The 288358-nt window shown below is 35.8% G+C and overlaps 1 protein-coding gene and 2 long non-coding RNA genes across 4 annotated transcripts; 2 read left to right on the top strand and 1 right to left on the bottom strand.

Moving 5' to 3' along the window:
- Positions 1-106044: 106044 nt before the first annotated feature.
- Positions 106045-110729, bottom strand: LOC306803348. The gene is made up of 2 exons (XR_013774607.1): positions 108189-110729; positions 106045-107166 (listed from the first exon to the last, which is right to left on the bottom strand). It is a non-coding gene; the product is annotated as an uncharacterized lncRNA (long non-coding RNA).
- Positions 110730-111980: 1251 nt separating this feature from the next.
- PRKD1 (protein kinase D1) lies at positions 111981-226341 on the top strand. 2 transcript variants are annotated; one of them, XM_079308690.1, is made up of 19 exons: positions 111986-112443; positions 170236-170374; positions 185001-185132; positions 185822-185982; positions 188705-188728; positions 197266-197476; positions 199095-199172; positions 201820-202024; positions 204402-204525; positions 205263-205340; positions 205916-206195; positions 208480-208532; positions 209588-209660; positions 210691-210797; positions 211214-211375; positions 212697-212795; positions 213844-214111; positions 223129-223214; positions 225379-226341. In XM_079308690.1, exons 1-19 carry the CDS (start codon positions 112255-112257, stop codon positions 225595-225597), a joined length of 2688 nt encoding a protein of 895 aa, XP_079164816.1. In that variant the 5' UTR covers positions 111986-112254; the 3' UTR covers positions 225598-226341. The 2 variants fall into 2 exon arrangements, with proteins under 2 accessions (XP_079164817.1, XP_079164816.1); XM_079308691.1 differs by lacking the exon at positions 188705-188728 and having other exon boundaries at positions 111981-112443.
- Positions 226342-234316: 7975 nt separating this feature from the next.
- Positions 234317-242817, top strand: LOC306803347. Its single transcript, XR_013774606.1, has 3 exons — positions 234317-234446; positions 237507-237634; positions 241479-242817. It is a non-coding gene; the product is annotated as an uncharacterized lncRNA (long non-coding RNA).
- The last annotated feature ends 45541 nt before the right edge of the window (positions 242818-288358 follow it).

Genomic DNA, 288358 nt, shown 5'->3' with positions numbered 1-288358 from the left:
AACAGGGTAGGAATTATTGCACACTAATTCACAACTAATATGCTGCTGCGAATGAAGCTAAAGGCTGAGTGCAATCAACTCAGTTCCATCAGTACAACATTAATTCACACACTAGAAGATCTGACTGCACTTATAAAAATATTATTCCAAAAGGTCATAGAATCTAAAAATAAATTGCAATGTAACCAGGGTCAAGTTCCAAGAATTATTATCAAGCACCAGTTTGATCTCTATATTTTTAAAATAATCACATGCATCACAGAGAACTTTTGTACACATTAACCAAACTCTAAGCACATTCCTGATTTCAGCAATACAGTTGCATGTAAAATCATTGAATATGGAGTTCATGGCTATACATGGAAAATAAACTATGTGTGCTGCGTCTGTTCAGACAAACAGGTATAAATCAAATGGATACAACACAACATTTTATTCAGATGTGGTATTTGTAGACACATCTGGATGTACTTCCAAGTGTTATGGACAACCCAACTTCTACATGTCCAGGCCTAAGGAAAATCCTGGTTTTGTTTGGTATTCCAGCTACAGTTTTGGAGTTTAAATACCTGGGGACTTTTCTGGGGAAGTGTTTTGTTTTATTTTATATATATGTATGTATTTGATGTATTTTTTGTTTATACTGTATTAATTAGGCTTCACAACCTAAATATTTTATGGGGATTAAGTGTGGTTTTAGGGAACCTAATGCAACTTTCTTCTAATGTTTAAATATAAAGTATGCATTGATTATGGCATCATCTAGTGTTTACATATTTTGAAATAGATTTGAAGAATATTTTCAGGTTTTTAATTTAGCGATGTAATGGTTTCCTTTATGGAGCAGATCATTAATAGGTTAAAAACAAGCTATGAGAAACCTTTACTGAAGGTTCTTTACCAAAGGATAGCTGGATTTCCTGTGGCTGGAGAGGCTGTCTTGTCTTTCTTCTTTTATTGGGACTGACAAGAAACAGAGCCACAGAGAAGGGCTGTGCATGCATTCCATTTGGAGGTCTGTCCTAAGAAACAGTAGCACTAAAGAATAGTCTATAGGGAGAGAAAAGTTTTGAATAAGCTTAGGGTCTTCAGCTTAGTGCTGAAGAAAACAAAGATTTGAAAAAGTACAATTCAGCAATTGAAAGGAGATTTCAGATCCTGGAATTTAGCTTTGCCTGGGAAAGAAAGTTAGTTACTCCAGAGCTCATGTTAATATTTCTATACATTCCACTTCAATATGTTTTACATTGTACTTCAGTATGTTTCCAATATGCATGAACATAGATCTCAATATTAATCCAAAAACTAATCCAATTTTTAATATTTCATTCTAAGCCCAAATGCCTCACAATGATAATTTAATTTTCATGAATAAAACTATACCTGCTGAGAAGTATTTGAAAAATTTTGTGTGTGCTAGAATTTCATTAAGAATATTGGGATATATACTGATTGAAAATTAATTATACTGATTGAAAATTAATCAGATTTATTCTATCAGAGGAAAATTTTAAATTTTAAGCAGTTCTTAAAAGGAATTTTAATTTATCAAAATAAAATTTATACACTGCATCCCCACCACCAAGATTCACACAAGAAGGAAAAATACTTTATCATGAACAGTGGATTTACATTGAGATTAATATACACAAATTTGGAATTATTTAATTACATTTCTTTAATAAGATTAAACAAATTAATGCCAAACAATAATTTAAGAAATATATATATTCTTTTAAGAGTGAGATGTAGTATTAGGAAATAACATAATGTTCTTGTGGTAACTTAGCTACTGTACAAATATTTGTAAAAGGTTCCTTAAGAGTAATTTAAGTGATAAAGAAACCAATTTATCTACTCAGTTAAAACATATCTCTCAGGTAGCAACTAACTGTATCTGTTCTCCATTAAAACTGTTTCGTGCACTACCAAATAGGTAGGAAATTCCTAAATACAAAATATAGACAGAATATTATTGGTATTACACTAAAGAAAATTCTTGTGTTCCTGAGAAGAGAAAGATATGTCAGAAGATGGCAGAGCTGTGCCACGTGAGTCAAAGGGCTGAAATGTTGTCTAGGGCCCTCGGGGAGCTAATATCAGGTCTCTTCAAAGATGAAAAATAATAATTAAACACTGCTTATCAATTAATGCCAACTTATAGGAAGGTCCTACACTTAGATTAAGTGAGGAGATTGGGTTGCTTGAAAACAGCAAGAAAGGAGAAAGAAAAGGACTATGGAATAATGAAAGATGCAAGGAAAAAGCAAAAATAATTAAACAGACATGCACTTACACAGAGTTGGAGTACTCATATTTCTAATTAGAATTTCAGTGCAGGAGCCCAATTTAACCTTAGGGAGCCTTATAGTGATGCATGGCACACAATCTAATACTGATATACCAGATTGAATTTTCATATTACATTTAGCAGGTTGCTCTTATTTATACACATAATATATTTCAATTTCAGGGGCTTTGTATGGGCTGTCTATATCATCTGCTTGTGAGAAGGATTTTTTATTGAAAGCCTGAAAACTGACAGTTAATTGTATTTTTCTCATTCTTACATCATTATGAATGCATGTGTTTAGTTCCCTTATCACTTGAATTTATAAAGATCTCATATTTTTGAGATATTATACAGTATTGTCATTATTTCAGAGGCAAGTTTTTTTCAGTATACATCATATCCAGAGAAAGCACAAAACCACTTAAAGCATTTAACAGATGAAGAATGCCCCAGTGAAATGGCCATAATGATACTAGAAAACCTGCATCCTCCACCGGTTTCCAACCTCTGATGAAGCCTGTAAACTAAAGAAAGCCATTTTATTTATTTTGAATCTAATCTCCCACCTAAAAAGATGTGTCTCAGATTGAGAGAGCACTCAGTAGATCAGGAAACTAATTAGACAAACTACAAAGTTCTGGAAAATATTCTATTCCACAGAATATTTCCTTAGAAATTGCAGCTAAAAACTTAATTTATTAACAGTTTTCAGCTCTGTCAAAAAGCTATTTCTCATTGTTAAAATCTGGGTTTTTTAAAAACACTTGACAGGAGCTGAAACATTTTAAATATAGCTGAAAATTTTGAAAACAATATTTGGGTTTTATCTCAATTTATATTGATGACACCTTTACTTCTCTCGTTTAATCTATCGTGTACATATCATTCCCTTTGAGACAAATTCCTCCTAGTTATTTCACTACTTAGACAAATTTTAGTAAAGTTTCATGGATGGCAAGTAGGGTTGTGCTGGAAGGGTTAATTTTCCATTTCCCCACCAACAATGCTCAATGGGGCATATGTGCTGCTGGTCATGTGATGCAATTACAGCTGACAGCCTGTCCTGTCCCCTGAACAGCTGGGTCTGATCCTCAGATTAACGTATTTAAAGCCGTAAAATCTTTCTAAGTTGTAATGATCAAGAATGACAACACTTTTTAGAGTATATCCCATATTCCTGCTGACCAATACTTTTCATGGGAAATTACTGGCTTATGCTCAAAAAAACCAGGGAAAAGTAACTAATGAAATACTTTTTACCTGTGATTTTTATATAATTATTTGGTTTGCAATTTCATGTGTCTTTACTCCTATTGATGAATTTTTAAAATTACCCTTCTTTAAGCCCCCAGAATGTTTACACGGTCCTTGCACACTAACATCTGCTAAGCTTTTTTTTTGTTCAAGAGGAATAATTCATGCCTCTTGAGTTTGCACACGTTTCCCATATGTCTAGAAAATCATATGCTATCACTCCTTTCTTGTCAAAGGTTTTAATTCTCCATACATTTATCAAGGAAGAAAAACTGCAAACGCACTTTATTTTCACAAGTTTTTAACCAACCACTTTACATTTTGAATCCCTATACATTTACAAAATTGTTCCCATGGAAACCAGAAGGAAATTATCTCTACAATATTCTTGATGGAAGAAATGCAAGTAAAAGTGTGTTTAATGATTTTAGCAAAAACTTTCAGTGTTTCAGTTCTAGCTCAGATTATTAACAATATATATTGAGTATGGTGTTGGAATTAATAGCAGGGACCTCTTTCAACGTCCAGGAAAAGACTCAGATGCTAGCATACTTCTGTGGGCTCAACACAGCCCCACCCTGACTTTTCTGCCAGTGGTATGGTGGTGACAATAAAACTTCAGAAGTTCTGACTTGGACCACAGACCTTAAGTTTTTGAAACAAGATTTGCCTTATACATTACTAGCTTGGATTAGATAAAAATTAATCATAGTTTGCTTTACAGTGACCTAGTGACCTCATGTAGGCCCTTACTGATGAGAAAGAAATGGCATCCTATCTCTTTTGATTTTTTCAGCTTTCAAGTTCCATGAACTCAAGAAGTTACATAATGACTACTGAGGTAGGTGAGGTGAGAGCACTAGATGCTTTACAGAACCTTCAGTAATACCTTCAGCACTATCTCCCACAAGATTCTCCTAGAGACACTGGTGAAGTATGGGCTGGACAAGCAGACAGTGAAGTGGATTAAAAACTGACTGGATGGGTTCAGAGACACTATGTCTCGTGTGAGGCCAGTATCTAGTGGTGTACCTCATAGGTCTCTACTAGGCCTGATTCTTTTCAGCATCTTTGTCAATGAGCTGGATGTTGGGGTAGAGTCTACCCTCAGAAAGTGTGCTGGTGATACAGAATTGGGAAGAGTGGCTGATACACCAGGATTGGGCTGCTGTTCAGAGGGACCTTCACAGGCTGGAGAAATAGGCTAGTAGCTTTGTGGAAAACAACATCCAGGACCCAGTGAACACAACACTGAATGTGAGGCAGCAATGCACCCTTGAGGCAAAGAGGGTTAATGGTATCATGGGCCACATGAGGACAACTGTTGCCACCAGGGTAAGGCAGGTAATCTTTCCCCTTTATACAACACTGTTGAGGCCTTCTCTGAAGTATTGTATTCATTTCTGAGCTACTCAGTACAACAGAGACCTGGAGCTACTTGAGAAAGGTAACTGCAGGGCCACTAAGATGGTTAAGGCACTGGAGAATAGTTCTCCTAAGAGGAGAGGTTGAGCAAGATGAGACTTTTTAGCCTGGAGAAGAAATGGCTGGGGAGGATCTTATCAATGTATTTAAATACTTGAGGGGAAGGTTCAAAGAAGACAGATCCAGGCTCTCTTCAGTAGTGCCTGGTGACAGGAAAAAGTGAGCACAAACTGAAACACAGGATGTTCCATATGAATACAATCACTTTTGTTTGCTGGTTTGTTTATTTTTTACTATGGGCATGACTGAACAATGGGACAGGTTGCCCTTGGACACTGTGGAATCTCCATTCCTGAAGTCCAAAAAAAAAAAAAAAAAGCATGGAAGCATGGAATCCTGCTCTTGTTGGTCCTTCTCTAGCAGGGCAGCCAGACCAGACAACCTCCAGAGCTCCCTTCCAAAATCAACTTTCCTCTGATTCCGAAACTGTGATCTGTCAACTGGTATGACATTATACGTGGTCATATAGTCAAGAGATGATGTTCATTTTATATGTATTTTATATTTATAAAGTATAACTAAGTCTGATCTCCATGTAGATTTTTTTACTCATTTATAAGAGAAAAAATGCAATGTCAGTAACATATTCTATCAAGGAGGCTTTTGAAAAGCTTCATCCTCTATAGTAACATTTCTTTTTTCCCAACAAATCTATGATTTCTCAGGTTGCAATGAGTCATGTCATGTAACTGAATGTGTCACATCCAACTGCGATATGATGAGAAACAACATAACAAAAAGTGACAAGATTTAATATGACAAGTAAGAATGAAATGCTACAGTGGTAAACACCAGTTTTCAGCAATTTGGTATGTCATGTTTTTTAAAAAGGACACCTAACAGTATGGTTCTCAAATAATAATCACAGCTCCTGACAAACAGAATTACTTAGTTTTCAATGATTCATGTTTTCAGCCACTCCAATGGTGATTATATTTTGATACACAGTTAAAAGATGGATTTTTAGCTCAATTAACACTGATATACCCGAGACAATTAACCATCATTGTGAGTTCAACACAAAGGTGTTTACTGTAATCAGCTGAAATGGGACAAACTTGTTTAACCAATAACTGCAACTTATATTAGTGATAAGGAGAACTGCTTAGAAGAATAATGTCACTACTCATTTCACAGTAGCTTGTAAAGGCATATGATTTCTTAGTGCTATCAGGCACAAGCTATCATCTGCTAGGCAAATTTCCTAGGTAAAGAAAGAATAAAAATTATTTCAAATTCATCAGTGCACAGAAATTGAAAATTTTAATTCAGACTGCAAACAAAAAGACAAAACCACTAAATCTTGGAGGCAAAAAGGCATAAAACAAATTGGGAAGAATCAACAAACCTATGGGAAAGAAGAAGCGAAGTCTCATCATATAAATTTTTATTTTGAAAAGTTTCAAAGTACTGGTTTAAAATTAATATTTCTTATTTTGCAGCATAAAAAGTATAAAAAATATAGGTTACATAGTAAACAACAGTATCACTGCTGATACATCAAATAGTAGTAAAAATAAAGAATGAAGTTTGTTAGTGCTCTGAATTAAACCTTTTCTGGATCACAGTGTCCTTGTTTTACTAAGATAATTTTCTTTTATGACATTTAAAGTACAAAACAAAGACTTTGTTATTAGAAACAGAGATCTAAGTAGTTCCCTCAAAATTGTTATTAATATTTGCAGTCATCTAGTTAATGATACAGAAATCTATTCAAACACTGTCTGTCCTATATTTGTTCTACAATTTTATTTTCGTTATTAAGAGCTTGGTATTCTAAAGCTATAATTTTCACTAAAGGGTACTTTGTAGATTATAAGAAGCAAATAGATCTTAAAACTTGGTCTAGTTCTCCATTGTTGCAAGATCAAGTTTTCAATGTCTCTGGTGTTTAGCAAAGTTTGTCATAAATAGAAGAAGGAAGTTCAAGTATCTCTGATTTTAAAAATCCTAAAAGAATATTCTTTCTTTCTTGATTTTGAAATTTTATTTAACAGGAAACTCACTTGAAACCACCAAAACTCTTGTATTCTGTAAAACTTTTTGCTACCATTTCACTGCTAAAGACAAAAGCTGGGAAAATACCCAAGAATCACTACTGCAACTGAACTGCATCCTTGGTGCCTCTGAGGATGATGCATGTATCACCCTCAGTGAACAATCATCTGTCTGGACTTTTTTTTCTATTTTCAATTACCATCAATGATATTAAAAAAAAAAGTTCTTATTGCAGTGGAATAACTTACTTGTGCATGGTCATTGGTGAAATGTGCAAAAACAAATTCACAAATGTAAAATGAATTGGTTCAAACTTCAGATCACAATAATGAAGTTTACATTCACTATCAGAAAGGAGATAATGAAGCCTTTAAACAACAAGAATTATCAAGACACAAACAATTTTTACTTAGATCCTAACTATTATTTTTCCCTCAGATGATCACAGAATACTGCAACTGTGTGCCTAATTTACACAATTAAAACACAAAACATTACACCAGCCATAGGGCTAGGAACCTGGCCCAAGTGCCTAACTGCCAGTCTCAGTACAGAAATGTGAGCAGGTGTCTCCTGGGAATCTAATCAGTAGTAAATTGAGACAATAATTTCCATTATGTGTGGCATTTAAAGTTCTGGCATTACCCCCTTTGTCTGGAAAGAAAATAAATGCATACCAGAAGTTTGCCAGACTTAGAAGTAAATATAAACCACTACTCCTTCCTTCTATTACACATTTAGATTGCAGAAGCTCCCTTAGGCTTTTTGAAGGTAAATTGTTTCAGAATTATCAACAAGAGCTCTCACATTTTGAGAAATGCCTGTGTTTTACAGCTAGGCAGTCCCACTTGCAAGCAACACTATTACTGCTGTGATTACAATGCACTGCAGTGTTACAGGTCACTGAGCCAAAAGGTATTCAAGCTTTTCCCCCTTCAGTTTGATTGTATGCATCTAGGAGAGACACATGCTAGAATTAAAATCTAGCTCTGATCCACCAGTCTGTGAGCAATGTTTAGGTCTAAAAAAGATGTTCCATTTAGGTGACATAATTGTCAAGTACTGATAGCGCCTACCACAGATGGGGAAGTGCTATGGCCACAGCTCCTATCAGCTGCAGCTTTCAGTGCTGCTTCCTCATACTCATTGCCAGGATTGCCTCTGCTGACACACCACAGTTGTGTTGTTACTGCTGCTTTTCAGACTCTGAGTTTGGAGCAAGAGCTCACATCGGAGCACTTAACTGGTTCTCTTCTTCAGAAAAGGTCTAGCATGTGTTGTCAGTATCTGTTCATTTCTTAGAGGTTTTCCAAAGAATTATGGTTAAGTTTCTCTATCTATCCATAATTTCCTTGAGCTGCCAGAAAGTTTTTGGCACTCCCCCAGAAATATACTTCCACAAGTTCTGCTAAGATTCTCAGAGCAGATTTGCCTACCTACAGCAGAATATCAGAAGATGAGCTGAAGCTCATCCACAGCTAATGTGGAAACAGGGTACCACTGGCTCCTAAATGTGAAAGTACACCAATGTTAGAGGCTCTGCAACACAAGTCCATGACAGCTTAGCTTTTTCCTAAAGCCATGCTGCCATACAGGAAAGAGATAAAAAATTCAGTGTATCTAGAAGAACATGAAAATAGGAATGGGGTTCTCTGCCCCAGCAATTTGCTTGAGTGGGAAGAAGGACTTTTGGAATCTGACATCAATAGTTAGGATTCTGTATTTTCTATGGATTTGCCATTAATTAAAATGCACAAAGGAAAGAGGAGGTAGCAGACTATTTAAATTAATTTTAAAATGTGAATTGAAGTTTCAACATTAGTGTGCTCACCATGAACAAAATTGTTTTGATACTCAGTAGCAAATGAATAACAGTTAAAAAATTCAACTGTTAACTTCTGCTAAAAGCATCTCCAGACATGTTCTACTGTCTTGGAATTTGAAATTTGATGTAGACTACAGAAATATAAGGCCATGAAAAGGTCAGTTCTTTGATGGAATTTTTGGATGAAGTTTTAGCAGAGTCTTAAGAGTTCTGAAAAAAAAAAAAAAAAATAAAAAAGCACTTTCAAGGGGCTTAGAAGGACACCATAGAAGGCTTAGTTTACCATTATCCTTTTCTGTCTTGTACTTTCCATGCAGACAGGAATATAATACAGAATGAAGATGAGATAATTTTACTAAGTTATATTACAGTGTTGCACGAAAACACTTTATTCCCTGTATTTGCTCAATTCAGACAATAAAAGTAAAGCAGTGATCAATAGAATTTCTAAGTTTAACCCGCCATATGAGATTCAGAAAGAGTTCCTTAGGCAAGTCTGTTCTAAATGAAAATTCTGCGCAGACAAGGGTAGCATAATTAGCATGCTGCAGATGTACCTAAAAAAATAATTTAATATTTAGGATTGATGAATTAGAATTCTTAATCATAAATTTCTCAGCAATATGTAGTATTTTATTAGAAAAAGATATGTTGACCTTTTTTTTTGTGATGTGAGTATTAATTTGGAATTGAAATTCTGTAAAACATGAAAATGGTGATCTCAGAAGGATTATTGAAAGAGTGCCAATTCAAAACACTCCCAAATAACTGAAAAAAATGAAAGTGAACCTTGTCATTAACTGTGCACACTTTTGATCCCTTTACTTATCCTTCAGCAAGAAATATGCAAAATGAGGGTTAGAATATTCCTATTTCTATGTAGGCTGATTTTGAGATCCGTATCTCTAAGCCCACTGTCACAGCAAAAGGAAAAACAATTTTAATGACTCAAATTCAATACTGATTTTTTAAAATGCCAATTATAATGCATAAAACATGGGCATAACTTCTACTTGTGTGAGTAGTATTTTGAGTTCTTCTAGATCACTAATCCTACTGTCCTATATACTTAGTGTTTAGAAAAATAAGAATCTATGAGGATTTATCTTTATTTTTTCATTTATAACCCACACTGACAAGAATGCTTTCAAATTTAAAAAAAACTCCACAAAATTCTTAATTTCTTTTCTTTTGATATCTCATAAAGTGATTTAAACAATTGGGGTATTTTCAAATAAATGTTTGAAGTGGCTAAAGCTCTACAACATGCAATACATTTTTTCTGCAAGATGTTTTCTTCTCATCTCTATTTCATGAGGGTCTTTTTTTAAGTTTTATACTGGCAATCTGAACACATTCAGACAGTTGTTGGGTAACTTGTGTCTGATTCGTGGGCAGGGAGTAAACTAGAAAATTCAGAGTCAAAGTCATAATTCGGTTTAAAACAGTTACAATTTTTTTCCTTTTATATATAAAATAACTACTAAACTGTATTTTATATTTTGTAATAAACTTTATTGTTTATATATCAAGTCTGTAGACCTGTTTCCATATACTTAAAAAGAAAGAATATAAATCTAATTTTGTTCAGTCCTTTAATTACGACAACACTTTCATATTTTGTGTCTCAACTGGACTGCCTAAGCATTTTTTATGATTATTTAAAACTTGAACTTTTCTTTTTGAGTCACGCACATAATTTTTAATCACTAACTGTAGCTCATGCAAAAAAAGTAACAGCTTGCTACTTGTATGAGTCAGAATCTAAACAGAGCTATTTAAAAATCATTTGGAAAATGTGTTATTAGCTAATTAGCATAATGTAGTTATAGAGAAGATATACAATCTAACATGTTTCTCTGAATCAGTTCATAAACAAAAACTGCAATTAGCTACTATTTCCTTTGCATTATTATTTTCCTTAAGATCTTATCATATGGCCAAGCCAACCTAACAGTGTTGTCAAACAGATTTCAGATCTGAAATGCCATGCTGCAGTTGGAGCACACCTTTCATTTTTTATGTATTACATTCCAACACTCTCTACTGAAACATTTGCACCACATTTATGTTTCATGTCTTAATAACTTTATAATTGCTTATATGCATAAGAAAAGATATGTTATTCCACTTAGTCTTACTACTTCCACTTAAATTGCCTAGGTTTAAAATCTGAAACAGTAAAACTGAGCAAGAAAGAATAATTTGTTTTTTCTAGACTCAGTGTTGAATTTGTGTTTATTTAAAAACACAGACTTGAACAGGAAAATCAACTGACTTTTTATGGCTATTTTAATTAGTTGTTAGAATCTTGCTCCAAAACTGATTAATCGCAACCATTTGATCATCATATGGATTCCTTGTGAAGTAATAAAAGACAACAGTTCATAACTCAGGCCTGATTTGCCTCTGAAATTTTAATTAGTCTGTTAACATTAGCATATCTTACAAAGCTTGGTCACATTTTCCTCCAAGTCAGCAGAAATTGCAAGGTATGTTCCTTCCTCTAGAATGCCTAAGCTCACCAGTAAAATAGTAAGGCCTGAGAGATTTCAGGGATCATTTCTTGACATTCATAGACTATTTCTACATCCTGGTTACACTATGTTTCCTAGGCCTCTAGAGAAAAAGCATGAAAGTAATCTAAAATTCCATCTAAAATTCCCTGATCTACACAGACATCTGATATAGTCACACAAGAACCAGCACAGAAACCAGGATAGGGGAGGAAAATGAAAGAAAAGATAGCTACATTATAAATGTAAAATAATCTTGGATTTTGAAAAGAAAGTTCGTAACAGTGTAAAAAAAGTGATACCATCTGCATTCAGGGTGAATATCGCATTTATTTCCAAGAAAAAGGACAAATTCATATGTAAAAAAATCTCGAGGGCACACTGACTGATATTTTAGTGATACTTAATATGCTACTGGTGAGGCCAAAGTTTAAGTGATTTTAGACTACACAAGCATCAGGAACATCAAACAACATTTGTCTGAAGCTTTGTAAAGCAAAAAGCAGTATTTTTCAAAAAAATGTAGTCTAATTGTAAAGATATTTTAGAGGAGAATATTACCTGTCACTGGGCATCTGTGGTTATTAAACTGTTCCCAACATGTCATCTTTTGCAACTCTGGCTTATGAAGACAGAAAATAATTAGGTTTTTTTTTAATCAGAGTTCCCAAGTATTTCATCTTGCAAATATCTAGATTTCCTGGTCTTGTGCCTTGTGTTCAGTGACAGTGCTACAGATGGTTTGGGTAACCTCACAGACAATCTTCTAACTGAGATCTTATCCTGATTCTTCAGATTCCTTCCCAAGGCACATGCTAATTGTTTTTTATGACTGCCTTTCAATATTTTCTAGCAGACAGACAACATCCTGCATTGATTGCAGTAAAAATGAAAATGAAGAGCCATTTTCCTTGTTTTTTAGGTTAAGTTTTAAGACGAAATTATGAAAACTCAGACATTAGTAGAAATGGACATTTGTAAACAAGAAGAAAAATGCCAAATGTACATCCAATTAGAATAAACAAATGCATTTAATTAAAAAAAATTGAAAAAAACTAACAAGGCAAATAGGCAAAGGAAAATACCAACAGCTGTTGAGGAGGACTCGTAATTGTAAACTGAACTGAGAGGAAAGGATTTAAGAAATATTAAGGTAAACCCCAAGACTAGTGTTTAATGCTTATCATCATCATCAGTGATTTACTTCCTTTTGCAATACTGAAATAAATTAACTTCATTGTGAAGATGGAAGATCTCATTTGACCGTGGATATTCTAATCCTGGCAGTACCTGACCTTCAAATTTCTTCTGCGTGGTCATGCACTAGCTCAGACAGTTGCACAGGATTTTGGTTTGCTGAAATGAATTCCTTGGCAAAATCATGGATATTATTATGCTGCTACAAACAGTACTCCCTAAAGGAGGGCTACAGAACACATACTGATAAAGAACTGGTACTGTCAAAACCATCCTTAAACTTACTGTCATCCAAAAGGCCATCTTCCTCTGAGAGAAAAAAGACTGGATCTGAGGAGATGACTATGTAAATCACATTAGTGACATACCAGTTATAGTGAACGTCCCCAAACTATATATAAGTAGTTCACAACAATGTTATTATAGTTTTTTGGGGGTATTTCAGAGTTTCAGCTTGGACATACCATCAGTTTTACATCTTTCATAGCACAGAAACTTTATCTCCAACAGGAATCATCTTCTACGTTTAGTCTGCCAACCTAGCCACACAACGTATTTTTTCAAAGTCTCTTTTTGAGGAACAGATTTTTAATGACTTAATGAGTAAGCCTAAATGGAGACATAGATTCCATCAGCAATTTCCACGAAAACCCAAAGAATCACTGCTTTCTCACCCAATTCCTGTAAAATTACCACTTCATTTGGCATCATTGTAATAATTATCATAGTAATTAAAAAATTGGAATTTGTATGGTGGCCACAAATCTATGTACTAAATCCTATGCAATTATCAACAATCCAAATGAAACATACCAGACAAACTAGTTTTCAGGTGAAACTGTTTTGAAGATTCTCATGATACCATAACAATATAAATACATTCCCCAAGAGTAGGAGACATGGCTTTTAAAAATACCACTTGAATACAATGTAAAAATTTATATGAAAGAAACGTCAAACTCTCCTTGGTGTCTAGAAACTCTTCCTTATGTCCTAGAAGATCATTAAAATTATTAATTCTATTCTGAAAGAAGAACAGAAGGTCATACTTTGCACTTCAAGTCCTTAAAATTAGGAAGCCAGTCTCCACCAATTTCCTTGTATAGCAATGGAGAGAGCTTGTCCCCTGTAAGAATTCCCAACAGTTCTCTGAGATATACTCTGAAAGACTCTCTCCTACATTTACAGTGCACAGAACATATGGAAACTGTCCTACTAAAGCAGGAACTATAAGTAGTAATTTTGTCATCAGATAGAATAGCCCACTTGCCTGTTTCCAGATAAGTAAATCCCTCAGCAGTATGTTATGGAGAAATCTCTGGTAGTGATGATTTTTAATTATTGGCTTATTTCACTTTTATCTGCAGCCATGTTGCACAATTATATTTCCCTGAGAAGATGTAGATGGGACAGTGCTACTACTACTACTAATGTAACTGCTCTTCAGGAACTCATTACTTCCAGATGCAAGGAAAACCAGTCTCAAAGCCCAGTTTGTGACCCATGCCAGACCTGGACCCACGGCTTCAGCAAAAGTTAATTTCAATGTGATCGCTCCAGGCCTTCAGATCCTGTGTTCCAGTTGGCTTGAGAATCAGGACTTTTATATAAAACTGAGGATGCATTTGAAGAGGTGTTGGGGTTTTGGTACTTTTGTTTCTTTCTCTAAGGGAATTTTCTCCTATATATGTTGCCAGAAGACAAAAACAACAGGTTACTTAAGAGAGACAAAAGAAGTTGCCAAGCTCAGGGGAGAAGGGCACTTAGCTGCACTCCTCTTACCTGAGGGCTTCTCTCTGAGGGTGGAGATACTGCAAGAATTAGGCTGGGGGAAAAGGGGTTGGGACAGCTGCTAGCTCCTTCTTGCTCACTCGGCATTTGGAAGGGAAGGAGGCTGTAGTCACTGTGGGAAGAATTCACCACCACTGCGGGGCTCTCTCTCCTGCTGCCACCCACTGCAAGTGGAGCTCTGCTTACAACAGCAGCCATGGCGCTGGGACCTTATTAACGCCCTACCTCACCAAACAAAGGACTCTTCACCCTCTGCTACAGCTGCGGAGCTTCTGCTACCTCTTGCTTGCCGCCCTGGGTGAGCCCGCCCTGCCATTCCAGCTGCTGCTCAAGGTTCTGCTCAGCGCATTTCCGCCATTCAGCCCGGCCGCCATCACCGGTGCTCCCTGAGCCCGCGCCACAGCGCCCCCTGCAGGCGCGGGGGAGCCACCGCACCCGCCCGGCCCGCCCGGAGCCCGCAGCGCCCCTGCTGGCCGCGCCCGGAACTGCAGCCGCGGGAAATGCCCCGAGCCGAGGCTGGGACTGGGCTCCTGCTCTGCTCAATGGTGTGCTTGTTGTTTGTGTCTTTGCTTTATTATACATCTATTATACATATATTATACATAATTATGCATATAATTAATATACTACTCTTCTAGTGAAGAGCTGTTATTCCTTTTCCCATATCTGAGGCCTGAAAGCCCCTTAATTTCAAAGTAATAATACCTCAGAGGGAAAGGGGTCGTGCTTTCCATTCCAAGGGAGGATCCTGCTTTCCTTTGCAGACATCTGTCTTTCAAAGCAAGACAATCTAGGAAACCAAAGTAATAAATGTTCATTCTTTGCAAATATTTAAAAGTAATTCAGACATAAATGACTTTCTGGGGCAAGTTATTTTGCACAGAAGCTCTCTAGCTCCACATGGGTAATGCTTTTCAAATACAGCTGCTTTAGAATCTCAATTGACTATGACTGGATATGTTCTTTTTCCAAGTTAAAAATTTCTAATGCTTCATTTTTTTCTTAGATAAGGAAATAAAAAAGAGTTAGAGCAATAAAAATAATTACTGGAATATTTCAAATATCCATAACCTAGAAAAGATGAAGCCATTTTGAAATTAGGCAAGTATGAGACCTGACAAGATAATGGGAATAGATGATTCTCACCACCTACACAACAGGAGACGAGGATGGAGAAGCTGATAACAGAAATGCTGAAGTATATTTTGTAGCATATTTGCTTTCCTTCTAAGTTTGTAAAATCATCACAGAAATACCAGAATACTTATTAGATATGTAAGCAAGACTGAAGGATAACAGTGATATGAAAAAGTAATTAGGTTCAGACTGCCCTTTACGGAGCAGAAATAGTTAGGTAACCTGATTAGGAGTTTGTTTCTTTAGCCTGTATTTATTCATTGCATATATATTGACTTCTCTGATCATGTTGAAGGGCTGTAAAGAAGAAGCAAACAATAAAAATATAAACTGGTAGTTCTTTGGAAGATATTTGTTGGGTGGATGCTGTGCAGGGGCTCACAGTCTTAGCGATTCAGGAAAAAAAGTTGCACTTTGGAAGAAGAGTTAATTAGCTTCTACTATAACTCACCTGAGATCATTCTGCCTAACTCACTAAGTATATATTTCCTTGCTTACAATCTACAAAGCCTCATTCCTGTATCTAGTACATTAATTTCTGTTAAGAATTGGGAGGTTTTTTTTTTCCCATTAACTACATGAGGGGTCCCAAATCTGTTACCCAGGTTTTTCAGGTGGAAAAGCTACATTCCTAAGTCAACATTGCCACACACACTAACTCAGGCCTGAGTGGGTTACTGGGAGAAGTCTGTCTGCTCTTTTCTAAATCATTCAAGAACATCTTAGTTTTGTTTCTGCCAGATATGTAGGGGGTGACCCCTTCATACCCCTGGCCTGCAGCATTAGCAAGTACAAAGGAAGAAGGAAGCTTAAAGGAGCATTTTTAAATTTTGGTGAAAGACCACTAAACCCTGATGGAAGAGGCAATGAAGAACTTAACTGTAGGATTTCTATCTCAAAATAGGGTAAAAAAAAGGGTGTTTTAAAATAGATAATGTTATTGTCCAGTAATAAAATCTTAAAAACACTGTTCCATACACCAGAAAAAAAATAAATATTGTTGCATAAAATCCTCTAGAGATGGAAAATAATTATTTAAGAGATGACTTTGATGGCAAGGATTGTACACACTTCAGTAAGGTCTTTGACTACTCTTTTTTGTCTGGAAAATAAACTCTGTTTTTCTTTTCTTAGCAACACATTTAATTTGTTTATTTACCTTTTTGCTCTTTCACACCTAGAGGTTTTTTTCTTGGATATTTTTTCAAATTAAACTAATATTTTGCAAAAGAATTTCCCAGTTTCCTAAGGATTTTTTGTTTCTTGATGAAGTCAGTTATGCTGGATATGTTACATAATAAATGGCAATGCTGTGACAAGAAGATGTAATCAGGGTCAAACAATCATGTCTAAATTCATACATGCAGATAAATATATGCATTAATAATATTACTTGCATACATAAACAAAGCATTTGTAAAGCAATGTGCTTATTGAATTGCACATTGAATGTGAACTTGCAAGTGCAATGCAAGCAGTGGATCAAAACTCTGCTTGAAAATATACAATAGAGGGGGAAAAATAAGCCCAGCCTACAGAAAAAAAATCCTGCTATTTAAATTATTATATAAGACATAAATTGGGATTTAGATTATGCTCTACACATTGAATAAAGGTAGCCTGAAATGAAAGTTTTTAAGATTTAATTTTCTGTTGCTATTAATGAATATTACAACAGTAGCTGCCCCCTGTGGCTTGGTACAAAAAGCAGTGTATATACCTAGCACAACATTTGCAGACCTCCTCAGTTTTGTGTTTTTAATGTGATGAAAAATTGTACAAGTAACAAAGGAAAATGTCATGGTAACTAAAACATTTCCTATACGTGTATTTTAGAGGGAAGCAAAATCAAAGGTCTTCAAAGAATTACTAGGGTTCTTTCTAGGAGGTTATTGACAAATATGTAGTTTGTCTTCTGAGTTTGTGCCTCTTTCACAGATTGGTGTATTTGTGATCCCACAGGCAGGAATAAGTGTCTGTAATTCATTTCTCCTTGTTAACTAGTGTGCTTTTGTGTGTAGGATGATTGACAGCAAACTCGGCTTAGTCCCAACGGATGAGCTTGTTAGCAAAACCCTAGCATCCTATCTCTAATAAAGCATATCAGCAGTACATTTTGTCCTATCTATTAGCCTCTCTGTTTCTTTTTTGTGAAAAGCTGAGTGTCCCTTTGAAGCAATGACAAATAAACCCCTGAACTGAAGTGCTAGGCTGCCTTATGGACAGCTGGATAGTAAATGTCACACCGTGTATAGAATGCCTATTATCAGAGTGAGCCATTTGTTCCATTCCTTTCAGTATCTTAATGTAATACAAAATTGCTAAATCAAGCCCCATGTCTGTGACAGAACATAATTAATGAGAAAGCAGGAGCCAATTCAACACTCTTTATTGGGACCTAATTGGCTCAGGCAACAGAGTTGTCACTCAACAAGAGACTTCCTTTAAAGCAATTTTGTTCTTGGTTGTATTACAGAGCCTATTAAATTGTCCCCTCCTTGATCACACAAAGAAGTATCTGCATGCAATAATTAGCTTTTCCAAGGGGATTTTTTTTAACTCTTTCAATAATAGCACATTTTCAAGCACTGCTGGAGGAAACAGCACAGGGATATGTGCAGCCTCTGGACTGAATAATTGTAACACATGCATTTTGGGAAAGCCTGTGAGGATTGCATCAAAGCTCTGGCCAGGACATAATGGGGTGGCCCTATTTCAGAGAAGGTTGCAGGTCAAGCTGGGCACCTGATATTGCACTTTGTGCAAACTGTTCAGCTAAAGGAGCAAGTGAAAATGTAAAGGTATGGATTGTTTAACTGAGTGCTTGCTTTCTGACAAAATATTAAGCCACCCTGAGGAATGAGAGGTCCTACTTCCAAGTGCCAGCATCTACAGATTCTAATACCACCATGAGCAGCCACTTATTTCAAGTAAGAATCTAAGCCTGGGAGTTTTTTTCAGTAATTATCTATCAGAATTTCCTGGACTTTTTGTTGTAATTAGTAGATTAGGAGAGAGTAAACTGAGAAGTCTGTTAATTTTAAGAGAGATTTTTTTTTTTGCTATCCAAAGAACAAATGTCACACTTTGGAGATAAGCAATACATAAATTGTATGTGAGGAAGGAGGAATTCTAGAACCTGGTTCTGTAACTCCCAAAAGCACAGATTTCTGCAACAAAAGACAACTTATTCAAACACAAAATACATCACCAATTGAAGTTCAGTGATTTAACCACCATCAAAAATGTTCACAAATGTTGACTATGTCTGTAGCTAGAAAAATTTAACATATTTTCCACAAAATTTCAGCTGCAGCTACTAAGCCTCATAAGAACTTATTTGAAAGCCAGACAACAAAAAGGGAGGGTCCTGAACCAGTTGAATATTTCTGTGTTTAGAAAGGCTTGTCGTAAGTTGAACATCACATTTTCTGTTCAGTTTGGAGTTTAAGATAATATTGAAGGATGTGACCCATACTTTTTCTCAAAAGTGTCACATAACATCCTGAATAACATATGGATATGGAAATTGCTGTATTAGTTGTTAGTCTTGGAGAAAGCTGTGTAAGAAATCAGTATATTTGGGGTTTAGCAATCACTGCATTTTAGTTCTTCCTCCTTATGTCTCTAAAAGACTAGAATGATGTAAGTAATCATGAAAATAACAGTGTATTATCACTTATTTTCTTCAAGGTAAAAACTCCAGGGATTTCAAAGGGAATTAGAGAAACAAAATTAAAATAATGCAGGATGCTATTTTCCCCCAAATAAATGTGCGCTTTGTGTTTAATGTTTTATCTACAATTACATTAACCAATTATTATGAACATGTTGTGATTTGCATACTTTATGTAGCTTTTTTAGTGGTAAGAGTTCATTGACATCTGCTCTAATATGCAAACTACAGCATAGCCACTGCTTTGAAGGCTCAGTTAGAAGACAATATATAAATATATTATGAAACCATTTTTTCTGAATTTAATAAAGTGCAAGATAAAATCCTAAATGCAAATGTTACTCAACAATGGCCTTTCACAGGTGATTCATGAAGTTTCTGAAAACATATATTTATTAGCTTATTATAGTAGCAAATACAAATGATTACAAAGACTTCCATAATCTAATTTTTTTTAATTAGTCACATTCAATCAATATTATAAAAATAACATTGTATGTTATGATCAATTATAAATGGTTTAGAATACTAATGGGCACTGAAAAATTTAAAATATTACATCATGGGCATCTACTGAGAAGAACTTGACAAGTCAAATTGGAATGTTAAAAAATAAATATTTAAATGAAATATTTTGCCAAACAAATATTATGTGGAGAAATAGTAATGGAAAATATATTCAAAAATATATTCAAAACAGCACTGATTGAAATATTTTATCTAATGAAACAGTTCTCTGGTGCTTAATTTTCCTTCAAAAAGTACTTCCTAAAGCAATTCCTAAGTGAATTGCCAAGCTTCTGTAGTTTTGGGCATCATAACTGTATAACATGAGTTGGATGCCATGCTGTTTGAATATAACACAAGACCAAAAGGCTGTTTCTCATTTCAGAAAACCTTGGGATCCAGATATTAGTAGCAGTCTCCTGACAACACATAGGCTGAAGTTAGATATCTCCACATGTCTGTGCTTGAAAGGTCATTGTCACTGATGACATAAAAATGAGGACTAATCAAGAGAGTAATATGACATCATTTGGTTGTCAGTGCAAACAGAACTAGAATGTGTGATTCCAGGACTGGTGGTTATTAATACTTCAGCAACTGAAAAAAGACAATCCATATTAGTATTGTGTCTCTAATGCATAAAGACAGCATCTTGCATCTACATTAGCTGACAGTGGCTAAGAATAGGCAGGAATTAGATGTGTGTTTTTGTGAATTATATAAACAAAGTTATTGTGATGCATAAAAAACCATTGTTTAGGTCTGTAAGTTTTTCCTCCTTACATATGCGAGGACCTCACAACAGATGTCTCAGTAAGGACTGGTTTACATAGAGGCTTTGAACTGTTTCCTTGTTTTGATAAACAAAGCATTGTTGCAATTAGTAAATTGGGCAAAAAAAGTCTGAGTCAGGACAGAAATCCTTCCATCATTTTTTGTGTCTAGTATTATCCTGTAATACTCCACAATGTTACCCTAGCAAAATGATTATAAATTCCTTAGAATAAAATTTTCCAGAATATTATGAAAATGTCATCTTTTTTTATGCTGTCTTCTTTCTTTATCTCATGCAAAAATATAGTAATACTTGTCCTAGTATCTTGGTCCTGAGTTGCATAATTTTACATAGGTCATTTTTATTTCAGAAAGAAAAATATTGAACACTCTTAAGCAGTCTTGGATTTCCAGGCACTAACTGAGGGAGTCTGCAACCTCTGAATCTGTCATGTAACCAGACTTTTCTTCAGCACAAAGTATGATTAAAAGTAATAACACATGTCATACCACTGTGGCAATGCCAACACAGAGGATGCGTTTCTACAGAACAGATGGTACTTGCAATGCTAAGAAGTCTATTCTCTTCATTTTACCTCATTGTTGCTTGGCTTCTGTGCCTTCTCACACACGTCACACATTTGAAAGTGTGCACAATGTCCTCTTTCTAAAGGGCATGAGCATATGAACTCGTATAAACAAGATCAGAATGCAGATTAATTTATCTAGAGCATAATTCAATATAGATTTTAAAACAATATTAGTATTTTAGTAGCAGAAGTCTACAGCTATTATTTTAGCATCTAAGGAATTTATAATTTTGAAAAACTGGGAAAGGTAGTACTCATTAAAAAAACCTAGCAGGAATGAGTTCACCTACTATGTTACAGATACTAGTGTGAAATATAGCAGTTTCAAGAAGTGCTGAGTAAACTATATTACAATTTAAGACTGATCATTATGAAGAATAATTTAAAAAACAAAAAGGATGTGAGGTATGCAGAATTCTGTCTGACCTTCATCCAAAATTGATGCTCTTGTGAAAAAGTAATGGGACAAAATGATCGTAAGAGTTTTTAAAATATCATTCACAAATTGACATATCTGGTATTTCAGTAACTGATTGTAAGATACCAAGGCAAGAAGTTACACCTATAAGGAACCTAGGAAAAGAGCATTATGCATTATATAAGCAGGAAAATATCTTCAAGGTCTTAAATTTCCATTAGAGATATGTAAAACCTCCAAATTCATGCTAATGCAGATTTTGCAGATCACAAACTGAGGAAGAAAGGCTTCGATGTGTACAGAAGGAAGATACTGTTCTGGGTAATGACTCAGTAAGTCTGTGTCCTGCTCCAGCAGTTGTTCTGCTTGTTTATTTCTCAGCACAAGAAGTGACATTCAGTTCATGAATATAATACTCTCAGATATCTTATGGAGAATCAGGAAGAGTTAGAACTACTTCAGTGAGCAAGCAGGAATGATCTGCTGTGTATGCACCAAAACTAGTCTATTAAGGAATGAGTCTGTATATGGTGTAATAATAAAATGTAGTTTCTTTCTTGATCAGCAAGGGTGTGAATAATGGCCTTGAAAGCCAGTTTATGCATACTTTTGGCAGCCTGAAAATTACACAAATGACCTGAAAATAGGGCAAAATTACCTGCCATGATCTATCCGTGTGCTATCTGAAAAATACTGACAGCCTGCTTAATCCTCCTCTGTGGTTGCCTGTGGGGTCCCCTGTACCAAGAGATGTGATATTTCGCCTGAAGTTACAAATGCTAGCATATGTAACATCTATATTTTAATGTCATCTGCAACATTCTCCATAATTTTTTCTGCAATCAGCGTTTTCTGCAATCAGTCTAGTCTAAAAAGACGTGTTATAATAAATTGGTCAGCCTGTTACATCTGCTTATCTTGATGGCTAGACAGAGAATATTGTTAATTGTATGGTGCATGGTTTTCACAATGGATGGTACAGCATAGTGACTCACAAATTATACAAATATTTTCCTTAATTTTTTCCCTGTTATTTGACTTTGTTTTCTTTCTCTTTGATTCATATTGTAAATCACTGGTCTTTACTGTATTATGTCTGAAATTCAGGTAGGACACATAAAGTAGATAAAATAAATTATTCTGCTTTTTTTTATCGACTCACTTCAGGGATCTCGACTTTTTTGAACTTTGCTTCTGTAGACAAGTCTTGCTAAAAGAATAAGTAGTAATTTGTATGAATATTTCAGGGGAAAAGATTATCTTCCCCTTGTTAGTCTCAAGCCCTTGGATCATTCAAAGTTAAAGCACCAGAAATCTTTGAGGCTCACTACAGTCTATCTCAGTGTTGAACCTGTGCATTGCAAGTTATGATCACTGTGAACAGAAGGCACTTTGTCATGTTCCCCCCCATTGTCTTTCTTACTGTGACACTCTAAACAGACTCCTGGGGTCTCTTGGCAAGTTCAATGCATTATTGGTGAACCCTTTCTGGTAGACACTTCCTGTCAGCCCAGGGAACAAAAAAACAACCGTGAGGAACATCAATAAAACTCCTTCAAAAGCTGACATAGGCATTGACTATGCGTTAAAGTTCTTCAAACAGCTCATCAGTGGGGGAAGAAAATGACGTAAGCATTGTACTTCTTCTGACCTTTGGGTACGTTTTTCATTTTGGCTAGGAATTCTATGTGAAAAGTATTTTATCATCTCAACAGTTTTTAAAATAACTATAAAAACAGTTCACCCTCAGACAACACATAAGGCTTTATTTGGGAGAGAGAATTAGTACGATAAAACTGACAGTCACTCTTTATTCAGGAGAGATTCAGCAAGCTGTTACTACTTCTGTTTTGAACAAGAAACATTAAAAAATTGTTATTTCACTGAAATACAAGGTTGCTTAGACACTGAAGAGTAAGGAGTTTCTGTGGTGCTAAAAGGTGCATGTGAGCATATCTGTGTGCAAATCACCTAGGAAAAGACAAATAAAGTCAGAGAAACAATCAAAATGCCATAGAGATAAGAAAAGCAAAATAACCATGTAGAAAGACTGGAAATGCTCTGAGAAGAGGAATCCTGGGAAAATGCTGAGAAATGTGAGAAGACAAATTGTCTCCAGCTATTTGATTCATGCTGTGTTCTTAGAAAGAAGATTTTGTGTATTCTTTGTAAATGAACATGGTCTATCAAATAATTTCTCTCCTCTGATGGAAATAGTTCAAAGCATTTCAGTGGTTATGTGTTAATATCAAAGGGATACAATTGCTATTAGAGTCGGTATTGCTCTTCCAGAAAAGCCACGGGTGAAACTGTTTCATGAAAACAGCTTGGGGGGTAGAGCCTCAGCAAATCCCAATTTTTGTATATATTTGAAAAGGGATTTACATTATAAAACTCTGAAGGTTTCGATGCTCTCTATATGATATTTGTGTGTGAAGATTTAATAAAGAGTGTGTACATTTCCAGGCCAAACCCTCGAACAGTTGTGGATTGAGGAGCCATTGTGATAATAATTCATAAGACACAAATTAAAATGTTAGAAAATTGTATTTCCTATAATTTCAGATTATTTTATAGGAAAAACTGATTATATATTTTTAAAAGGTTTAATCTGCCTTAGAATTTCCACTAAGTTTTATCACTTCTCTAGAGAAAGAAATAAATTGATTTGTAGAAAACACATTTAAAAAATATCAATCATAACAATAATTTGAACTATATGAGAATGCTATCCCCAAACAGCCATCATGCTATATACAGATATGTATCTTATCATTCTGTATACATTATGGAGATTTTTTGAGGTGGCATATTTTTTGTATTTATTTTTTTAAATGATGTTTTTTGATTAAAATTAATTAGATCTACTGTGCTATTAGATATGGAATATAGACTATAATATAATGCCATATAGCCAGAGTATTTTAGGTTATCAGTATTTTAGGTTACAGCAGATTGAATTTGTGAAATAGCAAGGTTGAGCCCTATGATTTGTAACAGGATCTTGTCTACCAGCTTCTCATCCCATGCTCTCTGTTGACTGTTGAAGAAAGGAAATTGTCTTCAACATTTTGTAAAATCCAGGCTCTTTATTAAATGCTATTACATATGTGTGTGAATGAACTTGCTTTTGAATATTGAAAATTCTTAAAATCAAGAATCCTAAGCTACAGAGGAAAACTGAAGAACCTTAGTTTAGGACTTGAAACTGCTATAATAAAAGCACCAAGAATTCCAAATGCTGTTATGTTCATTAGAGAGGGATTGAGAGATGTTTATAGTTTAGATAAAATGAGATCATATAATTAGTAGACTAATGAATCTAATGTAGATATGACACACGTTATCAATGTCAAATGCATAATGTCTTACAAATAATTAAGCACTTTTAGTAGTCCATTTTGCTAATGCAAGGCTAAAACATTTCCAAGTTTATTCAAGAAGCAGCCAAAACAATTAAATATTTTTTCAAATGTTGTGTCCTTCACATTTTTTCTGTCCTAGCATTTGTGATAACTGGAACTGAAACCTGCAGTTTTCTTGGTATTTTAGAGTATTAGTACAAAGGAGAACATGACTGTATGATGACTAAGAAAATTTGTCATTTGATCAAACAAAACTTTATGTAAAGGAGAGAAATACCAAATGTTTTGTGATTATACTGGATAGCCTATTCTTAAGTGTCTTAGTATAAATCAGAGTATTAAAAATACTTATAAAATGTTATTGTGAAGTTATATTGACAATTATTATTTAAGCAGGCATTAGAACAAAAAAAATCAGAAAATTAACAAGAAATATGAAATATGTTACTCTGTTTCCCTCGAATAGTGCTTCTCTTATTTTACATTGGTCACTCATTTTATACACCACAGTGTCTTTATCTTCAAACTAAATTAAGTTTAGGATTTTAAAAATCTCACAGACATGTAAAATCATTACAAAAATGGACTTCCAAATACTGTTTAGGGACCCTTATGGCCAGCATGGTGATCCAAATAACTATTATGGTATTACAGCATTTGCCATTCCAAACAAACTGCATCAAGGCACATAGTTTCCCATCTTTATTTGTATGTATTAGTATTAATATTAGTATTATTAATCTCAAAGACTTGGGGTTTGCTGTATTTTTTTATATTTCTAGACTTTAAATTAGACTTTTCAAAGTACTTTTTTTTGTATTTTTTGTGTACTTTGTGCACTTTCTCATTTGAATGCATTACATTCACAGACATTTGAAAAAGGACACAAGCTCTTTCCAACAACTTATGCCAGAACCACACATGACTGTATAAAAACCATATAAACAGTATATGGCCAAGTAACTTTCAAATGAACCCTAGAACGACTCATTTGTCAATGGCACCTCCTGAGATATTAGTTTAGTCTTTCTCATACCACTAATTTACACAGCCATTATGACTTGAGACATGCAAATTAGCAGTCAAGAAAGAATGGAGATGAACTGCTGAGATTGCAAGTAATATCCCCTTAAAATTAATTAGTATATTGGCTTAACTTTATTTTCAGGTTCAAAAAAGTCAAAATCAAAAGGTTTAGTATCTTTTTTCAAGTGGAAGTTCTTACTTGACAGAATCAGCCAAATTTTCAGAAAAGTTTGATTTACTCTGAAAATCAGACCCCCTTGTTGTAATGCATCTTTATTGGGTCCTGATTTAATGGCAAATGAGCCATTTGAGCCATGACCTTTTTGCCTCTTCCATTTTCCCTTCATGTTAGGATTGCTTTTTTCCTTTCCTTATTGTGGACTTGTGTCTATTGTCCTATTGTCTCTACCAGTATCTATTACACTAATTATTTTTATGCATTTCCTACAATGAAGCAGAGTGGTATTTTAGAATTTTTCTAAAATAAGAATTAAGTAATACATATCATCTTTCAATTTTTACATTATGGGATAAATAAGACTTCAAAATTAAAAATCTGAAAAATCCAATGTTATGTTCTAATTTTTAAAAATATTCCATATATGTGAGTAAAAAATATGCAGTTCATGACCATCAGTGCACACATATGGAACAATTTTCTTAAATAAAAATGCCAAGAACACTTTTATGCGAACATGTGGATTTTCAATGGATATCAATGGTTATCTGTTATAATGATATAATAAGGGAAGTACTTCCATTGTTATTTTCACAGTGCAAGACAGAGTGCACTGTGAAACTCTACCCTTTCTTCTAGAGAGTTTCTCATGGAAAAAGAGACTCAAAAATACGATATCCATACTACCTGAACTTTGAGAAAAATATTTAATACATTTCTGCCAGTGTGTAATAGCAATATCACTTTCTAGAAAACCTGCTGTAGGACTGAAAATGTGCTGGTTTTTATCTGGTCTAGTCACCAGTATAGTCTTACATACATAATCACCTTCATCTTAAGATCTTCCTAAGAGCTTTTCTATAGTTAAACTAATTTCTGAAGTTCCATTATTTCCTGAAGCTATTTTGTCTTTGAATCAGTCAAGTGCCTTATTCACATCTAATTCAGACTTTGCTAAACTGTACATCAAGAGCTACAATTTATGTTTACTTTTAAGAGATATTATACAGGCTTTTAAGCAAATTGCCAGGTGTAAAAAATGAAAGCAAAGACATAATACACAGATTGATCACAAAGACTGTTTTAAACTTGATGAAAAAAGAAAAAGCATAGATCTGGAACTGGAACAATTATGTTAGATGCTTGCTCTTACAGTATTAACATCATGTTGTGTGATGAGATCTTACCACTGAATATTCAATGGTTACTGCAGTTCAGTTTACAAAACAGTAACACAACTGCCTAATCTGCTGTAAGACTTAGATCCTTGTGTAATTTTAATTTCTTTGAGGAAAACACTATGTAAACATAGGTGAAATGGCATCAATAAAGTCTTCTGTGAAGTACTTAGTGCCTACAGAATTAACAGAAAGTTAGTTAATGATATTGAAAGCAGAAGTCAGTGAAGAATCATAAAGTATCAGAATAAAACTAGTATTAGAGTCTGATAACTATTTTATTCCTATATTTATGTATTATGAGATATTTTTATTTGAGATATAACACATGTTAAACTTTAAATATGGTTATAGTATTTTATATATATAAATATATATGCTCTTTCCATGTAGCAGAGTGTAAGTGGAGGTAATAAATTTTACCTTGTTTCTTCTTTCTGATTGGCTTGGAATGGGTGGCATTAAACATCTTTTACTTATCAGATGACACTGCTTAAAAATCACATCATTGATTGTGTGCCATCACTAAGAAGAACAGAAAAAATCATATGGATGAGTCAAAAAAGAAAAAGCATATATAAAAATACTTCAATCAGCCATCAACCATCATACTTTAGCAGCATATTTTTCTGTGTGTTATCTGGAAATGACTGAAGAAAAAAACCCCATGAAGTAAACTGGCCACCACTTGACAAGAACATTTTTCACCTTTTAATTGTGGAGGTTAGTCAAAACTGCAAGAATGAATTGGTGTGTGTGATTTATGCATGTGATAAAGCACTATTTTGTAACATGAAAAATGATACATCATTCAGATTTTCCAAGCATAATTCTCTGCAGCATTAAGCAGAATTACTGGACACTCCCAAAACCTGATGGTAACTTTCATGGAGAAACTTTCAAATTAGTTGATATTTATTCTTTTCACTTTCTCTTTTCTGCTGCTTTTACAGACCATGAAATTATTTGTTGAGTGGTTTCTTTAAACACATGATTAGTCCTCTTTTCTGATTTTATATGAGCATTATCAATGAATTCTGGAACAGTCCCATAACAACAAATTTACTGGATCTGCATGATGAATAGTAATAATTCACTGCAGAAAATGTCAGACCTTATACAGACTTCCTCTAAGTGGACAAAAACATTACAATTACAGCAGCTTTCATAAACTCAGCCATTTCAGCAAATAAGATTTAACAAAATAGAATCTAGATGCTTCCCAAACTAGTTCCTACTACAACTCCACCTGAAAGGCACTGATCTCTTCTCTTTGGAGACTAGTGATGGCCCAAGGGATGGCATGAAACTGTTTAAGAGGAGATTTAGTTTGGATACCAGCATAAGATTCTTCCCCCAGAGGGTTGTTGGGCAGTGGAACAGGATCCCCAGGGAGTGGTCACAGCACTGAACCTGGCAGAGCTCAAGAAGTGTTTGGACAGTGCTCTCAGGCACTGGGTGTCACTCTTGGGGTGTCCTGTCCAGGGCCAGGAGTGATCCTTGGTGATCCTTTTGGATTCCTTCCAACTCAGAGTATTTTATGATTCAGTGATTCTATGAAAGTTGCTACACTGAAATTCAGAGGCAAAAATAAATGAAATTGGATGATTTACTAAAATAGATTGTAGAAGAGTCCTTCCCTTTCCTGGCAATTTCAGGTTCTGAGACCTGTCATGTTTTGCAATATAGCACCTCAGTTTTAAAAGGAAAAAAAGCAACAAAAAAAAAATCCTTTCTGAAAACTGATTTGTAGAAAACACTGACACACTAAGTTGAAAAATTCTTTCAACATTAAAAACTGAATATTGTGCAATTAAGTGAGCTGTATTTTCAAAGCATTCATTTTTGTTGAAAAGATTCATACCATGCAGTTAGAGAAGAAGGTTAAAATAAAAATATGGTAAATTTCAAAGCGGCTGTTCTGGAGTAGAAGACAGATCTTTCTCTGCCAAGAAAAATGTGCAGTAATCTATGCATCAGCTTTCACAGACCTTCCATCTCCATAAGAAAAGTTCTGCAGACACCAGTTCAAACTCTGACCTAAATTTTGAGGGAGTTGTACTGAAATCCATCACGGATTAATCCACAGATTCTAAATGTTTTGAAGAACACTGTATGGCCACAATGTACAGTATACAAATAGACTCCAGTTTCTGGATCTGTATTCTGAGCTATTGAAAAATTAGTCATATTGCTCAAGAAAAATAGAATCCATCCTCTCACAGTTTGAGAGGATGTCAGTAACAGCTTGTCTTGAATTTCAGTGCTGTTTGGACAAAGCCTTAAGCACTTTTCTGAAGAAAACAAAAAAAAATTAGTATACTTTATAAAATTTTCTGTAAAATTCAAGCTGTCACTTGACCAGTCACAGTGATCCTAGCTGTCATTTGTCACAGTGACCCCAATCTTGATTTAGCAATGTAAGTGTCTTACAGGGAAGTGTCAGCTAAAAAGAGATAAATGTTCCAGTATAACAGAGCTATTTCTAACTCCTCTGCCCTGATAAAATGTCATCTTTGTGATAACCAGTCATCAATATTACATCTACTATCAAGAGCTAGATATAACATCTTGCTGCTAATATTAAAGCAAGTCTTCACTGACACAAAGGGAATAAGCAGATCACACATGCTTGATAAGATTTACCCACATTTAAGCATGAAGTTGGTTTATCTCTATTTACTTTCTTATTGGGCATATTTTATGTGAATATGTAGGTATTCCAGATACACTGTGTAAAACCTTCTTGGCTCAGTTTATATCTGAAAGGAACCTTATCATAAAGCCATTTTACAATCAACTAAACAAGATTCAGAAATGGGGCAAGAACTTTTATCTTCCTGTTATTGAGCTACAAGATTATAAAATCTTAAACTTGGTCATAAGGTAGGAAAAAATGTTGCTGAAAATTAAGTGTACTGTAATGCTGACATGACATATTAATCACAACTCAAGAAGATTGTATTTATTACTGAGTGTTATGCATTATACAGGTATTGACATCCAAATTTGTGTGCAGAACTAGAGTCAGAAAATTTGAACGAGAAATTTGAGAATTTTTTGAGATTATTTTGTCCAAAGGTGTCTCCTTCCCAAACATGGACATGTCACAACTTCTCTGCCAACTTTAAATAAAGTAGCATTTAGTGATCTTGCAAGAGTTCACCTCCTCAGCTCAGCAAGTAGAAAGAAAAAAGAAAGACTTCCCTGACAATGGACAGCTCTCTGTTGACATAAAATTATTTTTCTTACAAGTTACTGTTTTGGAATCTCCTCTGACACAGGAAATACACCTTTAGCAGTTATTGAATATTCAAAATAGAAATGATGATTAAAAATGGGTTATAGCTGCTGCTGTGTCATATCAGAAATAGTTGTCCTTTGGTAAATTTCTGTAAAAGGGGTTGGAAATTAGATTATAGACTCTTTGAAATGCACAGAATTTAATAGTCTAAATCGTGTCTTTTTTTCTTTTTCCAATTCTATATTCTTTAGGCTGCAGATGACTTACTACATGAAAATCAACCTCATATCAGCATCAAATAGGCCCTTTATCCCTTCAATGTTCCCACTGCAAAGTGAACCATAGGAACTCATCCCCTTGGGTAAAACTGATTTAACATATGTGCTTCCATAATGAGCACATCTTCTCATCAGTTAAAAAACTGAAAATTATTCAATATAAACACTTTGAAAAAGTCCACAGAAATTATGGTTTTTATATCTTACTTTCTTCAAATTTTATGCAAATGTAACTGTGGAAGACTCTTTACCTTCTTACTGAAAATGAACTCTGTAAATTAAATTAATTCCTAAATAAATACCCAAATTTTCCTCTCCAGCCTCATGTGACTGTTTCAAACTGCTTTTTTAGATCACACCTGTGTTCCAGTAATATATGTATTGTATATATAATTTAAAATGGAATCTGTAATAAATACATTTAAATATCTGCCTTTGCACTTTCCCTGCACTGTTCTACTGCATCTCTTTACAAGCACTTTACAGAAAACATTAAAAATCACACAGTACAAGTATTGTCAATCATGTAAATTATCCTTGGTTTTAATTTGAAAAATGCTGGTGATGGACTCTGAGTCATTTTCTGTATCATCAGTAGAGATAAAATTAAAAGGAATGAAGCAGAGTCACGAACAAAATTTAGCAAGAGCTATAAAGAAATAACGGAACTGCTCTTAGATATTCTTCAATATTAGAATGCAAAATATCCTGTTATTTCACAGGTAATTGAGTCACACAAAACTGTAACCTTATAACTACAGTCAAAACTTAGAATCATGTGGATACATATCAAAGACTGAATGTGTGGTTACTATTAAAGTCCAAAGGAGTTAGAGACTCCATTATATTTCTGATTATAATTTTTGAAATGAAAAATTGCAAAAAAGCAACTCCAAACAAATCAATTGGAGAAAAAGAAGAAAAACAAAGGTTGTTACTAATAAAAATTTCCAGCTGAAAGCTTGAGCAAAATTTCCCTCTATGCATAGCTTTCAGAAATATGCGAACATAATTAATCCAAAGTAGGTTTGACACATGAAGAAAATGATAAATCTCCAACATATCTGTGTAGATTTGCTCTAGATTGGACACAGTCTGTACAGATGAAGAAAAATTAGGATGATCATCAAGCAGCAGCTGGAAACCCAACAGTGTTCTAACTTTTATTTTCAACATATGTTTGTAAAATGCCAGTAAATTTTAGAGGAAAAGACAAAACATGCTTTGCAAAACATGATTCTTTATCCTGTATAAAAATCAAAATGATTTAATAAACATGTGTTGCGTCGAGAACGGGATCTAAAAATAAAATATATTGACACGCTACTCAAGAATAAACTTTAAAAATGGTACCCTAGATTATTGGTGGTGATATCAGTAATCCTGTCAATATTTTTCCCTGCAAATGGCAGGCTAAAACCCCAAACATTTTTGCATTAATTTAAAGATTTTGTAGCACTTGAAAATTGACAGACTACAACTCATCCTGAATTTTGGTGATTACAAATCAAGGCAATGCACTGTTGTATTGGCTAAGCTGATACAAGAAGGGGGAGAATCACAGAAATTTAACTTCAGATTCTGTGAACCATTGCTAGACAGTTGCTGAGTACAGTGCCTGTGTGGCACTATATTAAAGACTGAGGCTGGCTGTTACATAAGCCAAGAAATGGAAAGAAAGTATTAAAGGGAATCTGGCTACCAAAATTATTCCATCTAGTACCTTTGAGAAAGGCACAACTTGGAAAAGGGTGTACTTGGAGAAAAGTCATCTTCAGAGAGAAAAGGCTAAGCAATATTAGGGACAAATGTAGTGGAGGAGCTTAAAGTGAAATCCAATTCAATAACAGTAGAGTTTCAATGCTCAAATATCTGTGGAAAGGTGTATCTTCATTAAAAGGATTAAATGGTTAAATGGTTAAATGGTTTGGATTGAGAAGCCTAGTAACAAATCCTTGGCTTTCTGGAGTACTACCAAGAAAATGCATTTCATAGAATGATCACCAGGCTTGTCCTAGAACAATGTGTTTATTAGAGGATCAATAATTGAAATTTTAAAAGTATGCATAAGCAGTAATTCCAAAATTGATAAGATTACTACAGAAATAATGGTAGCTGCTGTTTCTCCTGAAGAGTATTGGGATTAAGAAATGCAATTGCACCTCAATGATGGTGTCTGTTCAGGAATGAGTCTGATGCATTAAATCAAGGAATGCAACTGGGGTTTCAGAAATGCCCTTGCCTTTAACTTCAGACCATAGTATAACTTCTAAGATATTTTCATTGTCTGTCATTTATATTGCTACTAAAAATTTTTGGTGAAGTCAAGCCTTTAATTTAAATTTAATGACTCTATGATTAACATACTTGTAATGATCTTACTCTTGTGCCAATAAAAGTAGAGTAGCACATAATACTGGGAAGAATGAAGGTCATGGTTGAAGAACCTGGCATTCTTCCACAACAGGGGAAAAATGATAATGTAGTTACTAACATCATACTTTGAAACTGGATTCAAATTATTTCTAAGGTGAAAATGATCTCATACTAATTTCCAAAAGTTCTTATCACAAACCCACTACTAAGCTGGCATGAGTTCTTATTGACAAACCTGGGACTGGCTAAAAGGGATAGTGCAACTATCCTAGCAAAACTAGTATTGAGAAGTATTGGCAGGACGAGGAAGCCTGCCTACAACTACACTTCATTTTAATATCACAATATCCTAGCCTGATTATCTAACCTAAAGAAAATCCCATATAACTTTGTAGTAGCACAACCCAAATGAGTAAAACTGAAAATATGCCAACCTGCTATTAATAACTGACAGACTTGGATAGCAACTGCTGTTAATAGTTTCTCAGATTGTTTTGGGAAGAAGACAGCATGTCACCAAGCTTCTAGGTAAGGCTAGTTTACAAGACAAGCTAAACAGAAGGCTTGTTCTGTAGAAGCAATACACAACACTGTCATTACAAAAGCTTCATGTTTGGCAGAACAATCATTCTCCCTTTTGATCCTGGGATCTGCAAGACCCTGCAATTTTCAGCTAGCAATGGCACAAGATCAAGGTCAATCGTATTTTTTTTTAAGATAACATTTTTTAACAAAAGGATAGAAGCACAGAAACAGCCAGGCAGCAGTTGCACATGTGGCATTCATGTTTTGTAATAATTTCAGTTTGAATCCTGCCAATATCACTTCATCTCAAGCCACTTGCTGGGACACTGAGCACATCCATCCTCTCCTGTAGGCGTTATTTCTACCCAACAAAGAGACTGTGCTTGGCTCCAGAGAATGTTAGTCTTCAGTTTCACAGGCACAGAAACAATTCAAAATGTACTATGAATAGTGAATAGGAAAAAACAAACCCTTAGCTGTCAGTAGCAGGCAAAGCATCATGGAGGGCCTCTCCATTAGTAGATAGCTGTCTTGTAAAAATAATCCTTGGCAGAAACAGGACTCGGAGCATGTACAAAGAAGGAAATTTTCTAGAAAGATTTCATTATTTTCTCGAGATTATTATAAGATTTTTTGACTAATCTCCAATTGGTTTTGGTATGCTCACTTACATCTCACAAAATTTCATAGACTTTCTACCAGAAGCTTTGGTAGTACAATAACTATCATCATAAACATCTATAAAACACAAGATAGTATTTCTGAATAGGAAAGCACACTAGAGAAACCTAGCTTCTATTCTTAAAGAAAAAAAAATGCATAAAGAAACAGATTTAAAAAAAAAGTCCACAATAAAAATGCAGTTACTTAAATAAGAGTGGGAAAATATTTTGGAAGATATCTTAACTACACTTTTTTCTTCACATTTGTGTGTCACAGAGTTCATGCCTAATACTGCTGTGACTGATATTGCTGTAATACAACTGCAGAGGTTGCAGAACATTGTGTGTCATGGAAGATGTGGGGTTTAATGTACACAGAGCACTCAAATGTGCACAGTGTGCATTAGATATTCTATTTTCTTTTTTTGAGATCATGTGTAATTTAGGAATTGTTTTTAGCCTCAAGACAGCAGTCTGCATGTTCCCCATGCCTAGGGGCCAGCAAGTGGCATTATACCCTTCTAAGAGCTCACCCAGCACAGGTAGGAGGTTTCAGCAATTTGGGGATTTTTTGATTTTCAAGAACCACCATAGCACCTGCTCCTTCTAGCATGTCTAATGAGCTGGAGCAGCAGGTTGTACTTCCCAGAGACAAAATATTCCTTTGTCTGATGTGAAGCTCAACAGAAATTCTGAAGAAAGATTTCTCTTCCTCTAAAAAACAGCATGGAGGGGGCAATGCTCTTCAATTTTAACAGAAGCTTGTCTTCAGCCTTATTACATGCATTTCACTGTATTCCTGGGAAGAACAGACAGAAGAAAAACACCTGAAAAGAAGCCATGTAGTGGCACGTGGCAGGCTGTGTCTCCAGAACACATGATGAGTGTCAGTTTGGGGGCAGGCTGTGCACTGAGGCATTAATAAAAACCCCATCACTTCAAGACTTATCATTGCACCTTTGCTTGTACTCAACATTTGATAAATTGAGAGACAAACATGGCATCCCAAGAACTACTGCAGCAACAGATGTGCTAAGCATGGCACTCTAAGTACAATCTGAATACAAAGGACTGAGATAGCTTTCTGCACTGTAGAAAAAAAAAAGGTTATGTTTGCTTAAGTTTATTCTCATGTCCAAAACCAATATATTGTCAGCATACATTTCAGCAGTATGCATGTCATTCTACAGAAGAAATCCTTCCAGGGACACTTGGACAATATTTATCTCGGTGAAGGATTATTCAGTCAAAAACCTGATATTACTTTTCTGCTCAGTGATATAGTGCAGTATGCTCAATACAATAATGGGCCATTATCCCTTGTTTTCTAAAAGGTGCCTTGAACTGCAGATAGAAACTTACATCTCATTATGGCCTTTGCAATGTTAATGCAAACATTCAGAACACTGCTGCCTCTGCTGGAAGGTGGGTTTTTCATTTTAGGTTTTTGGACTTTGCAAAGTACTCCTAAAATCCAAATATTTTTTTTTGTTTAAAGGAGCTCCACTGACATGGCTGACAGATTACACCTAAACTCTTACCAATGAAAACGTGCAAATCATATATCCAATTACCATGGACTTGTGTCCCAGTTTCACTGAATTTGCTTCTAGATTTTAAGTTTCTTCCCATGCCTCTCTCTGATTACCCAAATTGTTGAGTAGTTAACAGTGATCTGAACCGTTCCAGCAATAATTGTACACTTCTTGTCTGAGATAAAACTTATGAACAAGAGGATCTTTAAATGAAGGGGTTAACGAGGAACATATGTCAAATCCAAAATCACTTGGCCAATAATTTTGTGACATTGGTTTGGGTATTTATTCTATTGTGTTTAGTCAATTCCTTTGGCATGAAAACCAGGAAATCAAAATGACACATCTACATAGACTATTAAAGTGCTGCTCATGAAGATCTGGCTTTTGACAGCACATAGGAAGTGAACTTTCTTCTCCTGCAGGTATCATCATTGAATGATGAGAACCTTTCTTACTCCATTCTTGTTAGAAATTAGGTGTAGTTATCAGATGGTGATTACACAGAAAAATCTTTAATATATTAGCCCTTTCAAATTGGCATAAGCCTTTGCTCTGGGTTAAGCTGGCATAATGGTGCATAAATTATAAGGAAGAGGAATTATATATAGCCAATCCTATCAGTGAGTACTGAATTTTATTCCTCTGTTAAGAATATCTGAGTGACTCAAGTAGACGTATTTGATGGGCATGTGATCTAATTGTGTTACTGCTAAACCTCAAACAGTTGCTATTAGAAGCAAATTAGCAAGAGACCTTTGGATAATTCTACCACTCAAATCAAAGCCTCAGTCAATTAGCCATCTTAATAAATAACAGTTCCCTAAAATGAGACCGGAAAAGGAGACTAAATAAATATGCAAAAACCCTAGAAGGTGAAAAATTTAACAGTTTTCCAAAGGTCAGGAAGGAAGCTAGGATTCCAATTAGATTGCAGGTTTGATTTTTCTACTCTTTTATCTTTATTCAGGCATATTAAAACCAAAATTAATTTTTTTCATTGTGGTCACAGGCCATATCTTTGTAAAGAATTCAGTTCTGCTGCATGTCATGAGAATCAGGAGGGTAGCTTAGAGCAAACAGTTTCATCAGAAGTAATTCCCAGGTAACTGGAGGCTTTGGGCTCTTTGTGGCCCTTTAACTATCTTGACTGCCATGAAATGGGAATTGGTGCTCTAAACAGGAATATTTTCCTACTCCACAGCATTAGTCCTTCTCTATGCAGAGAATGCACATTATCACATCCATGCATATATACTAGTTCTCTCTGTCCCTTGCTCTGATTTTGCCCATGTTGTTCCAGCAATTTGCATCATGTAATTTGCTGTAGGTCTTGAATTCAGCCCAGCCAACAGGTTGTTAATGGGGCAAGCTAACTATATATTCCATTGCTCTAGAGTGTGTCTAAGCAAGACTCACATCTAAGCATGATTCTAAGCAAGTCTTTTGAGAGATATGATGCTGCATATAAATATTCTTATACTGTTTTTTAGGGGAAGGTATGTAGAATAATTTGAAGAATAACTTGAAATAACATAGCAGCCTGTTAAAAAAATAAATTAGAGATGAGATAAAATATGACTTGCAATTGTGCAAGTGATAGAATTGATGATACTTATAGTACAGGTTCTCATGATTTGGAATTGAATCCATATGAAGCTCCCTCACATGCAGAGAAGAAACAACACTTAGCCCAGTGTTGCTGCTGAATAATGCATTTCATACTTGCATTTAAAAATCTACATTTAAAATACTGACTTGGCTGACAAAAAATGCCCAGCACAGAGCGACTCCATTTCAGCAAGAGAGCTCTGTAAATGCAGACTAAATAGGGAGATCATGTCATAAATCATTGCACATATGGTTACTGGCACTTGCAATTTATAGGAATTAACTCACCTGATAACCTAATTCTGCTTCTGTTAAAGACAACGGTAAACTCCTTCTGTCTAACATAAAACAGAACTGAACTTGTAACATGCTGAAGAATTGATAGCTCTATACTCTACAAATTATAATGCTGCACCTCATTTCTCCTTAGCTGAACATACTTTAGCACTTTGATTAAATAGATTGAAATAAATAAAAATATTTTTAACAAAATAGTCACAAAATTAGTGGTCTTTTCACCTGAATATATATTTGTGTACCCTCATTTCTCACACATAAATGCTCAGTCTTTATTCATAACAGTTTATCTGCATATGTAGAATATTATTCATAATGTATGTTTCATTCATATTACAACATAAACAAGATATATAAAAAAGAATTAAATTAAAGTTCCAGTTTCATATACTTTTATCACAGGTGATTTAAATCTATAAAGAGCTACCTATTAAAAAGTCTTGAGTAGGTTCTATAAAAAGAAGTTAAATTTATGATATTTAGTATTACACATTATACAGTTCCTTTATTTTTTTGCTCACTTGATCATGCTGTGAAAAATTCATGAATATTTAGCTATTAAATGAAATGCAAAATTTTCATTACCATTTTATTGAAAACTTGACATCTTAAAATACCATACATACCATTAGTATTCTAGTGCATTGTCACCTTATTGAAAAATGCTGCTAAAAAACAATACCACCATTCAGAGAAAAAAAAATTGTCCGCCCAAGGCTATTAACTATAGTTCTACACATACATTAGTGACAAATAAGTGAAGCAGCCAATGCTCACAAAAGATGTCACTAAAATGCTAGGAAACAACTGTAACCATAGAAACCATCTCACACTGCAATCTGAACATCTTTTGTCAGTGTTTGACTAGAAATGAGATGCTTAAAATCATTAGGCTATCAAAAAATCTGAAGTCTCTTCATCGAAATTTACATATTTAAATATTTTGAAACCTGCAAAAACTTCAACATGATACTTTCATAAAATATTGTTTCAGCTCTTAGTCCTCAACTATCACTTTTGATATAATAACAAGGATTAGAGAGAAAATTACTCCCTCCCCCAAAGTCTCCCCCACCAGACCCTATCTTTACTGCATATACCATAGAAGAAGACATCCTAGGCATGTAAGAAACCCCAAAACAACCCACCATGAACAACTGAGATGAGAAGTAAGGACAATTTACCCAATTCTCCTTAATCAAAAATATTCATAGGCATGGCATTTGCTATCTCTGCCTATTGCTTTGATATTTTAAAAAATAACTTCATAGACACAATCTCCCTCCCCCCAACTAGCAGGGTTAGAGATATGAAACAACCTTCATGACATTATGCACAAAATTTTCTACATTCAACAAAGTATTTGAATAAGACATTTTTTTCATCTGACTTTCAAAAGTCTGAGAACTTTTGAAGATTAAGTATCTCGCAATTATGCTAATGGCTTATTATTAACTAATGAAAATGGCCTATACAAACTGGCCTACAGAAAAATAAAAATGGCCTATACTTCTGGGCTATAGAACAATAGTACAGCCTAGCCTTTCTGTACAGTGACTGATCCTGTTATGCTGGGCTGAGGGAGATGTAGGAAGGCAGCCTTAGTCCATTTTGCAATTGAAATTGGTGTTGCAGTAGATCTGTGAAAGTCTGAAAATCCACTATGAAGAAACAAAACAGGGCAAAAATGGTGATTAGACCTTTAATACAACAAATTTCAGTGGTACAAAGGATAACTCATAATGGATGTTACTGTTCGCAAGGAAGTCGTGTGGATATTTAAGAGAAAAAAAAATCCAATTGTGTATGTTCATTAATTTAGCATTTATGAAAATGAAATTTTGGAGATTTCAGAGTGAAAATATTTAATGGAAATCAGAGGACTGAAATAACTGTTACAGTTTCCTTCCATTATCTTTTCAACAGGTCTTTAGCTTTCAGTAGGTGTGTATAGGCAATACTACTTAACCAAGTCTCTGTTATGTAACGTGTTGCTCAGTTTCTGTGTTTTTCATGGCTTTAAGCCAAGTTCAATGGCCTTATTAAAAGGCTTTGAGCTGGTCCTTTAAAGCACTATTTGCCAATGTATTGTGATTTAACTCTTGTAAAGGAATGTGGAGAATTTCAAATTCCGCCTCTTCTCACCACCCCCATCCTTTGGAGGCAGAAAAGGTCGGATTTCAAGGTCATCAATCTCATACTTTCAAAAGTACTACAAGACACATTAGAACTGGCAAGAATGTCTTTCTTCTAGCTGGCAAACAAAAGTAGTACCACTTAAAAACTAGGAATCTACTATTTTTATCAGCAAACTAGATAGCATGAAAAAAGGCAAGACGAAGAAGTCAAGAAATGCATTTATGCAATTCTTTACAAAGTGTTTTTATTATGTGTGTTTTACCAATTAGCTTCACAGAATCAAACAGATAAGAACTGATAAATCTTAAATGCCATCTAACTAATTCTGTAATTAGTAATTGATTACTTAACATATACCTCAGGTGGTTGTATAGATATTATGCTACAGAAGTTAAAAGAAATAACAGCAATAGAAAATGCAAGATGATATTTTCTAGAGGTAGTATAATATACGTAAGTACAAAGGTAAAAACATTCTTAATAGGCTTTCTGCAAAAGAATGTCTCATACTTTAATGATGATGAAAGAATCCTTTTGGGATGAAGTACTGTATGCATCTACCCAATCAATTTCATCTAAAGTTATGAGTTTTAATTTCTGAACCTATACTTGTCCATCATGTCCACGTGTATATTTAAATTGTATGTTAATACTACTCCATTTCTTGCAGGTCATTGTCTTACCACACAAAGATGTTCTAACATTAATGCCTTGCAGAAGAAAGAGGAAAAATTATGATCAAATATCAGAACTGTTCTTATAGTTCTAGTACTCTTTACTGGTTCTGGTACTCTGATGGTGAAATAGCAAGTATCTTGATTTTACCAAATCACATTCAAAATTGCTTCTTTGCATGCCTGATTCATTTGTCAAACGTTTTTCTACTTAATATATTTTACTGGAAGATTGTATAAGTAGGAAACATTTGACTTATCCTCACTAGAAAGTCTTGGTTTAGTTTTATCAATATATAAGCACACACCATAAGAAAATAACACATATCACTATATAAATATATAAATAACATAAATAGATATTATCAACGAAGTCATCGACTTCTGCAATGCTGACAAAATTTGACAATTTATCAACTTCAAAACCCTTGGCATTATAGGAGTATCAACACTTCCAACACTGGAAGTTAGTTCTACATCCAGTGTTTGGGGCATCTGTATTAATTCTTCTGTTTTTAACTAACTCAAAAGTTTTTCTGTCCTGAAAAATGTTGACACAAAATTATGGAAGATCAGCTCTGTTCCAACAGCAGAAGAGGGTCTTTGTCTGATTCACAGACATATGTTGTTACTTACAGTCATATCTGATAGGAATCCCAAGAAAAATAAAATCATATTTAAACAATCTCTATATTTATCAGGACATTTCTGTGGCTAACTGGAAAGTATTTATTGATTATAGTGATTTGTTTTACTAAGGAGAACAATTTTAAAAACTGGAACTGTGAGTTGTGAAATAAGCAAATTGTGCCTCTTGCCATTTTGATCTACCTTGGATCATACTTTGTCACCTATACTAATATTTTTCATCAAACTGAATTCTATGGTCAGTCAATCACTCAAGAAGTAGGTACTAGTTGAGGGCTTTTTGTTCTTAGATATCTGTGTGTCAACACTCAAGTATTTTTCCGTGGTTATTTAGTATAAGGTTGTAATAATCTTCAGTGTTGCTGGGCCCCTACAACTCCCTTTTTTGACTGCAAAGTGCAACAGCATACCATCCTCTCACAAGTCTGGATTATTACACACTTTTGATTTAATAATATAGAAGATACACCTTGCCTGATGTGATAAGTGCAGTGGTTTCCTATTTGATTTCAGGTAGAATCTAATGATTCATTTGCTGAGTTACTTAATAATTATTATTCAATGACAAGGTACTCAACCACTGACTTGGGTTAGATGATTTTTGTTTGGGTGGAAATTGAAATCTGCTGAGTAAATGTGAAGCAGTTCAATGTTGTGGGTTGACCAGATGCTCACCAAACCTCTCTACCACTCCACTTTCTCAGCTGTACAGGGGAAGTAAAGGTGGAAGACAGTCATAGATTGAGACAATCACTTTACTAAAGCAAAAACTAAAGGCTGCATTTTACAAAGAGAAAAAAATTATCTACTTTCCATTGACAAGTCCTGTTTGGCCACTTCCCAGGAAGCAGGACCTCAGTCCTTCATGCCCTGGAATGTTAACACTGTAAATAGCAAATGCTCCTTGCTTCCTCCTTCTCTTCTCAGCTTTTATATCTGAGTTGGTGTCGTGTGGTTTGGAGCATCCCTTTGGTTAACTTGGTCAGCTGTCCTGGTTGTGCTCTCTCCAAGGATCTTGCCCAGCCTTCTGCTGAGGGGCAGTATTGATGGTGTGCCAGGGATCCTCACCAGTAGCTAAAACACTGTTTTATTATCAACTCCTTTTTTGCTACCAATTCAAAGTACAGCACTGTAAGGGTTGCTGTGGGGAAAGTTAATTGGAGTCTAGGACATGTCCAAGCTCACTTACTTTCAGTAAAGATCATCTCTATTGTTGTCAGAGGCAGAATACTGTTCCAGATGGTCAAACTTACTAGTCCAGCCCCAGCAGGGCATGTCTTGGTTATGCCTTGATGAAATGGAAGCCTCCTGTCTTGGCTCATAACGCTCATTTTAAAGTCCGTTTACTTATTTATTTATTTATTCATTCACTCACTCAATTTTGGCTAAAACAGATTGAACATTAGCAAGAATGTCATGGGCTTATTGGATTCAGTTATGCATTTGTAATGTATTATTTACTTCATTTATGCACTTGAATATTCAGTAATCTAAATGATAATTCAGTTCTTTCAGCAACTGATCAATGACATTGTCTCATAATAGTAAATTCTGTATATCCATGACTGTCAAATAATATGTGGATTTCTATTCATATAAATATTTCATATTTCAAGATCTTCCAGTACAATGTAACAATAGATTTTTTCAGTAAAATTGATGCAAGCATACCTAATATTTTAATATAAAGAGGTAATATTCACACATCACTTACTTAATTTAATTTCTTTATTCATAACTTTGGTTTGAAAAAATAAATTAAATCATAAATTCATACTATCTTATTAATTCTATGTCTTTATTTGCAATAAATAGGTATTTCACATATTTCTGTATTCATATGAAATGAAACATTTTACATAAAGGTAAATGCTATCTTGATAGATTATGTATACAGGAACAGTTCAGATCTGTGCATACTCATAATTGTTTGATGTTCTGGACTTCAGACTTCATATGCACTTGTATAATTAAATGACAACATCATCATACACCTGACAACTACATGAACCTGAAACAGTGTTTTCCAGCCTTTGTGGGTGGGCCAGTCTTGACATTCACAATCATGAGATGCGTTTGTTAGTAAACCAGAAGAACACATATATGCCTCATTTTCTGTGATAGAAAACTTGCAGGAATGCTGTCTGATGTACAGTAAAGGTTGCTGAATTTCTCTGCCTGTCAATCTTTTTAATTGCTGTTGCTCTTCTGCTCCATTCCACCACACTCACTCTTCAGATTTTTTTATTTAGGATAGAGTGTCATTATCCAGATACCAAATATTTCAGACATGTACCGTTATTTCCAAAGTAAGAAGAGAAGACTTTTGGTAAAATTTCAATCCAATCAAGATTAGTATTAAAATACCCCACTTTCCTTTATCAGACATATCTGTTCATATCAATCAGTTGAATCTATACTTCTTGTATCTGTTAAAGAGACTTTTGGTACTGGAATTATTAACTGTATTTCTACCTCATGCTTAGGTTTCATAAATGCTTAAGCCAAAATAATTGTTACAGGATGTAACAATGATATCTCTGCCAAGGCAAACCTGGTCTTTAGAAAAGAAACCCAAGCCCAAGCTTTAATAACACATGATGAATGAATGCAGCTAAAGATGCATATCAAATCATGCACATAGCTAGACATTAGACTGTGGAGAATTAACCTATATTGCAAGTAAACAGACTCCACACAGTTCATGAAAGAAGAAAATTTCCATTTTTACCAAGCAGTCCTTGAAACATACCCATCAACCACAAGTTGCAGAAAGGCAACTGATTGTAGTAGGTGATGAAGGAGGGAGCTTGGCTACACTGAATATCCATCTTTCAAGCCTTCTCATATTTAATATTTTTTATTGTTGACACCCAACAGTTGAGTTAAGCAAACATCAAAACCATACTCTTACCCTTTATTTACAAAACTAATCTAGTTTTTAGGGTGAAGTAAAATAGAAGATTTAATTTTTTTTCAAGTTTTCATATGCCACCACTAGTGCAGTATCTTCACTCACAATTAAAAACAATAGCTATGCCTAATGACTTCATATAACCACAGGCATACCCTTACTATCTTAATAGTGGCAATTTCTGATTTGAAACCCAAAGTGTTTGTAAATATCTATTATTTATACCTTCACAGTCTATCAAGTGAATTTACACCCAGCACTTGTGCTCCTTGACTACATGTACACGTGCTTATGCTAAATAGGTTAAAATATTTATATAATACTTCATTATTAAAAGTCTTTTTTCAAGGCAATTACATCAGCAAATTTTGTTACTCATGCTTGTATAGTGACTGAACTTTCACAGTGAATCCCTAGACAGCCTGCCAGGTTATCTTGGTGGCTAACATGATGGAATCAACTAGAAAATAATGAAATGGCATTCCAGGGCTGAGCAATATAACATATTCCTTACATATAGAAAATGTTTATAATTTCATTGTTAATTACTTAGGACTGCATTCTAATATAGGTATCACATTCACTACACCACTGGGTAGACAAAGATATTTAATAGAATTTATAAGTAATAATCTTATTTCAGTTTCAGATGTTGTTTATTATTTATCCCCAATAATGGATTCAAAGCTCAACTACAAGCATAAGGAAAAATATTGAAACACAAGGGTATTATCTGAGATTTTCTCTGAAAAGCATTTTCACTGAATTTTTTTTTTTTTTTTGCTTACATGCAATGAGCTAAACAAATTTGATTTAGAAGGAATTTGATATTTCAGTGGCAGATTGCAATCTCTTCCAAACATCATAAAGAGCAACCTGTTTCACATTAGATATCAATATGCTTTCACTTCTGTAGTAAATCAGCATCAGGCCTAGGTATAATCTCTAATGTAAGTGTGCTGATTGTGGCTAGAGCAGAGTTAATTTTCTTTGCAGTGGTTAGTGTGGAGCTAGGTTTTGGATGAACACAGACCTGATAATATAAACATGTTTTTATTCTTGCTGAATTTGCACAGAGCCAAGGCCTTTTCTGCTTTCTATGGCCATGCTGCAGGGAAACTTGGGGCTACATGGGAGGCTGGGAGGAGATGCAGCAGGGACAGGTGATCCCATGTGACCAAAGGGTTATTCCAGACCATGTGGCATCATGCTCAGGATATAAAGCAGTAGAAATAGCAGGAAGAGGGGGATGTTTGGAGTGATGGTGTTTGTCTTCCCAAGTCACTGTTACATCTGATGGGGCCCTGTTCTCCCAGAGATGGCTGAACACCTGCCTGCCCATGGGAACTGGGGAATTAATTCCTTGTTCTGCTTTTGCTAATCGGTCTTTATCTCTGCCCAAGAGTTTTCTAGGCTTAACCCTTCTGATTTTCTCCCCAGTCCCACTGGTGAGTGGGCAACTGCCCAGGGTTTCGTTCCTGGCTGAAGTGAAACCACCAGCTCAGGACTTGAGTCTGGCACTCTCATGTGATAATCCATATTGTCTAACAGTTGTGGTTTTGGCCTGGATCAGCTGGCATTCTGTTTGCCAAGCAGGCATGGAGTATGTTCCGGGCTGGGAACAGTTGGTGAAGATTTAGCCAGTGGCCTAGATAGAAAAGTGCTGTCTTTGGTGTGGCATGTGCTGAGCAGGTAAAAAAAGTCCCTGTGTTACAAACCAAACCAAATTAAACCAAATGAGATTAAACTAAACCAAATCAATCCAACTGATTAATCTGTTTGCAAAGGCTGAAGTGTTTCAGTGATTGGGGACCTCAAGATGGGAATGATCCTTTGTGTTTCCGGGTTCAGCAGAATATTTGGAATTTAGATTATTTGAGGTTTATGAAGTAATGAGTGGAGATGAAGAAATGAGTGGGAGATGAAGCAAAGTTCTTAAATGTTGGAGCTGCTGTTTAAATATATTTGGGGAATCTCATCCTAAATGTTTTTACTATAAGCATAATCTGAAGGACCCCATGGCTGAATGCCAAGAGGTTCTTGGAATGGTATTTTCAGAAACAGTGAGACATAATGACAAATAGACCACTGCAAATGTAGTTTCAGCATCAGACAGAGACCTTCAAATTACACCACAAGTATACTTGAATTATTTTTTTTTTCTTTTATGAGTGCTCTGGATCCAGCCCTCCTGCTACCAGTTTAAAAAGCAGTTTCTCAAAGTGAAATCGAATTCCATCATTAGGGGACAGATTGTTCTAACAAGCTGGATTAGAGCAGCATCAGCATGAATTTCAAAAACTTGCATGGAGCTATAAATATAATGTGCAATATTTTTGCAATATCTAATGTGTTTTGGTCTAATGTTGAACATGCCCCATTGTTAAAGCCAGCTGTGTTCTTTCACTTTTCATTCCTATAAAGCTATGATAAAGGCTGTCAAAGCAAACCCTGCAGCACCAGCCTTTCTTGATAAAAGTTCTGTGTACACAGTACACAGTAATCTCAAGATGGAACTTTGTTTCAAACCAGAACAAAATCTTCAGCTAATTATAAGTGAACTATATTAAGCACAAAAGGCAATGAACAAAGTTGCATTTTACTCTTTCAAAATGTATTTGTCGAGGTTTCTGGAATTAATTGAAAATTCATTTTGCTTAATTTTCTAAGGTTATTTCTTTTATTGCTTTAAAGAAGACTGTGTAATACTGTAACATCTAAATCTCCCCCAAAGAAGATTAGTGGGGCTTTTTCTTTGTGTTAATTTGTATTTAAAGCTTTAGAATAAGAAATGAATCATTCTTTTCATTCCTTACATCACATTAGTGCAGCAATCACTAAACTAACGGTCTTATTATGAACACATTCAAAGCACTTGGAGGAAAATTGCCAACAGAAGTTTTACACAAAAATAGGTCTGCTGTTTAAACAGAAGAGGATTAAAAAAAAATTTAGTTTATAGGTGACTGGTTTAAGTAAAAAAAAAAAATTCGTGCACTTCCATTTGTTTTGACTTTGCTGTATATGGTATAAAGAAAACGTGATTTTTTTTTTTTTTTAATTCTCTTAGCAATTTTTTGGGTAGGATTTCATTGAAATACCATAGAATTTGTTCTTCTCCTTTTCCTGAAAGATTTATGATCAGTGGGTAATTCTCACATCCCTTTGTAATACAGGATTTGGCTGGACCAAGGCAAAGACATAAGAGTTAAAATGTCCTACATATATAGCCTTGGCTCTGCATCGTCAAATAACCTTTGCTTGGATATTTTTTTTGCCTCAGAGATGTCAACAGTAAAGTCTATGAGCCAGAATTCAATTCACATTTTTGGTAGGAACGATCATGTCAACAAGAAGGACATTGTTAAGTCCTTACAGAACCAGTAGAGTGGCATGTGGCTTTCTCCTTGAACTAATTTGCCAGTCACCCAGCACTGCATGAAGTGGCATCAACCCAGGATCTGAGCAGGGTTTTCTGCGAGCCTATTGAGACTAGGACTGAGTTCTTTATATTCCCTGGTGGGTTTACTGTGGGTAGGAGCTGTTTCGATCCAACAGCAAGCTTCCTGATACCCAGGTACACGAGGCAATGTTGATGAGCAATTCAAAGTTCCAGACATTTCGTCTTGCCTTTCTAATCAAAGGAAAATTTGGGAAGGAACATTTTGAAACTAAGTTAGGAAAAAAGCAAAAAGACTGGAGGAGCAAAGGAAATTTATTTTAAATGCATCACATCATCATTGCAGTTTCATCTGCCTACTCTGGGGTCTGCAATGCTTCTAAAAAAACAGGCTTACTTTCAGTAAGGAACTGCTGAACAGAATTCTGAGGCTGGCAGAAGTGACTCAGACTGCTCAAGTCTTCTCAACAGTGGTAACTGATTTTAGTTCCCTAATGCTAAAGATAAAACTATCTCTGAGGCTATAAGATAGGATAAGAGGCATAAAGAATAGTGATTTGTCTTTTTGTTATTAAAGAACTAAAAGAGATGTTTAGTTTTGATGATTACTTCATATTCAGGAGCAAATGAACAGCCATATTGGCATCATCTGAATATACATCTGGGAGACAGAGATCAATAGGCTGGTTTGGTACTTTTGGCAAATGTGAAGCAGAATGTGAAAACTGTTACTTGAGCCAATGTGGCATCTTAGACAAATCTGAAATACCTAAACCTACCTCTGATTTGGCATTTCCTGTATATTATTAAAAGGAGAGCTACCAATTGTGAGAGAAAAGAGAGGAATAAGAATCAGGTAGAACCCAGGGCATGCAGGGACCAGCTGCTACCCTGTAAATGGTTATCAGTCTTCATGTTGCTTAGCAGTTATTAGGCTTTTCAAAAAATTCATATGTTGTATATAGCTAGAAGATGGACAAAAAAAAATATAATTGTCATCAAGGTATACTAAGAGAAAACTCTAGATCTGAGATGCATGGAACTCAGACCCAGAAAGAAAATGAAATGTATGAACCTGTGTTAACCTTATCATGGTGTACTGCAGACTTGCTGTGTGCCTGGTGGGTTGTGTAGGAATCAATGCCCTGCCTGACAGGACTTTCACTGTAAAGCCATCAGGTGTTAGGAGCCCTCCCTGTTACAGATTAGGACCACAGGAAGGTTCTTGCTGTGTTCAGAAGTTACCAACCCAAGATGCATGAGTCTTCTCCATTGGTTTGATGACTAAAAAGGCCAGAGGAATATAGGCTGATTTTTGTCCCTGTAGTATTTTATACTTGGTAAATGTTGCACACCAATGGTATGCTACTAATTCTACTTGGTCATGACCAAGGTCTGGACAGGTGTGTCTCATAAAGTGTCATATTTAGTCCTCTTCCTTCAGTTTCAGTGTGTAAAGTTACAGGTTTATGGGTCAGTGCTTTTCTGATCAGGTTGTCATTTTCCATTTTTATTTTAATATTTCAATGGCATAGCACAGTGTTGAAAGAGGCTGAATTTGGCAAGCTGGTAGTCACAGGTAATTCATGACCTTGACAAACACCGTCTTGTAGGCAAGCCTGAGACCAGCAAGTATGATATTTATCAGCTGTATTTCTGGCTATCAGAGGTATATAAAGAAAAAAAGGATTTTTAACCTTCCTCCAGAATAAGGAAAAAAGTAAAGAAAGACTAGCTTGGGTGAATCCTATCTTTTCTAGAATAAGATATAATCTTAGACCCATGACCTTGGAAGCAGAATTAGATAGAAAAACATTAATTAGGATTTTAAAGGTTCTTCTGCAACCTTGTACCTGGCAAGGGTACTTTCTAGGGCATTTTGTGACAGATGGTTTTGGCATCTTTATTACATCAGCATGATGAAGGTGCTGAGAATGAGCCTGAACAATAGAACTACTTTCTGTATTAATTTTAAGGGTTTTTATTTTGTCATTTAGGTTTAAGCAAGCAGAAAAAATGGAAAGTGCTGTCATATACACCAGAAGGGGCATTTTTAATTTCTATGAGAATTTCCGAGTAGAACAGTGTGTCCAAAGTTTCTCAAGGCAATAGCAAGCATGGACATTGCTGAGCAGGAAGATTTACTAAAAGCTAGATTCAATTTTCTATGTGACAACAACCAGAGAACCTTGTTGGTCCTTCAGTCAGCTAGAGCTTTTGTGGTTCTCATCTTGCACATTCTTTTCTTGTATAACATGACAGCACAGCAGGGACTCTGTCCCACTTATAGGATGATGGATTCAGTAAAGTCTCACACAGACGGTGAAGATGCATTTAGGGAGGTAAGAGTTAATGAAAGAGAACTAGCATTCTTGTCAAAGATGTTGAAGGTATGTAAGTCTCATCTTTAGGTGTTCCAGACTGTGTCCAGGTAGATGTCTGCACTCTTAGGGATGGCATGCCATGTTACATCCCTCTAGGGGATTCTGCATCCACCTTGTCCAGCAAATTAATTCATCTAAACTTTGGTTGCATTGAACAGGAATTTTGGATATGTACCAGGACAATAAAGGAAAAAATTAGTTGAAACTGTCAAACTGGGAGGAAATATACTGGTAGATTTTTAAAGATCTTTGATATTTAATTCAACTCTGCTGGCATTTATAGGTGTCTAAAAATCAACTGAAAGAAAAATATTTTTGTTGCATTCTTCACATTCTCTGATGCTGAAAGAAGGGTTAATACTTTGGTTCTATTGAGAGAATGTTACAGTCTTTTCCTAATCGGTACAATAATAAATTTAAAACAAAAAGTAGCTGTGCTGATATCAATTTAACTATTCACATACTCGATTTCATGCAGGTATAAAGGCAGTTTGGGTTACAGTTTGCAACAAAGAGTTGGTCTTTAAAACCCAGCTCTGTAAACCCCATGATTCTACGAGTATATAATATATTAAAACTCCAACTCACATGATATTCATCACCTGGTCCCTTCTCCCCTCCTTCTACCTCCCAAATCCCCCATTTCCCCTCAGGATTAATTTAAATAACAAAACATGCATGATAACCTTTCAGTTTTCTTAATGCAAAGAAAATTTTAGGCCCTAAATTCTTTGCCTTTCATTTTTGACAGATTCTCCCATAGTACATGGATAGTAGACATGGAGTTGTGCAATTGTATTTTGAAGGCACTCTGTGGAGTTTGTTCTCATTTAAAAGATGGTGAAGGAAACATAGAACTGCATATTAATTTTATTTGTGGTTGATTTCTTAGGGAGATTGATTTCTTTGACACCTTAATGTGTTTAATGCAAAATTGACATATGTTCCTTCAATCTTTATATGCAACACCTAAAATGGACAAAATAATTTTCTGCACTTATCTAATAACATTTATCTGTATTGTCATCATATATTTGTTAACTGTATGCTGCTTTGTGATTAACTTATTTTATGTCTTTTAAGTAATTTTTTTTATTTGCTTAATTTTAAAAATAAATTCAATTATTATTTTCAAAGAAAAAGAGGAGACAGTTTAATAAAACACATAACGTAAAACTTGTGAAATCTCTGGATGCCCTTTCTCTTTCCTTGGGTTCTGAGAAGAAAAGTTGTCTCCCTGCAATTGCACAGAAAAGGGCAAAAAGTTGGAATACCATAGCAAAACCCTAATGGAAATGAGAGAGGGCACATCCACACCCACACCCACTCTTACACAAATGAAATTACTCTTGTGGTCATCTTAACAGTGAAATTGTTATGCCTTCAAATTTATCATTGTTCCAAAGTGCACATTAAGATCAACAATATTACTCCTCAATATGGAACTGGTGAATTTTTCTGAGTCCTAAATCAAAAAGAAAGCTGAATTCCATGTGGCCATAGATGCTATTGAAAATGAACTGGAAAAGATTTGGAATAGATGTCCTTCTTTGGATGCTGCATTTTTAAAATATTTGGGGATACATTTGGTTATAGGTTGAGATCCACAACTCATTGGTATATGCTTAATTTTAAGCACATGGATAATTTCACTCATTGTAGTGGGCTAATTAAATATTTATTAAAATTATTTTGCTGAAACGGCAAAATTAATAAATTTAACTATACATGTGAGATAAAAGAACCTTTGCCAATTTTTTCTTTTTCTGCTTTAGCTCTACCTCTCATCTCAAGGTGTTCCAAACTCAAGGTATTTTTCATGATTTCTTAAGCTTCTTAAAGCTCTTAAGGTCTACTGGAAATGGGATACTATATTCCAAGTCCTTTACCTATTAAAAAAAAAACCAACTAAAACTAATTATATGAAGTTTTACTTCCTAAAGAAATTCTGTCTATGAGGTTGAAAATATATTCCTTTCTCCCAGGAAATAAGCATCCTCTTTATCTCTGAAGGCACTAGTATTGCCATCTTCTTTCACTTATATATTCCTTCACTTGAGAGAAAATACACATTTCATTTTTCTCTCCAGCTGTTTCACTTCTGTTCGTGTTTTCTTTGAATGTATAAGGAAAATATCACAACCGTAGCTTCCCATTGCATGTAATCTAATTTGAGCCTGATGACACATTTTATTAAGACTTCTAGATGATTGCTTAGATCTCAAAAGACATTTATATTTTTATTTAATCTGCAGAAGTCATAAATGCTAATCATCAATTTGTACACCTAATCTTTAGCCTTGCTATGTAAAAAAATGTGTTCTGTAGTTAAATTTTCTTCAAATATTCCGTTACATCTTTCCAAAAGGTTATAAAAGGAGTGGTATGCAAAGGAATGAAGCAAATAAATTTTATCTATAATATATTTAAAACACTTGGGTCAATTGTACCAGTTTTAAATATGGAAGGTAAAAATCACTGAGGGAGTAAGTATAGTAAGTAGTATAGCAAGATAAATAAGTAATAGCAAAATTATGGTTCATGATTCAGTATGATACAGCTTAAAAGTGGAGATGCAATTGTCCATCCAGGTGAGAAAGCTCATGTTAAGAGTCACTTCATGGAACAAATGTGCACATACAAATCTTTGACAAGAGAAGAAGCACACAAAACCAATCAGGTCCATGAAGAGCAAATGAAAAACAAGGAAAAACAATCTGCCAGTCATACCACTTTGACAACAGACTTCTTTTAGCCTTTCATTTTTCCCACTTAGATGGAGATCTACTGTATTTCCAGGACTTGCTATTTCCACTGTGAGTCAAATATATAATGAACAGATATAATCTATAGCATGTGAAGTAAGTTCCACTATGGTTGTGATGAAATTTTCCCAAAATACCTCAAATACACAGTTCATTCACACAGCAAGTTCACCTATGTGCATCTCTATATCTCCAGAGTTGGGGTTTGGAGAGCAGACTTATAGTTTGGGCAGTCTGGTACCCAGGCCTGAGTATGAATGTGATGCATGGTGTTATCTCACAGTCCCAACACAGCTGAGCCCTGTCTCCTCAGAGTGTGAAATGAATTCCTCCACAGGAGAATGGAGCTTCCCTCTGCCCTTTCCTCACTTCAATCCCACAACTTTAATACTTGGCACATCAACTTCCTTGTAACTTGAGGCCCTGTATGGTGGGATGCAGCTCCTCCCAAGCATTCCAGGCAGAGCAGGAAAACCTGGAGAGGTTGTGGCACCATACACTCAACATTCCCCTCTCCTTTCATCCTAGCATTCTCAGACAGTTTTCTACCAAGCAAATGGGACAGGCTCTCTTTCTTCAAATACAGGGCATGGTACCTTACTAGTGAGAAACAGGAAAATTCAGAAGTTTATGCTTCTCAAAAATGGTAACTTTGGAAAGTTGAAGATGCAAATGATTTTCTTGGCTAATCTTTGTCATGATCTGACACTCTCATGTCAGTCTAGAGAAATATAATAATTCAAACAGCCCTAATGCATAAGGCCACAATGCTGCTAGCTGAGTGACAAAATCCATGGGAAGGTGGCGAAGGCTAATCAGCCAAATGAAAAAAGAAAATAAGTAGGTTAATCATAAGAAAAGTTCCCTGTCAAAATGATGCACTCTTTAGTGGAGTGGTTTCCTGAGGGAAATGATGGAAATGCCATCACAAGGGAATTTTTAAACTGAAGTTGACAAAAAAATGTGCTTCAGGAAAAATCCTGTATGTATCCTATGCCAAAGAAATTTGTTGAGTATATTTCTATTTCTTAGATTTCTCTGATTCCACATAAGTTTATGCTATGTAATAGAAAAAAGGTTTGCTTTAAAGATATAGACTGACTATGCAAACCCAAACAAAATTATTATTCTTGATAATCTTTCCATATCATCCTTAATGAAAGAGAAAAGCAGGGAATCTTTTCAAAATAATGGCAAGTATTTTCTAGTGTTTTTTTTCTTAATGATATAGATTTAATACATGCACTTGACTCTTAAATTAAGCTTATTTTCTATTATTTTCCAAATAAGAGTCCTGGCTTTCTTACTTTAACTTACTTTTTTAAACCTTAAAAACCTTTATTTCCACAAGATGCATTATAACATGATTCCAATACTTTGGAATCTTTTATAATCAATAATGTGGTGCAAAGTTCATTTTCTCAGACAAATTCAGAGCCAAATAAAAGGCAGATCAAAGATACCACAGCCCATGTCCCAGCACATGAGGGTGAATTTTCTTTTAGACTGTGTTGAAAGACCTCACCCCAGAAAAGCTGAACCAAAATTATTGAGGAGTGATTACCTTGCTTCTCACCATCTTGTTGATGTTTTCTATATATTTTCTTTTTCATTTGTTATTTAAAAATAATCTGTGCTCTAAAGGAAATAAAATCTCACCTGTCAACTTCATGGGAGATTTCTGAAACTACTTAATTCTCCACAATTCATTGCTATTCTGTGAAGTGGAATAACACTTCAAGATCTTTGGGGGTGAAGGTAATTTGAGTTTTAAGAAAATTCCCACAGTTTCCCATGGTGGACACTGGAAAAGATCAATGTAATCCTAGACGATTTTTCCAGGTATGTTATAAATCTCTGCTCAATCAGTTCTGCTGCAGTGTCAGGAGGATGTCTGTCACAGAAAAATATCTGCTGCAGAACAGTTCATAAAAATGAAAGCCTTTTCATTTTGCAATGCAGTATTACAGAAACAAAATGGCAATTTCTTCATATTTAACAGACACTGTTTTACAAGTATGCTGAATAACAAACAAATCTCCAGAGAGCCAAGTACAGCATTCAGGAATACATTTGAGAAGAGGCCAAGATATGTATTTTTAGAAAATTGCTATGTAGGTAACCAGCTACAATAGTTTTTACAGACAGAATGATGCCTGACACTAAAAGGCTTAATTTTGTTAAGCAGAGGAAAGGCTTATTTGTTCACATTCCTATCAACCTGTTCTGCATTACAGTAGTTTGTGTGTTTTAAGGAGATTTTCTCCAGGGAATTGCCTTACTCTGTAAAGAGGGGAAAGAGGGTGGAAGGAAAATGGAGCAAAATAAAGGCTCTTCCTCACATGAATAATCTGCCTAGTGTGAAGTGGAATTGTGTTTATTCTGTGAGTTCTAGAAGCCTGTATATTTTACATCTTCTTCTGGGAGGTAGCAAAGTATGAGACCCAAATTCAGAATCATACTTTATGAACAAAACACCAAATGCGAGCAACAACCTGCTCTGAGTTGCTGGTTAAAAATAAAAATTAATTAAATCTGATTTAATGTAGACTGCAGAGATTTTTGTTGTTGTTGTTAGAGTCAGACCTGAACACTGCTTATATAAAGTGCCATCTATAAACAACTTTGAAAAATAGTTATTTATTGGTAGAATAGGGCAGCGGGAAGAGCAGCCCCCACTAGATGTCAGTGCAGGCTGAGGTGACAGAGCTGCTGCCTCGGGAAAGGAGCGAAATCTCAGCGAGTTAAATCAATACTAAAGCAGTTTACAGCCCTGCTCTGAACGCACTGCCCACCCCTGCCCAGGGCTCAGAGCACCCGGCCAAGCACAGCAGCATTTACCACCCTGCAGCCCACTAGATGCCTTTTATTTAGAACTGGGAAAATAACACTTTGCAAGTGCTAAGCATTAGGAAAGTTCACACCATTCTTTATTTGGGATGTTAGGAGGTGTGTTGGTAACCAATGGTAGAAGAAATATAAGTTTCTTCTTGATGAAAAAAAAAATTGTTTTTACAATTTGATTACAAATTAATGAAGAACTGAATAAATGGAGGATGATATATATTGGAAAATATTTAATTTTTTTGGTGTGCAAGCTTCCAAACTGGACATTTAAATCGCAAAGTTTATCTCGATGGTCTACAAGTATAATTAAAATAGTTTTGTAGGCATGTTGTTCACATTAATTATTTAACCTTCTCTAATGTTGTTTCAAAAGTTGTTTAAATTATTATTTGGGCAGCATTCTGCACTTTTTTTACAAATGCAACATTTATTGGATAGTGTTTTCATGAAAGCAATCAAATTTAGAATTTTTCATGCTGAGAGTTAATTCTGTTTTATTCTTCCTCCAAGCTATGGTACATTTGTGGAATGTATCTATGTACAGGAAAAGGCTGCACTAGGGGTAAGCAAACACAACACTCCATATGTGTAAAGAGAGGAACCAAAGAGAAGACAGTGATGACTCATGGCATAGAGAGAAAAGTGGAAGATTTTTTTGCCTTCTGAACACATTGAGAACACTTAAACTTACACATTCATGTGTGCTTAAACATGTCTGGACTAAATGTAGCCAATAAGTGTAAGGGACATGTGTACTCATGAGAGCAGATATGAAAATGTACTAACAGCATGACAGCAAAATGTGTGTGCATATATCAAAGATGTACTGGAATAAGGGAAGACAAAGCTACTAAGAACTATTGTAGGGACACCTGAAAAAAAGTAACTCAGACAAGTGTATCTGGGAAGATTAATAGAATTCTAGAAGGATTTGGGTTTGAAAAGACCCTTAGGTCATTGAGTCCAACCATTAATGTGCATTAAGGTACAATAAGTCATGCCCCTAAACACAACATCCACGTGTCTCTTAAATATTTCCAGGTAAAGTGGCTCCACCCCTTCCTTGGACAGCCTGTTCCAACGCTTGACAACCCTCTAGGTGATGATAGACTTCCAATTGGTATCCAATCAAAACTTCCTCTGGTGCAACTCAACACCATTTTCTCTTGTTCTTTGGCTTGTTAGTTGGGATTCCAAGACTCCTCTCACTACATCTCCTTTCAGGTAGTTGTAAAGAGCAATAAGGTCCCTCCTGAGCTTTCTTTTCTCCAGACCAGACAACTCCTTTTTCTTCAAGTGCTCCTCATAAGACTTTTTACTTCAGCTTTTCATGGCTGGAATGTCATGTCTGGTTTGAGTTCTTTGAATAAAAGCAGTACTTAAGATATAGTACAACGGACAGATTTCTGTTCCAGAACTTTATGGAAATTGTAGCAAATGGTTTGCCATGCAAAATAATACAAAAAAATGTTGGTTTAAATTATTACTGTGTCAGCATGGTCATGTGTTTGGGGTTACATCACAGTAATATGAAATGTGCAATTCTTTAATATGACTTCTTCTAGGTATTTATTTTATTTTACTTTAATAAATAGGTGTAGTCAAATTTAAATATTATCAAATTTGGCTTATTTTGGAGACAAGTAGCAGACATTTGGTGATATGCCATACCAAATGTCATTCAATGGTAATTGCCATCACTTTGTCCCCTCACCCATTATATAATTTTTTACTAAAGTCTGTTTAGAGACAATGCCAGCCTAAATTAAAATTATCATTTATAAGAAATCCAGGACTATGTGTCCTGTGTAAATACAAGCAAATGCTTAGGGGTATTGCTAAGAAATATTAATTATCAAATATTCTATCCATAACAACTGTACATAGTATCTATTACAATTAATAGGAGTTGCACATGCACACCAAAGAGTAATAAAATAACAAGTATTTAAATAATTTAACTTGGTTCCTTACAGGAATCCTCTAAGTATGGAGAAGAATATTAAACAGGGAGAACATGGAATCATAGAATCACAGAATCAATCAACTTTGGAAGAGACCTTAAAGATAATCAAGTCCAAAACTCAACCCTGCACTACCAACACTACCACTGTAAGCCTTAAACCACTAAACCACCACCCAGTACCAAATCCAGATTCCTAATAAATACCTCTAGGGATGGTGACTCCACCACCTCCCTGGGTGACCTGTTCCAATGTCTGATCACCCTAATGAATTTTTTTTTTCCCAATATCTAATCTGAATCTTGTCTGTCCTCTCAAGGTCATTTCCTCTGGTTCTCTCACTGCAGACATGGCAGGAGAGACCAGCCCCACCTCACCACAGACTCCTTTCAATTGTAAAAAGTGATGGGATTCCCCTGAGCCTCCTTAGAATCAAAAAGCCATTCCTCATAAGACATAATCTCTAGTCCTTTCACAAGCCTTGTTGCCTTTTAATTTCAGTTGGTTTTAGTAAGGTTTTCTAGCAGTTGGGACAGTGCATCTTGAATAAATGTGCAGCTATGCTAAAGTTAATGTGTTGAAAAAGAATTGCAAAGTGAGCCCTGGAGGAGACATGAAAATGTTTCCAGTACCTCTAAAACATGCATGTTGTTTACATTTAGCAGCAGCAAAATACACTACAAGATGCAAAGGTTTCAGTGGCATGGGACCTCCCACAATGGGAGCTGTTCTCCAGCTCTAGGATTGCTAACAACCATCTGAAAGGCAAGATGACACTGTGGGTATACGGACAAGCCAACCTGCTACTTGGCATCTAAGCTTTCATTTTTAGCAAGTCTTTAGAAAAAAACAGTTGTGAAGGAAACTGAGAAAGCATGCCTCAGTATAAATCACAGAACAATGCCTTTCTGAGTTAGCACAGAGGTGAAGCAATAGCTGTGATATGTGAAGAGCCCATATTTATTTAGTAAAGAAAACAAGCTCTGAAATTATTGTAAATGACACTGACTCTCAGAGATGAGCTGTTATTGTTCAGACTCCTGCAGCTGTTCCATCTAACAGTTTCCAATTAGAATGAAATTACTCATAATCAAAACATGGGCCAAAGTAAACTGAAATCCCTAACTTCCAATATAACATGAAAAGAGAGTAAAGAAAACAGAAATACATTAAAAAACCCTACCATAGAAAACTGTAGAAAGCAACTCACTCCAGCTCACAAAACAAGGCAATCTATCTTTCCTGCAAGGAAGACTGAGTTCAATTATGGCATTCTCATAGACTGAGGACTTTCAATACAACTAGTTCTGCCACTATTTCCTTGGCCATACATGGCCAATGTCAGAAGTATTCATTTAGCTATTCATTTGCTATTTTGAGCTTTTCCTTCATATCTCAGACTAAAAGGTAATAGATGGATGGAGTCATCCTGTAGGCTACATTTAGTGAACTGCTCCCTGCCCCTGTTATAAGAAGGAGAATGAACTCCACAATCAGATATAACTAGAGAGTACATATGGCAATTCATGTCATTCCTTTCCTTTTAATTACTATTATTACTATTTATGAATAATAATTTCCAGGTTAATGAAACTTTGCATGTTGCAGATGGAAGCAAATTCATCTTGAATCTATGAGAGCAAAAGGCTATTGGAATAATTTGATTGCTTCAGACTGCTGAAGAGATTGCGCTTCTTCAGCCTTGCTGGAATACTGACATTCCCAATAAAACCACAAAAAATATGTACCAGAACATGTAAAAAATTCTTTGCCCATTCTCTTCTTTTTACACTTGTCAGTAGCAGGATTCAATATCCTGAGTTACTGCGTGTTATTTCATTACAAAAGCAGAATGCAAAAATTGAAGTGGATCAGCAGAGTCAGAGTTGAGAGGGCTTGACAGGTGCATAGGTAAAGTCTCTCAGGGAGAGCTTTAGGAAGACAGAGAATAGACAGAGTACTGAGGTGGTGTTTTGCTTAAATCCCTAGTTATTTCATACTTCCTAACAGCTGAGAAGATAGGCTTACCTTTTTTTTTTTTTTTTTTAATTTATGTGTCATTTCACTTTAAAATTACACCTTGCAATATTAGAAGAAGTAATATTAAATATAATGCCTGCTTTCTAGCATTGTTAGAGAAACTAGAATTAGAGATAGCTCTGGAGTCTATTGAATTTACACTCAGCTTGACAAACAGAAGCGTTTCCAAGGTTATGTCCGGTTAAAAAAAGTGTGAGCCATGTTCCCTGGGAGATTTGTCCAATATGTAATTACCATAACTGAGGGCTTAAATCAAGAGAAAGTGACTACATTACTATGCTGTATGGGTATGCCAGAATTTTTTTCCTACTTTAGGCAGGTTCTAATTAACAATGTTAGAATTTGTAAGTAATACTAACTGCTGTGGGTTAAAATTGTATTTCTCCCCTCAGATATCAAAACAACCTAATAATAAGGGAGAATTTTAAATGTAATTCAAGACTTTAAGACCATATTTACCCGTTCTCAGTAGAAAGGAGGGAAGTCGTCTTTAAAAACTGGCAAAATACTACAGAGCTCACCTAGGAAAAAAGTGTTTAATCAAAGAGAAGAAAACCTTCCTATAGCATTGTATATACTCTCTGAAATAAACCCTGGAGCAACCACTCAATTCAGGCTTGACAGGTGATATGATTTGTGGGAAAGGCTACATGATGGCTGTGTGCTTTACGTTTTGCAGTGCAGGTACAGCACATTTGTCTAACAAGAGAGTAAACATGGGAATTCCATAACTACTAAGTAGGCAGGAAAAATATCCCAAAGTGAAAAAGACATTTTTGCAAAGGATATTGACTGCCTTTTTTACTGTTTTGTTTTGTCTTCTGTCTGCCTGAGAAAAAGGGGGAGGTGGGAGTCTGTTGAATTTTTTGAGCTTGTGTCAATAGGTATGAACAATAAAATTCTTGGAAAATGGAACCTATATGTGCATTTTGATGTAAGCAGTAATACATCATCTGTTCTCCTGGCTTTGCTATAGCAAGATGTTTCCATTGGGGCTGGTGTTCTAAACAACTCTCCAAGAGGGCAATAGTAATAATAAGCAACCAAGCAAAACATTATCAAACTTATCAGTAAGTAAATGAAGAAGATTTATGTTTCTTGTTACAAAAAAGAATCTCATCTGGGAAGACATTTTACTGATTTTCTCAGTCATCATTTCTTCCATGGGTTGATGTATGCAATATCAACTGATCTTAAAGAGTCTTTATGAATGGCATTATACAATGTTATATTAAAACCTGCTTTAATTCTTACTTTCTCTGGAAGCAGCATAAACTCAAAATAAGTTTCTTTCATCAGTGACAGGACAATGAGTTCATGTTACAGTATTATCCACCTTTTATCAAGTTTTGATGATGTGAATTGTGTTGACATCCAGAAGAGATGCATTTGACAATGTGACAAGATATTTTTTATTGTAGTTTAATATAACCTACATTTGAAATAATGAAGGTATCCTTCTTAGGAAAATGCCCAGCATTCAACTAGATAAACACATCATGAAATGTGTGACCAGCTGGATCACAGGTTGGGCACAAAGGATTTCAGTGAATAGGGTGGCATCAGACTGATGACCTGTCACTAAGGGGGTTCTGCAGGGCTCTTTCCTCAGCCCTGTGCTCTTCAACATCTTCATAAGTGATTTGGCACAGGACTAGAAAGGATACTGAACAAGTCTGCCAATAATACAAAACTGGGAGGGGCTGTTGACTGCCTTGAAGGCAGGGAGGCCTGCAGAGAGACCTGGACAAGGGCAAGAGAGCTGGGCAATCACCAATCATACAAAGTTCAAGAAGGGAAATTGTTGGATTCTGCACCTGGGACAGGGTAATCCTGGATGCACAAACACAATGGGGAATGGGGAGCAGTGCCATGGAAAGGGAGCTGGGGATCCTGGTTGACTGAATCTGAGCCATCAATGCCCTGGAGCCAGGAGGACCAACCCTGTCCTGGGGGATTCATCAGGCACAGCATCACCAGCCAGGCAGGAGGGGATTGTCCTGCTCTGCCTCCAGTGCTGGGGACAATTTTGGTGCTGCAAAGTAAGAAGGATGCAAAGCTGTTAGAGAGTGTCCAAAAGAGGGCAACAGAGATGAAGAAAGACCTTGAGGAAAAGCTATATGAAGAATAACTGAGGTCACTTGGTCTGTTAATCCTAAGAAAAGGAGACTGACCTCATTGCAGTTACAGCTTTCTCATGAGGGGAAGAGGAGGCACTGATCTCTGCGTAGTGACCAATGATAGGACCTGAGGGAATGGTGAGGTTGTGCCAGGGGAGGTTTAGGTTGGATATTAGGGAAAGCTTGTTCACCCAGAGGGTGGTTGGGCACTGGAACAGGTTCTCCAGGGCAGTGGTCACAGAACCAGCCTGACAGAGCTCAAGATGCATTTGGACAATACTCTCAAGCACATGGTGTGGCTGTGCTGTTGGGTAGGGCTGGGAGTCAGGCTTCATGATCCTTGTGGGTCCTTTTCAACTCAGCATATTCTGTGATTCTGTAATTAAAAACCTGTATTGTTCTACTTGTTTCACCATATAATTATTTAAGTTATTCTGAATCCATTTTCTTATAAATCCTCGGTTAGTGTAAGAATGTTCAGAGAAACTTCATTAAAATTCCAGGACATGTACTGGCGGAGTAGCAATTGCTTCCTGTCTAATACCAGTTGCTTTTTGCTGATTTTTACTGAAATCAGAAAATATCTACGTCAAGCATCAGCAGTCAGCAGAAAATTAATGTCTGTCATATTCTGATAATTTTCCTTTCTTGGCAAACCAACTTTTATGCTCGCATAATACTCATATAATGCTCAAATAACACAGTCTACACTCTCTCTTGAATGGGTCTGTGTCATTTAAATGAAAGACATGGAGTAGTTCAAAATATGACTTCAGAAGTAAGTCTTAAAAACAGGGGCATTTGTGTTCTTTTTTTCCAAAGATGCTGAATATACTGAAGCATTATTTCATGAACTGTATATGGTAGTGACATAGAATCAGACTTCCAGAAAAGACTAAAAAAAGGAATTGAAACTTGCAATTCAGATCAACCTATGAAAAAGGAAGGAATAAATCAAGAATCTACCTGTCAAGAGGCCTTTTTTCAGAAGGTAAGTGGGAATTGAGGATGAGATGATGGGAGGCCAGAGGCAGAGGTACAAGAGGCACTTGAATCAGAGCTATTCCAGACCTTGTAAGTGCATGTTGAGCAACTGAAGGGCTTCACTTATACTGCTAATGGATGGTCCATTACCAGTTAGACTTACAGTCAGTTGCAGATAAACTGCTCTTAACTTCTGAAGAGATTCAGTGTAATCAGTTTCCCAGTCAGCCTTCTCCAGGTGGCCTATTCATTCCTTACTTGGTGACACAAATTTGTTTGAGCATATCAGATTATGTCACATGGACTGTGGTCTTTGCAGGTAACTAAATAGAAAGCATTTACTGAAATTTTCTCACAATCTAATCAATGTAATCTTTCTCTGGACAAACTGAAGGGAGGGTGGCACATGAGTGATGCATCCTTGTCCATACAAGACTTAAATTAAGACATGAGAAGTGGTGGCAATGTGGTGTAGTTACTGTGTAAATTGGTGCAAGCTTTCACTAGGACAACTGGTGCATCCAAAGTATCCCTTCTCCAGGCAAGGAGGGACAAGGGGATAGCTCAATTCAGTGGGTACTTTCTAGGTTCACTAGGTAGTTTCACTATTATAGTCTAACCTGTACCAAAACTCTCTGAGCACATGAAGGACAAGAAGATAATAGAAAAAAGACATTTCTGAGAACACAAAAGAGCCTCTGTAGTTTTTTGCCTGCTTGACAAGTGTTGTGAGAGAATGGATTTGGCTAGTTGAAAAAATCAAACCATTCGATACAGTATCTCACAAAATTTATAAAGTTTACATTATGATGGGACTTGAACCGGAGCTCTGTTTGGAAAATGGTGCACATTTCTTAACTAGCTACATTCTCAAATTTAAATTCTACTATATGCTCTTCAAAGGAAAATGTTTAGGTAGAAAAAGGGAAGGGAAGGGAAGGGAAGGGAAGGGAAGGGAAGGGAAGGGAAGGGAAGGGAAGGGAAGGGAAGGGAAGGGAAGGGAAGGGAAGGGAAGGGAAGGGAAGGGAAGGGAAGGGAAGGGAAGGGAAGGGAAGGGAAGGGAAGGGAAGGGAAGGGAAGGGAAGGGAAGGGAAGGGAAGGGAAGGGAAGGGAAGGGAAGGGAAGGGAAGGGAAGGGAAGGGAAGGGAAGGGAAGGGAAGGGAAGGGAAGGGAAGGGAAGGGAAGGGAAGGGAAGGGAAGGGAAGGGAAGGGAAGGGAAGGGAAGGGAAGGGAAGGGAAGGGAAGGGAAGGGAAGGGAAGGGAAGGGAAGGGAAGGGAAGGGAAGGGAAGGGAAGTTAATGAGATTGAAGAGTTCTTGGTAAGGATTCACCTCTCCTGTTACCCTGCTGAGAGTCATGACAGGAAAAAAATCACAATTTTTGCAGAGATAATATATTCTTTCAAAAATTTTAGTAGAATGAAATTGTTCTTGCTTATGTACCTTTTGCATTACTCTTTGCACAAATATCTATATTTTTAATGGATATTTAAGAAGCTGTTTGTACTTTGTACAAATGTCCTAAAGCTTCTTAATATTCATGTTGTTCTTCCTATCCTATTTGGCTGCTACCATTTAGATGTTGGTGCATTTTAATGTTTCTGGTCCTGTTCAGCTTGCAAACATTTTGAAGAAAGCAGTCCTGATGAGAGAAGCTATACACTAGTAAATGTCAAGTATTTATAAAAAAGCAGCTCTCCAACTTTAATTATATTTCAGAATTAGATGCTAGTGTGTAAGATCTCTGAAAAAAGCAAAACTTTTTTTCACTGGTATACTTTAGGATGCTGTTTTTGTGCCACAGGAGTAGTTTTGAGCCAGCTCTCATAGTCTCATCTATCTAAACTGACCTACTTGTATTTCATGTGAGCAGAAATAAATACCTGATCTTCTCAATTAACCAACACTTTCTCATTTCCCCAGCAATACTGCTGCCACTAGGCAGTGGCTTTGTTATTCTACTAAGTTTATTTTTAATTTTTTTTTCAGAAGATCAAGGGTAGATATTTTGTGTATATATTTATACATTAAATATGTTCAAGTGTGCTATCAACATGGTGCATGGATTTTCTGTAGAAATGCAATGTAGATGCAAGTGCCATTTCTTATCCCTCTCAGACCTCACAATGCATCAGACCATTAAGTTAAGGAGAGGATTCCTTTCTGTTCTAACCACACTTACTGATTTCACATGAAAAATAAAAATTGTTTTGGAGGATTGTAAAGATGATGATTAAACTTTTAAAAATTAAAATGTCTGTGCAGCACTTCTTATTACTCTCAAAATGACTTATAGTCCTATTCTCATCTAGAGGAATTGTTTCACAGATGAATGTCATTAAAAGGCTATGCTCTATACTATTTTAAACTAAGTGCCTCCTTTTCTAGCTTTTTTCCCATGACAGGTAGTGTTTTGATGTGGAAAGTAGTCCAAATTTATGTCATTCCTTGTCCCATTAATTTTTTCAAGTACAAATATCCTACCAAGATGAAAAATTAATTAGTCTTACCTAGAGCATTTAGACAGAAGTAAAATAAAAATCAGGACTAAAAATATCAGTAGTGAGTATTACACTCCTATAAAATCTCTGTGGCAGCAGCTCCCAAAGTAGGTATATAACACACCAGCCATTTTTCTCAATGCAGAAGTAAAAGCTGTTCATGGTGATGGTTATTACTACAACTATGGTTATAACTACAACTATTAATGGTGGCTGCTGTACATGAAAAAGCTACAGAGTTTTTCTTCACCGTCTCTTCTTAGCATGAAGGAAATATTTTTAACTATATGATTGTAGAGACTATTTCTTTCTTACAAAATGTTTAGAACTATTACAGGTTTCTTTAAATAAATTACTTGAAAATAATTTATACCTGGTGCAGCTTTCATTTAGTAATCTGAGAGATTCACTACTACATAACTAGAAAAGTTACACTTTAACAAAATCATTTACTTATGCATCTAAAATGCCATATTAGTAGTAGATCATTATTGGGAAGCTATCTGGTAATCTAGCACACTTCAGTGATTTTTTACAAATCTGCTAAATGCAAAAGAAATTTCCCAAAGTTTCCTAAGAAGATCTCCTACACCATTCAAATGAAAATATTTTTGTTTTTACCTCTAAGGAAGTCATGGAAGAAACTCTAAATTAGGTGCTAAAACTAGAAGAGAGAATGTCACTGAGTGATATACACAAAGAGAAAAAACAATGGACTGGTTTTTTTAATCGAACACTTGTGAGGTTTCATTAGAAACGTACTAACAAAACCTTAAAATAGTGGGTTAGCTCCATACCTTTAGTGTCCCTGAAGATGTCTGTGAAATAACTAGTGGGTTCAAAGACACCAGTAGTACTGCATACCTAAAATGCAGTAGAGGGAAAAGAGACCATGTAAATTTGATCCAAATTACTAAATTTAACTTCTTTGTGAGCAAATCAAGATGACAAGGTAATGTCACTTCATTAAAAAAGGTCACTGTTTCATTGTTTTGACGAGGTTTAATTCAACCTACAGTAATCTGATCAGATTTCAGAGTGCAGAAAATCTGAAGCTGACTTGGCTTTATCTGTTTTGGCACTTAAGCTGTTTATTAATTAATGATGTGAACTTTGAACATTTAAGGCAGTTTTCATCATATGCTAACAAGCAATCTCATAGTGTCTTCTTGTCAATACTAGCTTCATATTCTACTTCCACAACTTTTCCAAGTATTTTAAAATTACACCCTAGGTTCTTAATCCTTCTCCAAATGAATGTTTTTGTCCCACTAGGACTTGCAATGAATGAAAAAATTTAATAATTAACAGTTTTTGTCATTGTTGATAAATTAGTAATGTTTAATGTAGAGGCTTCTAGCAGTAAGGTAAATCCATTAATTTTCAAAATCAATACAATTCAAAGGAACTGAAAAGTCACACATAATGCATTGTCTCAAAATCCTCTTGTATTAAGTTTATAATGAACCTACATTGTGGTTCACATTTTTTCCCATTTACATATTGCATCCTAAATGCCAAATCCCATCCTGTCCTTTAGCTCTGCACAGAAGTAAAACTGTGAGAATGTAACTGCCTTCTAAGAGGGTTCCTATTGCTGTAACATATTGATGGGTTTAGATGATTGCATCCATGTAGACAGGCTATCCCATCTTTCATATCTGTTGTGTAAGCAGAAACATGAAAAACTCAGAGCTCATCCTCAGCTCTCTGAAATATACCAAATTAACAGAAAATGTAAAAGAATTTGTTCTTTTAATAGAAAAATGAAGATTTTTGTTAAGTGGCTGACAGAATACAGAACAGCAATGAAGGTCTGTTGAAGTAAGGTTTGTCCAGGTTATGGCCAAGAAATCTCTTTTACATTGTTCAATCTTATGACAGCCACACTCCATAGAACAGCCAGTCACTGTGATTACAGTTGTGTCCTGACACTGACAAGGTTTTGGTAACAGATATGCAGCTCAGACTACTTTTAAAAAATTTAGTTGGACTAGCCACCTCCTTTAAAGTATTTAAGCCAAATGTAAAAGCCATTCCTCTGACATCACTTTTCCGTGTCTGAAAAACACAATTTATGATGTTACCTTTAAAATGGTTTCAAACTTACATGTTTAAAGTCTTTCAGAAATGCCAAGACTTAAACAACAGAGTGCTGCCTGTATTCCCTTGACCTCCATCACATTAGCATCACTGATTATCTTACTGAAGAGAAGAAACTAGAAAGATGAGCCAAGACACTCTTCTGAATAAAAATAATACTGCCTACCTCCTTGAATTCCAATATCCTTTGTTCAGAGTTCTTATTTGATTACACAAAGAACTTAGAAAAAAATGATTTATTATTTTCAAATAGTAAAAAGTTTCTTAAGATCTACCTTCTGTTCCATTTTTCAGATAAGACTAGGATAAAACCCAAGGTTCCACCAGAACAAGTCTTTCCCAGACAAATAGAACCACCCCTTTTAAGAACTGACTGAAGTGGTTCCATCTGCATTGAGAGCTGCACCTGAAGCCTGTGTTGGAGGTTTTATCCTGCCAACATTTTTATGCTGATTACTTCTTTAAAACTTGAGAGTCATTTCCCCAGCAGCACCTGGAATAATTGCAGAGTGACTGGCAAATGAGTCATGAAGGCACTGTTAAGTGTGCCAGTCGCTGTTCAGCTAATAATTCTCCAGAATCAACATGAAACCTCAGCCATGACCTTTTGCTTCACTGCTACCCTGATTCTGTATCCCTCTTACTTGATTTGTTTGTTGATGCTTGTAACAATGACAACAAAAGAAAGACCTATCCAAACTAGATTATTTTTTCATGAGAAGGAACTATGTTCATTAAAACAAAGAATGAGAGAAAATGCTGCTAAATCCAAAAGGGTTTTATTGAAATAGATGACTACTTATTGGCTGAAAATACCTTTTACATGGATTTGCACCAACTGTGCTTTAGATCTTCTGCTGAACAGCCAGTAAGTTAAAGGTGTAACTTACTCTTAAACAGGGAAAATAAACAGTGTAATAATATTTAACAAGTTCAGGACAATCACTTGATACAAAGGAGCCCTAACCAGTGGTGCACTGGAATAATTTGGAAACAGGTTTATCATCAGAGAAAATGTGTGTCAGTGAAAGAAGCTTCAAATTAAAAAAAGATTATTTTTAATATACATTAAAATATATAATATATAATATTAAATTATTAATTAATGCATATATAATTTCTATAAAATTAAGTATTATATTTTCCATAAGGATTCCCATACCTAGATAGAGGTCCTAAGTTCTGGTATTCTCTTTTCTTTTCATTATACCTCTTTAGTTAGATCACATTTTTGATGCTGTTTCTGGAAGGGTTTTGTTTCTCTCTAATGCAGAATGAAATAGTTTTACAAACCTCAGATGTATCTGAAAGATAAAAGTTTGATTTTCTTTTAGGTCTAGATTTACAACAGTATTACAGAAACTGCCAAAAAAAACAACTTGTGATGACCACAGGAAAATGATGATAGCTATTGGTCCCCAGCCTATAGGTCTAGCTGTATTTTAATGGAAATAAGGACAGAGAGTTTGGGGATCAGGATAATATAACCAATATTAGATCAAGATATAATTGAATGCTATCCAAGGGAATGGTTCCCTCCTCTTATTTGTAATGGGACTCGATGGTTTCAGAATATGTATAGCATACAATTCTATTGCAAGTGCAGGATAATTCAATTAGGAAAATGCAAATTTTGTAGAGTGTTTGAGGGTTTTGTTCACCTTGTTAGTCCTAATTTAAAATTATGTTTCAGAGTAGTACAGTTACCACAACCATAATTAAGTGATCTTTCTTTGGTTTATCTGACTGCCCAAATGTATAGAAAACAATAAATACTCTGCTAAACCATGAATCCTGGGAACCTCAGAAGTCTTGTATTTCCATCACTACAGTTCAAAATACCTTCTCGCTCCTTTATTTTTTTGAAATGACCACTTCCTGACGTTATTCCATTTTCTCTTTACTCACCATAAGGTCATCTGGAAGAATCCGGTCCCAGGCTGCACCTGAAGTATTCCTGATGCTCAACATGCCTGACTGATAAACAGCCATGGTGGTACAGGCAGCCACTGCCAGGCAGGTCCTCCTTTCCAGGTAGGGAAAGGTGTCACTCACTGTGTCACCACAAAGGCACCTCAGGCACACACACCACAATCCTGGAGCTAGTTGTGAACATATGTAAATGTGATTATCCAAAGAGTACTCATGGAAGTCTCCACTTTAATGCTCTATGTTATTGCTTCTGGCTTCCCAAGCCTTGGACCAGTAGGATTAAGCCCAGAAATAAGAGGAAAGAGATATTTGTGTGTGACAGTTGAGTTGAATGAATGTTTTTTGTATTGTTTGAAGCTGTACACAGAAACTCTCACATATTAAGAGACAGATACTTTCACATCTTCATATGTTCTTACAGAAACATCTTGGAAAGTACAGCTATTATTTTTTATCCTACTGCTATGGCACTATTTAAATCAAGTTACAAGGTCCATGAAGTATGCTGTAGTTTAGGAACTGCTGCTCTAGTGCTTGCCTTTTTAGCTTTCTGAGAGACAAGTCAGATCTTTCAGATCAATACTTGTTTTCTCTTTGAATGCTTTCTCTCTCAGCAACACCAAAAACTGTCCCATGTGAAAAATGCTTCTAATTATGTGTTGTGGCAAAACTCTTCTTAACCAGAGAGGCAGTAAAGGGAAGTCTGAACTTCATTGATAAAAGTGGGGAGAGCAAATGGGCAGCCTTTTGACCAACATGAACAGACTCAGTATAAATTCCAAAGTAAGTCAGAAAACAGAAGAAAATATATTCAGAACAACAGGGGACAAATGTTTACAGCTTAGTGTATATATATGAGACTGGAGGTAAGAAAAGGGAAGCTCATACCCCCTACCTATCCCCCTGAGCCTAAAGCACAGCTTCCCATCTGGAAACTCATCTGAAAGCCACTTGGATGGGACATACAGACTGTGTTTGGCATACAGGTTGTGTTCTTAAAAATCTCCCCATACAATAAGTTCATATTTTCTCTTTTTCCTAATGCACCATATACACCTCTAAAAACTCTCATGTAACTGATTTATCACACTGCTACCAAGGCCACAAAGCTTCTCCTTCCTAATTAAATGTTTTAAATCTACTATATAAATAAGGTTTACTGTTAGAAGAAAACTGAGGATGAATAGCAAGGTGTGCATTTTCTTTCTTAGTGCATCAAGTACAATATTTATATATTCATGTAGTTGCCTGATTTAAGAGGCTGTCATAAATGGGCTGAAGATACTTATGAGAGGCAGTCATTGAAGGAAGTTATAGAAGCTCCTCCATCTTCCAAGAACAACCTCCCAATTAACTGCTTCAACATGAAATTGTGAAATTCTTAACGTGATAATACCAAGAAGCACAACATTTGGTGAAGATATTTTGATATGAACAGAGCTGGTAGCAGTAATACAGCAATAATTGCTAGCTCATTTACGGCCTATTTAGCTCGTGCAGTGAACCAGATGAGAACAGCTAATGAGCACAGCTTCTTGCTGTAATTAGTAGAACAGTAGTGGCTCGCAGATGATTTACAGTTTGCAAAAGTCAGTGTATTTACTGAAAAGCTTGTGTTCTCTGTGAAGCTGTGCCATATGATGAACTGAGGATGCCTTGCTTTACTTTCTAATAAGCCTTAAGATTTGGTTTATAAAAACCTCAGAATTCATCTAAATCTAACAGAAGCACAACACTGAAGACTTCTGTGTGCTGTGTCTTAGTCTGCAGTCTAGTCTATCAGAACTTATTTTGCCAGTTGAAGAATTTTCATTCATTTCTTTTGTTGCAGAAATAAACTTTTAAAAATTGTACAATTCCCACCCTACTGGCAGAGTAAAGACCATTTTATGTTGTGGTAAATCACAGACATATATGCTGTGCAAAGCTAAAATTCAAATAGGCTAAAAAAGGGACAATAAAATATGGGAGGAAAATGTTTGCAAAACATCAGTACTGATGATATTTTTAGACTCCAAATTAAAAAAAATAGGTATTTTTAAGAAAGAAAATTCTCTTCCTTTCTTTGACTGTTGAATGGAGTGCTTATAGACAAGAATGCAAGTAGAAATGTCAGACAACTATACCCAAATGATATTTACTAAATCTATGAAGAAATATTAAATATTCTTATGAAATGTCTAGCTCAGTGTTTCAGATTCACAGAACTCAACCAGAACCAAGACCAATCTTGGGTTTCTGGAGTTTTATCTTCACTATTATTTTTAACACTGTAAATGCTTGAGTGCTACTTTTATTCTTGAAGGATAGCAACTGAAACTGTGAAACTACTAAGGCCTAGTAAAACCATAGCAGAGGCTTTCCTTTAGCCAAGATCTGTACACTTCAAAATCATACCTCCAAGAGCAACCAAAAAATAATGCAGGTGAGAAGTAGTAATACCTTATGATGGTGCATAATTTAACACATGAATAAATTTTTTAATTAAAAAATGACAGAACTTTTAAGTAAAATGTACTTTTATTTCAAAACACAATCAAGGTAATGATATTATTCAGCAAATTCAATTCAAAATTACTGGTCAAGTTGAAAGGAAACAGAAGTAACCCTGTTTTGAATTTCAAACACAAGTAAATGATTTTTTAAGCATCTCATATTCAGATTGTCATAAGCAGTTTATAATAGTATGCTTTACTGATGATAGTTTGTCATTCATTTAAGTGTCCAATTAATGTATGTTATATACAACGTGAAAACATCAAGTCCTTCCTGAGGGTTTCTAAGTCTTCATCAATATGTTCTGTCCACTCTATTGCACTGTAAGGACTGCTTGTCACGTTTCTCATGCTGACCTATTTGCTTTATCTTGCAGCACTACTTAATTATTTAATTATTTAGAGTAAAGGAATTAAAATGAAGACATTTAACATACTAGGAACATACCAGGTTCACCACCTTAATCAATTATACTTAATAGCTCAACAAAATTTTAACAGTGGTGAAAAGATCACTCTACCCATAAGACACTGCTAATATCCCTAAGTTAAATCCAGATGCTCTTGTAAGACAGTGAAATGGGTTTGAATACCTTTATGAAGGGAGAGCAAAATATACTTCCAGACTTCTGCCTGAATGGGGAGAATGGGGAGGTCGGGCAAGATGATCTCCAGAGATCTCTTTCAACCTCAACCATTCTGTGGTTCTCAGGTTAAATATTGTTGGGTTTTACTATTATTATTATTTTTTTAAAATTTTATTATTTTATTTTTAGCATGTTGCAAAACAAGAAAAATTACTCATTTGTAAAGCTCTGACATGCAATGGATAAATTTTTCACTTGCTGGCTGGACAATTAAAAGTCAGCTATTCAAGAAAATGCCCAAAATAGACTAAGCAAAATTAAGAAGTGTATATTCTCATATTCTCTTCACACTTCCTGCTCTCCCTGTTTCACTACCTCTTTCATGTTTTCATTGTATTGCATACTGGATGGGAATTCTGAAACATGATAAAAAGTCCTTAAAATGTTTAGCAGCAACCCTTCAGCAAAATGGTAAGTAGAAAGTAATGCAAGGTCCACACAGGATAGAGAGGCATTATCAGTCCCCATTTGTATGCTAATACCAATTGACTTCTTATAACATGGCACCTTTCCATTTCTAGTTGGAAAGAGTTTTCAGCAAATTTAGCAATATTTGATGCAGAGATGTTGAATACTTTGGCCAGTGAAACAGCCATAGAATCACAGAGATTCATCCTGCTTTTAAATACTGTTTGATCGTACAAAAGTTTAATTTTCTTGTCTATACTCTTTAATTACTATGGTTGCTTTCTTACTTTTGTGTAATTTGAGAATAGGAACAGATTATGTTTTTGCACATTTATTTCCTATTCCTATTTGGAATCTTGGTTTCCTTTGTGACTCTATAATGAAAAAAAGCTGTCATGGTCAAAATGTAGAAATCTCCCTTTTAGCTGCTGCAAACAACCCTCTCAGTCCCAAACACTACTAAAAATTTTGGCCACAGAGTGTGACTAGTCTGTCTTGTTTGACTTAGTGCACCCAGAAGCATTGATTATGTGCTTAAAGGTAAACAAGGGAGAACAGTAATTTTGTAGGAAACCTGCAAAAAGGCAGTTTCCTGTTTACCAGCAAACTCCCTAGGTCTTCTCTGGGTTTGTTTTGTCAGTTTTTCTTTTTCTGTCATGTCTTTAAATTTATCCTGAGGAGTGTCATAAAATGGTCCACTAGAAAGTGAATAAAAATGTTCTCCTTGTACATACAAACTTCAAGGACTTTTCTCTGTGGGGTTATTTGAACAGAGATTTTTTACAGATATAGCTACTGCCTGGATTCAAGTGTAATTATATGTGCTTGGTGCAAGTCACTTGGCTTTTACCACCCTGCCCTTTACCACAAAACTATAAGTAAATGCAGCAAAACTCAGGAACTAGGCTTTCTCAGGAAATGATGTTCAAGGGATTAACAAAATTATTTTCTCTGTTTTTTCCCCCCAACCTTATGAAGGGTTACTGTTCAGGAAATTCAGAAAAAAGAGTCACAGTCTGGCATTTATTGGAAAAGTAAACACTATCACATGTCCATCCTATATTTCTATTGTATTTTTTTTTAATATATAGTTATTTAGAGATAAAAGACTTTAAGTTGATGCTGATATACTATGTCTTAAATTACTTCTACTCTGACATACATAGGTGAACCTTGCATTTAGTTTACCCAGAGGACAATCTAGATTACACTGTATAATATCATATTTAAGATTTTATTTAACTATAAGTTAATACAAACCTATGGGAATAGGATGCAAAATAAAATGCAATCAAGTAAAAATGAAGTTTTTTTCCTAGGAACTTCCAGATTTGTAAACACAAAAATAAGCTTTCTCTTTATGCACTGTTTGCAGAGCTCTTTGTTCCAACAACACTGTCACAGACACACAAACTTTCTGTTATCAGTATGTTCATACCTCTGTAAATAACAAACCACACCACAGTGACATCATGCTCAGGGAACCCAGCAGGATTTCAGCCTGGGACACTGTGAGAAGAGAGTTATGAGGATGAATGCCTGGCTGTGTTTATTCTGCAAACACCCCTTCAGCCAGACCTCTTTTCCCCTTCAGACCAATGAACACAACAGGTACCTTTGGTCTACAGACTCCAAACCCACTCCTGGTCTGAGCCAAGCAGCTCAGACTCTTCCCATTGCTGCTATTGACTGTTCAGAGCTGTTGATAAGTGATGGAGAACTCTCAGACTGGCCTGGACTCAGCAGCAGGCTCTGCCTGGCACCCCAGTGCTGTGCAGGTCCAGGCAGAAGCAAGCAAAGAGCACTAGAAAGTTTGGTCTGAAGTGGTATGACTGGTCTGCCAACATTGTTATGAACCATCCCATTTAGTTTTCTGCATTTAAAAAAAAACCTCTTATGCCTGAAAAATTATATGAGAGATAAAAACCAATCACCTAATACATCAGGGTATTATATCACAAATGACATTTCACATGGAGTTTTCATTTATGTTGGGATACAATTTTGAATTGTGGAATATTAAAGAATAATATTTTCAAATACTTTCAAATAATTGTAGGATTGTTTTCCAATTCACCACTGAAATGTAAGTACATTGCCAAAAAGTATAACTTAGTGTCAAAATAAAAATGATTGCCTATTCAAATTATTATTTTTTCTGAACATTTAAGTGATGTGTAATGCTTCTGATATTGTCAGACTGTTATATATGCTAAAATGTAAGGCTAGTATTGAATGCAATTCTTATATCTCTTTAAAGACATAGGTCACCAGTATGTCTATTATTTGGACTATTTTAAACTAAATTATACATGAAAAAGTTTATGCAATCCATAATTAGAGGTGTACAATCAGAATTCAATTATATACATTGAATACAAAATTTCAAAGAATTACCCTTTTAAAGTCTTGATATAATTGCTGAATATGAAATGACAACTAAATGACTATAACATTTTTGCATATATACATACAGTATTTTCAATACCATATCTTTTCTTTAAATTAAAAATTCATTTTAAAGATATTTCTGCAAGGAAACAGCAGGGCTTTAGAGGCAAGAAAATATTTTCTTCACACTTTGGAAGCTGAATAGAATTTGAATATTATAGAACTTATGTTTTTCAGATGTTATTTAAGCAATGGTTTTTAGTGCTGGGAAGGGACAATTAAAGATTATGTATATGGAAGTATCACTATCAACTCTTAAAATTCAGACTTTCATCCATCTAATAAAAGTAGGCAAGAAGAGTACTTGGTTTTTACAAAAAGTTCTTTTCAGAGGACAAGAGTCTCTCACAGAGGAGTTCCCATAAACTCCTTCGTCTTTCTATCATAATCACTGAAATATATCCTGTAGAGTTAAGTATGTGTACTTAAAGACTTAATTGACCCATTTTTTGAGAATTAAAAAGAAATCTGTGCAATTCAAAATATATTTTTTTTTAAATAGTGGAAGCTAGTAGTCAATGTGATGCACTGCTAGTGAAGGACCATAGTCTACCTGTGAGACATAAAATCAGAAAAGTCTGCTACTAGACTTTTTTACTGCTTTTCTACATATTTTATATATAATGTTTATAATGTATCACATTGGAAAATTATTTTTTATAGCATTAGAAAAAAGGCTTAAATATATTATGCAAATGTTAAATTTCATGTCTGCATACTATTCTTCTTGGTCATGATCAAGAAAGTTTCCACTATGAATGCTATGTCCTGTTTGGACTTTCTTAGATCACTATTTTATTTGGGCAATATTACTCTTAAGATATTGCAATTTGGCCATTTTCAGAGAGATGAATTAGTTATGGCTTGAAAAAGAATATTTTTTCTAAGTTGTGTCAAAAGATGCACTTGCTCAGATGGAAGTATTTTCCTCCTAGAAATGTTCTTCCTAACACCTGGATTTCAAATCTAAATAGAGATACCGAAACCCTAAAATTGGTACCTTTGGTATTTCTTACTTGAGTTGGAAACAAAAGCTAAGAAAGAAGCTGGCAGAACTTTAAGAAAAAGCTTTCATGCCTGGAGTTGCAGAATAATGTACATAATGATTTCTCCAGTGTTGCACAGTGTGCATCTTTGAGAATTCATGAGTCCACCCAACTTAAAGTCACACACGCACCGCAAAACAAGTAATGAATAATGAGATGGTGAAACTGAACTGTCACTGAGGTTGTAATTCTCTGTGTCTCATTTTTGCTTCAGTGACTCTTTTCTTTTAGCCTGAGACACAAGCAGAACAAACAATTAGTGCAATAATTGATGATCTGTGCCTTCAAAGCTTGTGGTGGCCATGCTCATGTTTTATAAGTCTACTAATGCAAACAGCTCTTCCTTGTGATTAGCATGCTGCCTGTTGTTCAGTGATAGATAGTACTTGGGAGGTACCCCTGTGTCAGACAAAAGATTTTTATCTGCACTTTTTGGTCAGTGAAAAAACTATCTTTTGTTCCTTTCTGGTTTTAGATTCCAATAACACTTATATCTACAATTGGTGAAATTATTACATATGTAGCTCATCTTCTAGAACCTCAACTTGCCTTCTGATTGGGCTGATTTTTACTTGAAATATTGTAAAATTAGGTTGTAATGAAAAGCCCCTCTAAGTTTATAGATCTGGTTTTGATTTCCTTGATTATTCAAACATTGATATTTCTTGGGTCTGATTTTATCCACAGTAGTTTAATAAACTTTTATTTATTATTAAAGAAAAATTCCTAGCTTCTTTAAAAGCCAGCAAAAATCAAAGATCTGTAATCTTGCTCTTCATCATTAAATTCTAGGGTAGGATAAAATGAAATTATATGAAAGACGAATAATTAAACAGCATGTCATCTTTACAAGAGAATATCTTTCACAGTAAATTCAATTCCTTGATTTAGAGATTAGGATCAGATAGGAATAAGTTTGGGAAAAGTTTCGTAATGGTCTGAAACCATTCCACAACAAATAGAAATGTAATGGATGGCATGCACAGGACTACTCACCATTGATTTTAAGTCTCTTTAGCACATGCACATTTCTCTAAGACTACTTGTCAATACTTCTATACTTACTTGCTTTCCTGTTTTACCTAATAGATAAAATAAATCTTAATTATGGTCCACATTGTCAATTAACGAAATGGAATCGCCCTTAGAATCTTATTAAAAATCTTCTGAAATCTATAAAATAATGATACTCACAGGAACCTGTTTCACATGGATCAGTTTTGATCTTTTTGTGTATGATTAATCTAAAAGAAAAGTAAAGAAGAAAAAAACCCGGTCCATTTGCAATAATGGGGAAATCCCCCAACTTAAGTAAATTCTTTAAAATGATTGATTTATTTATTTGCAGATATTTAATTTTTTTCATACTTCTGTATGTGTAGAAAGACAGCAAGAAGTTTAAAGGACCAACAACTGAGATTCTGTAGTATCCCATTTTCAATTCTGCAAGATTTCATTCTTATAGAAAGTGCCACAGATTTGAATATTCTATGTTAATGGTGTTAACACAGGCAATTCATATATTTAGAGCTCTCAACACTTGTGTCAAAACACAACACGCAGTGCTAACAAAGCACTCTGCAGTTCCTGGGTAGACAACACTAAGTACAGTTACCCACTATAGGTACAGTGACTTCAGATCTGTGACTTTGATAGCAAGGGATCCTTACTAGTGGTTAATTTTCTTCCCTCTGTCATCTACCATTCAGAACATCATCTTCCTTTGTCAACTTGCACACCATAAATTCCAATTCTTAACACATTTGGTGTTCTTATTTAGCATCACTTAAAAGATTATTCTAAAGGTATGCTCCTATGTATTCAAAGCTAAAATATTCTAAAAATCATCAGATTACTGATTCATGAAATGACAGCTAATCTGAGATAAGATTTATAGCCACATTAAGGCCAACTCTGACAAGAAATCCACCCACACAAAAGTAGATGTGTCATGAGTGGGAAACAGCATAAAAATGTTACTTGTAACATTTCGATGGTCTTTCTATTGATAGGTAAAATCTTATGCAGCATCATATTAAAATAAAGGGAAAAGTTGAGAGGAAATTTAGGAAACAGAAAACTAGATGTCTGAACTAAATCTGAACTTATCTTTCAAATGCTGTTAGAAATTTTACTATTTATACATGAAACAAGAACATTATACAAGATAAGGTTTACACAGCAATGTCTATCATGATACCCAAGATCTTGCTGAGTGCTTACAGTTTCTTCAGAACTCCATGAAACACTTGAACTTCTATGCTTTTATTCCTTTCAGTGTTGTTTCTTTTCAGTGAATTTATCTATTACCACCTTCAGAACATTTTGTATTCTTTTTTTCACATAGATAAATATTTTTCTATATAAATTGATGTAGAAAAATTCTTATTGTTCAGTTTAACCTGAAAATCAGATCATTTATGCTCTGATGCATTTCCAACTCAAGTTGGTCTCATTTTTAATCTGATTTACATCCCTATTAAAAAGAAGTCTTTGTGATTCAGAACTGTAAATTAAGTTTCATTAGATTGACTCTGGTCAAAAAATCTCAAAAGATATTTGGCTATAGATGGTCAGTCAGATAAACAATTCTCATGCTCCTACTCAGAAAGACAAACAATAGTTAATTTTAAAAATTTTTTTAAAAGTCTGTGCAGAATTCAAATGCAAATCCAGCATATTACTACATACAACTATGTATGATCATACTGGGTTGATATTGGCTGTGATATGAAGGACAGTTGGTAAACAATAGATTAACAAATGTGTCAGCTTAATGCAATGTCAGAGGTCCTGCTGTTATCCATGAAACAGTCTATACAGCTTCAGAGAATTCACAGTGATTATTCATAACAACATATACTCATTACCAAGCTTGCAGTGCATTTAGTTTGGTCCCAAAGCTTTTGTTTTGGAGGATTCACTTTAGTTTCATCACTTTGAAATCCTAGCTCAATTTTTTCTCGAATTCCAACTATTGTTCCCATTGTGTATGCCTTGAAGAGCAAAAAACGTAGGTGACAAAAACAAAGGAATATTGAAAAGATCTCAAGATGTGACATTTTGAATTCAGAGAACTTTTTCAAGCACAAAGTTTTTAAAAAACTTTCTAATGTTGTTTTAAGGCCAAGGTGAGATTCATATCTTTCTGTTGACAAACGGAAAGGATCCTTGAAATCCATTGGACCTAAAGTTTCTTACACTGATTGAATTTGAACCTCTCTATTAATATTTGACAGAATATTCTGTAATTATTTTTATGACAAGGGTGGTGAAACACTGGCACAAGTTGCCCAGAGATGAGGCAGATGGCCCATTCCAGGGAGAATCCAAGGCCAGGTTTCACAAAGCTCTGAGCAATCTGATCTAGTTGAATATGTTCATTGCTGGTCATTGCTGGTGGGTTGGACTACATGATCTTTAGAGGTTCATTTCAAGCTAAATTATTATATGATTCTATGATTCTAATACTGGGGATCTTTTAATGGTGCTGAGCTAAGAGAGTTTCCTGTCTTACCTGAAATGCCACAGAAAATCTCAAAAAATTCAAGTTTTTGGCTCATCTGTCAGATTAAAATTTTGTAGAATAATCGGAAATAAAGTAAAAGGACAGCGAGTGGAAACTAGAATAATTTGTATTGTAACTTCTATTCCTTACTTTTTAATGAAAGGCAACCCCATGTCTTCTGTGGTGGTTAGCAATTTTTAATAGAGGGGTACCTTTAATTTTTACATTTCAGATTGATTTATCAGCGAGAGATAATGTCGCCTATTTGACAGAAGTTTCCTGACTACAAACCAAGAAATTTAAACTGCAAAGAGAGCATAGACCCACAACATGAATCACAAGGAGGAAGAGAAATATATCTTTTCCTGAGGGACAGTGCATGTGCTGAATGCCTAATTCCACCAGTGAACATCCCTTTAAACCCTGCCGAGCAAGAATGATTCATTTTCTGGACTGGTACCTGCTGCTCCTTGTCAGCCCTGCCCTTGTGCTGCAGCAGCCACAGCTGGGGCAGCATGGGCACAAGGAAGGTAAGCCAGGCACACAGGGCAGGATTTGTGTCACGCTCTGCTTTGGTTTTGAGTTTCTTACAGCTCCCACCTAGCAGGTATGAGTCCTCTCTGTGTCAAAACTAGTTCTAGCAATCCAATAAAACGTGGTTTTATAAAGCTGAGCATCCCAGTGGACTGAAGGGTTTAAAGTAAATGCATGACAGAATATCCAGAACAGAGTCTGTTTAGGGTCCCGTCACAAGTTGCACAGTTGAAGCTGTAAAAGCAAACAATGAGCAGGCAAGGTGTCACTTTTGTCCCAAGTAACAATTTCTAAGAGATACTAAATCTTCACAGAATGTTTAGCACATATTGCAGTTTCCTGATTTAAATGTCTTTTTCAAGCAGTCAATTTAGATATGGATATTTATATAATTATATCTATTTAGTAAGTTCAAGGGCATCTTGATTGGCTGAAGAGGAAGGAAGGGAGAAGGGGAGACAAGTGAGGAAGGGTTTAATGATATCTGATCCTGCTTTTCTTTTTTTCCAATAATTGTTAGTGTGACAGTGTCACGTTAGAGACTTTCCACTTAGCTGCTGAAATGCACAGGCACTGGAAACAACACATAAAGTACATCTCAATACAAATTATTAAAAGAACAGGATCTTACAATTATAGTCAATTAAATCAGTTCAGTGAGAGGGTGTTAGAAAAATGTAATTTATCTGATCGTGTACCCTTGTTCCTACAGTACTTTGAAAGCAGACATCTTTGTTGACAAATTATCCACTAGAATTTGGAATCAAAAAGTATTCAAAGAGGTATTTGAAGTAAGGACTCAGATTTCTTGATTACACCTTTATTACCGTTTACCTTCTCCAATTTTGCTTTCCTGCTTTACATGTAATGTAAAAAGAAGCTGTGGTGCTAGTCAATAAAATTAAAAATATTCCCTATCTTTTGTAAAAAATCTGTCCAATAAAAAGTGTGCAATGAAAATTGATCACTTAATCACTGTGTGATCAAAGCATTGTGTATCCTTGGTCATAATTGCAGCTGATACACCTGAAAATGGATGGATATTCATTATTTATGTTCCCATCTGGGCATATCCATTTCAGTGGTATGGCCAAATCTGAATTTAGGAATTGTAGCAGTCATTACAAAGAAAATAGGAAATGTCTCAGAAAATAAAAGGAAAATCCCAGAACCCCCCAAAATAAGATAGAATAGACTATTGCAGTTGGAAGAGCTCTACAGCATCATCCAGCCCACATCCTGACCAGATCAGGACTCACCAACAGTTAAAGCACATCATTAAGGACATTGCCCAAAGGTCTCTTAAACACTGACAGTCTTGGGGCATCAACCACCTGTCTGGGAAGCCTCTTTCAGTGTCTGACTACTCTCTTGATAAAGTAACAATTGCTGCTATCCAATTCAAACCTCCCTTGGCTCAGCTTTGAGCCATTCTCACATTTCCTGTCACTGGATCTTAGGGAGAAGAGATCAGTGCCTCACTCTCCACTTCCCCTCCTGAGGAAGCTGCAGAGAGCTAAAAGGAGGCACTTTCCCCTCACTTCCTAAGCTTTCTTCAGTGCCTTTCTCTAATATTTTTGCTCAGGTGGGTGGAATTCTAAGAGTGAATAACAGGTCTCTCCTGCATGGAAAAAACCATTTGATAAATATATCTTCTGCATCTTTCACCATATAAGCATTTAATAGTGCTAGAACATAACTAATCAAAATCAGAGCTCACAGAGTACCACGTTAATTTATATAGGGGAAACCTAAGACTTCTTGCAGTGCTGTTGTTTCAGATAGACTAGGACAAGAATGTAAAATGTTCTCTAAGGGGATAGTTGAGTTTCCTGTGATCTACAGATGTATTCAGGTTTTTTCTCAATTCCTAGTGAAACACTTCATGATATCAGCAACAAGCCTAGTGATTAAGGAAAATACCAGACTGATTTTTTGTTATTACCTTTGAGCAGTGCCTTTTTGTGACATGCAAGATCCCTTTGAGAAAAGGGTTAATTTTAAAAGTTACAATTTTATTTATTTTTTTTCCTGCTATTATATTTTCTCAATTACTTAGTATTTGTTTCTGTCCTAATTCATTCCTTCTCTCTATATTTTATTCAATGAAAAAGTCTTCATATCTCCCAACAGTTTTGCCTCCTTTCCTTCTGTGGTATGTACACTAAAATAATCACTCCTAAGACAGTGAATATGGTTGCTAACAGAACATCATCAGGCTTTAGAGCTAAATATCACAATGAGGTTAATGACAGATGGGAAATGCTCATACATTGCAGTCATGGATTCAGTCTGTCTGCAAACACAGTTTGCATTACTTTATGTTTTGCTTTGAAAGAACCTCAACAGCTTGGGTTTCTTTTTAAGGTTAAGGTTAAAACCTATGAAATCTGAATGCACCATTGCGTCAATACTGAAGCAAAGCAAAGCACGTATGTCCTGTTGTATGGGTGTCTGATTTTCCTCAGCTGAAAGTTCAAGCCAGAGATGTAGATTTTTGGTTTTGTTATTAATTTTTGAGGGTTTTTTTTTTTTTTCACAGTCAGTAATAGTCAAAAATTCTTGGTTTACCACTTTCATGTCAGATATATAACACTCCTATTTTTCAGAAAAATTGTCATCAGAGAGAGACCTGCCCTCCATTAAAATATTTAATATATTAATGACTAGGGGGAGATGTCAGGTGTCCTGCCTGGCAGCAGGAGGGCAGGTCCTCAGGGATGGCTTTGGCACTCCTACATGCAAAGTCATCTGTATCACCTTTTGCCACGAACTTTATGCCATGCATGGAAGAATAATCACACTGCCTTCCAGGCCACATCCACATAGGTAATATTTTTTTCTGTGCTCTCTGCAGGTACCCCTCTACCTCTGTCTCTGTAGTCCCAGACCTTCCTAGCCTGGGTGAGAAAGATTTCTCTTGCACTTTCCTTGTTCTGTCAGCAGGTCTTAAGTAGGCAGCCTACTAATGCCAAATCCTGCACTTTACTATAATAGCTAGTCTTAAACCATTCAGAGCTCAAGCTTTTTCACTATCACTAAGTGGAGTTAAAAAAAACCCAAACTAGTACACCAATGTTGGAAGTGTTTGATGACATGATATGCCTGTTAACACATGATGTACTGCACTGCTGTTCAGAAAGTGATGCGTGACACGCAACAGATGCCCCACAGCCAACCCTGAGTAAACTTTGCAAATGTCTGAGTGACTGCCTAAGCCCAGTTATATCTATTGCTTTGCAGCCCCAGAGAAGAATTAGTGAAAGAGGTCCAAGATGACATAGCAGCTACTGGCAAGTATGCATGGGCTTAAGTCAGAAGGCAGAGCCTTGATATCATTGTTTCTGTTCCTGTAGAGCTCTAATAAACTGCAGGGAAATAGAGTTCTAGTGAGTACTGATGAGATGAAGAGGAAAAGAAGCCAATCTCCCTCCTTTAGTAAGTTGTTAAAAGTTCTTCTTTGCTGGGCCTGATGGAGAGTTATTCCTATATTACACAGGGAATGGGCATACGGGTTTAATACTCTTAGAAATATAATAAGGTCTCTCCAAATCCATACAATGAGGTCCTTTAAGGGTAGCTGGCATGTCTTACATTCTTGGTGCACATAGAGGGGTTAAAAAATCAGTATACTGTATGGCCAGAGGGACCACATGGGTAGGATTTCCCTCAAGAGAAATATTTAGTTCATCCCAGAAGGGAGCTTGCATGCACATTAACATCTCTGCAGCATGAACAATAGCAGATTAGGACCCTGGCAATAAACAGGGAGTGGGCCAATGCGACAGTGTAAACATATCTTTTGCATCTGCAACGTTCAGCAACATTCCACAATTCTTCTTTTCCATCTTGTCCAAATGAGCTTCTTTTGGCTTTAAGCCATTTCTCCGTGATAATGTCAATGGCTTTAGCAATGCTAAACAGGCTGTGCCTGTTATTTTCACATCTTTTTTTTTTTTTTTTATTGCATTTTTGCATTGTTACAGCTGCTCAGCCAAACCATCAACAATTTATTTCCCACAAACTAAATTGAGCCAATAACATTGTAATCCAGTGTAAACAGAGAAGCAGTTCATTCCAATTAGGCAAAAGTTTTAGTGTTTCCAGGCTTGCAGCCAGTTTGTGGTTTATGAAATTTAACTAAGTTACAGCTTAATCAGTTTGCTACAAAAAAAACCAAAAAACCAAAAAAAACACAAAAACCCCAAAACAAAAAAACCAACCACCCCCCAAAACTCCCCCAAACCCCCAAATTTCTAGCCAACAATATCTTGATGATAAAGGATGTCATGAGAAATGGAAAAAAAGAGCCTGGTGACGATTTTTTGCAATAGCCGTACCCAACCACTGACAGTAGCGAATAGCAAAAACAAGAACTTTACCATTCTACAGGTGAACCAAGTCACATAACAGCAAGCAGCAGGAACAAAGTAAAAAAATGTCTGTCTTGCTGTTACTTTGCTGTTACCACAATGTGGAAAAGAAAGCAGCCAGGTAAACAGTTCTCACACAAATATGCTCTAAAGCTGGTGCTGTAGTTAAGGGAATGAATACACTTAGAAAGCTATGGCAATCATTCTAGTCCTGAAAGACAGGATTAGAGCTGGAAAATCTAGGATAAAAATATAATAGTCTAAGTGGCTTAGAATCAACATACAAACATGTAAATGAAGGTTTAATGTTAATGAAGTTAGGAAAGACTGAATAACTCCTGATGATACTCTTGAAGGATTACACTGTATACTCTAATGTTCATACGATTACAGAATACCAACGTTTTTCAGACTGTAATATGGAGAATACTGTTGGCATAACAGCTGGATAACAATTAAAAAGTGTGGGGTTTATACTCATACAAAATTCATCACTATAATGCTGCTAATAAAGTCAAGTCCAAATGAAAGTCCTCTTCCTTCATAACTATTTTTTTTCTACCACTATTCTGACAATTATAAAAACATGCACTGAATCTGCTGTGCAAAGTTTGGAAGGACTGCTCTAACAACCAGTACAATATGGAGAATTTGAGAGTAGTTTAGTGCAGTCAACCTATCTTTCTTAATTTTTTTTTCCTAGCTGTGCATTTGGAACATAATGCCTAGAGAGACTATGGAGTCTCCCTCACTGGAGTTATTCAAGAACTGTCTGGAGGCAATCCTGTGTCATGTGCACTAGGATGACCCTGCTTGTGGACCCATAGAAATAGGAGTGGACCCACTCTGATTGTGTGGTTTGTCCAGAGCTTAATATTTCTGTCTTTCTATTCAAGGTGATCTCTGAGAGACACAGAGAGGTTGGACCCAAAGAACTTGACACTAAAAGTGATATGTAGGGAGATTTGCAAAATGCAGACACAAAATGAGACCTTAAAGCCAAAGACAAGATTTGTGACAGCAATAAGGTTGTCCTGCATTACTCAGTGGATGGTCAGGGATTTCACTTATCAGAGAGACCTGTGAGATCAGAATTTGTATTTAAGCATCTCACTTTCACTTGTGTTATTCTGTGCACATTCAGAACATCTACTGAGATTACAAGACATTTTGGGTCAAGGTTTCATAGTTTTCCCTGTGCTGCAATCTCATTATATTGAAGTAGCTATAGAAAGGTTATTGTACAGCAGTGACCCACTCTGCTTTTAAGTAAATTTCCTCCAGATCTCCAGATTCAATGTGAAAGAACAGGGAAGAAAACAGCTTAAACTTATAGGAAATGCTGGCATGAATGCTTATTGTTTTAATCTCATTCAGAGACCCCGTTGAGAAAGGTTGCCACATTCAGCAAGAACATCTACACAGAAGTCCCTTTTTCAACCACTATAATGTAATATCTAATTTATCTAGCTGCAGTGCCTGAGGTGAGGGTTAATTTAGGGCTTCCTGATTCTTCCATAAAAGATGTTATGAAAGTAAAGTGCTATAAATGAAAACCTGTATCTGTACTTTAATTTAAAGTTTGTGTCTGGGTAATTGCTTCAACAGTGCACCAACAAATCTGTAAATGCAGTTTGAGTAAGTGTTGTAAACCTAAACACAGCAGCTGTTAAATCTCTTAACATCTGTAAAGCTTCATCTAAACTCTGGGAAACCTGCTCTCTCTCATGATTAACTCCTTGTTGGGTAGGGTAAGATAGCATGGATGCACCAACTGATGGGATGTTTTTGATTTCAGGAGTTATTTTCCCATGTTATTTGGAAAAATGTTTTTCCCCTTTGTGAGGCCATAGACTAGCAGAAGTAGTGTACACATTTCATTTTCTGAAGAGAAGTTAAAACCATCCTTCTAATCTATGTTTTGCCTTATTTAATATTATATATAATCACAATTGCTCTAAGTGTTCAAAAAGATCTAGGGAAGCAGGGAATATATGGAAATAATAAACAGGATGATACCAGTTTATTAATATTATTTTTACTAAAGCTTTAGATAAAATTACTGTTTATTTCCAAACAAAAATCTGTGTACCTTGAGAAACAGAAAATCAGAATCCTTTTTGGCACAGTAAGTCAACACCGGAGTCAATAGCTTTGTTCTTCATTTACAGAGATCTACCTCTCAACAGTGAATTATGAGACAACATAATAAATCTACATCAAACTGTCTTTACTTTTATACAAACTGAGTCTTACTGTGTCAGTCTTGTCAACACTGCTGAATATTAATGGGAATAAAGTTAATTGCTGGGTGTATAAAGGTCTGATGCAGTCAAAGTGAAAGAAAGCACCTAACAGAAATCTGTCAATTTTGACAAGCTGTAATTTATTTCTACTTCATGATATGTGCTGACACGTTTCAAACCTTACTCTAGTCTTTACCATAAATTGCAATTATTATAATTCACAGTGACACTTGACACAGAGGTTGGGACCTAGTTTACCATATATAAAAGAGTTTACATTTCAGGGAATTCACTTGCAAACTCCAGCATGTATTTCTCATTGTAAATCCAATTGTTTCCATTCACAATGAACATGCACAGTAAATTTTTTGACTTGCATGGCTTAAGAAAAGAAATAGCACATTGCTTTAGCTGAAATATAAAGTGTTTATGACAAAATATTTACAGATATTTAAAAACTAAGATTTAATTTCACTGTGACTGTACAGTTATTAGTAAGTTTTATAATATTAGACAATGGTGACATACAAGCCTGATGGATTTTTTTTGAGTATTTTTATAACTAATCAACATTGATTATAATAAATGCTGTTAGCATAATGGAAGTTAACTCAGTTTAGTCCCTGAACTTTTGCTCCTCTGTTACTCAGTCTAGTTTATAAGATAGATGTTGATGAGTACTCTGTTCTTGGACAGAAGAAAAATTCCCAAGATGACTGAGTTTATGGCGAATGTCTCTAGATCTATAACCCTCGTTTTGAAATCTGGGTTTATTATGAACCTTGTAATTTCTAATATTTAATAACTGTAAATTTCAAATACAAATATCTCTGTTTAAAATTATAGCAATTTAGAAAAGATCAAAAAGATTGTAAAAGTCATCAGATGATGCAGGCTATAAGAAGAAATGTGTTACCTCTAAAACATCAGTTTTTTCAAAAGATTTAAAATTATTCAGAAGAAACTGTAATTTTAATAGCAGCACCTGTGAGTTATGATCACTGCACACACTTAATTAACTACACAGCTTTATTTATCTGGACTGTACCCTTGCCTTCTCAGGCCAATAGTTTGTCACCAAGCAACTATCAATGTTCTTCCTGCCATAAAAGTACCTTTTAAGAGAAACACAATCTGCATTTTCGCAAAAGCTCCAAATTACAATTTAATTCACTGGGATCAGAGTCAGTATTTTCTTTCTGCTTCTCAAGACAATTGCACTAACAGCCTAGAGACATTTAGAGAACCATAAACAGACAAAACAACAACAAGGAAAGTAATAATAATTGTGATAATAATAATTATTTCACAAGGAATAACAGAAAGATACCTATGTAAGATACCCACTTATCTTCTCTCAACAGGACATGTTTTCATCTGCTTCTAAACCATCAACTGGCCTTACTGAGAAACTGCTAGAGACATCCACGGCATCATACCAGGGAAATCATACATGGAGGACTAGATTAAGTTGAAAATATATATATATATATATATATATATATATATATATGTTTTTTTTTTTTTAATTTTTTTTTTGGGGGGGCTTTGGGCTTTGGGCTTTCTATGGATTCTTATCATGGCAGAGCACAGAATAGCAAACTGAAACCCTCACTAACATGAGTCTATTTACATAGACAGTGTTTATTTGCACAGAAAAATGATAGGCATCAAGGAATGGTGTTAGAAGAGAGAGGAGTAGGAATGTTTTCTTTTAACCACATGGACTAACTCTAGAAAAGTTTAGGGTCACCAGAGGAAGGGAGAAATACAGAATAGTTTACAATATTTTAGATATAATTTACTGACATGATTTTTTTCAGTAAAAACTGTGAAGGGGAGATTTATGAATCTAGTATTGTTTGAGTCTTATACATGCTTGTTAGCCAGACCCCTTTTTGTCTTCCATTCCTTTTGTAGCCATTTGTTCTTCATCAATACAAGAAAACATAAAAAATAATTTTTTTTAAGTACTGTAATTCTCTACAAACATATAATTATATACAGGAAGAGGGTCTTGATTTGTTTCCATGATAAAGGATACTAGTTTTTGACGGAAATATAATGGAGTAACACTGTGGTGAAATCATGTTGCCTTAGTGGCCATCTCTATTGTGCATATCTCTGTGAATTTTATTTGAAATACTGAAATTGTCTTACAATGAAGGCTTTTTAATGGTTTTTCCCCCCACATCTTTTTCTAAGTGGTGCTAGAACTAATAAGATTTAAGAGCTGCATTTCGAAGAGGTTCATGGTTTACATAATTATTTTTAGACATAGATAACATAATAACATAGATAACAATAAGAGGAAAGAAATACTGTAAAAAAGACATCAGAAGAAAACCATATCTGAAAATTCTGATTAATATATGAGTTTTTAAAAATGATTAGGTATTCCAGGGAGAATTCTCCATTTTGTTATTTGCTGTACTACACAAGAACATCAATTTTACCAAAGCTGTGACTGGGGTTAGTATGTAAGAACAGTAATATCTAAGTTTTTCTTTTTTGTTTTTACACAGTAATAAACATTAAAACATGGAAAATATTAACCTTGCAATTTAGAACTGTAGCAAATCTTTAGTGCAATTTACATTATTACCTCTCCACAATGATGATGTCATTCTGAGTATCCACTGTGCCAAGATCCCATTTAACTGTGTGACCAGGCCAAGGTTTTTTCTGCAGCCATTACCAAAGTTATTTCTGAAACCATTGCCCTAAGGCAAACAAGAAAAAGCATTACATTCCAGGATTAATACATTTCACATGGCCTCCCTTTCTGAATTGTTTCACTTGAACATGCATATACTTACTGATATCCAGATTGCTTAGAATGGAAGTCCCTGAAGTATTGTTCTTCTTAGCTAAAAGGATCTGGATGAAACATTTAGAAGTGATTCTGGTTTAATTGCCATGATCTAAAATCATTTCAGCAGACACTTGTAATAAATCCCTGCATATAACAAAGGTAGTTACAGCAGCTACTTCTCTGGAATTCATCATCTTATCCCACTGCCTACTGAGCATATGTCAGAACAAAAAATAATGATAAATTATATTTGCTAGAGCAATAGTGTGTCAAAATTTGGACTGATGTAGCACATAACACTTCTTTTCCTCACTGGCTGGCCCTTCTAGCTGTGGTTTTGAAACATGCTTATTGTAATAAGGTAAAAGCTCCACCTTTTTTGATCCTGAAAAGCATTGTTACTGAGAATTCAATCTTATTATTACCAAGAACTTCTTTTAGTCATAATTTCTTAACACTTAGGGAATTAAGCAAAGAATTTATCATTTGTCCATGGGATCAAATCTACTGTACATAAACTCCCTGTAAATCTGCCAAAAGACATACATCTGAGCAGCAAGGTTTTTTTTTGCTAGACATGCTAGGAAATGTTATGCTTTTAATAAGGACCTGGCTTATTTTCAGGCTCATCTTTTTGTTAAGGCAGAACTGAAAGCAAAAGCCTTGCAAGTAGTTAGAAAAACAGTGTAATCACCAAGATACCATTATCCTGTCTCTTGCAGCTTTTATATTTGTGCTTCTCAAAGCTATGGACAGCAAATTACTCATGTGATACCTGAGCTGCATAAAGAAGATTGAGTCTGGGCTGTTAACTATCTTTTCACTCTGTTTAGGTGTTTCTCTGTAAGAGCTCACATGGAGCTCAGATGCTGGGTCTCTGTATTATTCCTAGGTACCCAACAAAATACAGAGGTGGAAAGAGTCCTTCATCTTAGATGCACTACTGATGAAAGAAATCTTATTTCTGTATGAAATGGGGGTTTTTTGAAGAAGGAATTGGTTTTCTAGGATACCAGATACAACTTGCAGAAAAACATTAGGTTCCACTCTATTTTTTGATTGTGACACTCACTTAATACCTTAAATGAATGATAACTTAAATGAAACAGAAATTTTGGCTAGCAATTAAGGTGATGAAAATAAGAGTATAGACAGGTAAATTATTTATTCAAAGCATAGTTATCCAGGTAGTATTTTTATGCTTAATTTTTAAAAAATACTTTAGACAAATTAAATATATACGATAAAAGATCACTACTTATTTGGCTAAAGACACAAAGTGTTTTTTAAATTTTTGTTTGTAATTTCCATATAGAACTTTTTACCACAAACTTCCCTCAGAAACTCCCAAGAGATAGTAAAAATATCATTATCATTGATAATACAAAGCTGGAGCTTACAAAAGATTAAGTGGTATGCTCAAAGTCACACTTATGGGTGGACTGGAAGACCAGTTTGGGCATACAGGCTTCATCTTGTGATCAACCATAACCATCTGACCTCTTCTCACTTCTCTTCCTATGCCCTTTTATTAACCAGGTAAATGCAGCTGATCCAGGATGACATTGCTAATTCCAAAACTTACTTAGCAATCATTAATTTTCTTTGATCCTTTATCAGCTACTCCAGCTGGTGATGTGTGCATGGAATCAATATGAATTTTCCCTTTTATCATCTTATAGAGAGCACATACCAGACAGAAGTGCATCTGGTTTTGAATGGCCTCAACAGGGGGAAGTCCAAGACAAGGCTGATTATGTTCTACTGGGTACCTCAAGAAAAATCTTTTCTGTAGAGGCACTCCAGAATGCTTATTCTACAGGCATAACTGTGAGGCCAAAATCTGACTTAATCTACTATAGTATCCTCCAATCTGTTTATCACGTCTGTTACATACAAATTTCTCACCAATTTATGACTTTGGAATGCTTGCAGAATTCTTTAGGGAATATTTTAAAGTAGCATTTCTATTTTGTTGGAGTTTTGTTGGTTTTTGTTTTCTTTTTATTTTTAACTTGACCAATCTCTATTTTAAGTATCTTTTTGCATTTTCTTAAATTTCAGAGGAGTTTTCAGATCTTCAGTCAAGGATGAGGAAGGAAGTCATGCAGGGCAGGTAGCAGACTGCTCAGCAGTGTGCTCTTAAGGCTTCTCCAGGCATTTCAATTTATGAAATAGTATGATCATACATTCCAGCAAGTACAGAGGTCATTCTAGTAGAACACCTTGATGAATAAATCAATTTTCCTTTTTTAACTTCCTCTATTAAAAAATATACCAATAATCTCTTATTTCTATCCTGCAAGGGTTTAACACAGAAAACCTCTGCAAAAAGGAAGAAAAAGAGGTAGATTATCACAAACTGAAATGGTTATAGGAAATCCTGTCACACTGCCCCAAATTCTTTCTCAAGAAAACAAGATTAACATTGAAGATCTTAAAGCTGTTTTGATAGTTACATTAAGTAATAACAATATTTATTTAGGAAATATTTTTAGAGAACTCCTTGAAATAAAAAAAATAAAAAAAAAAAAGAAGAAGAAGAATTCACTTATGATAACCTCAAAAAATCGATTTTTTTTTTTTTTAATAAATAGGCTAAGTAACTTAGCAAAACCTATTGAGAATTACAGTGTTATAGGTAGACAGCATAAAACCAAAACTGTACTTTTTTCTACTGATTTTTTTCCTGGAATCCAACCCCAAAGGACCCCCTAGAATACTGAAAGAAAAGGAAAAAACTATTCATTCCATGAAATGACACACAGTTTAACTTAGTTCAGTTAATTTTAGGTCAGAAGAAATAAAAATTTCTTCATGCATGAAGTTAATGGAAGCATTTTGTTTTGCTTCTGCTCTGATTTCAATAAATCCAACAGGTAAGATGCTTGCATGCTTGGAAACATCTCACACAGTAGGTTCCATGATGAAAAAGTGACTTCAGACATTTATAGAACAAGTGATTACAGAACCTTTACAGAGTATTTGTGGGGAATCACTTGAATAGATAGTGGTGAGCCCTTTTTCTAGTAGGTGGCAGAAGATGCACATCTGTGAGGAAGCCAATAGCACAGAAATTTGCCTGGCACAAAGTAAAAGAGTAGCTCTGATTGGGAAATGTAGAACAACCATATGTCTACTCCACTTGGATATTAAACTTGGGATGAAATTTTCCTTAAAAAAGAAAACTGTATTTTAATATTTTCTCTTTTGCTGTGTCCTATACACATCATTGCTTGCAATAATGTGTGAAAAATCCCTCAAGCACCATTTAAATGCAGGAAGAAGAATTTGGAATACTATCAAAGCACATATAGAATAAAGGAACCATTCTGTTTCAGCAGCAGCATGAGAGACCTGTTTTTCATTATGCATGTGAAGTGTTTAATTTAAACTGGTAATGGTTAACCAAGCCTGGCCTCAAGCTATGTAGATCTGGGCCAAACATCCATAAACAAAATCCCTTCTATTGCCCTTCAATGTTTTCTTCTCCAAAGTCAAAGAGAGAAAGAAAAAGTATTTCTGGAAAATATGAAGACTGCTTACATGATTTATCTTCTCCCAGAATGTGCAGATGAAAAAGGTAAAAAGGTACAGCTCACACTGAGAAGCCAAACAGCCTTAGGGTTACCTGTACCAAAATTGTAAGGAATACTTTACAGTGGGGTTTGGAGTTAGAGGTCATCAGGGGAGCATGCACAAAGCATTCATGAAATAGGTATCTTAGATGTCTATGATTTACAGATGTTTAGCTTTGTACACAGGAATCCCAGCCTCAGCATGGGGCCTAACTGCATCTCTCAGATTAAGGGAATTTGCCACTATTCAAAAGGGGGTTTGCATATTTTATTAATAAATGACACTATTAAAATGAATTTATAACTCACGAGTGAGTTTATTTTAATAAACAAATAAATATTACTTCAATAAGAAAATAAACAATATAGAATCTAGGCCCTGTGTATGATTCCAAAATTAAACTAGCATATATACAGTTCAAATAGAAGGCAAAAGTTCAAGATCTTCCTTGCCTAAAGCATATATATTTTCCAGTGAGAGTAAAAACATTTCAAATGTTTTTTATCTCAGTGAGAAAAAGAAGGAATTTAATTTTCAAGAGACTGAAAATTAATTTTACTGCTTATTCATTCTATCTCTAGTAAAGTGACAAACTACACTGATATAGGTAATTAAACTAAAAGAAAGCAAACATAGAAGAATAAACATATATAATTTCTTCCTTAGCAACAGTTCTAGAAAAGCAAGGCAATTTTAGTAATAAATTATTCAGAATGTAATTCTCTCAGAGTACCTTAATAATGGACAATAAAAACAAGTATTACCCAAAATTAAATGGCATTCAGTATTATAGTCTTATAAAAGAACCTTCCCAGGGCTGAAAAGGTTTAGTTCCATAAAATCTTTTAGGAATTCAGCAAAACTTCCTCAATGACAACTGGTGACCTTCTTGTTTTCCTTTCAGGCCTGTCATGGTTTGTTTAACTATAGAGTTAAAAAATGTAAATAGACAATTATTTCTCTTCCTTTTTGCAGTTTGATCTGATGGAAACTCAGCTTACCAAACAATTGATATTAGACTTTGTTGTTAATATGCAGGCAAAATACTGTTTCTCATATCAAAATGGATCTTGGGAAGTCTTATTTCTTGGAAGCAGTAGCTAATCTTTTTTCTTTGTGGTCCAAGTACTTTGGAATTAGTAAACCAAATCAAACATCTAAAATGATGTTTTAGACTGTCCCAAATCCAATGACAACAAAAGACTAATACACATCTTCACATTTTAATGACTTCTTCTGATTTTTTAGTAGCCCAATTGACCATGCTGGAAAGAAATTACTGTGATTTATGGGACAAGAACTGAAAGTCAAGAAGAAATGAAAATTAATCTGATGTAATTTACCAGCCTCCTAAAAGTGAAACCTGCATCAGAATAAAATCACTTTCATAACAACAAAACCACCTGCTTATGTAAATGTAATTTTTAATTACTGTAACTATAACTTTTCTAAAGCAGTTTAAAAATAAATATCTGAAAATTATTTGCCTGCATTCAGTTGTACACATACCATGAAATGTATGATGATGTGGAATGGGTCAGGAAAGATGGCAAAGGTTTTCTTACACTTGATTCTTAGTACTTGTTTAGATTAATTAAAAATTAACTAATTGACAATCTGTAAATTTGAGGAGTTGCAAACCTGGGTTACATTTAAGACTTCTACTTCTAAATAAAGCAATAAATGAAATAATGCATGTTTAGGTTAATTTAAATTTTTTTCTGTAAAAGAAGTTAAGTAATAGAGTAGCAGAATGATTCATGTATTGGTTGAACAGTTAGCATGATACAACTTAAATGCATTGTCCTTGTACTTCCAGTAGATGGCAGGTATAGTACTTCAAACTTTTAAAAAGTCATAAAACTAACTTCTAAAAACAATTAGATGGTATTATCTCAGAAATTTTACTTATAATACAACCCTTTCCATATGTGTGTATTTTTACATTTAATATCATTATGGAAGATATGCCAAGATGATAATAAATGTTTAATACAAATGCATTAAATACTGAAAACAAATTATAGATTAATAAAAATAGAACACACTGAACAACATTCATAGAGAACTGGAATGCTCAGAATAATATTGATAATATAGTAAAAGCCACAAATGGCAATCTGAAATATGAACTTAAAAAACTTGGTATTTATTTTTCTTTTTCATAAATCTGCCTCTTTCTAAAGCAATGGTTGTATCTTTTTCCATAACGAAACTTTAGATTTTCTGTTATGTGTCATTGCAAAACTAAGAACCATATGATGACAGTCAAACATTTATAAATTCAGAGATTAAAGCAGTAATGTTGTTGGTTAAACCAAGATAAGCATACACATTAAATGATGACTCTTACTGCAAGATTGAGTTATAAAATCCTGCTTGAAGCAGAGGAGAGCACAGAACAGCTAAATATTCACTTACAGGTTAGGGATCCTTAATTTTCTTTCCATTGTTCAGTGTATGACTCTAGGCCTTGTTTGCACATTGCTACAACTTCAAACTACTCTGAAGCCTGTCTTATTAAGCAAGTGCTTTTTTGCATGTAATTCAGCTTAATAGTGTCATCAATGTCAGTTTTTCTTGACCCAGTTTTGGTTAGTTGGCTTTCTGATATCATCTCTGTTTTACAAACAGATGCTTTGAAATTAAAGTTAAAAGTATTTGGAAATTAGATTCATTGGATTGTCTGATGTTTTTTGGTAGTGGTGGTACATGTTATAAATTGTAATAGTACAAATATGACAAAAAATATTTTATTAATTTCTTTTCAGACATGAATGCAAACCAAGATAATAGCACACCTAGGGAGAATTTCTGAGATGGATGGTTTAAAGGAAAAGACTAATATAACACACAAACTGCCATTAAAATCTTAATCTAAACAGAATTTTCCATGCAGATTTCCCCATAGTGACACCGTATCTTATGTTCTTTCCATTCCATGCCTCATTCCATCTTCTACACAAAAGAGAACAGCACCTACTTTTTAGTAATTCTCTGTAATTGTCCACTGTTTGGTCACACAGCACTGAAAGGAGGAGTACAGCAATGCCAGCAGCATGTTTACTGCCCTTGGTTTCTCATCTCAGACTCACTATGTGAATATTTATTACACTGTTTATTTCCTGCCTTGGACCTCATGTCCCCCAGCCACCTCTCATGAAATTTCAGACAGTTTATCTCTGTACTTAGTAAACTCTTCTGTCCTCTAATCAATATTGACATTCATTACTTTTCCTATTCAACCTTATCTCTGGCTTCTTATGTCCAACTATCTGCCAGACTGTTTCACTTTTTCCTCCACATTCCAAGACAAGCCAAATCATCTGTAGTTCTTATCCCTCCTCCAACCTTCCCAGAAAACAATGCACTGGTATCATGTTTCAACATACCCATTTAATCCAATTTGACTTTATTTTTGTTTCAGTAAGTCATTGCTCATCTTCAACATCCCACAGTTTAGACACCCGTGTCCTTTCTCCTGCCTTTACTGGAGTTTCTTCTAGACTCAGAAGCTCGGAGTCCCTTCAGTTCTAATGCACCAGACTAGAACGAGATGCTTTCCTTATTTCTGAGGCCTGAAAATCACAAAACAAGGCATTACACCATATAATGAAATAAACCAGTAACAAATGATCATGAATACATCAATACCTGTTATGGTCTTCAGTCCAGAGTCCAATATTGACTCTCTAAATGATGAAGCTCATACAAGGAAACCTTGATTTCGTCAGGTACTCTGATTTTGCCTGCTCAGTTCCATAGTGAAGATGGCAAAAGCCCAATCTTGTCAGTAATAAGAGGTGAGAGAGCATATATATAAGCAATGATGGAATCAATAATTATGAAACATCTAGTGAGCATGTACTAAGTGACATTCCCTAAAATTCTGTTACTTTAACAATTTTCCTATTTAAGATATGGGAAGATCTTTTTATGAGTAAAATGCTGCCAAATCTCCTCTTCTGCTTAAAAATATGTGTGTTGCAAAGTTTTTCAAGGAAAAGATCAGGAAAGTTTTTTCCCTCAGCTTCATTCTTGGAAACCATGCAATTAGTTTTGGCTGAATTATGAAATAAAACAAATTCTCATGCAGGTACCAAACATGAAAGACTTCAGTGAAATGAGCAAATTAAAGTTGTTTCACACAGACAACAGAGAAGTAACCTTAGTAAAAAGTAGAAAAACTTGATGACAACCAGGTCTGCATTTAATTTGTGTTTATAGAAAGTACAAGGTAGCCACAACTTACAAAAACATCCCCACTTCTCATACCTTTCCCAGTGTTTCATCTGCACTCTGCCTATTTCCTGCCTTGGCCATTGCACTGAGGTCATAACTTGGATCACAAGAGTTGTTTTGATTTGAGTAGGAAAGTGACTTCTAGTGAAGACAATTATGACTTTAATGAAACCTTATTTATTTATCAAGAGTACAGAAATTTTTCCTTTGTACTTAGGAGTTACAATCTGAGTCTGGGCTGCCATGCCCCAGTTAACAATCAGAACAAAAAGCTGCTTTCAAGCTTGGAATTCTGTAGCATCTTATTTTTTGTGATACATTTTACTGTCCCCTCATACACATAGACATAACATGCAATATAATCACTTAATTTATCCACCTTCAGATAATTTCTTTTTAAACATTGAGATGTTTCCTCTAATTATAAATACATTAAAAAATATAGGTGCCAATTACATATCTACTGCAACTGCTTAAGTTCTCAGATAGTAGCCACTTCTACAAGAATGTGAAACCAATACTAGCTTTTTAAAAGTGGAACTTCTTTAGATAAAAAAAGTGAGTTTTCACATATCATAAAAAAATTCTAGCTAATCAGTTTTTCTTTCAATGGGTTACTGCATATACATATTACATACACACTAGGCAAAATACCAAAACCACACCATTCAAATGTGAAAAGAATTGTTTATTTTTGGACAATAAAGATGCTCAATGATGATGAAAGGACATGATTTTTCATTAGAACTAAGAAGCAGTATTAACCTCAGCCATCTTCCATATTTTTGGTCACTTGACTTCACTTGGGAAAAATAATCTGCCCCTGCCAATGTAGAAAAAAAGGTGAGATATAAAAGAACAAAAGACTTCAGGAAGTAGGCCAAAATAATGTTCACTGCCTAATAATATTGCAAGACTTTGTCAGCCTGATTCAGTCCAGAGCCTTGAATCTATTCCCTGTGAACATATTACTGTTAAAAAAAGAGAGAATGGAGCTTTAACATGGCACTCTGTAGTCAGTTTATTTCACAAGTGTTGAAGGCTAGTTGAGAAAGTGGAAAATTTTTGAAGATCTTGTCACATGCTCTAAATATGTCAAACAGAGCTAGAACTAAAGCTTCGAATACGTATTTGGGGATAACACTGTACAACAATAACTTTTTTTTTACACTCCTCTTGCAGCCTGGTAGCAGTGAACGTACCCTGAATGCTTTTTCCTTTGTTTGATTATCAACTGCAAAGTATTTCTGAGGAATTAATTTCCATCACATTTTTTATTCTTTTTCATATTACCATACAGCAGGACCAAAACACAGAAAACTGCAAAATTCTCCTGTAATGCAAATCTTCAATATGTCACTAGCATATAAAGCAGTAAGCCCCACAGAAGATACACAGTAACATATGACAAAGACAAAAGCGAAAGAGAACAGGAATATCTGAAGCCAAACTAATTTATGCAATATCCTCTGTAAATATACTGCCATGTAAATTTTCAGTAAATACTATGAGATGCTAAAATTCATGAAAATTGAAAAAAACCTCTCCACCTAACAATGAAAAAACACAGAAATCACCTTGTTTTAGTAGTTTCAATAAGCTGCAATGGGATACTGTTTAGTGTTACAAGCAATCTAGGGATTAAAAAACCCCCAAATAACCACAAGTTCTACAAAAACAGATGCAAAAGCCAAACCCTAAGTAACCCACAAATCGTGGTAGTCAGTATTTGAGTCCTTTTACTAAAAAAAATGCACAGTTTTACTACCTTCTTTCCCCTGAAATATTGACTTCAGTCTTTTGTCACCTGCTCTGTCAGCACAGCATAATAAAGGTATTTTTTCCCCTCAAACAAAGCTCTTAAATTGAAATGTTCCAGGCTGCTACACACGTGTGGTGGAAATGGGCCTGGCCTGATCATTTTTCCTCCCTGTTCTGTGACAAATGCAGGAGAGAGTATCACCACCTCTAGAAGCTCTGCCCAGACAGAGCTGTAAGCAGCCCAGGGCTTCTTGTTTACATGTAGATGTCAAAAACAAGTTTCCTGTTCTCTAGAGGTTTAGGCCAAAAATCTAATCACAAACACATGCGTGGAAGTGGTAGCCATCAGTCTTAGGAAATTAGGTCATTGAATTATAAGGAAAAAAGAAGTAGACATTTACTGGAATCTTCAAAATCATTATTTGAAAAACAGCAGCTAGCTTTCTCTGAAACTGAGAGTGTGACCAGACTAACAAGGCCATTTTGAAAACACTAATTTTTTTTAAAAAAAAGCATGAATGAATGCCGGCAGAAATTCCCAAAACAATGATAGCAGAATACAGGACTGGAGAACGTGTTTATTCAATGTGCCTGAATAGACAATGGAGAGAGACAAGAAGTCCCAGAGGCTGAGTTAGTTCATAAAACAGAGAATGTGCCTCTCTCACCACTGACTATATAAGCTAAATCTAAAACCTAAATATTCACTTATAGGAGCCTTTTCTAAGTGCATTGAAGAACATGGTATTTATATGAACTAATGGACAAATGGATCTCTAATTTGATGAATTCAGAAAGTTAAAAGGGAAGGATGTAAAGTTGTTCAGTAGTAGTGTGGACCAGACACAGAATTTTGGATAACTTTTCAATAGCACTGAAACAAAGGCGCACTGAAAGGAAAAATCAGACACAAACCAACTTAGTGTGTGTGGCCTTAGATATCTGGGATCTTATTAATTCAATAGTTTCTGAAGTCACTGTCAAACTTTCCCAAAACAGAGATGCTTTTAAGAGGGAGTAGAGAGAAATAATAATTTTCTTGATATTACAAAGGCTGAAATTTTATACATGAGCAACAAATAGGACAAATATTTTCAATCCTGAAGGGGTTCAATTATCTTTTTCATATTAAAAAAAGGGGCATGTGAAGGGTGTGGTGAGCTGACCCTACCTAGACACCAGATGCCCACCAAAGCTTCTCTATCACTTCCCTCCTCAGCTGCACAGAAAAGAGAGAATATAAGGGAAGGCTTGTGGGTCAAGATAAGGACAGTCAGAGACAGTTACTATCCGAGGCAAAACAGATTTGACTTGGGGAAATCAACACTTAGTTTGGCCACATCCACCTGTTTCAGAGTGGGATCCTCCATGACCAACAGGTGGATTTCTACTCACTGAGGATCCCATGGGGTGCAGAGGCACAGCCTCACTCACCATGGTCCTCACCATGGGCTGCAGGGGAGTCTCTGTTTTGGCACTTGGGGCACCTTCTCCCTCTCCTTCACTCATCTAGGTGTCTGCAGTGTTGTTCCTCTCACATATTCTCACTCCTCTCTTCTGACTTCCATTGGTTCTGTGCAGGTTTTTCTCCCCCTTATTAACTATATTTTAACAGAGGTGCTTCCACCATCACTGCTGGGCTCAGCCTTGGCCAGCTGTGGGTCTCTCCTGGAGCTGCCATCCTTCCTCTACGAGCTCCCCACAGCAGCAATGCCTGTAGACCCCTCACTACCAAAACCTTGCCACACAAACCCCATACAAAGGCATGAGCTTACAATCACCACAGATGATTCTGGCCATGCATTTATTCTTTGAGAATAGAAAGCCTATTCTCCTTAATCATCACATCACCATGGATTTTGTGAAACACACATTGGCATAACTGTCTCCTCAGTACTGAGTAGCACTCCTCTAACTTAGGGAAGTGATTATGTTAAAAAGGCTTGGAGCAAATGAAAGAGAAAATAATTATCTTAATTTTGAATGAATTGCTTGCAAACTAAAGTCAAGGAAACTATTTCTCTTCTTATATTGAAGAGCAGGTAATTGTCTGTAGGTCATAGTACTCTGACATAAACCTGGAATCTGCAGGTTTTGCACATAAACTAACCTATTAATTTTGTCTTCACCTCACTGTAACTAATTGAATTTTCAAATTTTCCAGGATAACTATATCCAGCTGCCATTACATTAAGGCAATTCTTGCTGTGAGCCATGCTAACAAATTTTCCTATGTCTGTTATAGAGTCTCAAGTGTCACAGATGGAATGTGACAGTTGAATATTTCTATTACAATGATTTTTCAGCTCACACGTTTCAATGCTGGTTTTTTAATTATGCTTCAGACCTGGTGCAGATCACAATTTGTATCTTCTCTTTTGGTCAGGGGGTAGACAAGAAAAATCAAATATATCTCTACTCTTTTAGTTAAGAACTGCATGTAAGAATATGAGTGAGCATTGCCAAACAGATGATTGATATGCCTTCATTATAATTTCTTATTTCTAACCACCATTTCCCTCAAGGCAGAACAATACCAGTATTATGGAGATTTCTGATGCAAAGAAACACAAGTACTAACCTTTGATCAGGAAATATGGTGGTTTTTAATTTTATTGTGTATCTCTGCAGTTTAATTCACTGCAAGTAAAGTGCTGAATTTATAGAACAAACTGCCAGACAAATGCTACCCTGAGTAGGCTGTTCTTTGCAATATTTATATTTGAATTAGAAAGGTTAACTGCATCCAGAAATAATGCTTAAAACTTTTGAAGTCTTTAGTATCAAAATTGTACAATGTACATGAACACCAGAATCTCATATGAGAAGTATCATGTTGGTATAAAACCTAGAGTTTTCAAGTGCAGAATATTTACAAGATCTCAAAGAAGTATGAAATTACTTTTTTTCCTCTGCAGATTTTGTCTGTGGAAATATCTTTAAGCAGACCACAGAAAGTCCAATCTATTCTTTAGCCAAGAGCACCTAATGGCTTTTTTCAAACTACTTTTTAAACATCTGTTTATCATGAACAGACATTAAAATTTGCTATCTATTCTTGCTTAAGTGTGATACCCAAGATAAACCCAAACTGAAGTTTTATTTCGTTCACATGACTGTGATTGTTGAAGATTATTGATTGTCTGTGAATATTTTTGTCATTAAAAATACGTAGTTCTGTGGAAAAAAGAATAGAATAAATATGCATATCAATGAAAAATTATTTAAAGTTTAAAATAAATTTAAGAAATACTTTTGAAATGCCTGTCTAATATTTATGTAGAGCTCTCAATTTAGTGAGACTTAAAAAGAAAATATAATTCTACAGATCCAGCTAAAACTTTGAAACTACATTTTCAAAATGGTAATAAAACCCTGTCTCTCTTCTGCAAATAACAATCTGTTGGATAATGTTCATGAACATCACGTGATTCCTATCCCTCCAAACATTTATTATTGTATCCCTGAAAGGAATAAGGGAAGTGTTCTCAGACCTTTACAATGAAACACTTCTGTGACAACAGCTGAACTTTATCCCAGGCAGAATAAACTTTTGACGAAGAGTTCTGGCGGAAATGTTGAACATCTATCTTCATGAACAGTATACAGAATAAATAATCCAAGTGATATTATTACAAGAAGCACTTTGTGAGTGTTAACTAGAGAATTCAGAGCTTAATCCAGTTTCTTACCATATATTCAACATAAAGATTTAATTTAATCTAGTGTTATAGATGAAAATTTAAATATGCCAGACTCAGGAAGTATAAAATTGAGGTTCTCACAGCCATTGGCATTGAGTCCCTTTGCAGAGGCAATGAATTTTATTAGATCAATGCTGTAAGGATATGCTGCTGGCTACAATGCAGTTAAGTGACAGGTGCTGTGAAAAACATAACGTTCAACCCAGCTTCCCCACACTTTTCATATCCTCTTGAATTAACATAAATATTTGTAATGAATATAATATATGGCATTCCACACTGAATTATTTTGGCTTTTGGAAAAACAGATAATTTTTCATTGGAAAGTACCTCTGTAATCGACCAACTACTGACTCAATTTAACGAGGTGCTATATACTAAATGTACTTCAAATCTTCTTATTAATAGCTGATATTTTCAGTTCCTGGTTTGCATGGGTTGCCTATTGCAAAATGCCTAAAAAGGTAATGTATTCTAAACTTTAATTGAAACCCATGAGGAGGGGGGATTTGGGTTGATTGAAATCAGGAAATTTTTTTTTCTGATAATTTGCTTCTCTCTTTTTCCTTCAAGGTCCCTAGAATTTCCAGGACAGCTTGGTACCTGTATGCTTTATATTTGCTTACTTTGAGATACCATGTTGCTGGTTGAGGATTCACATAATTTATGAAACATAAATGAATGTATTTAAGTGTTGTGGTGAATACAGAGATGAAAAACAGCTGCAAGGGTCTACAGTGCACAAAGATCAATTACCCTTATATTAAAGATGTGAGTCACTGAAAAAATATAATTAACTATTTCCTACCCATATCACCTGAGATTAAGTCAAAGTAATAGAGACCAGCTGTTTCATGATCCCCTGACCCCAAATGTCATTGCTGCAATTAATATGGACCAGCCAAACAGGACCACCTAGAATCCTGATGAACCAAGCTTTAGACAAATGCCTGATCTTTGCTACATCTGTGAGGACTCACATCTCAGATTCTTGAAGAAGGAAGACACAGAATCATCTAAAACTATTATTGCATCAAATTCCTTAAATCAGATTTCTTGTAAAACACCAACTTGTAACACATATATGCAGACATTTATAAAGAGCTGTCTTCAGTGCTGTGCACTCAAGGCTGAATAAAATGCAGCAGCTGAAGTTTTGCCCAAACATACACACGTGCATGCACAGTCTCCTCCTCAGAGGAGAACATCTTTCTTTCTAGGCAGGAGGCAGGTAGAGGGGGGCAAGTGGTTATTGAGTTAATTTGATGCTGGTCATACCTAAATTCAATTCCCTGCTCTATTACAGAACAATGGGGTCCAAAATTTATGAGAAATTTTATCAGCTGTAAAGCTCAGAGAACTGGTATGAGATTCAACTTTAAATAAATTAGTTTGCATCTCTGTAGCTGGCTAACTGCAAAAGTACAGCTCTTACATGTATACTATGTCTTAATCAAGAGTGCATACCTTTGTTTTCACAAAGTATCACAAATTAAAAATATGCCTTGTTCCATAGCACCCAATATGGAAATAATAGTCTTGCTCTGCTTTGCAAAGATGCTGTAAAAATATGCTTCAGAAGCAGTGAGATACTTCAGAATATCACTTCATACTTCAGTGATATATTTCAGAAACATGGCATAGGTGAACATACAGAACTCATGTTTGGAAGGTATCCACATACAGATTTGTCCACTTTCTTTGTGAAACTCAATGAGGAAAAATGAAAAAATATGACTTATTTCTAGGTTTGATTTCCACATGCAGTTTTTAAAAAATATATTATTTTCCAAAAAAAATCCTTTACTCTGGATAATATAAACCATGATCAAGATCAAAATTATGTATTTTTTTTATAATTCTTCTGTTTGTCTACTTTTACTTCTAATTTCACATTGCTACATTCTTTTGTATCCCCAAAAAACATTATTCTAAGACTTAAAACATTGTTTTAAGACTCTCTTCACATGCTTCATCGTGTCAAGATCCACTAAATTTAAGCATAATCAAACACAGTTAGAAATCTGTTTGAAATGCCTTTCTGCTCTATCTTATGATTTCCTTATTTATTTAACCCAGGGTGATAATGCTGCAGTATTGTGTAGAGCTTCATGTTGAGATATTTGTCTAGTATAACAAGGAAAAAATACACTTTTTTCTCCCTGTGATTAAGCCTAAACTATGATTTAAATGAAAGGGCCTTTTCATACTTGAGAAAGCTCACCAACTAAGTCTTTTTATTGTTTAGTTACTTTCTTTATGTTGGAGTAAGATATGAGAACAGAGGTTTTGTTTTCTGCATGTATTTAGTTTCGTGAAGTTATCCTAAATAAACATGTGATGCAATTGGTGTAAGACTGAACTTTCATTACTTACAAGACTTGTATGGAACAACTTTTAGCATTTATGCAGTATGTAGTGTGTTTACAAGTCTTTTATTAGTTGATGATTAAAATGAAATGAAATGTTTCTTAATTTGAACCCTAAATTGAAAAGCTACAATAAGGTAAAGTTAACACTGCAAGGTAATGACTGTAAATTAAAGAAAAATATAGTTTTAGTCATCATAAAACAGAGTCTGCTCAACTATTAGGGTCAAATTTTTAAATCTAAACATTTTAAAGTAAGAAATTATGATGTACAACTGCAGTACTCCTTGCAATTTTTTTTTTCCTGTGAATATTCTCTCTTTCCATTTTTACCTTCCTCTCTTCTGCAGTTCCCTTGTGATTCCCTGCATCATTCCATTCCTTCATCTTCTCTCCTCTGGTGTAAAATACTAGGTTCCCCCATAATGTTATTCTTAGCTCTGGCTTTTCAGTCTCATGCAGTGAAGCCAGAGCAGCAGCAGCAACCAACATCAATAAATATTAAAAGATCAATGATAATTTAGGTAAGAAATCCATTGATTCTCTGTTCCTATACACAGTCTCTCAACTCATTAGATCACCAGAAGTGAGGAAACTTGCACTTGAGAACACAGGAGCAGTAGTTATCTATTCTCTTATATCTTTGTCTCAACAATCCCACCTGTTCTACCTGGACCTGTGTGTGGTCCTATTATTCATGCAACAATTATTATATAATTTAGGTTAACCACAATTTAATTTATTCAAATTATATTGGACAAAAACATTGCTGTTATAAATATTAAAATATAAAAATATCAAACCAAATAAAAGTACATTAAAACTACTCATAGACTACCCAACCTGACAAGCTCAGTTAGCATCTTTTAAAGTATTAGAGCAGAAAGCAATCATTATCAGATATATTTAGCAGCTAGATAAATTTCTAGCTAAATTTTAAAACTGCTTGTAAACCTGTGTTCTTTCTTTGCTGTCAGGCATTGCTTATCTCACAAAAAAGACTGCTATCTTTACTTTCTCTTGGCCACTCTGCTTGTTCTCCAGTTTGGCTCCATAAGCTTTGGACACAGCTGTTAATGGATAGTTAATAGACTCCTTCCAGGCTGCGTCCACTCACAGAAAAACTATGACGATGACATCTATTCCTACAGGTCAAAATCATGCATCAATTTCAGCACATATATCTGATTCTGCAGTGGCAGTATTTTCATTCCTAGGACCTGATTAAGATCTCTTTTGAACTGATGAAGAACTTCAATGTCAATACAAGAAGACCTGGACAGTAGCCACAAAAATATTAGTGTTGAGTAACAGTTTAATACCCTCCTGATGTGTAAAAGAACAAAGTTTGTAAATTGGTTATGTTTATATGTACAAATTAGAGAATAGTACTTAAAGAAATTTGCTACAATAATAAAAAATAACTAAAATATTGCATAATTGTTTTCAATAGCATACATATTTTACTAATGGGATTATCAATCTAGTTTCAAGAAAATTACCAAAATGCAGCAAACCCACTAGCTGCTTATTGAAAATTATGCCCAGCTAAAAAGTGAAAATCATGCAACCATTTCTGAAGAGGAAATACATATTATATACTATTAGAAAGTATATAGCTCTTGGACCCAGAGATTTCAGGTCACTGTAGAATTGTAAAATGGTAGAATTCAGGACTGTTTAGTGAAATGTAAAATATTTCACTAAACATGTGAATTAACTTGTGCTGTGTCTTCCTTTAAGCACAATGACTACTTCACTTCAGTGTCCCCAGAAAGGGAAGGGTGCCTCAGCAGTTTCAAGCAGCAATGACCATCTTGTTCCAGGCATACTGTGCTCCTAAGAACCAGACAGCCAGTGAGGACAATTTGTACAAATATGCACAAACAATGCCAAGATGTTCATTCTTATCTGAATGCATCAGTATTCTATTATCAAGCTATAACAAACATCCTCAGTTCACACTTTGGGATAAACAGAGCCTGCCCTATGCCAGAAGTTTTCAAGTATCATGAGGTCAGTTTGGAGTACAGAGAATAAAGAAAACCAAAGAAACTTTTTCCCTCTCAAAGCAGCATACTTCTTGCTCAAAAAAAACCAGAATATGCAGATACTTGACATAAAAATGCTTTATCCTGCAATATTTCAGATTCGGTTTTAATGTTGTCTACCTTTTATGTCTATGATCACTTTGGTTCAGACTGGCAAATCCATTTGCTGACCATGGAAGCCTGCCACTGAGCAAAGTTTAACTTCAATTTCCAAGACACAAAAAGAGAAAAAAATCAGAACGTTTTGTGAGCCATTTATAAAAAATACTACATTGAGTTGCACCACATCTTTAAACTCAAATTTTAAATTATTAAGCTCAGTGTTTTTAAATGTTTTGTCCCAATATCTAGGAAAAAGTCATGTCCCAATATCTAGGAAAAAGTCATGGAAGTTAACACTACTTTCCTTTTAGAAATGATGAAGCATTTTCAACAATTGGAAGCATTCTTTTTTAAAAAACCAACAGAACCAAAACAACAAAGAAATCATTTGGGAGACTTACTGTATTCACAATAACCATTTAGATCTTGAAATATTATCATTTTCTCATGGACATAAGCAGCTTATTGGGAAATCCCTGAGCAGTTGTACAGCTAACATCTGCTTCTCCTCTCCAAATAAATACCCAGGAGCTTATCTGTGAAGCTATGCTGTCACTATTTCAGATATCACTCCATTTTACTTACCAGTTCAGCCCTAACATGATACCATCCCAGATTCAGTGACATTTGCATTTCCAAACCTAGTATCCTTTTACTTTGCATCACAGACTACACATAGCTTCAAAAATTTTATTCCATTGTGTTTACCAGTTAGTTTCTCTTTTTTCCTTGGTTAATTAGTTTTCAGTGCTTTGCTTTTGTTCCAGGAGAGAAATTACAAGTGCATGCAGTCTACTTTAAACATAATTTCAGCATCTGAAAACAGCAGAAAAAAAAATGTTTACACTTATGCAGACCTGTTTTTAATATAGCACATTTTGCTGCTTACTAATAATGCAAATAACACAGCCTGTATTCAACTGTAGAAACAGGATATGTTCACTTAATAGCAACAGATTTGGCTTATTCAATGTTAAAATCCAAGTCTACATAAAGAATATGTAAACTACCTCTAGACATGAGAGCTACACCTCATAAAATTTGAAGTTTAGCTCTAGCACAGAGGTGAATGAGTAGATTGGGAATGTGTAAGCTGTGGGAAACTGAAAAATTTTAGGGTCAGAATGCAAAAATGGGTATTGGCCTGATTCAGCAACAAAGTGTTTTTGCCTACAAAAAACCACTTTGTTGCACGCTGAAGAGATAAATTTTCAAGTATGAAAAATTGTTATCTTCAGAAGAGGTGTGGAAAGTAAACTCTTCCACAGGCTTCTGCTCTATGTTGAACTGCTTATGGAGTCCAGCAGAAGTGCACATGTGAAAGTGACCTAAGGCACAAAAGGATTTTTGTCAAATCACTATCTTCCTAGACAGATATGATGCTTTCCTTCTGAGAAAATATTTCATACAAGGGAGAAAGAAAAATTACTATCTTTACATCCTTGAATTCATGTGGTCTGTCTTTTCTGGATCCCATTAGGAACATAACAAACAGCTACAGGCAGATATCTTCCTCTCTGACCTTGGGATACCAAAGAAGTTACCATATACTGAGCTCCAAAAGCTTGTGAGTAAACACTCAGTCGAAACTTGCAAATATCAGAAAAGTTTCCTTGTCACTTTCAGTGCTTATTTACTCTAATGACTCCTTGTTTTCACAGTGAAAATTTGAACTTTATTTTCAGTTACGCTTTCTATCCAGTTTCCAGTGACTACTTCTTTTTATTAGTTTTTTTTTTTTCTATTATTTTCTCCTTGCTAAGATACACTATACTACATGTTGCCAAGCAATGTATTTTTCAAAATACTGATCACAGAATGAGATAAGATATTCCATTATCTGCCTCCCAAAACCAGCAGTAAACATCTCACTGTAACCACCTGTGTTCTACTTTCTTCATAAACATACAGGAGCTAAATTTTAGGTCAACAACTTTAACCTAGAAACTACCACCACGTAGGTCAAACAAACTGACTTACAGAATATTCTCCATTGCTTAGGCATATTTTGCATTAATCTTTGCTGGCTGTTCTACTTTTTTTTTTTTTTTTTTTTAATTAAAACCTATGTGCCATAAAATTGCCTCCATTGAAAAGACTGAAGATAAATAACTTTTCAAAAAAGGACCAGTTACATCATGGATAGAGAAAAGCAGAAAAGAATAAAAACTTTATGAAAAGGATATTACTCACTCCCGATGAACAGAACAGAAAACCATCTATGCAATGCAGAAAGTTGAAAAAGAGAAGATCACAGGTTCAGAAACACATTGGAGGGTCACCTATATAGTGCATGAGAAAATACAAAGATCACTATTCACCCTTCATAGTCTGGCAATGTAGAGCAATTAGAAGTAACATTACAGTAAATGTACCTTCAGGGCAGCCTGGAAATGCTTTCATAATGTGATGTTATAGTACCATCCTCTGCTGACTGCCCTGCTCCTGTACATAGCCAGATACATAAAGCCATTTGTGGCAAATTCATTTTTCTCCTGCAAACTCGAGGTGGCAGCTCATGTACTGCTAAATTGATCTGTACAGGTGCAGTAAAATCTAACCTTCCAGAGATTTTTCCACCCGTGCATGTACAGATTAGCAACCAGGCATGCACTCTCTATGAGGTCAGATACTGCTGTGAGTGATTTTTTCCCTTTCCTGGCATCAGTACAACAATTCCCTGATCTGGAAGAATCATGAAATACATGACATTTCAGTAAGTACAACAGGCCAGGCTGTACCCAGGATCATATCATGTGGTTCCACGGAATCCTTTTATAAATGGCATTTGTATGACTGGCTGACACAGCACCAAAGAAGTCCTGCCCTCATCTATTTTGATTACAAAGGTGAATTCAACACAGCTGACCCATGAAACAACTCAGTAACCTGCAACTTTTAAAAAATACTGTAATGTTTCTTTCTGGAAAAAAAAAAGTTGTATCTGTACAGAGGATGTGGAGCTACAGGTAAGTCGTGACATGAGCTCTATCACCTAATTTCACACAGATGAGAAAACCAAGGGCAGGTAGTTCTCAATATTGTTACTGCTACCTCTGCTCTGGTTATCTGAGGAATTGCAAAAGAGCTGTGTCACGGATGAGTGGTTTGGGTTGTTCAAAGAATCACCACCAAACACATCAGCAAAAGTAGGTTTGATATGAATTTATAAAAGCACTACTTTAAGTCTGATGGCAAGGTTTGCTATATTACTTACTGTAGGGATGAAATGTACAAAAGGAAATTGATTTAGAATTGAGCTTATGCAGAAGAAACAAAAGTGTAAGGGATTGCTTTGGGTATTCTTTCCTATCCTTTAAGAGCTGTTGACTGTCTGAATTGAAAATTCTAACCAGCCATACCTAAGCTCTCATTGGGAGTTTAGGAAGTGGGGGGGCCCACTCTGAACCTCAGATTCAACAATGAAGCAGGGCTGCAGGATCTTCTAGTGTGTATCTCCCACGTTGACTCCTGTATAGAAAAGCTGGCTAGGCCATGGGGTCATGGGAAGCTTGCAGTACTTCCCAGGCTGGAAACAAGCGTACAACAGTAAAATGAGTCCTGCAAAGACAGGATCAAAATAAAACAATTTTTTGCTGTAGATGCAAATTTTGGTCAAAAAAAGCAATTTGAAAAAAAAAAAAAAATAAAGTTGTAAGTCAGATTAACAATGGAATTTTTGAACATACATGTAGTATTTTCGAGCACAGTACCTACAGCAGCTCAAACAAACCTATAGGCACCACATATATCTAGTTTAAGAGTCTTTCCGTTGGTATTTAAAACATTTACAGCTCACATTTCCACTGTCTTTGCACATCTTCAAGAGGAGTTTTTTTACACTAAATGTTGCCCTGCATGGATACTGCTTGTGCAAACGGGTGGGGCTCGCACCGATCCCAAGAGCTGGGAAGACTAACTCATCCTGGTTTTGAGTGGCAGGGTGCTCCTACTTAACACAGACTACTGCACCTGAAACTGGAAGCTGGTTTAGAGAAGAGGTAGGTGCAACCTGTCCCTTGCTTCTTCCCAAAACCAGCGAGGACTGCTGGAAGCGGCGGCACGATGCTGAGAGAGCCGGAGAGGCCAGGCAGGAGAGCCGGAGTCAGAGGGCAGCTCCCGCTTTCCTGGCACTGCTTCCCGTCCTCGGGGGCAGCTGCCGCCCTGCCGGGAGAGGCCACCGCGCTACCTGCAGCGAGGGAAACCGCCCACTGTCCTGGGCTCTCCACCTGCCTCCAGCGGGGACCACAGGGGGAAAGGAGGCTCTCAGCCCCACTGGCACCGCAGCCCACCGGCTGGGCCAGGTGGGGAGACCAGCGCCGGCTTAGCCAAGCTCCGCCGCAGGAACCAGCCGACGCCGCTGCGCCCGCTCCGGCCCGGGCTGCCCCAGGACGCGGCCGCCGTGTGGCGGCGGAGCGGCGCGGCTCGGCCCGGCCCGGCCCAGCGGGGAGCGGGCCCGTCCCGGCCGAGGGCGCGGCCCGTCCCGCCCCCGCGCCGCGCACGGCGCCAACAGCCCGAGCGGCGGCACCACCTCGGCGGCGCTGGGCTGGGCTCCCCCCGCGCGTCTTTCTCGCCGCCTTTTCCTGTCTGCATCCTCCCCGGTCCTCCCCCCCATCCCCCTCGCCATTTTCACCCGGGAGGAGCTCGGCGGGACTTTCCTGAAACTTCGCGGGGAAACTCTCCCGGCGCCTCCGGGGCTGCCGCAAACTTTTCGCGGCGGCGCCCGACTCTGCCTCTCCGTCCCTGACTCCTCGGCTCCGGCGCGAAGTTTCCGATGAGCGCCCCTCCGCTGATCCGGCCGCCCAGCCCGCTGCCGCCGCCGGGGGCTGCTGCCGGCGGCGGCGTCGCCTTCCACCTCCAGATCGGGCTGAGCCGGGAGCCGGTGCTGCTGCTGCAGGACTCCTCGGGGGACTTCAGCCTCGCCCACGTCCGGGAAATGGCTTGCTCCATCGTGGACCAGAAGGTAATAAGGCCCCGAAGCGAGCCCCCTCCCGCCACCCCGGACCCGCTGCCCCCGGGCGCTGTTGTTGGCTGTGAACTTTCCTTTCCCGACGGCTCTTCTCCAGGGATAAACGATCCCAACTTCCCTGCCGCCGGCCCTGCTTCCTTCCTTCCCCCCGGCGCCCCGCTTGTCTCTCTGCCGTGCCCCCCCACGACCCCGCTGCGGAGGAGGTTCTGTGCGGGATGCTCGCCTGGGAGCTTGACTTTTATTTTGCTGGCAGGGGATGTAAGTGGCCGTGCGTACTAAGAGCCGTTATTAAAAACAAACTCCGGCCGGATCTATCCGCTGCTTTTTAATGCTGCGGAAGGGGGGGCGCGGGGGGCAGAAAGCTGTCAGCTGTGATGGCAGCGCGGCGCCCCGGGGCAGTTCGCGCTGTCCCGGCCTCTGCTGGGAAAGGAAAGTTTCCACTAAAAAAAAAAAAAAAAAAAAGGCAAACAGTAACAAGGAAAAGCCAGCCCCGACAGCCCAGGATTCAAAGCGGCGCGCTGCGCTTCGCACGCCTTTCCTTGTGCCGGCAGAGCCGCCGGCCGGGCTGGGGCCCCGCGGTGCCGGCCGGAGCCGCCGTGGGACGGGAGCCGCGCCGGGCGCGGGGGAGGCGCTGGGGCCAGCCCCGAGAGCTGGCAGTGGCCGCGGCTCGGGGGAGCTGAGCCGGCCCGGGCGGGGGTCCCCGGGCGGAGGGGGAGCCCCGCTGCCCGCGGGGGCGGCGCTCACCGCGGCCGCTCCGCGGCGGCACCGGCGCCAGGGACGGGCCACCTGCGCTGGAACCCGCGCCCTACGCGGAAATCCACCCGGCTCTGCCTCCGCCGCCGCTGCCTTTGCCTTTCCTGATCGCTCTGTTCCAACAGCCGTGCTGTATAATAAAGTTTTGCTTTATCCATATTCCTTGTGTGAAAGGCCCGGGGAAACATCATAGTGTTTGCGAAGGAGAAAAAAGCCATCCTGAATATTTAGGATAATTATAATGGGAAAAACATTGTCTTCCTCTTTCCCTTGTTTTTAGTGATGTAAAGTAATTTCAGGCAGGGATTTTTGTTTGGTTGGGTTTTTTTTTTTGTTATTGTTGTTTTTGAGTTGATAGCTTTCCCTTACATCAACCTGAACTTCACTGAGTAGTGGAACTTATTTTTTGTTGAAGGGCAACTAATTGAAGATGAACTAATTGTTGAAGTGTTTTCAAAAAAGTGTAAAATATGCATCCTTATTTCAAAATGTTGCATTCTTTGTAGTTTAAGAAATGGCTATCTGCTTTTTAAAATTAAATTTTGGAGAAAGATGTACCCTTTCACATTACTGTACTTGGTTTTAAAGCTAGGCCAACACTTGTCACTTGGTCACATATATGTCTGAAACAGCTTAAATGCTTTCTGTGTTTCACCATTCAGAAGTTATTGTGCTAGCAGTAATGGAAAAGCTAAGATTGCTGTATTTGTTGTTTCTATTTACTCTTCTTGAGTAGTTTATTAATTAATGGGCTTACCGTAAGCTTGATTTTAAACCTCATTTCCTAACAATGTACCATTGTGTAAAGAAAATAAGTGTGTTGGCCTGTGCTCAAACAGTCAAATTTGAGTGAGTACTGACATAAAAATCTTGAACACTAGTTTGTTGCAGTTTCTTAATTGCATAGAAGAAAGCATCATGTAGCTGATTCTCTGCAGGGCACACTTGAATGAGGAACTTTCTTCTAGTCAGTTTCTCAGAGTTGAAATATCTGCTTTCCTAAGGCTGTCCAGAGGGAAGTGGCTTAAAGAAAGGGAAAACTGGAAGAAAGATAGGCTTTGTTTTGTTTGTTTTTCTTTTCTTTTTCTTGTTGAATGGTGGCCTCTATCACCTCCACCCTGCAGAGCAGTTTGTATATTATTTAGTCCTTAGAGTCTCCATTTTCAGCTTAAGGCTGCAACTGTGTCTATATACATGATTTTACTAGCATGCATTGTTTCACTAAACCTGATGGGATTGTTTGCATATTCAAAGGTACTTGGCTTACTGGCAGAGACTTAAAAAAAAAAAAAAAAAAAAAAGCGATATCTCAAACTGTTACAAGGTAACTATTTGTGTGTTGTATGTTCGTGATTTTATCTTTTCCTGAAATGATTTGCAATGGTGTCTACTCTTGATTTTATTACAAAGACGTATTTGCTTATCACAGTCAAGCAGGAGGCTACACTGTGAAGGATTTTATATTAAGATTTCATGCTATTTTTGAAGCTTCTCTGGGTGTGTAGATCAGTGGTCAACCAGGTAACAGTTTCCTTCCAAACTTCCTATTTGCCCTGGACTGTTGAAGCAGTATATAAGGATGAGAAATTGTGGTTTGTCATCTTAGTGGTTGTCATCTTAGACTGCTAAAATCAACACTATGTCTGTGGTGTGCTGTTAAATATTTAAGCAGTCCTCTTGCACACAGCTTTATTTTTAGGATTGTGCTGACTTTTCTTCAGTATCAGAGGCAGATGATCTGTTTATAGGGAGCCTGTTCAGTGGTAATGTGGGCATACCTGATTTGAGATGATTATGACCCTTACTCTGCACAGATTTATACACCCACTTAATTTGCTCCTGCTCAAAATTTATGTTAAGTTGAAATAAACTTCTCAAAGTGTGTGGAGTGGAGCATATGTAGGCCTGTATTAGGATACTAATGCAGTGTCTCTATCTATCTATCTATCTATAGATATATATGTGTGCATATTTGTATACATTCCCTATTTCTATATCTTTATATGGTGGTTTTGCATATAGATAATATACATGTGGGTTCACGTATATAAAATGTAATACTATGTATGATTTAGAAGTTTATATTTCCTTATATACATGTATTTGCATTTGCTTACATTAGAGTACTTTAACTTTTGCACTTCAGGTGCTGTTTAGGTTTTTAATTTTGGTGGAGAGTATAATTATATTGATGATCTAAGGTAAATAATGTGAATGATGAGCAAAGTGTGTGTTTTTTTCTCGATTTTCCACGAGAGGCATTCTTTCAGAAATTTGATCCTGGGATAACTGTAAAGACGCTTCCTTTATGACTCTGAAGACGAAATGGTGCAGACAATTTTCTAGCATAAATGCAAACACATTTAAATCTGTTATGAACTGTTCTGACAACAACAAAACTTGATTCGAGTTTGTGTGTTTAGTTTGTCTTGCTTAGAACCAGTGACATGAAAACCTTGAGACTTGAATCAATGTGGGGTTATTTTTTCTTCAGATAAAACGGATCTTTAGCATTTAAATTGTGATATAGTTGACAGGAAATCAGGATCAACTTCAAAATATGTGCCAGTGTTTGACTTCTAGGCTGACTCCCCCATAAGAACAGTGTGAAAATATTGTAAAATATGATTTTTGTTTTCTGGAGACAAATAGTGTGAATTATTGTCCTTTTTGAGTTAGCTCTATGTGATAAAACCACTTCTCCAAGACAAAAGTGTAATCCAAAGTGCACTTTAATTATATGGAATTTCCATGTTGCCAAAGACTTTTTATATTAAAAAGACAAAATAATCTTTATAAAACTTTTTAATGCAATTTCATGCAAGTTTAACTTAAAGGGGATATTATTATTTGTATTTTGTGTTTATTGAAATTCCTTGTCATTGTTATAGCTCACCTATGATGAATTGGGGTACTGTAGTGGCATGGCCAAGTTTTGGAAACTTTGAGTTCTCAAGTAAATACATAAGGCAGTGTTGTTTGACTTGAGAATTTTATAAATGTTTTATAAAATTGCTCTGAGGTCAGCAATTAAGATCATATGCTGTCTAGGCCTTCAGCACTTAAAGACTTAGAAGTTGTGAGGAATACAAAAATCACAAATACGAGGGAAAAATTTGATCAGAAACCGAGGAAATAAGATTTGAGCTGTATAGGCTGTGTAGTTCAGACTGATTTATAAAAGTAGTGTTGTAGATGATTCAGTGGTTTGAATAATTGTGAAATTTTACAGTAGGAAAAAATAGTAATAAAGGGAGAGGCCATTTTGGGAAAGGGAAAGGACAATAAGAAAAGTTCTTGGTTCAAGTAGCATACTGCAACTGGAATACTGTGCCCAGATTCATCTTGATGTAAGGTTATCTGGTGTTATATTAGGAAAATTGCTACAAATCAAATCAAGAGATGTTTTAAGAGTATTCCTGAGAATTGAACCAAGCACATTCAGGAACAGGTATGCATCCACTTTTTCTTCTAGTTGTCATTATAAGGAAAAATCTAACTTAAATAAATAAAAAAAGGATTCAGTTTTGTTTTCTCAGGCTGGAATCTTGTGGTATGAGCAAAGAAAGGAGTAAAATACATTTTCACATCAACCTTTGAAAAAACTAATGTTCTTCTGTAATTCTATTAAACAGTCATGGAAAACGTGGGGTTTGTTTGTTAGTGGGTGGTTTTTTTTGTTTGGGTGGGTTTTTTGTTTGTTTTTCCCCTCCAAATCTACACATTCTTCTAAAATAAACAAGAGCCTGATGGTAATGAATTCAATGCCTTTAGAGTTGGATAGGGACTCAGTGTACATGAGGTACTATAGAGATTTTTAGCTTCAGGATAAACAGAGAAACTGACAGGTTTTTAGCATGCTGACCCAGAGTCATATATCTTCAAACATAAAAACGCAACTATTTCATGTATTCACAACACTGTTGTCTGTAGCCACAGTCTTCATATGTTCTGGGAAATTATTACAGATGTGGTGTTTGTTTCTGGTAGTTGAGTTCTCATGGTGTCGTTTACTGGGGTACATTGGTAACAAAGAGTTATTTTTTTTTTTTTCCATGAAGTGAGTTTTTCTTAGCACTGGAATGCTTTCCTCTGCCTGTGTTGTGGAAGTACCAAGTTGTTAAATTGAATTTGAGAAATGCAAGATGCCTTGTTATTATGTGCATAAACATTTTCTAAATTCAGGAGACTTCTGATGTATACAGTTTAATCTTTTATTGACTTTGCATTTATTGTTCCCCACTCTGGAAACTGTAAGTCGCTGTATGTAACATTAGTTTGTAGCTTAGTTACTTTTGGACCATATCTGGGAAGACACTCGAACTTCAGTGAAAGGGAGTCAGTCTGAATTAGTTTAAAGAAACTGGGGTTTTTAAGAAATGTTAACTCTATGCATCCAGATAAGGAAAATAAGTCTGATACCACAAACCTGTGTAGAGCATTTGAGAATTTTCTAGCTAATGATTAAAGACTATTGAATGCATTGTCATAGAATAAAAAAGAAGATGGAGCTCTAGATAGAGGACAGACTTGTAACCAAAGCAATTCCCATCTTAATTTTTAAAGGAATTACCGAAGGAATGTGTTGTTCTTGTGTTATTTCCACTAATGCTTTCCCCAGGAAATATGTAATTTCCATAATGATTTAAAGAAAGTAGAAGATGAATAGGCATATGAAATGCTTCTCTCAGTGCTGATGAGATTCAGCTCTGTTGCCAGAGAAAGGATGGAATTTATTGAATGAAGTTGCAACACTTCTCAGACAGAGGTGCCATGTGGAAATAGTATGGCATGTGCTCAGTGAATTTGAAATACCCAAGGTCTGACTGTCCCGTAGAAGACTTACTGAGTGTAAACCACATGATGACCTGAGAATGCACAGCAAGCCCAGTGTGTCCTGGAAGTGTGCTGGGTTTATGAGATCTCTGCTGTGGGTTGTGTGAAACAGCCTGGCATGTGCCAAATCTCTGTGATTTCTGGAAATCTCTCACAAACATCTGAAACTAACTTGTTCTTCTTACCTAGGTTTCCTTTTGCCTCCTCTGTGTTGGGAGAAATCTGCTGGTATGGTTACCATATGGTTATACTGTGGTTAATTGCAAGTAAACAAACATGTTTAGGGAAGTCTGCATGTTGTTATTTTTGGTTTCTTATTTTTACTGTATTTTGTATATGAAACTATTTCAGTTAAAAACTTCTGCCAAATGTGTGTTTGCTATTTTTTTAGTGATTATGCTAGCAATTAATTTAAGGACATCTATGGAATTTTTAAGATAAAAAATGTAGAATTAAAAATTATTATAGGGACAGCTCTTGGTTTTAGTGTACTCAGTGAATATCTCAAGCAACCTGTGATAAGCACAGGTTGTATTGGTTGTATATGTATGTATTGTATGCATTGTTTGTAATTTTTTTAAAATTACAGTTGTTTAGGTCATGTCTGGCTTCTTGACATCATACCTGTTTATGTTGATGTTATGTAATATGGTTGCAGTTACATAGTTGCAATCAAGTATATAATTAAAATGTCTCTTTCAAGTGTTTATCCAATGTGTAGGTGAACTGCCCTCTAAAATACTTGATTAATCTTCCCTGTAGAACAGTGTGGCTGTTTATACAGTACATCTTTAAGTATATCTTTAGTCAGTGCTAGCAGTTGACTTGAAAATGTCTCTTGCTGCTTGGAGGAGGACTTCCCTTTCTTCTGGAGCTACTAAATGCCTTTTGCATACTGTCAATTTGTCATTTGTAAAGTCTTCCAGTAAAGTGCATTCTGGTAAAATGATTAATGGTTGGAAGGCACCTTAATGATCACAGAATCACAGAATGGGTAAGGGTGCTCAGAGTTGGCTTCTGGGCTGCAGGTGTACATTGGCAGCTCATGTTGAGCTTTTTGGTCCACAAATATCCTGAAGCCTTTCTCTCCAGGGCTGGTCTTGATCCCTTCTCCTCTCAGGCTGTATTTGTGCTGGGACAGGTGCAGGATCTTGCCCTTGGCCTCGTTGACCTTCCTGAGGTTTGCACAAGCCCCCATCTAAAGGCTGTCAGGGACTCTCTGGATGGCATCCCTTCCCTCCAGCTTGTCAACTGCACCACACAGCTTAGTGTCAGCAGCAGCTTGCTGAGGGTGCTCTCAGTCCCACTGTCCATGTCGCCAACAAAGATGCTGAAAATGCTCATCTCAGTACCACCCTCTAAGGAACATCCACTCCTCACTGCTTTCTGTTGGATACTGCGCTGGTCACTGCAACTCTCCATCCTGCCAAATTTTGTCTACTGAGAGGTCTGTCCATTAAATCCACATCTCTCCACCTTGCAGAAGGGAATGTAATGCAGGACAGTGTCAACTACTTTGCACAAGTCCATGGTTATAATGTCCCCTGCTCTCCCCATCCACTGCTGCTGTAACCCCATTGTAGAAGGTCACCAGATTTCTCAGGTATGATTTGCCTTTAGTGTCACCAATTATTTTCCATGTGCCTTAGCATAGTGTCCAAGAGGAACTGCTCCATGATTTTGCCAGGCACTGAGGTGAGGTTGTTTCATTTTGCTATATCAGACTCAACTTTTGCAAGATCGACTGTAGAGGTTCTGCTAAAAAGGCTACCTAAATTTTGTTATGGTGTCTCACTTGCTACACAAGATCCTGCTTAGCTCTGACATCCTCTTTGTTTGTTTACATTTTCCTGGCTTGTGGTTTTGGTATGAACGTCCAGAATTTTGCAGACTAAAACAGATTTCAACATTTTTCTTCTTCATACACTTTTAGTACTGCTAAATGAGCTCTTGCTTTTTTGAGACACTTCTTTCTTTCTAAATATTTCTATCCAGGAAATAGTCTAAAATGATGGCAGACTTGTTTTCACTCAAAAACCATGTTTATGATTAAAACAAATTGTGCATATCAGCTTTTGATCTTCTAAAGTATAAAATATTGACATATGCAATTCAAGTCAACTACTTAATGAAGCAAATTTTTGCTTTCTAAATACTCTTCTATTTTTATCTGCTGAAAGACCTGTAATGTTGGAAGTGTAGTGTATCATGCTATGTTGAGATAGTACTGTGGATATACTACAGTGATTTATACATAGACATAAAGTTAGGCATAAATTCCAGTGTATATCTCTCTTGTCTACTTTCTCTTCCTCCACCTATTTGTGGCTTCCTTTTTCTTGTTCCTTTTATGTGTTTTCATCTTCAGCTGAGGAAGGCTCAGAAATAAGCTTTCACTTCTCCAGCTATACAGTGTATATATTCCTGTTGTGATTGTATCAGTATTGTGTGTGTCCCTTCTGCAGTGAGAACCACATCAGTGTTATGATGTTGAAGATAAAGCGTAGGTAATTATTTCAATAAAAATAATCTTTTTATTTTTTTTTAATTTAGAAACATCAATGTACATAATCTAATCTGGTTCTTGGCTGTTTCCTAAGAGAAGAAAAGAGATGTTTAGAGACTTTTATTACTGGTGGCCATAAAATGGTCCTCCCAATGTGCAGGGCAAGGTGTATACACCTTTAGGCACAAGGTGTGTACTAAGATCTACTAAGAGAAGTTGCAAGCCATGACCACAGTTGCCAGCTCTTGTTCAGATGCAGATCTTTTAAAATGCATATGTCCTGTGTAGTCTGAAAGCATGTTCTATTTCTTCTTTCTTCAAATTATTTTTTAAAAAGTCAACCTTGAGAAATAATTTTTTCCCAAGTGTTAGAAATAGTTTTTGTCAACAGCTTGTCAGATGAAAAGCACAGGCAAGACACAGCTGGGTCTGAGAGACACATTCTGGCTATGAGGTAATTTGCCTGAAAGATGCTTGTCCTTAAAAGTGCCAACTTTACCTATTGCCTGATCTTTCTTCCTGAGAAATCCCTTTACATAAAAATAGAAATTACTAATATATATGGGCCATAGTGGTCAAGCGTATCCTGCTCTCCCTCTTGGCAGCACTGTAGGTTGTTATGTAATTTATGGGTGCTAGGCTAGGGATTGTATTCAGACTGAAACTTTTCTGTAAGCGCCATAGAAGCTTGAGCCACAAAGGGTTAAACTTCTTAAATTGTGTTATTGATCCGTGGTGTGAGGGTCTGTGCCATGAAGTAAACCTCAGAGAAGGAGATGGCAGTAAGAGTTGATGTTTTCAGTTGAGCTGTAGTAATTTTCCTGTTTTGCTCTGGAGTTCAGCCCCCTTCTGTATCAGCTTTTAAGGGCTGGGTTACAGGTTTGCTGTCTGTTTATGTGACAGGACTCCAGATGTGTTGACCATGCTGCCTAATGTTGTAAGTGCTGCTCTTACCTCTCTGAGGATTACATGTTGCCACCCAAAGTCATCTACATACAGGTAAATGTGAAAATGGCATACCAGAATAATAATAACACACACACTGTAGATATCTGAAAGGTTGAATTCATGCCTTTGTTCTCCTATTTTTATTATACTTACCTCTAAATAAAAGGCATGCAGCAAAATATGTAGAATATGAGTAGGAGTCTTTTCAATTCCAATCCCACACAGTTTTCACTGCATTTTTTCCTAAAGAGTTGGCTGTCCTACAGTTAAAAAAAAAATAAGTTGAGTGAAAATTGAAACAATCTGGTCAAAGTCTGTGTGTTCTTGTGTAGGGATGGAGGGAATTAAGGTAGGGGAAAAGATCTCTTGATTTTAGGCTATATGGTTTCCTGATTTCTGGAGGAAAATTAAACATTGCTGTCTGTATGTTATCCTTCTCATGTAACAACAGTATGTCTGCAGACCATTTTGTCCCAAGGTAAATTGTCATAGCAGCAAGAGTTCAGGTAACTGTAACAGATTGTGAGGCAGAAAATGCAGTAAAATCAAAGAGTTTGGAAAATAAAAATAATTGTCCTCTACATCTAGAAATCTCTCTCTAGTATATATTTAATCTATGTCTGTGATTATGTATCATGCCATGTAGGCTTGACCCAGAGATTGACATGTTTTTCAGACCTTACAAAGAAATATCAGTGTCCTGACCTCCAATTCTGAAATCAGCTTAAATGGTCATTCAATGTAAACCTCCTCTTTCTTTCATTTGATTTATTTTATTTACTTTTAGCAACTCTCACAAAACTGTGGGTGGGTTCTGAGATGTGTTCTGGTGCTGTATAGAATTGGTTCTTGATGTGAACTCAAAAGAAGAGTTTACAAAGCTGTTGGAGCTAAACTCTTCCAGCTGTGACAGAGGCTGAAACTAAGAACTGAGAGCTATCGTTTGAAAGAGATTCAGACTGGATAGATAAAAAATTTTTTGGTAGGAGAGTAGTGCAGTATTGCAACAGGTACCCAGAGAGATGGTGGAGACTTCATCCTTTGTTCTTGGACTTGGGTAAACAAAACATTGTGTCAATGATAGTTCAGCTATAAGAGAGAAGCCAGACTGGATAACTTTCAGAGGTTCTGATGTTTCTGTAATTCTCAGAGTATGCAGTGAATCTTTGGTTCTACTTGTCCATTTGTGACATTAATGCCTAATAAATGTTAGGTGGCCTGTAGTAGAATAGAATCTTATTATATATTGCTATATTTTTGTGTACGGGAAGAAGTCCCTTCCTTCAGTACTTTGCAGTCAAGGTGTTTTGGACAGCTGGTGATTACACCTCATCTTAAACTGCATTGAATGATATCTCAGCATATAAACCCAGCAGTTTATTTGCTGTATATTTGAAAAAAAACTCCTATGAGAAGTCCATCTTAGGGGGTGGGAAAAGCACACACACACAGTAATTCCTTAGGGAAAATTGTTAATGAAAACCACACCAACTCTTTCCATATGAAATAAAGCCCTCGAATCTTACAGATTAGGCATAAAAAAATAGAGGAATGGCCTGCTGAGTTATCCATTGTTATGGAATGGTGATGGGTTGGTCTGTGCCGAGATTAAAGGAAGGAGTGATACAATGAACTAGCACACCCATATGCTGCAAAATTTGTTTCGAATGGAACAATGTCCAATTTTTCAAGGAAGGAAGATGATACAGTGCTTGAGAAGTGAACTGATGAGTACACGTGTATCTGTCTTTGCAGGGAGGATGGTGCATGTTAGAGATGTTTTGCAGGGCAAAAGATGCATTATTTAGACCTCAGCTTGCTGTTAGTGCTTAGTAGGAAGACCAAGGTAACAGCCAAGCTGAAATTGATGTTTGTTGTATTGCTTCTTGTTTTAGCTCCTCTTTCACTTGTGCCCATTTTCCCTGTGTTTCTTAACAGGCTTTTGTTGACTGGTGATGTTATGTAATTTAAACATCTAAAGTTAATATCCTGGACTGGTAGACAGTTGAGTAAACTAAGGGCATGCAGTCCAAGCTAAAATTTGGATGCAAATTTTTCAACATATTTTAATGTGCTGTGCACTTGCAGTTAGCACATATATGCAATTGTATGTTTAAATTAAAGAACATTAATAATGCTTGGTAACCTTCAGAGCACTGTTTCATACTGCAGTCACATAATTTTGTTAAACACCTTGGTTTATCCAGAAGTAAATGATTTATGTTATTAAAAAAAGGAAAAAATAAATCTGTGTCAGTTTTACTAACAGTTGAGCAAGTCTCATTTTTTGGGTATAATACAGTGATGAGAGTAAAAATCCTTTGAAGATTGATGTATGAAACAAGAATTTCTAAACTTTTTTAAAGCTACAGAAAATCACACCTGTTTGTTCAAAGGTGGCCTAAGAAGAAAAAACTTCATCTCAATTCATCAATTAAAAAGGTCAGCAAATACCTGCTTCCTTATTCAAGAGGTAAATAATCAATATGTAGAAACTTGGTAGAATATACGTGGAGATGACTCAGGAAAAGATGTGAAGGGTAAAAAACTTGTTTGTTAGTCTCACTGATATACAGAGTATATCTCCATCAATTGCTGGTGAGTGAAGCTACATTGTTTATTTAAGAAAGCATATTTTTATTCTGTTAATTGAGTTTTTGAGTAATAATGCCACCATTTCCTCTATTTAGCAGTACAAGAGAGAGGTTCTGAAAACAACAAAAAATTCATTATATAACAAGAGGAGCTTTCCAAAGAGCAAGTCAAATCTTAATTTCCATCTTTTCAATAGGAAAGCATAAAAATCTTTCTCTAGTATCCCCTATCAGTATCACTATTGATTGTTATCCCCTTCTTTTCCTTATGTGTTTCAAGCAAAAATGAGTGGTGAATGTCACTTGGCATGTTGAGAACATACTTAAATGAGTACAGGTAAACAATAGGATGAGTTTAAAAAAATATTGAAACTGTATCTTACAATAACTACATTTAAAAATATTAACTATTTCCTTTTAATCCAAGGAAGATGGTATTTTTTGATTTCAAAGTTTGCTTTCAGATTCTTATTAAATGATGATCAACCAGCCTTGTGACAATTTGAAAATACAAGAAGCTTCAAATTAGGATGATCTGTATTTTTGTTCTTTCTCTGGATGTCAGTGGGGGAATGGGTACGTATGACAGGTGATTTGAGTGGACAGTATTGAAAGAACTCATATTTGATAAAAAACTAGTAATAGCAAAGAAAACTTGGTTCTGTTTTTTTCAAAGAGGTCAGCATCTAGATAGAACAAGGGGCCAAGTAACCTTACTGAAGGTAGGCTGCCTTAGACTTCAGGCTTTTAATTTTGGGAGAATTCATATGGGATTCAAACATTCCAGCAGGCTTAGGCATAGAAAAATTTGTGTCAGAATTCACAGACTATTGTGAGACAAATTCTTTGGAAATCAAACTTTATTATTACCAGGTTAAATGGATGCAAATCATTGGACATCCTTAGATTTAGTTTTGCGTTCTAATTTGCCTCAGTGGATAATGCTAAAGAAGCTTGTTAGTAGGTTCTCTAGTTCTATGTAAATTCTTAAATACTGATAAAGTATTAATATGCTATCCTAAATTAGTTGTTTATTATAAAGGCCTTTCATCCCATCACTGTACAGCTGGGGGAGTGTGCTGCTGTTGCACCCAACACTGCATGTTTACAGAACTATGGATAGTACAGTGGTGTAAAGATGAAACACAACTTTGGCAGGCTTCACTAGCTTATTTGAGCTTTCCTGTGGTGCCCGGAGTGCTCAAAAGTTTTTCTGATATCAATTTAGACCTATTGGAGATATAGAAATTAATAAACTATCTAAAAGTTCTATTAAAGATCTAAGTTATTATCTGTTCTAGGCAATATTCTCAGTTTTTATTCTTACTTTTTGACTTCCTCCTTTCCCCTGTCTACTCCCCAGTGTGTTTGGTGTCCGCACTCTGTCTGCTAAGTTTTGATTACTTGGGTTGTGTATGATGTCAAGGATTTCTGGATAGTGTTTGTCATTTAAAGGGCTGCCAAGTGCAAATGAGGTCTGGTGCACTCAGCCCAAGAAGGCTCTTGGTATCAATTGCATGGAGAAAGGTAGATAAAATGGCCATTGGAGATTTCCTTGATTAGGTGTTTTACTATAACTAAAAAGTGTATTGGCAGCTGTTGTCCCTGCTTTTAGGCAATGAGCAACTGATTATGTTTGTTAAATACAAAAAGAAAACAAAAAGCCTTTGAATACCTACATTGAAGTAAATTGTTGTGGTAAAGGGAGAAACTTTTTCAGTTTTTTTTTTTTTTTGGTTTAATTTTTCTTCAGGAAAAAAAAAAGCAAAGCACACTTGTTCTTGTGTTCTTTGTATAATATGTATATATCTGCTCTGTGTCTTCAATTGCCAGTTTGTAGTACAGCCAGGTGAGTTGCTATTGCTACAAAGACAAATTTCAGCTAGCAGCTCTAGAAACGGGGGGCATGAGTTTAAAGTGGTTATTTGTCTTAGTAGATACTTTTTTTCTTCTGACATGGAAAAAAAAAAATCTTTCTACCACTTTACCTGTATTTATTTTCACATTTCAATTTCCTTGTGCGCAGACTTGGTTATGTTGCACAGTTTCAAACACTGTTTATCTTTTGCCCTCTGATTTCTGAAACTGCATTGATGTGTCTCAGCTGTCTTTCCTTCTGCCAAATCCCTAGCTAATGACAAAATGGTGCTTTAAAAATTAATCAGACTGTTTCTAGGGGAAATGAAAGAGTGATGTGCATGTAATCACTTTATCCAGAGAGAAGAAAAATAGTCAAACACATAAATTAATAGTACATTAAAAAGCTTAGTGTATGCACTGCTGTATGTTTTTAAAAGTTGCTACAGCTTCTCAATTTTATTTTTCAACACATTTTTAAAATGTATTACTACAAGTGTATCAAATGTGACTCATAAATCTGAAGGCATATTGGATGTAGTCATGTTAGAGTATTCAAAAATGTCTTCAAATTCAAATACTGAATTTCAAAGTGTTCATAAAGCTGTGTAACATCTGGTTTTCAAAGCAAAATGCTCTGATTTCCTACTTTTCTTGGTCTTTCTTAAAGACTTGAAAGTTAATTATGTATTTTTATTTTGTACCAGCTTGCTACAGGTACTTCTTATTTGAACAGACTAGTTCAAATAAATGGCTAGTTTGTCTTGTGTTATTTTTCCTACTGAATACATATTGCAGTTTTTTTCTAATGTCATGGTGGCTATGCTGACCCCTCTTCTTAATACAAATAATAATAAAAAAGTATCTATTTTACTGTAACTGAAAGAAAAGCCTGAAAGAGTTAGGAAAATATGATGAATTTTTTTATTTTTCCACATGTGTTTCTGCTTGTTTTTATATGTGGATTTGAGTGAAGTTATGGATCATCTGAAACAGTAGATTTTCTTGTATAGATTATGTGGAAATCAGTTGTATTTTCCCTGAAGAAACCCTGTACCTTACAGTTTTTTTCAGTAAAATCTGGAATTTTTCATATGTGAAAATGTGCTAATTTTGCATGCTTTTTCAATGATATTTTTTACAATGTCTCTAGAGGCCTTTTAAGAATAGATTTAATATAATTAGGATGCATCAACAGAAATCCATACATACATATTATATAAATTGCCTACAAAATTATGATGTGATCCCTCCTCCCCAAAATCAAGAAAGTGAAAATCAGTTTAATGAACCTGAGGGCTACATGAACATGTTTCAGTGACAACTTCATATCCATCAGTAATATTCTCTGTAAGAGCTGTTAAGTGAATGGGATGGTTGTTGAACAATGCTTATTCAGGCAGCTTGACAATCTACAGCCTAAACCTGTGTCTCAGTATCCTAAGTGGTCTTCTTTTTCTTGTTGGGCAAGATTTCAGAATTCAGATTTCAGCCTTGACTTTTGCTAAAATATTTGGGATGTCTCCAAGATCAATTAGACTTTGCAGTAAGGTAGTGGGTGCAGATATGTTGCATGTGATAAGGGATACTGTATTTCAGTTGTAAACTGATTAAAATTTTTTTAATTTGTGAGTTTGCTTCTTAAAAGGATGGGAAGTCCTTCTGGTTTAAAGCACCAAGCTGGAGTGATTTTCCAGAATCTTCTAACATAAACTGATAAGCATGTCTAAAAACGTGCATAAAATTGCCATGCTTAATAGGATAAATTGGTTAATGTTTCACAGTTATTGGGCACTTTATGATATACCAGTAGAATATAAATTTAAAACCACTGGTCATATTATTTGTGCTTACAGATGTGAATCTGAGCAAAAACTAGATACTCTGAAGTTATCTTCAATTTGAGCATTTTGTTTTTATGATATTAGCACGCATGAATGATTATGAAAGAGTGTGCAGCTGAATGGGTGTGCTCTTGCTCCTATACTAAACCTAATTTGTTTGGTCTTTGTCTCATGAGATGTGCAGGGAATCTGAACTAGAGTTTAATAATTTCTGATTGCATCCATTTTTTTTTTTGTCTCTCCAATTAAAAATGGAATTACAGTTTGTGTGACATGCTTGGGATGATCGTCAAGCAGAAGCTGTGTTGTCATGACATGAGAAATCAGTTGAGTAAGCAATGACCAATGCAATTAGAATAGGTAACTTAATTTGAAAAGTAGGGAGCAAGATGAGAAAAAATAGCTGCAATGTGTTTGTCTTTGTGAATATTTATGACTGAAAGCAAGGGCAATTTTTTTGAACTACAGAAACTACACAAATACAGGTCTAGGTTAGATATTTTGGGGCATTTTGATTTGTCTTTATGGAGAAGAGATTGTAGAAGAAGAATACTGCAACAAAGTTAAAGATTAGGTTTACCAAATAAGTTTAGTTCAAAAAACCTTTACAACTCAATTTGAGGAGCATAACTGAAGAGTATCAGTTATATTTTTATTTCCAGCTTTTTAAGAGGATGTAATTTTTTTCCCATAGACAAGCATAACACATTTCATGTGTTCATACATTTCATGCAATGTACAATGTATAATTAAACTCAGAAATAGTATTCTAAAAAACATACAAGGAAATGCTGTACACAGTTTTAGTCCAGAATAAATCTTGTGTTTTTTTCCAAGGAGAACAAATTTGATTTAAATTGACTTGGAAAACACTGCACTTTTACCTTGGTTAGAGTTTGAAGCCATAAAACCTTACTGTGATTTGACTTTGCATCTTAATAATATAATTATATTTAAAGCAAGACTTTTACTGAATATAAACATAGTAACGTCCTTAATATCTCCGTAGCTGCCACAGATTTTCTTGTTTCTGTCAGGATGAGGATAGTCACCTGCATTCCTTAAAGTAAATTAAGCAATAGTAAAATAAATACTTGAGCCTGGGTGGAAGTGGTCATTTAGATCTGTTCTCGAAGCCTTGAGAAATAGTTGCCTGTGAACCTTTTAATTTGCCATACACTTCCAGTGTTAGGTTGTTTTGTGTTTGTTTTTCCATCAACTGTTTGCACATGCATGCTTCTTGCATAGCTCCCTGAATGTCAGCCAGCACTTGAGGGCACTTGAGATTGTGTATCTACAAAAGGAATCTGTTTCCTGGGGAACCTGAAATTTATCCTTCTTTTAGGATTCTTTTTGTGCAAGCCCAACAATTCTTTCATAGCTGTTGAAATACTTAGGTACTGGTTTTAGGAGACATAAGTAATATGCGAGTTCTTACTAGGCAGTGCATGTGCAAATGTAGCAGCAAGAAACAATTATTGGAAGAAACAGATTTTTAGACCCCTCTCCGCAGCATCAGGTGAGTGAATAGGATTTTTGGACTGCAAACCAGGGAACAAAAACATAGTGGAATTTACTGACTAAAATAATGCTTGAAGAAGGATACCCATTTAAAATAAATATTAATAATATATATTAACTTTTTTTTTTAACTTCAGAATAAGAATCTATAAAATGTACAAACGTTTGAAAAAGTAGAAGACAATTAGGGCAGAGCTGTAAAACTATTGACATCTGGTTCTTTATGCAACATCTGTATCTGGAACCACTTACGTGCTGTGTTCTAATTTACTTGCAATAGTGGAGCAGGAAATCATGTTTGTACAGCTCACTGCACAAATACATTGAAGTATGGAATATCTAGTAGATTTAAAGTGATAGGTCTGTGCTAGATGTTTCACTGGTGAAGAAAGCACTTCACCTCTCTCCCCTTCTCTCCCCTTCTCTCCCCTTCTCCCCTTCTCTCCCTTCTCTCCCCTTCCCTTCTCTCCCCTTCCCTTCTCTCCCCTTCCCTTCTCTCCCCTTCCCTTCTCTCCCCTTCCCTTCTCTCCCCTTCCCTTCTCTCCCCTTCCCTTCTCTCCCCTTCCCTTCTCTCCCCTTCCCTTCTCTCCCCATTCTCTCCCCTTCCCTCCCCTTCATCTCTCACTTCTCTCCCTTCTCTCCCCTTACTCTCTCTCTCCCCTTCTCTTCCCCTTCTCTCCCCTTCTCTCCCCTTCTCTCCCCTTCTCTCCACCTTCTCTCCCCTTCTCTCCGTTCTCTCCCGTTCTCTCCCCTTCTCTCACTCCCCTTCTCTCCCCTTCCTCCCCTTCTCTCCCCTTCTCTCCCCTTCTCTCCCCCTTCTCTCCCCTTCTCCTCTCTCCCCTTCTCTCCCCTTCTCCCTCCTCCCCTTCTCCGCTCTCTCCCCTTCTTCTCCCCTTCTCTCCTTCTCTCTCCCCCTCTCTCCCCTTCTCTCCCCTTCTCTCCCCTTCTCTCCCCTTCTCTCCCCTTCTCTCCCCTTCTCTCCCCTTCTCTCCCCTTCTCTCCCCTTCTCCTCCCCTTCTCCCCTCTCTCCCCTGCGCTCCCCTTTCCTTCTCCCCCTTCTCTCCCCTTCTCTCCGTCTCATTGAGATGTGGAAAGGTTGCTGTGAGGTCTACATGCAACCTTCTCTTTTCCAGTCTGATTTGTTGAAAATTTTGAAGTGTATCTGGTGAATAAACAGGGAAAAAAAACTGGGAAAAGAGAAGAGATAATGGTATAGTTTATAAAGTTGAGTGCCATTTTTTGTGTTTGCATTTATCCCCCTACCTGCTGCTAAATTGCTTTGTGGAGCAAGTCAACTAGTAGTGCACTCTTGCTTTCTGTCTGCTCAGTCCGTGAGACCTGCCTTGCTGAAGTGTCAGAGCCTGCAACTGCTACTTTAAGAAGTGCTTTTTTTGAATGAATTAAACGTGATGTAACAAATACAGACTTATTTTGGGTGGAGGGAAGGAGCAAAAGTGAAAAAAGTGTTGTGGCTTTATCTTCTCAATTACCCTCCATCACCCTTCAGCTCTATAACCATGTATATGTTTATATAAGTATATGAAAAAATGTTTTAGTGTTCAAGCTGTGACTCTAACCACATCCCTTCCTTGTATTTTGCGACACACAGGGTGTGTCACCTGCATTTCTCGGTTTGCATTTGCTACATATAATGGGAAGTACTTTGGAAGGCAGGCAAAAATGAAAGATCAAACTGGGCACAGGCAGCTACTTTTGGTTTCCTCTTCCTTGGATTAAGTTCCTGACAATTCACAGACCTAGTCATATTTCTCATTTCATGTGCCTGTTATCACAACGATATTTTTTAAAATATCAATGTACTCTAGCAAACAGTATAATGCAAAAGTAATTGAGAAAATTTTTTCAATTGTTATTTAAAAAATGATCAGCATCTTCAAATAAGAAGCTCCTGCCTACTGTATCCAAACAGTAAAGGGAAAACAAACCAATTAATCCCAGGCACGGATTGATGGAGGCATCATAAGTAGTATAATTATAAGTGTAGTGACTCAGTAGTATGGTCCTGCAGAGCAGATGGAGTTTTCATAGACAGCCTTAATTTTTGGCACTTCGAATTTTAAAATGTCTGGCTTTGCAAAGTTAAGCATCTTTTTTTTTTGTATATTCAGATGTATATACTGTTACACTGATTTAGAAGCACACAAAAGGAATGGAACTTATTTGTACCAATGTCCATGTGCTTTATTACTAGATTTGAAAAACTGAAGTACTTCTTACAGTTTGCCAATTGACCTAATAATCCAGAGAAATATGTGTAATGTTTTTGTTTTCATCCTGCAGCTGGTCATATCATCACATTCAGTCATGAAATATTCTATGTTTAGAAAATATCTGTAAATGCTTCATATTCACTTCTTCACTTCTGAGGTAGTGTTGTAGTTAAATACTTTTGCCAGACTGGTTTTCGGTGAATAGTTCAGGTGATCAAACTTTGTTTCTCTTTTACTGGGCCTTTTGTTGAACAGTATAGCAGAAGAAAATATGATTCTTATGGATTATATCTGTACATTATTCAGATTCCTACTCAGAAACAGTTCTAATTTGTACTTAGGTTCTCTAATTAAAAAGTATATTGTGTGAATTTGGTTTAAGAGCACTAGTATCTTAAATGACTGTATTTTATATAAAATTTTCTCCCAGTGTATGGCATCTAATGCTAATGAGCAGCATAGTAAATTGCATCCAGCCTCATAATCCTAGGTCAAGCCCATCCATTGCTCATTCCAATGACTTGTAACTACATGGTGTAATTAACTTCACTTCTAGGCAGTTAGATGTATTGACTGTCCCTTCTGCAAATCTGTGCAGGCTTTGGAAGTTTCTGTAGTATGGATCCCCTGAGGCAAGTATTTTCTGTACTAGGAATAAGGTTTAAAAAATTGCCTGCCTCATGAAGGATGTTAAATGTGGATGCTATTACTGACATTCTTCTACTTAAAACAGAACATCTGCAGTAAGAATTCTGTTTCCTTTCTCCTCAGTTGCCTCCATTTATTTTTGCTTAAGGGAGGAACATAGGAAATGGATTGAAATGATCATTGCATTTGTTGCTCTGGTGGTGAACAATTAAAATGTTTATTTTGGATTTTTAGATTTTATAAAATGATACTTGGTTTTTCTTCTGGTCTCCATGCTGCACCAGTGTGCCTCTTGGACGTAAGTTTTTCTGTCCATCAGAAATCTCCTGAGACAAACTAGCTGTTTGTCTACCCTGTTGCACTGATCTCCAGCAGTAATAGTTAGGAGAAGCTCATTGAGGAGGCATCTTATGCCTGGTCCCCTCTTATGAGCTTATTTCTCATGCTGCCTCTGAGTCCCTGTCATTTATTAGTGATTTTTGAAAGCGTATCCATTCTTATTTCAGGATCAGCTTTAGATTTGTGGTCCATTTATTTGTGTAATTTTTTTTTAAATTCTGTTGATACTTCTGCTTCCACACTTTTTTTCTTATAAATTCCAGAAGATCCCTATATGCTCTGTAAAAAAAGGGCTTAGAATTTTTCTGTAAGTCTTGTGTGCTCTCTGTGTAAGGAACCTGAGGCTTTTCTTGCTAGAGTGGTATTTCCATTTAGAGGGAAAGGGTTGTCAATACTTGTCAGATGGAACATTCTGAGAGTTGTGTGTGTAAGCCTTGTTCTCCCATTTTCTCATATCTCATAATCCTCTTAAATACTTTGCACTGTATTCTGGGAATACACCAGAGGGTTTTGGAACTATGGGCCTGAATAAAGAGAATGATCAACACAGCCAAATCAGCTGGTCTGGAATGTCACTGCTGTGCCTTGCACCCTGTTTCACGAGTTCCTTGCAGGTATTCAGGAGTCGTGTTTTAATGTGGGGAAAAGTGGAGTCAACCTCTGCCTTGTGGTGGACATTCCTGGTAGGGTATGAGGATAGTCATGTGTCTGAGGAGTAGATAAGTCTGCTTAGGTTGATTTAGTCTGAGCTAGCTGGACAGTTACTGAAGCACGGTTAAATTATCTTAGCCACATTTGATGCTGTGACTGTGTCTTTTTAGTTCATCTCAATTGCAAAGTAAAACATTGTTCAAGCATCAATTTTTTTTATTGATCAATCAAAATTCATCATGGCTTGGGTTTTTTGGTGCTCAGTTGAATGTGCAAGAATACTAGATTTTTCAGTGTTTGTTTTTCCAGGAAGCCTGAAAAACTCAATGCATGTAATGCTCTATTGTGATAATATAGATGGAAGTCTCCTGTATATTTACCATAATCATCGCTTCTGAACAGATTATTAAAGGTCTACTTACATTTTTGGCTAGGTGGGGGTGCCACACAGGAAAAAAGCAGCTTCCAATTTGATATTTGTCATGCCTTTTTTTCTGATATTTGTTCTTCCTTTTATTTTAATTTCTCTTGACTTTAAATCTTTAAATTTTGGAATTTCCTTAGGCATTTCTAAGGTGTGCTAATTCAGAAAAAGATGTAGAAAGAGATATAACCGAACATATAAACTAGCAAACATGCCTGATTTAAAAATATATTTATTAATGTAGGTAAAGAATAGAGACTGAATTGTTCAGGAAGAGAAGTTTCTGGATGAAACAATAACCTGCAGCTTTTTTCGTACCCTGATGTATTTTGAGATTGCAGTATTTTTGCAGCTCAGTTGATCTGCTGTCAAAAAAAGTGACTTGGACAATTACAGCTTTTTCAGATGAGGAAATAAGGGGAATATCTATGCTGCAGCAATGTAGAGATTTGCCTTCTGAAGGCCAGTGTGGATATATACTGCTCACAAGGTGGTAGGGTGACTGTTCACTGCAAGTGGCACTGGACAGGCTATCAAGATTTTTGTGTTTTTCTTTCCCCTCATCTCCCAAAAACAAAGATCACCAATTAATTTTTTACATCTGTCTTATCAGACTGAATACTCTGTGACATGTGCTGTACAGATATGGTTCCACAGCTGAAAAAAACAATATGGCAGGTTGTTTTGGTTTTCAGCTGCTTGACTACTTGCTATGTATGTAAAAAACAGTAAGTAGAAATAGAAGTAGAGCATATGAATTTTCACGATCCTGAAATAAAAGCTTCTACTCAAACACTGTTTTTTAGAAAAAACAAAAAAGTTATTTTACCTACTGATAAAATGGTATTTGTTCTTTCATGGGGTAGATTGCATTCTTTCTTTGTATATTTAATGTGGAATTAGGGTCATAAGATGACCTTTCAATCAGCTTTTCAATCATTACTTCCTTGAAAAATAATTGTTACTAAAAAGTTTGGCTGTGTAGCAACAAGACATTTCAGTATGTTTTTGTTTCTTTTTTTATTTTTGGGTGCTGCACATTATTGGGACCAAAGCATATACTGTTTTCTATTGAATCTCTTAAAAATGTTTTGGTTTCCAATTTTTTTTTCTCTTATCTCCTTTGGTAAAGAATATTTGTTTCACTTACTGTGTTTTATGAAACTCCTTAGGTAATTTGCTTAAGTGTCTTCTAAAGATTGCACTTAAACAAAGAAGGGAATGTACATACACTTGTTTTATATGTGTCTGGCTAATGTGTTTGTGCATCTAAAACCTGTAAAAATTTTAAAACGTAAGCCTTTCTTCCTGAAGTCTTTGATCTCTGCTTTGACATACTACTGCAGATAGAACTGACCTTACATGTGGACTGTGGTGTCAAATATGGCATGCAAATGCTGACATTTAGTTACAGTTACTTTCAATATTTTTGTCTCTGTTGTGAAAATTTTACTCTTTGACACTTTCATATAAGTGACTGTCATTACATCACTCCATGCCTTGTATTTATCCATGTTTAGAAAGAACAATTATATTTCAGTCTTTCTTCAGTTGTGTACTTGGAGATCAATGGGCAAAGCTTACAGGAACATTACTAGTAATAGTACTAGTAATTATCTATTAAAATAAATTCTATTAATAATAAGAATAGGTGATTAATAAAGTGTGTAGAAGCAGCTAGTGCTATGAGGGCAAAGTTTATATGTTCAGTTAATCATTATATGTGGAAAATGGGTGTTTTCAAGATGTATATTTAATAATTCTCATTGGAATACAGTTTCTTATGGTGCATATCAGGAAAAAAGCTTTACATTTTAGTTCATATCAGTTCTGAAATCATAAAAGGGAAAGACTGATGCTTTATTCTTTACTATAAACAAGTGACATTTCTGTTTAGATTTTAAATGCTAACATAGATCTTTGTGCCACCCTGTCTCTTTTTGTCATAGGTCATCTGCTTGACTCCTTGCCTTCACACCTCTTTCAATGACGCACATTTAGCATTTTTGTTAATTCAACTGGGGGCAATGTCATCACTTCTGCTTGTTTCACATGGGGTATTGCTAAGCAACATGTGTACAAACAACAGTCTTTGCTTTCATTTTCTCTCTTTCCTGTCCCACTTCACTAATAGTGACACAAGTTTGAAAGGTATGTATTAGCTTGTCAGGCAAAACAGTAGTTTTAGTACATAGTTCTGCAAAATGAAAGATGCAGTAGATACTGAGGATTTTGGATGCTGGATGCTCTTCAGTTTTACTACTTAAATATTGATCACATTCCCAGCAATTACTTTATTTTCCTTGCAATCACCTTTTTTTTCTTCCTTCTGGAAGCAGTGACTCATTAGGATATTTTTGTACATCCTCAGCCATATTTACTGAGGAAAATACTTTTGAAATACTGTTGTTCTCATGTACACACCTGTTATATTCTACCTGTACAAGGTATAGGTAAATTATAGATGTGTCTATTTTCGATATTGCTGAAGGCATTTTATTGCATTGTCTAAATTCCTGAAGTGTAAAAGGTAGAACATGATACAAATGCATGTGTGTGTATATAAAGAGTTGTATGTGTGTATATAAAAAGTAGAGTTTATAAGTAGAGTTTATAATGTATTGCATTTTACATTCATATATGGCAAATTAGATTCTGGTGAGAGAATTTAGAAGGGGAACCTCAATAGTCAACTGAGTTGAAAAATAACTTATAGTGAACAGAGCTGAGAAAAAATGGAAGTAGAGGGCATGTTTTCTTGCCTGAGCTATCACTTAAAAGCAAAACACAGGAAGGAGATATATTCAAAGATATTATATCAATTTCATTTTTATTTTATGGGCAATAATTTTATTTTTCAGTATTGTACTTCCATAGAAAAATGAATGTCTGAGATTCCCCCCACTGTGTGGATTTCCCTGCTCACATTTTGCTAGGCTGTTATGTGGTGGTGTGTTCTGACCACCTCATCTTGTTTTTCCTGGTTTTCTAGAAGGAACAGTTTCTAAATTTCCAAATATGAGTTATCATTGCTTGTCCTGCTAGATTTGGACTAGGAGCAGTTGAGTGTATTGTTTGCTGATGGCTTGCTTTGCAACTATACTGTATTTAAAATGTGGTATTCAAAAATCTGAACTGCTTTCTCAGATTTTACCATTAAAATTATCTTACAGAACTTAAGTCTTGTACATATTTGATGCTATAATTTACATGTAACATACAGCTAAAGGTGATAAGTAGTAAATTTATTTGACTTACAGTCTCTAGTTTTATTGGAAGACTGATGGTAGTCTTGCTCCTAATTTGCCTTTCCTTTTTTTTCCATTTTTGAGGAGAAAAAGGATGTCTTTCCCAGAATGTTTGATTATACAAAGGTGAACTCCATTATTCTTCTCATTTGATATTCATCAATTTGCATGTTAATGTTTTCAGGGGAGACTAAATATGCTAATTTCACAGCTTCTTAGCAGATCTTAATCATGAAGATATTTGTATGTTTAAAAAGAAATGGGGTAAACTGCCAACATTGCTTCATAAAATTATGTTACAGGTCAATCTGAAAATCATGACTGCTGCAGGGACCTTGTCTCCGTAGGGACTAGAACCAGCTATCACTGAAATTGAAATTAGCTGTAAAATTTGTATTCTGGGTTGGTTGATTCCTCTGTCTTTTAGCTATGGTTTATGTAAACAGTTAAGCAAACATTAAGGCAGGAAGTCAGTCAACAGGTCTTCCAATCTTTTCTGTACATGTACTTCAAAAATACATTTGTACATATAGCAAATATTGGTAGCTTCTTTATGTTGTGATTAGTTTGATAAGGACCTCGATGCTTTTGTCAGTTGTGAAATGGAGTTAGAATGATAAAAGCCAAGAAGCAATGTTTCAGAATTGCTACATGTTAGAAAAACTAAAAAGACGTTGGTAAGGCTTTCAAAACTTCTCTTATGAGTGAAAAACTGAAATTTTTTGCTTAGCGTAAAGTTAATTCCTGCCATATCTGCGGTGATAAGACTGTAATGTCAGGCTGCAATAATGTAAAATGCATTAAAATAATAGTACAATTACCAGGTTTGCTGTCGTGGGGTAGGGTTGGGAGGATATTGAGATACACCTAAAATACATTGGGTTCTTCAAAGTGATGGGGGAAGTAAGTTTCAGAAAACATTGTAGACTACCTCTGTTAAGATTTGCCCTAATGGCCTGTATTACCTATACTGTAGTCCCCTCCTGGGCAGCTGGTGGTGGTGGGGCTGAGTCCTGTCAAAATTCTGGGAACTCTTTAAAATATATTGAGAATTTTTCCAATAATATTAGATCACAGAGCAGTTTAATTTGAGCTGCTTGCATGGTATTATTTCTAACACTTGCTGGATATCGTTTGTGTCACATTATCATTGTATTTAAACTTGATTAATAAGTCTTCTGACTTAATTTTCTTATACTGTATGGTAAATGCTGAATAATTATGTCTGTAAATTCATGCAGTTTAGAGCTTATTCATTGCATTTCATAGTCAAATTTTAAAATTGTCATTCAAATGTCCTCATTTAAATGATATGCATCTCATGAAGCTGTCCCAATAACAAAAATTTAAATAAAATGTATGTTGCCTTGCCATTATGATCTCTGTGAAGAGATTTTACTCTTCAGCTGTGTTTGTGTTAGCCCAGTTCTTCATAGTGATTCCAGTAACACTGTTATTTCAAAGGAACAAAATGTTTATTATATGCTTTTTCTTTAAAATATACACCAACCTTAAAACAATCATCTATAATCTGTTTTAAGCACTGTTATTAATGTAATAATAACTAGTTGAACCATGACTATAGACTGGTGTCTGGAAATTAATATTTTGGTGCCCGTTAAATGGTTTCTTGCAAAAAGACATTATGAAGGCCAACTGATACCATACAATTTTTTGGAGCTAAATTAATATTTTAAAATCACATTTCTAAAATAGTATCTTAACAGGAATAATTTCGTAACCTTCAGTAAGTAGATTTGATGAGGTGAATCTCCTTTTCCGGACCAAACTTCAAATAAGACTAAGGAAAACCAATACTTAAAAAAAAATATATTCAGCAGAAATAAGTGCAGTTTTCAACATATACTGTTTCAAACCATTTCTATGAACAGACTAAGATAGATTTTTATTCTCTAATCATATGTTTAGGGGATCGGCTATTTAGCAGATTTTTAGCTTTCCAGATGCTCAAACAATGCACTCTTAAATACAGTATCCATAGATTATCCCCAGAATGCTGTAGATTAGCTATTTTAAGATTTGAATTGTGACTAAAAGCTGAGAAAAAGCAACAGCAGTTGCAGTTGCAAATGTGTTGTCTTCATTAGCTCATTTAAAATGTATTTATCAGAGAAAGAGACAAAGTAGGCTGTGTCTGCATGTAACACTGTTACTTCATTAATATTTTACATACATATGTGTGTGTCTATAAATAAAACCTTTATGTGAATTCTGTCAACAGCGAAGAGTATCCAAATGAGAGGCCGGTTTTGTTTGTTTATTTCCCTAGGAGGGCAGTACAAGTTGTGATCACCAAGGACTGATTAGCAAATTTTGGACAATAATGAACACAGTTAAATTTTAAGTAGAGCTTCTTTCTGTTTGTTTAGATACTCAGAATTTTCCAGTTTTTGCAGATAGGTTATTTCAGTGCCAGTTGGGACAGTACTTTTAATTTGCCTTAATTTAGTAATTGTAACTCTTGCAAAAATATCTTTATTGAATACTTTGTAACATGTAATTTTTAATCTTTAAAAGTAAAAATAAAATCTGTTTAATTTAAAATAATTTGCTTTAAACGTTTTTCTTACTTACAAACCATACTTGCTGGATAACCTGACTTAGCCAACTTAAGACAAATCAAGTTTGAAGCTCTGCTTCTTAAAATATTTAGGTTGAAGAAATGTTTGTTAATTACATGGCTTTTCTGATGAAAATTGTTTGTCTCCACACCAGTAAACTGCACAGATACTTTAATTAGTCAACAAAGAGTTTTAATAAGCTCTCTACACAGAGTAAAGCCAACACAAATCTTTTTTTAATGGCTTATATCTGAGTCACTAAAAGTCTGGAGTGATACAGAGATAAATTTCAATGATAGGAGTTATCTATACTCCTGTTGAGTATGTTATGAAATACTTTTTTAAAATGAGAAATGACAGGCCATTCAGTAGTGGTTTAATTCTTCCACTTAGTTTGGTGTAAAAAAAATTGTATCTCAGTGCACCTCTCCTCCCTGATAGATAGTAAAGAGTCTCCACATGTTCATTTAGCTGTTCTAAATTCAAATAGACTCTAGGCAGGCTCCTGCAGAACGTGATGATTCCAGTACTTTGGAAGTTCACAGCTCCCTGTGAACTGCTGCAGTGTGGGTCCATCCTATGGAAAGCAGTCACCCTCAAACTGCTGTGCTGTGGGTTGCTCTTGCACAGGATTCAGTCCTTGAAGGACAGGGTACACCAGCATGAGAGCAGGGCCCCTCCATCCATGGATGTCCCATGGGGTATCAGCCTCCTCTCAAACACTACCCCATCCAGCATGGGGTTCCTCTTCCACAGGCTGCAGGTGATGTCTGCATCAGTGTGGATCTCTATGGCAGCAGCCAGCTTCACCATGGTCTGAGCACAGGCTGCAGAGGAACCTCGGCTCCTTCTCCACTTTCCTTGGGGTCTGCATATTGTTCTGCTCACATATTCTCTCTATACTCTTCTCTGACTGGAATTGAAACTGTGCAATGTTTGATTTCTTCTTAAATGTGTTACCTTAAAGGGAGGTGTTGCCACAATTTTGAATGGGTGCAGCCTTGGCCATCAGTGTGTCCATCTTCAGAGCCATCGGGGTTGGCTCTGCTGGCATGTCCAGCATGACAGGAAACTTCTGGCAGCTTTTCACAGAAGCTACAGCTTCTCTGTAGCCCCCCAGTTCCAAAAACCAGTCCATGCAAACCTGATAGTCTGGCAGCTCTCACTGTAGAGAGCACTTAGATTAAGGTGGAACATTTCCTCATGCAGCTTCTACCTGTTGCCCATATTTTTCTGCTTGGCTCCTTGTGAAGAGGGAAGTTTCTGTCCTCATTGTACCCACCCTTTTAAGTACTCAGGTGTGAGTATGAAATGGTTAGTACTGTTAATGTTTTTGCCTCTATTTGAGAATTTTCACCCAAATATCTGGAACACTGCAAAATATAAATAAAAAAAAAAAAAATCTCCAGACAAGAGGAATATGATAGTTAAGACATTTTTTGCACTTTTTCCAAATTTAAGATGATGTAATATCAGCATCCTGAAAGCCAAGCTTCACTGTTTCTTGAGCAGTCCAGCTGCAGTTACTGGAAACAGTAGTACAGATACATCAGATTTGTATTGTCAGCCTATAAGCCAAGTGTCTTATTGCCAGCTGTATCTCACATCCAGTACTGACCACGAGTTAAATGCACAGAGGAGTTGGAGGCAGCAAAGTGTCAGTGGAGCACTGATAACCATCTGAAGAGTATTAAAAAAAAGGGTTGTGTCATTTTTTTTCCATACCTCACATTCTCTAATATGAAAACATTTTTTGCTCTCTGTTGTTTGCTGAGAATAACTCTATAAGCTCTGCTTGGACTATACCACCATTCCTGTTGCAGATAACTCACTTGAAATGCGCATGGATTGATTGAAGTGCTGAAGTGCCCTGAGCGCTGACTCCCAGCTGTGCTCCTTCTGATTGCTGCTCCTGGTGTGTGCTGGGAACTTTGCTCATGGAGAACTGGCAGGCATTTGGTATAATCCTGCTCAATACTAATTGTATAGTAAAACTGGTAATAGAGAAAAATGGGCTTAATATTCTTAGGTATTAATGGCCTTCTGAAAGAAAAGGAAAAACCTGCATTACCACATAATTTATGTGGAGATGTTCAATTTTCATATGCTTTCTATATATAAATACTAGCTGTATAATTATTAGCACAAACTAGATGGTTTACTGAATCCTGTTGTCATGGCTGAATTTTTTTCTCAATTTTGCCTATCAAGGCTAAGTTTTAGATCTTGTGATGTTTTTTCTTTTTCATTTACTGGTCTGATCTTTCTTGCTTTCTTGTTTACTGAAGAATACTGAAGGCAACATGGCAGCAGTTTCTGAAGGAGGAGCACTAGTTATTTTTAATATTAATCATAACTATGAAATTGGAAATTACAGAAAGAATCCTATTATAGATTGTCATGCTTTATTATTAAGGTGCAAATTATGTTGCTGCTATATAAGATGGACAGGTGACTGTCAGTGATACCAGATCATCACACTGTGAGACTTAGGAGGCCAAAAGACCATAGTAAAGCCATTGTGTTAATTGTTACAGTTACTAAATTTGATCTGCTGGTGGCTGAGCTCTTCATCTTGAGCGTAATGAATGCTTAGCACTAAACATCTATGTATTATTTATTCGAATCTTTCATCCAGAAAACTAGATCATTTTCTGTGCTGATGGGTGAAGAGTGACTGTGAGCATAATCCATGAGCTAGATAGTAAAAGCAGAGTCAAGGAATAAATATCCTTAAATATACAAAGAATTGGATTCGCTGAGTTTTAAACACTAGTTCACAGTAATTGATTGCAAGTATGTACTTCTTGTATAAGTATTGATTCTGACAATTTATTGGTGTGAGATGCGAGTGAAAAAAGCCAAGACTGATCCTTTTTATGGTATTTTTAAATATTCGTAGATGTGATTTGATTCCAGTTAATAATTTTCTGGGTTCTTATTTTTTTAGTACAGGCATATTTCAAATTGCAAAGAGAGAAATTTTATGTAAACTAAATAGGCTTTTTTCTTTTAGAAAATCTAGCAATTGGTTAGAGTCACTGTTTTTAAATGTAAAGGATTTCTCATCAACACTCTGTTGGATTTTAGACTTAAATACGCTTCTCAGTGTTGTTACTGAATGAATAATAAAGTTATAATCTAAAATCTAGTGACTATTCCATGACTTAATTTTTACTTGTATGTGCATTTAACATTGAAGTTAATGTAGTTAAAATTAGTGTTATATTCAAGAACCGTTTAGCCAACCCTCTTGCTAGTAAATGGCTGGCAGTAATAGGTCTACTTTCTTCATTAGCTTTTAAGGGAATTAGATTTCAGATAAAGTTAATAATGAGAATGAAGCCCTACATCTCTCTTGTACTGATCATATATGACTTAAAATTCTTGTACTTAAAAATGGGTTTGAGACTAGCAGCAGTTCAGTAAAATTGCTTGCAGTTTCCTGATTAGTAGATGAACTTTTTGGAGATCACATTTAGTTCTGTCTCTAGTAGGCCTAAAACTGCAGAATGAAAGACGGCTCTTATTTCACTGAAGCTTTGCTGTCGTACCTTTCAACTTTCGAGCCTGCCAGTGTGTGTGATAGAAGGCATCAAAATGTGTGAAAAATGACCCAAATGCAGAACTGTTATTTGCAGTTATCAATACAAACTGTTATTGTGCCATAATTGACAGATGGTTTTGCACTCTAATATCTGTTTTTAAGGATATTTTTACACTGATTTAGACAAAGTGGTGTTGCGGGTTGTGGGGGTTTTGTGTGTTTTTGTGTGTTGGTTTTTTCTTTTTTTGGTTTGGGTTTTTTTGTTGTTTTTGTTGGGGAAGGGTTTGGTTTATTTGTTTTGTTCTTTTTTCCCCCTAATGCAGCAGACACAAACTCCTGGAATTAATGGTACTTAGCAAGAAGGAATTGCACTATAAAAAGTACTGGGGGCATAGAGTGAAAAATTAGAATTTGTTATTTGAGTTGGGAAGCACTATGGCCAGAACACACTCTGAACCCCCCTTAAAGTGCTGGTGAATAGCTGTTGGATGTTCTTAATTGAAATATATCTTTTTCTTTTTGTAAAACTCTGTAAGATAGGATATTTATTTTCCGGCAGAGAGAAAAAATACTTGAGAATTATGAGGCTGGATAAAATGAGAACTGATTTGTTTCTAGTTCCTTGGCAAGGACATTTTGCTAAAGCAGTGACAAAGTCTACTGTTAAAGTGACTTCATTCAGTTCTTCCCTCCTGTCCAGTCATTTACTTGGAGCAAACAAATGGTAATTGTAGCTCTGCTTGAACACTGGCATTAAAATTAATGTGTTCTTAGAAAGTTCTTATTTTCATACAGGTCACATCTTGTTTTTCTTAGGTGTTTTTTTCAATTTCAAACCTAATGCCACGACCAAACATGGATTTCTCCAATTTGGGGTAATTGCCACTTGAATTTTCTCAGAACATTAAACTATATATTTTAAAACTAAATTAATTTTTTTCTTGATTGAAAATCAACAGTTTACAGTTCCTTGATTGAGAGCAGCAGTAGCCAGATACTTGTAATATAGAAAAGAATTCCAGTTAATAGGAAGGTGGGTGTTAGGGGTTTGGTGGCCTGTTATGAATATTGCAATGTTTCAGTGGAGGGTGTTGTTTTTTAGGGACCTGTATAAAAAAAACCCACAGTTTGCAATTATGTTCTATTGCAGAGAGTTTTGTAACTTTCACTGTGCTCCTTGCATAGATTAATAGATGGTGTTTCTGACTCATGGCTTACCTGTTGATGGATAAGAAGTTAATGTGAGCAGTAGAACAATGTTTCTGCAACACCATAGAATTTCCACAGATCCTTCACTGATGTTTATTACAATAGAATTCTCCTACAAAAAGAATTTATGTGACTGACTTGAAACATCTTCAACTTCTCTATCAGCAAGGTTTTCTTCTAATGATTGCTTCTGCAAAGTAGAAATGCAGGAAGCTGTGTTGGCTGTGGAAGCTGTGGTGTTGTTGTGGCTCTTGAGTGAAGTGGTGATGGAATTAAAGAGCCTATTGATAGTCTGAGGACCTACCTGCATTGGAACTTGGTGTTTCCACCTGAAATGTGGTAGTTTTTTTGTGGAGAACAAGAGAAAGTTGATCTTAAGAGACATTTAAGTGAAGTAAAATGATAGGGTCCAGGTCAGGGAGGCAACTGTTTGAAAGAAATTTGAGAGGAGAAGTAGAAACAGAAAGGAAGAGTCCTGTAAGATGAGAATAAGATGGCAAGGAATGTTAAGCCAGTGTACAAGTACAGGAAGTACAAACAAATGAGCTCTGAAATGTTTTATTTTTGTCTGTGAAACAAGCCATATTAGGTGCTGTGGAACAGGAAGGAGAAATCCCACAAAGAAACCCCAGAAGCAGGTTGACATAAGAGGCATGAAGGCAGACCACTTGGGGATAGTGACTTGTCACCATTTCTTCATACTGCACATGCTTGCAACTCTTCTTTCCCCTACGTGGCTTTCTTGTATAATTGCTGGTCCAAAGTGTTTTATATGATGATCTGTCCTCAGGCTCTTATGTGTGTCTGTAGAGCCATTTCTGGTATTTAAAAGTCCAGAAAGCTAATTTCTGAATATACCTATCTATCTGCCCATATTCTAAGTCTGCAGTTTTGCTTACTCCCAGAGGAGTAAGTGGGTTTTAGGGGTTTTCCTCAGCATTTGCTGGAGGTAAATGTTAGCGAGTATTGGTGATGACTGCATGGAAGGTGTTCACAGCAGCCACCTTTAAGCCCTATTTGAAATTTTTAAGATTCATTTCCTGAAATTAGGTAGAAGACTGTCACCTGATATGTTTAGTGTTTTTTCGTACACACGTGCATATATAAAAATATATGTGTATATATATGTGTGTATGTTTTTTCTCTTGGTGTTTTTATTCCCTTTAACCCATTGAAGATCTAATGCTGGGAGCTGTCAAAGGAGGTTGCTTTGTCTCCTGTGTGTTGCTATAAATATTTCTGTCATAATCTTAACAACAATCTGTAATGATACAAAATTTGCAAGTTTGCAGAAGTATTCTCAGAGCTACATTTATGGGCTAACAATGAGTTTGGTATTAAAAGAATGAAGAATGAGCACCAGAAATAGCTTGTTTGTCATCTAGTATCACTTCCTACCCTTGCATGCATGGATTTTTTTATACTGTGGGTTGGGTTTTTTGGTTTTTTTTCCTTCTCTGTTTTATATACCTTCTGGGGAACTACTGGAACCTTTGTACAGGGATAAAAAGAGTGATAAAAGCAAGTGTCAAATATGTTGGTGCTTTATGTAAACTAGAGTTTTAATATGATGAACAGAAACACCTAGCCTTTAGGCATAAATGTTCAGCTGCTGAGAGCTTCAGCCTTAGGTACTAATGTGGGCATTCATACCCACTGCCCTTTGCTGTAGTAATTCCCTGTAACTTATTTACTTTATCAAAGACACCAACTCTAATCTGACAGCATTTGCAATCTGCCAAAGTGTAAAACTGTCACAAGATGCATTTACATATATAGCAGAATCTGCATAACTGTACAGGAGGTGAAAATAAGTCGATATAAACCTGTGTCAGTGAAGATGGGATTTTGTGTACAAAATCTGGCAAAACAGTTTATCAAATTTTGAGCTGTTCTTGGTGCCAGATGAGAAATGGAAAATTTTATGAGGGAAAAAAGGACAAAATTTTGTATCAGTTTATTATAGGACAAACAGTAAACTAGCCACTCAAGTATTGAAAGCTCGCAGTACACAGCTATTAGTCACTGCCTAGAACTTATTGCTAAATTACTGTTCTCTTTCAGAGGCTAGCTATTTTTCAAAGTGACCATGCTTTCTTTCAAACCTTTGACTTTATTTTAGGGTTTGATATATTGACATAGTTCTTGAAACTCTCAAAAAAGATAAAAAGAAAGCAAGTAAAAAATCCGAAACAATTTTATGAAATGTGAGGACGTGTGGATTTTTGGTTGTTTTTAGGTTTGGGGTTTTTTGTTTGTTTTTGGGATTTTTTTTCTTTGTTTTCTTTTGTGTATGTTTAGTTTTGTGAGTTTTTTTGGTGCTTTTTCTTTTTCTTTTTTCTGATATCTTCTCCAAAGATGAAATTTGGATTTCTGTCACATGCACAGATAAATGGGTTTTTTAGCAACACATGCACCTCAAAATAACTGTAACTGTTTATGCTTGCTTAAATGTAAGTTGCTTTTGTAAAATAATATATTGGGACAAAAAAGTTGAAGACATCTGAAGTGTTGTGTCCCTTTTTGCAATAGAGGAGATTAAGTAAGGGCAACTTCCATGATGTGTCAAATCACAGGCAGTTCATTACCTTTACTGCTGTTTGTTATTTGCTTCACATGGATCAGCAAAGATGGAAGAGCCATGCTCTGGATTTTAGTGCTCCTTCTCTGCTTGCATTTGGGAAAATGCTGCCCTTTAATATTAGTTCATGTCCTCCGGAAATATTCCAGTGATACTCACATGGGATGGTGTCATGAAGATAACTGAAATTTAAACCTCAGGAAACCAAGAAATGAAGCATTATTTTATGTATATATACATATAGCATGGTCTGTGCTGTGGTTGGAATATAGTGTAGGAACTTTGGCAGAGCAGCTGGTGGCCAAGGCACATGGCAGCACAGTCCTGGGCAATCCCAACGGGAAGGCAGATGCAGGCATTGCTCACCACGTGCTAGAAGCCATGTAGAGGAACACTGTTCTGGTGAACTGTTATTACATCTGCCAGGAACAGCTCTGTCTGATTGCTAATGAACTGGTAATGGACTAATAGGAATGAAAGTGTTGGGGAAGATAGAAGTAGCCTGAAGCTGCGGTTTGGACAACGCAAGGCGAGGCACAGGTTGTCTATCACAGATGTAAATTTGTGCAATAAAATGCTTCAGATATTAAAATACCAGGCATGTCTGTGAATCCTCTGTCTGGTAACATTAGCAAGTATAAAATGAATGTTGCACTGTGGGACTATAAATACTCATCTATTGTGCTAAATTATCCTGGATGGAGGAGTAACATGTGGAATTGCATAGCATCACATAGCTTTTTAAATGCAAACTTGTGAAAATTGTAACTAATAGAATCATCACTAGTTTCTAAAATTGCTATCTCTATTAAAAGATGTTGAATTCACTGACTTTTTTTTGGTCAAAATGTAGCTGTTTTTGCTAGATAAAATTGTGAGTTGCTGCAGAAAGTAGAGTGTCAGGAAACTGAAACTTTGGAAAACAGGAGATGAAGCATTAACCACCATGCTGACATGGGAAGGTCAAACCCTTAATTTAACCACAGTTAGCTTTACTTAGAAGGTGGAAATAAATATACTTTATATTGTAATGAGAATTCATGTAGATTTGTTCCAGACTCACTAATTAAGTACCACTTGAAATTAATGATTGTTTTATGCTGAAAGCATATTTATATTTTTTCTTTTTGTTGTGGCAAGGGATAGTCCAACATGAATATTTATTATAACTTTTCAAGTTATTTAACATTTTACACAGTACTTCTTAATTAGTGCTTCTTTTAGCAGTTTGTTTTCCCCATATCACTTTTAGAGCAGGAATGCAAGATGAGAATTTTATTATGATACTAAAAATTGAGAAAAAAGTTTATTCCTTGTCTCCCTCAAGAAAACACGTGGAGTTATGTGCTTGGTTTTTTTGTTTGCTTTGGTTTGTTTTAATATTTATAGATTACGTACATAATTTTTTTAGTAAGTGTCAGACCCTGTGCCTTGAAAGCATCTCTATATAGCTGGATAACACATCCTGTATTCACACTTTCAAGTTAGTAGTATTTAATCTTTCAATTTGCAATACTTTCCATTACAAGAGACATTTAATGATATATGCATTACTCATGGGGATTTTGAATGTATATTCTTCAGGTATACCCTGTCTTTGCTTAAAAGTGCTCAGAAATTGCTTCTAATTTTTCAACAACCGATACTTAAGAAGTGGGATGATGGATCATAAAACATTCCTGTTTAATGGCCGCCTTAAATTTAGTAAACCTGAAAATTTAGGTAAATTCTAGATTCTAGTAATTCTAGTGTAATATGCTTACTAATATAATATTTTTTTTTTCAAGACTGCTATGGAGAAAAGATATATTTAGATTTCTGTTCATTATTAAAATCTGTTTTGCAGGTGAGCTATGTAACATATATCATTGATACAAAAAAGGAGTAATAAATGCTTTTCCCAGCTACCAATACAAACAGAAATGTTGTAGTGGAAATATGACTTACAGTGAAATCTAGTATTGTGCAGGTATGGTTTTGTCTTGTCTTAGCAAAATTAATCTTAAAAAGATGATATTTATTTTAAAATTCTTCTGCATTGGTATTGGTGGTCCAACAGGTAATTAAATTTTTTGTCCATTCCATCATGCTTAGTGTTCTCTTTTTGTATCTCAGTCATGCTGTTAAAAGATGGCTCTGATTAGTGCCAAGCAGCATAAGTCCCTGTGGATATATATGTATATATACACACACATATATATATATATATAGATATAGATATAGATATAGATATTACAGAAGGTTTTGATGTGAGGCTGTGGACATTATAAGCTTGGACCTTGAGTTCTTGTACGGCTTTAGATTTGAAAGACTTTCTTTGGTGTAATTACATGGAAAAACAAGTGGTCTGACTGTGCCAGTATTTATTATTTCAGTGAGTCTTTATGGTGGGCACTAGGTGGATGGGCCAGGTGAGAAAGGACTGGATTACCAAGATGTGTACTGACTAGTGCTGTGGTCTCTCAGGCAGCTGGTGGATGGATCATCAGCACAGGTAGTTCTTTCTCATGAACTTTACCCTTCTCCTTGCCCCAGTCTTTGATGAGGTGTGAATGCTGGTCTGTTTAGTTACCAAGATGTGTCAAGCAAGAGACATCAGAAAGTTCTATCAGTGTGGTGTTTTTATAGAGCAGAGAAAGAATAACGGGTGTTGGTGCTTTCCTCCAGTATTCTGTGGCTAAAGAACCCTTACTTTGCCTTTTTCTCAAGTTTAAGCTGTGGGCTGCAGCCTGTCTCCTAGGCAGGACTCTGCTACTGCTCTGTCCTGCTCTTAAGGAAACTTGTTTGAACTTTGTATCTTGGACTTCTTGAACATTTATATTTCTATTCAGTGTAAATTTTTATGTTGGTGTGCAAAGTAAGACCTAAGTGTTGGCATACCAGAAAGATGTCAGTATCTTGGGGAGGTTGGAGTATGCATTGTGTTCTGGTTTGTAGTGGTTTCCCAAAGGAAAATACTGTACATCCCTCTCTTCATCTTCACAAATAGTAAGCCTAAATTTATTTTATTTTGTGTATAAAAGCATGCATTCAGATGTAAATACGTAATATGTGTATATGTTTAAACTTTTGTCCTCCACAAGGGAGGGCTGGGAGAGTGATGTTAAAATTTACCACGTACATTCTGCTGGGAATGATTGCTGTTGGAAAGTCTGTTGGGTACAATCATGTCGTCAATCAGCTCAAGTTCTTAATAAATTATTTTTACTTTTCCTATAAGTCTTTGTGCCTGAGGGTACATAAATTATTGGATGTAGTGTCAGTGAACTCTGCAGTGGCACACATCCACTGGTGGTGTTAGCAGCTGGATAGATGTTCATTTGTTGCTGTGGTAACCCTGCTCTGAGGAGCAGGAGAAAGAGCAGGGAAGACTTTGCATAACAGTGGTTTCTGGTTTCCTTGTGATGCTGACTATGTACAAATGCCAGTGAAAAATGAATATTCCTTAAACCACCATGGATGTTCTAGAGATCATCTTCATTTAAAAGAGAAATGAGAGATTTGACTTTCTGGAAATTCAAACTCAATTTTGGTTTTTGTTTCTTAGACTGAAATGCAACATTGCTTTGCCTTTTGTTTGCTTCAAGGCTGAAGTTCCGATGGGGAGGAATTTCTGGCAGTAAGTGATTAGGTATTGTGTCAGGTAGCTTTAGCAGGCAAAGAAATACACTGTTTATTCAGAGGGCAATCAAAAGTTGTGTGATGTTACTGCAGCCTCTTCAGCTTGAGGTGCTTAAAACCCAGAGTATTAACTGAATTCCCACAGAGAAATGTAAACCCCTCAAAGATTGATACCCCTTGTTATTTCTCAAGCTGTGACAAAAAGCTGCTTGTTGTTTCTGTTCGTTGGTATTGCTAAGCATGTCTGCATTCATTGCGGTGCAAATACAGGATGTGGTTGTGCTACTGTAACCTGTTTCTTTAAGTTTGGTTTGACTGTTTTCAAAAATATGACTAAGATGGTGTTAATGCAGAAAACTGCCTTTTAAAAATTGTAGATCATTCTTTAACAGTGTGTACACTTCTCAAGTAAAAGGTTAGGACCTGATTCTGCAGATGTGACTAAATGCAGTGATGCAGCTCTGTCAACTCCCAGTCCCAATGAATTTGCTTCATGTTAGTTTACTTTGAGTCTCTTTAGATTAGATTTGATAAGCATGTAGGGGAGTTGTCAGTATACTTGATGGAGATGAAAGATATGAGGGTATGAAAATAGATAAGAATAATTTTTTTAAATACTAAATAAATATATGTTTTAGAATTTAAAATTATTAAAATCATAATCAAATTTAAAGAAACCTATAAAACAATGAAAGTTGTATAGGCTGTTAATCACTCGCATATGAAGAATGCAGAAAGCATTAATCAGATTTTTCTAACAGTTTCACATTGGTATGGGAAATTGCAATATCCAGCCCACTGAAAAAGCCATACTGTCACCCTAGAAGAGAATAAAACTTAAAGCAGGAAATAATGACAAATTGAATGGTATTTGAAGTACCACAGAAGGAATGGAGTGAGTGGTAGCAATTGAGCTTTATTGGAAATAAGTACTTAAGCCTGGGGAAGATAGCACCTGTGTTTTAATGGCTGAAGGCTTTCCAAAGTATTAGGGAAGATTTATGTAGTTTCAATATAAAATTAAAAAGAAGGACAGAAAATATGGTCTTTGACTTCTGCGTTGGAAGTGGTAACATTTTTGTGTGTGCATTAACTGATATATTTGGAAACAGGGTGGCAGCCCTTCATTAGGGCTAACAACTAAGTGGCTGCACAACTGAGTACAACTGAGAACATCTGCTCTGAATTTTTGTTAGTTATGTTAATCCAGTTTTCAGTGACAAGAAGCTTGAAACCTGTGGACAGAGAGAAATATTAGCAAAGGGAGTGGCAGTAAGTTTATCAGCCTGTGTAGGAAAAGGGAGCAAGGCAAGTGGTCATTGCTTATACAACAGTAAGAATTGTTTGAAGTCCTACATCATCACAACTGCAGCACTAATTTATTTTTCTTCATTTCTTTCTGCTAGTAGCTCATTTAGCAGCACTGGTAAGTAAGTCTGGTTTGGGATTCCAGTCCACCTGTGAGATAGCACCTCAGAAATAAATTATCTGTGTACAAAAAACTCACTTGAACATTACTGTTAACAGAAGTAGCTTGTTATAAAAAGACCTAAAAAATTTTTCATTTAGTATAGATAGTGAAATAACAGATTATAATACATATATCTTTTTATATATATTATATATTACTATAATATAATGCAACTAGGTATATAGAAAAAGGTTACGAAAGTTCTCAGGTCAATAGGAAAGAATTTCTGGGCTGATGAAAGTAGAATTAATGAGTTTGGGTTTATATTTCTATTAATTGTTAAGAAGTTTCTGGAGGGAAGTTGCATTATTTAAATTATTTATCATACATATTAAACCATCTGCACGTTAGCAAAAGTTAATGCTTTCTACATTATTTCTTTGTCATAAGCCAGTATAAAATGTGAAAATTTAGCTCTGGGAGATTTCAGCAGATTTCAGCTTTAATATTGGCATGGTTCAAAAGATTTTACATTACTTCAGCAGCTTATTCTTTATGCCTACTTCTAAGAGGATAAAACTGATTAACAGATTTAGTAATAGTTTAGTATTTTGGTAAGATTAATAGCAGTGTGGATGTCTTGGGGATTTTTGGGGTTTTTTCCTTCTTAAACTTTAAATAGGATTCTAGGACTGGCAAGGATCTCCTGTGTTACCATCTGCCATTGCAGACAGTCATATCATTTAACTTGTGTTGTAAAATTGTCAAACTTGACTTTTAAGAAGATTTGGGTTTCTCCCCCTGGGGCTTTACTTGGGAAAATTGTCCTAAAGATAAATTTCTTTGGAGCTATGGAATTCTTCTTAAATTTGCAGCCTGATTCTCTTCCTAGTCACCTGATACTTTTGTTGGCTGTATCTTGGGTTTTCTTGTTATTTTCCTTCTATTCCAGATCAAAACCTCTGGGAGCTTATCTTACTTTCTTTTTCAAGTTTATTGAGACAGATTAACCAAGCAAAACTTAGTCCACCCCAGAAGATACATTATGTATCTCTGTAATGCTATTAGTTTTATCTTATTTCCAAATAATCTATTTGACATTTTATGTATTGATTTATTGGCAGTGGAGTTTAGGGATTATGCATCATACCTACATTGAATTCTACCAGCACATTTACTAAAGCCTGAACAGATTGTTCTACTGAATATACTTCTAGTCAAAGGTACAGATTTTTGTTTGCAGAGGCACACCTCCATTCTCATACTTAGCTTCTATAAGCATTGTTAAGTGCAACACTGTACTTCATGGTAACTTTGTGAGTTAACAAAATTAAAGTAGGGCTATGTATCCTCACATGGCATATCTTAAGAGAGGTATTTCTTTCTGGGCTTGGCTTTGCTATAAATAAACACAAATATTTTATTTCAGTAGAAATAATTTTTGTTAATTGACTTATATAATCTGTTTCAAAACATTATTTTATGATTCTATTTCTGTTGAAGATGAGGTCACCCAGCCATGTTTAACAGTAAGTTTCTGCTGGATGCAAGGCAGAATGCTGATGTCTAATTCAGTAAGGGATTGTGAACACAAAAGTTGTTTCTGAAGGAGTTTATGATGTGTTCAAAAGAGGGTTAAAGAGGTTATTTGACATAACCTGACTCTTTTTTGAGTTGCCAGTCTAAATCAGAATGTTATAACTTCTGTTTGTCCTGGTGGAGGGGCCAATGGTGTCTCTGCAATGTGCTGGTGACACGTGTGGAGTAAATGAGATGACAGCACTAATCTAGTGAAGCCGAGCTTTCCACTGCATTTCACAGATTATACAGATTATGAAATTTTAAAAGCCTTAATGGTAGAAATGAAAATTATATATGGTGTCTATCAGAAGTCAGGGTGCAGGTGTTGAAAGTCTTTAGATTTAGTCCATAAGTATGTCTGTCCCAATTTCTAGCCTGGGATTTTATTTTCTTTTAATCAGTCTGTTACACCACTGGATTGTCTTGTACTTTTATGTCTCATTCTTTCCTAGGATATTTGCTACACCTTGTAGCTGCTAATAGCCATACAAAAGATACCACTGCCTTGTCAGGTCCTGTGTGCTAGGATTTTATCAGTCTATTAAAAAACAACCAAAGAGTATTTTTATGTCTTATTACTGAAATGATAGATTAGCTCATATAGTAGGTAGTGATGTGTAATGGAAATCACTAGTGCTTTAAGAAGAGTAAGCATGGCATAAATGAAACAGCTAAATAAAAGTATCAACTTTAGAAGTCTTTGAATTTGAACTATCAGTGGCCTTTGATATAATACAGCTGTGGATAAAAATGTGAAATACATGCCCTTTTACATTCTCAGGCCTTGCAAACATCCCCAGTTGGATGACAGTCTGAAATGTTTCTTTCTGCTCTTCTTTAGATGTAGTAGCGGGGTAGTTGTTGAAGATGAGATTAAGATCTTTCTTCATTGGAATTCAGTGTTCAAGGAATTTTGTTCCCTGCTCTCCTCTTATCACACTCATCACACTGGCATTGACCAAACTTAATGTTCTTGTTATTTAAATTAATCTTCAATATTCCTTTGTTTTTCTTCTTCCTCTAATCATAGTTGTGGGAGTTAAACAATCAGAGTCAATTACTGAAAATAATCTATGTAGTAAGTTTGCTTTTTTTGAATTAGGGAAAAAGCTCTTTGAGCTGATTACCTACTCAAACCACAGTAACGAGATGCTTCTATGAAGACATAAACTCACCTTTTTTAGTAAAGAACAATTCATTGTTAAAAGATCTAGATTGTAAAATTTTCTCATTTTATTTCAGTGAACATTTATCATTTTGCTGTGTACATTTTTAATTTATTTCAAAAGCTCAAGGGAATACATCCATGTAAAATGATGCTGATACGTGGCAACTTATTTAGCCATTGCGGTTGGCAGGCGTGGGACCCTGTGGTTTAGTGGCTTCTTATATCTTTGTGCAGGCACAGACTTTTGAGGAAGGAGAAGGGGGCAGGGCAAGGTACATTTGCTTCCTCATGATTATGTTTTTATTCAGAATGAGCAGATAAGTTTTGGTTTTTTTACTAATTTGCTTCTTTGCTATTTTGAAATTTTCTTCAAAACCCTGTTTCAGAGATGACTGCTGTAGTTGAAATACAGGATTGGGTGTCTCTTTGAAATGCCATTCTGTTTAGAAAGAACACCTACCATTTAAGTAAAATTATAGTGCTCTGAAAGAAAAAAAAATAGTCTTTTGTCCCTTCTGTATATTTATGCATATTTCATTTTAAACAAAAAGAATTTTTTTCCAGCTTGGCAGAAGTAATCATTGGCAATTTTTATTTTTTTTTTTTTTTTACTTTTTAAAATACCAGTGTGAAGACTTCTTTCTGTTTCATAATTTATCTTAACAGCATAGATCACAGATCTTTTTTTTTTTTTTTTTTTTTTTTTTTTTTACTTCAGCTTTTCATAAACACAACCCATTCCATTGAGGATTGGATGATTCCATTGTTTTGCTTGTGTGGGCTTTTGGGTGAAATTAAATGCTTTTCTCTTGGATCCAGCTGTAGTTCAGGGACAGGGAGGAGGAGGAGGCTGGTGTGATGTGGGGAAGTTGGCATGGACTCTTTGGTTGTTATACTGAGTAGGCAGACTAGCTATGAGTGATTTGGCCAACTTTGTTTTATTCATGAGCCAACAGCTGCAAAGTGGTTACTTTCCTCCACTTACATGGTTATAAAATCTTAAGCATAAAAATAAACTGGACTGTATTTAGGGTAAGATTTAGCAAAATATAGGTAGGTTTGCAAATTGAAAACATTCTGGGTAATGGTGAGGTATGATGTTATTGCACTAAAGAACATTGAACATTCTGTCTATCTCCCAAGTAAATAAAGATATACAGTTGCAAAGAATATTTGTAGATTGTTTCTAGACTACTCAAACCTTGCATATCTATATTTTCAGCTGTATCACTGTAAGCATTCAGTTATTACAGCTTTCTCTATAATGTACCTTTTTCTAAGTGCTGTATTTTTGTGCATGTTGAGGGAGATTATGTTAACAGACTTCCATATTCTGCAAACAGAACTTATTGCTTCAACCAGGTTTGTGGCCGTGAGCTGAGATCATCTTTGGTCTCTAATAAGATCAGTCCAAAGAAGGACCAGTGGGTGGGAAGGGAGGAAGTGGTCAGGAAACAAGAAGCACCATGTACATGTGCATGTAATTTAAATATGCACCTGCCCATGGTGCCAGGTCTGTGCATGCAAAATTGTTTTTGGCCCTAGAAGTTTGGTCTATATTCAGATTTGGCTTTACATAGCAAGACAGGCATTTTATTTTTACTTCTTTTTGCTCCTTCCTAATTTTGGATCATTTTACTGGGTTTTGAGTGTGAATAATAAAAACCCCTTTCTCCTGCATGCATAATTGTCAATGGTAGAAATGATGGTGCTGGTGAATCTTTTGGTGTGGAAAATATGATTGAATATACATAGAACCTTTGCTTATATCATCCGTTTGATGGACAGGTTTGACTTTTTTTAGCTTTCTTACTACCTTTTAAGTTTTAGTGTGGTACAGATGACAAATGCTCAGCACATCTATAAGAAATTAATGTAAACCAAATTAATCTAGTTTCTAAAGGTCAGTTTTCACTTAAATACATAAGAGCAATGACCAGATGCTTTTAAAAATCATGGCCTCAGTTGTTATTTTACCCTGCTGAAAATTCCAGAAAGTCAAGCTGGTATGTCAGTGAATCATATCCAGTTTCAAGTGTTCATTTACTTTATTGGAGCATAGTAATTAATGACCAATGTATGCTTCTAATGGTACATTGCACCAAGTGAATCAAAGGTGACATAACCCATGAAGCATTCTTCAGTGACTGCTTTAGGGTTTTGAAATATCATTTGTTGTTGCTGAAGCCATACGTGTTGGCAGTTCAGCTCAGCATGCTGCATCACTGCAGTCAGATCAGTGCTGGTTTAAAATGTTTGTCTTTGTTCTCACACAGTTGTGCACTTGCTGGTTTTAAAGGCGAAAAATAATTGAGGCGAAATTACCTGCTGATAATATGTTATTAGTTGAGTAAAAGTATTTGTTGGTATGAGGAAAAAAAGAGGAGCCATTCACGAAGCACAAATATTACCTCTACAGTACTTTGGTAAACATTGCAAGGACAACCTCCCCCCTCAGATTTTCTTTATGCAGGTACAGAGGAGCTGATACAATGAAACAGATCTGTTTGTCATAACAACACATCCATCCATTATTTCATGGTGTGATTGTGCATACTAAGAACACTGCTGCTTATAAAGAGTCAAAACAGTTGAACAAGTCATGGGAAACTACTTAAATTTATACTTCTGAGTGATAATTAAAATGTTTTTATGATAGCAGTGACCCCTTCAGTGCTTGAGAAGAGAGTAAAGTATTGGAGCTGGTTGGCAGGAAGGGTTTTAGCATGTGGCAGTGGGTGTCTGTGTATGGAGCACCTTGAATGTTCAGTATTGGGCATGGGAAACCCTGATGGGTTTCACACATAAAGAATGTAGAGTAGAAGCACCCAGCTGCAGCTGGGCTGGCTTGGTTTGGACTCTGGCATATTGTCAGAATCTGTGGGCCAGGAGTCTCCTTATGAGGGGCACTGACAATTTGTGGCTGGCTGCCATGCAAGTAAAATGCATGTGGTCAGAACTAAATGCATTAACCACCCCGGTTTTTGAATAAAAAAATGGTATTACTTTTTTTTTTAACCTGTCATGTTACTTGTTTTCCCTTCTTCAGGGGCAGGGGAAAATATGCAAGTTCAGACAATAAAACTCAGAATGTTTTTTTTTTTTTTTTTCTCGTGCCAGGAAATATTTGTGTCTCAACTATGAGAAGAAAATTCAAGCAGCTTAACTGAGTTACTAGATTTTAAAGTGGTGGTGTATGAAGCTAGCTGTGTTGGTCCCTCTGTTTTCCTTTTATCAGAAGTTTGTCTCGTAATGTTTTCACTCACATTTGTAGGGTCACACAGCATACAGGACATACAGGTGTCTGTCCCCTTTGACTTTGAATGTTACTGCCCATCTTCCTGCCTCTGATCTATTCCAAAAGACTAAGGTGGCCCATGAATACCTAATCTTGTATATTCCTTTTTGGTGTATGGGAGAGATCTTGGTCACTCAGCTGCTGACAATACAATCCCCTACTCCCTGCAGACCTTCTAGTTGCTAGGATCTTTGTATATTAAGTGTCTCTCTTTTCACCCTGGCTGGCTGGGTGCCAAATGGCTGAGACTTCAAGCAAATAAGATTATTTTACAATGACTCGTTTGTTTTTACAACTTAGAAGGGTTTCTTCATATGTTAAAAAGTTTTCTTACTTTGTGACAGCTGCTTTTTCCCTGGCAGGAGCAGAATTTTGACTTTGCTTGTAGTGCTCTTCAAATATTGTGGTTAATGCCAAAGACTTCAGTTTCTCTATAAAAGGCAGGAAGCCATAATTTCTTTGCTCTAAGCGATATATTTTAAATATGGTATTCTGTATGAAAATACCCTGTGAACCAGAAGCTTCAAGCAGCTGATTCACCTTTTTGTTCTCAGTTTTTATTTCTTCTCTGCATCATTTGTAAGTTCTGATTTTAAGTATGAAAAAAAACCCCAATCTTTATATTATGTCCTTGTTTTAGTGATTGTTAGGAAGATGACTGTAAAAGAATTAAAAAGAAGCTTTCTTAAAGTTCTAGCATCAATTGTGGAACACGATTCTGCAGCTGAAAATTGTAACACTGCTAAATGAATGAAAAGTGAATTTAAAAAGACTTTATTAAAATAGAATTTTCAGGAAGTCAGGAGCCAATACTTGAAATTAAATATTCAGAGACATGATTAAGTTAATATCTTTTCAAAGAAGCATTTGCAATTTTTTTAGCAGCAGGAGAACTTCTATCTAATCAAAACCAATGGGAAGGAACCTACCTAAAGTCCAAAACCAGAGAGGAAGAGCCGCAAGAAAAGTTCCAGTCCCTTGATCTGCCTGAGAACAATACTGTCAAATATCTTCTCTATAACAGCAGAAGAGGTGAAATTTAATGAGTGTGAAATTCTGTACTGGAGAAATCAAGTACCTAAGTAGGGCAGTATGAAAGTGAATATTTGAACAACCAAACCCATGCAGGAGTTTAGGGTTGACAGTGTGTTCATTTCATGTTTTAGATACATGATTTTGAAGATGCACATCCCAGACACATTAAACTCTAAGACAACTTTTGTCTTGATGTTTAAAAATATTCTTGAGGCAGATAGGTCTGACCGAAATTAAACTGTCAAATAATCTGTCAGTGCTGGTTGGATGGGGGTGGACATGTATTCACCCACGCTGAGATGCAAATACTTCCCTTGTGAAACGAGGCAGCTATTTAGGAGCTCTACACAACCATTCAGGATTAAAAAAAATGGGGAAGTATTTATCCAGTTGAACTTACAATGGAAATTTTAGATAATCAGAAAGGGAAGTCACAGGAATGTGACTTGTGGAAAGGAACATTAAACCTTAGGAATGTACATTACATGGCTTTCTTGCTTTGCGCTGAAAGTTAGGGGTTTTTTCATGTCTTCCAGGAGAGTTCTAGATTTAGACTTTGAAAGATCCAAAAGGATTTCTTCTTCTTTCAAGACAGAATCAGCTCTGCACTCTTCTTTGTCTAATCTGTTTTAGGAACGTTCAGTGATGGAGATAGCACAAGCTCCCTCCAAAAGACATTGCTGGCCCTTTTCTCTTAATATTAAATTTTAATTCACTTTATATACACTTATTACTGCCTATCTAGAGACAGATGTAAGGACTGACAGTTTCCTTCTGTCTATCTTCTTCCACCTAGTCATTGATTAGCTCTTTAAATCTTGCCTTTTGTAAAAAACCAAAATTTTTTCTGCCTCTGTCTTTGGACACACAAAACTGGACTGTGTTACATTTGAGGTGTTGTCAATGCCAAAATGAGTGTCAGGATAATTTGAGATACCTGTGAGATTAAATACCTCTTTTGATGTCCTAAGACTGAAAGAAAAAAATGTTCTGAGAAGAGTCCCAAGAAATCTGTTAGCCTTCTCTAATTTAGCCTGACAGTGAGTGTTGTTGCAGAATATGACATTATGGAAATTTGTTCTAATACTTTTTGTCTAAGAAAGCCATAGGAGTTGTCTGAATTAACTCCTTTTTAAATAGAGTGTCTCTTTTAGAAACAAAAATCCTATAATGTGGAAAATCACAGCCATATTTGTTTTCCAGTGGGTACTTGTTTTAGATACTTAAATTAAGCAAGAAAAGAAGTTGGACCAGCAAAATAATTGTTATGTAATCTAATTCTACTTAGCCTCAGCTGCTAGAAATTGGAACTTGCAGTTGCTTTGTCTGCTAGACAGATGAATCAATAGAAAATCAGATTTTACTTTCCAGTACTGATGCTTATCAAAACTGATCAAATCCTGACCTACCTTTAGAAATTAAGCAGTTTAATCCCTTGCTGCCATGGATGGGAGAGTATGTCTTCCAGTTTCTTAATTATTCTATTAGTCCTCCCTGACTCCTTTTGCCAGGGGCCTAGTTTTTAAAATTTTAAATGCTAGAAGATTTCTGGTTGTGTTTATATCACTGCCAAAATCAGGTAATTCAGATAAATCCATATGCTTTTGATATTTCCAAATATATGGCAAAAACTGTTCACTGGTTGTACATGTTCATCTAATGATCTACTGCACTGACTAAATTTCATTGTTGCTCTTCAGAATAGAGTCCCTTTTACCTCAGAGCACTTTGTATTCCCTGTTATGCCTGAAATAATATTTTGTAAAGTCTGAATCTCTGTTGCTGTTAAGCTATGCTTGCATTTTCCTCACTACATAACCAAGTTATCTAATTCTGCCATAAGCCAAGGTAGTTAAATAGTAATACTGTCCTTCATGTTGTCATTTGCTCTATTAATTTGAGAAGCCTACGGCTCTGTGTCTCTTTATCGAGAGCAGCAAGTAAGTTTTTTTAATCTTGATTACTCCAGAACCCAACCACTGACATTACAGCTATTTCAGTTTTGCTTTTTTGGACCTGAACAATATGTGTGTAGCTTTTGTGAGTCCTCTTCAGCATCCATTTCAGCTGATGCTAGAGTACAAAGTGTCTAAGCATTAATATTCAATAATATCTTTTTCCCAAATGGAAAAGTGATTGATAAATCTTTGTGGGTGGTAGAATCGTTAAAGTTCTTTTTGTTCCTAAAGTATTAGCAAAACTTTTAGTGTGCTTTAAGTATGCTGACGGTGATATTTCCACATTACTTTGGGCTTCTTCCTTGGTTTTCTACAACTCTAGCCTTTTTGGTTAAATCTGTGCTATCAAGTTTCTGTTTTGAATATTGTGATTCTATATGTAGGGGGGACATACTCTTAAGGCTCCTTTTTGTAATTTCTGTGTTTATTGCAGTATTTTTGAAAGCAAAACAAAAAAAATATGTTCTTAAGGTTTATTCATATATTTATCTTTAAATTGTTTTCTTCATTTTTTGTGTTTCTAGATTCCCAGAAGGCTTAGGCATATGTTTAATCTTTATGCCTCTTTGTGCTGTGTGTTCCTGCAGTGAATACCTGCAATTAAAGGAAACACTGGATGCAAATGGTCCCATTACAGAGACAGAAAACAGAAACTTTGTTGTTTTCTGCTTGTGATCCCATTCTCCTTTCTGTGGTTTCCATTTCTTTATTGACAGTGTCCTAGTATCATTCAAAAAGTTGTGCACTCCACCTTTGAAACTTTTAAGGTAGGAAGGCTTGAAACACAAATGGCCTCTTCCAAGTGATTCTCTAGAAGCCTATATGTAGATTCTGTTTATTATATAAAAGCTGCCATTTTTTGTCATGTTAAAAAAGAAAAATCATGTTGTTTTCCAATCCCTAAACAGGTGTTTGGCAAGGGAAATCCTTTTGGGTGTTGTAGACAATGAAACTCAAACTTCCTATGACATGGTTTACTCAGAACTACAAAACAATGCTAAATCTGCATAAAACAATAATTTAAAGGCACTTTTGCCCTGATGTTTTTCTTATGTGTAGCTCTTATGGACAGCTTTCTCTTAGTGTTTTGGAATGGGGAATTAGTGTGCATAACATGGCATTATGAGTTGTTTATTTTAAGTTAGTCATCTGATACCCAATACAGACTAAGTTCTAGACTGGTGTGCTCATGCTAAATTGGAGTCCAACATGAGTGCCCTCAGTCTTTTCTTCTGCTAGAATGCCTTCCTGATTGTATTCCTTACAGAATGAGGGAGCCCAGTAATCCTCTTACTTGGTGGTGTCACTTTATCTTTTATTAATAATGATCCTAGTTATTAATAAATGGAAGTAAAACTGAGAACTGAGTAGCAAACTAATTAGTAGTACTAAAAATGGAACCAGTATGATGGTTAAGCATCACATTCAGTATGAGAGAGCCCTTTACAAGTATTTTTCAAATTACTCTTAGTATATTTCCTGAAATACAGAATTAATATTGGGAGTGGATGAAAGAGTAAATAATTTTCAGATTCTCTCTTAATATTTTACTTAAAATGTGAGGGAATTCTGCTTTTTCAGGAGTAAACCATATACTCTTACCTTCATTAGATCTTGGAGATCTCTTACTTCATAAACAGAAGCTTTGACTGCATGTAAGCAGTTCGTGTTGTGCAACCTGTAAAAGGATCAAAGACACTTGTTCTACATCTGTGTAGTCTATCAGTGAGGTATGTGACTGGTACTGAGTCTCCTGAATTGATGTGATGCATCAATGATGCTGAAATGCATCTGATGGTGGACTCTCACAGAAATGGGGCTTTGGGCTTTGTTTTGGTTTGTTTTTGTTGTTTTATTAATAATGTATGGAATTGGCTCTTAAATTTGTTTTCTTTCACCTTTTATAAAGTAGGAATCTGTTTTCCTAGACGTAGTATATAGCATACAACTAGTAGTCTTACAGCTTCAGCAGCAGTCAGTACTTGTGAGCAAGGGGCTCTTTAGATGTTTTTACATTAAAGGAACTAGAAAAAAACTCTTGATTTTGTTAGTGATTCATCATCCTTTTTCTGCCTGATTGTTGAAGGGCATGAAAGTTGCTGCTCCATTTCTCAACCTCCTCGGTGAGAAATGCAATCTGTTCATGAAGTATCTACATAAATGGATGCCTGTCAACAATCTGGCACTTGCTGTCACGTTCTTCTCCTAAACGTTTCACAGGAAGCTCCATAATTCTGCACTGGGGTGGACAGTGTTGAGCTGCACAGAGAACATGTACAGGAGCTGTGGGAGCCTTTCTGCTGAGGTCCCCCTGTTGTCTTTGAGAAATGTGACATTAATCAATGTAGTTCTCAAACTCTCAGCATGAAGCAACTGAGAGGACAGGAACTCTAAGTGGTTTCCCTCAGTGCTTCTGCCCATGAAAATTTTCAGTTCAATAATGCAGTATATGCAGATGTGGTAGTTGTGATAATACTTTTGGCACCAACAGGTGCAAAGACAAGTTGATATTCTGAGTCTCATTGCAGTTGAATTACTATTACTTCTCTAAATGTTTCTGTTGAATTAACCTCTTAATCTACATGATAGAGCAGTCAGCTGTACAGGTGTGATTTGACTGGCATGGCATATTAACTTTTAGAATTTTTATGTGACAAAATGGAATGTTTTCTCTCTTTCTCAATTATTGAACTTATTCTTCCTTTGCAGTTTCTTAACTCTGCATTGTCTTCATTGCATTGGAAGTTGTAATAGAATATTTACAAAATGATGAGGAAATAATAATAAAAAAAATTAGTCTTAGAGAGAACACATTATATTTGAAAGAGGCTACAAAGGCTATTTTAAATTAAGGTAGTCTTTGTATGGTATTAATAAAAATCAACTTCCAACACAAAATCAACATATTTTTGCTAGCCCATTGCATGTTGTGATTCAGAATAAGATACGTCCATAGAGATTTCACTGAAAAATAAATGCAGTAATTTTAATGGAAATGGAGATAGAACAAAGTGTTACACTATCATGAAATACAAATACAACTAATTATGCTATAGTCCTCTTTGTTTGAGAGAAAAATGTTATTATTTAGATTTTTCATGTTCATTTCATGTCCAGTTGCTGTGGTTGATTGACCCCAGCCAACAGCCACTTGTCAGACACAATTCAGGAACAGTGAGAGAAGACTCAGGTCTGGTTGCCCTGAACTGGGAGTTTTTAAAATCCATGCAGTTCTCTGCATGGAAGTAGCATGAGTGATGTAGTCTATATTCAGTATTTTTGGTGGCAAGCAATTCAAGTGACACAAGGCAAATGACATACAGTGCTGGGAAGCATAGGTAGCAAGAGAATCTGTTTGTTTGGAGAAATACAAAGGAAACATCTCCTACCCTGAATGGCCACAGGAAACAACCCTAAAAAAAAGACTGATGAATAGGTTGTTCAGAGTTCGGGCTCTCTCCAAAAAAAGCCATATTTCTATGTTTCACCATGGCCATACTTTTTGTTTTTCATGGATAGCTCTGTGAAGGAGCTCAGCCATGTTTTAACTCTGTGGATCTTCATTGTTCCACAGCCAATGTGGACAGCATACTCTGTTCCTGATCTAAGAGAGATGAAGGAATCTGATTTCTGCAGCAGATCACTGCTGCAAACAGAGATAGCAAAACATTTATATGTAAGTATTTGTTATCTAAAATATTGCTTACATCAAAAGCAGTCAATAAAAAGTTTGGTGCTTTCTGATGGCTCATTTGGAAGCTGCTTACTGACTGCTATTCTGCAGGTAACAAGTCCTCTATGTATATGCATCAAGTATTGTAGTAAAAATGTAAAAGGAATAGTGAATACTATAATACAAAATAAGGAATGATGCTACCCACAGTAAAGCGTTAAGAAGCTTAACTGATGTTAGGAATGTACGAAATGGTGATAGTTCTCTGAGGTTTTATCTAAAAATATATTTATAAATAAACTGAAATGAGAATACAGGCTCAAGCATTGGCCCAAAAACACATAAACTTTTCAGTTGTTTAATTGAATGCTTCCTGAGACAGTTTGAACTGTGCCAAATCACATTCTTTCAGATGATGCCCAGACATTGGGTCCTAGCATGTTTAAAATAAGGAGTGTCAATGTCATCTCCTTGCCTCCGGGGAAAGAGGTCATCAGTGTGGCAGTGAGCCATTTCAGTGCCACTTATCTGTGGATCCAGAGAATGGTTTCTGGCTGGTTTAGAGTGTATATTCTCAGTAACTTGTCTGTTTCACTTAGCAGTTAGATTGGAAGCAAGTTGCTAATACCTATTTTAGGAATTCAAAGGCAAAAAGGGAGCAAAGACCTCTACTGCTGTCGCCATTCACCACTTTAACCCTTGTAAATCTGGCTCTTGGCTATCCTCAAGGGTCATGAGACAGTCAAGGTCTTCCCAGTGTCTCTCTTTTATGTGTATTTTCCTTGCTCTGGTCATCTATTCCTTGCCTTTCAAGATTTCTTTAGTTGCCACTTTAGCTTTCCAAATCAAGATATTCATTCATCTATTATTTGTCTGTTTTCCTGAACCTGTGAGATGTGGCTTTGACCTGAGTCTGACCTGGGTTTTACTGCAACATTGGCAGCATCAAGGTTATTGGTTCTACTCCTTATATTTTCTGACCCTTTTCCTTCTTGTGTATCTGAAGACTGGTTCCCTGGGAAAAATAAAAAAGAAGGAAAGATAGGAAAGGAAATAATTTGTTGCCTATCTTTGCTGTTTGTATGCCTGGAATGTGCAAATGCAGTTACTGGAAAGGTCTAGGGCGAGTCACCATTTCTGAGATGTCTTAGGCACAGATTGTGGCATCCTGGATTGAGGTGGAGATGCAGCTGCTGCTGGAGCAAGCTCCACGTCCTGTTTGTACTCAGATACTGCCACATGTGTTCTACATAGCCATAGTGTAAACTCCTGTTTAAACTCCATCATTTGTCTAACTTTGTAGCAGTAACTGTAGTGGTGTTTATAAGAAGACAGTAGAAAGTCTTTGAACACTGCCTAGTGTTTCTGACAACAAAACCATGAAGTCTTGTATTTTCTTTATGCATAAGGTTAATATTTTCATGATAATATTGGTAAAAGGAACCTTTTAAAAATCTCGAGTTTTGCAAGTGAGGTAATAATGACTACTACAACTAAGTGATAATGTAGGCAGTCCTCTTGATGAAACATTGGCTTTTCAGTGTCATGATTTTCCTGTGTTCTGACCTCTTTAGAGAAATTCTGACTTCTAAAATTAAAATGCACTGTTATTTTAAGAACATAAAAGAAAAGTATTTCAGTTTGGTTTATGTGATTGCTTCAGAAGTTTTATACATTTATATCTTCATACTAAAACAGTGGTATTGATGTAAAGCTATTTATTTACTTATTTATTTAGGCACATGTTCTGGTCAGGTCAACAGTCTTGTTTAGGTTAGGTCAAGGTTATTGGTGTTGCAGCCAGTTAAGTCAACAAACATTCAGTGTGACTCAGCTTCTCCACGTGCTGTGAAGACATTGTTTAGCCCACAGCCCTTATGTGTGCTGGATCAATATCTTTGTGCTGTAAAAGACTTCCAGGTTTTATCAAAGTTCTTGTTGCAGGTGCTGTTACGGTAATCACTAAGGACTTGTAAAAACATAACTAATCTGGAAGAAAAAAAAAAAAAACAGTCATCACTAAAAAAGAAAATGAAATTTAATTTTAAGAAAAACTTCAATGATGACTGAAAAAAAAAATAAAAATTCCCATTACTTCCTAGAATAAAGGAACAAAAACTAAACCTTACAGAATATGTTCAAAATATACAATAGTAATATACAAAAAGACAGAAACAAGAAGATGAATTTTTTTCCTTTTCACTCTTAGCAGTGAGAATCCATCTGCCAGTATGCTACAATTTTATTATGTTGAAAGAAGTATTTTTGCAAAATTATCACAGCAACAGACTTTTTTTGACTATTGGACAATATTACTAATTGCAATGAATCATTGCATCATCATTGTTTAGAGTATATGTTTTTCAGTTTTTCCAGGTTAAGTTATTTGAGTGGGAGAAATTTATTTCTCCCGTGGTTTTCATTTGACTATGAAAACTATTAGTATGCTAATCTTTTAAATACATAATTATTAAACCAAACTGGTGAAGAGTTGTCTCACCTTAGAGAGTCTTATCTCTCTTTGAAATTAATTTCCATTCTGAGTTGTGGTTTACCAGAAAAGAAGGATGTGAGTAGGTTGTCCATTCAGATAACTGTGTATATGATTTGTAATTATTAACTTTTGAAAGCTTTGCAATTCCATTTGGAAATACGTTAACATTTAGATATATCAGGTCTTGTAAAGTTTCATTCTCTAATAATAAAACCATTCGATTGTCACAATAAATAGAGTTTTAAATATAACTAATATTTTCTTTTGTTAGCTTGTCTTTGATCCTTGTTTTGAGAACAACTTTTAATAACAGCACTGTTATGGATATACATAGTTCAGCTCATATTTGCATGTGAAGGGACCAATGCCATTGAAATTAGTGACTGATGCAATGGATAGTGGATTAAATGAATTATTGAATACTTGTAATTAGATGTTCTAGTTATTGAAACTTGAGTCTGCCTTTTTTTTTTTTTTTTGGTAGTATTACTTGAAGGCTTTTTAATTGAAAATCCAAAATTTGCATAATCACTTGGCTTTTATATGGTTCTTTGTAAAATATTGTGGTGGATTTTCTTGAGATGTTTACAGTTGCTAAGGGTAAAACCACTTCAGTGCTTGCTTCTGTTTTCTATCTGTTGAGGAGAGATTGGTGCTGAAGGCTCCTTTTACCCTGTATTTTATGGCTGATCTGCTGCCAATGTGCCCACAATCTGGGAAATAACAAATTACTACTTGAGATCCTGATCAGCAGTCTTTTTCATCTGTAAATGTAATTTTATTTTGTATTTCTTCAAAATCTTATGGGTAGCTAATAGTGATGTAATATTTTTAGAGAATGAAAGAAGCATGCAATTTTGGTGTGCTTATTACAGGGGACTTCAATACTAGTGATGGTTCCTCTTGTTACCATAAAAGCTACTACAATATAATATCAGATATATTCTGTATGACTGTTTAGACAGCATTCTTTTTAAATCCTCAGTTTGGAATAAAAGTCTGTTATTTGCCTGTTGCAGTTTCACTTGTTATTAAATTTATCTTTTCACTTATATCTACTCATATTTTGTTCCTCCTTATTAGTGGAAAGAGATTGGTTAAAACAAGGGGAGAAGTCATTTTAGAGTATTTCCCTTTACATTTTCTAAAATCGGGATAAGAGGGTATCTAATAAATAACATCAAGACTTGGGTTTATTTAAAAGTCTTGCTAAATTTTAAATCTGGAACCTAAGATTGCTGGTAAGTGATCATGTTAAAAATCTGATATTTTTATTTCTAAAAAGTGGGAGGTAGGACACATTTGAAATACACTGTGACAGCTAAGCCAGTTATTATGCTGTAAAGGTCATTTATCCAGTTTCACTTGTAAACTAAAGCACCTTTGACTGAACCACACTGAAAGGCCATTAAAGTGATTCATTTTACTACACACTTGGAGAAGGCAAAAAGGTGTTTATGGAGTGCTTTGATGTCTTAATGACCACTGATGACTTGTTAAGCAGCCAGAAATACATCCTGTTTCTGAATCCCATATAAGCAATCTTCCACTCCTGATTCTTACAGATGTACTCTATTTCCTCATTATGGCAATTATAATGAATATTTAACTCTGGTAATTCTGCTTTAAGCAGATTTAATACTGAAACAAGGCCTTCTATTAGTATTGGGGAATTTAGCTCCAGTACCATAGTTTCCCTGTTTTGTCTCATGTTTAGCAGAACTGAATGCTGTTTATGGTGGTGTAATACCAAGCACTGGGGCTTCTTTTTGTTTACTTTGGTCTGTGCATATCAGCATTACTGTTGGCAGCAATAAGCTTAGCTGGGGGGAATTTTTGTCACTGTGGCAACAGTTGGTCCTTATACAATGTTTGCAGAATCACACCATCAAAATGACTGTTTTGATGTGAGGGTAGTGTATCTGGGGAAAATAATTCAAACAGAAGATATTTCTTGTATGTATTTTATAAAAAAATGCTGTGATTGAATCTACTTTTTTCTACTGATTATACCTCATGATGCACATATTTCTATGTACATACATATGTGTATGTGTAATATTGCAAATGCTTTTTTTAGGTAGAAAACGTAGAGCTATTTGAAAAGAGCAAATGGAATGGGAATATAAAGAGAGAGCAAACAGTTTAAATCATAATGAATTTAGAGGGAAGTGCCTGGGGTATTTCTGAAATCCAGTGAAATGAAAAAATCTTGCAGTTTTTGAAAAGGATCAGCAGTTCCCATTTTGAAGAATAATATTTCACTGCTTCTATTAAAGAAAATTCTTAGGAATGCCACCGTGTTTCTGTATAACCTCAAAACATACCAGTTTCTTTCTCTGGCTCTACTTGTCATTGTTTTTTTTTTTTTTTTTTCATTGCATGTTGCCAAAACATGGAGTAGTGCATTGATATAAAATTGAGTGGATTCTTTTGTAACATAGAAAGGGTTTCTTGATTGTGTTTTCAGAACAAAGTCTTAGTTCTTTAGGCTGGGCGAGTAAAAAAAAGTGCTGATTTTTTGCTGCAGAAAACAAAAAAAGGAAAAATGTTACCTCAGAATTTTTAAAAACTGTTTTTAGTTTAAACAAAATTTAATCTCATTTTTAAGCTCAAATTTCTCTTCATTGAAACAAATGATTATGATTAAATTTTGAAATATTGTTTTGAAACATTGTTTTATGTGCCTGTTAACTTCAGTCTCAAAAAATAGATGTTTCATATTGAATTATCATTTAAGCATTGCATCTTAGGCAAAGCTGAAATATATTTCTTTTGTCTTCAAAGCATATTTTAGGCAGACATCTGGGGAGAGATCATAGAAACATGGAGTAATATAATATAGACTAGAAGGGCAGTCTGAAGGACATCTAGTTCAACCACCTGTTCCAGGTCTAATTAAATCATTTTAACTTGTGTGAGGAAAAAGTTACCAGCAGTGGCTGCAAAATACATTTACTTCTACATTTACATTTCCTAGTGGATACCACATTGTTCACAGGAAGAGAAAGGCAAATGAGCTTACTTGCTTGGGAGAAAAAACTTTTTCAGAAAATAGTGGTAAATATTTTCATAGATGAAAAATTACATATCCTATTTGATACCAGTTTGAGAAGTGGTCCAGTCCGCCCTCAAAATCTCATTATGTAATTATTGTGTTTTATAGTTTTGTACTGTACAGTTAGGTGTTGTACAGCATAGTAAATTCTCCTGGGTTTGTATTTGCAGTTTCCCGAATGTGGTTTTTATGGGATGTACGACAAAATCTTGCTCTTCCGCCATGACCCTACCTCTGAAAACATTCTCCAGTTGGTGAAATCAGCTGCAGATATACAAGAAGGAGACCTAGTTGAAGTTGTCTTATCAGGTAACTAAAAAACAATGAAAACTGTCATTCTTTTGCAAATGAAAATATCCAGAGGGGTTTTCTCCCAGTTTTTGACCCAGCATAGGCGAGAGTCCATACAACCAAAATTTCTTTTTTCTTGATTCCTTTCTCAGATGTATTTTTTACTTTACTTTTTTTTTTTTTTACTTTCCTTTTTACTTTTTTTTTCTCTTGCCCTGTATATTTTTGTAACAACCCCTTTCATCCATATTACTAGTTAAGCAATGGTTAATGTTAATAAGGTTTTTATGTAGAGTGCTATGAAAATGTCCACTAAAAAAAGAGTAATTGCTTTTTCAAAGCCCTGCATAACTATACTTGCCAATACTGCTCTCTTTACATGATTTATTTTTTTAAATTATGAGAGGAAAGGGAGAGCACAATTATGTGACTTAAATAGATAGAGGCCATCTGAGGGTATCCTTAGGTGTCAATAGGACTTGTCAAAAGCACTGATGTAAGAAGATATGACTAGGAATGGTGCAGAGTTTGCATGGGTGTGCAGTAGAGTGAATGCTGGAACCATAAAGATGTAAAGGTGTTATTTGGCAAGTAAAACTTGGAAGATGGTTGAAAGACTGAATTTTGCAGTTGGAACATGTAGTTAGAGCATCTGGAAAGATGCTTAAAAGTACAGAGACATGTATGCCATATGAAAGTAAAAATTGCAACTGTAGAACAGTGTAGGATTAGTAAAGAGAAAGGCCAAGTCCTAATGGATGCAGAAAAGAGTGGAAGTAAGAATTAGGTCACATAATGTTAGCCAGCTGAGCTTTTAAACATAGTCTTCTTCTTAAGGACCCTATTCCATATTCTTTGATTAGAACAGGAAAAAGCAAAATGAGGAATAATGCATGTTATTCCTGCAAGTCATCCTTCATCTTTTCCATATCAGGAAACAAGTTTTTCACTTTCAAAAAGATACCAAGTAATCTGAACTTAATATTTCTCACATAATCAGTCCACATCAGTAATTGTGATGAAGTGAAAAAAGTTACCAAGGACTTCAGTGCTTTATTTGGTATATTGTTTATATGCTTTTGAAGTGTAGATCACTACCATGCAGTTTGTCAAAATTAGGCAAGTAGCTTTTTAAATCTTTAGGAGCAAAGGACAGCAAATGAAACTTCTAATGTGTCGTGGCCTTACTGATGGCACCTGATGAAAACCTTCAGTTAGATTCCTCAAATTAAACATGTTTCCTCAATAAACACCTGAAAGTGTTTTAGTGTCCTTCCCAAATGATCTTAAACTAAGTGCAGCAGTTCATTTTTGCAGACAATTCCTGTACCATGTAAAGGGAGGCAACACTGAAAATGAGAAAGAAGTGTACAGACAATCTGTAATGTTTAGGGAATTATTCAAACTAATGCGGGCTGTTTTTTATTGAAAAATATTCAGGAACAGTTTAAAATTATTATGGATTTTGGCAATAGTGCATGCCAAGTAGCTGTAGATGGGTTATCTCCTTTTTAATTAAAGGATTAAGTCTATCTAAATACAGGGCCATAAGAAGGGTTTTTCAGGATGTTATTAATATGCGTTGAAAATTTATTCTGAAGGGATTTAAAAAAAACCTGGAAAGAGAAGAGATTGGCCTTCAGCACTACAGTATGATATTGAGCTCTTGAGTGGTGGAAGGACAAATGAAATACAGTATGTGTTCAGATGCATATGTTGAATTGATTGAAGTGTTTTATTTCTAGCCTTATTATAAAGAACTAAACAGAATATACATTCTAAAGTTTTGTAAATTCAGGGTGTATTATAGTAATTGTTTTTGAATGTCTTGTCCAAAAGAGGCAGTAGAACACATTGTTACTGCAATGGCTTTGCTACTGAAAACTCCTTGTGCTTTGGGTCAGCATCCCCTGAGGCACTGATCTCTGATGGCAAAAGCTGTCCTGATCAACTGCATTCATTTTTTATTGCTCAAGTCAATACAGGGTCAGAGGAGAGAAAGCTGAACTGTCAGTCCTTGTATGCAGGGTTATACAATCAGTAGTATGCATTTTCTATTTTTCATTGTGGTTTACTTAAAACTGTATTTAAAAGCTGGACGACCCATGTTTTTTTGTATTTTTTCCTACTGAACTTGTGTTCTTGGCACTTTAAGAATTAGTAAATATGATTGTTTTCTGGTTTAGAGCTTATATTACAAGTTCTTGAAAGCGCTGAAAATTATCTACAGAAACCTACAAGTGGGAGGTGTTGATTACTGTAGCTGAAGCACCTTAGTCTGTTTTAGTAAAGAAAATTGTACCTGCAGTATAATTGAACACAGAATATGACTAAAACAATTTGTGTTAGAGCAAAACATTTCTGGTGAAACACAAGGCATGTACTCAGCTCATATTGCAGCACCTGCTGTGCTTTTGTATTCCTAATGAACTTTATTGTTTACATTTTGCATAGGTGCAATACAACATAGTATTTTAATGGTCTGCAAGAATCATGCAATGTGCTGAGCAAATGTTGTGTGTGTGTCTGTCTGCAGAGGAGATAAGCACAGGCTGCAGCAGTCAGCCAGATGAACTGTGGTTCAGTGCCAGTATAGATCTGGCATTTTGGAACTGAAAGGTCAAGCATTATTGTAAGAGTGGAAGCAAAAGTGTATGATGAATGTATGAGATTTGGTTAGCTGCACATTAGAAGAGGAAAAGGGAACTTTTATTATGAATGTAGGAGTCCTAATAAATATGAGTTTAGTTTTAGTTCTCTTGTTTTCTTCCTTTAAGTATTTTTTAAAATATCTGATTGAACACTTTATTTATGGGATTCTGATAGTGTTTATATAGGAGTATGGGAACACTTGAGAAATGTATTTGAAGCAGAAATTTGTATGTTGAATAAATTTGGTTTATTAGGCTGCACTCCTAGGCATTCTTTGAACAGTATCACTAATACCCTTCTGGCAGTAACATACAACTCACCATGTTTCTGTTTTCTTAGCTGTATATTTTCTATTTAATTTTTTCTTCAAAATATTAGAAGGTTCATCTTGTCTTCAGATGGACAAAGGAGGAAAATTCTTTACTAGTTCTGTGGAAGTCCCTGCTAATGTGTTCATTGAATCCAACATATTCTTAGTTCTATTGCATTTCATACTGAAAAGGATCTGAATCTTTGGAGAAAGGATTTTTATCAAAGTATATTTATAGGAAGGCTTCCTTTTATTAGAATACCATTAAAAAATAGTAGGCAGGCCAAAATCAGGAAGCAAGGTACAGAAATTGGAGTGAAAGTTAGTCAAAGATAGCTGGAAATGAGTAGTCAGTCATCCATAAATACTGAAAGGAATAGTAACCAGAAGTTAGATCTTTTTAGATCTCTCTCTCTCTCTCTCTCTCTCTCTAAAATTTAATCTTAATTTAGTCTTAAGGTTTGCTCAAGAAAAGAAGCATATTTTTGTAAAGTGGGTTTAAGATAAAAAATGACCTTCAATCTTAATGGGATTAATTAGTATTTCCTGAAATTTTCAACTGAACCTCTGAAAAGTTAACTTTCATGTTCCACTCATGAAATATAGGTTGCAAACATTAATTACCAAAATAGCATAATGTAAAAATTACAATAAATTTGAACAGGATTTAAATTTATTTTTGTTGTGATAAACTCTCTTCTTTAAGTTAACTCATAGGTTTTTGGAGATCTTCAGTGTTGTTTTGACTAGCTCATAAAAATAATTTATTTCAACTGCAATTTGTTGATGCCAATGAATGATATTAATGATAGGTGCTGTCCTTCATACCCTTTCTTTGCAGAGATGTTAAATAGTTAACGAGTTTTTACTTTAGGTTGTTACATGAGATCTGGAAAGTAGATGAGTTCTCTGCTTTCTGAAATGAATCATGTGTTGAAGGTATTATTTAAAGCTGTCTCTAGATGCAATTGCCATCCTTCATCTGTGTATCTGTGACTTTTTCCAGAATAACTCTATTTGTTTTTCTTCCCTTAAATGGAGACATTGATTCTATAGAAAAAGCTGACAGATGAGAATTGCTGTGATTTTGTACATCTGTATTCTCTTTCTGAGTTCTGTTTTTTTGAGGACTTCAAGGAAACAATTACTTGAGATGTCTTTAGACTTGTTTTTGTCAGCATTGTTTGTCTTCTGTATCTTGTTCATGAAGTTTATTAAGAACTGCTGTGTAAATTTGCCAAGTCTATTCATGATATATAGGGAAAAAGATTGCTTATTTATAGGTTTAATTTGGTTGGTTTAGAAAAACAGGTTTGAAAAATTGGTTTAGAAAAATTCTGCCTTGTTTTTGCTGGGCAAAGTTACATTGAGATGCAAGAGGTTTTTGTCTGCTGCTGGAAAGCAGACTGTGAAATGTTAGCATCTTGTGTGAATTAGTGGAATGTACTTCATCTGCTTGCTGTGAGCAGTTGTGCTCAACTTGGCAGGATTCCTGAAGCAGAAAGTCAAATAGCAGCTATTTTACGTTCTCTTGCTGTGCTGATGAGGGCAGGAATTGATCCACTGCTTTTGTTAAGAAGCTGTTTCTGTTGTAATATCACATAGATGGTAGATCACCTGGTTGTTAGATGGGAATCTTTTATTTTGATTCAGTACAGTTTATACTGCCTTTGATAAAATATACTGGGCTGAATAAAACCTGTGGATAGCTATACAATTACAGAAAATGCCATTTATCAACACATAACTGGATTGTAGTGCTAGTTCAACTTGAGATGAAACACTGTGATGTTATATCTCTGAACATAATGTTATAGTACTTATATTGTTGCTCACAGTTTGGGATTTTGCTTTGTGATTGAAGAGCATCCTTCTCTTGGTGCCTTCATGTCTATGTTAACATGCTGCCTTTTGGTGGCTTGAGAAATACAATTTTTTTTTTTCTAACATGAAATCTTTAACAATTATTCTTCCTCTATGTCCTTTAAATTTTCTTTACCTGTCATTTTTCTTATTTCTGTAGAGATAAGGCACATTTGTGATTAAAGTTGATTGATTTTATATCCCTTGCTGTTCATTAGTCTAACATTGTTATTGAGTCATGAATTCAGATAGATGATTGTGTTTGGAGTTCCCAGGACTGAAAGACCCTTTTTCCTTTTTCATTTATGTTTGCCTCATTGTCTTTTTTTCCATGTATAACTATGTTAATTGTTACTTTCTAGACAGTGCCTGTATATGAGAGGTCACTGTTCCACTGTGACCTAATAGATTAAACATCCAGCCTTATATATCTCTAATTGTCTGATTTTTTGAGAGAATACATTTTTTGGTTTGTGTGCTCTTTAATGAAATTGTTAGTTCATTTGAGATTTCACTTAATTTTCCAGATTTAATGCAAACTTTCAGTCCAAGTGCTCATGGAGAAACTATGCTTTCACAAGAGGACAGGGTAAATGCTCAAATGGACAAATAACTGTTTATGACATAGGAAGCAAAGGAAGTGCATGCTGTTTTCACAGTGGAAGCAGGTTACCAGCAAGGTACTTAAGTCTGTGCTGTTAAATACATTCATGAAAGCTTTACTAGTGAGTGTCAGGTGTAGCAACAGAACAGAAAATGGCTTGTAATGTCATTGCCCTTGTGTCATCACCTTTGTCACCTTTGCTTCAGAGAATGCTGAAGTTGCTTTGAGAACTCCTCTTTCAAAGACAGGATTCCAGGCTTAGTAGATTTTTGTCTGATCCAGTAATTCTTATGCTTTTGTATTCCTATCACATGATTTCACTGAAAAGAGACATATTTCATGTCACACCACTTTAACAGGCCTCTCCTCAATAAGTTGTACAGCCAGCTTTCCAAGAAAGGTGATTGAAGCTGATTAGCTGCATTAATTGCAGTTAATGCATTAAAAAATGCCTATCAACTTCCTAAGTGGACCAAATTAAATCTTGATTTTATTTGTGTCTTGTATTTATTTTAAAGTCTCTGGAGTTAAAAAAAAAAACCTTATTCTCCTTAAAGTAATCTTAGTTCAGTGAGGCAATTTTTTTACCTTTCTTGTTAATTTTTTGCTCAGTTTTCTTAATACGATGCAGATCACATTTACCCTTTTAAAAAATATTTTTGGATACTATAATTTTGAGTGAGTTTAATACAATCCACTTAGTAACTTGATATGTTATTCAAGATTTATACTTCAGCAGCCCCCATGTCAGCTGATCCTTTCTCAAAAGACTTGAATGATAAGTGAAATTTGGAGTCTGCAGTAAGTTGTCCAATATTTTGATGGATATTTGTGCACTCATTTAGACTTACAATGCAATACTATCACCTGATTAATATTCAGAATCAATATGGAAGTCCTACAATTAAAAAGGAAAAAGTGCATAATAATAATAGAAACATGTTTTCATCAAAGGATATATCTACTCTGTTTACTGTTTTGCAAATTTATTTACTATTTAGTCTTTCTTTACATCTGTGTATGTATGTGAAGTTTTGGTATAGCTATGAATTATTTCACAGGATGTGTCTTTATTAGCACTTAAGCTTTTCTTAAAGATATAGTGGCAAAGTCCAAATTTCTTTTTGAGCACTTCATGACTGAAAATCTTCAAGCATCTACCTTCAATATGTGTGTTTTTATTTATTTAAAGTTTATATATGTAGCTGAAGTTACAATAATTTTTTCTGTACCCTAATGGGTTGTCTTTTGCACACCCAGGGGTGTGTGCTTCTCACTTTGGAGACCACTGCTGTAGGTTCAATTGAAGTTGCATATTAGGAAAAAAACATAATCTCTTTATGATTTTTTTTTTTTTTTTTAGTATTTGAATAAGAAAATTTTAATTGAATTTTTATCCTTTTCACAGTTCTTAATAATCTGCCAGTTGTTTTTGCTACTAACATAGATTTTAGTTATAAAACTGCCACCATTCAAAGAATTCTCTTTTCCTCACCAGATGCCATCCCCTTTCATCAAATAATTACCTCCCCAGTTTATTCTCACTACTTAAAAATTTAATGGGGAGCAAGCCTTGCTTCAGCTATGCAGAGAGCAGGGCTTTGTTTGGATGATTTGTTTAATAGTTTCTTTGACCAGTGTGTGCTTGATGAAACATTTGTATCAGTGTGTTTGTTAAATGATAGTAGTGGTCTTGGATAAAAGTAGCTATAAATGTTTCAGCACGTTGAAAAATAAACAGTAGCCCACTTGGAATAACTTGCCCATCAGGCAATTTATATGCATGGTCAACCGTGTATTCTACCTTGCTTAGATGTATGTCAGGAAAAAATCTATTGTTTGGGGAATCTTTCTGCTTTATTTAGTCTTTCTGAAGTTGTTTTCTCAATAACTTGGTGCTTCACTAGACTTCAAATTAAATATGGCTTATGTAAAAAAAAGTCTCTTTCAATGTCACTATTGAACTCATTGAATTTATTTCCATTGGCTGACTGCTGGCTTTGATTTTGAAAGAACAAATAGAAATACACAGTCTCATAGTAATTTCCAATAAATTATGTTTTCAGCCCTTTGTGGTAAGATACACATCCTCTTTTAGGAAGTGCTTGAGGTTTGTAGCTAAAAGAGGTCTGAGCACAAACAAGCAAACCTCCTTTCCTTGGGGAATATAATAATTTGAAATGGCAACTGAGGAGAAGGATACTCAGGAACTGCCACAGATAGCAGTCTGCAGGTTTTTATATCTCGATGATAGTGTGACTCAAGCCTGGAGACATTGTCATTCCAGTTGAAATCTGGCTCACTCTGGCTTTTAAAGAGGCCCCAAGAATGTTTCTGTTAAACATAGTTAAGATGTGATTTGTTGCCAAAAAGGTTGGAGAGCTTTCCTGCTTTGTAGGACATGAAGACTCCTATCACCGTAGCTTGGTAGTGCAGAAGGCTATTCTGCAGCAGTTATGTTTGTTTCCTGGTTTTTTGTTTTTTGGTTTGTTTTTTTTGCTTCCTCCTCTTCTTGAGTCCAGTAAACTCTTACTCATTTCCTCTCCAAACAAAACAATTCCAGTCTTTTAATCTCTCCTTATATGTAAGTCTCTTCTATGCCTCTAGTAGGTTTCCTGATCTGTCACAGCTGTTCACAGCAACTGAACACAGAATATCATATCCTAGTGTTAATTTCTAGTTATTTATATGCATGGGTGAAATATTGGGTAAGCATGTTGTGAGTAGAACACTTCTGTTGTCTTCAGTGAGCAACTAAACATTTTGCTTATGTACCTGATCTATCTGGCCAGGCACTGGAAGTGTTTCCATGATGAGTCATTATTGAATTTTTGTAAACAATTTTAAAAAAATCAACCACAATTCAGGACCATAATTAATTTATTTCTTCCAGATTATGTCATCTTGTGCATTTTTTTAGCATTTTTAATTTCTCTTCTCCCTTTTCTAGCATTATTCTATAAAGATTCAAGTTGGGCTGAGAAAACTGAGTGGTTATATACAGTCATGCTCCTGTTCCATATCTCTCATTGTCTCATTTTTGCAGATAGGTAACAGTAGAGTTTGTTAAAAATAATTTAATGTATGCAGTGGTGGTTCCTTCATTCCTTACTAAATTCAACATAAGATTGTACTTTTAATTCTATTATACTTCTGGCCAGTAGCATTTATTCACCATATAACAGAAAAAAATCTTAACCTTTTATGAAACAAACTTGTGGGAATTAAATATGTTTTACAAGTGCTATTAATTCTTTTTGAGCACCTCTTCCTTCTGAATCCTTGGAAAAAAGCTAAGAGGTCATTAAAAAATTTAGAGGAGATAAAAATGTAAAAGACTCACAGCATTTACTTTAAGATACTAAATTAGATCAGTCAGAACATGGAAAAGGAGCAAGAGTTTGTTTTTTTTTTTGATTTGGGGCTGCTCCTTCGTGCTTGTGGTCAGAATCAATTTTGAACACTGCATCAATAGCTGCAGTAAACCTGCAGAGTATTTAATTTTTTTGCTATGCTAAATTGATACCTTGGCAGTGTTTTGTGATTAACAGGGCCTGAAGCTGTGAAGTAAGGTATTGCTGTTTTTTCCACTTGGGTGAAAATGGAATAATTCATCATGTAAGAATAGTGTGAAGGGATTTCAAATGAACTTAAACCTAGTGAGCTATGTAGTTTGTAGGTTTGAAACTGTGTAATCATTCACAAATAAATAGAAGTACATAAAAATTGAACTTTAAAAATTAAGAGTGTACAGATGAATCAAGCACATTGACTCATAAATGTTGATTTTTTATTATTACTCCTTAAAATTCTGAGCTAGCACTGGACAAATGCTTGCAAATGGTTTATTGTCCCCTTCAGTTTATTGCTTAAATCTCATGTCACTGGTGTGACAGTGTAAACAACAGCCCATAGTGAGTCTGGATACTGGGATTTAAGAAGGAAGGAGATGAGAGCTTTACTTGGATGCCTCCCACGCTGGCTCATTTGCTCCCTTCTTACATGTGCCAGCTTCCCACTGCTCTTCCCTCCTCAGGAAGAAGATAGCTGCTGGCCAAGCAAGGCTGGGCACAAAGTCTAGTTTGTTCATGCTGTACCACCACTTGAAGCTACCATCCTTGGGCATCACTGATCAAAATGCATGGAGGTTCTCTGGCCTCCATCTCTCTCTGATCTCTGGGATCTTCCCCTATTTCCAGCATCTTACCTTTATGCAGAGTTTTCACCCTTGCCCTCCCAGCCCTCCTTCCTTCTGACATTACTGTTTCTTTTTGAGGACTTTTCCCTCTGCTTGGCTTTCTGGACACCCAAGCTCATGTTTCCAAATTAAACTGTCCAGGAGCAGCAGCATGACATGTTATCAGCCTCGTGGCAGCGGATTCAGTTTCCTGTATCTCTGTCACTGGAGGATTGAAGACATGCAGCTTTTGATTAGTCTGGATAGTATGAAGACATTGCAGCTAGCCTGTACCAGTTGCATTTAGCAACTAGCAGGCTTCTGCTCAAGAGTATCAAATGCAGTTCTGAAAATGTATTTCTTCCTCTGTCCCTACCTCCTACCTGAATGTCAATTTAGCATTCCTAATTAGAACTGGTTTTGCCTAAAGCATTGGGATAAAACAGTAATGTGTAAATAAAACAAAATTTATTATATTAGAAGGATTTTCTCTGTATATCAAATTTAGAGTGCAAAAATACTCACATTTAATATCCAGAAAGCTTATTGGATCCAAATTTTCCATATCAAAGTTTCCCTACTTCAAAGCAGAACAAATAAACAGGATGATTATAAATGTGCACATGTATAGATTTTAGGAAGTGATTATTTATAGTCAATATTAAGGTCCTGATAATTTTAGTTTAGTTTTTAATTCAGATTTTAGGATGGAGATCAGATGTGGAGTGTTTGGCCTGTATGAACTGCCAGAACTCTGCTAACTTTAATGAAACTGTGGAAACTGAAACTGGATTTGATTGCCAGGATTGAAAATAATAAAATTATTTCCTTCTTCTTAGTCTAGCAGAACTGTATACTCAGTTAATTGTTGTTGTTTAACCAGTGCTTGAAGTTAGTAGTGTTTAGTTGTGAGTTATATTAATTTTTAAGTGATGGATGCCAGCACTTCTTGTAAGTAAGGGCTCAAGTTACAAATGCCTGTGGGAACTCAACAGAATGCATTACTCTTAAATGCATTCCAAATGAGAGAAAGTAGCAGGAGAATGCCTGCTTTTCATAGCTGCAAGTTATTGTTAGTCTTGTGATTGCTAGTTTCTTCTGCTGTGAGATGCATGGATGCAGGATGACAGTGAAGCTCTGTCACTCATAATAGCAGGATCTCACCTCTGCTTATAGTTCAAAGCCCTTTTGGACTTGGAACACAAAATGATGAAGCAAATCATTTGCCTCTTTCTGAAAGCAAGACCTTGCTTCTCTAATTTGCAATGTCTTCATGTTTTACTTTCCATCTGTGCTGAATGATAGATCTTACTACTGAGCCCAGGACAAGGAGTACTAGCCATTAACAGCCAAGTCATTAATATACTTGATGAAATAGTCTTGTCAAAACTGTTGCAGTTTCAATGTCTGTGTTTTGGTGATACTAGGAAAACTTATATAGATGATGACAAGGTAGACTGAGTTAACAGTGTCATATAAAGAATATAATATTGCAAACTTTTCTGCAGAGTAATTAAGCTTTCTAGGATGTGCTTACAGCCGTATTTGGAGGTCCCTCTTTTTTTATAGCAGAATTTTAAATCCAGCCACAAAATTGTCTTCACCCCATCAGTACTCTGTCAAAGCAAAAGGGTTGCCTGATTACAGAAGGTTTTTGTTACCAAGACAGGTCTCAATTTAATCTGGAAAAAAATATACATATCTTTCTCTAAATCAGCAGGATATTAGTTTGTTGTTTTTGTTTTTCAGTGAACAACAGGAATATTTTGAAAGTTAAATGTTTAAACATTAATGGCTGCATGAAAGGCTTCCTAGACATATAATTTTAAAAAGTTGACTGACTGAATGGTAGCAAGAAGTTTAAAAGGAGGACTTAATTTATAAACCACTTCCTAAGGCAAAACTACTCATGGGAGATTTGGATTTCAGGTTTGCTTCTACAGAGAAAATTACATATGCTTCTCACAATCTCAATTTTTTTTAAGCTATTTTAAAATAATATATTTTTAATCTATTATCTAAATTGTTAAACTAATTGAAGTTAACTAAGTTACCGATTTTTTTTTGTAGGCTATTTGTGGTTTTGCTGCACTATTCATATTATCTGTAAAACTACCCAGTAAATCAATGTAAAACTTCTCTCCAGTCTTCCAATTTAGTAAGTGCCATTGATGCAAAAGAGAACTTAAATACAAGCATAACATTAGGTTATTCAATGCAATTGTTGTGAACTTAGATACGTAAATACTTTGCTAAATTGAGATTTAGGCTGTTTTTATTGTACATGAGCATTGCTTCAATAGTTGTTTGGTTATTACATGTATGCACCTATACAAACAATCTCAGGAAAGTCTATTTTTGTAAACAAAACGTTTGTGTCTCTAAAACTCTCATATGCTATAAAAATTCATGCCTATCATGTCTTGAGGGTGCTAACACTAGGGTTTTCTTTGTCTTCTGCTTGGGGACAGGTACATACTCACTGAATATCTTGTTTCCATCAGCTTCTTGATTTTAGTTGGAAGCTTCCTGAACCAATTGGAAGCTGGTAGGGCATAGTGTTCCAGTTTTGGTATGTATTCTTGAAGAGGCTCCTACGTACATACATACATACATTTTTCCATTATCATTTCATTTGCAAAGAATCAGAGATGTTAATCACAATATTCTTCATAAAGCTGTAGGTTAATATGCTATGCAAAATCCATGAACAAAAGTCTGGAACAGAAGAGCTGAGGTCAAAACTCTAGTTGTAAAGTCTGAAGGAGACAAATAGAGAGATGGGAAGGCTTAGTGATGTGTTTATAGCTGAGTTGCTGAGGAGATGTTGTTGCATGTTGTAGTGTGTTGTGTGGCTGGAGTCTCCAGAGTGCTGAAGACATGTCTTCACAGATATATCATAATTTCACAGACCAGGCAAGAGAAGAGGAAGTGATCAAGGTTCAGTATGATTTGCATCTGTAATTTGATCTCATCCAGCTGCTGATCTATCACAGCTCAGTTGGTACCCATATGTGGTAGGACCATACAGGTGTTTGCTGCCTGTGACAACTTTTCCTTCTTTGGCCGCATGCTAGTCATAGTAGAGGCCCTGAAAAACTATTCCTTCTTGAACTTCACAGATAAGTGATCTATTGAGAAGGTGTTGTTCTGAATTCCTATCTTCAATATGAAATTAAAGAGGGAAGTTAATGTGCCTGTATTTTGTTCTCTTTGTACAAGTGAAGTATACAAATGTGTTTGTATTTCAATAACATCTAAATATATTTTAAAGCTTTGAGTGCTTGACCCTTCCAACATACTCTTTGATTTGGTTGGAAGTGTAGAAAAACATCTGACAATGTGCAGAAAAAGATGGTTCACTCTAAATTCTAAGGTAAAATCACAACAAATATGTTCAACATCTAAAATGTGTACTAAAGGGAGGGTGTCAAGAATCTGAAGCCAGGTTCTTTTCAGTGGTGCTGAGCAATAGGACAAGAGGCGATGGGCAAAACTGGTACACAAGAAGCTCCACTTGAATCTGAGGAAGAACTTTACTGTGCAGGTGACCAAGCACTGGATTGTTCTAGTAAAAACTTTTTTAAAAATTGAAGTTGGGCATGATTGGAATCAATGGATCCTACTTTTGTGATGGTATTCTGAATACTTTTGTTAATAGATCACAAGACTGGTTGAGACTAGAAACTAATTTTTACTGTGGACAATTTTGGAAAAGAGTAACAGTTTTTTTGCAGAGAAGCAACTGAGACCAGGACATAAGTCTTTATTGGTACCCTCCTCTAGTTAGTTAAAAATGTTTTCTTGATCAGCATGCAGGTTTTTGGTTCTCTTTTCATTAGTAGACACGGAACTAGATAGGGTATTTGGATCTCTTAGGAATTCCTTTGAATGGAACCATTAAAAAACAGGGCTGGAGGGGAGGGTTGTTTTCGTTTTGGGTGTTCTAGTTTGTTTTTTTTCCTTTCTGTCAGTTGCAAATCAGGAATGTATTTCCGTTGAAAGACAAAATATTTCTGTTAAGTGCCTACATACCTATTGCATTCATCCTGCAATCTTTGAAGACTAAGCATACAAATAACTCGTTTAAATGGCAGTCTGAATGAGATCAAATGTTTGCATATGTGATTGGTATTTAATGACATTTGACAGATATTTCTTTAGACTATCTGATACATGTTTGAGATATTTAATAAGAAAAGGAAATATTTCATTTAAGTCTGTTTTTAAAAATGTTGTGGTATTTGCTGTCTCTGTATTATAAATAGCTTTTAAAACATTTTAGTTGGTTATTTTTATAGTTTGCACTAGTGCCTTTAACTAGCCCCTCTAACTTTTGCACCTCTTACAGTAATTGCAGGTTCATGTCACCTTGTAAAGATTTTGTACTTCAAGAAATGCATAACCATCTTCCAGGCTGCCCTGCAAGGTTTTTTCTTTGTTGAAATTTGGGTGTATCATGACATGTTTTATTTTTAAGCTCTGATACATGTTTTCAACCAGTGTGATCAGTTCACCAATCCCAACATTGGCTGCTGAATTAATTCTGCCAAGTGATCAGTAGAAACAACAGACTATTTTAGATACGCTTTCATTTACTTGTCAACAAAACCTTCCAGAATTTGTTTACTGGATGTGTTTGGTTTATTTTATGTATGTGTACCTTCAAGGTGCAGTGAGTCATGCTTGTAAAAGAGTATTTGGAAAAAATTCTGACATTTGATTGAACTCTTGACAATTTTGGTAAATGTTGATATGCTATTATAGTCCTGTGTTTGATTGAAAAAATATTGTCAGAGGTGTCATTGCTGCAAGTTTGTAAATTCAGCTTTTTGCTTTTTTCAGTGGCCATTGTAGTCTGAGGGTATACCATCACTGCTTTTATCTTCAAAATATTGTGCAGTGAACAATTCCAAGTTCAAGGGTCAGCATCATAGTTGCCAAAAGGACTTTTGCCTTGTTCTGTGATGAAGTACCCCATAAGTGAAGAATAGTACTTATATTACTAATTCTGTTAATTTTTTGTATGATCTTACAGCTTCTGCTACTTTTGAAGACTTTCAAATCCGTCCCCATGCTCTGTTTGTTCACTCATATCGGGCTCCAGCCTTTTGTGACCATTGTGGAGAGATGCTGTGGGGGCTGGTGCGTCAGGGACTCAAATGTGAAGGTGAGCTGCAGTGAGATGCAGTTTTTCAGTCTAAAGAAGAGACTTCTCCATTCTAGTACCATGTGTTGGGTCTAATGCTGCTTTAAAATTTGTTAGAGACATTAAGAACTGTCAAAGTAGTTAACTGATTAAAGAACTTACCTTTTGACTACTCTAAGGCCTTAGATATGGCTCTGTGACCTTAAGTGTAAAAAAATTTTGTTGATACGTATTTTTAAGAAAAGGCTACATATCTTACTCTTCCCTTACAATTCTTAATGAGCCTGTGAATCATTTTGTATCACAGTAACTCTGAATATTTAACTGAAGTTACTCTCAATCCAAATGAGTTCATAATAGCTAAGTTTTCTCATTTTGCCGCACCTATTTGTCTTCTGGTAGGCTGAATCCAACAGAATATACCATTTGCAGTGAGACACCCTTGCCTCCCAAGTGCTGGTCATAGAAATTTCCTGCTCTTTGAGACCATAGATTTTCAAAAAGAGAAAAACCACTGATTGTAGATGTATCTATTTTGAGTTGATAACATTATATCTCTAAAAATTTGCTGGAATAGAAGAGCAGAGGGAAAAGTTTAATAAAAATTAAGCCTAATGTTTTTGAATTCGTGTTGTTTTTGAAAAATCCAAAATTCTTTGCTTTTTTGAGCAGTAAACCATAATCAGATGGTTTTAAATTTCTCTTTTCAGGATGTGGTCTAAACTACCATAAGAGATGCGCGTTCAAAATTCCTAACAACTGCAGTGGTGTACGGAAAAGACGCCTGTCCAATGTGTCCCTAACAGGACTGAGCACCGTTCGAACAGTTTCCGCAGAGCCCTCACCCAGCGTGACGGATGAAGCCCTTCTGGTATGGGATTCCCTAGCTGTAGAGGCCATGGGAGGAGCTGAGAAACGATGACATTTCATGCTGTAGAATCTGGTTTTGCCTGTTACAGACTACAGAGGAGGGTGGTATGTAAATTATAAAGTAAGAGAAGGCATCTTGACGTAAAAGGGAGGTCACCAGCATAAGGTATGTGGGTTTAAGGTATGTGTCACTTCTGATACTCCCAGGAGTCTCCTCCTTTGTCAAGAATTAGGTTGTTTTTAAGGTCTAAAACTGCCACCCATACTAATATAAGTAGTTGGATCTTGGAGAAACTGTCTTGGAACTGGATTTTCTAGAGTTTCTTCTATATTGGACCATTATTTCCCTTGGCATATTAAATAGGAAAGATTTGCCTCATTAAGACACTGACTCAGTCATCACAGCATTAAACTGGATATCTGTCACAGTCAAGTCTGTAGTTAATTAGTTGGAGCCTGCATATTTGGCATATTTCTGAGTGTTCAGAAGAAAGTAGGAGAAATCTCCATTAGATCCTTAAATGGCTCTTTGTGGTAAATGTATTTATATATATATACAGATGTACAGTATACACAAAAGCATGTAAATGTATGGTATATTTGTATATTCATTAATATATTAGTATCCTGAAATGAAAGCAACACTTCTGAGAACTAAATGTTGATTGGAAATTACAATGATACCTATTATTTATTTTTAGCATGTTTGTTCTTTTTAGCACTCATGGTCATAATATACTTGAATAGATAAGATTTTACACAGTGTATAAATGAGTCCACTCCTAAGTGAAGGTTTTGAAAACCTTAAGGTTTAAAAGAGAGGAAAAAATTTATAAGTACACACAACAATTATCATGTTTTCCTCTCAATTAGAGTATTAAACTTATTAAACTTGACATACTAAAAGGACACTATTGCAAATTATGTAGACATGGTATTAGATGCAGTACCATCTACGAACCATAATTATGTACTTATGCTACTGATTATCATTAGTCTAAAGCTACTTGGAAATTAAGGTTAACATTATGAATCTGTATTTTTAATTGAAAAGCTGCATAAATGAGTAAGGTGCTTAAGTTCTGCAAACTACAGCAACAAATGTTTACGGATTAATCATAATTCTCAGCAGGTTGTTTCAGAAATTACTTAAACCAAGACAGAAAATTTTGAGGAAGGCTGGCCCTAATTCTGATCTCAGTTTTTTGTTTTGTTTTTTTGGGTTTTTTGTTTTGTTTTGTTTGTTTTGTTTTGGTTTAAAACAATTGTGTAAGTCAGCATTCTGGTATACCCTCTATAAATATTCTGCATTGCAGTGTACAGTTAATATGTAGCAAAAATTTTTCAATTTGAAAACAAATTATATGACTGTGTTGTTTGCTGACACATTCTTATACGAAATACATGTTTTGCAAAGCTATATATTTCAGAATGTTTGAAATCATTAAAATTGGCAGTGAAAAAATGCAGTAAGTGTCATCTATACTGCAGGCCATACATCTGAGAGCTTGTAAACATTGGTGTCCCTGTGTTGATGATTCAGAACATCACACATGCTCATACACACCTGCACGCCCAAAGAAAATATATTTACAGTGGGTAAAGGGATGGGCCTAGAGAAATCAAATAGCTTTCTTATCTCACTTTTATTTAATGAAATCATGGTATCATTAGATTTGTGGAAATGCTCTCACATGTGGCTTCTGTATGTCTTTTGTTCTGTTTAATTTTTTTTCCTTTGAATGCATTTCCATCCCTGCCTTCCCTCCTCCATCCCCACTCCCCCAGCTTTTTGTAAGTGGCATAAGCTTTGTCAAGTCTCATGTACCAGATCTGTCCTTTGGACTCAATTCTTCTGCAGTGCTTGTGAGATAAGTTTTATGACAGTTTATATGGTAATGCCAATCAAACCATGCACTTTGGAATGTCTTTCATTTTTCTACAGTCTGTGTGAATATACTGAAAAACATCAACCTTGTTCATGAAACTGGATCATATATTACTAATATTGACATATTACTTGAACCACTGCTAACAAAATACAATCTCTGTTATATCTATCAGTTCTTCAAATAAGACTAAAATAAATTTATTTTTACCCCAAATTATCATGTAGAGTCAGAGCAGTTGAGAGAGAATAATTTTTGGAGATCTTTGATAGATGTAATTATCAAACTGAGTTGTTTTTCCTTTTTTCTTGATGTTGTGTGCTCCTGATAGGAGACATAGTGTGTCAACCTGCCTTTTGGAAAAGTGACAGTTATAAAGTTAATAAGTTATGCCCTGTCTTATGAAATTGTGTAATTTAAAAATCTTTGAGGTAGGATAATGTGGAATCATGCAAAATGTACCTATACTTTAATTATCCTTGCATAGGGAACCACCATGCATGAAACAGTTACAGTTTGGGTACAAATGTTTTCATTGGCCAATAAAACATTTCGTTTGAGCTGAAAATGACTACAGCTTTAAAACTCTACCTGCAAAGAATAAAATCTTCTTTTGATTCTTAACTTAGTAATGTAAAACTCATCAACAAAAATGCTAAAAACAAAGCATAACTAGGCAGATACAAATGCAGTTCTGAAGCATTAATTCTGTAAAAAATAATGAGGGTATAATATGATCCCACATGCATGCTTGCTTCTAAAATAACATTATTTTCTGTCTTTTTCTCCCTGTTATTTCTTTGTTCTTTTTTCTTCTTTCCAACTACCTGTCAGTCTCCTGTCAGCCCTGGCTATGAGGTATGTACTGAATTTACTCCCTACCATGCTATCAGCAACATCCTCTTTTATGATTATCAGAAAGAATTTAAAGGCATGCAGGTATTAAATGAGATCTGTAAAGTCCAGATTCCAAAGTGAAGGTCATAATTCTTATACCAAACAATAAAATTAGTGAACATTAAAATGTTTCAATACAAAAGTGACTTCTTAATTTCTTAGGCATGAAAGAGGTCATTGGTTAGACTGAAGCCCTATTTTAAACTGGTAGTAACACATGGGAAAAAATTTTAACTTCTCTTTCAGGACTTAGGAATTGGCTAGAGTAATGTTGAAACTAAGCATTTTATTTTTAAGTTGAACAAACCATGCATTCAAGTGCTCACCAGCAATAAACTTCTCACCATACTACCATTGGGGTAGCTCTGTCTTTCACACTGTGGTTGAATTAAAAAAAAAAAACAAAACAGTCTAGGATTCTATATTTCTGTGGAAATAGCCATGAACAGTGTACAAATAAGCTTACAGCTCTATATAAAAAGAGTGTCAAGTCTAAATAAAAAATAAAAAATATTAAATGGATGATTCATGTCAAAGGTTGCTCTTTGACTTTCACTATGGATTTTCTAAAGAAGTTTGGTTTATGTTTAAAGTTTCAAAAGCTTTTGAAGCTAAGAAATATTGGCATCTTTTCCTTGCAGCATGTATTTGGGATGCAACCAGAAAAGAGCAGGCTTTGCAAATGTTAGAAATACTACATTTTAGAAATATGACATAGTTAGTCTGAGGAATATTCTGTTATGCTAAAATGAAGATTTCCATGGCCAAACGTCTATGTCTTTGAAAGAAATAACTTCATTTCCTATAATCATAGAATGGTTTAGGTTGGAAGGGACCTTAAAAGTCACATGGTTCCAACTCCCTACAATAATTAGGGTAATCTCCCACTAGACCAATTGCTCAAAGCCCCATTGAACACTTCCAGGGATAAGGTTTCTATTTCTTCCTAAAACACACACATTCTTACTGTGTGCCCCCGAATTCCAGCTCCACACAATATCCATAAACCACAGTTTTTGTAATATCTAAGATAATTATATTCTAAATACAGTGGTGTCTGATAAATGATGAATCCACTAATCTGGATGATGGATGAGTTACCCTGAAGTAGCAGGGGTTAAAGGCAGGCATGGGAAAAAATGGTATTTGGAGGAAAAGCAAAATTGTATTTCTCTTGTGAAAAGAAAATGTCTTAGCTATCTATGGTTTTGCTTCAAAATACATTTATATGACACAGTACAATTGCATTTCTATTTTTTAATATATGTTTCCATTATTTTGGGAAGTTTTATTTGTTTTCTAGAAGTAATGAATCAGGTCATTTTATAAACATACTTGAAGTGATTTCTCTCTGAAAAAGTCTAGCTGAGCTTTGCTTTTAAAATAGGAATGATGTCTCTCATGGGGCATAGGTAAGTGGAATGTTACATACTAGCTTTGCTTTTTGATGAAGAATCAGGAATTACAGTTCTTTTGCTAAATAATTTAAAATTTAAAATGTAAATAGTTTTGGTTGAAATGACTATTTATGTGTCACTGACAGAATACAAAGCACCAGGTGTTGCTTGCCTCTGTAGATTTGTTATAAGCAGAGCTGGCTTGAGGCTTTTTAGCTATATATAGAAGAGTGATTCTGCAGAACTAGGACACTAGATGCTCTGGGAGGGAATTGTCTTAAGTTGTAGGTGGCCATTTTCTGTTTCTCCCCTCACATCCAACACTTAATACAGATGCCCTTTTGTCTTAGCCCACTGAAATAAGGAGTCCTTGTTTCCAGTGACTCAGAAATAGTCACTCTAACAAGCCTTTGTTTTCCACACTCCTACAGAAGATGCATTCTCCTTTTCCCAGTTCCAGTCTCTATAAAATCTTGTGTGCCTCCCCAGCTCACTGAACTGGGAAAAAAAGGCCCTTGAGGGAGAGAATAAAGAAAAGCTGGGGTGTTGCAGCTGAGAGCATCTTGGTACCTTAAACAACTTCTAATTACAAGTCCTTTTAATGGCTGAAGTAGAGTTCATTAGACCTAAGATCCTCAAAGGCAAAGTTAATATTTTCTTTTGAAGGCAGTGAATTAATACCATTCTGTTTTGTTCTTGTCACCCTCAAGTTATCTTTCCATGCTCCAGATACACATTGCACATTCCGCTCTGTCTGAATGGAAACTTACTTTCAGTGTGCCCATATGTTTAGTAAAAAATCTTTGTGCTGTTTTGGATAGAACTCTTGGAGTTTGCTCCAAAATCCAGAGTTTATTTAAAAATAATGGAAGGGGAAATATAGGCTTTGAGTAATTAAACCAATCCTTAAGTAATGTTAACATTGATCTGGTGTCAGATCCACCAGGTGAATATTGGGTCATGCACTGAACAGAACTAAAATTTGAGAACTCGGTGAATCTGACACTGGAAGTTGAATATTTAAATAGGAATTTGAGTTAATTAAAAATATAAACAATTATTTTATGTGTTTTTTTAGGTTTTTTTCCTTTTTACAATAACTTAAAACAGTGAAGCATACTAAAGGTCAAAATCAAAAAGTATTTCAAATGTAGTTCTCTTTTTCTTAAAGTGTTGTATATCTAAGATATTCAAAGTTCAGCTGAACCCCATATTAAATCATTTTTGGACGCTGAAGGTAAATTTGGACTGGCTTGCTTTACACACTGCTATGCCATAAAAAAGTAGTCCCAGTACTACCTGCCATGCACTAAATGCTGTAGAAGTGAATTTGTTGTAACCAATGCAAACTACATTAGTGCTTTCCTGACCTAGTTTGCCCCAATATGATTGTGTCTATAAGATGCTGGAAAAAAGGCTTTGTGCTGTGTAAGTCTTACTATGGCTGTGGTGCTAGCAAATCCACAAAGAAAGGGCTTTTGTTTTGGGAATTCCCTGGGTCTGAGGAGTCAGCACAGTCCCACAATGCCTGCTGAAACCCAGTAATCTTCTATTGCCAGTTTCCAAAATAAGGCAGGTTACAGACAGAGCATTCAAACCAGTGTCTGCTGCTATTGATGTCTGAGTAGAGGAATGGCAAACATAATAATAGCCAGCTGTGGATAGTTTAATATTAACAGCTTGTACTGCAGTCAGTTCTTTGATGTGTTTACACATGTGAAAGTGAAATGTTTTTCAGACCATAGCTATCTGACTGTGGTGCTTGTAGGATTAAATCATACACTTGACTTAAAGAGAGGAGTGCAAGAAGCCTTGAAAGACAACACAGTTGATTGCAGTCTGAGTGTGGTATTTCAGTATATTTAACTGAAGATTTGTTTCTTTGAATTCACTTAATTGCAGTCACATAGTTTAATTTGTACAAGAAAGTCAACATTTGCATTGCATTAAAAACAGAGTTCCTGTGGTTACATAGATATCTAGCACCTCACTTGACAGTAGCTTCCTGTGAAGAAATGGTGCATGAACATACTAGGGCTTTATCCTCTGTCTTTAATATAGGAAGGAAATGCATGTTTCAAAAACTCTGCTTCAACACTAAAAATGAAACTTCATGCAGTTACTGCTGTTTGGTTTTGTAAAATAGACATCACTTTTGCCTGTTGTCCCAGTAAATAAAAAACCCTAGATTGTATTAGTTTATTCTTTTGTTGAGACAAACATTTCAAAATTGTAGGAATACTTTTATTTCTGATTGAATATCTCTGTAAAAATGCATCTGTAAACTACAGGAATAATATTGCAACACTTCTTAGATACTGAGCCTCAAAAGGTTAGCATTTCTTTATGTAAGTTTTGAACAAAACCATATATTTAGGAGAGTATAGGTTGTGTAACCCATTCTCTTTTGAGAGAAGGTTACTGACTTGAGCATGTTTCCACAACCATGATTACCAAGATGGAAATTTTGCTTTCTGACTCTGACAGAACATGAAGCCTTTTGATTAAGTTTTGTCAGAATCCCTGGGACATTTTTAGTGGGACTGTCACAATCCTTTTAAAGAAATAACGCAAACAGCAGTCTCCTATGTTTTAGACTAGCCCATGGAGCTGGGTTGCAGGGCTGTCCTTGTCTCTGTTCCCAAGAGGCCACCTCTGTGTCCAAGCAGTCAGCTTTTATTGCTTCCCGTTAGTCCCTTCAGCATCTCCCTACAGTTTCTTTGATTTCTGTGCCTGGAAGGAATAGGTGTGAATGCTACAAGACGGCCACACTCATTGAGGTAGTAAGAACAGCTGAATCTATTGATAGGGAGTCAGTATTTATTTCAGTTTCTTAATTGCATTTTGCAGTGTATTTGGACAGGGTAGAAGAGAAAGGAAAGATCTGCTGAGCTATTTTTATCTTAGGGGGACTGTCTTCTTCCTGCAATAACTGTACAATGATTTTATGCTTCTGGCTAATGTAGACAAATTGTTGTGTCTTCTAATAGCTTTCAACAAAGCTCATCAGAATTCACATGAGGGGCTTCAGTATATTTAAAAAATTCAAAGAAATTGAACAAGAAGCAAGGCATCACTTAAAAGTCACAAGGAATGCCCCATGTTGGGGAAAAGATTGGCACATCTTCCTTCTTAGAGTTTTAAAAAAAACATCTCTTTTTTTTCTTCCCCCCGCCCCCAAAATTCTATTATATATTCTCATGATTAAAGCATAATTGAAGTCTCTGGATGTGATCAGTATCACTGGCATAGTTGGACAGTCCAGTTTTCTTGGTATTTGTTGTCATTTGGAAAATCATACTCTTGAGTTGTTAAAGTATAGATTATCTTGCTGGGATGATTGTTCTAAAGAACTGTTTAGTACTTGGAACTGTGCAGGCTGTTAGTTTCCATGGTGTAATCTGGTTAAGCAGTCATTTCCTGGGAAGTTTCCAGACTTGCTGAGTCAGTAGTCTGGCTGGCTACCAGGAAAAACTCATTTATCTTTCTAACAAGCCAGGCAAGCCAGCTGAGGAGAAGGTGCTTTGTGGAGGAGATTTTTGCTTTTCCAGTGAAAATAGGATAGTTCCTGGTTTCCTATGTTTTCAGGGGCTTAAAATTGTGGCATCTATCTGATGCTGGGAGTGCTGAAAGTCTGAGGTGAGGGATCTTGACAGGGCTTTTGGATGATATTGGAAGGAGAAGCTTATCTGACAAGAGAGAGGAGGTACTCCTCCTAATCAGTCAGTCATCAGAGGGTGTGGAAGATGCTCCAGTTGCTGCTGCCATGAGTTATCTGTCACCAGCTTCCCTTCCCCTGTTGCCTTTGAGCAGGACCCAGGGGGCACATTGCCTCTGACTGGAAGAGGGAGGGAGTGAAGTCAGGCAAATCAGGCCTGGGCATGCAGGAGTGAGACCAGATCCATGAATTCTGATGTCTTTTCCAGCATGGGAGAAGGTGAAACTCAGCTTTACCTCTTGACCTGAAAGAACTCTAAGTTGAGAACTGCTGGTGCCTTACATGGCATGCCAGGCTGCTGTCACATAGCAGCCCAGCACTTCTGGAATGGCAAAGAGAAGCTGAAATGCTTTTCTCCATAAATTGAACTTGAAGACTGACATCTTACAGTAGTTTAATTGGTTTGATATCCATTACTGCTTGAACTGTAGAGAACACTTAGGGATTACTAACAAAAACTTAGCTAATTGTCTGTTTAGGAACACAACTTGACAGCCACGTGAAATGAGACTTGCAGTAAATATTTCAGAAATTATAACTGTGCATTGACTAATATAAGTTTGGAGAAAAGAACCCTACCAAACAACATGACAGAAGCTTAATTAGTGGTAACTCTATTTGATCAAAGCTGGTGGTATGATGAGTAACTGTTTCGGAATTATCTCAGAAACAATCAACGCAATGTAGGGCATCTAGAATTCATTTTTTGTTCAACCTGACCTTTTCTCAGAAATATACATCAGCACATTAAAATTGAAAATTTTGCCATCAATTAGAGAAAAAATATAGCACACTTATACTGTACCCCACCTGAGATTTGATCAAACATCTAGGTCAGAAGCAAAGCTGTAGGGAAGACTGTCTCTCTCTGTTAGTCATAGCTGCCCAAAATTAGTCTCAGTACATTTCTGCAACACTACTGAAGTTTCTAAAACCTGCAAGGCATTTGGTGAGGAAAACTGCCAAACCAGCTTTATAAAATCCTTTAAGCATGAAGTCACCTAAGTATAAGTCATTTGGACTTTGCTTTTTGTAGTATTCAGTTGCCAAAATAATTTTGGGTTGGGTGATAATTTGGAAAATGAAGGCAGAGAGTGATCACAGAAAATAGGGTTTAATTTAGATTACATTAGTCAGGATGCTAAGACAGATGACAGCATTGGGAAATATTTGGATCACTTTTACTGCAGACAAGAGTAAGATTGTCAAGAAATAGCTCTAATGATAAGGATGGTAAACTGAAGGATTATTTTGCTATAGTGACATAATGAAAGCAAGTACTAGAACTCTTTCCCTTAAATATTCTCACTCCTTTTCATTTAAGCTTCATTTTAAGACACTAGCATCACTACATGCAAAATGTCCACCAAATGCCCAGATTCAAGAAAGAGACAGCAAAGTGTTTGACTAATGTGTTGCAAGCAGTTACTAGAATTAAGACAAACCCTGTAGGAATTATTTTTTTCAAAAATAAAATGTTTACATTAAATCGTAGTATGCCACAAGTAAAACTCTTCTTGTGGGCACTGAAGAGCAAACTCAGGGCTAGATCTCTGGTCATAGGGCAGGATTGAGGCTGTAACTTGTAAGGCACTCAACTAGGACTATGAAGTAGCATCAGTCTGGACCAAAGTTGTTTCTATTCTGCACAGGCATAAAACAGAGAGAACTGCATCTCTATTTGTCACTGCTCCTTGTGAGCTTTGCTCTGTTCACAAACACTGAGGGTTGTAATTTCCAGGTGGCTCACACTAGCTGAGCAATGCAGTTTTCCAGAATATCTGGCTAATGATCTTCTGCCTTCTATTTTACAGACCGGTTCATGTTGACTTCACAGGACTTAGGAATATTAGGCAAATTTTATTAGTAGTTAAGAAATACTCAATTAATTTTATTTTAAATTGAGACTAATTAATTGTGTGGTGTTTTTAATATGCATAAGTGCATTTCAGAGCGTGCAGATTAAAACTTCAGGAAGTCATAAACCCATATTAGAGTATGTACTCAGATTTTTTCCACTTTTATTTGTGATAAAGAAAACACAGGCTTACTTATACTTCTTTCAGTCTAATTTCTTTGTGGTGACCATGTGTACCTGGCTCATACAATGTATTTTGCATGTTTTTGCTTTATTTGGAAGGACTGCATTAGTACAGTGAATATGCCTCTTGGAAGAGACACCTAATTCTACAGTGTAATCAAAGAATTTATCTTCATGACAAGAAATCTATATGAACTTTGTAAGGAAGACATTTTTTCCTCCCATGGCAAATACACTGTGAAGGCAAAGCCTAGGACTAATTACTTAGGTTCTTTTTCCATTAAAATGACATTTCAATTCCTTTTAACTCCCAAAGTCTCAGACAGAAGCATACAAAAATGTATTTTTCTGTATTAGCTGACTGTGAAATAGTAATCAGATGGCAGAATTTCTGTAGCATTATGTGTTTTAATCTAAGCAATATTTAAAGCTAGTGTCTACCTGAAGCTTCAGCTACTACAGTTTTTGAACAGTGCAGGCTCACTCTGAGTGATTTGTTTTCTAACCTTCAGTTGTCAGATGATAGTCAGAAGGTGCTGAGTTTTAAATAATCAAGCTGCATTTTCTCACTTTTTTTTCTCCTTTCAATGTTAATTGTGGGTGTAGTTTGGTTGTTTCTCAAGGGCAAGTATTAGGAGAATGCAGTTTTCTAGGTGAATTGTTTTCTGGGTTAATTATTATATGTACATCTAAATTAATTTAGTAGAGAAAGTAAGGTAACTCTTCCAGAAATATATATATGTATATATGGATATATAAATGTGTAAAAGAGGTATTTAAAGGGAGGGGGTGTCTGTGTATATATACACACACACCTTTAAATACCTGTTGTGATCTATTGTGCATAATCTAAATGTGGTAAGGTTAGTGATAGCAAAAATTATAAATAAAGGGGATAGAAATTACTAATAGTTTTTCTGTTGTTATCCTATATGCATATAGAATAACATAATAATTTTCTTAATGTTTATACAAAAAATACAGCCTTTAAAGTTACTTTTGATGTAAAACAGAAAGCAAGAGGTAAAAATGTTTCTTATTAGAATGTAAAATGTTTTTCTGAGAAGTATTAATGAGCATTTAAATGTTGATTATTTTTTTTTCTAATAAAAACCTGTTTCAGTCACAATGTGAAGTACATGATAGTGTTGGGAAAGGTGTTGTTCAGTACCATTCAAATTTTTCAAAAGCAATCTGAGAGAAGCATGATGCATCTTCTGTTAGTATTTAAAGACCCTTACGTGACTTTTTATGATGTATGACTGTTATTGAAGTGAGAGAATATATGAATGTGATATTATTTTAAAAACAAATACAAAACTCCTTTTTATATATTTTGCAGCAAAAGACACCATCAGAATCATACACTGGGAGAGAGAAGAGGTCAAATTCACAGTCCTACATTGGACGACCTATTCAACTAGACAAGATTTTACTGTCAAAGGTTAAAGTGCCTCATACTTTTGTCATCCACTCCTATACACGTCCAACAGTTTGCCAGTACTGCAAGAAGCTTCTCAAAGGGCTTTTTAGACAGGGTTTACAGTGCAAAGGTGAGTAAATGTCCTTCAGGAGCAGAAAAGCTAAGTATAATAAAATTAATAAATTAGTGTTTGAACGGTTACTATGTAGCCTTATTCATGATTTCCTCACTAAACTGTCTATGTGTAGGCACATGTACAATTACACTGGATTAAGTTGCAGTCAAAATTACAGTAATTGGTGCTCTGTAGGAGCTGACTGGGCTGCTGTTCATTCTTACCCTTTAGTGTATGTACTGTAGCTCACATTTTTCATTCAGGTGTAAATGGTATTGTATTTGGCATAAGTGAACCTGTGCTTACAGCAGAATAGTTAACATAATGGACTATATTCTTATCTTCATTGTTTCCAATCTACAGTGTCCTGTATGTGAATTGAAGCATATGCCTGAGCCTCAGCAGCTCATTGTTTTGGGGAAGTTGTAATGGAAGTAAAATAAGATGGGGTTATACGAGAATTTAAACCTACATTTTCAGTGTGACTACTGTGTTCTCAAGTCTCATGGCATTGTGTACCTTAGTAGCTGCTGAATGAGTCAGGCCCCTTGGATCATAGCCTAGATTGCTGGCTCACCTTAGCCAGCCTTAGCCTGCAAATGCAAAGCATTGTGCATGCTATGGGCTTGGAACATTGGCTAATGGATGATTAAAATCACCTTTCTTCTATTACAATGAATAATAACTATCATAAAATAATCACTATTCTTTGAAAAAATTCCAAGTTGCATTCATTTAACTTAAGGTTTGATTCTGATACAATTTAACTAAAGCAAAATATCTATCAAAGCATCGCCTGTTTCAGTTCATTTTGAATCCTGGTGACCTAAGCAAATGTTAAGCTAATTAAAAAAAAAAAAAATTATCTGTAGTTTGGCACTGCTGCTGTACCTCTAGTTGATTTTTGGATCAATCTTAAATAATTACAAGGATATAGGCAACCTTAGTATATTTTTTCCTTCCTGACTCTTTGGTTTTCCTGGTGTGTTAGTAATTTACAGCTCATAGTTTAAGTCAAATGTGCTCATAAGCCAAAAAAAACAATTCCCATGACATCTAATGAAGTGCTACTAACACATATGAAAGAAGTAAAAAAAATATTTGAAAAATAGGGAAAGGACTGAAAGAACTTGCAGTTGCAAGCTATCTAGAAGTTGCCTTGAGATGTAAAAAACAAATATTTTCTCACTTAAAATTGTTGGCTAGGGTTCTCCTGTTTCAATTTTCAGTCATCAGTATTTCCTATGTAGTCAGTCTCTTAAACTGCAGCTGATACACTGCAACCCATTCTGCTTCTTTCACTGGAAAAGCAGCTCTGGCTTTGGACCCAATCACTTGTGTCTCCTCATCACTCCCCTAGATGAGTTGAGCACCACTTTGGCTGCTGTAGTGCTGCTCCACCCAGCTACTTTTGGAAAGGCATTTTTTCTCCTCAGAAATTTGGTTCTAGCATCTTCATCCTGTCCTTCTGTTGACAGGTAGCATGGAGCCAGACTAGTGCACACTGTCTGAACATATGACTTGTATTCATGAAATGATAGAGTTCAACATCTATAGGCTGGATAGCAGGAAAAAATGTAATTATATCCCAGGAAAAGAAATAATTTGGCTGTATCCCTTTTTCACTTACCAGACTGTAGATTCAACTGTCACAAACGCTGTGCTCCTAAAGTGCCAAATAACTGCCTGGGGGAAGTTGCCATTAATGGAGGTAAGTTGCATTAACAATTGTTCCTGTCATTGTTTAAACCATCAGTTAAATTAAAGAGAAATGTGAAGCTGTGAAGTGCACAAACACACATTTTTCCATTGCTTTGGAGTGGCTTTCCTCTGCATTATTTCTGGGGTTTTTTTTCTGAAAAAGGTGTTTATGGATAATCTTCCTGAGAAGGAAAAACATACCTAGAAGAACTAGGAATGCCCTTCAGAAAAAAAATTCCACCATTTATTGATGGCATAAAACTAATCATACCAGTTGCAGCAAATCAAGTCTTGACTATCTGCCTGTTTTCCCATGCGTGTGCTGCTGGTTTTGTGTTAAGCACAAGGGGGTATGGGCAGGCTTGACAGACGGTACTGCAGGAGGAAAGGAGTGGTTGTAGATGAGCTGTTGATCGCCTTGAAAATGTCACTTTCCTGTGTGATAAGGGAATGAGAAGTGTGGTGAAGTCTCAGTTTCTAATGCGTATTACTGTGTTAAGTTGTCAGCCTAAACTGCTGCTGAGGTTAATAAAAGTATTACCTTATGATGCATTCTTTTTTCATTAAATCAGTGGTCTACTTTATTGAAGATGTACCAAGAAATTCCAAAATTAGGAATGTTAACTAATATTTTTTGCGGTATTTCTCATAGTAGCATTACTGTATCACTATGAAGTTTTTATGTTTAATAAAATAATATTTAATAGGAAAATTACTATGAAATAGTAATTTAAGTATTCCATTGAAATGTGACAAGGTGCATGATTTTCTGGAAAGTAGATGATGTTTTCCTATTGAATGTCCTGTCTGATGCACCTCTCGCTGGACTCTTGGAGTCACTATTATTTTTTGTTTTTGTTAATCTTGCACCATTTATACCTTACTTAACCATTAATCATCCCACAACACAACGATTTCTTCAGGAGTGCAAGTAATGTTGCCAATAGAAATTTGTGGTTTGGTTTTCAAAAACTGAAATGTACACCATGAGATGTTAATTCCATTGATGGGAGTATAAAGTTTTCCCTGAGATTTGCGGTCAGAGAAAGTAACTAAATCTGTTCTATAAATTATAAACTTTTTCCTGCATAGATGCAGTTTAAGAGAGGAGTGATTGATCTGAAGTGCTGTGAAAAGACAGGAAAGAACATAAACTTTATTTCTGCACAACTGAACTAAGTGAACAAAATTTACATTTGCTTCTGAAGTATTCCTCCAAATTCCCTCTTTCCATCTGAGGCAGGTGTATTTCATCCCTCCAACACACTCCCCCTGCCTCCTCCCCACCTTTGCTTCACAAGCAACATGCTACTTTTGTTTGGACTTTCCTCCTGACACATGAATCTGATGCTGGGCTAATGGGAAGTGATAGTTTGTTTCAGGAAAGCTTGTCCAGTCACTTGGGGTGAGAACACGTATTTTGGGCTTACTCCCAAGTATATTCCTTGAAGGTTCCAATCTTAAAATTTATAGAGCTTGTCTTTTATGCACCAAATAATGTTCTTAATGTTCTATGATATACATAGAATCCTTGTAGAACTCTGAATGATTGATAGAAAGTCCCTGGGATTATCAAAGGCAATTTTATCTTGTATGTCATTTGTATTTCCACAGTAATTTGGTTCACATTATTTTCAAACTTAATAAACAAAATATAGAATCTGTCATTTTGTCCATCTGCTGTGTGATGCATCTTCCCTAAAATAGTAGGTGAAAGAAGAGCTGAAGCAATGAAATTCCAAGTATAGTGTCATTAGAAAATGCATTATATACTAAATGTAAGGAGATATTTTTAACTGATTGTAGATTTATTAAAAATAAAGATTTTTAAGGTGTTGTAGGAATAGCAAAGAGAGCTTTGCACTGTGAAATGTCATTCATGACTGAATAACTGGTTCTGCTAGAGATGAAGTATGTATCTTTTAATCACATTTATGTCCAAATATCTTAAGACTACTGCACATGAAAACAAACTTTTCAGATGTGCACTTCTAATTTCAGTGAAGTGCATTAAATTCTAAACATTTTGTTGTCTGACAATTCAATGTGCTTTTTCTTATGTTATGTTGCCTACACTGGCTGTCAAGAGCCTTTCTCCACACAATTAGGCAAAAGTTGCTAGGAGAAACTGTTTGATGTGTTCCATGTGATTTTAATCTTACTTCAAATTTCTGAAACACTACAAAATCCCAAAAAAACGACTGCTGTCTTTACCCTCTCACTGGACTAATGATTTCATATTCCAGGGAAATCCATTAACAAGCAACAGTGCAACAAAAAGTTGTTTCATACTCTGATCTTGAGTATCTAATTTGGAAACTGGAAAGGTTACTATAATATAAATATAAGCTGAATAGTCAAATCAGTTAAACCCTAAGTCTTTGGTTTTGGTGCTTGTTTAATATTTATTTTCTAATGACAGGGAGCATTGTTTCAGTGGTATTGATTTTGGTGCTGCTTTCTGCAGGCTTCACAGAAAACACTGTTCCTGTGCAAAGGAATATGAAGTTCACGTTATAAGTGTCTACTTATATTGTCTAGACTACAGGCATTAGACTTCTAAAGAGAACTGGAGTTTTTTGGAAGAGTAAAATGTGCCAGGATGTTGTTGGAGTATTGCATGCTTTTAGATAATAACTTGAGAAATTTTATTCCAGACCTTCTTAGTCCTGGAGCTGAGTCTGATGTGGTCATGGAAGAAGGGAGTGATGACAATGACAGTGAAAGAAACAGTGGCTTTATAGATGACATGGAAGAATCTATGGCTCATGATTCAGAGATGTCAATGGCAGGATGCCATAGTGACAACGGAGAAATGCAGGATGCTGATCTGGATCACGATGAATCTAACAGGATGATCAGGTGAGCTGGGGAGTGAGTGTACCTTCATGTTCCTTTGTATTTATTTGTATGTATCGTGTCTAGGGCTCAAGGGGGAATCTACATAGTCACTATTCTCTCTTATTTAGAATGGGGAATGCTGGTGAAATGTTGAGCATTTGGAAGTGCAGTGAGAATGCTTCAGACATTTAGAGAAACTTTATTGTCAAGTTGAAGCAGCATTTGAAAACTTATGCAAAATTAATTCTTACAGGTCTATGAATATGATGTGAAACTCTTTGTGCATTAAGCACTAGTAAAATAGTTGTTTATTTATTGTTTACTTACTTTCCAAGGCATTCTTTCCCTGGTTTAATGGTACAATGCCTGGTAATTTAAATGAATAAACAAAATGTGTATGTGGCTGTGGCATAACCAGATCTGGACCAATTGTTTGGGTTTTTAGATGCCTTTCTTAAAAGGAATGTTTGATAAACTTAAAGTAGTAATTTGAAGCAAGTTACAGAATAGATCAGTGCTTTGAAATGACAGTTCGGGAAGGAAAACAGGAACTGAGTTATGCAATGTACCTCAGAAGTGAATTAAGAAAAGAAGCATTATTCATTTTTTTGGAACTATCTGAATAGTAAGGGAAAAGTAGGGATTATTCATTGTCAGGGAACCTAAAATAAATTAAGGTAATATCAGCTGTAATTTCCTTGATGCAAGGGATCTATACTTTTAAGGGGTCTGTACCTTATAAAACATCTCCCCTTCACAGGTCTGTTTGACCTGCAATTTTCTCTTTGCTTTTGCTTGTTGGGAGTCTCACTCAGTAATATGTTCCCCTTATTTCTGTGTTACTGTCATGCATCTGTTGCACTAATAAAAAGCAATCCATTTCAACATACAGTTTTACTTCATGCAAAGGTGAACTATTGTCATGTTTATCTGCATAGGTCTGATGTGTATGATACAGACACCTAGTATCATTGGAATATGAGACTGCTTAGATCACAAAGTCATTGTCATAGAACATTTTAGAATTCTAAGTTCAAGCAGACAGCATTGCAAGTTTTCAAAATAAAAATACCCCATACCAAATACTAAAAAAACATTTATAATTAAGGTACGTGTTTTCCTTACATAAGGGACATTCCTGTATTTCCAGTAATACCTCTCTGCAGTTATTTCTAAGGGTAGATTCTGTATCCATGGATAATTTTTAAGTAATCCATAAAAGGCAAATAAAAAGGAAACCATTTGTCAGTACAGACAAGAATAGCTAAATAGAAATGGCAATGGCTAAATCATTTTTAGGCAGAAAAGAGATGTTAGCTGTATGTTGCATGCTTTATTTAATTTTCAGACAGTACTTTTTGCATTTTGATGGGAAACTAACAATTCATTAAACTTATTTCCAGGATGCATTATAGTGAAGCAGGGCCACCTGCAGACATCTACAGTTACAACAACTTTGGGAACTTAATATGCTATCCTTTTCCTAAACACTGTCAGCCCTTTTTTGTTGGAGTTGTTGCACCAATAGCTTTGCTAGCATAATGCAAGAGCAGTGTCTTGCTCTGTTTGCACATACAATGCAGCATCACTGTTTAAATTTCTGCCAGAAACAACCAAGTATTCATGTTTAGGACTGAGGAGATTGAGTCCATATTCCATTACACAGACTCTGCTTTAGGAGCTGTTAACTCTAGCAGCAAGGATGATTGCCTAGGTTGCTTCTGGTTACTCCAGACTTTATCTGATGCTGCTGTCAGGCACACTGTCACATTCCCATGGCCTCCCAGCTTACTGTGTGTTGGCTGAATGGTAGAAAGTTGCAATATGTGTATCCCATAAGGCAGTAGGGCTTCAGTTTAAGTCTTTGAGGGTAGAGTAGCTTAAATCTCTTTCTCTGAGAGGTCCCAGCAGATTCTGTGCTGTGCCTGGCCAGGGTGCATGCAGCTGGGCAGCTGACACATTTCTACTCTGTAAACTGTCATCACTCCATTGTGTGTTTGAGCCCAAGCAAGATCACGGGACAGTAATCTGATGGACAGTGTCTGTGTAGGTTATGAGAGGTTCAAGATCAAGTACTGCTCTGAATTGTACATAGCACAAGCTTGGGCAGTGGCTCCCACAGCCTAGTTAAGGCCCTGGTCATTTGCCCATTTTCTTAGCTCATCTTTAGAAATACTTTTAAAAGAGTGTGTGTAAGCCTGCAGTTTTTTTTCTTAGTTGTCTCAAGACCCTTGGAATGACAAAAAAATAGTGTGCAAACCAGGTCTTCTAACAATGATAAAAATAAATGTGGATATTTTCTGTGTGTCTGTGTACATGTGTTTTGATTTTAAAGTTTTTTTTTCTTTTTGTCCAAAGTTATCTTCTTTTTAAAAGCCTTTAATTATTTATTCTAAAGCCCTTCAACCAGCAACAATATTCCATTAATGAGAGTGGTGCAGTCTGTGAAGCACACAAAAAGGAGAAGTAGCACAGTAATGAAGGAGGGTTGGATGGTTCACTATACAAGCAAGGACACACTGGTAAGAACTGTTGCAGAAGACCTGTCTTCCAGTACATGTTATATTATAGTATAGAATCAAATTCTAACAATACTCTGATAATTTACAGTCACTCATGTAAGGCATTTTTTGCAATTTTTATGATTCTTAAAGTCCCAATTCTTATCATAACTAAGACTGCCACTGCTTGTAAGAACAGGAGATAGTTATAACATACAAAAACCATCTGATTATACCTGTTGCATTATAATAGGCAGCCAAGTGTAAAATAATTCCTAAGGAAGTGAAACATAATGTTAAGGGGTTCTGTGAAGTAGCTTTACTTTCCAGAATTGAGACTTTTGTAAAGTATATTTAGTGCAGAAAAAGACTATTTTCATTCCAACCTGCTAAAACATGAATAAAACCTTCAGTATGTGACCTTTAAAAGTGAATTGGGATGTTACAAGGGATACAAAAAGAATTTTCAATTGTTTTGTGATCATATATATCAGTAAATTGTGCTGAATGTAATGCAGACATCAGAATGACATTTTAAATTTTTAAAACATTTAAAATTTTAACAGAGCTTTTCCTGAAACAGCAAAGCATAATAAGAGGTGTATAAATTCTAAATTCAATTATAAAGTCTTCATTAAAATCTTGTAATAGTTATTGAGTCTTTATTTTTCACAGTATATCTCTTCAAACTAAACAAACATTTTGGCAGTGCTTTTGTGAAATGAGCATTTCATTAATTTACTTGTTTTTCTTTGCAGAGAAAGCGACACTACTGGAGGCTGGACAGCAAATGCATTACACTTTTTCAAAATGATACTGGAAGCAAATATTACAAAGTAAGGAATATTTTTCAATCTCTTTTTATACCACCAAAATATAAGGACTGAATTGCTAATAGATGCTTCCTAATAGTATAACTTCTATCTCGGTTTCAGGGTTTTTTAAATTTTTTTGTTGTTTAAGCTGTATATGTGTGTTTTGCTTTTCACAAACAAGTCTGATCAGAAAGGTGTCAGCTAACAAGGACCTATAAAGTGTATGTTGTGGAAATGAAAAGTTTTTATATGAGAAGTCAACAAGTTTTTATTTCCTAAAGGAGTTCTCTTGATATATGAATGGCCTTGTTTTTTTTCTGAAGATACCTCACTACTGTCTGATAAGTTCAGTTAAGTAATTAAACTTCTATTTCTATTTCTATTTAAACTTCTTGGAGAGAAATACTAGTATTTTACCATCAACAGTCATCTGTACCACAGAGTTTCAGGTTACAAGAGCCTTTTTGTTTGTACAAGAAGCATGTGGTAAAAGGCAATAACTGATATCATAAACTAATCAAATAAAGCTCATGCTGAAGTTTCATATGTTGATAATCTTTACACAAAAATTAATTTTTTTTTTTTTTTCATTTTAGGAAATTCCTTTGTCTGAAATTTTGTCTCTGGAACCTGCAAAAACTTTCACTCTGCTGCCTCAAGGAGCCAACCCTCATTGCTTTGAAATAAGCACAGCAAATATAGTCTACTATGTTGGAGAAAACATAGACAACCTCTCGAGTGTTCCACTGAATAACAGCGTTATCTGCAGCGGTGTTGGCATCGATGTGGCACGAATGTGGGAGATGGCAATACAGCATGCCCTGATGCCTGTCATCCCCAAAGGGGCATCCACTGGGTCAGGACCCAGCCTCCACAGTAAGTCTGTTCATTTCTTCCATTTCTGATCAGGGGAATCACATCTCAAATGACATTGCTCAGTCTTCTGCACACATTGAAAGCATGTATTGCACAGGGCTATTCTGTCATGGCTTGTCACTTGTCTTCCATATTATTTCAAGCACCACAGTTTCTCCTCCATGTGTTTTCAGTTTATAGTAAGACATCTGTATTGATATACAAGTTGCAGATATTTTAGTAGGCAAATAGTTATGAAAATAGTAAGCCTTCTAATTCAAATTTGCATTGCTGGTGTGAGAAATAGCCTTCTTGTGCAGAAGGATGAAGTTTTTCTGAGCTCCAGTTCAAAACTGATAGATTTTTTTTTTTTTCCCATCCTGACTGTGGTTTATGTTTTTAGCTGAGTGCAGAAGCAGCTCTTCACTCGTTGAGTCACTGCAGCATAGATTATATGCTCCCTTTCATCATATTAGGCTGTACAGCTTCCTCAAACATTGTCCCATGCTGAGATGAAAAGAGCTCAAGTGTGAAGAACAGCTATTCTAAGCAAAACGAGGCATTTGTGTTATCCAGGACCAAAAGGAATTAATGTATCTTAGCTTCCAGTTTACATACCTTTGTGTAATTCTCTAGCAAAGGTGACAAAAGTTTATGTAAACCAAATGTGAGAACTGTTTAAATCTTTCTTGGGTAGTGATAATAAAGTAGCACAGAGCAAACAATTGCCCATTACTAGCCATGTGCTGCTGTGGTTGCTTTGTACTTCTGTTCAGCCTAGTCAATGTAAAGGGAGTTTGGACATGTCTACATAATTTGGATTAGACCTTTTGTTGCAATATACACCCACTTTAGCACTTGACATCTGGAAGCTATTAATGCAGCACAAAATGCTAATGAGACCACGAACCCTTCAGAAACCAAGTACTACAACAGGCTGTGACATTGCATCTCCAGGCACAACAGCTCACATATCAGATTAGATCAGCAGTGTCCTTTGCTTTCTCAACTGGAATCTGGTATAAAATAGTCAAATTCTGGATGTCATTTCCATCAGACTAGTTGCCTAGTGCCCCTGGTTTGAGTCAGTGTAGCTAAACAAATTGTCTTATCTCCCTCTTGGGAAGTTTAAAAAATTTCTTTACAAGTTAGTAGTTATCTTTGGGTTATATGTTCAAAAGTTAAGGTAGTCAGAGACCTTTAGAACAGTTTCTTGTGGATAGTGAGGATGACAGCAACCTTTTTTCTTTTCCTCAAAGTCTAAGACTTTGTCTGTCTTTGTCCATGCTCCTTTTTCATATAATCACAGCAGTACATAATATTTAAAAACAAACTGACAATGATTAAAAACCTCTCCATGACTGAAACATTCTATGCCAGAAGCAGTTGTCCTAAGGAAAGGGAATAAGCCATATGAGGCAGAAATTACTCGTGTTACTGCAACAAGGATCAGTGCTAATGGGTAGTAACAAGTGTCTTCAGTGTGTAATGCAGGCCTTATAGTAGGGGACACTGGTTTCAAAATTTTTACTTAACAAATGGAAAGTGAGCGTGAATGGGATTGTACACAGAAGTATGAGACAGAAGTGACAGTACTCCAAAGAAGCATGGTTTCCTTCCCAAAGTATTGTCCTTGTGTAATGTAGTTATGAGTGGGCATTTCTGAATTTCCTCTCAGTAAGTTTATAGTTCAAATGCTTATGACATGCTTATAACATGCTTATAAACTCCAGACTGACAGAAGGTGGATCTGGTGTTTGTTGTATTAAAATGCAGGTAACAAGGTTTTGTTTCCATTATGTCTGTTCTAATTTTTAATAATGTCTGTTAAGCCATAAGTGTATTGCTTGTAACAGTATGCAGTGTAATTTGAATGTGTATTTGCCTTCACCTGAATAGCATCAAATATGTTGTAGGTGACTAAATAAATCAAAATTATTATTAAATCTACTAAATAAAACCAGTTTAGTTGCACTTGTTACTTAGGTGAGATACAAAGCTTCAAATAGAATGGGAAAAAGCAGTAAGAAGCTTATAAATGGGAGTTGTGTGACTTCACTATTTAAATTCAATTATTAACTGTATAATTCTGTTTTTTACCTACAGTGCAAAACTGTTGTTCAATTCATGTGCTTGTGGGCTGGTATAAAATTTTATATTAGCTGGTAGACACACAAGCTGACCTAATTGGTCCAATTTCTAGAGCTGTCAGTAGATATTGATGTAATATGAATGTCATTTCCTATTACTACACGTTGAAGTAAAAGCACAGCAATCTTAAAGTATATTTTGCTTTCTTCCCCAGGGGATATATCCATCAGTATTTCTGTATCAAACTGCGAAGTCCAAGAAAATGTGGTGAGTATTCTCTGGATGCTGGTGCTAGACATGCTATGATTAGGCTGGCAAAGTCATTGATCTGCATGTCAAGAGGAGTGTTAGGGGAGTTCCCATCAGCTATTTCTCACTTCCTTTGAAGAAATTAGTAAACAATTAGCTTTTTTAACTTGTGAAAAAAAACCTTCTTTGTGGCACCTTTTCTTGAGATGCAAGAATTATGTATAGGTAATTTCCCAGACTTTAATTGTGGGTCTGTGTAGGATGTTAATTACCAATTAAAGTGAGGTGTAGGAATTACTAGTTCATGGAATTTGTCAACTGAACTTTGTAAAACTGACTGCAAACTTTGATAAATATACCATTTCCTGTCATGTCTGAGAGATCAGATATTCTCTGTTACATGGTGATGAAACTCTATCCACAGGAAGAGTTGCATATATCATAACACACACACAGAGAATTCTAGGTTTCTTTTACTCTAGGACAGTTAGACACAGGTCATTTGTCAAGTTAAGCAGTTGCACTGCTTGCTTTCCATCTCATGGCAAGTGGAAAAAATAGATACTCCCTGCAGCCAGCTAAAGCTTTGGGACAGCTCTGGTAGTTGTCAGAAAAAGATTGCAAACAGATTGCCTGCTAGGGATGTGTCCATTTGTTTCCTAACAAAAAGCCTTTATTATGAATTAAACACTCTTTCATTCTTTGTTGTATATGCTGCTGGTTAAATATCAGGAAAATAAAACTGACCTGCAAGGTTTGATGTTCATTTTTGTCTCCCAAATGCATCTGCTAACAGCTTGTGCTGTTACAGCACTGAAAAGTAGTGAGACATGAGACTGCCTCTCTGGCACAAATGGAATATTTTACCCCTCTCAGTCAACCTGTTGAAGATTCATCAGCTTTTACAGCAATTGCTATGGCTTGTAAGAGGACACACCTGAATTTTTTGGCAGATAATGTATTTTAAAATGTACTGTACTAAAAGAATGCTATTCCCCACTAGAAAAAGCAAATGAAATACAATTTTTCATTCCATGTCCTTAGGGCTTAATATCTGTTGTTTATATAAACAGGATATTAGCACAGTGTACCAGATCTTCCCAGATGAAGTATTGGGATCAGGACAGTTTGGAATTGTTTATGGAGGTAAGGCTTTGATGTGCTGTACAATTGTGCTTAAGATAAAAATTCACTTGAAAGGGGAAATGATTTGGACTCTGAAATGTTTTGTTGCAGAAATTAGCTGTCTGTTGTTTCATTTAAGCAGTATACATTCAACAAAATCTATGTTTATATTTTGTGATGAAGTCATTTTGTAGATTGAAGTTTTCTGCCCAGTAGTGAGTCAGTGTACATCAGTAGCTTCATATTCTCTGGAAGTTCTAATAAAGCAAGCCTGGAAGTGCAGAAAGCTGTTTTTTGAGAACTGTAATGGATGAAAAAAATATTATTCTTCCTTCTGTGTTTCTTTACGTGTTCCAATGAGGCCTTTTTTTTTTATTATTTCTTCAGTAGCCTGGTAGAACTGTTTCTCTTTTTATTTTCTTATTAATTTTTTCCTCTCTCTTTTTCATTTTTCAGCAGTTTTTTAGGGGTGTATTTAGGTACAGCTGTAGTTTGTGACAGTATGAAGCGAGAACTAATAACAAATTTCTCACTGAGGTATCTCTGACTCTCTGATAAACCTGGGGCATGCACTGACATGCCTAAAGGCTATCACATATTTCATTTTTGCTAGTGTGAAGCTCTAGTGAAGGACTAAGCCTACAACCAGCCAGTTGCACAGAATGCAGCTGTAGCTTACGTATATATAAAATATATATATAAATATATAAATTCATATATATATATATAAATAGATAAATACATATATATATGAGAAAATTAACTTTGCATCTATACTGTTGAAATGCAGAGCTAACTTTCTCCTATGTTTGTGTCTTACAGGCATGTAAGTAAGCTTTATGTGCTTGTCAGGCTTTGTAAGGCAATAATAAAGATAAGTTCTGTTATGAAAGGGTAGAAAGAAATGACAGAAAACTTAACATAATGTCTTACCTGCAAACCAGCTCTGAGAATTACTTGGTTATGGCCATTTGTGCAACCCATGAAAAAGGAACACTTTTCATAATTAATCACATTAATTGATAGAGAGCTTTTTGTTTTATTAATGCAGGAAAGCATCGCAAAACTGGAAGAGATGTTGCCATTAAAATAATTGATAAACTAAGATTTCCAACTAAACAGGAAAGTCAACTTCGTAATGAAGTTGCCATTTTACAGGTACTTTTCTCTCCTTTTTTACTGTATTAGCTACATTATTTATTTTTATAAATACTAGATAATTATTTTAATTTGTAATCACTAGTGGTTTTCCAAAAATATTAGTATTTTTGCAGCTTATTTTCCATAAAAAGCCAAAACCAGATGTATCAGCTATTTCACACTAGGAGTTACAATTTTTACAGTTTTAAGCACCAGGCATAAGGAAAATGTATGTTAAATTAATTTGAAATTCATACTTTCTCCTGTATTGCCCCTAGAAATTTTGTCCATGTTGCCTACAGGTTAGGCACACAGTTTAAATTATGAAATACTGAAACATTGTCTGGTTTAGGAGGGGGTCTGAAGTCTGGATATGTAATGATAAAAGCTACTGATCATATTGAGAAACCTAGTGCTGTATTTATCTTTAATAGAATCTTCATCATCCTGGTGTTGTAAATCTGGAGTGTATGTTTGAGACGCCAGAAAGAGTCTTTGTTGTTATGGAAAAACTCCATGGAGACATGCTGGAGATGATCTTGTCAAGTGAAAAGGGCAGATTGCCAGAGAGAATAACTAAGTTTTTAATTACTCAGGTAAGAAGTTAATTATAGAGTAGAAGGAGATTTGAGGTTGATTATTATCACTGTTTCTTATGTTTTCCTTTTGACATAATTTACCTGTCTGGTTTATGGAAATCTGAGTAAAACAGGGGTGGTACACCCAGCTTTCTTTACATTACTGTACATTATCTGATAGATAGTAAACCTTTAAGAGGATTTAAAGCTAGACACATGTAGAGTTGTTGGATGGATGGACATCAAGCTACAGTTCCTCGTATGATGGAAGAATTAAGCATGAGAAAGGAAGGCACTAAGAGCCAACTGTTGAAAAATTATAAAAAGAAATTTGAGCCTTTTGAACTACCCAGTATCAAACCAGTGCAGTTCATACTGTGCACTGTTAAACCTATTTTCTGTGCTGAGATTGGATCTCAGTGCTACTGCCTGAGTCTGGATTCCATTATTACTTCTATTACTAATTTGATATGGGACTTAATTGAGCTTCCTGTTGTTATATTCCTGTAATATTATCATACTGCTTCTTTGGCTGCCCAAAATACTGGTTTAAATTTAGATGCACACATCAGTGGTGAGCCACCTCACAGTCAGAGAAGCCCATGTTTTGGCAGTCAGGAAAAAAAGTAGCAGGATCAACAGTATTATGGTGTTTATTATTACAAATTCCTTATTTGGCGTAGAACTTAACAGGTTTCCTAGTTTCCAGGTTTTAATGGGCAACACTTCCACCAGCTTTAGAATTTGGTTTCTTCTGTTCACAGGTTCATTCAGCCTCTCCACCATTCACTACTCTAATTCAGTGGCAAATTCTGTCAGCCCCTGACCAAACACAAGGAATTGAGTTAAAGCCACACAAAAATGATGGATGTATGTTACAGTGTTGCTGTATTTTTGTGTATGTAACAGAACAGAAATACATACAAAACTCTGCATTCTTTCTCTCATTGAGAAAACACTTCAGTTTGGATCATATAATATTTCTGTGAAATGTTTTTAGTTGAATCTAGATAGGAAAGGTCATTCTGCAAATGTTACTACATTCAAAGATTTCATGCATGAAAAGTAAACAAATACTTAGAATCCAGTTTTTAAAAGATGCTTATAATGTAAACTCTTGGAGAGAGAAAAATCATATTTAATGCAGTGAAACATCAAGAAAATTTGAGACACACAATTTTGGGGTTTTTTGGGTTTTTCTTTTTCATTGTTGACATTCTGGTAAAAAGTACATTTTTGTTGGATTGTTTTTCTTCACACCATTTCTTTCTTCTTTGGTCACTGATACTGTCCAAACAATATAAAACAGGTGATCAAAATTTGATTTGTTTGTTCACAGATCCTTGTTGCTTTAAGACATCTTCATTTCAAAAATATTGTTCACTGTGACCTCAAACCAGAAAATGTGTTATTGGCATCAGCTGATCCTTTCCCACAGGCAAGTAGAAAATGCCCTTTTTTAAGATAAATTGTTCTAATTAATAAGTGTTAGCAATGCTTATGTCAACAATAAAATTATTAGTGACTCGTTTGCACAGAATTTTTAGGTAAGAAAAAGTTGATCCCTTGTTGAAACCACTTTATAAAGAAGTTATGTTTGAAAATCACGATTCTTGTCATTTGTCTAAAATACTGAAATAGCTTTTAAAGTGTGACAAAGCTACTGTGATATTTTCTAATTTGTGAACCATTACAGCACAAAGTACTTGGCTGATTGGTTTTCTCCAGAAAGAAAGTTACTTTTCTGAAAATTTCTGAAAATTCATGAAGAACAAGAACTTCTTTAATTCTATGAATTTAAATGCCATGTAGATCACAGGATATTTAAATATAAAATCTGACTAGTTATATTTCTCTTATATTTTTATCAGTTTCTGTTACATTCATTCTACAGAGTTCATCTATAATCTTTCTCAATTACCCATATTCAAAATGAGTACTACTGATAATTTTTAAGTAATATCAATAATTGGAAGGGAAGGATCTATACTGAGTTGTTTCAAATGAGAATTTTCAAGCTGCTTACTCTGTTATTTTGTAGAACTCAGAAAAGGAAGTTTGCAGAGAGGCAGAGTGTAATTAGATCCACAGTAAAATGCAAGTGGTTTAAGAACTAAATTTTGTCAAGTTGCTTGTTTTAGGAAAAAGCCATAGGTAAAACAATTTTTCTGAAATAAAATTCATACTACGCTATGAATGAATACTTATTAGTATATATTACTACTTTCATCAGGAACCTGAGCTGTTAAGCCTATCCACAACTGTGTTTTATTCATGGAGTGAAGGAACAGAAGAGATAATGTGGACTGGTATTCTGGTCTGTTTTAGTGGAATAAGAATATTCCTGTCAAACAGGAGTTTAAAGAAAAAGTACTCTTGAAGGAACAGTAAAGATGCATCTTGCAACTTGATGATAAAAGTTCCTCAGCTATGTATGTGGTAATAAAAATAATGTATGTCTTACTATAGCATTTTTCATTGAACAGGTGAAACTTTGTGATTTTGGCTTTGCCCGAATCATCGGAGAGAAATCCTTTAGGCGTTCAGTTGTCGGAACACCAGCCTACCTTGCTCCAGAGGTTCTGAGAAACAAAGGCTACAACAGATCCCTGGATATGTGGTCAGTGGGTGTCATCATTTATGTGAGCCTCAGTGGTACCTTTCCATTCAATGAAGATGAAGACATACATGACCAAATTCAAAATGCTGCTTTCATGTATCCACCTAATCCATGGAAGGAGATTTCTCTTGAAGGTAAAACCTGTTTGTGGCTGTTCTTATACAAATGCTAAAAAGAGTACATGTATTTCACTTTTATATTTTTTCCCTGTACATAACAGAATTAAAAAAAAAATTCCAGTAATATAATGTGTCTGTTTTGTGCTATCAGCTGCTTTAGAATTTCCTACAGAATATGTATAGACTGCATATGGCATAATCTTCAAGCATGGGATCTCTCCAGGAAGTGTTGAAGGAGGCACATAACCACCTACAGATGAGATTGCTATAGAATCTGTGGGGAGCTTAAGCTGCTGTAATTGGTCTTGTGTATACTTTTTTATGTTCCTCTTCATTCAGCTCTGTTGCATCTGCAGTCTGTTTCTTGTTCTACTTGTTCCAGTAAATGAGTTGGTTTCAGTAGGATGCTGTGCTGATATTTTTGTGTGGAGAAGATAAAGCTGAACAATTCCATAGATGGGATTTCAGGAACAGTGTGAGAAAATGTCATACAAGAGACTTTATGCAGGGGGAAAAGACTTGGAGATATCTGTGAAACATTTGAAACTCGAGTTCTGGTCAATGGCATCAAAGACTTTTGATATAAAACAAGAAACAATGTGACTAGTTCACTATGAATATCTTTAAAGAAGGTAAATCAGTTCTATTTAAATGTGTCTGAACAACTAAGTAGGGCATTTTAAAAAATAGCCACTTGTGGTTTCTCTAACATTTTCACACACAGCATTTTCAGGCAACTTGATTTTCTTTGAGATCTTTTTTCAGTACAGAATTCTGCAGGATTGTAATTCTTAAAGCAAAGAAATGATATAAGCATCAGATTCTTATATCCTTTTCTGAATTGTAATATGTGCCAACCTGAATTACAATATTAGAATGCAAAGTTTCTGGTATTTACAGTACCATTTTTCTGGTTTTCAGGTGATATGTTTAACATACCTGTTAAGCACAGTTTAGAACAGTGTGCCTAATGCTTACTATAATATATATTACAGCCATGTGAGATTCTTTTCTGAAAATGCTCTGAGAGCATTGTTTGTTATTTTATCTCAGTGGCAGATGAAGTTTGAAATCTGTTGGAGGAAAAAAAAAAAAGCTATAAATCTGCACAATTACACACTGAAGTTCTCCTGAACCTCCACACACTTTGATATGTAAGCTGACAGAATCTGTTGGCAGCAATGCTTTATCTGTCGCTAGAGATAAGCAAACAGCAATCAACACAGGGGAAGCTGCAAGAAATTGTCTCCCACAAGTTTCTACTGTGGTAGACAGAAGATCAATTTTTACACTCAGAGGTGAAGATTCAGTAGAGCACCTACAGAAAACTCACCTACTTGGGTGTTATCTCTCCATTTGTAGAATCACAGCCTTCATTAAAAGTTGATGAATACCAGGCTGCAAGCATGCAGAAGGGAGGAAAACACACTTTAACAAATTACTAAAATAAAATCTGCTTATACATTGTGATTTTATATTTTGGTTTGCTAGGTGATGAGCCACTCTATTGTGCTAAATGAAAACCTGGAAAATGTCTGAAGAGATTCCATTATGTCTAACAGGGACAGTTGAACTCTGTGTCACTGTCCAAGTATTACTTGAAAAGGCTGATTTTTAGGGCTGAAATTTGAACTCAAATTCCATATTACTTAGGGAAAATAAAGGAATTTTTTCTCATGTCCTGCTCCACTCTCCGGTGCAGTTTTGAGGGGACAGTTTCTGTTATCTCTGACAGTGCAGCATAGTTAAAATGCAAACCCAACACATCTAACCTGGATTACAGTTTTAAACAGTGCCATGTTAATTAATGCTGCAAATGATTGAATCATTTAGGGGAAAAGCTCCAATTATTTTAAAGATTTTATGAAGGAATTTCTGTGTGCCTATTGCAAAGATTGGTGCTAAGGAAAGGTGAACAGCAGTTAAAACCTTTTGTGTCCTGTCCATGATTACTGCTGTGACTCAGAGCCAAATTGGAACTTCTTGCAACTGTAGCTATTCCAATGCTCTGTTTTCCAATTCTCTGCTCTGCTCAATGTTCCAATGCTCTAATCCACTGCTCATATAAAAATTTTAAGAATAGCTGAATTTAGTTATTGCCATCTTCTATTTTTATTGCAATTAGAGAGGAAAAAGCAGGTATTTCTTTGAATTTAATAGTGCAGCAATTAAAGTGAATTATGCTGTGTTTAGGAACCCTTTGGTTTTAGTGCACACTTCATGCTTTTCCTAATACTTGCTAAACAACAGCATGTTAATTTGTGAACTGGAAGGCAGAGGGTAGCAAAACTTTAAAAGAAAAAAATGAGACTGATCATATGTAAACAATGTGTCTGGAAAAGTAACAACAGTGGTAAAGTAGTCTAAATATTCCCATTATATGTTACTTAGTCAATTACTGGTTTTTAAATAGAATTGGCTTTTAAAATTTTAAATTGCACTGATGAGGTGATAGATTCATAAGAAACACATGACCCATAATGGTTTAAACTGCATGGTAATATAAATAATATACTTGAAGTCTAACAGATTCAGAGGAAAAGCACATAGAGATAAGTTGTATTTTGGAGGAAAAGTGTGTCATATTGTGCAATATTCTGGTCTGAGTTAGTTTATTTTCTTTAGAGTTACTTTTCTGTAGTGTTTTCTAGCTATTCTTGAAATAAAAATTTGCAGTCACAAGCCAAGATAAAAGACAATAGCTATTTGAGGATAATATTTTTTGTGTGCTTAATTTTCAAATTTCACCAAAAACAGTTGTCTATAGTCTCGACATTCACTGAATCCTCTCTTTCCATAATGTGTCTGTCTGATGTTATAACTCCTGGATTAATTTCATCAACCCTTCCTGATAAGAAATTTAGCTTTTCTTGTGTAATGCTTTGTCCTTCCTTTTCCCCATTAAAATGTAACTTACAAAAACTAAGACCTTTTAATTTTGGAGGTCTCATATTTCTCCATAGGGAATTCTGATTTATACTTAAGTGGCTGCATTTTTCCAAGCATTTCCAATAACTTCACTCTTTTGAAAGAACATGTCCCAAAACTTGAGTCTGGTTTTGGATATCTAAATAGGATTGTAGCACATTACTGAAGATAAGTAGTTTTTGTGGTAGGTGTTTGGTGTGTTTTAGAAAAACAGGTTTTGTCAGAGCTGTTCACATCATTACCTAGTCTATTTCTGCTCTGTCTTCAATGTTTGTCAAGCCAGGCTACATTTCTAAATTCACTGAATTGCTGTATGACAGTTTGAACTTAATTCAGTCCTAATTGCTGCATTTTACTAGATACTGATATAGAGGAATCTAATTGCAGAATTCTTACCTATTTTATAACTTTAAATTTCACATGTCTCAAATATGGAACCTGTTTTCAACGGCTTTACTGTTTGTTTTCAGCTTTGACCTTTCAGTCTACCAAATTTGCATCATCTGAAGAAATTTATTTTGACTTAGTTACATGCTACAAGAAATAAATACTGCTAAAAGCAAAGATAAAACTCCATGATGGAGTTCTGCCTGCTTGTCTGTTTTGTGTACTATGTCTTCACTGTGGTAACTATTCTTCTTAACTGCATGGTCCTAAAATGTGCTATGTCAAGACTGGAATTATTCGTGGTATGTTTCATTCTGCTGTCATATTTTCAAAAAACATTGTATTTATAATTCTTTTTTCATCAGCTACTACCAGCACAGCTATTACTACTAGCCTGATGGGCTCTGTAATGTGCACATCATTGATTAGGTGCTTCACATTACTTAATATTATTAAAATAATTTGGGAACAAACAATGCAATTTCTATCATCCATTAAATTTGGTCATGGTGTCCCTGTTATTTATGGCTTTGTAGCCATAAATAAATACCACGGCTGCCTTTGAGCCAGTATTTATTTATACTTGTTACAACATAATGTGAATAGAAACTGAGTGCTTCACACATTAATGAGAAAGTCACATGAATGAGTGAGCATTGAGTATGAGGAGGTCAATGCATGTTATAGCTCAAAGATGCTCTCTGCCTCTCTAAATGTTTAGCTAGCTGTTGAAAGGGAGGTCTTGGCTCTACTTCCACATTTGCTAGGATAAATTAGTATTAGGAAACCTCTCTTGTAGGGTACAGCTTAGAATTGCTAAGGATTTCTTTTGAGAGTACAGCTGAATCTATGTCCCTGAAAATCACAGACAGCTGAAATCATTTTCTGCTAAAATAACTGCACATACACTAGGGCATTTGTTAACAAAGCTGTATGGACCAACAGCAGAAAAGAGATTTGTGCATATGAAAAAATATTGGTAATGACCTCTAATCAATTTACCTGTTCTTAGAAAAATCCAAGGGCTAGGAAGTCCTGAAGCTCCTATATTAGTGGCAGCAGCTTAAATTTGTACAAATGATGGCAGAAAGAGTAAGTAGTATTCTAAGTGTACTTTAAAAATTCTTAATCAATTATAAATTTATGATTAATGTAGGACTGCTTTTTTAATATCCTTATGGGGATTTCTTGTTTATAACTTACATGAAAATTTTAAATCTGTAGGGAAGGACTAAATCAATGGTATGTTTGTAATAGAGTTTTCAGATATTTTGTGAACTTTTGCATTTATATGCAGGTCACGTCCTAATTGAGTTAAAGCAGTCATTCCTGTGAAAAGTAATTATTGTGTTAATTTGATACTTAGAGTGAAAATTGTGACTTTGTCTGTACAACAGTTAATTATTTACCATATTAATAAAGTTGCATAAGCAGTATAGAGTCATGAATCTCCTGACTGTGTAGATTCTTTCCAGTGAATTGAAACTAAAGAGCCATCTTTCCTAAAATCAAAGGGATGCAGAGCTTTATAGATTTTACATTTGAATTTTTCTGTTGGGGATTCTGCTGAATGGTCACCTATCTAAAAGGCCAGTACTCATTCTGCTGGAGTAGTTGGCTAGTTTATTCCCTTTAATAAAGTCTCCAGCTCCTGGAGCTTTGTAGATCCTCAGCTGACTCCCTACACTATCTAGAAGGTAAACAGGAGACTATAAAAGTGTTAGAAAAAGCACTTCCATAATCCTCTCAGAACTTCAACTCTGATTGCCTTCTTGGTGATAACCTAGTACATTCCCATAGATTGTGTGCAGACCTTAGGCAGTCTTTCTTAATACTCTGAATTTATTTAGTCATTGATTTTAGAGAGGAATATGATAAAATTTTATAAAGGTCCTAAAATGTCTGATAAGGATTGCTTTAAAACCTGATTAAAAAAAAAAATCAGTGAAAATGCATAAAAATACTTAAAAACTATAAATAGTTACTACCCTCTCCTCAAAACTGCATTATCTTCCTAGACAGAATATTTAATTTTGTAACAGATGATGCCCAAATTTAGTTCCCTAAAGTTATATGCCTCATATAAATGTTAATACCTTCCAGATTTTTGTCTTCAGTGTTTTTAAGCAGTACAACTCAAAACTTAATCATGAAGCAATTACGTGAGGTTTTTTTTTCAATTCAGAAATTGAGTCAACATGAATCTTAGTGTTCGTTCATTTTACATGAATTGAAGCCAGACTAAGCTTTGTAAAATGGTGGCTGTCAGGCCACTGTCAGAACAGGATGGGGTTTTTGTGAGTTTAAATAGAGGGAAGAACTGTGCACTTTCCATGTCTTTTAAGCATTTTAATTCCAGCACTCACAATGTCATTAATTAAACTTCCTAGATTCTTCTTTGCTTTACACTGCACTGTTCTTTTGTTGCCCTGATTATATCTATCACTTGCATATTGGCTTCTGTTACTCAGAACTCTTACAAGTTCAAGAACTGGCATTTCTTGAATTGCATAAAAAGTAAAAATGGTCTAAAAGTACTGGTGCTACAGATAAAAAGTAGCAAAGACTCTGCTGTTGAAACTCGTGTTTTCTTCCTTCACCTAAGTTTAAAAACTTTGAGTTATAAAGCAAATGAAATTGTATCAGATAGTTTTTCTGCTTCATGTGTACATCTAGTAGTCATGTTGCATTTCTGCTTGTTTATTTATTTATTTGTGCTTATTTGTTAAGAGGCAAGGGATAGGCAAAACTTGCCTGGCAAAAAGAACTCTAGATAAAAAACTAAAAGCAAACAGCAAAACTGGTTACAGAGACAGCAATATTCCAGTGGTGAAACAAGCAGACTGTCTGTGTAAACTGTTCTCAACTGCTTGATACTGACAATTGTAACCATCCAGGAAAACTGCCTTTTCACTCTCATAGTTTTCTTCCCTGTCTTTTTTTGTACACCTTCTCTAGTGATTTTTTCTAGACCAGTTCTTTTCTTGTTTGTTCAACAAGCCATTGGCAATTTCCCCCAAGAATACAAAGAAATATGTTATTACATGTAATACATCCTTGTCCTGAAGTGAAAAAAGGGGCAAAGGGGCCCCTCATCCTGTTGTAACTTGAGGGAGGTTGGATAGATAAATATGATTTCATCACTTGTAAGGCTCACAGACATATCTGCTTCCAGTGGGTTGCACAGAAGGAATGTAATAGAGACATTATCAATCCTCAGTGGCAAGAGGAACATTCAGTAGGTACTTGACAGTTGCCAAGGCACATGCTGGGATATGTGCACCTACTTTGCAGCAGTTGCCAGGACAATCAACCCTTTCTTTCATCAAGTTCTTGACCTATTTTCCAAACTGAGATTCATAGTAAATAATTGAAAAATGAACTCAGATGATCATTCACACCCAAATACCACTGAAAAGAATAAAGAAATGGTAGCCCTACTGAATTCACACTCAGCACTGGCTTATGTATCAAAAGACAGACTGAAGTCTTACTGTAATTCTGCTGAATTTAAGGGTAAGTTGGCAGTGTTGCAGAAGATGCTGATGTTTGCTGATACCCAGATATATTGCAGTGGGTGAGGGACTATGTTTTTCTCTTTGAAACATCAGATTGAAACAAAGGTCACTATTTTTGATAGGTGATATCAAAACCATCATGTATGACTGACTTACCTCTTCCCCTTAGCTTGGAACTTGAGAATGTCTCTTATCAATAAAAAGGAAGATGAACCCCACTGTTTTGGAAAACAAATGAGTTTCAAGAATGTTGCCATCTCTCAGTAAAAGTCCTACTACATATCCATTGATTTTCTTATCCCACATACAGTTCACCAGCATTTTGAGAGGGAATGAAATAAACACAAGTTAGGGAACGAAATAAACACAAGTTAGAAAACTGAGCATCAACTGTACTTGATGCTAAAAGAGACAGTAGATAAGAATCTATTTGTCCACAACAGAAAAGTAAAAGTAGGCCCATCTGTTCCAGGAAAGGAATGGCTCAGAGCCTCTGGCAGTGCTTTCTTTGTCAAAAAATCCTGAGATTTATTTTCTATCATTCCCATGATTGCTTTGATTTCCAAGACAGTGTTCATCACCAGGAAGTCTGAGCTGCTTTGGTGATAGTCTCCTATTGCTAAGAATAGGTTTGTCTTTCAAACTAACTGCATAAATTCAGATAGACTGCTCTGTGCATTCCTATTTTCCTGGGCATTGTTTGCATTGTGTACTGCCCCCATGGCAGAAACACACATGAAGCCCTAGGTGGCAAATTGAGCCTGCAGAGAGAAAGTCTCTGTTAAATAAGAAAGTCTTTTCCATATTGTTATACAAAATACAACCTCAGAGATAATTGGTTTAAAGAATCCTCCCATCTTCTATTCTTAAAATAGACAAGATGATTACTCAGCTCCTTTAATTTTTAGCTGGCAATAATATCCATCTGATGTGTTTCAGACCCAGTGCCCCTCAGTGATGCTGTGTGTCTGTGTTCTTTCAAGACCATCTTTCCCTGTCACCATGATATAAACAGAGAAATAAAGATGTAAACCAGCATACTTTGGACATGCCAAGGGATAATGTGTCAAAATGGAAAAATTGTAGGAATATTATCATTCCTTGTAGCTAGTCAGTTATTCTGGAATAACAGAATAGGATTTAACCTTTCATTATAGCCTTCTTGTTTGTTTGTTTGTTTGTTTGTTTGTTTGTTTGTTTGTTTGTTTGTTTGTTTGTTGGGGTTTTTTTGTAATTGCATCCAAAGCTCATCAATCTCATTCCAGAGATTTTTCCAAATGGGTCACTTGTTGCAGTTCCATGCACTGGTCATTGGCTCATGGGCCTCATCCCTTCAGGCACCACAGCACACATACTTATGGGGTGAAAGAGTTGGGTTTGTTCAGCCTGGAAAAGTTTGCAGGGAAGACCTTGTAGCACCTTGAACTGCCTAAAGGAGGCTAAAAGAGAGCTGCAGAGTGATCTTTTACAAGGATGTGTAGTGATAGGACATGGGGTAATTGCTTTACACTGAAAGAGGGTATGTTTAGATTGGTTATTAGGAAGGGTTTGGATATTAGGAAGAAATTCTTGACTGTGAGGGTGATGATACAGTGGGACAGGCTGCTCAGAGAAGTCGTGGATGCCCCATCTGTGGAAGTGTTCAAGTTGGATAGGGCTTTGAGCCATCTTATCTAGTAGAAGGTCTCCCTACCCATGATAGGAGAGTTGGATCTTTAAGAACCTTTCCAGCCTAAACCGTTCTGTGATTCTATGAACCTCAGTGAATCATTGACTCCAAAACCACAGAAATCATCACATTTGTAAAAGAAGCCCTCTCATTTTTCTGAAACTGCCAACTGTTGACTAGCAAGTAGAAGCAATGCTGAGTTGAAAAGAATGACATTGCAGGAGTTGGTGACTTACAGAACCTGATTTCTCCACTCATAGCCTGGGAAGATGCTGCTGTCGGCTAAAAGTGACACTGAAAATCTCAGAAAAATACCTATATATATATATTATTTACTGTGGTACCACTAGGAAGGGTTGCATGGGTGCCTTGAGGTACATCAACATTGACTGCAATTTGTAAAAAGCTGATGTAAGAAGGGAAAACTGCCCTCTTTTTACAACTACCATGACTGTATAGCTCTCTGTTTGCACATCCCAGTTGAGACAAATACACTTAAACTAACATTTTCCAATATTATTTCTTTTCAGCTATTGATCTCATAAACAATTTGTTGCAAGTGAAAATGAGAAAGCGCTACAGTGTGGACAAAACATTAAGCCACCCATGGTTACAGGTATTTCTACAAATTTCATGTTCTTACCTTTGCATTTAGACTCTAAACATGTAACAAGTCTTCATCATTAAGCACAGTAGAATCTAAGAAAAGCTGAAGATGTTTTTAGATCCTTAGAGCCTCATGCTTGTTCACCAATTTATCTATGGTTTCTAATTAATTTCTGAAGTATTAGATTCTACTACTAAAGTCTCATGCTTTCAAAATGCATTACAAAAATACTTAATCATATTTGTCTACTGAGAAAATTATGTGTATAAAAAACCTCCTTGTAGTCATTTGACTTATTTCATTGCCTGGAGTTTACTCTGATTCACTTCTTATTAAAATTATTCAACAGGCTTTCACTTCACAGTCATCCCAAAAGCTATTGAATTTGTGTGCTTGCCAGGAAAATACATTAACCACATTCAACTGAATTCTTCAACTAAAAACTGAGATGTAAGGAATTTTTAAGATGCTAGCAGTCTCTATCTTGTGCTCACCATATGATATGATAATTCTTTTTATCCTGGCAGCAGCCAAATCACTGCAAATTTAAGGCCTAAGACAGAGCAGTGAGGAGCCAGGGCCTGTCCAGCATCCCCAGCCAAGGAGCAGGGAAGCCTGGGGACAGCCCAGGCCAGGGCATTGGGTCCCTCCCTGGAGATGAGGACAGGCTGAGGCTAGACAGATGCATCAGCCTGTTGGATCTCCCAAGGGAGCTTTGTTTGCATCTAGGAAAGTAATCATGGCACAGACATGGCATAGACCAGGTGCATAATCCCCAGTCCCAAAGGAATATTTATCAAAACAGAAAACTCAGTCTGACTGCAGTATCATAGCTGATACTCAAAGCTGTGTCTCAAAGTAGATGGTGACCTTCTGGCATAGGAGGAAAAGGGCTGTAACCACTGCACTCCACCTTTCTCAGGGAAATTTATCTGGAGCTTACTTTCTACCTCTCAGATTTCCTATCCCTCACTAATTTTTTCCTCCAAGACTGCTCTTCTCCCTGGCACCATTGCAGAATGCATTTGCTTGAGTCTTTGGGGAGCAGAAGTGTCTGGGCTAAGGTCTGCAGCAAGGATGCTCCTGTCTCACCTGACTTCTCCTCTATATCCACTTTTATTGCTTGTGTAGTAATGAGTGGAGGTGAATAAGATCAGGCAGTTCAACAGCAGCTCTAGCACCAGGGATGGGATGAGAACTCTGTCTAGAAGAGTCCTACCTTGCAGGCTAAGGAATGATAAGTGATTATTTTTCCTTACAGGGTAGTGAGACTTAGTGGTGTTCTTTGAGAGGATGACTAAGAAATGGGCCAAAGAGAATCTATGAGATATTAAAGATGAAACCCTTATGCATTTACTGTGTTTGGGCTTTCTGATGCTTTGGCTGTGTGGTTAGGATTTTGTCTTAGCCTGGGACAAGATGAAGGAGGAAAAAAAACTGGATACAGGATCATGAGGAGAGATTAGTCTCATGAGGCTAGTATTGGCTCTATTGCTGCAGCTTTGGTTGGGAACAAGAAAAGAAATTATTGAACTTGTATACTTTGGACAGATGAGAGGCTGCAGTGCATGATGTTGTAAACAGCATGAGACTTAAAATAACTTCCAGTCTTGTATTCGACAGTCAACATGGAGTTCCAAGCTACCCTAATGTTTAGACTTATATGTTTCTTTGAGCAAATCAGTAATTTCCCAATTTCCAAAAAGGAGTTTTTTCTAGCTCAAGCTGAATTTATGTTCTGCATCATTATACTAAGATGCAGACTCAACTGTCTTGACTGATACAGATCACTAGAATGTACATGTATGATTTAAAGATATTTTTTCTTCCTTATTTGTCTTGTGACGAGAGTGAGGAATTGCTTTACCACCATGCCTCACTTAGATATTATGGCAATCTGCACATATCTGTACATTTTGCAAAACAATCCATAACATCTCAATACCATATACTTGTCACAATTTAATAAAATTAATTTATAAAAAAATCCTCTAGAGTTTAAATGTATATCTTTAGGCAGATTTCACATTTATATGTTATAAGATTTTTCCTTTCTAGAGCGATAGGGTTTACCCTTAGATAGCTGAGTAAATAGCTCTGAGTGGTATTGATAGCAGAAGGGAATATAATTTATTTTAGGAAATACAAAAGTAAGACTGTTATTCTTTTTCAGGACTACCAAACCTGGTTAGATTTAAGGGAACTGGAATGTAAAATGGGGGAACGTTACATCACCCATGAAAGTGATGACTCCCGGTGGGAACAGTATTCAGAAGAACATGGATTGCAGTATCCAGCACACCTTATCAGTCCAAGTGCTAACCATAACGAAAACACCAAGCTAGAAGAAACAGAAATGAAAGCCCTCAGTGAGCGTGTCAGCATCCTTTAAGTTGCATCCCCTATAATCTGTCAAAACACTGTGGAATTAATAAATACATACGGTCAGGTTTAACGTTTGCCTTGCAGAACTGCCATTATTTTCTGTCAGATGGGAACAAAGCTGTTATGCTGTTACACTGTTGATATATCTGAGTTGCCAAGACAAATCAACAGAAACATTTTTGTGTGACCAACTGTGTTGTATTTACAAAAGTTCCCAGAAACACTAAACTTGTTATTGTGAATGATTCATGTTGTATTTAATGTATTAAAACCTGTCTCCACGGTGCCTTTTCAAACTAGCGTTTTTCTTACTTGAGCCTCATTTTGGTAAGAGAGAACTTTCCCGTGAAGATCTCGGGGGTTTTTTGTGCATCGTTAGTATTGTAATTGTAAGCAAACTCTTGAAGAGTAGATTATAACTGCTGTTCTGTGAACAACTTCTACCATTTGAATAAAAGCTTTATTTAGTGTTCTAAAATTAGAAAAGGCAAAAAATAATGATTTGCATAGAATTGTACAGTTTCAAATCAGATAACCTCTGTGTGTTTGTGTATATAAATACACATGCACACAGTATAACTTGCTCTTAAGCCTAAATGCCTTAGTAAAATATAAACTGCAGCATGTCAGTTGTATATCTCCTTTTCTTAAAATATTCTTCTCTATTATGAATATTCTCTAATATGTACATTCAGAAGCTAAATAACATGTTGACTTTGTGTATGTTTTCAATAAAAGTCTTGTTAAAATATGTTCATTTGTGAAACTTTCTGTTTAAAGTAATCCTGGAATGGCATCAGAAGTATGTAGAATAAATTAATTAATTAATCATTAAGAAGACAATGTTGAGGTAGGTGGGAAAATGCTGCTGGATAACCTCTGTGCCTATCACACACATTTTATAAGAACCTAATCAGACTGATTTTGTTCAGTCAGTTTTGAAACACACTTAGGGAGTTGGGAAATTGAGGATGCATTAAAGGAATTTTAGTTTTTTGAGAATGTGCTGCTTATGCTTTTCTGCTGAGTTCCACTGAACTGACAATGTATTGCAGATCTTTCTTGCTCTTCTTCCCCTGAAAACTTTAAAGATACAATTACTTAGGCTACCAATGCTAAGCCACTTACTTTTAACAATGAGAAACATTCAGGCTGGACTATAAAAACACGTGACAGAAACACACTGAAAAGCTGAAATTTATTCTACACCATCGTCTGTCTTGGAAAAAAAACCAGTCAGTATATAGGTACTGGTTAACAATTTAAAGGTACATTGGATGAGAAGCAGAAGTACTCAAAGATAAGAGCTTTGGATCTTCACACATGGTAAAGATCCACTGCTCAAATATTGGCTTTATGTTAGAGTCATGAGCTCTTCACTAGATAAATCCATTATTGCATTGAAGAAAAGCTTGTCCTGAGAAAATGTTTGCCAGATACATAACATCACTAAAGCCAGAAGAATTTTTCCTTGGTACCTCTGCTGGATAGTTAGTGTGTACTATAGAGGAAATGAAGAAAAGGCACCTCTACTCAAATGGAAAATAATTATATTCTTGGAAATTAAAAAGTATTGTGAAAAATTATTAATAAATCTCCTTCCTCCCCACCTTCTTTCCCTACTCCCACTTCCATAAAAACCAAAATATTTTTTCACTTAAGGTCTTTCATAATCATAGCCTTTTGATGTGTTCTGAAGCAGCTCTTGTAGGGCAAGGTCAAATGTATCAGCTATTCTGCCATATTGTGTTTTCTCCCATATCTATATTTTCTGTCAGGATGTTCCTACAAGACAGAAAATTGGCTAATAATTTGCCATTGTTTATTTTTCTTTTAGCTTTAATCTTAATCATCAATTCACTGTAAAATAAACATAAAAATAGATGGGCTGGTTATCAAATTTTCTGTCAGTAAAAGTGTGTGTGCTTGAGTCTATTTACAAGCAAGTCCACTTGCAGGTGCACTGGTGGATTCATGGATATAGAAAGATTATATATATTCCATTCTATGAGGACTCCAGGGGTCAAGTAACTTTTCTAAAAGGAAATTAGGAAAATTACCAGCATCATATAGACTTTGTTCAGATGTTTATATCATGACTGCTCTTAAGGAGCCTGGACATCACAGAAGTGCCTTAATTTTGTTGTCCCTTGGTATTAATTAGTAACAAATTTAGAGCTCTACTTTTGTATTGATCTATTTAGGTGAGCTGGGATTTTATTAATTACTTGATTTCAGTTACAATTAGTGTACTAACTCTTGAGCAAAGGCAGTTTTCAGCAACACAGATAAATTCTCGGAAATATTGAATAGCATACTGGCACTCTCTTCTTAAGCATGGACAGTCATGTCAAAACTAAGTGAGAAAGCAAAGCACTGTAACTTCCAACAGCATCTCTAAGAAGCTGGGAGACAAAAATATAAACTTTCAGTGAGGGAAAGTTCTACTGAGTACTTCTACTAAACCCCTTTGTCTGCTGAATTCTTTCATAGCAATGCTTAGTGTGCACAAGAGTTTGCTAAACACAGACCTATGCTAATGCACTTTTTCAACCTCATGGAGCACTTTCAATAAACTGTTTGCCAATGCAGCAGAGACAAAAGCATAAATCAATTTCTCTCCTGAGAAACATTCTGAGTAGCTACTAAACATGGTTTCCAAGGAACTCTTATTACTAGGGGCACATTCACTTTTCTTCCTCTCCATGCTTGTTTTGTTTTTGTGGGGGTTTTTGAGCACTGAAGCTTGCTTCACCACTTCAAGAAACTTGTGCAAATATTCAATGCTTTTCAAAAAATAATCTGCCATCAGCCAATATAATACATTAAAATTTTCCCTGCTGCTGTTCAAAAGTATTACACTGTGAAATTTGAACTGTTTGCATTTCAGCCAGACAGATGAATTCACTGATTCCTAACTTGTAGCCTGAATGGAAACTTGCTCTTCCAGACACATCAGCATCAAAGTGTACTGAAGCAAATCTGGGGTTATGTTGTCCTGTATGATTTTCCTTTGTAATTTTTACTCAGGAAAATGGAATGGTAAGCTACTCTGTGGTAGTATTTCCATGGCCTTTGCCATTTTCCATTAGGCCAACAGTTCCTGCACATGCATCATGGAAGCAAAGCCAACAGTGGTTATGCTGTGTATAAATGTTGACCTGAGGATCTGTTGATGGTATTTCCTTTTCAGCCATATCCTATGCATATCAAGCAAATGTGTACAGGTAATCATATATCTGAAGGCATGTTTATTGTGCCAAAACTTAGCTGTGGAGTGCAAAGAAGTATCCAACACATACTTGGAAGTCAAAATTCCTGATTTATGTTAAGTTGCCATTTTCACTTCAATCCTTGGTTAAGTCAGAAACAGTTTATCCAATGTCTTGTCCAGCTTAATTAAAAGAAGGTGAGCAAAAGCATGTGCTTGTACAATTTGTACAGCTCAAGTGTCATGCAGCTCCTCAGCTACATGTCACCATCTAGCAATCCATCCATCCATCCATCCATCCATCCATCCATCCATCCATCCATCCATCCATCCGTCCATCCATCCACATCTTCACATCATAGGATGGAAAGGAATTCCCATCAGAATGCCTTTTTCTCCCATTGTCTCAGATGTGTATCAGACCTTCTCTTTCTCATCTTAGCAGGGTCTCTTCAAAACCAATTGAATATTATACTTCCTGTGTTTTTCATCCTCCCTCCTCTTACCCTTCTACACCTCACTCCTGAAAAGCCTTCCTAGAGTCTCACCTCTCCAGAGGTTAGAAAACAGCAAATCCTGTTTTCATGTCAAAGCAATAGCTATCTAGTTTTTGTCTTAATAACAAGTCTTTTTTGTTTGAGAGATTATTTGTTTTACATTATTGGATAAGCCAACACCTCTTCTGCACACCTGAATTTATCTTGGACAATGAAGTCGATAGATGTGATAGGGAAAATGCTAACAAGCTGATTCAGGTACATCCTTTCAAATAAAGGAGAAATGAAAAGGGGAAAAAAACCTACTAGACAAATTTTAAGAATTAATCACTAGATAGGTTAATCCCTATATACTACTTCAGTCCATAAGACTGGGTGAAAGATCAGAGTTGGGTAATTATGGACTATGGTTCATTATTATTCAGCTAGGTGTACCAAAATATTGGCATCCTGGAAAAGCTCTACTTCATGCAGATAGTCCAGAGACTAGTACCTGTAGTTGTTTAGCACCACAAACTTATCTAAACTTGCCACTTTCATAGAGAAGCAAGTTTGTTTTTGTTTTTTTTTCTGTAGAAAAATAGGTCATAATGTATGCAACAAAGGAAGTCAGGCACCTTCTGCATTGAGGCACCTTCTGCACTGAGGCACCTTCTGCCTCACCAGACCTGTGGCATCTGAACTAAAATCTCATATTCCTGGGGTTTCCCATGCATGTGCCATGTGGGAAAGAACTCAACCAAATCAAATGTAAACCAGAGGAACTCTCTTGGTAGATCAAGCCCTTTCCTGTGGTGAGAAATTTGACATGTCAATCGGATGCAATTTCACCTTGCTTTTGGCTTACCTTGTTTCTAGCAACTGGAGTGAGTCAATGCTGAAATTGCAGTTTACTGGGTGAGCTAATATTTGTCTGTGCTTCTTGATGGATCACTGCTTTATTTCAGTGAAGAGGAAGCACGTATAAGAAGAGTAAACTATTCTGCTGCCTTTCTAAGCACATCTACAAACTTGAACATCAGCTGCTCCCAAATAAGGATTTAATAAAAGTCTACTTCCATTTTAGACTGCAAACTTGCTCTTTTGAAAGGCTCCATGAAATGAAATGTTTTGCACGGGCATCTAAGCACTAAAGCTCTAAACTAAGGGAATCTATCTCTTGTGTGAGTCTGGAGAACCTGAGGCCTCACTCTGCAGAAGTCTGCCAGGCAGGGTGCCAACCAGGGGAGCTACAAGGAAAACAGGCACGATGAAAATGTGCCTTTAAGGCAAATGCCGAAATCTGTAAGCATGTGTGTGCTGCCAAAGTTTGACAAAAATTGGCAGATTCTGTTGAAGTATTTCTATCAAGACAAACTATTTTCCAATATGAACCTATGAAACATTTGCCAACTATAACTTCAATAGTTTTCTGTATAACTTCCAAAATGAGGAGTGACTTATTGGCAATGACCTCTGACACTTAACAGGGACTGTTTTTTCAGAGAGTCCTAGTAACTACCCTGTGAAAAGCAAGTAGGTGTTGTAGTTCCTTTGTTGACTTAGGCATATAAAAACATGAGTTATTTGAGCAGTTAGGTCACTGAATTTAATACATGGAAACTTAACTGACATATTCTTAAAAAAAGAAAAATTGACTTGAGGGACCTGGCTCACATTCACCAAGTAAACAGCTGCAGCAGTTTAAGATGTTACTGTCTCAGCCTCCAGCTGTTTGTTACTGGCCCTATAACACAGCAAAAATAGAATATTTCAACCCTTCTGGCTGACACTCAGAAGAATCTAAGCACAGTTTTTATCTCAATGCTCAAGTTAATTTGTCCAATTGTGAATTAGAGCTGTGATGCTTCATTCTGCCAGCTCTGGCATCTAGAACAGGGGCAGAAATGAGGACAAGGGCATTCTGCTGCTGTAGCTGAGTTTGCCAGAAGTCACAGGTCAGAGTATTTAACTGAGTATTTCTCAGAAGTGAATTATGCTTGCAAGCATGAATCCCTGAGGGTTTCTAGGTGTTTCAGGCTTCCCGATTTCTTCTGAAACAGGATTTAAGGTCTTCAGAGACTAATTAGAAACTGCTGAGGTTTCTAAGCTTGCCACTGTTGCTCATGGCATTGTTTCTCTATGCTCATCACAGATGACCACTACATGTTATGAATAGGAATCTTAATAAAAACAATAATTTAGGTGATTTTAAAAGCCCATGCTCATGTAAAATGCATGTATCCACAGGCTTTATTCTGTCATCTGCCAAATGGAAATACAGTCAAGAATATACATGGGTACTAAGTGGTGAAAAGTTAAAGTAGGCATTTGGCTCACAGCTCCAGACTGTAAAACCTCTAATAGGCAAAATGAGACCTACAAGTAAAACCTAATGGTTGCAGTTTTTCTTAGGGAAATAAGGAGATCTAAATAAGGAGCACTTTTAATGTTGCTGGGTTGAACTTGACTTCACCTTTATCCTAATGGGAAGTTTTGCACATCAAAGTTCCATCTGGAAAATGGGCCAGCTCAAGATTAACTGCTTTCACTCTGATGATAATGGCCTTTTCATATTCATTGTGGTCTGAAAACAGCCTCTCTTGGCTAAAAAAATGCAGATGTATGTGCATGCATATACACTAACATTAAAGTTGGAAAAGTTCCTACTAAACAAACAAACAGCCATCAAAAAGTACTTATTTAAAGCTCAAATACCCCTTCTTATTCTCAGAGCTCAGTAAAACATGAAGGAAAAATTCCACAGACTGTTGCTTTCGAGATAACTACATTTCAGGAGATTCAGAGAAAGTTTTAGGCTTAGGAAGCTGAATGCATACATAGAAATTGGGAAGAGCACAAAGTAAACCTTTTAGGTATCCAGTATACCTGTTCCCCTTTTTGCAACAACTGAGATGCACAATATTTTTAAATACTCTAAAAATTTATGACTATTAACCCCTTGCCTGTGAAAAAGAATACAACTGTTTGAGCTTCACAGCTGGGGTAACACAGGTTTGCATGCATGAACTGGCCTGCTCTAAACAAGCTCACATAAATAAAAAATCAGTTCAGTACAAGAGTACACAGACAGATATCATCCTGACATATCTTAGTCTTCTTATGGATTACTGACACTTGAAAAATGCAATATTCAAAAATATGCAGGAATGTACAATATTCTCAGTCAGGTCCTCATTATGTTTCTATATTTAGCTACATTTGTAGATGGCAAACTGACAAAGAAAGTAAATGAATGACTTGGGCACAGAGAGCAGTAACCTTGAACCCAAAGCCAATAAAAGGTAGGCATACTAAGTGATAAAGTCCCACATTTCCAGTTAACTTAAATGCATCCAAAGACCCTTAGATGAGATGTTCTGTGGGAGGCAAAGGGTATACTGTGTCCATAAAATGTGAATTATAATCCATTTACAAAAAATCTCCTTGTCACACATTTGAAGTACTCGTAAATACACAGATTCTGTAACTACAACCACAGGGGTCACAGTGTCTGTAGCTGACTGCAGAATGAAGGCACAGCCCTTGAAGTCCTAATTCAGGCACTAGTTAGCCATGGCAGATCCATGGATTTCCCGCCTTGTTTAGCACAAATCTCTCAGCATATTGCTAACAAAGCAATCTGACAAAGTAGAATATTGTTTCATAGTATGTTAGATTAAACTTCCCCTGTGCATATCCTGCCTCTGTGCAAAACATGGAGCTCAAGGCAGTAAAGAATGCACACACAAAGAGACTTGTCTGTCAGTGATTGGTGACAGCAGAAAAACCCTTCACAGTACTATATGAAAAAGAAGCATGGTTGCATGACATAATTTACTCTTTCGAGCAAGAGGACAGAGGCGTCAGCAACTGCACTTGTCTTCCAACTCTTCCTTCCACTCTCATAGCAGACAGCATATGAAGGTAATAACTCCATTTCTCTGAGAAGGACACAAGAGAGTGTAGGCAAGGTACTGCAGAGGATGCAGGACTAGTATTATAAATGCTGCAATATTCTGCATGCTTAATAACTCTCCTATCACACATATTTAAAATCTTTATTCACATATTCCCTGTCTAATTTGTTTTGAGCAGACTTATTCATGTATTCATTGCCTTAAGGGTGATGAAATTAATTTATTACTCTCAGTAATACTCTCTCAATATTTGTACTCTTTTGTTGGCTAAGCTGGGGCTTTTACCAGTAAAATTATATTGGCACAACTTCTAAAGTAGACACATTTATATGAGCTCAAAAGTATCTTATAACTGTAGTGGTTAAATTCCTATTCATACAAAACCAGATACATAATATTATCACATGAACTAAATTCTTGTAAGTACTGAACTTTACTGTTCAGACAAAGCCTTAGCTTCCTCTTTCAAATCTCTTTGCCAAGTAGCTGTCATTATTTTATGATGCAAATAACCATGCATTTGCCTGAAAGCACCAAAGCAGTCATTTTTGAGCCAAGTGAGTAATGCCACAATTCTAGATTGAACTCAAACCAGTGATCAAAGACAAAAAAATGCCAGGGCATTGCCAATTTTCTGAGCCATCCAGTAACCATTAGCTCACGTTGTCTGATTTGCATGATAATTGTAAAGAAAGAGGCTGTGTGATTTTACTCCGTTACCAGTTTATTTTCACACTTTGGTGGTTTTGAGGTGCATTTTTTGTTTGTTTTTTAAGTAGATGCGTATTAACACCTTCTCACTCCCATCGCACTGCAAGCGGTAACTGCGGCGCGATGCTCGGTGAGGAGCGGCAGAAGGGAGCGGCGCTGCCGGCGGGCGGTGCCCGCGGGGCCGGGCGAGCCTCGCCACCTCCTGGCCAGCGCCGGCACCTGCGCGGCGCCGGGTCCGGCCGCTCCGGGCTGCGCTCCACACAGAGCTCCGGGCGCGCCGGGCTCTGCTCTCAGAGAGCTCCGGCCTCCCCGAGCTCTGCTCCCGCAGAGCTCCGGCCGCTCCCAGCTCCGGCCATCCTGGGCTCCACTCCCACAGAGCTCCGGCTGCCCTCAGCTCCTCTGGCCGCTCCGAGCACCTCTCCCACAGAGCTCCGGCCGCCCCAAGCTCCGCTCCCGCAGAGCCCCGGGCACACAGGAGCGTGTCAGTGCCAGCCTGCCGCGGTGTTTGTAATGTCAAAACCCAGTAGTTCACCTTAAGGTAGGTACTAAGCCGCCTTCAGTCTGGTGTCAGAATGGTTTGGAGTTTCCGCTGCTGCTAATTACTCTGTGTATCAGAGCAATAAGGTTCCCCCTGCCTTCTATTTGCATAAAGAAGCTGTAAGTTCTTTTTAAATATAGAATCAGGCGCCAGCAGCTAGAAATGGATATAGTACTTGTGGCAGCTTCTAGCCAGCAGAGGTCATGGAGCAGGGCTGCTAAGCAACTTACAACAGCCACTTCCAACTAAATTATAAAATAATGCTACATAGGAAAACAACTGAATGCCCCACTTTTAGTTCAAAAGAATTTAATCCATAAGACAATAGTAAGATACATTCATTGAAAAGATTCGTGGTTTAATTGATAATTAATGTTAGACAAAGAGTGGCTATGAAGTAAAAAAGCTTCGCTTGTATAAAAAAATCTTTAAGCAATTTGAATATAAATAAGATCCAGAAAGTTCTTTAGAAAAGTTGGGCAAGAAAAAAATTTATTCATGAGTAAAAATAATTCTGGTTTAATTCCTTCCAGGGAAGGCAAACACAATATTTTTATCTTTAGATCAAAGTGATTTTTCTTTGAAATAAAGAAGCATATTCAGAAAAGCAAGTTAAAAACCACAGCTACACTGTAATGAGATACACTTGGGAATAAAGAAAGAAAGGTAGGATATTCAACTACCTGCAAGTAGATGGGAGCTGATTATTGCTCTTAGACTTCTTTTACCTGATTACTTTTTAACTTCTTCACCTGGTTACTTTTCTTGTTCAGTCCCACATCTCTTGCTTTTCAAGCTCTCCAGTATCTGGCATCTAATATATATTGAAAATGGTGACAGTTTACTTTGTTATTTACCATTCTGATTGTAATGTCTCCCTAAGTATATTTTGAAGTCTTCAGCTGTTTTTTGTTCAACTAGATACCCAACTGTATTGAGTGAAGTGTAGCTCACATCTGTCTATCATTAGAGTTCCCCAAGTAAAAATTCTTCCACTTACATAATTTGACCTTTCCCAGTAGACATGCAGTTCACTTCTCCTCTCCCTTGCAAATTGTTCTGTTGTAATCCACACACTGCTTGTGGCAACATTTTCCCTATTTCTTTTACTGCGATTTCAGCTTATCTGCACATTAGGCCTCACATAGTAATAGAAATAGTCTCCTCTTCTGTAATATCTTCCAGCATGATTTTTGTGGGACTGCTCCCAAAACTGCCCATGGTTGGGTTCCTTTATGAATTTATTAAGACCTACGTTCTGCAAAGCCTTTCTGCTGGAGAATCTAAAGACACTTATCAGGGGAAACCAGCCACAGTCTGGAAATGGCCAGTTTGGTACTGGATTACTTTTTCCATCTGCTTCTTCTCTTTGGCTGAGAAGGTTGAGAGGATGGCAACAGGATGGAAGCATGGAAGAACATGGGCAAATAGGTGGCAAATTAAAATGCAAGACTGCTTTCCTGCAGTCAGAAAGACAGAGGTTTTGGCTGATTAAACTTTGGAGTATGATAACACTGTTCGAGTACAGTATAGAGTAAGTTTAGTGCTGCCTAAAAGAAAAACAAGTATTACATCAGAATGGAATCTTCAACAGAGAAATCCTTACACAGAATACATATTCATTCCTGGTTTTAAGTGGAGGTTACCCACACATTCAGGAGGCTATCTTTCTGCAAAGGTAGCTAACCTGTCATCCGACAGAAATTAATGTATCAAATCTAAGGACAGTAAAAGCCAAATTCACATTCATTAAGAATTTTTCCAGTTTACAGACACTATATCACAAGTTACCTACTGTGAACTTTATAGTATATAAGCCCTTTGCAAACTTTATTTTATTGATCTCTACAGAAGTCACGTGAAGATCAACATGCCATTGCTCCTGTTACACATTCATTCTGTTTGTTAAAAGCACTGAGATGCATCTCAGTTAAACATCTTTTTTCACAATAACAGCCTAGTCTGGCAGAACTGGAACAGATAGAGAACTAGACAAAAAAATTTACACTATCTTTTCCGCAATGCAACCGTATTAATCCTTCTGTATCAGTGAAAGAAATCACTGACTAAGTTCATGAAAGTAGTTTTTCCCAGTATAGTATTATGGAATTAGATCCTTTACCTGTATTTTTCCACTGGGACATCTAAGTATTTCTGAGTTCAACAGAACTTAGATCTGAGAAGTGAGCCCTTGTAAGGCTCTGGACACAGCATTCAAACCCGAAATCTGAAGAGATATTTCTTATCGACTTAGGCATGCCTTCAGATTCAAGTGTACAGGTCCTTTGTCAAATATTTTTAACCCAGTCTGAATTGCACCAATGCTTTTCCAAAACGTGGTGGTTTAGGACCTGCATTGATATGCAGGCTCATTGCTTTCTGTCAGCATGATGTAACTTCATTTTATATTGTTTGATACTTATGAAAGAAATAAATGAAAGCAACTTGAGCAGGAGAAAAATAATCTTCTCCAGAAGCACTGGGTGTATATCCTGATATAATAAAAACTTGTTTCCTGTTTGAACATTCCTTATTAAATATAAAACAGACATTAACAGACAAAGCAATCTAAATTACTTTGTTTACCTCTTCAGGGGTATGGTATTAAAGTAGAAAGTGTAAGAAATTTGTGGGGGCAAGGATTAGTTTAGCAAATTGCTACCAGGAGATGGCACCATTAACAAAATAATTTGAGTGCCACATATAAGTTCCTCTCAACCACCTCTATATCTGAATGCTTTGGCAATTCCAGGTGTTGTCTGAATGTGATCCTGCGTATCATTTATGCAGGCAATCCTTGCATGCCAGCGATCCCAGGCATGGTGAAAGGTCCTGCACACTGCATCACTGGTGACTTTCTTGCTCCTGTTGGCAGATCAGCACTTACCAAACACAGGAAGAGGCTAGGAGATACTGGGCAGCATCTTCCTCTCTGATAAGTATATACTGATTTGTAAATAGGATTGAGGGGATATAGGGGTATAATATATATCCATATGTGATAGGTTGGGGGACTTTATTTATTTATTTTTAAATTTTATTTTATTTGGCCATAAATAGGTTGCCACTAACTTGCACGAAGACCTGAATGCAGTGTCAGAGAAGGACTGATGTGAAGTGGACTAGCTCCAATCACATCTGCAAGAGCCAAATGCAGATGTTTAAACACTCCTTCCCAGAGGCTGAAGGCATGGCATTCTTTGTCATCCTTCCAATGTCTCTAAAGAATAGGATTAAATGATTTTATTTTTACAAGCCTGCAGGGATCCAACTTAAAATGACAAGAATTTAAAGAGAGACTTACCTGAGACCTTACCCTACCCTGCTCTGAGGGCATCCCTGTGGTTGAATTGCTTCTGTAAAAGGTGAAGGAAAGATTTTGGTTGATGGCAACAATGTCAGAATTTCACCTGTTAACTGCAGACAAACTGGAGCTTTGCACTCACACAGCTTGCAGGATCGAATCCCCGATGTGACAGGAAGCAAAATATTTGCCATGTGTTTCATTTCAGTTTTAAGAACTTCAGGTTCTGAATCCTCTTGGTTAAGTAATTGATGTTTGAATGCCCTGTCTCCTGCTTGGTATTTTAAAATAAACCTTGCTACAGCACAGATTGTGAATCAAAACAGCTGCTGAAGCTGAAAGTGTACTTAAGCAGCAAGATGACTCTTTGTGAATCATAGTAACTAGTCTTACATATATTACTTCAGCTTCTAGGGAGCTAAATTGCATGTACTTTGGTTAAAAAAAATCATTATATAGATCTGGTGTTTACAGATTTTTTAATGTCTTCCTTGTCACTTCCTGCCAAAAAACAATAGACTAAAAAATTCCCTTTTGTCAATATCTGTTGTCAAACTTGTGGTTTTTTGTATGCCATAGCATATGAGATTATGAATAAATCTTTTGTCTTCTGCAAATACAACCAGAAGCCATCAAAATTCAATTTTTACAGGCATTCCACTTAGCTGTTTGCAAGACAGTTGTACTCTGTCATAGAAGCCCCTCCAGGCATGGTTAAAACACCTACATTATCACTTGCTCATTGGTTGCATGGTGAACTTGTAGAGGCCTGAATAAAGAAAAGAAAACAAGGGCTCAAAATTTGACTTTCTAATGGGGTTAGGTCAGGAGCTGTGTGTATGTTTCACTGTAGAGAAACCCAGCCATGAAAACACGTGGGGATAATCAATTTCTGCATTAAAAATTGTGATGAAAATGCAGTTGTAAGACTGGATATAATTTTCTTGAAGTATGCAAGTGCCCATGTAAAATCTAGATACAAAAACTTCACTCCTCTACTAAATCAGAAAGGGAGGTGATTCTCCTTTTCTTCTCAGCCCTGGTGAGGCCATGTCTGGAGCACTGTGGCCAGTTCTGGGCTCCCCTGATCAAGAAAGACAGTGAGTTCCTGGAGAAGTCCAGAAGGGGCTACAAAAAGTTACTGAGGGACTAGAGCATCTTTGTTATGAAGAAAGGTCTGGGCATGTTCAGCCTGCAGCAGAGAATGCCAAGAAAAGATCTTATCAATGCATAGGAATATCTTAAGAGCAGGTGTTAAAAGAACAGGGGCAGACCCTTTGCAGTGGTGCCCAGCAACAGAACAAGGCACAATAGGTACAAACTGAAATACAGGAAGTACTGTCTGAACATGATGAAAAGCTTCTTTATATTGACAGAGCACTAGAAGAGATTGTCCAGAGGTTTTGTGGAGCCTCCTTCTCTGGACATACTCAAAATCTGCCTGGAGGTGGTCCTGTGCAACCTGTTCTGTGTGAATCTGCTCTAGCAGAAGGATTGGACTAGATGACCTCCAGAGCTTCCTTTCTGCTCCAAACTGTGCTATGATTCTGTGAAACCTGAAATTGTAGAGGCCATTGCTCAAAACACACAAAACAATCAGAAGGTATAATACAAGGAGCAGAATAATTGGAAATAAACACTCTGAATAAGGCTCTGAAAGCAAATTGGTGTAGAGACCATCAGGAGTCCAGAAGGCAAAATTACAGTATGGTGCTATTTTATTCATGAAAGAAACAGCCTAAATAAAGTAAAACTAGTGTAATAATGTCAAAAATTAGAGAACTGGGTCAATATTCAACAGCAGGATAGGCAAATGGAATTATTAACAAAAATGTTCTCAACTTCTTATTAGCAACAGTGAAAAGGGAAATTAAAAATTGTGCATGGTCTCAGTAATCTACCAGAACTCAGAATGCATTTTTCATCCTAGCCAAAAGCAGCACACAGAATGGTACCTGGCTGCTTGGAATCATTAAAAAATGTTATAGTGTTAATCAGTCTTTCTACTGCACAATGATGAGCTACAACAGCCCTTGTTGTTCCCAACTTACAGTCTTACTGCTGTAGCTTACTAAACCTTGTTCTCTGAGCTTCAGCAAACCCTCTAAACTACATTCTGAGAAACTCTAATAAGCTATGCTCTTTAAAAAGCTGTATTTAGTACAAAATATACCTTACTGCTCACATTCATGGCAAAAGACAATGGAGTCAGAATTCTCTGTACATGCACTGGGTTTAACAGCTTTTCTGCTTGCAGTTCAACATAGGGAATAATGCTTAATGACATTTGAGAAACGTGTTGGGTTTATTTTTCTCTTGCCTATCACTTTTAGCTGAATTATTCTTTGATTATTACCTCAATTTAAATGAATCAAGGAGGGTACAAGTTAGAGTTGAAAGCAGGATGAGTTTTAGTTCTTAGTTTCTACTGGCCATTCATCTGAATGTCATGAGGGAATCCAGCCACTGAATGCCTGAATGTTTGGAGTCTCTGGAACTGATGGGAAGCCTGAGCATTGCCCTTTAACCTTCTGGCCTCTTGGCTTACTCTTAGATTGCCTCAGAAAAGCTGAACCTTGCTGTTCAATTTCCTATCCCAGCAGTAAATTCAAACTCCATTGTTACCTAAAGTCCTAGAATCTCTCTGAAAAGTGTGCTCTCTGCTTTACAATTTGACCCTTCAAGCACTGAATCAATGATGTGATCAACTTTCACTATAGCAAAAGTTTTGCTCTCCTTTTTTAAAATCTGATTGATTTTTACTTAATACAATGGAGGTGATTATAAAGTTCTGGAAAAAGAACAAATATCCAATGCATTTTTTTTTTATGTCCCTATTTATGAAAATCTTGGAAATTCATCTGTCTTCAGGAAGATGGGGAAAGTCTCTTACGTCTTCCCTCAGCAGAATGCCTCATCAGCTCCAAGCTTCTCATTCCACCTGCTGCAATTTGCAAGCAAGCTGCTGTCAAGTAGGGGTTCCACTGCTAGAGCAACTAGAGCTTATAGCTGCAGGTCTTGTGCCTCCAGTCACTAGAATAAAAGTAGAAGAGTGAAAGTAGGGAAACACAGATTTGAAAACAAGGTGGATTTTGCAATCTGATGTGATTATGTTTACATTCTGGAAAACATGCATTGATAGATTCACACATTTTGTGCATTTTTTAATAAAACACTCCATCAGAGCAGCAAATAATTATAACTAGACAAGTCAAATTGAATATTGTGTTGCATACTAAAAAAGCTGGAAAGGTTGTGAAGCAGCTAGGACAACCTTGCTGTGAAGAGCCTTCCCTGTGTTAGCCTCAGTTAAGATGGAAGAGAGAGGCAGTAGTGTGCAGAAAGGGCAAAAGCAAGGAGGTGGATTCTCAATGAGAAATCCATAACACAACAAGGAAAAATCCAGAAAAAAACAAGATAAAAGAGCAAGGATGAGGCTTATAGAGACAATTATAGAGACAATTTTTACTCCAGGAAAAATGATACATATAGCCTCTCTAATTTCTTCCACATGATAGATGTAGAATCTCTTCACTATCAAGTGCAAAACCTTTTGACTGAATGCTGTAGAAGGGAATTCAAGCCCCCCATTCTTCCCCCACCTCCCCATCTCCATTGAGAGGCTGGGAGTTGTCTGGTATAGCACCTGTGGAAAAAACTCTTTTGCATGAACTTCAGGTATTAACTTCTGTCTGATTCATTTTTCTGTTATCATGTTTCTGTTTCAGAGTTGATTAGAGAAGAAAAATAAAAATAAAAATATTCCATGTGTTGGAATAGAACTGCACTTCTCCTGTCACAGGTCTGGCAAAGAAATCAGCTGTGCCCTCAATCATCCCCCAGGCTGAAAGCACTTAACATCCAAGAGCTTCAGAGTAAAAAGCCAGCTAATCAACAAACAGGCAACCAAAGAAAATATTTACTGGTCAACAGTGGACTATTTTTCAATTAGTTCTTAATCTGTGTAGTCCTGACCAAAATCTGATTTGGACACCAATCCAACAGTCATGAAAGGCTCACCAACAGTAGTGCAAGTTGTACCTGAAAGCCACTAAGGCACACTGTGATTCCAGGCTTTACATAGGCACACTTGGAGGCACATTTCCTTGTACTCCAGACCTTTACCAGCAAGCCTACTAAGCTCAGTTTCTCTCAAATTTTAGTGAATTGTCACATTTACTAGTGCTGCTTCTTGATTATATTTTGATGTAAATTTTAATCTGGACTGCAAAACTTTGGGTCCATCTGCCCATAGAAGGTTACAAAACCCCATGACTTTAAAGAGAGCTGCCTAAAACTAACAGAACTGGGTAATATTGAAAGGCTTTCCACTCTCCTTCCTGCCCAATTCACTGAGAGAAACTGATGACTATTTTGAAAAGCAGACCACCAACATCTAGAACTCTGGAATCACAGGTCAAATCTCAGCAGGGCTCACTCAACTCTTCATCCTTCCAAAGTACCTAATGTAAGTAAACATGGGGCATCAGGTTGAAACCTTGAAAGAGGAGCACCTGCCAGCACTAAGTTAAAATATCTCCTAAGAGTTTGGCCATAGACAAGTACTCTGCTGGTGGTCCTGGGCAAAATTTCCCTTCCAAATTTCAGTCTTGATAAAGATCCCTTCTCCCTTGTAGGAGTTTGTATGAATATAGCTCTTGGAAGCTGTAAATAAAAGTGATCAAATATTCGACATCCAAACAGTTTTTTGTTTTCAAGTGCCAAGAGTACCCTTCCAGAAAAAAAGTCAAACCACAAAAAAAACCAGACCAAAACAAATAAACAAAAGAGTTTAACAAACTTACATTTCTCAGACAGATTTAAAAAAACTGTTTTCTTTTCCAAGAAAAAAAGTTGAGACCTAAAACCCTACAGTTTTTACAAGCAATAGTTCATGCTGGCTTTAGGTGTAGTTAGATTTTCTGATTGCTTTAATCAATGTAGGCAAGCCAGTTCATTAAAAGAAGAAGATCATGAAAGGCATATTTTGTATATCTGATAAATATCATAAGTGTAAACAAATTAATTAAAATTAATTATAATAATAAAAAAAGTTCTTCACTGAAAGTGTGGCCAAGCATTTTAATGGGCTACCCAGGGAAATGAAGTCACTGTCCCTGGAAGTGTCCAAAACCTGTATAGATGTGTCACTAAAGGACTTATTTTTGTGGTACACTTAGCAGTGTTAGTGGTTGGACTAGATGGTCCTAAACATCTTTTGCACTCTCAAAGATTTTGTGACATAATTATGTCACAGTTATTTGAAATGGGTATGACAAGACACACCTTTCTAGCCAGTGTTGTAGTGGGACAATAAAATGTCATTTTTTCCCAAAGTTTGCCAATAGTATAGAGGTGAGAAAAATAAAAGCCTTTGATGATATCAGATCCAAGTTATCAGAATTGTTGATGTTGTACAGACAGTTCAGATACACTAAGATCTGAATAACTTCCAGAGAAGTGTTGCATTTTGTTTTCACAAGGTTCCACAACTGGATGTTTTTTTTAATACAAAGAAAAGCATAGAAAAGAAAAGCCAGACCGCTGGGATAATCAATCTTCTAAAATTGGATGAAAATCACTAAAGCAATCAAACAAGTTGTAATTGAATCAAATGTTTATCAGCAATTTTGATATATTGTACTTTAATTTAATTTATTTTCTCTACCTGGAGAACTCACTAATTTTTTCCTATGTTTTGTCCATACCCAATATTTCTTGCTTCTTCAGGCTTTTCATCCCACAGTATGAGGCCTAAAGCTCTTTCTAAACCACAAAGAAACAATGTGTACATCACTTCCACATCATTTAATTGGCAAAATTACAACGAGTATTTAGACTTTAATCATCAAATTGCACCTAAGATTTATCTAGGAATATATGGGTGATGTGGGAAAGGAAGGCAAGGTGAGGTAAGGCAAATGGAGGAAGACATGGAAAGGTAAGGCAAAGCAAGAATATTGTTTTGCAATTTTAAGGTCTGAATGTCCACCTTTTCTTAAAGGTGTGTTATTATTTATTATTGATATTATATTAATATTATATTATCACCTTTTACTCCACTAGTTAAGGATCAAAACATGCAATAATATGTTAGTATCAGGGCAGTTAGTCAGCAGAAAAAGATGATTTTTCTGGAAGAGTTTGAAACCCATATAATAATAGGACTACTTTATCCTATTATAATAATAGGACATTTTCTTTACATTTGAAACTCCTTGTATGCAGCTATTCTATGATGGAGGTTATGATCTGATTCTCACTAGTTTATTTCCATTTCTCCAGAGATTTTATAGAAACTGGAGAAATCCATGCAATGCATAACAAACAACCGTCTTTCCCACTCTTGTATCAGCACAATTTGTTTTTACCACTTTACCCTAGGAATTAAAAGCAAAATAAATCAATAAAACTCATTACAGGCAGAATTTTGATAAGTACAGTCATTAGCATATCTGAGTTTGTTCTGTGTATTAGTGCCACCAATGCTAGGCTGAGTAGCAAAGAGCACCTGTCAAAACAAAGGAGCTTCACGCCTCACGAGTTTAAGCCCCAGGTAAGAAACTCGGCCTTGTGGATAGGCTGAAAAGAAGATGTTGCAACCTGAAACGAAATAGACTTGTAAGAGAGAAAATGAGATCCCTCTGGGTGCCAATAGTCCTCTGTTTGCCATGATTAAATCCTCTTTGTTTCATTACATACATCAGTGGAGAAACAAACAATGAGATCAAGATAAAGAGCTTGCAACACATCTTTCTCTCTTTTTCTCTCTCCATCAAAATTGCCACCTTTTTCCTTGGACAGGCTTAAAAGAACTGCCTTGCTCAAATAAAATTGATGAGAGCTCTGAGCAGGTGTACCAGACAGCTTTTGGCTTTAAAAAAGTGTGAAGCACTTATGTCAATGACCTGATCAAATGATAAGCATGCTGGCTTCCTTTGCTCTCTAATTAATTTTCTGTCTTGAAGAGAATACCTAGCATTGCATGATGCCTAAGCTAAGTCTTTAAGTCTTAACACCAACTGAAAGTCTAGGAAAATAAACTAGTGTAGAGTATACGGACCTCACCAGAATTATAAGAGTATTGTAATTCTCCAGCTTGGACCAAATGTTTGTTTCAGCAATTGTCTTAAGTATTGTTAAAACAACACAGAGTTTTATTGTTAATGTCACACAGAGTCTGTTTGTCTAAACATAAAGATGCTCACAGCATAGTGGCTCCATATAAAGTTGCTCCAGCATAAAGCTGGAGTCCAACAGACATACATTTTAATTATCTATTTGAATCAGTAACTTCATTCATAGACATTTATTACCATGTACTGTATTGTAAAGCAATTACAAATAACTGCAACTTCTTCACAAACACTGATTTCTCCCTGTAGAAGTGGTATAGTCCAGTGACCAGATCAAGTAATGAGTATACACTGAAATAATAATCAACCCTTTGCACTTTATTTTTATTGAAGTGGAAGGAGTTAGCATCAATACTGTTCAATGGTAATATACATCCTATAATGCTGAAGTGCAAAACTGAATGCTAGAAATGAATGCTTCTTTACCAGAGGTTGATTGTGAAAGAATAGAGTTAACAAGCAATCTGTACTTAGGGATATTATCTTTTTGTTTCATAAAGTTAAAGTAGTTTCCAAAGCTTCCTCTTCCTTAACCTGTTTACATTCTACAAATGATATGGATGTACTGCTTCTGTTAGTAAAAATATATACAGGACAGACATCATGGCTGAATTAGTGTAGAACTAATTGCAGTAACAGTTTGTGTTATTGAAGTTAAACTGATACTCAGCTTAGGTATCCTCGATGAGGTGAGATAAGGGTTCACTCAGGTGCAGATACACAATACAGTTGAAAAAAAGAGAAGCTAGGCTAGTCTGATAATTACACTTTTTTTGTTGATGACTTCCTCTCCATGGAAGAATAGGATTCCACAAGTGAACTATGCCTTACTGTGTTTATTTACCCACACACACAGACACACACCCCCACAAGCACCTGGATGTAAACAGTTCTTGCTTTCAGACTATAGAGCTTTTTCTTGCTTTGGCCTCAGCCTGTGGTTACTGTTTGCTGACTCTAAGGAGCTTAGGTCATTGAATATTATTTGTAGAAACACCACCAACAACAGAAGGGCATGCTGCAGAGTTAAAAGAAATAGGCAGATGAAAGACTAAGAATGGAAAGGAGGGTTCAAAACTTAACTGATGATAAGTAAGAAGAAAATTGTCAGTGAACTTAGCTTAAACTTCTAAAACCCACATATGGTTATGATTTTTAAACTAATATAACATAAAGGACAAAGTTTGGTGATACTCCTAGTGTTCCTTTATATAATTTCTCTGATTCACTGAACAGCTACTGCTGAAATAAGAGTTCTACTGTGAGCAAAAGTAGGGCGTTCAGGCTGAATCCAGTGGGATGTGGCACTTTCTCTTCCTTGGTATGCTTTGCAGTCTACCAAGGGACTAGACACTCAATACTTTTTGGCATCAAATATTTGGAACTTCAGCTCTGGATTTCAGTTCTCATGGAACCCTGAACTGACAATCTTAGACAGTTCAAGTTTTACCCTTGCAGTGACTCAGACAGCAGAGTACCACTTAGGACCAGGCCATTGTCCAGCTGTATCACTGCTGTGTTAAAATGCAAAGATAAGAGTGCTGGAGCAAAACAAATACAGCATAATCATGTTTTCTTTATTATTAGAGGGGTTTTTAAAACTTTCAGAGGGAAAGACTAGTTGTTATGAATTTTTAAACTGGAAAAATTAGTCACACAGAAGAATTTTAATTCTGCTGTTGCCACAGTCAGTCACACTCAGAATTCACACCTGAACTCTTTGTAAAGGCATAAAATAAGATAAAATTATATTCTCTCTTCTTGCAGCAAGCTTAATGCTGTCCTGCCATTACACTTCCAAGACATTAGGCAAAAAAGATAAAATACTTCTGTGGACATAAACTAGCAGTAACTTTTTCAGTTAGGGAAGCTGGTTTTAGTATGGCAGCCAGCACCAAATCACTCTGATGAGAATCTGATGGATTGTTTTGGTTCCACGGGATGATCCAACAAATTGGTGTATCCATTTATTTTTCATGATCCTGAATGGTCAAGAAAGCTTCATGGTTCATTTTGCACTTCCTGTTTGTTTTATTGTATCTACTCTAGGGATAATCCTTTATAGAAGCAAGCACTTCTATTTCCACATGAAGATGTTGGTATTAGTAAGTACCAGAGAAGACAAAGCTTATGTAAAACATGGCATGAGAAAGAGAAATACTGAAACGTGTTTTTAAAAATGATAAGAATATCAATCACTTTAAAGTAGAAAAGGACCTCAATATTTGCATTTGTAACAAGAAAAAGTTACGGGTTTCTTGCTTTGGTTTTTTTTTTTTTTTCTTTTTTTCCTTTGAGAAGAAAGATGCAGAAAAGGGCACTGCATTAGCTAAATATTGTACCTTGGAACATCAGTCATTTTCTACTCAATAATACTGAAAGGGTCTAATTTATAAGTTTTTCCATTTCTCTGTTATGCTGGTTTGTAAGTTCTGACATTGCTACTGGTATGTTAATGAGAAGCTAGTGTTCCATTAAGAGTAAACCATATGCTCTACCGCATACTGTGAAAGAGAAAGCATATAATGTGACTGTTGCCTTAGTAACACATTAATTCATTTTGTCAGTGTTGGCACAGATCATTTCATTTATAAGAAAACAAGTATAATAGTTTACCACATCTATAATATTTACAGTGTTTCTGTTACAAAACAGTGACAAAATGAGTTTAAAAAATAGAGTTGGGATAGTATTATTAAAATATGGTATTTGTGGTAAAAATGTTCCTATACAAATTAAAAATAAGATTAGTGTAAATTTCTTTTCACATTATAGCACCAAACTGTTTGGTTTTCTGCATATTTGTATTCCACTAATAATATGCATAAAAATATAGTCCATGAAAAGCCACAAGTACATTAGCAGTTTTTAATGAATGCTAAACAAAATATTTCATACAACAGTTCTGTTAAGTTACAACCATTAAAACCTAATTGTATGTTAGTGTGTTACTCATAACAAAGCTAAACATTTATCTCTTTTATCTGGTCTTCCAGATGTTTCTCAGAATTTTAACACTGCTAAAATGCTGTGATTAAAGTATCCTGTCCCTTAAGAGTTCATATCTTACATTTTATTAATTTAAGACATAAGTACATATGAATATATATATGTGTGTGTATAGACATAAACGATACTTAATGTGAATTGAGAGGCTTCAAATATTTGATAAGGAAAAGAAATGCAGAGGGAGGAAAGGTAACTCCTCTCACTACAGTTTGCACCTTCAGAATGGTCTCAGCTCTACTTCTTGTTCTTAGATCATTGTGCATCTGTAAATGCATGTTTTTAACAACAAACCTTTTACATCTGGAATGCATGCTGAGAACCTTATACTAAAATAAACAGTATGATATTTTAGATACCACTGTCATGATAAAGTTATTTTCCTAGTGCAGTTATTCTCTGTTGCACATCCCGAAGAATCAGTTAATAAGTCATCATCAGTGTTTACAGCTCTTCATTTATTTGGACTAATAACTATAAAGGTTCAGTACAATTCAATTTCTTGTCACAGTATAGATAGGGGGACAATTTACTTTCTCAAAAATAAAGAAGAAATAATTCTAAAACTGTGTTTTGACCATACCTGGAAAATCTGTAATGCTATGGATTTTTTTTTTTTTTTTAAGAGGATTTAATTAAACACAATTATGAAAATTTCCAATGTATCTCACAAATTGCTTCCATCAAATCTTATTAAGTCTTCTGAACAACTTTGGAAAAGTTAAAAGGAAAAAATTATGGTAATATAATGAACAATCATTTGCATCTGGAATACAGAAATGGAAAAAGTATCAGAATCATAGAAAACAATGTTGTAATACTATATCTAATTTTTGTAGCTTCTTAATATTTTATTTTATTTATTGAAAAATAAAAATAAATCTGTAAATCTGAAATAAGTCTTCTTTTAATTGAAGACACTTTAGCCATTAAAACACATTTGTCACCTATACAACCAAATTCCATTTCTAGACTAAGATCTTAATATTTATTAGATTAATATTGTGAAATTCAAAGATTAATGAATATTATTTCTCAGATGGTTCTCAAATAACATGGGTAGTGTACTTAATAATCTCCAGATATAGCAAATAAACCAGCTGTAATTATAAAGAACTAATAGAGTAGTTTAATCTTTTGCTAGATACTACAAGTCCAGTTCTGCATTATTGGCAGCTTTTTATAGATGTCTGCTAACATCCAGCATGTGGTTAACTTGGATGAGGAAATCAAGTTTTACATGATAGCTTCTAAAATGAAATTCCATGCTGGAAGCTAGATGCTGTACTGATATAAGATCACATGGTAACGCAGAACACTTCTTATTTCTAAAGACCATATCTAATAAGGAACAACAGGAAGGAGAAATCTTGGGAGCGTGAGGTTTGCAGAACTTTTATGGGAGCTATGCAGCACATTTGATCCAAAGGCTGTGTAGTGTACTCAGATTTTCTTTCACCTTATCTTTCACTCCAAGATCACATCACCAGTATGACAGGAGAATCAAATGGATAATCTCTTCATGTATATACAGAAAGTATGGAATAAGGAAAAGTGGTGACTTACAGAATAAATAAATAAATAAATTCTTTACCTACTGTGGAGTACAATATCAATAACTTTCTAAAGTTCTCAGGACTCTAACTTTTGGAATACTTTGGCTCAATATACCTAATTGAATGTTGAATTTATCATGTTCTTCTTTTTACCTAAGCACTGAAGACATTTTTCATTATCACACAGAAGGGTGTATCCTCTCTTTAGACGATTTTGCGTGTTTCACAACTGCTATGGAGAAATAAGATGATTAAGTATGATTAGAAACATATGTATTAAATACATACTATACTAAGCAACTACCATAAGTTTTCTCTGTGGAAGTAATTATGTTAATGTATATGAAAGCTTAAATCAATGTATGAAAGTTTTCTAGCTACACCATATCAGCACTAATGCAAGGTTTCAATATTGATTACTGTTTCATAAAAATCATAGTTATGGGACTTTCTGTAACAGTTATTGTTGTCATTCTCTTTGTACAAACCAAACTGACTAACTTAGAACATTTATATAAATGGTTCTAAAGATAAAAACTATTTTTCAAAAGTGTCCATTGGAGTTCAAAACATAAGTGTGTATTAGCACATCATTGAGGAAACCTGTTCTCAAGAAATCTACTTTACTGAGCATGCGTTTTTAACAAGAAAAGACATCCAAGTATGTCTATACTAAATCGAATGTAAGACTCATCTGAACCCAGACCTGGGTAAACTTTGCCCTGATTTCTTCAACAGCGTGGACATGACAGATCTCTTCCATTTCTCCTGGACATCTCACATTACTTACCAGTCCTTTAAAGGCAAGTTAAGGACAATTTTCGTGTCCTACTTCTCTGAAGGAAACATGTGGCTGGGTAAGTAGATGGAGCAATGCCTTCTGCTGAGTTGCTGATGCTAAATCAGCATTTAAATCCATTTTAAAATATTGGATACTTTTGAAAATCTCTGTCAGAATTCTAATTTTATGTTTCTCATTTATTCAGTAGCAAGCAGAATTTTGACCTGTGGAACACAGAGCAAATTCAGATTAATGCCAAAAGGTTTATGTACAAGTCCATGTTTAAGTGGTTGCACCAAGGTGTTCTCTCCAAAACGAGTCTGCCCCTTAGACACAGTCACTGCTTACCAACACACCTACTTACTTTTAGACTGCAGGCTCCCTGCTAATCTTTTTTCAAGCATTCTGGACCTGACACTGTGTATAACACTACACACTTACTCTATGTGTGTATAAAAGTCTTGGGCTAGTGTTACAGCATTCCTGATGCAGCACAAAGAACATCCAGGAAAAACAAAGAAAAGCCAAGTTTTGTGTTGCATTCTCCAGGGAAAACATGCAAAACCTAGTTCTTCTCTAGTAACTGACCCGAGTACTGACAAATACCATTTGAGAGCAGAAATTCAAACAAATTATTTAAAAATCTTTAAGGTACAAGCTATTATACTACCCAATAATTATTGCCTTAATTGTTGGACATGTGTCAAGCAACATTCACAGTAGCAGAACTTAGGTGGCTTCCTGCAGCTTTGGCCTCACTATAATATGCCATTTCACTTATGAAGCACATTGTGAACAAACAGTAGTGTTCTGCTGTCTTGACACTGTCCCTGCATGCTGGAGAGGCAGGACAACCAGCTTTAGCAGCTACTGTAAGAAAACACTCTGTTCCTCAAAAGCAACTCATTTATTTTCAACCTGCCTCTACCACTGCTTTTGTCCAGAGCTCATCAACTAGTTAAGCACAGCTTATGAAAAACAATTAGTAAAGAAATGGGAAGCTCTGAGAAAGAATAAGGAATCTTAAGTGCAACATATAGAATGCTTAAAAGCTATCGTCCCCTTGTCAGTGGCAAAATGTTTAGTTTGTGACAACCTTGCAATATGTCCAGGATAGCGTGTAAACACAGTAGAGCTAGTTGTATCTGGCACACAAGCATTCTAACTTGCTTCTGACAGCCAGATCACCAGAAGCTTATTTAGATTTAGGGGGTGGTGGTGATGAGTCTTTGCCAGTTGTAGAAATAGTAGCCTAACAACTTGTAATACATATAATTACTCTCCATATCCCCTGGTCAGCATATCTTCTGATATGTAAATTAGATGGAGCAAGCAGATGTATAACCTAGGAAGCATTCCAGATTCATCTTGATAAAAGTATGGTATTCATACTGGGCAGGGTTCCTTTGTCTATAACAATGACACACCAAAAATACATGCAATGTAAAAATAAAGCTATTGATCATTTCCAGGGGTACAGTCTACATGGAATATTTTTATTCCACCTGCCATATTTAATAAGCAGAATTATTTGCCAGCCTCACACTAAGGTAAATATGTGACAAGAACACAGGGAGAGATGATAGAACCTGCAAATGTCTTAAAAAGAAATTTCTACAACTTGTGAATTTACCTAAAAATGAGAAACTAGCGAAAGATGAAGTTGAAAGTGATAAAATTCATGTCTAGAGTACATACTTTTATGTGCATTTGAAAGATTTAGAGAGCACTCTACCTACCTACCTAACTGCCTGCTAAAATTGTCTCCTGCACAAACACTGAACCACAGAATCTTAGAATGGTTTGTTTTGGAAGGGACCTTAAAGGTCATCCAGTTCCACCTATCTCAATGTCCCAAGTCCTGACGCTAGGCAACACAGGGAGTCCTAAAGAAAAATATTTTTATTTCTTGGGGAAAGGAACAGCCATGGGTCACTTAAACCATCTATTTTCTTCTTTTCAATCAATACTAAGGCTTATTGAGACTTTCTGGTATTTTAACTAACATCTAAAAATAGTGGAAGTTAACACACACTGTCTATTTTACCACTTGCACTTACAATGGTATAGGCACCGTTTTAGGGGGTTGGGTCTTTTTTTGTTTTGGGGGGGGCTTTTTGTTTTGTGTTGGGTATTTTTGTCTCTCTTGACAGTGCTTGTGCTTTTAAAGCAAACTAGTTTTCTGGACATATTTAGATTTAGGAACACTGAATATAGTAAATCCTGTATTTTAGGAAACATCATGATTTGGCATATTGTCACACACAGGAAACATCAAACCTTTTTCTTAAGATTAACTTGTTGACACAGCTAAGATATCTTTATAAGACATGATTTTCACTGTTTAATGATGCATTTGAAATAATGTAGCAAATCAAATCTGTACTCAATGTGACTGTGGAGTGCTGTTATTCTCTAGGTATATAATCGGAGCATTTGTAAAAGAGGAGCAATTCTTTACCTACTCATGGAAAAACAATCGTTTTTTTTGTTCTTAGCCAGATTCCCCAAAGAGAATTTAATTTCAAGGTATGACTTTTTCTTTGTTTATATATTTATTCTATCATATTAGAGTGTATTATTGTAATGGGGTTAAGGCTATCATAAATTTGAAATTATTTTTCAATTCAGATATTTTGGATCAAACCAAGTACTACAAAAGCATTCCACGAACTCATTGCTGGAATGTTTCGGGATGTACTCCGGCTATCTTCTTCTAGTCTCAGCAAATTCAACACATTTTATATTGTTTTAAATTGCATGTCTAATGCTCATTGGGAAAAATATTAAACAAGGATAGAGAAACCTGATTTTTTTCTTTTTTTTTTTTTTTTTGCATCGTTTCTGTTAGGGCATGCAGTGTTTGGTTAGAATGCTTGTAATGCAAGCATAAAATGTGTATGTGTTTATTGACCTGATCCATTCTACTGAATGTCCTAGTGAGTGGTGGGAACGGACACAGAAAATTACATTTTTTCTTACCAGGCTATCAGGTGGGTAATGGTATATCTTCCTTACCTTTCCAACTGCTAAAATTCTTAGTTTCCTTAACTAGTGACAGTTCTGAGCTATTGCCTTCATTCTGTGCATCTTCAGACTAACCAGGAAAGATTGCCTTGACCTTCTCTTGGAAGTATTTCTAGAACTGCCTGTAATGACATGTCAGATAAAGTAATCCAAATGAAAATTTCAAATACTTATTTATATTAGGTTGATAAAATCCAGGAGATGAAGTATGGACACTGTAAGAACAGACTATAAGTACTCTCAATGCACAGGTGTTGAAACAGTATAAAATTCAGTAATTTTGTCGCAACCTAAAAAGCAACGATCTAGAATACACCAGGAAATTTATTAGGCAAAAAAATAACTAATAGGTGCTAATATGTGTAAATAATTTTGTAGTTTACCTGAAATTTTGAGGAAAGCACTTTCAGTTCAACCTACTAGTCTGACCTTTATATAAATCTTTTTATAGTTCAAAGAATGTTTTAATGTTTATTTCATGGACAATTTTTCTGATTTCTAAATTCTCTGCATTGCTTTCTCTTTGATCTGTTGGCTGCATATCTATTTTTCAAATTGCGATCTAAATAAATTAAAGTTTTCTGTCATATTTTTCTTGTGAATAGCATTTAAAATCCACGGGAACTGAGGGTTGCATCAGGTCAGTATTTCTGTTTCTTCCCTTAAAACCTCAGGCTTGACAAGCCAAACAGAAATTAAAGAAAGTCTTCTATGCACAGAAGTTAATCTTTAAAATTTGTTTTCTTCTTTTCTGTTATGATCTCAGCATTAGTTGGCTGAACTACTGTGCTGGTGATGGAATAAAGGAATATCAAAGGAAAAACTGCTTGCATTTTTTGAGATAGTCACCAGAGGGCATTTATGGACTAAGTCAAGATAAATTTCTGCATTCACTGTGGGAATGCTGAGAAGTGTTCTGAATGACACCATATTGCTATCAAAACTAAATCACTACTTTTAAAAATGGAAAGCTTTGATTTAAAATGAGATCTTAATTACAAAGAGAAAAAAAAGAGAGATGACCAATATAATTTTTGGCTTCTCTAAAATTATTTGGCTGCATTATAGATGTCAGATAGCATGAATATTCACACATATAAAAAAAAATGTAACAGGAAAAGGAAAAAAAGGTAGTAAACATTGTTTTCTTTTTTTCATCATTTTAAAAATGTGTAGTTGGAGGAAGAAGACAGTTCTTTTTAAGACTGCTATAAGGGGGAAAAAAAAAGTAGAGCATTGGTTTTTTTTAAGAGATCGTTCATCTTTTATGTTGGAAGATGTGCTAATTATTATTAAATAGCTGCTTTTCAGAGAATGCAATAATAAATAGTCTAATAAAATGATGACAACCTTGAGGAAATAGTTAGGGATCAGATATTAAAAGCTGTTGTGATATTCAAAATGTAGGGGCAGGTCCAGAATATAAATTTACTTAAGTCATGATAAATTATTATTAACTAATCTTGATTATCAGCTTCTGTGAATATGTAAAATTCTGTATTTCATGTATGGTTATCTTTCATGATGAAATAATATCTTTAGCAGTACCTTCTTTATCAAGAAGAATGTATTTTTGGCCCAGTTCTCCCAAAACAGAGGTCTTGTCAGTATGAACTGCATAAAATAGAACTGAAATCTTTGAGACATGCATTAGGCAGGAAACTGAATAAAAAGTACAGCACAGCTTTGATAGTGTAACTAAATACTGTGGAAAATCAATTCTTATTTTTCAATAGAGAAGTAAGTAAATGAAAAGAAAATGCAGGGTAAGAAATATATGCAAAATTAAGAGAAAAGTTCTAAAGATCAGTTAAAGAAAAAAATGTTCTCTTTTTCTGTGGATATGTGCAGTCCCCTGAGTTCAAAGTTAGTAGGATTCAGTGAACATTATTTTAGAAAACACCTGTTTTAAATTTCACATTGTTGTTCTAGCTTTATCATCCAACTTTTATTCTAAAGAAGGCATTAGTAAAAATAAATTTGAGTCTGAAACCTTTTGGAGAGAATTGCCCTATATTTAGTAACAAACAAATCGTGCTTTTTTTGGTAACGTGGGTATATTGCATGGTCTTTCTTTTCCACACTTTTTTTTCCCCTTTGAGAAAGGCTATACATTGTTTATATGTTGCTTATTTCGAAGCAGCATTTTCATATGTATCTGTAAGCCAATGCTTTCAGATTGTAACTCAGAGCAGGTTCAAAATATTTCCATGCCCTCCATTTGTATGGTACAATCACACTACAGTAGTCCATTCCATTGCACCATGTTTTCAGTCACTTTTCATCCTTTGAGAGTGAATATAGATATTCCATTGACTAAAAAATTTTTACTTAAATAGTGTAAATTAGGTATTTCCAAGTCAAAAAAACCTCCACAATAAATATATTGACTGTGTAACAGAAATGCAAAATAACCAAAATCATATACTTGAATACTTTAATTGCACCTGGAACCTACACTTGTATGTCTCAGGGAAGTTTAGAGTTAACTCATTTAATGGCTGAAAATTCAGGAGAGTCCTCCAGCTGCAGCACTGCATGAAGTAATTCCAAATAAAGGGTGGCAATGCCTTGCTCTTCTATGTCACCCTGAAGGTTCAGGTGTTTTGAATTATGTTTTCAGTAGCAAAAGGAGAGGTGAGTATCATCCTTGGTGGTTTACTCCAAGTTAACTATAGACCAGATCATCAGCAATGCTGCTTTTAAGCTAGAATAATGAATTAGATGGTAAAACCATGCCTGCTGTATTGCAGAAAACAACCCAATTCACTGATTCACATTGACATTACTTGCAGCAGAGACATGATTTCTTAAGTGTCTTCTTGATGACCATGCATTTCAATGGTAAAGATTTCATTTGAAATATATTTAATTTACTCTTATTAAAAGTATCCTCCCAGAGGCTGGGTCTTTAATAATGCAGCTATATTCATTTATTTATAAATAAATTAAAATTTAAAAGACTTAAAGTTGATCTCTTTGGCTACATAATCTTTCAGAGCCTGGAATTATATAGTAGTCTCTTACCCAGTTCTCTGAAAGCAGTGTGACACCTCATGGAAATCTGCATTAAACGTGCTAACTGCTTTGGAGTAATTAGTTTAGGAATATTATAGATTTATCTACATCTATATTCATATGTATAGGTATGTGCATAAATGTATGCCAATGCATGGAAGCATTGTCTCTGTATAAATATATGCTGAAAATTGTCAATTTGCATTTTTTCCTTCTTCATTGTATATATCCAAGAGGCCAAAGATGTACAGACATAAGAAATAGTCATGAAATTAAAAAAAAAAATTTAATAACATTTATGATTCTTTATACATGACATAATTTTTATAAAGTTATCATAGTCCTAGAATACTTGAGCTAATCATGCTCCTAAAGGACCTTGAACACATTCAGTCTTCAGGTATATCACTTCATAAACAAAACTCAGGTATTATCAATGTCAGAAGAGAAACTCGATGAATATTATTCATTTGTTTCTCTGTGATATTAAAAAGCTTCTAACCAGGCTACTATGTTGAGAAAGAAAAGAAAGAGTCTGGAATTTGCCATGGAAAAGAAATGTGACTACAATCAGGAAAAAGGGGCTGAGAACACAGAATTTCACACTCTGGAAGAATGGGAGATCTAATCAGAATTATATGGAAGACAGTGGAACAAGAGAATGTAGAGGAAAGGAAACAAAGAACGAATGACCTCTAGGACTCAAGAAAACAATTTTAGTGAGACACAAGGACAGAGCAGAATTTCTTCAAGCCACTGCATTTCAACAAAATAATCATCACAATAATTTTCACATGGAAATGTAGCATATTGTATAAACAATCTAATGCCATCTTAACTAGTTATTAACCTAACTGTACAGACATAAGAGGAAAATGAATAAAAGTGATGTAGGATTACTAAAAGAGAGGCAAGAATGACTTGGACTGAAAACAAATTGTTAAGATAACAGATTACCCGTTTTTCCTGGGATTTGAACAGGATGTAATGCTACTTAGCATTTTCATTGATTACACTGACAAAAAAATTTATTTTGAAATTTTCTAATGACAAGAGAGAGATTCATCATCAAAATGTTCCCCAGGATAGCATCAAGATACTAAGGAATGAAATTAGAGAAATGTGAGAAAACATATATGATAAATCATTATCTGGAAAAATCAGAGGAAGAGAAGCACTTATATTTAATTGATTCATGTTCATTGCCAAGGATAGATAAAAAAACAAAGACAATCCTCTACTTTGCCAACTTTGGATTAACCAAGTATTTCCAGAAAAGCCATGTACCTGCTAATGCTCAAGAAACTGCTAGGATCATTTTACTATAGTATACAGCTGTGGTCATCCATAGTCACTGGAGAAAATCTCATAGTGAAGCTGGTGAAGATAACTACTGGAATGATTTGAGGTGGATTTTACAGGAAGGGATTAACAGAGACTGCCTTGGTTAGTGCAGATAGATGAACTACAGAGAGATGTCCCAAAGAGCCCAGGAACTTGTGAATATCAAGAACACCCTGCTGCAGTGCAGGCCAGCTGCTCAGCCAGCTTTAAGGGCTTGATAAATGTGCACATATCTATTGCTTGTTTGTGTGGTGGGGCTGTGATGGACAAAGTGATGCTGAAGCTCCTTTCCAGGAACGGCAGCAGAACTGAATATAAACGGGCACGAGTGGAGACAGAGCCTGTACTGGCCTGTAGGTGAAAATTGTTTGTTCTTTTTGTGTTTACTAGATGTGCAACTGCATGGAATTACACAGTATGGCTAAAACATACAGTGTTCAGATACAAAATGAACCTTTTTCTCATCTAAACTTTTCACTTAGAGGAAAGTGTAAACTATAAGTCATGGCATTTGTTTCTAGTCAGATATGCTCTAATCCCCATGAATATGGCATTCCATTACCACCATTAAAGATTTATGGTGGAGTAAAAGGAATTTCACTGTAAGAAGTGTTAAATGCAGATTTTTATTTATATTGATTGAAATAAATATTTTTTAAATATTTTTTTAAATAATAGTGAAGAAGCACGAACAGAAAGAATTTTTGGATGCTGTAATTTATGACTTCATAGCTGACAGATTGGCTGACAAAGACTGATGATGCTATGGATAATAGATCTGTTCCCATCTGTGGGGAGAGAAACACTTTGAATGGCAGCTTTGGAACCTCTCTGCTAGACAAAGGTAGCAGCAGAATGCTAGAAATATCTGAGGTTGAAGTGGAGAGATGAGCAATTGAAAGCTTTAAGAGGCGTTATTGTCCTTCCAGATAAGGAAAATAACAGTATTTTTTTCCTTTTTCCCCCCTGTCTATGAAAAGTGAATATAAATTGAATCTGGAGAATTTTAAGTGCACTGATTTGTTTCACAGGGATTCTCACCCAGTGGGTCAAAATGAGAGCAATACATCCATGAATGAATTCAAGCTCACAAATTTTTATAACAAAATGCTAAATACCTGTAACTAATTGCATGAACTTAAAGGTATTATTGACAATTAGACCACTGTTTATGGGCTGTTAGGGCCTCTGAAGATTGCCATCAAGCACTTAGGTTCCTGTTCTGTATTCTCCTGCAGCAGGTGCAGTGATGTTTGAGAAGATATTCAGACATTCTGACATTGTTGCTGCTGAGATGATCCTCTCCTGTAACCGGGCATTTGTGGACAGCAATTTATCAAACACACACCTATGATTGCTGGAACTTCTTTGCAGTCACTCTGAGTGTGGCATTCAACTGACCTAACATGTGCCCTGTAAACAGCTGTCCAGTGATCCTTTTGTTGTCATCTGCATCCTTTTCCATAGCAGTGGAGAAAGGAAGAAACCCTATTGCCCCTAGGGTGGCTGCTGAGTTTCTCTGCTAGGCATTGCCACCCCACCAGGGGAGTCAGTCAGTGAAATGGAGCTTTGCATTCCACACCCCAACACATGTACTTCAATAGCCACCAATGAGTTAATGCAGCACGTTGTGGTTTGGACAGTGGGCACGCATATTGGCTTCTCTTCCATCTCTTCTACATTGGAAACAATTAACAAAGAAACCAGATAGCTGAGGACTGAAACAACACAGCACAAAATATCACAGCACCTGTACTTATGCTACACGAAGCATATACCTTCACTTATCTGAGTGTCTGTTTTCCAATGCACAAAGAATAGTTAAAAAGATTTGTCTGGTAATAATGACTCTAATGTGAAAAAAACTTGCTAGCTCCCACTCTCCATATAGTTCATTAGGATTTTAAAATACCCATGAGTGCAAATATGAGTATAGATGGACATATTTCTGAAGTTTCTAAAAATAACTAAATAATGAATAATGAAAGTTCATTATTTTGAAAATGTCATTATTCCCTCTGAATCAATTGCAGATTGGAAAATTGATTTTTTTTTTTTTACTGCTGTTGAAAACAAATAATACCTTTTTCATGAGTATTTTGCCCAGTTCTAATGTTTCAGAAGCAGTGTTGGATGCTCAAAGCATTTGTCATATAAAATAACACTGCTTCAACTTTCAAGCCTGCAATGATAATAATTAATACTTTCTATCAGTACTTTATATTCATTGCAAGTACCAGTAACATTAGTGACATTGTTAAAAGTTCCTCATCTGAATGCTGCTGAGATAGATGAAATGCATGATTTTGGATAATAATGCAGTATCATTTAAACCTGGATTTACTTGCCACCATTTTTCCTGGCTTCTACATTAAATGGTGCTTTGTCGAGATTATTTTAGGACCCAAAATGTTAACTATTCATTGGAATGCACTGTACAAACTTAGAAACATGATGAATAGTATTTTAGGCATAAGCATTTTAAACATATCTGTTCTCTGTTTAAATGTCAGAACAAAGCATATTACAGGAAAAACACCTACAAATGCAGAAATGCAATAAAGCCACAAAATATGGGTTAAAAATTTCCATATTTGATCTGGGTAGCAAATTATAGAGAGAGCAAAAACCCCCTACGCATAACCAAAGCTGCCAATTCTGGATCTTTCAAAAAGCAAGGGCAGGATACCAAGTACATGATTCTGCCTTGTGCCAAGCAAGCATCTATGAAAATGTCACCTTTATGCAAGTGAAACACAAAACGAGTAGAATTTGCCCTTAAATGTGAGGGGGAAAGTGTTCTGAAAATAAACAAATTGCTTTTTACTGCTAATTAAAACATGAATCAATAAATATTTTCAAAGTTAAATAATACTGTTCCTCTCAAGCTGAGCACCAATCTGCTGGGCTCCAGCCAGGAGAGAATCTTTTCTAGCATAGTTACAAACAACTGATGAGTGGAGCTGAAAACAGAAACATGAATACAACTCTCACAGTAATTGAAACAAAGCTGCATGACTTTTAACATATCATTTAAAGGTTCTTTACTCTTTCCACCTTTTTGTATGGTGGTCAGCACATTGCTGGTGAGATAATGACCTGCAACGAGCAGTCAGATTATGGGAATTAAGATGTCAGTTTCAAAATAAACACCAGTTGGTTCAACAAAGCCTGCAGCTAGGATTATGTCAGGACTAGGAAGACATTTAAAACCCAATTGAAACAGACTTACTGTTTCTGAACAGAAAACATGCTGTAACATCCTGTTTTACTGTAGACTTACAAAATTGCTGTTGCTGACTCCCTGAAACTGATTTCTTGGCTAGGAAGGTGGTCAAGACAAAGTCCTTACTTTGGATGTGGAATCTGATCAGATTCTTATTTCTTGTCCTCTTGTACTTGATATCCTTGGTTTTCCCACAACAGCTTTTCCACAAGTGAATCTATGATCCCAGAAAGAGATCCCCAGTTAATATAATCTTCTCTTATTATTGCTTTGCATATTGATTTGGGATAACATTCTCAGCAGAGAAGTGTGGCAGGGCCAAGAAGGGTCACTTGAATTATAGAAATGTAGCTACTAAGATTTCAGAATTAACCCATGATACTTACTGACTTCTCAGGAGTTAAACCATGTCATGTTTGTTAATTACATAAGAATTTAGCTTAATCTGAGAGTACTGAAAATTCTGTGAAAAAGTTTGTACTGAACATGATTAGACGACGCTACAAGAAGTTTCTTTTTATTCTCTCTTGCACCTACTTTGAACATAACAAAATTAAAATTCCCCAACCCTCTTATGACCAACTAAATTTTTAAAAGTATGTAAAAGGTCTCTATACCTGAATTGGGGGAAGTTTTAAGAAACACTCCATACCAGTTATACAGCATTAAAAAAAGTTTATGTTATCCTTTAATCAGCACTGTAATATTAAGAAGGCAAATAATTTTTTATTAATATTTGCTTTCTATTCCGGGATACATTTGCTAAATTCCTAATCAAATAAATGTGTATCACCTGTGAAACTGTGATGTGATGTCCCTAGAAACTGCCAGTTGCCACAGACATTGTAGCCAAAACCCTGAGTAAGAAGCTTCAGTTTAAATGCAGATTCCTTGAGCTTCTGGTCCTGAGCTTTTGTGGTTGGTCTCAAGTGTTAGGTCTTACAAACATATACACACCTGACCCCTTTGTACCTCTAAAACCCAAAAGGTAGTTGTATACAGCTATCCTAGAAAAAATTATCACATATTTTATGTCCATTAGAGCTTAGACTAAACAACCTCGAATAATGGATGCAGTACATTAAGTTTGCATGAAAAATATTCAACAGAACAGTCTGACTGAATTATACATCAAACAGTCTTCTGAGTCACTGCTGATATTATTTCAAATATCTGGATTTTATAACAAGCCTATTGGTTTAGGACTACCTACAGTACTTTAAACTTTAGTCAATCAGTTGGAGGTATTTCTAAGTCTTATTACCAGGCAGGGAATGATGGTTTCAATCCTTTTCAGCAATACTGGACAGATTTCTAGCAAGTACAGGAAGAACACTCTTACCATAGACTGTTCTGGCCAAGGATTGACCTATGGCTATGTCTGATGCTCTGCATTCAAAAAGAATGTTCTGGATTCTTACTCTGCATCCCAGCCTTCCGCTCAGTCACTCTGTCTTGGCTGTCTCAGTTTTGCTTGTCTACTGCTCTGCTACTCCTTTGTGGGTAGCGTGGGGGTATATATATATGTATATTGCATATATATTTTGAAGCACTTGGATGGTGGATTTTACAGCATTTGGATGATGAGTGCTAAAAAATACTGAGCAGTATGTGAAGTCAAGTGGTAGGGAAATATCAAGAACAGAGTGTGGTAATGATAGTAGAGTTGTTGGTGGTGGGGTGATGGCAAAGCACAGGCTTGGGGGCCCTGGGCTAACTCATGGTTCTGAGTGTTTCTGGAGGCAGCACAACCTCTGCTTTGGTGTGGTTATCAACAAGGATAGGGGACAGCCATACAGGAGCACTCTGGGAGGCATAAGGGATGGGATGGCATGTGCCCTGCCAAAATATTTGAAAGTCCACTCTGTGGTGATTTGAATGTGATTAAGTAAGGTTGAGATTCAAATAATCTATTGGTTAGTGAACCAGAAGATTATGCTTGCTTCCACACTGCAGTCATTTACATTGTCTTTGTGAGAAATTGTGGCAAGATGCAAAAAAGGTTGCACTATGCAAGTAAAAATAAGTAACAGTAGAATTTATAGCAAATAAGATTGTTAAATCCTGCATTAGTGAAAATTTCTGAGTTGCTATAGCTGTTGCATGGCAGTAGGAGTAGGCTGAAGATGATAATTTTAGGAATACAGATATATTATTAGAAAGAGCATTGCTCTGCTTACAGCTACATCGCTTCAAACATACTTAATGGTGCACTTTATTATCTTTTTTGTTTAAGCATAGGGCAATGGCACATAGGTGAATAAGCCTATCTCTCACTCTGCCTTTTTCTTTGCTCTTAAATGTGCTACATGCATGCATGGACTGGAACACAAGTCATTACCTCACTTCCTAGGTAATGCACAGGGAATACTTTACAGTTCCTAAACGACTGTTCCTTGCTTGATATTAGTACTTTACCTTTCAACCCTCTGTTTTATTTTGCACATCACTTGTCTTCACTCCTTTAAAATAGGGACAAAATGAGTAATGTGATGGATTAAATGAAAGCTGGAAAAGGAAGACCAGACTAATTTTTGTGCTTTATAGAATATTCACATGAAACTTTAAAAAGTAAAATTAAAGAAACAGTCCTTCTGAACTCACAGGAATAGGATGTAAACATATATAAAAGGAAGATTTCAAAACATCTATTCTACTACAGTGGGTCATATTTGATCTGCCTACAGAGACTGAGGTATAGAATAGCCTTGAGGTTTTAAAAAGAGGTAAAAAGAAAATCAAAATGTTGCTATGCTAAAATTGTAGTAGTTTCAGCACTGTTATTTTGGCCCCTCTATGCATGTGTCATGATTTCAGTTCTTTACTTGAGCCTATATGTTTTTGTACAGTCTTTGCCTCTTTTGATGAATGATTAGTTATTCAGTATTTAACTAATTATTCAAAGTGTGATGTCCTTTCTTTTTTTTTTTTTGTATTCACCTCAGATTTGTTCTTCTGTATTTTTATATGCTTAGTGCACCATCTAAATGCTATAAAAATTAATTAATTTATCTCCACAAAGTTCTGTGAAGATATATGGTGTTATTATCCCTGCTCTGTAAGTGACAACATGGATATAAAACAATTATTGGTTTAACTGAAAAATATGTGGCTACTCTGGAAGAAATTGAATAGGATCATCTAGTGAGTGGCTGCATCACTATTTGCATTTATATCGAAGTTTTAATTGCAACATTAGGAAATAGAGCATCTTTAGTTGTATTAATTCATTAACTGAGAAAACAAACATCTCATGTCTTAGACAGTTTCTAACTTGAAAAAAAATACTTCTATGTCAAAAAGAAGACTCTGAATCTATGGTATCAGACATCAACACAGTAGCTACTCTTTATGTGATCCAACCCTGGTCCATGTATGAGGTGATTGACACCATAACTACTTTTTAACTGCAGAAGAGTGAGGCTCTCTGGACATCTGTTTTTAACCCTGACTGTGGAACATAATGATCAGTTGGCTCTGCCTTTGTCTCATTGCTTTCTTCATCATTGCTTTTTCCTGGTCATGCCAAATCCATTTCTCCCTTCAGCCCCGCCTCTACAATTTTCTCTATTGTCATATGGATCCTATTCCTGCCTATAAATGTATTGCTCAAGCTCCTGCTACTTTCTCTGGTTTTGGACAATATTTCTGTATATTTTGAGCAAATGTTTACTCTGGTCAGGCCATACCCACCTCTGCCCACATTGCCTGCCAACCAAAAGGGACAATATGTGGAGATCTGGAAGGCCAGGTTCTTTTCTCAGATTGGAGATGGACTGCCCAGAGAGAAGAACTCTGATTACGTGTGGACTTGGATTTTTTTTCACAGTCTTGTAACACTGTGAATTTTAAACAAATTTCAACAGGTGCCTTAAATGTATGTGAAGTTCTGTGTACTGGAGCATCTGAACAAATGAACTACAGTTACTTTTTTAATATGAACCAAATTCTGTAGGGGTGTGTTTGGCTTTTGGTGGGTTTTTTCCATCTAATGGTTTTAGAAACAGCAGCTATATTTTATTTTTTTAATTAATTTTTTAATATGTATATGTGTTCATGCATATATACACAAATAATTCAATACAATTAGCTTGAAGTAAAATACTGAAATATCAGATTTCAGGTAGAAATCTGAGTAAAGTTCAGTAAGTTTGCTAAATTTTTTTGCAAAGCTATAACACACTGAAAACATAGTTATTTTAATGGAAAATAATTGAACAACTTTGTTTCTGGGAGTATCACCTGGGACAATGAAATTTAAGAAACTACATGGAAATTCCAGGAGTAAAAAGAGTTCCCAGTCCACTTTTTATTTGGTGTGATTGAGTATCCCTTCTCCTTGCAAAAAATAACAGTGGACCTGTAGATATTTTTTTTAAGGCATGGGCTTGTTTATAACATTGAAAACTTCACTGTCTTGCAACACATGTTATCACTGTATCTATATCCCATCTTCAATGCCAACATTTTCTGATAAATTCTTTTCAAATTATAAACACATTTTAATTAATATTTCCTGCACATTAATTTACTTTGCAACAGATTTGAAAAGAAAATATTTAATTGTAGTTTTCTATCTTCATTTTTATTTTTTTAATGACAACTACACATTTTATTTAAAATATTTATCTGTCAAACCAAACACCTTCCTGTCTATTGACTTGATTGATATCTTTTATTATTGTTAAGGATTAAACATTCCGGAGATGAAGAAATATTTAAGAAAATTAATGGATTAATGTGTTTGCCAAGAAGTATTCACATCACATTTTTCCAAGAAAATTAACAGTGTACTGGGCATCTAGAAATCATCTAACTAAGAAAAAAGGAGTAGCAAATGAAGCATTTTCTTCATGGCCCATTTTCCATTGAAGTGCTCCCACCTATAAAAGAGTTTTCAAAGAAACTCTTTATTTTTTAATTTAAAACTACTTTTCAAATTAATCCCTTTACCTCTCTTGATATCTTTCTGACAACCTCCTAATCTCTTCAAACTGTTGGTTAAAAAGTGCACCACTAAATCAGCCTGTCATCAATTTTGTCTCTCACCACAGTGACTCAAAGAGTTGCATCAGCTAGATCATTTAAAGAAACCACAACTTTTTAAAAGAACATCTGCTGCTGTAATTTATAATGTATAACATAATCTGACATCCAAATTTGACAGAGTTTGGTAATGTCTTCCAATAACGGGTTGTGAGAGATTCTGTCCTGGGATGCTGCAAACAAAGAGGCAATAAATTATTAAGAGATGCAGCTACCCATCTAATAAGAAAAAGAAAAATAATCATCTCTACTTTGAATACTGACAAATATGATGCCACACAGACTCCTTTTTAAACAGCCTGTTTTAATTTTAAGTATGTGCCGGTTTCTCAGGACATAATTTCCTGAGATTAGTGAATATGAATGAAAGTGCTAAGTGCTGACAATTTGAATTCTCACTTCTTTTAACACTCAAGTGCTAAATATTGCCCAAACTTTTGCTAAAATGTTAAGTATCTATCTTTTTTTTCACTGGTAAATTACCATTGATTTGAAGATCTGACAGCTACAGCCATAGTATAGTAGGAAGAACAGTTAGTGTATAGGAGAGGTAAATTCCAAATCATGATGAGGAAGAAACATCCAATTTTCATGAGGAAGCAGAGATTTCTGAGAGCAAGAGAGTAAGGCGATGTGGGCTCAGTCTAGGCAGACGCATCCGTAGAGCGGAAATAGGGTGGGTGGTGAGCAGTAGTCTGCAGAAACAATAGCATTTCCAGGCACAAATTCTCACTAAAACTGACATTAAATCAGTTACTCTTGTAAATAAAATTCATTGAATTGTTCCATGTCCACATGCTGGACGTGCAGGTCCTGTAAGGAGATGAAATTGGGATGGGAAGCCTGTTCCTACAGGCAGAGATAAAGTGTATCTCCTATCTGCAGAAATAGAGTGTATTAGATAAATACTAGTTGCATTTAGAGAGCTGCTATTAGTACCATCTGGCAATGGAAATATTGGTTGCTATCACGCAATTGCACTGGAACATGGGTATCTTTTTTTGCTAGCTTCCTGTAAGTGGTCTGCTGTGAAAAGTCGCTTTCGATGCACATGAGCAATAATGAAAAGGAGGAAAGGGACGGGTGGAAAGCAGGTTCATATTTTTTAATGGAAAAGTTATCCACTCAGCAACAAAGATGGTGAAGTTCCCAGTTTGAAAGTACTTTACAATCAGAGGCCTCATCAAGAGAGTCATTTTCAAAAAAGCACCACACTCCCTCATTGCAAATGAATAAAAAGCTGAGAAAACAAGCAGAGAATAAAGCTACTCTCAGCCTGGGGTTGGCTCCGTAGTGCGGCCTAAATCAATCCCCATCCTTTTTTATGCAGAGTGCACTTACATGCTGATGTGATGGCACAGATTTGTACAAGAGGTCCCAGGTTTGGTAACTTAAAAGAGGCTTAAACAGTTCTTAAAATACTTTAAAGGAGAAGGCATGTTGTCTGCAGTAAATACAAATGTATACTGCAATTAGAAACCAGCATTTCTTTCCATTAGAAATAAAATATTGTTTCTGGCTTTTGTGTTGTATTGATTTTAAAGAAATTGTATTCTGTTATAGAATCTCCTGATCATTACTCATTTTTATCTTTGCAGCATAAGACACTGTAGAAATAAATGGTGTCTTACCAATGCGAGCTATGCAGCAGATTGTGCAATCTTCATTTTCCAGGACTTTATACCCTTAGTACACACTGTCAACAATCCAGTACTATGATTACATTAAATTAAAATTATATAAAAATATTTTGTGTGAAACTAGAAAGTTTTGGTTCCTTTCATTTGCCTACTCTCGCCTGAGTCTTTTAGGGCTTCCAGCACTTCACCAAAACACTTTTTTTTTTTAAATGACAGTTTAGTGTCTCTTATATTTAAATGTCTCTGAAATTATGCTTGAAGAAAAATACAAAATATTGCGAAGACTGTAACAAATGGAAAAAGTGTCATCACAACTATATGAGTCTATTTTAATTTGCATTTCTGCACATCATTTTAAAAGAAAGTTGTCTTTTCAAAATACTAAATAGATGGCCAGTGCCCTAACTAACCATGAAGTGAGTACTACACTGGTGAATACCCTGAATTATCAATCTCCATGTCATGTAATGGGACCTGACTGATAAGCTTATAGGAATGAAAAGCAGTTGTACTAGGTGGGATGTGAAACTAAGCACATCATGTTACATCAATATCCTGAAATTTTCCATCTAAACAGGATGTGGAAAACTGGCCTATCAATTAACAGACAGGAAGTCTATTAAAATATTTTAGAGGATCCTAAAAGTTCCATAATTTAAAATATCCATCTTTTAAATGTGGCAGTACAGTACCATAACATGACACTCCTACATCATGGTTTTGATGATGTATAAAACAGATAATGACAAACATCAGCTGCACTGCATGTGTTCATCATGATGTTCATAAACCTTAGTTTAGGAATGCACATATTCAGGAACTGGCAGAAACTGTGTAAACTAGCAGAGATTAATGTACTACAAAATAGATTAAACTTTGTTTTCTGCTCGTGTACTTCTGTTACTAGAACTAAAAGATGCATATATTTTTTTAAATAGTCTGCTATCTGTTTGGAAGCTACAGCAGATCCCCTTAGCTATATCAGAAAATATATTCATATTTTAACAGTGAATTTTGGTGAATCTAATTTGTGGTTACTAGTTCCCAGATTAAGTAATAGTATCATTTTTATTTTCAACATTACCAAGAAAAACAAAGAAAAACCCCACGCAAAGCCCCTTTACCATAAAATCTACCATTTATTTACCATTTACCTACCTGCTTCCAGCAAAGACCAAATCACCAAATTTAAACACCATATTTGGAACTCTTTAAGAACTTCATGTTCACAGATGTCATTATGAGGACTGTAAATTTCAATCCTAATTTGTACCTCTATGAATCTATCTGTCTACTCTATTGAAACACGGTAATTTAGGAAAGAATGAAGAACAGGCAGTGAAGATCTGTTGCTTGAATCTCATTACCTGTCACTCCTTGCTTCACTAACATGGCCCATTTTGAAGATCATGCTGCCTTTTTATACTTGCTGGATATCCATTCCTTAGACCTCATTTGCTTGGGTGGTTCAAGCTGTCAAATGCTCAGAGTGTATGGCAGCAATTTTGCAAATTCCCTGAAGCGCTTAGCCCCTATTTCATCTTTTATACAGATGACTATTCCTGCTTACCTACAAAAGCTTTTATTCAAAAAGAGATTTTTTTTCAGTCACACTATTTAAAATCCTATGATCTCAACTGACTCTAACTTAAGATAATGTAATTAGCAGAATCTGATTTATTACATAATTTTTGATGTGTCTTGTAGTACAGAATATTTATGGTAGCAAAAAAAAACCCGTGCTAATAGAGCAATATTTTTTTACTTTTATATTCATAATTTTAACTCCCAGAAATAGGACCTATGTATGGGCATAAAAGGATATCTACTTGAAGTTTTCTTACAGAAGCTATTGCTGAAATCCCATTATACATTTCTAAAACTTTTTCAGAAAAATGGTCTATTAAAAAAGCACCAAATATTTCTAAGTTAGTACCAAATTAATATTTGGCCTGGGTCATACTGCAGGACACACAAATGAATTAAAGGTGTGCAACTGGAATTTCACCACCCTTTGAATTGTTAGATATGGATTATTGAGGGGTAATATTTGTGGGTCAATGACTCATTTTCAATTCTTGAATGACTGAATTTTGGTAGAAGGGTTCAGAGTTTAAACTGTCATTTTTGAAAACAAGGATTGTATGTCCATCACTGGAGTACACTTATTCCCAGTCAAGGCCTCCCTCATATGACCTCCTTGTGATTCATTCCTTGTGATACACCTGTCAAGGTTCTCTAAGGTCTTGACATAGGTACCTGAGATTTACAGTTCATGCTCTCACTCTTGACTGACTCTCACATCATACCTTTCTGTTTTGTCTCACTCTATCTCTAGAGGCCAAAATATTTCTTATACACTATATTACAATGGCTAATATATTTAACCAGATGATAGAGAATATGAGAACTGGGCTCCTGTATTTAAATCTGCATTTGGCAACAAAGCAGTCTTAGGGAAGGACATAATTTATTCTTTACTGCTTCAGGTTCAGGCACTGAGCTGCAAAGAATCCAGAGATAAAGTAAACAGGCACATTAATTATCAGACCTGTAATTAATATTCCCAACTAGAATAGTCTGGATAACCCAGTTATATATAACCAACCTGAAAAGGCTGTATATTTTTTCAGACTCAGACATGGTCCTTTATTAACACTATTGTATTGGGTTTTGAGAACATTGTTCTAGACTCCTAATATGCAAGAATTTTGCAGGAGAACTGGTAACCATTGTTTTGGGATAATTCCAAATTTATACTGTTCCCCATACAGAAGGATGAAATTCACCACTGAGTAAGAAATCATAATGGATTTCTCCAACTCATCAATTTGTATTGGTTTCTGTGAGCTTACATGAGTTAGAGCATGTTTTTAGGGAAAAACATGTTTATTTTAATTTCAGTATGAAATCTTATATTCTGTCTAGTGTCTCCAAAGAACAGTTATCTTTTAAGAGAGCCTTAATAAACGAGTGGGGCAACATTTACAAAGTACCATTTGTTCATTCTGCAGCGATCCTCACACTGTCTGTTAAATGAAATTGGCCTTCACTTCTGTTTCTGAATGTGATGAATGGCATCATTCAATAATATATGTTTGTCAAGTTGCAATCTTGTGCAGTGTTAAGTGAGGTTCAGCCTGCATATAAAATATATTCTCTAATAAAAAATTTAAAAAAAAAACAGAAAAAAAACCCCACAAAACAAACAAGACAGGAAATGGCATGGAAAAACTTTGATGCCACTACATATGCTATCAAAATTACAGAGATTACATTAGTCATTGGGAATATTGCCCCAAACTGAGCTTTCTGTGCACAAACTGGTAGGGAAAATTGTACCTTGGGGTTTAAACTAAAAAAAAAAACAATCCTTACACATTCAAAATTCTTTTTCTCCTCATGAAAATAGACATTTCAAGGTATGAGTGGAAAGGCAAATATTATGTACTTCTAAGTTCTAAATAAAAAGATTCAGGGCACACATGCACAAATGCCTACTTCTGGATGAGGAACCTGTTCTCTTCACAATTTTCAGAAGAGATGTGAAACGGTAATTTCTAATGCTACAGCAATTTTTGTATGGTTTTTTTCTTTCCTAAAAAAGAAAACTGTCAGGCCATATACTATCCAGAAATTCCATGTTGAATCTAATTTTAAAAAAATATTTAAATAAGGTTGTGGTCTTCCTTTATGAGTAATGAGAATCCATCAATACTAATCACAACTGTTTAAAGCACATTCATTGTAAAGTACAAAAATTTTAAAAAGACAATTAATGGCATATTGAGTGGATCAAGTTTTATTTGTGCTAAGCCTACTCTCTCAGGAGCATTTTCTATTAACATTGCTTTCTACAAGTGATAGAAGTTTTAACCTTGGTGTAGCAGATAAGCCATTGATCTGTCAGCAGACTTTTCCCTACCTCCCACAGTATAGAGCTTCAAAAGTTTGTTTGGAAATGAAACCAAATTCTATGTTTCCTCTACAGATGGTTGACCTCTTTCAGTTAGTGGCTGCATTACTCATTTAAACAATTATACAGGTCAGAATGGTGTAATCTAAATTATTTAGTCTCTGAGTGTTTTTCAGACACCACTGACAGTCCGAGAGGATCCAGCTGCTGGTTGTACCTGGATTTGAACTCCAGAAGATAACAGAGCTCTGGTTAAGAGTTTTAGTCACCATACACTGTTTCATCTTGGAAAACACATGCCAAAAGAAAACTGCTCCTAAGGGACTGCAACTGCACAGGTATCAAAACATGCCAATAGCAAGACTAACATTTCCCAGACCAAATGTTCAAAACTGTTTTCTACTTTATCTGAATAAAAATACCTGTATGCTCCTCCAGCATGCAAATCTTAAAAATACCTTTTCTTGTTTGTCCCCCACAGGGAGCAATTCAAGTCTACCAAACAGTCTAGCAAAATATTATGATAACCTTTTCTATCCTAATTTGTACTGGAGGCTGTGTGTGTGCTAGGATCAACATTAATTACTGTATAACATTTCAGCTGTGTAGTTCATAGAAATGTCAGGGAGTTAGCTAAAGGGGATGTGGGGTCCTGATATCAGCGGGGGGTAAGTGGCCTCAACCATTGTGCAGCATGTGGATGATGGGAATTTACAAAAATAGAATCCATAACTGAGGTGTTAAAGCTAACTAACCCCAATAAAAAGTTCTTTTTCACCAAGAAAACCATCACATAGATAAAGTGCTCGCAAGCAATTACTTGCATTTTCTAATAAAATCTAAGTTAATAAAGTCTGGAATCCAACAGTTAGCAAAACAGACTGTAATAATGATTCTACATAATAATTGATCTACTTTGTTAAAGTTAATATATCAGTTTGAATTAATGCATTTTAAATTCAGATTCCTTTTGCAGCTTGAATCCAAACTAATTACAGGTTTTAAATTGTCACTAGTAGGAGCTCAGCCAAGGCATATTTCCTCTCTTCTTTAGTTGCACCCTGAGAATTCATGAATCAATTTTTTTCTGGGTCATGACTTCGCCCCGCCAGGAGCAGAGAAAACCCTTCAGTGTGAAGAAAATTTAATGGCAGAGATCCCAGTACAGGCAGAATTTGCACGCAAATGGCTAGGAAGTAAATGGCAGGGGAACTTTCCAATGTATGAGAAAGAAACCTTAAAATCATTTGTAGTAATCCAAACGGCAGTGGATTAAATAAATAGTTTTAAGCACAGCAGTATCCATGTCTGTCTTGGCAATTTAGGATTGTTGGGTGATTTAAGAGAGGGCTGCTTTTGCAAGCCTTTTTTTTAAACAGTAGAGGTCACCTTAGTACAAGTCTCTTCTAAAAAAACAGACCACAACAACAACAAAAAACCCTTTTCTACCCTGATAAATTATGCACTTAGAAGTACTCACAACTTCCTTCCAATGTTTTATATAAACTTAAAAAACCCCCCCAAGATTATATTGTCAGTTTAATTTTCTTATATTTTGCTATAGGGATTATTCAATATGAAAAGAGGATTTTTTTTCTAAGCACATTTACAGTTTTAATCAGTGATCTACACATACAATTCATTCAAATATCTGAAAATTGGTTTGTGTTTTAAGCTTTACAATTATATAAAGATCTGTCAGGATTACATATTTTTTTGTCTTTTATATTTACCATCGGGAAAAATGTGACAAAGTAATTTGTTTCTTGGGAGGAGATACTCAGACATAAATTGCATCTATCAAAATTCACTCATCTTCATTAAAAAAAAAAAAAAAAAAAAAGCATTCAGAAGCCTGACAAATCAACAAAAGATTTGGTAAATTAGCATAAAATATATCCAGCTTAATACAAATTGACAAAGCTCTTTCTACAGTATTTGTTTTCATGGCATGGCTACCTTTTATCAGCGTTGTACCTAACATCACCTTGGAAACTGCTTTGTGGAAAAGCTTTACCAGACACTGAGAATGAAAGCAGAAAATCATTTGTTAACTACTTAGAAGATTCTATACATAGTGAAGGAATTTTTATAATAATTTAAGAGCAATCAGAAGTAAATGCTTTGCAAAAGAAAATCTGGCTGTTTAAAGAGATTAAAGGAGCTCTGAAAAACGGCACACAGTATCTCTCTTGCCGTACATACAAATAAATTCTTAAATATTAAAGTAGTATTTTGTTTACACTAGTAGTATTGCCAGATTTAAATGGTGTAAAGAAACTGTTTTGGCAATCTTCTCTACCAGATAAGGTTATTTAAAGAATGCACGTTAAAAATCCTACTTAATATCTCAAGATTATTATCTTTATACATTATCACTTCAGAAATGAAATGTCTGGGACATTCTTAAATGCTATTTTACTTCTAAATCACTCTATTAGATTTCCTGCTTGAGTGATTTGTGAAGAAAACATTACATATATATTTTTTTCTGATTACCAAACCGCATTAGACACAAAAGTCTACTTGAAACTAGTTTACAGTTTAAAAACAGGTCTAATAACAGGTGAATGCTGAAAAATATGCAAACAAAATGGCAGACATGAATGACTTCATTTAAGGCATAATTGCTTCTCATCAACCCAAGAAATCATGCAGAAACAGTCCCTGTTTCAGCCAGCCAGGGAGAGACTGGAGAAATCACTCAGGCATGGATTCTAAATGGAAGGTCCACTCCTGGGTCTCAGCCAGGGAACTGCTCCACACACAGATCCAAGCCTAGGGACAATAGTCCTTAGAATCACAGTTCATCATAACAGATAATTATACAGCAAGTAAAACAATAAGGTATTTTGGCCTTTCAATAGATAGACTAATTGTGGACTAGGGAGTTCTGCCTGGGAGGCATAAAACACACCCCTCTGTGAGTCATTTTATTGTGGTGAGGAGTGGCATGAATTTTGTGGAAAGGGATTTTAGGAACTGGTGAGTTCCATATGTTGTTTTTTGCTGTATGTCTCGGGCACATAGCCAGAGTTTCCACGCACACAGCTAGAAGCTTTTTTTTTTTTTTTTTAAATTCTTCCCACTTGCCCATTTAAATGTTTTAAGGAACATTATATTTTTTTTCCCCAGCAAAGTCAGTAACTGCAATTATTTTCCTCTTTTAAGCATAATAACATTTCAACTTGGATAAGGTGGAAAGAACTATATTGGTCTTTTCAAAGGGAAAATATGTTAAGATTACATATTTTATATATGGTTTTCATATCAATGAATTCATAACACTGGATTAAAATATTGCTTTAAACTCTTGTGTACCATTTGTTTTCTGGATTGTTTGTAGAGACAAAAAAACGAAGAAGGAAATACATGTAGTTCAAGACAGAGCAGCTTTTGAATCTTTTTAAATGTGTCATTCTGTTTTATGCTCAGCCAGTTCTTTTTCTTCTCCTTAAAAAGATGACAAGCAAGCAAACTCTTTTCTAGCAAATAAAAGTGTTAGTTCTTGGATGCCATGCAAAGAGTGCAAATGCATAAGAAGGCTGACCTCCTGCACTAGGAAACAAGTACTCTATCTCTGCAATTTGTGCAGCCCCACTGCCAGCCAATTAACTCGAAGTTGAGTTTTGACTCAAACTCATGACCCTTCAATCCCCACAGTCATGTGTTACATCTGGTATCATTGAATTAGTCCTTCCATTTTGGCTTGCTTTTTTTTTTTTTTTTAACCGTCCACTTTCTTTCTGCCAATTTTTTTTCTAACCACTAATGATGATTCAAGAAGCTTTCTACAGTATCTGCATATTTGTTTGTTTTTGAGTAGAGCTCCCTTGGAAAAAATCTGGCATACATTTTTTTTTCTAAGAATACCATTCAATTCTGCATTTCATGATACCCTTTTTTCCTGTTCTGTACTATAATGGTGACCATTACATCATGTACCCTGAGGGCTGTGCTTAAAAAGAGAAAGGATGGTGAAATTAGCAAAAATAAAAGGAACTCCCTGACTTGAATTCACAAACTGTGCTTGTTTTTGTTAAACAGAACAAAATCTGCGGTGACGGTAGCAAGTTCAATAACGTGTAGCGCATACGTTTTTCTCTCAGCTAGAAAGCACCTTCCTTAAGAAACGCTTTTAAAATATTCAATGTAAACTACTGAAGATATTAAGTAGTACTCCCCAAGCTGTGAGTACATTTCTTGTTTTATTTTTAGTGTTTTTTAATGGAATACAATTTATTATCTGGAACATGTTCGCCTCCCAATTACTTGTAAAATATTTTTTTTTTTTAATTCTAATGAAACGAAAAGGAGCAGTTGATTTTTTCACTTTTTCAGAAGTCAGACCTGGAGAATTAGAGAGCTGAAAGTACATTTAGACATTTTTATTCAGTACTGCTTTTCTAAGAATCTCTCTTACGCTAGCCAAGTACAGTGAACGGTAGCTGCGGTCGGTAAATACAGATAATTCCAATGGAGAACATGTAATCAGTCTTTAAGGGTTTAATGCATTCTTATTTTTCCTCATTATGTCTACACTGGATTTTCTCCCTCAGCTATTGTATGTGCACTGCTTCATCCTTATGTCAGTATATCTCCATGTAAGTCTTCTGCTTGCCTTTTGAAACTAGTTGACTGTGCCATCCCTCATATATCTACGCACATATATGTGCGTGTGTGTATGCATGTGTGTGCATGTGTCCAAAATAAACTGAAAAAAATCATACCCATGTCAACAGGAAATCTACTCAAGTGTGGTAAAAGCAGTCGTATTTCAAATGCCTTTGTGCACATAAAATATTTTTGTATGAAAGTACGATAATATCATTGTATCGTATACAGCAAGTTTTATAACCATCACTGAAAAATAAATGCATTATTATTGAATGATCTGATATTTAAATATAAAAGCAGTTGAGTGCCCTATCAGTTTCCTCTTAATATTTTGCTGGTATGAATGTTTTTCTGACTTCTAAATCACACATTTGCTAAAATGAGCTCTGCTAGATATCAGTTTGAACACAGGCACAATGTGTCTCAGTCAGATTCATAAAACAGATAGCTGAACTAGAGTTTGACTTTTGACATCAACAATCTGACTTCAATATTTCTCCACAAAAAGAGACTTCTGACTCTCGTCGCTGTTTCAGTGTGATGGATAGCTTTTCAGCTGCTGACAGCAGTGAATGTAATAAATGTAATCATCCACACTGGGGGCTGAATATTTCTATTTTTTAAGTTTTCTGTCTTGTGCATTACAAATGACAAAGTAACACCTGCACTATTACAGTCCCTCCTTTCCTACAAAACTGAAATACAAAAATATTATTATAAGTTGTCTATGTATTAGTACTCTAGTGCTAAATAAGCTTTTAATTACATACATTTGTGGGGTTTTTTTTTCTAAGAAATACTTGCAGAAACAGAGCTTAATTTTAGCTCTGTTTGACTTCTCTGATCATCTGGGTTTTCATTGTCATTGCTTCTTAATAATTTAATGTCATATATAATGACATAAAACCAGAGAAAACCACAGAAGCTGCCAATCTGAACTGATCTAAGTGTTCACTAGCATAAGCATAGAAAAGCCTGATTTGTTTGTGCCAACAACATTCAGCGTGGTCTGTAACTGGGCTAGTGTTCCTTTGCTATTTAATTTTCAAATAGTCTTTCAGTGTACAGTGTAGCTGCTTAATCAGAGTGTTTTATCTACCACAATTAACAAAATGAGTGAATGTATATATTGGCAATACATAAAAAAAGTATTAAATTTATGTTTACCATTTTGTCAGCTAAACATTTTACCATCCTGTTTTTTTCCACTCGCTTCATCTATAAGCAACTATTATTATGTTTGCTACTGAAAGTGTAGAGCTGAAACACATGCCTAATTCAAAATTAGTTCTAAACTTTCATTAAAAAGCTTTGCAGAGAAATATCTTTTGTTAATGAAAAACTTATTTGGAAGCATATAAAGCCACAGTTTGCATTTTCCCCAGTCTCTGAAAGCAGTGACTTATTTTACTTTACATCTAATTAAAAGTTTATGGAGATGCAATGGATTTTTGTGCAAATTAGAATTAATTAGAGTTATTAAGAAGCCATGAAAAGAAGGATTTGAGAAATAGTGAGAAATATTATTTAAACCCTAATGGAATTCAGCGAAACCCACAGGTCTATTACAGGTCCCTGATTTGCCAGGATCACTGCAGGGAATCTAACATTAATAAGCACACTGGTAATTAAATCATTTGTTACTTTGTCTGTAATGTTGTAATGTTTCACTGATACTCTGTCAGAGCTCTTTGTGCAGATCAGAGCTAATCAAAGGTAATCAATTTTCAGCATTTGAAAAATCTGTAAATGATTATACATTCATCAGATCATTTAGTGGAGTGCAAGGAAAGTGCAATGCAATTAATCTTCCTGCATGAGGAGGAATTACCACCACAGAATTCAACAGTTATAATTAATTTCATTGTCTTGCTGTGAATTTTGATTGCTTTTCTTTGGACTGTATAGTACAAATGATGATTCATTGCAAAGTATTTGCAAAGCAAACACACCAGTGTGCTATGCAAATTAAAGTAGCTGTATAACAGATAGGTTTCAAACTTCCTATTTACTCAGGGTTGTTGAGTACTAATTTGCCAAATAATTGCTTGTTAACTTTATACACTCTTCCTCTGAATATTGAGATTGGTAACCAATATAAATAGAAAGCACATGCTGTTTGATATCTCATGGTAAGTGTTTGAAATATACTAGTTAGCACTTAAACTTGCACTCAACTAGAAAAAACACAATTTACAACATATTTTTCTAAAACCATTAATTCTACCTTCTTTAATATTTTATTTCAGTTTTTTTCAGTGTGAAGTTCACTGAAAAGCAAACGAAGGAATTTTATGGCTTTACCACAAACAGCCATCTAAGCTTAAATCAGAACGATTTTAACCATTACTGCTTTAATGCTAATTTTCCTTCATTCACATTAGTAAATATCAAATAAATTTTTCAGGATATTATCAAATTGTAGTAGGCAGTATGGACATTTCTAGAAAATTGGTCTAGATGCTTGAAACCAAATGTGCTCAAGGTTCCCATACCAAACTAGAGCCTGCTTGAAGGAACTGTAGTGCTGAGCAGACACATTAGCTGCTGTAAATTCAGCCATAGGTCTGGAATTTACTTTTAGACTTTTGTACGAAACTAGAGGCTACAATCAATGATTTCCATGATTTGCTCATTGTTAGTAAAATATTAATAGAGAGAGATATTCAGATTTGAGAAATTTCATTCTAAAAGTGCTAATTGATTTCAAAAAGTGTTAAATTAAGCTTTGCAAACAGAAATATGGGAGTAAGGATTTAGGGAGAGTGGTAAGAATGTGTAGCTGCAAGCTATATATTTAATATGTCCATTGATTTTTAAGTAATTTAAATTTTACTTTGAAAGCTGTAGTACTTAATGAGTATTAGGAATTGACAGCAGATATCTGGTTAGTCATTACTGGCAGTATTATATGTTAGGTGCTGATTCATTTATATTCAGCTGGAAGTTTTTAATTGAAAAGGTAAAACGCTACAATACTGTATTATTATGCTCTGTACAAATAAGGTTTGGTAATAGTAATGTATATGCACGTATGTCTATGTATGTATATTTGATTATGCAGCATATATACAATAAATATTCTTGAAAAGCCAATTCTTCCATTGCTGTCTTTATGTCAACATCATGAATAACACATGATTTATTTAAATTTAAACACATGATATTAGAAAAAAGAGCGACATTTCAAAGAGAATGTGAAGATGGAATGACAGTCTCCTTTCAATAATAAATAGTAAAATTTAAACATTGTAGAGCTAATTAGTGTAAGATACTAACAGAAGACAGAACGAGAGATGTTCAGAATTGAGAAGTGCCAAAATGTGGAGCTGTAAAATCTGACTGTCTCAGTGCTTCTGAGAGCCCTGAAAATTCTTAGAATGAATGTACACAGAAGTTTGAGGCATTCAGACTCATCTCTTCATTTCAACCTACTTGGCCATGACTGAGTCAATAGGCTGAGTCTGACTCAATATTTGCAGTCCACAGCTGAAATTACAGACATACAAATCTAGATATAAAGTAAATACCATTTTCAGAATTTAATGCTGAACAGGAAAAAATTCTGATAATCTGTTCTGATAGCTCTCCACAATTCATAAAGGTTTTTTTACCTATTGCATCTTTTCTTGTATCAATAAAAAGTCAAATCTTGAAATTTAGAGAACAGAGCATGGCACATACACAAGCAGTCCATGATGTTACTATTTGCAGAAATGTCTATTTTTTGTATGTCATCAATAGTTTCATCATTTAAAAACCACTGATGTTCACATCTCAAAAAGAAAAACTCTCCTTGATGGATATTTGGTTTCCAGTGGATTTATATCTTTCAGTGAAAATTCTAAAGACTGTAAAATTATACTGGGAATCTTAGAAAAATAACCCTTTCCATGTTATAATGAAAGCATTTTCTGTCATTTGAACTTGTTTGGACCATCCTCACAGAAGCATTCAACATAGACTTATTCATGACAACTGCAGGAAGAAACTACTGAGAACAAAATATTTATGTGCTTATCAACAAGAATTTTTGTTTGTATCTGAACAGAGGCTGAGAGGTTAAGATCAGAGGCACATTTTTCAACTTGTCGAGTTTGTTTATCTTACAGTCACAAAATCTTCCATATTTTACTAGGGATGAATCAAGGGCAATCAGCATATATTATTCAATTTGGACTGGAGCTCCATGGACCTTGTGTTTCTTTACTACACTTTTGATCATTGGTCATGATCTTCCTGTAATAAAGGGACTGAAAAAAATTATTTCCACAGGTAAAATGAGGAAAAAGTAATATAAAATGCAATGTCTCCCAAATCCACACACGCATATTCTACACTCTTGCCTATAGGTACAGATGCTTTTATCATCTTCTTATAAGAGATATACTGCTCCTTCATTAAAATTCTTCATTTTTCACTGACTGTATGGAAGACTTCAAATATAGTTCAGATCTACACACAATGAAGAGAATTTAGAAGGGCTTTAAACGCATCCCCAAAATGTACACTGACCTCTCATTGGCCCTATTCAGTTCACTTTTCTTTGTCATCATAACCCCTGTAAACATCATGGAAACCTGCAGCCACGTCCTCATTCTATGCTCCAAGCAGTTTAGCTTGTCTGAATTGCACTATGTTCACTTTTTGTAAGTAAAGTATCCCATATTTAAGTTCATTTTTTTTTATTATTTTGCTTTTTCTTTTACTTCTTTCAATGATCTTTTATTGTCTAAAGTCTAGATTTCTGCCGAGTTTGTGAACTGCACTTGTCAGAGTATTGCCCACAACTCTGGGTTCCTTTGTTGAAGCTGTAGAAATAAAATGAATAGTATAAAAGCTTGATGGCATCTGTGGATAGGAAACTCATTAAAAGCCTCAGCCTTCTGTTTTATTTCTAACCACATTGCCCTGTGGGATTTCAAGGTCTTGCAGGATGAAACCAGCAGGACTCATTACTTCTAAAACAGTGTTTAGAGTTCTATTGGTGGTGGAATGTTCTGCCAGTCAGGTAAAAAACCTAGGCCTTTATCCTTCCTGGGACAATACCAGGCAGCTCAGAAACTGCTTGGAAAAGTCATGCCTTTGAATGCAACTGCAGGTGTTGTCCTCAAAGACTGTTGGTACCCTCCTATGCACCCTTCAAAGGAATAATAGAAAATTCACTTTGGGATTCAAATGGAGTCTAAGAAAATTTGAAATAATAGGAACAAACTTTTGAGACTTCCTACATTTTTCCCACGAACCTATGGACCATGACTAATACCCTGAGGGCAAAAAAACATCCTTTTTCCCTCTTACACAGGCATAGAATTCATGGTGTCAGATAAATAAGCTTCATGACCTCACCTTGTTTAAGGCTACTATTCAATTACTAGCAAAGACTAGTCACCACAGTGAGAAAAGAGTGTGGCATTCTGATTGCTCACATTAATTAGAAATGGTGAAAAATTTATATTAAAGAAGAACAGTAAAAATTTTTATGAACACTCTTCACAAAACAAATTTAAAACATTTAGCCAAAAGTAACTAGCATTAGTTTGAAAAAACTGATGGCTCACATTTTCTCTGCAATTAGATAAAACTATGAGAATATTTTTAATATATGATAGAAAAAAGTAAGAACCTTGTAAGTGTGGAAGTGATTTAGCCTCCTAAAGTAGTCTCACAGTACAGTAGTAGCTGTGTTAAGTAGAATTACTTTTAGAGATTTTCCAAATAATTTATACGTAATATCTGAAAACTTCAATCATTTTGAAAAAATGTCTAATGCAGTAATCATTCATAAATATTGTACATTGGCAAATGTTTCTAATTTTAAATTTTAATTATATACCATATAAATAATATATTTAGTTAAATATTATATAATAGTTATTTAAATACTTATTCTTTAAAAAGTATATCTCTTGACAGTACATTTAAATGCTATTTAAAAGTTCAGTGCTGCAGTCATATAAAACAATGTGAATTATCTCAAACAAAAATAATTACACATGTAAAACTTAACTGATAGTTTACAGACCTGAACTTTAAAGATCTGAGCAAACATGTTTTAAAGAAAAATTGTTTAAGCCACAAACTTTACAGATTATCAAGTTACCTAATGATCAAATTCATGTTGTTCATGAAGCAGCAAGAGAGGATGACACTTGGAAGGGCAGAAGAGAGCTGAACAGCAGAATATCTGTCTTGTATCTCAGAATTAGATTCCTTCAAGAATAAAAGTAATGTCAAATAACTACATTACCAACACAGGAACAGTACAGATTTTCTTTTTTGAATGAGCTTGCCATCAATAGACTTATTACCACACAGTCTAATGAGTAAGTGTCAGTATTTAAACATTTAATATCTCAGGAAATAAAGATATTTTTTTTTTTTTATCAACTTCCAAGATGACTTGGCAAAAAAAAAAAAAAAAATCCACAAAAAAACCCACCAGTGGTAAAGCAGTTTTTCTTTTTGTCTTTATTTTCTTTTTCTATGTCAACTCCAGGAGTTCTCCTATAGTATCTCACTATTTTGAATTTCTAAGGCATTCTTTTTCCATTAAAAAATCAGTGAAATCTGTTAACTGCAAATTTGTCTTCTTATGATTTAGTTTTGCATATTCTAAATACAAGTGGGTCTAAATGGGTCATATCCTGCAAGGTTTATTTACTTGGAATATGAAGTTCTTTTTTTTGCCTATATTTACACAAGTAATAGGAAACTATAGCATTATTTCTGGGGGTAAATGAGGGGACTGAAGACTATTGGATGAAAGCAAATGATGGCCCTCAAAAGAAGATACAGTTGGGAGCTTTGTGTAATTGTTTCTGCATTATGGCTCCCACAGGACCAGCTGAAGAGATTACCAACCCCAGCCAACCCCCAACTGTTTGCTGCCATCCTCTTGCCAGGGAACACTGCCTTGCCAGACCCACTGGTTAAATTGCTTGTGTGATCACTACCTAATTTATTTCAAAGTGACTTGGTTAGCAAAGCAGGCAAGCAGAAATTATCTAGTATTTCAATGGTTTGTGCTGGCTCATTTTAATTTTAATAGCCTAGAAAGCAATCTCAACAGCAGCTCAGCCAGGAAAACTAAGGATGGCAGCTACTGAAAGCAGTGTGAGGTTGGTGAACTTCAGAAACTGAAAGAGAAAATATGCTCACAGTATGCAGATTTAAACCAAGGTCCAGCAAAATATTTAGGCACTTCTGCACTTAAAACAGCTGGATCATCCTACTGCTTTAAATGGGGCTACCAATAAACTATTACTTATGACAATTATGCTACTTTTGGAAAACACATCAGAGGATTATATTTAATTTTATATATGAAAATTAAACATCTTGTTTGCATAAATCTTCTAAGCTTCACCTGTAGTCAATGGAAGAACCACCTCCAGAAGGGTAATTCCCCAGCTGAGAAAGGAGGTGTCAGCTGCCTTCTGAAGATGCTCACCACAGAGGACAGTCACCCCTTAGGTTGGAATATGCAGCCATCTCCCAGGCTGCTGAAGGCAGGCAAACTGAATTGTATCCTACTGTACCTCACCAAGTGGGGCTGACAACCACAGCAATGTTATTTCTGGAAAACATCCTTAAATGGGACAATCATCTTTAACAATGCCATCACACCCTTAACATTCATTTTGGGGGAAAAAAAAAAAAAATATATATATATATATATATATAAAGTATCTAGTGTTCATTTAGTAGTAGAAGTCAGTATTTCATAAATATCACATGCATACATGTATCTATATATTACTGCTATCACTTCTTACTTTACCTTCTTTTACATTGGTAGTTTCCCTGGTTTCAAGTAAACTTTTGGACTGTAATTAGCTCTTCTATTAATGTTCACTGTCATGCAAAACCCATATATTTCTTGGGATTACCTGTATATATGTATGTAAATTAGCTACATATATGTCTTTATATATAGAGTCCCAAGAAAATACACATTTTCAAAAATATAGAAATGGTATGAAATGCTTAGAGTACAGTAAAACAAATTTTACAGTCTCGGTTTGAAATCTGCTATGTTTTGTTTTTCTTTTTAAATAACTTGCCAGGAAAGATTTTAACTTTCTATGGCCTTTAGTAGTCTTTGTTGACACTCAGCATACAAAAGTAAAAAGATTATTTTTTCATCTCAGAAGCTCCTTTCACAATTTTAAATCAAGCTAAACTTATGTAGTACAATTCTCCTAAGTGGTTTAGTCACTTGCGGCTCAAATCTAGTTTGCCAGTTAGTTATCAAGCACTCAGGTGAAGGTGAATTGAAAGCTTTTCAGCAACTAATGGAAAATAACAACAGAATAAAGCTGAACAAGGATGACTTCATTAAATCATCCCTCTTTTGACAATGTTACTTTGATTTCACAGAATGACAGAATCAGGGAATGGGTTGAGAGACACCACAGTGGGTCATCTGGTACAGTCTCCCTGCTCAAGCAAGGACATTCTAGAGCACATGGCACAGGATTGCTCCAGATGGTTCTGGAATATCTCTGGTGTGGGAGTCTCCACAGTTTCTCTGGGAAATCTCTTCCAGTGTTCAGCCACTTGCACAGTAAAGAAGTTCTGCCTCACATTCCCATGGAACTTCCTATGCATCAGTTTCTGCCTGTTGCCTCTTTTCCTATTGCTTGGCACCAAGAAGAGCCTGGATCTATCCTTCTCACACCCTTCCTTCATATACTGATAGATGTTTATAAGGTTCCCCCCCAGTCTCTTCTTGAGGCTGAAGAGGCCCAGCTCCCTCAGCCTGTTCTCATAAGAGAGATGCTCAGTGTTTCAATTATCTTTGAAGCCTCCACTGGACCCACTCCAGGAGCTCCTTGTCTCTCTGTACTGAAGAGCCCAGAACTGGACACAGCATTCCAGACATGGCCTCAGCAGGGCTGAATAGAGGGGCTGAACCTCTTTTGGCCATCTGCCAATGTTCTGCCCAATGCACCCCAGGACACCACTGGCTTTCTTGCCCCACCACAGCACACTGCTGGCTTGTGGACAGTTTGTTGTGCACCAGCACCCCCAGGTCCTTCTCTGCAGAGCTATTTTCTAGCAGCTCAGCCCCAGGCTGTGCTGGTCCATAGGGTTATTCCTCCCCAGATACAGGATCCTGCATTTGCCTTTGCTGAATCTCAGACAGTTCTCTGCCCATCTCTCCACCCTATGAGGTCCTTCTGCAGGGCTGCACAGCCCTCTGGGCTATTGGCCACTCCTCCCAGATTGGTGTCACCAGCCAACCTGCTGAAGAGGGATCTGCACCTTCGTCCAAGGCATTGATGAATAAGGTAAACAATTTGACACTTTCTAAATTATTTTTCCACATCCTCCAGATAAGGGGTAGGAGCTGTGCAGTGGAAGGTAACTTTTCTGACAGTGGTTATTTACTCACCAGTAGAACTATCATATCTATTCACTAGTGGTACTGTGGTATCCAGTGTTTAAGGCAGAATGAAGTGTAATGTTCCATCATGAAAATTACCAGACTGAAGCAGGGGGTTGATAAGTGACCACAAGAGTTTTTACTTTTACACAAAGCTGAAGTGCCTTAGCAGCTAATTACCAAACTTGTGCAGTCAGAACAAAAGGATTATACTTTTCTCTGTGAGTGTATTTTAAACAGAAATTGGAAGCACATAAATGCACATGCCAAAAATGAAAACAACAACAAAGTAGTGAGATTCGTGTGGTGCTTACCCTACCAAGAATTATTTTTCCTTGTTGACTGGCTTAAGACTTGAAATTGCATTTTATAATAGCAATTTTGCTCATTCATCAAACTAATAGTTTTAATGTATCAATACATGGTGTAGGATAAAATTCTAAAACCTTTCTTGTGCTTTAGGAACCTAGATTCTGTGGAAGCTGTCATATGGGGAAAATCATTAGTGAGGAATACAGTTACACTAAAAATTCACAAAATACAGAGTGTCTTAGAACATGAAACATAGATGGAGTTCAGTTACTGAAAATATATATCTCTGTGGTGCAGTCTCATCCTAAATGAATGCTGATCCTTGCTCCAGGCTGCAAGTTTTCTGCAGTCAGCTGTGGATGTGATAGGACTTGCTTTTACAAAATCGTTTTGTCTTATCTGCAAGCATCCCTCACTCGGACAACTTGAGAGGCATGAAGGGTGTGTGCAGATGAACGAGTTACCCTCTGAACTTATGTTTCTCATACTCTGCAAGAATTGCCTGCAACACACTTTTATGCTGCATTGTACCACTCAGAAAGAATACAAATATGGAGGAGATGACAGGCAAATAGTTCATAACACCTTACATTACTGATAAGGTGTTTTTTTATCTTTCTATAGCTAAGGCTTCCTGCTATCTCCTTCTTAAGGCCAATTACTCTTACTCTGTTGTGGTCACAAAGTGAAAAGCAAACTTTTTTTTCTTGCTTATAATGAGTAAAAAATTTCTTCAAGTTGATCAACAGGTTTTGGGGTTTTTATGCCTCTGCAGTCCTGAAATACATTACAATGATCTTTCTCAATTAATAAATCCAGTGCTGTGTATATGTATATATAGATATAGAGAGAGAACTTTCCAAAACACTGATTCAGTGTTATCCTATACTGTGCAATTATAAAAAAGGTACTCCTTTGCTGAGTTACCCCTGCCCAGATACTCAAACTAAAAATCACAGTTCTGTTAGAAATTGCAGAGAACAAAAAGGGAGCATGTTGGAATGTATTAAATCAGGCCGCTTAGTGGGTTGATTCACACAATTAAACAATTCAGGTCATATGTGCTCATGACTATCTTGTTGACAGTAAGCTACCACACAACAATTTATGGAATGTTTTCCATCATCTCCAACCAGCTATGAAAAATTACTTCCATCCTGATGGATGATGGCCTCAATTATCTCCTATCAAACTTATGCCATGCAATATGCCTATGTTTGAAATAAATTAATTTTATTAATATGTTAATCTTCAATACATGTCCCTTAATATCCTGAGAGGGCCAGAGCTGTCATCTGGCCCTCCATCAGTGCCTTCAAAGGTGCTGCTCTCCCCCACACCAGCTCTATTCTCTCACTTGTTTCCTAAGTCACTGGTACTTTCTCCTTGTTGGAGTCACTGATTTGCTGTGTTTTCACTTACAAGGGCTGAACTGACTCAACTCCCTTAACAGAGGTAGCAAGTCATGTTTGATACCTCACAGGTATCATTTACAGCATTATTACATAATGCTGTAAATGCAGCAATATGTGTAAAACTTTGCATTTCCAGAATGCAAAGAAATTCTCTTTTCAAGTGTTAACAAAGCTTTCTTTTTATTCAGAACTAAATCTACACACTTTTATTGCAGCTGGAGCAGCTATGTTGTAGGAATAACTTTTTGGTTTTTTATTTATTCCTTGTTTACCCCAGAAGCAGGGGAAATCACGGTCTGAAGGAAAATAGAAATAAAAATCAAATCTGTGCTAAATTAGTTTTCATATATAGTAGCAAATATAGACTTGTCTGATGGGGAATTTTGGCATTTTAGAATGTCCTGAAAAGAAATATGTGCCTTTTTCAGTCATTTTTTGAAAGCAGAACTGAACTTTCAGTTTCTTCTTCTTGTCACATTTATTAATCATTAAAGTTTCTGACATGTTTTCTTATTGTTGTTTAATAGTAATGTCAGTGTTAAACCATAATATAGGTGTATACATCTGTTGTTTACTCTGAAATGACTAACTACCATATATAAAAATTCATATTAAAAATAAGTGATAACATACCAATGAAATAATGATTTTTAAAAGCCCTCTGCCTTTGAAATACATTAATATATTTAAATAAGAAAAGAGATCACAGTTCCATATCCTACCACTGACACACAGAGAAATAAACAAAATCGAGTTGGAGAACAGACCTGCATAACATACGGCTCAAGGAATTCGTGCAGCCTGCAGAGCATCTTTCCTAGCATGCCAACTATTTAACAGCAATGTGTACTGTTAGAAAAAGCAGGGTGTGCATCCTGGCTGGGCTTTTAACCAACCCCATAGCTCAAAGCAGTGGATGGAGTGTGTATCCCCTGGCCAGGAATGTGGGTTGGTGGGTGGAAGTTATTTATAGAAAGGGAAAGGCAAGAGACACTTGACAGTCATGGCAAAAAGGTAAACTCAACAATAACAAGGAGGTTCTTCACTGTAGCACAGAATGGACCTCATCTTTATAGTACAGATTCCAGTTGTTTATATACTTGGTTCAGAAATTTCAGAATTGCACCCATCCCTTGGTTCAGTAATTTCAGAATTGCACCCATCCTCGCCTCTATAA

Source organism: Erithacus rubecula (assembly GCF_903797595.1).
Source record: "Erithacus rubecula genome assembly, chromosome: 6".
Lineage (NCBI taxonomy): Eukaryota > Metazoa > Chordata > Aves > Passeriformes > Muscicapidae > Erithacus > Erithacus rubecula.
Note: the sequence above shows the minus strand (reverse complement) of the source record. Positions and strands in the feature narration are given on the sequence as shown.

Coding starts and splice junctions, on each gene's coding strand:
- PRKD1 (XM_079308690.1), top strand. CDS start 112,255: ATGAGCGCCCCTCCGCTGATCCGGCCGCCCAGCCCGCTGCCGCCGCCG. Junction 205,341..205,915: donor CTGGAAGCAAATATTACAAA/GTAAGGAATATT, acceptor TTTTCATTTTAG/GAAATTCCTTTGTCTGAAAT. Junction 209,661..210,690: donor GTTTGGAATTGTTTATGGAG/GTAAGGCTTTGA, acceptor TTATTAATGCAG/GAAAGCATCGCAAAACTGGA.